This window comes from Mobula hypostoma, chromosome 1 (genome assembly GCF_963921235.1).
Source record: "Mobula hypostoma chromosome 1, sMobHyp1.1, whole genome shotgun sequence".
Taxonomy (NCBI): domain Eukaryota; kingdom Metazoa; phylum Chordata; class Chondrichthyes; order Myliobatiformes; family Myliobatidae; genus Mobula; species Mobula hypostoma.
The window spans coordinates 55,279,602-55,567,959 of NC_086097.1; the positions used below are offsets into that span (position 1 = coordinate 55,279,602).

At 41.6% G+C, this 288,358-nt stretch overlaps 1 protein-coding gene across 3 annotated transcripts; it reads left to right on the top strand.

Annotated features, from left to right (window-relative positions):
- The first annotated feature begins 56,281 nt into the window (after positions 1 to 56,281).
- LOC134347148 (E3 ubiquitin-protein ligase pellino homolog 2) lies at positions 56,282 to 201,467 on the top strand. 3 transcript variants are annotated; one of them, XM_063049341.1, is made up of 7 exons: positions 56,282 to 56,860; positions 133,432 to 133,719; positions 156,443 to 156,572; positions 176,488 to 176,589; positions 185,906 to 186,103; positions 186,843 to 187,031; positions 198,295 to 201,467. In XM_063049341.1, exons 2-7 carry the CDS (start codon positions 133,643 to 133,645, stop codon positions 198,859 to 198,861), a joined length of 1,263 nt encoding a protein of 420 aa, XP_062905411.1. In that variant the 5' UTR covers positions 56,282 to 56,860; positions 133,432 to 133,642; the 3' UTR covers positions 198,862 to 201,467. The 3 variants fall into 3 exon arrangements, with proteins under 3 accessions (XP_062905411.1, XP_062905420.1, XP_062905432.1); XM_063049350.1 differs by lacking the exon at positions 56,282 to 56,860 and adding an exon at positions 78,819 to 78,927; XM_063049362.1 differs by lacking the exon at positions 56,282 to 56,860 and adding an exon at positions 132,763 to 132,774.
- The last annotated feature ends 86,891 nt before the right edge of the window (positions 201,468 to 288,358 follow it).

The window sequence follows — 288,358 nt, forward strand, 5'->3', positions numbered from 1 at the left end:
TTTAGAGCATTCACTAGTCACTGAGTGACAGGAAAAAAACGTGATTAATGTGTAGCAGTTGAAGAAAAATTTGCAAGCATTTAACCTGGATTGAAGGGCTTACCTAGTGAGATTGATCTGTTTCCCCCAGCAGTGAAGGAAGCTAAGAGGTACATGAAATATGAGAAGCTTATACAGCGTAGATAGACCAGTGATCTGTTTAAGACTAGACAGCACTGCTGTGTGAGGAGGTTTAAAGGGGACCCAAGGAGCAGGGTCTTCACATGAATAATTGGCATTTGGAGGTAGTGGACACACAAACAGTAACTGCATTTAAGAGGCATCTCGAACGGTACTTGAATGAACAAGGCCCAGAGGGATATGCAAGTGGAATTTGTACAGCCGGCTATGATAGTCATCAGAGATGCAGTGGCTCAAAGAGCCTTTCATAAAGCTTGTACAGCTTGGACTCTATAACTGACACCAAAAAACTTGATCTAAAAATATGATTATATTTATTCAAATATCTAAACCTGATTTTTGCTGGCTCATTTTAAAAACTCTTTCAAGTTGCTTCCAAACAAAATAACCCAATTAGTGCAATGACTGAACATGGGAACAAAAACAGCTAAAAGTTAACCCTGTTATGTATCAATATAACAACAATGTTTAATATTTAATACTTGATGAACTGCTCTGACAATATTACGTGACCCCCACATGCTTCACTATCATCCCTGTACCAAAGAACTCTACACTTTCAAAACTAAACAACTCCCGCCCAGGAGCACTGACGCCAATCATCATGAAGTGCTTTGAACAGCTGGTAATAGCACACATCAAAATCTCCATTCCTGCCACATTGGACTCTCACCAATAGAACTGCTTACTGATAGAACTGATCTACGACAGATGCCATAGAATCTATCATGCACCTAGCCCTCACACACCTGGAAAACAAGGATACTTATATCAAAATGTTGTTTCTGGATTTCACTTTGGCATTCAACACTATTGTCCCACAGACCTTGACAAATTCCTATTTCTCAGTCTAAATATGCCGCTGGGTGTTGGACTTTCTAATCAACAGACCTCAGATAGTCAGGATGCACATCCACATCTCCCTGTCCTCAAACCAGGTGCCCCCCAGGGCTATGTGCTGAGCCCACTGCTGTACGCTCTGCTCACACATGACTGCACGGCCAAACACCCAAGTAATCACATTGTATAGCTCGCTGATGACACGGCAATGGTGGGGCTCATCATCAACACTAATGAACCAGCCTACAGAGAGGAGGTGGAAGAGCATGAGGCCTGGTGCCAGGTAAATAACTTCCACAATATCGACAGGACAAAGGAGGTGGTTATTGACTGCAGGAGAACTCGCAACACTCACACCCTTCTTTACATTGGCAGCACAGCAGTGGAAACTATGAGCAGTGTCAAACGCCTAGGAGTGCACATCTCACACAACCTCTTAAGGTCACAGAACACATCCTACACAGTCAGGAAAGCTCACCAATGCTTCTACTTTCTGAGGAGGCTGAAGAGAGCTGGAGTGTGCACATCTTTCTACAGATGCACAGTAGAGAGCATCCTGACCAATTGCATCACTACACGGCACGGAAACTGCACTGCGGTGGATCAGAATACTCTTCAACATGTAGTCAAAACTGCCCAATACATCACTGGTACTGGTCTACCCAGCATCAAGGACATATGTACAGAAAGGTGCTGGTACAGGACCAGTAACATCATGAAGGATCCCACCCACCCTGCTCATGGACTGTTTGTCCCACTGCCATCGGGGAGGAGGCTACATAGCATTCACGTCAGAATCACCAGACCCAAGAACAGTCAATTTCCCCAAGCAGTAAGGCTGATCAATATCTCTACCCACCAACCCACCCCTCCATACCTCATCATTTCCTGTCAGAGTCACCTTATATACATGCACTCCTGTGCCCAGTGTCACTTTACGAACATATAATCAATGTATTTATATTTATTGTGTTATTTTTATTACTGTGTTTTTGTGTTGTATTTTTATCATTGTGTTTTTGCTGCATTGGATCTGGAGTAATAATTATTTCATCTCCTTTACACTTGTATACTGGAAATGACATTAAACAATCTTGAATGTTAAGCATCATGAAATGTGAACAGACAGTAAGATTTTAGTATTCCTCAGCCTGCAAGTTGGTGTCTGTTGTGGGACTAAGCACTGATGTTGTACCATGCTTATAGTAAGTTAAGGTTTGAAGAAAGTGAGCTGATCTTTGTGGGGAACTTAGATCATGGGTGATGATCCCAACTGGGCAAAATGCACTGAAACAGGATCAGGGATTACACTATAACCCAATTTATTATCCAAGCATGTTGGAGATGTGTGAAGCCATAATTTCCTTAGGCCTTTGCAACGAAGTTGCTTATTCCAAAAGAGAGCTGTGTCATAATTATCCGCTGCATAATGACTAAACAGATAGTGATGGAAGGAGTACCTCACATGAAAGTGATATGCAGGGAGATTTATGAAATCCTGCAAATGTATCTCATTGTTTCTTATGTGAAATCACAGCAGCAGAGGTCACCTAAGTATTCCAGTCAATGAACCTCAATTTCTCTATTTTCTAAATAAAGATAAATACTTCCAGGGTGCCTGCAAGAAATGCTGTCCTTAACTCAAACACAAAAACTAAAAATTGTTATTTGCGTAGTGACTGAGCTCTGGTTTATCCACCTCTTAGCAACCTCTTGGTTACTTCATTGCCATCTGTTGAATATTTTGTAACTTGGGTGTTTGACATGATTTTATAATGTGGTCAGTGAAATGAAAAGGGATTTTAATCATTGGTAACTGACTCTGTCTTCCAAACTTGAGTCAGCATTGAGACTGAACAAGCATCACCTCCATGAGTGAAAGCGATGTTGGTAATTGTTTTTGATCTATGAGCAGCTCTAAGCACTCCACTGGATGCCCAGCGTTAGCATTACAATTTGGTTTTCTAAATCCATAAATGTATAGAGCAGTACAAACTTTAACAGAAGAAATCCGATTCATTATGTTTTTTACCATTTGCTTGTTGGAACACATCAAAGCCAAACCCCGCAGTTCAGTTGATTACCTGAAGTTCTGTATTTTGTTTTCAGAGTCCCATCTTCTCTACTTCTTAAAAAAGGAGGGAGAGAGAAACCGGGGAATTATAGGCCGGTTAGCCTAACGTCGGTGGTGGGGAAACTGCTGGAGTCAGTTATCAAGGATGTGATAACAGCACATTTGGAAAGCGGTGAAATGATCGGACAAAGTCAGCATGGATTTGTGAAAGGAAAATCATGTCTGACGAATCTCATAGAATTTTTTGAGGATGTAACTAGTAGAGTGGATAGGGGAGAACCAGTGGATGTGGTATATTTGGATTTTCAAAAGGCTTTTGACAAGGTCCCACATAGGAGATTAGTGTGCAAACTTAAAGCACACGGTATTGGGGGTAAGGTATTGGTGTGGGTGGAGAATTGGTTAGCAGACAGGAAGCAAAGAGTGGGAATAAACGGGACCTTTTCAGAATGGCAGGCGGTGACTAGTGGGGTACCGCAAGGCTCAGTGCTGGGACCCCAGTTGTTTACAATATATATTAATGACTTGGATGAGGGAATTAAATGCGGCATCTCCAAGTTTGCGGATGACACGAAGCTGGGTGGCAGTGTTAGCAGTGAGGAGGATGCTAAGAGGATGCAGGGTGACTTGGATAGGTTGGGTGAGTGGGCAAACTCATGGCAGATGCAATTTAATGTGGATAAATGTGAAGTTATCCACTTTGGTGGCAAAAATAGGAAAACAGATTATTATCTGAATGGTGGCCGATTAGGAAAAGGGGAGGTGCAACGAGACCTGGGTGTCATTATACACCAGTCATTGAAAGTGGGCATGCAGGTACAGCAGGCGGTGAAAAAGGCGAACGGTATGCTGGCATTTATAGCGAGAGGATTCGAGTACAGGAGCAGGGAGGTACTACTGCAGTTTGTACAAGGCCTTGGTGAGACCACACCTGGAGTATTGTGTGCAGTTTTGGTCCCCTAATCTGAGGAAAGACATCTTTGCCATAGAGGGAGTACAAAGAAGGTTCACCAGATTGATTCCTGGGATGGCAGGTCTTTCATATGAAGAAAGACTGGATGAACTGGGCTTGTACTCGTTGGAATTTAGAAGATTGAGGGGGGATCTGATTGAAACGTATAAGATCCTAAAGGGATTGGACAGGCTAGATGCAGGAAGATTGTTCCCGATGTTGGGGAGGTCTAGAACGAGGGGTCACAGTTTGAGGATAGAGGGGAAGCCTTTTAGGACCGAGGTTAGGAAAAACTTCTTCACACAGAGAGTGGTGAATCTGTGGAATTCTCTGCCACAGCAAACTGTTGAGGCCAGTTCATTAGCTATGTTTAAAAGGAAGTTAGATATGGCCCTTGTGGCTACAGGGGTCAGGGGGTATGGAGGGAAGGCTGGGTTCTGAGTTGGATGATCAGCCATGATCATAATAAATGGCGGTGCAGGCTCGAAGGGCCGAATGGCCTACTCCTGCACCTATTTTCTATGTTTCTATGTTTCTATGTTTCTGCTTTCAACCATCTCTCAATTCATTTCATAAACATTTTATAAACTTTATATGAATCCCCAATCACTTTCTCAAATTCTCCATAATCTTAAAACATTCAAAATGCCCTCATAACTTTCCCAGTTGCATGTTAGTACAACCCCTTTAAATTGAGTTCCTTATTAAAACTGGATACTGTTTCAAATCCTTCCTTTGCTATCACTAATTAAAATCGTTTGATATTCCCTTTCAAGCTGTAATGTTAAACACTCAGCATTACAAATAAGGGGAGTATCCTTTTGCCATGTATAATTAATGTACTGGCTTAGGGAACTGTACAAGTAGCCATAAAATCTTTGTTAGGAAATGTGTCAGCGTTTTACAAGCGACATGATGAACTTTTAATCGATTTCACGATCTTACACAAATAGGGATCAGGGAAACGTTTTGAGTGTGGATTTTTTTCATGACATCTGGCTATTAATTATACATTAGTCTGGATTTTACGAAATATGAGGAGTACAATATAAAACGCTCGAGCCTGCAAAATTATGTGGCTTTATTTCCTCCGTTGAAAATATTTGCTGCACCAATAAAAGTACCCCGGGGATATCAGCAAACATAAGCAACACCACAATATAATGCCTGCTTGAAAGTGATCCAGTGAAGCCACGGTGAATCGGTCCCTCATGTGGGCGAGTGATTTGCACAGTAAAATACTGACTTTATTGTGATTTGCACATCATTCGATCAGTGAAAATAAGTTGCTGTGTACTGGATACAAGTATGGTACTTGTATCATTTTCCTTATTTCCTTCAGGTTTACATATATTAACTATCGGCTTTTAAAATATAACATTTTTTTCGTGAGTGATATTAGAGTAAGGAAATCGATAGCAACTCTTCAAAAAAAAACGAAGGTACAGAAAGAGCAAAGGCTAGAGACCAAGTCACGCTCATAACCACCCCATTTCACGGCCGTTTTAACTCTTGTGGGGTCCAAAAATGTATTTAACTTTTATGGGTGGCTAAGCTTGAGGTCCATCGTAAACACAAAAGATCCTGCAGACGCTGGGAATCTTGAACGGCACACGCAAAATGTTGAAGGCCCCCCACTCCCTCAGGTAGAAGACCTAATTATTTTTAAAAGCCTCGGAATCACGTAAATATAGTTGAACAGTTTCTTCCCCTCTGCCATCCGATTCCTGGATGGGCATTGAACGTATGACTTGTTTATTTTAATTTTCACTACTAATTTAATTTAACTATTTCATATGCACTATATTTACTGTAATTCATTTTTTCTCTATTACTGTATTATGTATCGCATTGTTCAGTTGCCACAAAGACAAATTTCACGACATAAGCCGGTGATATTATACCTGATTCTGAAATAATTGAAACATGGTTTAATAAACTTTAATGTCATTGTTAAAATAAAGGAGGGAAAAAGAGCTACCCACACTTTCCTTGACATTTCGGGCTGGTGATCGGACCCATTGGAATGAATGGAGAGCCCTGAACCTACCTGCCGTGACCCATGGAGAGACAGCAGGACGTCAACGCACCTGGAGCTGATCCCCACGTGATCCCGACTCTCGCTCAGCAATGCGCAGGCGCAGATGTCGGGGAGTGCTGATTTGCAGACCCGAGCATGAACCAATCCGCGTGAAAAAGGAGCAGTTGGGACGTTGTGGTAAACCATGTATATATGTTGTAACTGGGTTACCTGTCTGGACACGCCCCTCTGCTGACTGCCCCTGTGGCTCCTCCCACAGAGTCCTGTATAAAGGTGTTCGCCTTGCCCCTCCCCCTCAGTCCGGGGGCAGACACTCACTGTGGAGGTCGTATTGTACAGCGAATAAAAGCCTTTCAGTATTTTATCAAACCTCAGTCTTTTGGAGTAATTGAAGGTGCTTCAATTTTATTCACTGTACGTTTTAAAACATGGAACAGTCTCTGAGACCAGAAAAATTAGACCTCGATCCGCACATGCCTGATGCTGGAAATGCTTTCGAACTCTGGCTGGCCTGCTTCAAGGCGTATCTAGAGGAGATTAAAGCGACCGACCCCGTAGTGAAGCGCAGAGTTCTACTCTCCAGGGTCAGTCCATGGGTTTATTCGCTGATCAGAGACCAGCCGAACTACGACGGCGCGATGAACGCACTCAAAAGACAATACCTGCGGCCGATAAACAGCGTCTATGCTCGGCACCGTTTAGCGACACGGCAACAACGCCCCGGGGAATCGAGTGCTGAGTTCGTCCAGGCCCTACGGACGCTCGTGCGAGCCTGCAATTGCCAGGAGCTGACGGCGGCGCAGCATGCAGAACTCCTAGTGAGAGACGCCTTCGTCACCGGGACCAGGTCAGTGTACGTGCGCCAGCGGCTGCTGGAAAAAGCCGATCTTACCCTAAATTTGGCGATGGAGCTGGCTGATACGTTGGAGGCCGCTCTGCATAACTCCGAGGCTCTCCAGGCACGCGATCCCCCGATGGCCTTGTGGGCGCTGCAGACCCCGCAACCTGCCGGCAAATCGACCTCGGCTGCAGCCAGTCGTGAGTCCGTGAAGTGCTACTTCTGCGGACTAGAGAAGCACCCCCGGAAACGCTGCCCGGCCCGACAAGCTACCTGCTCCAGCTGCGGAAAGAAGGGCCACTTCGCCAAGATCTGTAAGTCAAAACCGCGAGTGGGATCGAGCAGCGCCACGTGCGAGACGTGGAGGTCGCCATCTTCCCTGCACACTGCTACCACGTGCGAGACATGGGGGCTGCCATCTTCCCTGCACGCCACCACCACGTGCGAGACATGGGGGCGGTCATCTTGGTCGGCGCCACCTCCCACCGCCTACGACCAACGGGTGCTCAGGGGGCACCCCACCACGCTGGACCAAGACAGTGACCCCACCCTGGCTTCCGTGACCCTCGACCAAAGCGCTCCCCACCAGCTCGCAAGGTCAATGATGGACATCCTGGTGGAGGGGCGCAGGACAAGCTGCCTGTTTGACACAGGCAGCGCGGAGAGTTTTATCCACCCGGACACGGTGCAGCATTGCAGACTCGTGATATGGCCGGTAAGTCAGAGGGTCACCGTGGCTTCCAAGTTGCATACAACAGACATCCGGGGGGGTTGTGTCGCAACACTAGTGGTGCAGGGCACAGAATATCGGGACTTTACGTTACTGGTCTTGCCTCAACTGTGTGCCCCTGTGCTATTGGGGTTGGACTTCCAGAGCCACCTGAAAAGCGTGACAATGAAGTATGATGGGCCCCTCCCGCCAATACTGTCATAAATCCCCTGTTTTGTAGAGATATGTCACATACCCCGCTACTGACCACACACACACACCGACCCGTGCATCCCACCCAACATCATGCCAACTGCCACACTACTGACACCACTTGTGGCCTCTCCACCCTCAGGATCCCTCCCCCACCGCTGTTCACCAATCTGACCCCCGATTGTAAACCTGTGGCAACTAAAAGCAGGAGGTACAGCGCAGGGGACAGAGCTTTCATTAAGTCGGAGGTGCAGCAGCTGCTCAGGGAGGGGGTCATTGAGGCAAGCACAAGTCCTTGGAGGGCGCAGGTGGTCGTTGTTCGGAACGGGGAGAAGAATAGGATGGTCGTGGACTATAGCCAGACCATCAATAGGTTCACGCAGCTCGACGCGTACCCTCTACCCCGCATCGCAGATATGGTCAATCAGATAGCACAGTACAAGGTGTACTTGACCATAGACCTAAAATCTGCTTACCATCAGCTCCCCATCCACCTGGAGGACCGCTCTTACACTGCCTTCGAGGCGGACGGCAGGCTTTATCAATTCCTGCGTGTCCCCTTTGGTGACACGAATGGTGTATCTGTCTTCCAGAGGGCAATGGACTGGATGGTGGACCAGTGCCAACTGAAGGCCATGTTCCCATATCTGGATAACATCACCATCTGCGGTCACGACCAGCAGGGTCACGACAACAACCTCCAAAAATTTCTCCAAGCGGCCAAGTCTTTCAACCTCACCTATAACAAGGACAAGTGTGTATTTGGGACCACCCGACTTGCTATCCCTGGGTGTGTCGTGGAGAATGGAGTCATTGGCCCTGACCCCGACAGTATGCGGCCCCTGTTGGAACTCCCTCTTCCCAACACCCTCAGAGCCCTCAAAAGGTGCCTGGGCTTCTTTTCATATTACGCCCAATGAGTCTCTAACTATGCAGACAAGGCCCGTCCCCTGGTCAAGTCCGCCACTTTCCCCCTCTCTGCTGAGGCCCACGCGGCCTTCAACCGCATAAAAGGGGACATTGCCAAAGCAGCAATGCATGCGGTGGATGAGGCCATTCCCTTCCAAGTAGAGAGTGACGCCTCCGACTTTGCGCTGGCTGCTACCCTCAACCAGGCAGGAAGACCAGTGGCGTTCTTCTCCCGTACCCTTCAAGGCCCTGAAATTCGGCACTCTGCGGTAGAGAAAGAGGCCCAGGCCATAGTGGAAGCTGTAAGGCACTGGAGGCACTATCTTGCCGTCAAAAGGTTCACCCTGCTAACTGACCAGCGCTCAGTCGCATTCATGTTTAATAATCAGCAGCGGAGCAAATTCAAAAATGATAAAATTCTAAGGTGGAGAATCGAACTCTCCACCTACAACTATGACATCATGTACAGGCCTGGGAAGCTCAACGAGCCCTCCGATGCCCTATCCCGGGGAACATGCGCCAGCGCGCAGATCGACCGGCTATACGCCTTACATGTAGACCTTTGCCACCCGGGAGTCACCCGGCTTTTCCACTTCGTGAAAGCCCGGAACCTGCCTTACTCCCTTGAGGAGATCAGGATGATGACCAGGGACTGCCAAGTCTGCGCAGAGTGCAAACCGCACTTCTACCGACCTGAAAAGGCACAACTCATCAAGGCCACCCGCCCCTTTGAGCGACTGAGTGTTGACTTTAAGGGCCCCCTTCCCTCCACCGACCGCAATGTGTACTTTCTTAACGTAATTGACGAGTACTCGCGGTTCCCCTTCGCCATCCCCTGCCCCGACACCACTACCGCGTCAGTTATAAAAGCCCTGCACAAGCTTTTCACTCTGTTCGGATACCCATGCTATATCCACAGTGACAGAGGGTCCTTGTTTATGAGTGACGAGCTGCGCCAATACCTACTGGCTAGGGGAATTGCAACCAGTAGGACCACGAGCTATAATCCCCGGGGGAATGGACAGGTGGTGAATGAGAATGGCACGGTGTGGAAAGCCACACTCTTAGACCTCAGGTCAAAGGGACTGCCGGTCTCCTGCTGGCAGGAGGTCCTTCCCGAGGCACTCCACTCCATCCGCTCCCTGTTATGCACAGCCACCAATGCCACCCCTCATGAGCGGCTCTTTTCTTTTCCCAGAAAATCGACCACTGGAACCACCCTACCATCTTGGCTGATGTCCCTGGGACCAGTGCTGCTCCGGAAACATGCGAGGAGCAATAAATACTCCGCGATAGTTGAGAGGGTTCACTTACTTCATGCGAACCCTCAGTATGCCTATGTGGTTTTACCTGATGGGCGGGAGGACACGGTCTCCATCCGCGACCTGGCGCCCGCAGGAGCTCTGGGCCCCTACCCTGAACACTCCGTGGTGACTATTGACCCCGTACCCACCAATGTATGTACCTACGACACACCCTATACAGACACCATACGACACTCCCATACCAGGCACGACGCACACGCACAAGGGATTACCGATGCCTAACATGCTGGTACCTCAAGTCAGGCCGGAGCCAGCACAACCGCCATCGCCGGTGCTACGTCGATCACAGCGACGGACTCGACCGCCTGATAGACTTGACCTGTAAATATACTTGTTTTAAATATTGTCAGTCACTTCACCCCGCGGGACTCTTTTTTAAAAAAGGAGGGGTGAATGTGGTAAACCATGTATATATGTTGTAACTGGGTTACCTGTCTGGACATGCCCCTCTGCTGACTGCCCCTGTGGCTCCTCCCACAGAGTCCTGTATAAAGGTGTTCGCCTTGCCCCTCCCCCTCAGTCCGGGGGCAGACACTCACTATGGAGGTCGTATTGTACAGCGAATAAAAGCCTTTCAGTATTTTACCAAACCTCAGTCTTTTGGAGTAATTGAAGGTGCTTCAGATGTGAAACTTGTTCCAACTTGTAAAGTAATGTTCTCCTTGTCTGTACTAATACGCAGTGCTTCCGTTTCACAAATGACTGACCCAGTTTGTATACCAGAAGGCAAAAGAAGTTACACTGTGCTATTTTGAAAGGCCAGTAGGAGGAAGATCTGACTCTTTCATTCTTCCCTCACCTTGGCCTTCACCGTCGGAATAGTAGCAAATAGAACAAACATGATGAGAAGTGAGCTGATAAACTGAAGTGCGAGTTAAAATTTAGGTGGAACTAATAGATGAGTTGTTTATGTTTAATTCTTACTCAGGACTTTATTTCAGAAACAGGTTATTCATACTGTATGACAATAAGATTAAAATTCATCTGGAGGAAAGGAATAAAGTTATGTTGAGGAGTGCCACATGTGCTAATACTCACCGAATTCGGTGTTTTAGAACATCCAGCAAGAAATCAAATGAGCTGCTGTTTTACATCGACCTAAATTTGTCAGTTCCATTGACTGCATTTATTCCAGCGAAGTCAGTACATTTAACATGGAGAATTTTGTTGGAACACATCCGTTGCATGCTCTATGCTCTCTCTTATTAACTGCTTTTAATTAGTGTAGCTGTCTTTTTTCATAGGCAGAAAATTTGAGTGTACTTATGTCAGAATATACCAATATAAACTACTGACGTGAATTTTTTGGGGTGTAGTAGCGTGGATGAAATCACCGGAGAGACAGAGTCGCTGGTAGATACAAAACAGCTTCTTTATTCGACACAACAAGGTACAGCAGACATCTTAACGGACGGAGACGCTTTCCGCAGAAAGGTCTGCTAGCTTCTTCTTCTTTGAGTTTTTACGGCAGTTGGCATCCACATTGTTGCATTACTGCCATCTTCAGGATTTATCGTCCTTCATTGTCCATTCACTTTAAAGCCGTCTTTCCAGTCCCGTCACCCTTAAATAACTAAACAACCATTTCCTCCCCGATCACTCTCCCCACATTCCAATAAACCTTTAACACTGTTCTCTACCAGTCCTATTTTGCGTAATTGTTGTAACATTCGTTGCCTTTCCTGTGCAAATTTCCGGCATGAAATAAGGAAATGCTCTAGTGTTTCAGTCTCCTGACATAGATCGCAAAAACCTGTTGGATGCTTATTTATGATGGCCAGAGTGCCATTAAGGTTGCCGTGCCCAGTTCTCAGTCTACTTATAATCCAATTCCCAGACTACTTATAAATGTGGGCTCGATATTTATATGCTAAATACAAAGGCAATCGCTACTTAAAAAGTTATAGACAATGCTTCCTATTGAAGCTCATACAAAATCTCACACCATCCTTTCTTCCCGACGCCAACATGTCTCGGTTGGTATCCACAGCCTTTAGGAATGTAGGTTAAGTCTACGATACATTTATTTGGCATATCCCGTGCTAACATAGAAGACAATTAATATTTATAATGTCTAAGTGATACTGCCTTCGAAACTACAGTATCAGGTCAAACTACAGCGCCAGAAACATCTGGTATTCACACCTTTTAGGAAGCCCATTGTGGTGGACTCAATCCACAGTCCTTTGTCAAACCGTTAAAATAGAAGTCTGGTGGCCAAAGTCATTTAAGTGTTAACAGATCATCTACCTAAAAGAAATCCACTCTAACAGTGGGCAAAAATAACTTTCAGAGCTGATTGATTTTGAATTTAGACTTTTGAGGAAGTTGGTCTCTTTATCTAATGTTGTTTGGTTTAACTTCAAATAAATTTTGTGAATTATTTAGTTGCAAGTATAATGTTCTTCAGTTTGGCTCAGCAGGACGATAGAATAAAAACTGCCTATTTTGGCTGGGGTAAAGTGAAAATTTAAGAAACATTATGAGAATTTAATTAAATGGAAAAAATGCAGACTTTCAAATTGGAACTAAAACAATAAGCAGTAGGACAGTTGTGTGTAGAAGTAAGAATTTTTTAAATAATTCTGAGGGGCTGGAAAAGGGTACTAGGAATGGAGTAAGGTATCAGGTTTGAAAACTAGCAGTCTGGTTCAGCATAACTGATTTTTTATCATTTAACATTATTATCCAATAGTGGGTTGACAGAATTTGCCTCAAATTGGATGTTAAGGCAACATTGTTAAGCTTTTAATAGCTAATTACTCCATCATCCTTTCCTCATTTGCCCAGTCCTGATGAAGGGTTTCAGCCTAAAACGTCGACTGTACCTCTTCCTAGAGATGCTGCCCGGCCTGCTGCGTTCACCAGAAACTTTGATGTGTGATCCTTTCCTCATTTAATCTTTTCAGGATTGTATATTAAAGAATGCCTCCTATTTTAGGTGTATAAGATGATGAGAGGCATTGATTGTGTGGATAGTCAGAAGCTTCTTCCCAGGCCCGAAATGGCTAGCACGAGAGGGCACAGTTTTAAAGTGCTTGGAAGTAGATACAAAGGAGATGTCAGGGGTAATTTTTTTTGCGTAGAGACTGGTGAGTGCTTGGTGGAGGCGGATATAATAGAGTCTTTTAAGAGACTCATGAATAGGTACATGGAGCTTAGGAAAATAGAGGGCTATGGGTAACCCTAGGTAATTTCTAAAGTAAGTACAGGTATATGTTTGGCACAGCGTTATGGACCAAAGGGCCTGTATTGTGCTGTAGGTTTTCTCTGCTCTATGTTTCTATTACGGATTCCATTTTAAAAATATGCTCAAAGAATCAGTTTGGTTATTTTTGATAACTGAAGAGGGAAAACAAGTTACAAAAAGGAAGCAGCAAAAACATTCAAGATGATTGTTACTTACTGTGCCTTTAGAAATTATTCACCCTCCCCCCCAGAAGTTTTCATGTTTTACAACACTGAATCACAAGTGGACTTAATTTAGTTTTTTGGACACTGATCAACAGAAAAAGGCTCTTTCATGTCAAAGTGAAAATACATCTCTACAAAGTGATCGATGTTAATTAGAACTATAAGACACAAAATAATTGATTGCATAAATATTCCCTTGAATATGACACACCAAATTATCACTGGTCCAGCCAATTGATTGTAGAATTCACGTCATTAGCTACATAGAGACCTGGGTGCAGTGTAAGGGTTCCAATTGATCATAGTAAAAATACACCTGTATCTGGAAGGTCCAACTGCTGGTGAGTCAGTATCCTGGCAAAAACTATAGCATGGAGACTTCAAGCAACTGCTTGAAAAGGTTATTGGAAAGCACAAGTCAGGAGATGGATACAAGAAAATTTCAAGCAAGAAATGGAAAGAATATGGTGCAGCTGTAAATCTGCCTAGAGCAGGCCGTCCTCAAAAACTGAGTGACCGTGCAAGAAGGGGACTAGTGAGGGAGGCTACCAAGAGACCTATGACAACTCTGGAAGAGTCACAAGCTTCAGCGGTGGTGATGGGAGAGACTGCACTTACGACAACTGTTGCCTGGGTGCTTCACCAGTTACAACTTTATGGGAGAGTGGCAAAGAGAAAGACACTGTTGAAAAAAACTTCATTGAAATCTCGGCTAGAGTTTGCCGGAAGACGTGAAGGTGACTCTGAAGTCAGCTGGAAGAAGGTTCTATGGTCTGATGAAACGAAAATTGAGCTTTCTGGCCATCATATTAAGCGCTATGTTTCAGGTAAGCCAAACACCACACATCATCAAAAACATACCATCCCAACTGTGAAGCATGGTGGTGGCTGCATTATACTGTGGAGATGCTTCACTGCAGCAGGCCCTGGAAGGCTTGTGAAGGTAGAAGGTAAAATGGTTGCAGCAAAATACAGGGAAATCTTGAAGCAAAACATGACGCAGTCTGCAAGAGAACTGCAACTCTGGAGGAGATTTGTTTTCCAGCAAGACAATGACCCTGAGCGTAAAAGCCAAAGCTACACAGGAATGGCTGAAAAACAATAAAGTCAATGTCCTGGGATGGCCAAGTCAGAGTCCAGACCTCAATACAACTGACAACGTGCGAATGGACTTCAAAAGGTCCCCGTGCAATCAGACAGAACTTGAGCATTTTTGTAAAGAAGAATGGGAAAAATTGCTGTGTCCGGATGTGCAAAGCTGATAAGAGACCTATCCACACAGATTCAAGGCTGTAATTGCTGCCAAAGGTACATCTAATAAATACTGACTTGAAGGGGAGGGGATACTTATGCAATCAATTAGTTTTGTTTTATATTTGTAATTAATTTAGATCACTTTGTAGAGATCTGTTTTTGCTTTGACACAAAAGGGTCTTTTTCTGTTGATCAGTGTCAAAAAAAAAGCCAAATTAAATCACTGTGATTCAGTGTTGTAAAACAACAAAACAAGAAAACCGAAGGGGGGTGAATTCTTTTTACAAGCACTGTATATTCAGATTGTCAACTCTTGGAAGTTCTAAAACAATTTGTAATATTATGGAAAAAAAGGTACAGTCTTGGCGATAAAATTTGGATTCTGGGAAACCTGTAAATGATTCTCCATGCTCGAGATATTTTAAAGGAAGGGTAGAAAGGCATCATTTGTGTGAGCAGCATAGGCAGTTTTGTCCTGTGAAATGCACATATTTCACTATTAATGCCTATTAATTCAAAACAATAAGGTAAATGGCTTTAGGGTGTGCAATCATTGGGAATTTTGAGAAATTTGTAGAAGATTCTTCATTGCCCAGATATTTTACAGAACGTTAGGAACACATCATTTGAGTGACCAGAACAGGCAGTTTTGTCCTATGAATTTGATACATTCACTATTAATGTTCACTAATGCAAGGCAATGAGGTGAATGGTTTTAGTGCATTGCATTCCCTGCTCCAAAGCTGCAGTAAAGTAAACCAAGACATTTGATATCTTTTCATTTCTTGGAGTTATGTTTTGCTTCTATATATGCACATATGACTGGATGAAGCCTGCTCACAGAACAAAACAAAATCATTGGCAACACAGTCATACTTTCATTCTATGTGCTCGTGAAGGTCCATTAGATTAGTTCATAGTAGATTTATATAGCCTCATCCAAAGATGTGACAGGGTTTAACTAATTGAGACTGACTAAGAACTCTTGTATATAGAGGTATTTATTTGAGGGACAACATTATTGATATTTTAGGGGCATTTAATAGTCAAAGATTTCACACAACATAGAATTCAGGACATTTAAATATTTGTTTGGCAATGGAGTAATTTGCAAACAAACTTCACTGACAACTAAAATGGATAATTTCCACGTTTCCAACTAAAAAGAAACAATTACAAGGAAAAAAAGTGAAACATGAAGGTATGCTAGTCAAAATATAAAAGAGAATGCCAAAAGCTGTTTCAGGTACAGTGCATAAACAGTAAAAGGACACTGGACTGCTGAAAAATGATGCTGGGGAAGTAGTAACTGGGAACAAAGAAATAGTGGACAAATTGAATTACAGTGGTGCTAGAAAGTTTATGAACCCTGTAACATTTTCTCTACTTCTGTTTAAGTATGACCTAAAATGTGATCAGATATGCACACGCAAGTCCTAAAACAAGATAAAGAGAACCTTTGTATGTGAACCTTTGCTTTCGTTAACTGGTGTGGCCCCCTTGTTACAGCAATAACTTCAATCAAACGTTTCCAGTAACTGTTGATCAGTTCTGCATGTTGGCTTGGGGGAATTTTAGGCCTTTCCTTGGTACAAAACTGCTTCAACTCTGGGATGTTGGTGGGCTTCCTTTCATGAACTGCTTGCTTCAGGTCCTTCCACAATTTTTTTATACGATTAAGGCCAGGACTTTCACTCGACCATTCCAAAACATGAATTTTCTTCTTTTTAAACCATTCTGTTGTTGATATGCATTTCTGCCAAAAAGTTCAACTTTTGTCTCATCTGTCCACAGAACATTGTCCCAGAAACATTGTGGAACAACCAGGTAGTCTTTTGCAAACTTGAGACGTGCAGCAATGTTTTTTTTTTTGGAGAGCCATGGTTTCCTCCATGGTGTCCTTCCATGAGCACCATTCTTGTTCAGTGTTTTTGTTAATATAGTGGACACATGAACAGAGACTTCAGCAAGATCTAGAGATCTCTGCAGGTCCTTTTCTATTCCCCTTGAATTCTTTTTCACCTCCTTCAGCATTGTACGTTGTGCTGTTGGTGTGGTCTTTGCAGGATGCCCACTCCTGGGGAGAGTAGCAACAGTACTGAGTATCCTCCAACTGTAGACAAATTCTTACTGCGGACTGATGTACACTCAGGTATTTTTGCAGTTTTTTCCAGCTTCATGCACCTCTACAACTCTTCTTCTAAGATCCTCTGAAAGTTGTTTTACACATAAATATATCTTTCTTGAGAAGAGCAGGCTCTGTCAGTAACCTGACTTTGTATGCTTTTTTTAAATAGGACAGGGCACCTCTACAACTCACATCTCGAATCTCATCTCATTAATTGGAACACTTGACTCCAAATAGCTTTTGTAGAAGACATTACCCCAGAGGTTCACATATATTTTCCAACAAATACATGTAATTTTGGATCACTTTTCTCAAAAAATAAATGAACAGTTTTTTGTGTTATCTATTTAATTGAGTTCTCTATCTAACTTTAGGACTTGTGTGAAGATCTAATCACATTTTAGGTCATATTTATGCAGAAATAGAGAAAATTATACAGGGTTCACAAACTTTCTAGCACCACTATAAATGTTTTGCTTCAGATTTCGCTGTAGAAAACACCAGCAGTTTGGCAGAAATTCAGGTGTCAGGGCAGAAGTGAGTGTAGTCACTATTACTGAGGAGTCATATCTGGGGAAACTGAAAGGTCTGAAGGTAGATAAGTCACCTGGATCAGATGGACTACACCCCAGGGTTCTGAAAGAGGTAGCTGAAGAGATTGTGGAAGCAGTAGTAGTAGTAGTAGTGATCTTTCAAGAATCACTAGATTCTGGAATGGTTTCAGAGGACTGAGAAAACATAAATGCTACTCCTTGAGAACGGAGGGAGGCAAAAGACAGGGAATTAGGGGCCAGTTAACCTAACCTTCATGGTTAGTTAGATGTTGGAGTCTATTATTAAGGATGAGGTTTTGGGGTATTTAGAGGCACATGAATAAAATAGGAAAAAAATGACATGGTTTCCTTAAAGGGAAATTTTGCCTGACAAATCAGTTGGAATTCATCAAGGAAATAACAGGCAAGTTTGACAAAGGGGAGTCAGTGGATGTTGTTTACTTGGATCTTCAGAAGGCCTTTGACAAGGTGCCACACAAGACTGCTTAACAAGATGAGTGTCTCACAGGAAAGGTACTAGCATGGACAGAAGTTTGGCTGACTGGCATGAGGCAAAGAATGGGAATAAAGGGGTGCTTTAATGGATGGCTTCTGGTGACTAGTCAAGTTCCGCAGAGGTCAGTGTTGGCGCCGCTACTTTTCACGTTAGATGTTAATGATCTAGATGACAGAATTGATCAAATAGATGATACAAAGATAGATAGATAGATAGGCAGGTAATGTTGAGGAAGCAGGTTGTCTGCAGAAGAATATAGACATATTGGGAGAATGGGTGAAGAAGTGGCAGATGGAATACAGTGTAAGGAAGTGTATAGTCTTGTACTTTGGTGGAAGCATAGCATATTTCCTAAATGGAGAGCAAAGGGATTTGGAAGTCCTAGTGCAGGATTCCCTAAAGGTTAACTTGTAGGTTGAGTTAACTTAGGTTAACTAAGGAAGGCAAATGCAATGATACCATTCATTTTGAGTGTGCTAGAATATAAAAGCAAGGATGTATTACTGAGGCTTTTTCAAGGCATTGGTCAGAACACAGTATTAGAGTATTAGGAACGGTTTGAGGTCCCATATCATTGGATGGAATGATCCTAGAAATGAAAGGGTTAATGCACAAGGAGCATTTGAAAACTCTGGTCTTGTACTTCTAGAGTTTAGTAGAATGAAGGGGGAATCTCATTGAAACCTGTTGAATATTGACTTGGAGAGGATGTTTCCATTGGTGGGAGAGCCTAGGGCTAGAGGATACAGCCTCAGAATACATTAATAGCCCTTTAGAACAGAGATTAGGAGGAATTCATTTAGCTGGAGAGTGTGAATCTGTAGAATTCATTGCCACAGGTGGCTCTGGGAGCCAAGTCACTGGGTCTTTTTAAAGAGGAGCTTGATAGGTTCTTGATCAGCAATGGTGTCAAAAGTTACAGTGAGAAGGCAGGAGAATGGGATTGAGATTGGGATTGATAAATCAACCCCAGTCTGGGAGCCAACTCAGTGGATCAATGGCCCAATTTTCCTCCCATGTCTTATTGTCGTGTATGGTAAATCATGATCTTTAACATATTGCAATGTTATTGATGCATGACAACATTAAAAATTATTTCAAATAAACATGCTAATTGTTCCTAAATATGGTAAACAGATAAAATTTTATCCTGCAGTATGTAATTCTTTGAAGATCAGCAGCAAAGTGATTCTTGGTTGGCCCGGTGCTCTGTGCTGGCATATGCAGCGACTTTTCTCATCTGTTTTGGATCTCGGAATTGTAAGTGTGCTGTTACAACCAGATACCATGGGAAAAGCCTTTGGCTCTGGTCCCCTTGTGGGGACACATAAAAGCTTTGAATTATTTCTTCGCGTTAATTTATTTTTTTAGTAATGGACATTGGGCAGTTCTTCTTTTAATCCATCTAAATAATCCTAGCCTGAGCTGAAATAAATAAAAAATGCTGGAAATAGTCATCAGATAAATTAGCACCAATAAAGAGCCATTTTAGATTGATGAACCGTCATCAGAATTTTGAACGGCAGAATATATACAGCAATCTGTTGACTATATTTCATTAGGAATTTAAGGAAACTTGGTATGTCACCAAAGATTCTTGTAAATTTCTAAGGTCATATCCTGGAGAGCATTGTAACTGGTTGCATCACCGTCTGGTCTGGAGGGGCCACTGCACAGGATCGGAAGAAGCTGCAGAAAGTTGTCAACTCAGCCAGCTCCATCATGGGCACTGGCCTCCCCAGCAACAGCAAAAAGGCAGCATCCATCTTTAAGAACCCCCATCACTCGGGGCATGGCGTCTTCTCATTGCTACCGTCGAGGAGGAGGTACAGGAACCTGAAGCCACGCACTCAGTGTTTTGGGAACAGTGTCTTCCCCTCCGCCATCAGATTGCTGAATGGACATTGAACCCAAGTACACTACCTCATTAATTTATTATCTTTTGCTCTCTTTTTTCACTATTTAATTTTGCACTGTGTGTGTGTGTGTGTGTGTGTGTATATATATACATACACTCATATGCACATACTGTATATATTTGTTATTGTAATTCATAGTTTTTTAAATTATGTATTGCGATGAACTGCTGAAACAACATTATTCACAGCATATGCCAATGTTATTAAACCTGATTCTGGTTAAAATCAATGGTAGGAAAAGTAGTAGAATCTTGATTAAAGAGAATGTATAAGTATAATAAATTGAGAATGGATCTCAAAACAACATTTTAACAATTAGTCTCAAAGAATACTTTGAAGAGGTAAGAGGGAGAGAGCAGTTAAGAGTAATGGAGTAGTTGGCTTTTATTTTCCATGTTTATGATGGGATTGTGCTTTGGTAACATGTCATACATAACAATTAATGAGCATGTAGAGAGAGGGGAATGATAAAAGTATGGATTGCTATCTGGTTACAAAACGGAATGGCGTGTAAGAGTAAAAAGTTCCTTTTCAGACAACACACATCAAAGTCGCTGGTGAACACAGCAGGCCAGGCAGCATCTCTAGGAAGAGGTACAGTCGACGTTTCGGGCCGAGACCCTTCGTCAGGACTAACTGAAGGAAGAGTGAGTAAGAGATTTGAAAGTGGGAGAGGGAGGGGGAGATCCAAAATGATAGGAGAATACAGGAGGGGGAGGGATGGAGCCAGAGCTGGACAGGTGATTGGCAAAGGGGATACGAGAGGATCATGGGACAGGAGGTCCGGGGAGAAAGAAAGGGGGAGGGGGGAAGCCCAGAGGATGGGCAAGGAGTATAGTGGGGGGGACAGAGGGAGAAAAAGGACAGAGAGAAAAAGAATATATAATATATATATATATATATATATATATATATAATAATAAATAAATAATGGATGGGGTATGAGGGGGAGGTGGGGCATTAACGGAAGTTAGAGAACTCAATGTTCATGCCATCAGGTTGGAGGCTACCCAGACGGAATATAAGGTGTTGTTTCTCCAACCTGAGTGTGGCTTCATCTTGACAGTAGAGGAGGCCGTGGATAGACATGTCAGAATGGGAATGGGACATGGAATTAAAATGTGTTGCCACTGGGAGATCCTGCTTTCTCTGGCAGATAGAGCGTAGGTGTTCAGCGAAACGGTCTCCCAGTCTGCGTCGGGTCTCGCCAATATATAGAAGGCTGCATCGGGAGCACCGGACGCAGTATATCACCCCAGCCGACTCACAGGTGAAGTGTCGCCTCACCTGGAAGGACTGTCTGGGGCCCTGAATGGTAGTGAGGGAGGAAGTGTAAGGGCATATGTAGCACTTGTTCTGCTTACAAGGATAAGTGCTGGGAGGGAGATCGGTGGGGAGGGATGGGGGGGACGAATGGACAAGGGAGTCACATAGGGAGCGATCCCTGTGGAAAGCAGAGGTGGGGAGGGAAACTCCTTTTCAGAGTTTCAAATGGAGGAAGTGGTACCTCATAGCATCATTGCTGCGACTGTGCATTCATAATTTTTACTAATGAATGCGATTTTTGCAGTCAAAATCAACTTTTCTAAATTTGTGTATGACACAATTAGTGGTTGTCAGTTGTGATGAGGACTGGAACAGGCATGTTATTGGCAAATAAATGTTAACACATTAAATTTTAGTGAGAATTTAAAAAGAACTTAAAGAGATCTCTGATTACAAATACACAAATAATGATAAGTTGTAATACAGTTCAACTGGACCATAAATGTAAAGCAAACACTACTTTATTTCTAGAGAGAACTGGAAACTTTGCTGAACTGTTAATAAACCTTTAAGATTGTGCATGGAGTAGTATGTAGAGTTCTTATTACTAAAAGTGAAAAATGAGGCAGGTTCTCCAATATTTTCTTGAATAGGTATGGCTGAGCTGTTATTTGATTAGAATCTTTAAAACCACAAGAGGCTGAAAAAGTAGATACAAAATGTGTGCTTCCATTTATAGAGGACAGCAACCAAATAGAAGGCTCAGGCAAGATGTCTTTGCTCCTACTGCTGGAATTGTGGAACTTGTATCTGTGGGGAGAGATGGTACAGTATAACTGAATGTAAGGGGAGCCTTACATGCATTTATACTGTACAGCCAAGTGGCACTTAATTAAAAAGAGAGAAATGCCCTAATACAGAATTAAGCTGTGCATCTTATACCATTAAATATAATCCAAATATTATTTTCAGAAAATTGTTAATTGGGTCATAATATCACTAACCATCTTAAAAATAACCCTTTAGTGCTTTGGATGAATTTATAAATTAGTTATTCTATATTGATACTGTCAACTTAGCTCTTTTTCAGAATGGTGTATGATTGCTGGAATAACTATTTTGAAATGAATATCATAATTTGTCACTCCATCATGATTATAGATCATTTGTTAAGATTGATCCGATCTAAGTTCCCTCAAGTGTAACCCAAAGCATCTGTTAAAAATGCATTAAATCAAATGATGGACTAGAACAGCCAACAAATTCTTTAATAATTCATAATTTCTCACTATAAAAGATTTAATACTACATGCAGAATTGATTAGTGTGTAAACAAAATGACAAGCTGATGATCCATCTTGAATCAGCTGTAGAAAATATCAGGCTACATTGGGCTCGTGACAACATAAAACAATTAAACTAACACTGGCCTGCAATTTCCTGGAATGAGAAGTATATTTGACCTGGAGCACCATAGCAATGAGAATTTGTACTTCTAGGTTGCTGTACGATAAGGATATGCCCCAAGACATTTGATAGCTACCAACAGGCAAAACTTACACACACATGTGAGGGGATCCAGGAGTGCCCCTATTAGCTGTTTGAAGAGAGACAGAGACAGACATTCATCATTGATGGTTTGTTTGGAAAGGAGAGAGAGAGAGACGAAGATCAACAGTTGGACTGTCACTTTAAGGCATTGGAAGTAACTTTGGGTTTTTAATGAGTTGGAGTTGGAGACAGCACCGAGCAGCTCGTAAGTTGCTATGGTGACCGAAGGTGGTGTTATTTAATGGACACTCAATATTATGATTTTCAGCAGGTTGTTGATATTTCTTCAAGGACTTGTTGCCTGCTTGTGCATTTCTTCACAGACAAAGGAAGGAGGGACTCTTTGCATGGCAGGTGATGCTCAGCCTGGTGAAATAAATGGGAGGTCAGATGATACAGACCTCAGACACATGATCTGGACACTGAATGAGCATTGTTGTGCCCGCAGAGAAAGTGGGTTTTGGAGGATCGATCAAGCGGATCCATCCAAATTGCTATTCCAACGTAGGAGAAGGGGTTGACTGGTGGGGAGTTGTCTGTGTGTCCACCCTCGCCGGGGTGATAGCTCCACCACAGGAAAACCGGTCCCCCTGGTTAAAGTCACAGTCGGTGACTTGTAAAGGATTTCGGAGGACAACGAGAAGATCGACGGCATCAGCTCACCTGAGAACTCAACTAACTAACTAACTCTCTCACTCTCTCTCTCTCTCTCTCTCTCTCTCTCTCTCCATCACTACTCAACTAAATACCACGAACTGAACTGAACTTTACTCAACATCGTAAGACTGTATCTTTTTACCCCTAGACTTAAAAAAACTTGGTTTTTCATATATATATATATTCCATACTGACTTTTATATATATTCATTGCTAACCTGTTTGATTTATCTACATTTAGATTACTGTATTGCATAGTTACTAATAAATATTATTAGTTTATAGCAATACGGGACTCCAAAGTGGTTTCTATTTCTGCTGGTTCTTTATCCCCGTCACGGGGTACGTGACACACAAAACACTGGAGGAACTCAGTATTGATGGAGGAGAATAAACTGTTGCTAATTTCAAGTGAGACCCTACATAAGTAACCTTAACCTTACCTCCACAATACCCCTTAACACTATCATAGCCTTGTCTTTGATTCTGTCTATTTTAACACTAAGGTCTTGAATGTCTACATTGCATAGTATAATTTTCATGTATCATTTATATATATAATCTATATTCGGTATAGTTCTCTGTCCCTATGTGCCTACGACACTGCTGCAGACAAGATTTTTATACTGTACATCACCATACTCGTGCTCGTGACAATAAACTGGACTTGGTATCCCCTGTAAATCTTGTTCCCTTATCCTAAGTGTATGGCCTCTATTTTTATCTACCTCTGAGTGAAGCGTTTCCTACAGACTATTCCTCAAAGAAAAACATGATGAGAAACAGATTATCTGATCCTTCATCAGGTTGCTGATTGTGGGAATTGTGGGAACTTGCATTATAAAAGTGAATACCACTCAAAACACTGATACCTTGAGGCTACGAAAGCAGCAATTTAAACTCAAAGCCTTTCAAATGGCATGGCATTAACTTAAGTTGTTCTGTTTCATTGAATCAGGCTGCGATCAGGTTAGTTTTCATTTTTAAAACTATTTTGTCCAATTTGAATTTCTGTGAACCGGTGTTCAATTTTCGTCTTTCCCAATGATCATATTACTAAAGTAGATTTTCCTCCAGTGATGAATAAAGGACACTATTCATTCTCAAAAATGTGCTTTCCCACAGACTATGGGCTAATGCAGTGAAACATATGGTCACCTTAAATCTATTTGAATATTGAGTCTTCTGTAGGGGTCTTGGATCTAGGTTAACAAATCTGAAAATGGCAAACCGCCAAGCAACTAAATTGAAGAATCTGTGCCTGAAGCAAGCAATGCTTGAGGGGGGAATTGGAGGTTAGAACGTTGAATTAAATGTGAAATGATGTACAGTAGAGAGTGCAAATACAGAAAAAAGATACAAATGAGTGATAAATGAGACAAAGAAAAAGTTTGTTTTATTTTATCTCCAACCGTAATTGAATATGAAACTCCATGGTTACAAAAGCAAAATTTCAGTGCATGCGGAACACTTTGGCAGTAATTAAGATTTATCGCGCTATTAAAAATTTACTCACCTGTAAGCTTCAGAGATGGTAACTATTTTCACCAGACACCTCAAGGTACTGGAGAGGCATCATCAATCCTGAGTCTTCAAAATCCTATAACTCATTGCAACAAAGTATGTGTGGTAAACCATATATATATATGTTGTAACTGGGTTAACTGTCTGGACACACCCCTCTGCTGACTGCCCCTGTGGCTCCTCCCACAGTGCCCTGAATAAAGGCGATTGCGCCATTGCTCCTCCTCCCTCAGTCCAGGGGCAGATACTCAGCATGCTGGAGGTCACATTTTACTGCTAATAAAAGCCTTTCAGTATTTACTCTACTTCCAGTCTTTTGGAGTTATTGATGGTGCATCAATATGTTTATCTCCTGACCAATATCTCCTGACCAATATCCCAAGTAATTATGCTTGACTAGCTCAGATGAGAAAGACTGGATCGACTAGGCTTATACTCGTTGGAATTTAGAAGATTGAGGGGGGTATCTTATTGAAACGTATAAAATCCTAAAGGGATTGGACAGGCTAGATGCAGGAAGATTGTTCCCGATGTTGGGGAAGTCCAGAACGAGGGGTTACAGTTTGAGGATAAAGGGGAAGCCTTTTAGGACCGAGATGAGGAAAAACTTCTTCACACAGAGAGTGGTGAATCTGTGGAATTCTCTGCCACAGGAAACAGTTGAGGCCAGTTCATTGGCTATATTTAAGAGGGAGTTAGATATGGCCCTTGTGGCTAAAGGGATCAGGGGGTATGGAGGGAAGGCTGGTACAGGGTTCTGAGTTGGATAATCAGCCATGATCATACTGAACGGCGGTGCAGGCTCGAAGGGCCAAATGGCCTACTCCTGCACCTATTTTCTATGTTTCTATGAGTGGGCCACATTGTTGGCATAATTGACACCAGACTCCCCAACCTGATGCTTTGTCAAGAAATGATCAGGACATCTGAAACGCTTCACAGATGTTCTCAGAAACCCCTTGATTGAAGAAATTGTTATATATCAATCTGGGAATCCCAGTCCCCAGACTCCTCAAAACAGGGCAATGAGGCCACTCTCAGGTTCAAAGAGCAACACCTCATATCTTGTCAGGGTAGTCTCCAACCTGATACGAACATTGATTTCTCTAACCTCCAGTAATTCTTTCCCCCTCCCCCTCCTCCCTTTTCCCTTCTACCCTTCTCCCTTCCCCCACTTCTCCCTCACTCTCTCCTTTTTCCCCTCACCCCCTCCTTTCCCCGTCCCCTCTTCCCCTCCTCTTTTTCACCCATTTCCCCCTTCCATTGAGTACCCTCTTCTCCTCACCTGCCTATCACCTCCCCAGTGACCCTCTTCCTTTTCTTTCACCCATGGTCCACTCTCCTATCCTATCAGATTCCATTTTCTTCCCTTTTCCACCTTATCACCTCCCAGCTTCTCACTTCATCCCCCCTTCTTCACCCCCCCCAAAACTGTCTTCACCTACCACCTTCCAGCTTGTACTGCTTCCCCTTCCCCCATTCCCCTGCGCTGTCTTAATCTGGCTTCTTCCCCCTCCTTTCCAGTACTGATGAAGAGTCTCGGCCTGAAACGTCAGCTGCTTATCCCTGTCCATCGATGCTGCCTGACCTGCAGAGTTCCTCCAGCATTTTGCATGTCTTACAAAGAACAACAGAAATGGGACTGAGCTTCCTGAACCTATCTGTCAAGGGAATGTAGAAGACCAACAAAAGCAATAGCGGGAATGTCCTTCCTTCCATACTACCCACTCTCTCAGCCCAGCAAGCACTCCACGACACACCAGTGGCAAAGTTTGTGTATTCTTCATCCCTATCTTAGAACCGACAGAACTGGAAAGAAGCACTTCTCAACCCGAAAGAGAAGATATGCAGAAGTTACAAGAGGAGTGATGAGGAGTAAACCATAGTTTCCAGATTGGTGAAGAATGTCTGCAAGTTCAGCTTCTAAAATGGAAATTTTGGTGCTGATGGTCAGAGGCAATGGGAGCAGCCGGCTAGAGCCAGAGGGAGACGTTAGTCTGCTGCCATGAGTTGAAAGATTTTGAAAACTCAGGGTTGATGGTACCTAATGCTTTAAGGTATCTGCTAAAGATGGTTCTTGTTTCTGAAGCTTACAAGTGAGTGTATTTTTTAATAGCACGATAACTCTAAAGCTATGGTCCCTTTCAATAATTCCAGGTATAATCCCAAGCATCTCATATTTTGAAATAACATGGTAAGACCTTATTTCATGGCTGAAGCTTTCATTCACTGGTAGTGTCCTAGTTGCAGTGTTCATAGACTGTTGTTCACATTTTCACACGTCATGTTTTTGACTTTGTTACTGTGAAGTTTCACTCACAGTCTCTAGCAACCCTAAAACATTTTTTTTTCAGATCCTGTTAAAACAGTTACTTAATACGCAAGTGAAACAGCTTTTACCACAAAAACAATCCTCCTCATGAACTATTAACATTATCGAGCCTGCAAAGAGACAAAACAAACTTGAATTTGTAAGGCGTTGGAAACTACAATCAAAAATAGAAAATAGAAAACTGATGAAGGAGCATCAAAGCCATTCATTTCACTGGAAAATCTACTAAGGGATGCTAAGACTATACTATCATAGGACATAGGAGCAGAATTAGGATAACTGCCTTATCAAGTCTGCTCCACCACTTGATCATGGCTGATTGATTTTCCCTTTCAACCCCATTCTTCTACCTTCTCCCTGTAATCTTAGATGCCCGCACTAATCAAGAACCTATCAATCTGTACTTTAATTATACCCATTAACGGCCTCCACAGCTGATCATGTTCACCTCTCTCCTCATCTCTAGAAAATCCTCCTCATCCCTATTCCAAATAGAGGTCCCTCTGTTCTGAGGTTGTGCCCTCTTGTCCTCGACTCCTCTTCTATAGGAAACATTCTCTCCACGTCCATTCTATCTTGGCCTTTCAATATTGGATAGGTTTCAATGAGATCCCCTCATCATTCTTCTAAACCCCAGTGAGTACGGGCCCAGAGCCATCAAATGCTCCTCAAATGTTAACCATTTCATTCCTGTAATCATTCTCATGAATCTCCTCTGGACCCTCTTCAATGTCAGCATATCTTTTCTTAGATAAGGGGCTCAAAGCTGCTCACAATACAAAACACAAGTTTGGTCTGACCAGTGCCTTATATAGCCTCCTTGGTTTTATATTCCAGTCCTGTTGAAATTAATGCTACCATTGAATTTGCCTTCCTTACCACTGACACAACCTGCAAGATAAGCTTTTGGGAATCTTGCCATAGGACTCCCAAGTCCCTTTGCATTGCTGATTTTTTGAATTTTCTCCCCCTTTGGAAAATAGTCTATGCCTTTATTCCACATTCCATCTGCCATTTATTTCCAATTCTCCTAATCTGTCTAAGTCCTTCTTCAAACTCTCTGCCTCCTCGACACTACCTGCACCTGCAAGAATTGCAGACTTGGCCACAAAGCCATCAATTCAGTCATCCAGATCATTAATGTGTAATGTGAAAAGATGTGGTCCCAACACCGACCCCTGTGGAACACCACTAGTCACTGGCAGTCAACCAGAAAAGTTCCCCTTTATTCCGTCTCTTTGCTTCCTGCCAGTCAGCCAATATTCCGTCCATGCTAATGTCATTCCTGTAATACCATGCCTTGTTACCTTGTTTAACAGCCTCGTGTGTGGCACCTTGTTGAAAGGTTTTGAAAATATAAGTAAACAACATTCACTGACACTCCTTTGTCTTTCATGACTGCAATTTCTCCGGTACATCTATAGAAGTTTTTGAGTGTATTTGTTGACATACCAGACCTCTTCAAACTCCTAATGAAATATAGCCGCTCTCTTGCCTTCTTTATAACTGCATCAATACGTTGGGACCAGGTTAGGTCCTCAGAGATCTTGAGGAACTTGAAACTGTTCACTCTCTCCACTTCTGATCCCTCTATGAGGATTGGTACGTGTTCCTTTGTCTTACCCTTCCTGAACTCCACAATCAGCTCTTTCATCTTACTGACATTGAGTGCAAGGTTGTTACTGTGACACCACTCCACAAATTAGCATATCTCACTCCTGTACGCCCTCTCGTCTCCATCTGAGATTCTACCAACAATGGTTGTATCATCAGCAAATTTATAGATGGTATTTGAGCTATGCCTAACCACACAGTCATGGGTACAGAGAGAAGAGCAGTGGGCTAAGCACACACCCCTGAGGTGCACCAGTGTTGATCATCAGTGAGGAGGAGATGTTATCAGCAATCCGCACATATTGTGGTCTTCTGGTTAGGAAGTTAAGGATCCAATTGCAGAGGGAGGTACAGAGACCCAGGTTCTGTAACTTCTCAATCAGGGTTGTGGGAATGATTGTATTAAATGCTGAGCTATAGTTGATGAACTGCATCCTGACATGGGTGTTTGTGTTGTCCAGGTGATCTAAAGCCATGTGAAGGACCATTGAGATTGCATCAGCCGTTGGATCTACTGTGGCGATAGGCAAATTGCAATGGGTCCAGGTCTTTGCTGAGGCAGGAGTTTAGTCTAGTTATGACCAACTTCTCAAAGCATTTCATCACTGTAGATGTGAGTGCTACCAACCGATAATCATTAAGGCAGCTCACATTATTCTTCTTAGGCAATGGTGTAATTGTTGCCCTTTTGAATCAAGTGGGAACTTCCATCTGTAGGCAATGAGAAGTTGAAAATGTCCTTGAATACTCCCGCCAGTTGGTTGGCACAGGTTTTCAGAGCCTTACCAGGTACTCCATCGGGACCTTCTGCCTTGCGAGGGTTCGCTCTTTAAAGACAGCCTAACATTGGCCTCTGAGACAGAGATCACAGGGTCATCAGGTACAGCAGGGATCTTCACAGCTGTAGTTATATTCTCCCTTTCAAAGTAGGCATAGAAGGCAATGAGTTCATCTGGTAGTGAAGCATCACTGCCATTCATGCTATTGGGTTTCACTTTGTAGGAAGCAATGTCTATCAATAGCTAGCAATTGCATTGACATTAACATGACAAGTTAAGGCAAAATGAAGCTAATGCTGAGTATGGAACTGAACATGTTTTACAAATTGTCTGGTGGGGCCAAGGTACTAAATTCCTGTATGGATCACTAGATATCCTGGAATACACTTTATGCTTCAATTTCTGGAAGAAAATCTGCTTTGGACTGTACATTGTTGCCATTACATAGTAAATGAGAGAATACTGATATTTCATTTAAATCACTGAAATGACCCTGCTAGCAACAAGTAATGGGTGGAATGGGACTAAATTCTTTATTGTTTACAGTATGCTGGAGAATATTTCCAACAATATTGTGAAATCTAATGTCTCTAAGCTCCAATAATAAATGTGAAGGTAATGTTTGCTAAAGAGCATGGCAGTGCAAATTATTGTATTCTGTTGGCAACAGCAGATGTGATAACCATCTGGATTTTTCCCTTTCATTTACCCTTCAGGTAAATTGCGACTCCAGGCCGGGTCTTCGCGTGCTGCTATTGTGACTCCCGTCTCCCCTTCCTCCATCACCACTCTGCAATCCCGTCTCCCTCAGATCCCACCGTCAGCTCCTGGGCCCTCAGAGGCTCTATCTTCCTCTCACCCCAACCCTCCCCTCTCCACTGACACCACGAGCCTCCCTCCCCCTCCCCGCTCTGATCCCAGCTCTCATCCGTGCCGGGTCTTTACCAACCCCTCCGACCTTCAACTCTCTGAGGCAGAACGCTCTGTCCTCAGTAAGGGCCTCACCTTTGTCCCCCTTCGCCCACACCTCAGCGAGTTCCGCGTTTGCCATGACGCTGAACTCTTCTTCCGCCGGCTCCATCTTCGAGCCTACTTCTTCGGCAAGGACTCTCCCACCCCCACCGATGACCCCTTCTCCTGTCTTCAACCCTCCTCCTCTTCATGGACACCCCACTCTGGTCTTCTGCCTGCTCTGGATCTCTTTATTGCTAACTGCCGATGGGACATCAACCGCCTCGACTTTACCGCACCTTGTTCCCATTCCAACTTCTCTCCTTCGGAACGCTCTGCTCTCCACTCCCTCCGCACTAATCCTAACCTTATTATTAAACCCGCCGATAAGGGGGGTGCTGTTGTAGTCTGGCGTACTGACCGCTACTTTGCCGAGGCACAGCGACAACCCCCTGATACCTCCTCTTATTTACCCCTCGATTATGACCCCACTAAAGAGCACCAGGCCATTGTCTCCCACACCGTCACCAACCTTATCAGCTCTGGGGATCTCCCATCCACTGCTACCAACCTTATAGTTCCCACACCTCGCGCTTCCTGTTTCTACCTCCTACCCAAGATCCACAAACCTGCCTGTCCAGATAGACCCATTGTCTCAGCTTGCTCCTGCCCCACCGAACTCATTTCTGCATACCTCGACACTGTTTTATCCCCCCTTGTTCAATCCCTTCCTACCTATGTTCGTGACACTTCTCACACTCTGAATTTTTTCAATGATTTTACGTTCCCTGGCCCCACCGTTTTATTTTCACCATGGATGTCCAGTCCTTATATACTTCCATCCCCCATCAGGAAGGTCTCAAAGCTCTCCGCTTCTTTTTGGATTCCAGACCTAACCAGTTTCCCTCTACCACCACTCTACTCCGTCTAGCGGAATTAGTCCTTACTCTTAATAATCTCCTTTGGCTCCTCCCACTTCCTCCAAACTAAAGGTGTAGCTATGGGCACCCGTATGGGTCCTAGCTATGCCTGCCTTTTTGTTGGCTTTGTGGAACAGTCCATGTTCCAAGCCTATTCTGGTATCTGTCCCCCACTTTTCCTTCGCTACATCGACGACTGCATTGGCACTGCTTCCTGCACACATGCTGAGCTCGTTGACTTTATTAACTTTGCCTCCAACTTTCACCCAGCCTTCATATTTACCTGGGCCATTTCTGACACCTCCCTCCCCTTTCTTGATCTTTCTATCTCTGTCTCTGGAGACAGCTTGTCTACTATAATCCTACAGACTCTCACAGCTACCTGGACTATTCCTCTTCTCGATCTATCACTTGCAAAAATGCCATCCCCTTCTCGCAATTCCTCCATCTCCACCACATCTGCTCTCTGGACGAGGCTTTTCATTCCAGGACGAAGGAGATGTCTTCCTTTTTTAAAGAAAGAGGCTTCCCTTCCTCCACCATCAACTCTGCTCTCAAACACATCTCTCCCATTTCACGCACATCTGCTCTCACTCCATCCTCCCCCCACCCCTCTAGGGATAGGGTTCCCCTTGTCCTCACCTACTACCCCACCACCCTCCGGGTCCAAAATATAATTCTCTGTAACTTCTGCCACCTCCAACGGGATCCCACCACCAAGCGCATCTTTCCCTCCCTGTATCTTTCCCTGCCCCCCTCTTTCTGCTTTCCACAGGGCATTGCTCCCTACACGACTCCCTTGTCCATTTGTCCCCCCCAACCCTTCCCACCAATCTCCTTTCCGGCACTTATCCTTGTAAGTGGAACAAGTGCTACACATGCCCTTACACTTCCTCCCTCACCAGCATTCAGAGCCCCAGACCCTCCTTCCAGGTGAGGCAACACTTCACCTGTGAGTTGGCTGGGGTGATATACTGTGTCCAGTGCTCCCAGTACGACGTTCTACATATTGCTGAGACCCGATGCAGACTGGGAGACCGTTTCGCTGAACACCTACGCTCTGTCTGCCAGAGAAAGCAGGATCTCCTAGTGGCCACACATTTTAATTCCACATCCCATTCCCATTCTGATATGTCTATCCACAGCCTCCTCTACCGTCAAGATGAAGCCACACTCAGATTGGAGGAACGACACCTTATATTCTGTCTGGGTAGCCTCCAACCTGATGGCATGAACATCGACTTCTCTAACTTCCGTTAATGCCCCACTTCCCCTTCTTACCCCATCCCTTATTTATTTATTTTTAATTTTTTCCCCCTTTCTTTCTCACTCTTTTTTCTCCCTCTGTCCCTCTCACTACATCTTCCTCTGATGCTTCCCTCCCTCTTTCTTTCTTCCTAGGCCTCCTGTCCCATGATCCTCTCGTATCCCTTTTGCCAATTAACTTTCCAGCTCTTGGCTCCATCCCTCCCCCTCCTGTCTTCCCCTATCATTTCAGATCTCCCCCTCCCCCTCCCACTTTCAAATCTCTTACTAGCTCTTCTTTCAGTTAGTCCTGACGGATGGTCTCTGCCCAAAACGTCGACTGTACCTCTTCCTATGGATGCCGCCTGGCCTGCTGCATTCCACCAGCATTTTGTGTGTGTTGTTAGGTAAATCTACCTGTTGCATCTAATTTTATTTTCTAGATGCTGTACTCATTAACTATTTGGCATGGTGCCAAATGAACAGGAAAGTGAAAATTTGGCTTGGGCAGTGCAGGTACGAGAGGCTCCCTTTGTATTGGGACGCTGGCACCAGTATTGGGACAGGAGGCAGCTTTAGGATTTAGATCAGCACAACCCGAACCAGCTGGAACAATGATTCAGATGAAAAGGACAAATTGAATAGTACAAAGTGACTGAAATTAATAATTGGGTCCAGAGACAGTAGAAAAATGGTAGTCTTCGGATAAAAGGAGGTCTAAGAGCAGATTACAGGCTAGAAGCAGTAAATGATCCATCTGAAGGCTTAAGGAAAGCAACTAAAATAGTATAAATTAAACAGAAAAAGGAAGACATCAGGACAGAAAAACACCTTCGACTTTCTTGCCCCAAATACATGTAGTACTTGTAGCACATAGAGAATGTATCAAACTGAAGCACCTTCAATGACTCCAAAAGACTGAAGTTGGGTAAAATACTGAAAGGGTTTTATTCACTGTACAATACGACCTCCATGGTGAGTGTCTGCCCCCGGACTGAGGGGGAGGGGCAAGGCGAACACCTTTATACAGGACTCTGTGGGAGGAGCCACAGGGGCAGTCAGCAGAGGGGCGTGTCCAGACAGGTAACCCAGTTACAACATATATACATGGTTTACCACATTCACCCCTCCTTTTTTAAAAAAGAGTCCCGCGGGGTGAAGTGACTGACAATATTTAAAACAAGTATATTTACAGGTTAAGTCTATCAGGCGGTCGAGTCCGTCGCTGTGACCTACGTAGCACCGGTGGTGATTGCATCGGCGATGGTGGTTGTGCTGGCTCCGGCCTGATTTGAGGTGCCAGCACGTTAGGCGTTGTTAATCTCTCGTGCGTGTGCATCGTGCCCGGTATGGGAGTGTCGTGTGGTGTCTGTGTAGAGTTTGGAGTGCGCGGTGTCTCGTGGGTATATATATCGGTGGTTACGGGGTTAATAGTCACCATGGAGTGTTCAGGGTAGGGGTCCTGGTGCTCCTGCGGGCGCCAGGTCGTGGATGGAGACCGTGTCCTCCCGCCCATCAGGTAATACCACGTAGGCATACTGGGGGTTCTCATGAAGTAAGTGAACCCTCTTGACCATCAGGGAGTATTTATTGCTCCTCGCATGTTTCCAGAGCAGCACTGGCCCCGGGGACGTCAGCCAAGTTGGTAGGGTGGTCCCAGTGGTCGACTTTCTGGGAAAAGAAAAGAGCCGCTCATGAGGTGTGGCATTGGTGGCTGTGCATAACAGGGAGCGGATGGAGTGGAGTGCCTCAGGAAAGACCTCCTGCCAGCGGGAGATCGGCAGTCCCTTTGACCTGAGGGCTAAGAGTGTGGCTTTCCACACCGTGCCATTCTCATTCACCACCTGTCCATTCCCCCGGGGATTATAGCTTGTGGTCCTACTGGTTGCAATTCCCCTAGCCAGCAGGTATGGGCGCAGCTCGTCACTCATAAACGAGGACCCTCTGTCACTGTGGATATAGCATGGGTATCCGAAAAGAGTGAAGATCTTGCGCAGGGCTTTTATAACTGATGTGGTAGTGGTGTCGGGGCAGAGGATGGCGAAGGGGAACCGCGAGTACTCGTTGATAATGTTAAGAAAGTACACATTGCGGTTGGTGGAGGGAAGGGGGCCCTTAAAGTCAACACTCAGTCGCTCAAAGGGGTGGGTGGCCTTGATTAGTTGTGCCTTTTTGGGTCGGTAGAAGTGCAGTTTGCACTCTGTGCAGACTTGGCAGTCCCTGGTCATCGTCCTGATCTCCTGAAGGGAGTAAGGCAGGTTCAGGGCTTTCACGAAGTGGAAAAGCCGAGTGACTCCCGGGTGGCAAAGGTCTACATGTAAGGCGTATAGCAGGTCGATCTGCGCGCTGGCGCATGTTCCCCGGGATAGGGCATCAGAGGGCTCGTTGAGCTTCCCGGGCCTGTACATGATGTCATAGTTGTAAGTGGAGAGTTCGATTCTCCACCTCAGAATTTTATCATTTTTGATTTTGCCCCGCTGTTGGTTATTAAACATGAATGCGACTGGTCAGTTTGCAGGGTGAACCTTTTGACGGCAAGATAGTGCCTGCAGTGCCTAATAGCTTCCACTATGGCCTGGGCCTCTTTCTCCACCGCGGAGTGCCGAATTTCAGGGCCTTGAAGGGTACGGGAGAAGAACGCCACTGGTCTTCCTGCCTGGTTGAGGGTAGCAGCCAGCGCAAAGTCGGAGGCGTCACTCTCCACTTGGAAGGGAATGGCCTCATCCACCGCATGCATTGCTGCTTTGGCAATGTCCCCTTTTATGCGGCTGAAGGCTGTGCGGGCCTCGGCAGAGAGGGGGAATGTGGTGGACTTGACCAGGGGGCGGGCCTTGTCTGCATAGTTAGAGACCCATTGCGCGTAATATGAAAAGAAGCCCAGGCACCTTTTGAGGGCTCTGAGGGTGTTGGGAAGAGGGAGTTCCAACAGGGGGCGCATACGGTCAGGGCATACGGTGGGCCAATGACTCCATTCTCCACGACACACCCAAGGATAGCAAGAAGGGTGGTCTTGAATACGCACTTGTCCTTGTTATAGGTGAGGTTGAAAGCTTTGGCCGCTTGGAGAAAGTTTTGGATGTTGTTGTCGTGATCCTCCTGGTCGTGACCGCAGATGGTGATGTTATTCAGATATGGGAACGTGGCCTTCAGTTGGCACTGGTCCACCATCCAGTCCATTGCCCTCTGGAAGACAGATACACCATTCGTGACGCCAAAGGGGACGCACAGGAATTGATAAAGCCTGCCGTCCGCCTCGAAGGCAGTGTAAGGGCGGTCCTCCAGGCGGTTGGGGAGCTGATGGTAAGCGGATTTTAGGTCTATGGTTGAGTACACCTTGTACTGTGCTATCTGATTGACCATATCCACGATGCTGGGTAGAGGGTACGTGTTGAGCTGTGTGAACTTATTGATGGTCTGACTATAGTCCATGACCATCCTATTCTTCTCCCCGTTCCGAACAACCACCACCTGCGCCCTCCAAGGACTTGTGCTTGCCTCAATGACCCCTTCCCTGAGCAGCCACTGCACCTTCGACTTAATGTCCCCCGCGCTGTACCTCCTGCTTTTAGTTGCCACAGGTTTACAGTCGGGGGTCAAGTTGGCGAACAGCGGTGGGAAAGGGATCCTGAGGGTGGAGAGGCCGCGAGTGGCGTCGGTAGTGTGGCAGTTGGCATGATGTTGGGTGGGATGTGCGGGTCGGTGTGTGTGTGTGGTCAGTAGCAGGGTACGTGACATATCTCTACAAAACTGGGGATTTACGACAGTAATTGGTGGGAGGGGCCCATCATACTCCATTGTCACGGTCTTCAGGTGGCTCTGGAAGTCGAGCCCCAATAGCACAGGGGCACACAGTTGAGGCATAACCATTAACGTAAAGTCTCGATATTCTGTGCCCTGCACCACTAGTGTCGCTACACAACCCCCCCCCCCCCCGGATGTCTGTTGTATGCAACTTGGAAGCCACGGTGACCCTCTGACTTACCGGCCGTATCATGAGTCCGCAATGCTGCACCGTGTCCGGGTGGATAAAACTCTCCGTGCTGCCTGTGTCAAACAGGCAGCTTGTCCTGCGCCCCTCCACCAGGATGTCCATCATTGACCTTGTGAGCTGCTGGGGAGCGCTTTGGTCGAGGGTCACAGAAGCCAGGGTAGGTCCGGTGCGTTGGGGTGCCCCGTGAGCACCCGTTGGTCATAGGCGGTGGGAGGGGGCACTGACCAAGATGGCTGCCCCCATGTCTCGCACGTGGTGGCGGCGTGCAGGGAAGATGGCGGCAGGCAAGATGGCGACCCCCATGTTTCGCACACGGCACTGCTCGATTCCGCTCGCGGTTTGGACTTACAGACCTTGGCGAAGTGGTCCTTCTTTCCGCAGCTGGAGCAGGTAGCTTGTCGGGCCGGGCAGCGTTTCCGGGGGTGTTTCTCCAGTCCGCAGAAGTAGCACTTTGCAGAATCATGACTGGCGGCAGCCGAGGTCAATTTGCCGGCGGGTTGTGGGGTCTGCAGCGCCCACGAGGCCGTCGGGGGATCGCGTGCCTGGAGAGCCTCAGATTTGTGCAGAGCGGCCTCCAGCGTGTCGGCCAGCTCGATCGCTGAACTTAAGGTAAGATCGGCTTTTTCCAGCAGCCGCTGGCGCACGTACACTGACTTGGTCCCCGTGACGAAGGCGTCTCTCACTAGGAGCTCTGCATGCTGCGCCGCTGTCAGCTCCTGGCGATTGCAGGCCCACACGAGTGTCTGTAGGGCCTGGACAAACTCAGCACTCGATTCCCCGGGGCGTTGTTGCCGTGTCGCTAAACAGTGCCGAGCATAGACGCTGTTTATCGGCCGCAGGTATTGTCTTTTGAGTGCGTTCATCGCGCCGTCGTAGTTCGGCTGGTCAGCGAATAGACCTGTGGACTGACCCCGGAGGGTAGAAATCTGTGCTTCGCTACGGAGTTGGTCGCTTTAATCTCCTCTAGGTACGCTTCGAAGCAGGCCAGCCGGAGTTCAAAAGCATTTCCAGCTTCAGGCGTGTGCGGATTGAGGTCTAACTTGTTGGGTCTCAGAGCGTGTTCCATGCTTTAAAATTTACAGCGAATAAAGTTGAAGCACCTTCAATAACTCCAAAAGACTGAAGTTGGGTAAAATACTAAAAGGCTTTTATTCGCTGTACAATACAACCTCCATGCCGAGTGTCTGCCCCCAGACTGAGGGGGAGAGGCAAGGCGAAATCAGCTTTATTCAGGGGTCTGTGAGAGGAGCCACAGGGGCGGTCAGCAGAGGGGTGTGTCCAGACAGTTAACCCAGTTACAACATATATATGGTTTACCACACAAATAAAGTCATTAGTGGTACAAGTTTCTGGCTTCTTCCCCCCTTTCTTTCGAAAGCTGATGAAAGGTCTCAGCATGAAACCTCGGCTGCCTGACCTGCTGAGTTCCTCCTGCATTTTGTATGTGTTGCTCTAGACTTGCAGCATCTGCAAGATCTCTTGTGTTTATAATTAGAGGTCCAAGTCCATTTTAGAGGACAATATAGTGCCCATTAAAGAAATGCAGTAGCAAGTATTTTAGATTATAAAGATTTAACAAAGGACAGAAAACTGGAGGGGCTGTGGCTTCCTAGGTGAAGGATATTACAATGGATTTTGCATAGTAATTATGGTGACGTTATCAGTGTTCGCCATCTTTAACCTGTAAATCTGATGACAACTTTGCAATTTCTACACCTGCATTATTTCTTTTTGCTTTTTAAATGCAATGTTTTATGCATTTTTCATAGTTTTAACGTCCTAGAAACATTCCTAGTGTTTTTAATGATTTAAGACATTATCAACTGAGTATTAGTAACTTGTATCAGTGGATTGTCATACTTTTATGCAGTGCATAGGTCTAGTTTTACCCAACTTATCCGGTGCTCCTTAGAGCAAAAAAACTCCACCCAGTGGGTTCTGCAGTTCCCCTAGGGAGGATTACAAATTACAGATTGCTTTCATTTATATATCAGTCAGTGATGGATGCTTTCATTGTTGATGTTAAAATCTGTCTCACTGTCACATTACTACGGACAAGAGGAAACAAAGCCGGAGCATCCTCATGACAAATAAAACAGCAATACTGTACTTGATGAGAGAGGAGGCTTAACAAAATTAAAGAGCATGGATGAAAGTAAAGATTAGAGACATTAATGGGACTGGAGATAAAGAACAAGTAAGGAAGACCAAAAAGAAAAGATGAGCAAGAGAATATGAAACGAGATGAGAGGGATATCAAGTTTGACACATCTGGACATATTTTCTGCCTTGAAGCCAAAGTTTATGTTGGAACTATCTAGTTTCCATCACTGCCAAGCCAGCAATAGCATTTTCTGCTGCTGCTGTGGTGAACTGGTGGAGGAGTCCAAGCTTAGTGCTTGCCATTCAGACGAACTCTGCATTCACTGGGAGAAAGATATAACTACTATTAACTATTTATGTGCTAGTTACACTATTTAAATTATTCTTAATTTTTAACAATACTTTAATGGTGTCACAGATGTTACTGAATGTCAAAGCCTTTTAGAAACATTCATTTGACCTGATGACACTCACACCTTTGACAACTAGTGAGCCTGTGATGTAGGGGGGACACCACCAGCTGTCAAAATGACCATTGGTGCTCTGCTGGCCCAAGCCATAAAATGCCAGGAGTTCATCTCCCTGGAGAAGATAGTGTCAGAGACCCTGCTAAACAAACAATGTGGCCCGGGGGTCAGACTCCAAACAATATCAGGACAAAAAAAGATTTCCCTAATATTTTTTGATTTTTAATATGTGAGCACTTTAAAAACAGATGGTGGTGATGTTATAAATGAAACTGAAGAAATGCCAGACTTGTTTAATAAGTAATTCGTATCTAAATTCACAGTTAGGGAGGAGGGTTACATTCCTGACATTCCAGGGAAATTAATAATGATTTATGGATTGGAATCCACTCAAATTAATGTAAGCAAAAAAGTAGCATCACTAAAAGCTGACTAATTCATAAAGCTTGATCGTTATTCAGATTTCTGAATGGCCTGTGAACACTACCTCGTTATTGCTCTTCATTTATTTACTGACTTTTTAACCTCAGATTTTATGTCTTGTGCTGTACTGCAGCTGCAAAACAACAAATTTCACAACATACGTCACTGATAAAAAACCCGATTCTGATTCTGCTTTAATAGAGTGATGTGTAGAAATTACAGGTGCCATGGCCAAAATCTTCCAATAAGCTTTCAATTCAGGAATTGTTTCTTTTAATTGGGAAATTGCAAACATAATTCCATATTTTGAGAAAGGTAAGACTAATAGTAGGTGGTTGCCTCTCCGACAGGAGGCCTGTGACTAGTGGGAACGGTGCTGCGTCCGTTGTTATTTGTCATCTATATCAATGAACTGCATGTTAGTATGATTATTTGGATCAGCAAGTTTGCGGATGACACCAAGATTGGGGGTGTAGTGGACGGCAAGGAAGACTGTCGTGGCTTGCAGTGGGATCTGGACCAGCTGGAAAGTGGGCTGAAAAATGGCAGATGGAATTTAATGCAGACAAGGGAGAGGTGTTGCATTTTGGTAGGACCAAACAGGGTAGGTCTTACACAGTGAATGGTAAGGCAGGAGAACAAAGGGATCTGGGAATAAAGTTCCATAATTTATTGAAAGTGGTGGCACAGGCAGATAAGGTCGTAAAGAAATCTTTTGGCACATTGGCATACAAATCAGAGTACTGAGTACAGGAGATGGGATGTTATGTTGAAGATGTACAGTATGTTGGCGAGGCCTAGTTTGGAGTATTGTGTGCAGTTTTGGTCACCTACCTATAGGAAAGATGAACATAAGATGGAAAGAGTGCAGAGAAAATCTACAATGATGTTGCCGAGACTGGAAGACCTGAGTTATAAGAAAAGTTTGAATAGGTTAGGAATTCATTCCTTGGAACATAGAATACTGAAGGGAGATTTGATAAATGTATACAAAATTATGAGGGGTACAGGTAGGATAAATGCAAGCATGTTTTTTTAACTGAGGTTGGGTGGACTACAACTAGGGATCATGGGTTAAGGGTGAAAGGTGAAAAGGTTAAGAGGAACATGAGGGGAAACTTCACTCAGAGGGTCATAAGAGTGTGAAATGAGCTGCCAGTGTATGTGGTGCAGGCAAGCTCCGTTTGGACACTTAAGAGAAGATTGGATAGGTACATGGATGGTGGGGCTATGGAGGGCTATGGTCCCAGTGCAGGTTGACGGGAGTAGGCAGTTTAAATAGTTTGGTACAGACTAGATTGGCCGAGGGGCCTGTTTGTGTGCCATACTTTCTCCTATGACTCTAAAAAATTGCAAAAATAATCAGTTTACCATGTATTTTGCTGAATTAAACATGTTAGTTGAGCACTTAGAATAATTAGAGCTGGTTAAAGAAAACTGAAACAAAAAAAAACAACAGGTGCTTGTAACCTGGAACAGAAAATGTTGGAGCTGTACAGCCCCTCAATCAGCAGGAGAGAAACAGCTAGGTTCTGATAAATTATTCGACTCTGACCAAGGTTCACAGACCTGAACTCTGTTAATAACTTTCTTTTTCTCTCCACCAATGCTGCCTGACCTGCTAAGTACAGCATCTCCTGCTTTTCCTGATATCTTATCAGAGAGCGTCAAGCAGTGCATAGGAGAATACCTGAGAATGCAGTTCATATGAAATTCTGGAGAAATTCAAGAAACCATCCTTTTCATGGAAAACATAGAAACATAGAAAACCTGCAGCACAATACAGGCCCTTCGGCCCACAAAGTTGTGTTGAACATGTCCCTATCATAGAAATTACTAAGCTTACCCATAGCCCTCTATTTTTCTAAGCTCCATGTACCTATCTAAATGTCTCTTAAAAGACCCTAACGTATCTGCCTCCACCACCGTTGCCGGCAGCCCAGTCCACGCACTCACCAGTCTCTGAGTAAAAAATTTACCCCTGACGCCTCCTCTGTACCTACTTCCCAGCACCTTATTATCAATGACTGACTTCATTGTCAGTCCCATGGACCAGACAATATGCTTCATAATCTATTGACCCAAATTTAAAATCAAACCTTGTGGTTCAGAACAAGCTCAAAGCAGAAATCTAATTAAATATCACACAATTTATTTGAGATTACAGACAAGTACTTAGATCCAGCAGCTACTGAATATTAGTTTATAATTCTGAGTGCACATCTGTCCATCTGTCTATAACAGAATACAAATGATGTGAACCAGTAGAAATTACATGTGTAGCTTTGACTCTACAATGTACATTATCACTTTACAAGCTGTATTTGCAGATGCGTATCTTGCAAGCCAGATCAAATATTTGCTTGGCAAATGACTCTTCTTTTCCCCTTCCTGTGAAATGATAATTACTAAGTCACATTCTACTTTTTACTGGTTCTTTCTGTTCTCCGTGACCTTTAATTTTGACCACGGTTTATCACTTTACAGAAATAAATAAAACTTAGTATGGTGAAAATTACAGAGATGTTGGTTTATACAGTACAGTGCTTTCAAGGTTATTGTTTTCCATTTTCCCCCTGTAAACTCTAAATAACTTGTCAATAAAATTCTATGGGCTATTGTAGTGGAGCTGAGCAGTAGTTTCAGTCTGCTACTGCAGCCTTATTGAACATAGTTTAGAGAAAAAGTAACTCAGAGGAAAGAAGGCAGTGAATATACACTAATACATTAATTCTGATATTTTGCAAAGCTGAGATTATTTAAGGTACATTTCAAGGAATTAAGTAAATCAATGGGAAACTAAAAAGTGGCAGGTATCTCTTGGCTGATGGTGCAATATGGTTTCATGCTGTTATCAGAATATAAGATCTGATGGTTAAGTGCATGCGAATTGCAAAATTCCCAGTTATATTTCTTACTGGTGGGAAGTCTAGAAAGGGTTAAAAACATGCTTGAAAAGATTTCCTTTCTGTGGTTCTAATATCATAAACATTTTACAGAAGTTAAAACTCAGATTTATCTTGCATAAGTGTAACAGTAAACATATTGCATTTTTTATTCTGTGCACTCTGGTTCTCCTGGTATAATTCCTGTTGTAGGAGTTGGTATTAATTTAACTAAATCTGAAAAATTTTCTTTTAACATGTTGTAGTTAACAATGACGCGTAAACAAACATATTTTGTCTCCAGTGTATAAATTGTTCCACATATTTATATTTTTAAAAATCCATCTACTAGCAAGCTGTATTATTTAAGCTTCCTAGATCATATGTCAAGTTTCAACATAACTACAAGGTGAAGGGCTGGTCATTTATAACTGAGGTACCTTGAAGCTTTTACTCCCAAAAGGTAGTGAAACTTTGCAATTCTCTATCTGAGTGGGTGGTTGAAGCTAGATCATTGGAGGTATTTAAAATGGATTACTATGTGATAGATTGAGGAATGGAGAAACGGCACAGAAGCTGAAGCCAGCTTAGATCAGCCACGATCATATTAAGTGATGCGGTAAGCTTGAAGGGCCTGACGATCTACTCCTGCTCCTATTTCTGATGTTCCTGTGTAATCCATCCTTTTCAGGGGCAACAGTGGAAAGCTGAAAGCAAATTTAACAGAGCCAAATTATAGGTAAATATTTTAAAATAAATTCTAATTTGTTTTTGACATTGAGCATTTCATTGCTTTGCCTGTTTTGATAGCTTTATTTACATAACCATAACTTATTTCTCCCCTTCGCTGGTAGTATCATCAAACATAGTTATCACACCCATCTCAAAGACTCACCTTATCATTTATTTTGAAAGGCAGTAGGTCTCTTGATATAATCCTGCAATATCAGTTTAAGGGAGGACCTTGAACCCCAAACAGGCGCGAATACAACTACAGGTTGACCGCCACAAATCCGGGATGATTGGGACCCGTGCAGTGCCGGATCATGTAACTTTGCCGAATCACAGGGGGTTAGGTTAGGATTAGATAAATACCTCACCCTACCGTTAAAGTGCCTTGTAAATAGTAGAAGTTGGATAACAAAGAAAAAAAAAGAAACAGCCGATTAAAAGCAGGAAACACTGCACGAATGTTATGCCAAGTTGCAGCTTGAAACGCAGAAGTCGCCCGTAAATGTGTCACACTCATAATCGAGTCCTAATTCTTCATGAAATAATTTCGCTTGTTCTTTCTCCGTCTCCCCTGAGAGTTCTACGCCTTAAATCAGCTGACGCGGATTTAAACCACTTCGAGAACTTTATCTAGTTATGAACATCATCCATTGTTTACCTTATGCGCATCTGGTTTTTTTTGAGTCGCTGTCAGCAAAGAAACTTTTCATTTTTGTTTCTTTATATCGTAAACTGTGGAAAAGCCAATGTTATACAAGTCACATATGCGTTTCACATTCACACCAGGGACCCGGTTTTTCAACTCCAACCTCATCTTGTACAGATAACGTATGGCGTTTGCGCTTTACACCAAGAGAAGCTCTTCCTTTATTCGATGAAGACAAGACTAGGACGAGAGAAGCGCAGGTTACAAAAATGAATACAGAGGAACGACTTGCTTCTTTCAAAGATCGTGCCAACAGCTAATTCTGCTAATGGCGCCACCAAAACAGTGGCGATGGTTTCGCGGCGACGTGGGAAATTTGAAGTGAGCCGGGCGAAAATTACGGCCGATCCAGCGGCGGAACCAGATTACTGATTGCCCGATTCGAGGTGGTCGACCTGTATAAAGTCTTGGGAGACACATTAAAAAGGATGTAATACTTCCTTCAGTATTGGTTTTAGGACCTGGATTATAACACTGTCAAGTCTACTTAGCATTTTTTAAAAATAATTATGAGAAGACACACAGATCCATCTATCTCTTTGTAATTCCTTAAAAACTACAATTATTTTGTTCACCGCATGTTTCTCGAACTGTGTAGAAATTATGATGCTGAAATTTCAAGGAAACGAGAAATTAATTAGTATTTTTCTGTAATTGTACAATGACATGACAAGAAATCAACTATTTTTGTAAAGGTTATTTCAGATGTTCCCAATGGTCATGCCTAATTGCGGGGGAGGGAGGTCAGATTTAGCAACTGAGATGCAAAAGCCTCTAATGTTTGTCACAACCATCTGTGTACAACAGATGGAATGCTAGGTGCACCTACAGCTTAGGTTATGAAAAGTGTGTCCACTATATTTGCAGTGTAATTGAATGTCTGAGACCTATATTTAGGGCTTTTTTTTTAGATTGTCATCTTCTTTAACACTGTCATCTTCATTGAAACTATTTGCCAGCATTTCTTTTTCCAGACTTGCACACGCTTTCCTTTCTCCTTAAGGCTACTTTTTAATGTTGTGAAATATTTGTCATGATAGAGCAATTAACATAACTGTAAATACATTTTGGGCATCTCTTGGTACTTGTTCCCAGTATGAAAAGCTCTTATTGCCTTCCATTGGACAACGTTGTTTTGCTAATACAATATTCTGATGGTAATGTTGTGAAGGAATAGGTATTCTGTTGCTGTAATTTGCTTAGAGAATTGACTCCAGATGCTTTGATGGGGAAAGAAAATCACATTATTCCAGGTTATAAATATATTATGATTGGTTTATTAAAAGTTATATAGTGGTAGGGGATTATAGAACAAGTTTAATTTAATTTAGAAACTCATGCACATTTCAATAATAAAAAAAGTTGCAACATCTTGCAAAGTTTCCTAATGTCAAGTTGGAACCACCAGCCTTACAGTAGGCTGAGGTGTGAAGATTCATCAATCCTGATTTGGATTCCAGTCAGAGGCCTCAATCTCCATCTTCTTAGTAGAATACTTGAACTGGATGGAGTCATCATACATCTCCCGGTATTTGAATGATCTGCCTTCAAATAGTTTGGTCTCTTTCCCTTCAGCAACGTGCCTCTAGTCTTGCATTATCTTTATTGTGAATATTGTATAAGGAAAATCAAAAATATTTTTCACATAAATTTATACAGCTGTCTTTTGAACATGACAGGCTAGCCTCCCAGAGCAAATCTCTAGCAAAGCATATTGCCAAGCAGACGAACTGCCAGATTCAATAGATTGATAACAAGAAGATAATTATTTAAACAGGCTTCTGGTAGGCTTGGTCCTAATGGATTTGTAATTAAAAAGTATTAACATATTAAGGTCATCTGGAATCATTGCAGTAATTTGTAACCATTTCACCTTAGGGGCCTGCTTTCTCAATATTGTGATTTCTAATCACGCTTAACTAATATTCAGTCTGCCTATCAGAGTCTCAATTAACATGCAGTAAAGTCAAAACTGAAAATGGCTTCCTTATAATAGACATAGATATGATTAATCTTTCACAACTGCAGCTTTACTCTTAAAGGATGATGTTAGGGTGTTGGAGTGTTTCCAAGGGTGTTAACAAAAGCATATGAAAGAATGCAAAGACAAAGGAAAGGAATTAACAATGGCCAATAATGACCGGGGAATGGATTTTAAATGAGGAGTGGAAGATGGGGAGGTAGAGGATTATAGGAAGAGATTCCACAGATCAGAGCCTGAACATTTGAAGGCAGCAACCTCAATAGCAGAACAAAGGAAGAAGACAACAGCCAAAGATTAAAATGTATGGGATCTACAGTGACTTCATTCTAATTTTGGATTCAGAATTTGCTTGCCTATGGAAGACAAAGGGTAGTAGTTGATATGACTTAGTCTGACTGAAGGTCAATGACTAGTGGTACTCCACAGGGATTTGGACTGAGGGCTCTGCTGTTTGTGATATACACTTAGTGGACACTTTATTAGGTACACCTGCTTGTTAATGCAAATACCTAATCAGCTGATCATATGGCAGCAACTCAATGCGTAAAAAGCATGCAGACATTGTTGTTCAGACCAAACATCAGAATGGGGAAGAAATGTGATCTGAGTGACTTTGACCGTGCAATATGACAATGTGGTTTGAGTATCTCAGAAACTGATGATCTCCTGGGATTTTCACACACAAGTCGTTAGAGTTTATAGGAATGGTGTGAAAAACAAATTTTAAAAAAGTGAGCGAGTATGAGAGCAGTCAGAGGAGAATGGCCAGATCTGTTCAAGCTGACAGGAAGGTGACAACATCTCAAACAACCGTGTGTTACATTAGTGGTGTGCACAAGAGCATCTCTGAATGCACAACACATCGAACCTTGAAGTGGACGGGCTACAGAAGCTGAAGGCCAGACACATACAGCATACACTCAGTGGCATTATTTAGTACCTCCTCCACCTAATGAAGTGGCCACTAATTGTATATAAATTACCTGGATGAAAATATAGATGGTGGATTAATAAATTCACAGACTATACAAAGATTGGTGGCATCATGGGTGGAGTAGAAGATTGTCAAAGGATACAGTGGGATATAGAAGTCGCAGATATGAGCCTATAAAATCACAGATGGAGTTTTATCTGGCCAAATGGTTGCACTTCAGGAATTCCAATATAAAAGAACCGTATACAATCAATGACAAGACCCTTAACGATGTTGATGAGCAAAGAGATCTTGAGGTTCAAGTCTGCAGCTTCCTGAAAGTGGCTGCACAGGTCGATAGGATGGTAAAGAATGCACTTTTCATGGTTGGGGCACTGAGTTCATGCAAAGAGAAGTTAATAGTGGTTTTGTAAAATTTTGGTTCGGCCGCATCTAGAGTATTGCAAATAAGAGAAAATCTGCAGATGCCAGAATCCAACCAACACATACACACATCATGCTGGAGGAACTCAGCAGGCCAAGCAGCATCTATAGAAAAGAGTTTGGCTGATGTTTCGGGCTGAGACCCTTCATCAGAACTGGAGGAAAAAAAATGACGGGTCAGAGTAAGAAGATGGGGGGAGGGAACGAAGAAACACAAGGTGAGAGGTGAAACTGGGAGGGTGGGGAGGGGTGAAGTGAAGAGCTGGGAAGTTGATTAATAAAAGAGATACAGGGCTGGAGAAGGGGAACCTGACAGGAGAGGACAGAAGGCCATGGAATAAAGCAAACGGGGAGGTGCACCAGAAGGAGGTGATGGGCAGGAAAGGAGGTGAGATGAGAGAGGGAAATGGGAATGGGGAATGGTGAAGGAGAGGTCCACAAAGATCCACAAACCTGCCTGTCAAGGTAATCCCATTATTTCTGCTTGTTCCTGCCCCACTGACCTTATATCTGCATACCTCGACTCAGTTTTATCCCCCTTGTTGTTCAGACCTTCCTGTCTACACCTGTGACACTTCACACGTTCTTGATCTTTTCAATGACTTCAAGTTTCCTGGCCTTTGAATTCAAATCCAGCCGGCTCATTGCACACTTCCCGTCCGTGCTGGGTTGAGCACTGAGCTAGCAACTCGGCCTCGTGATAGAAACAGACAAATACTAAGGGAACAGCAAAAATGCCACCCCCAATGTGCCACAAAGCATGAAGTGGAATAACAACTACAAGAATAAGCTGGACAAACTGAGGTTGTTTTCTCTGGAGTAGCGGAGACTGAGAGGAGATTTAATAGAGCTTTATAAAATTGATGGAGTAGACAGCAGATATCTTTCTCCCAGGATCAAAATGTCTAATATTATTGAGTATGCATTTGAGGTGAGAGGGGTTAAGTTGAAAGGAGATGTGTATGGCAAGTTTTTTTAGAGTGATGGGTGCCTAGATAGGGAAATGAACGTGCAGAGAATGGAGGGATATGGACATTCAGGTCAAATAAAGTCAAGTCAAGGTTAATGTCATTTAACTACATACATGTATATAACGGTTATAACATTGTAATGATATAGAAATGAGAGGTTTCTTTGAACCGGAGTGTAAAACACAGTAGTGCACATAGCACACAATAGTTTATGAAGGTAAGGATAACATCTACAGATGAATCACACATAAATAATAAACTAAAGTGAATTAATTTTAAATATTGTAAGATACGGAACAAATTAATCAGTGACACTTCGGATACGATGTGGCAGGGAGTTCAGAAGCCTAATGGCTTGGGGGAAGCAACTGTACCTCATTTTAACTGTTCCTGCTTTTATGCATCAGAGTCTCCTGCCTGACAGTAGAGAGTCTAGGAGGATGCTGGATGGATGGGTGGGATCCTTAACAACACCAAGTGCCTTGCGTATGCAGCGCTCCTGATAAATGTCCCCGAAGGATGGTAGAGAGACCCCTATGATCTTCTCAGCTATTCTCACGGTCCTTTGTTGGAACGTCAGCTCAGATGCTCGACTGCTCCCATACCAGATGGAGATGCAACTTGTCAGGATGCTCTCAGTGGTGCCCCTGTAAAATGCTGTTAAGATTGTGAGGTGGTGGTGGGGGGGGGGGGGTGCTGGAGCCTTGTTTGCTTTAATCTTTTTTGGAACTGGAGGCACAGTTGTATCTTGTTCAGAGAGGTGATATTGTGTAGTAAGAAGGGATTACTGTATTTGGGCATTTAATTTGCTAGTTTAATTAGTTCAGTTTAACATTGTGAGCCAAAGGGCCTGTTCCTGTGCGGTACTGTCTGGGTTCAAAGAGCAACAAGTTCTGAGGAGTTAGTAAATGTGATAGAGATAAGAAATGATACAGGAAGGACATGCAAATGCATAAAGTTAATTCATACTCTGATTTTAAATTTGAGTTGGGAGCAAGGTTAGGCCAATAAGGGACAGCAGTCAAAGGGAAAGAAATGCAGTACAGGTATCCAAAGCATTGCTTTGACTAATCTGTACTAGAGTGCTCTGCTATACACAGAAGTCTGGCATGCTCTGTATTGAAGTGGTTCAATCTGCTGCACTATCAATTCATGTTGGAAAGTAGAAATAAAGGATATAAGAATTGAAAACCATTTTAGGGACTGAAAGGATTTTGAGAGTAATTAAGGACAGTGGCCAGGTGCAGCTATGGACTGATGACTGTGTCTTTACTGTGGAAAACACGGGCAGTGTGCCAGATGTTGAAGCATGTTAAGGAAGAGGAAACGAAAGGGTCTTTTAAGAGACTCTTGGATGGATACATGGAGCTTAGAAAAATAGAGGACTATGGGTAAGCCTAGATAGTTCTCGGGTAGGGACATGTTCGGCACAGCTTTGTGGGCCGAAGGGCCTGTATTGTGCTGTATGTTTTCTGTTTCTAAGAGAAGTGAGTGCAGTTACTATTACAAGGGAGAAGGAGCTCAAAAAGCTGAAAGACCTAATGGTACCTAAGTCACCATAACCAGATGAACTGCACCCTAGGGTTCTGACAGAGGTTGTGGTAAAATAGTAGTAATAGTAGTCATACTTTATTGATCCCGGGGGAAATTGGTTTTCATTGCAGTTGCACCATAAATAATAAATAGTAATAGAACCATATAAATTATGCCAGTAAATTATGAAATAAGTCCAGGACCAGCCTATTGGCTCAGGGTGTCTGACCCTCCAAGGGAGGAGTTGTAAAGTTTGATGGCCACAGGCAGGAATGACTTCCTATGACGCTCTGTGCTGCATCTCAGTGGAATGAGTCTCTGGCTGAATATACTCCTGTGCCCAACCAGTACATTATGTAGTGGATGGGAGACATTGACCAAGATGGCATGCAACTTAGACGGCATCCTCTTTTCAGACACCACGGTGAGAGAGTCCAGTTCCATCCCCACAACATCACTGGCTTTACAAATGAGTTTGTTGATCCTGTTGGTGTCTGCTACCCTCAGCCTGCTGCCCCAGCACACAACAGCAAACATGCTAGCACTGGCCACTACAGACTCGTAGAACATCCTCAGCATCATCCGGCAAATGTTAAAGGACCTCAGTCTCCTCAGTGTTCTTTGACCCTTCTTGTAGACAGCCTCAGTGTTCTTTGACCAGTCCAGTTTATTGTCAATTCATATCCCCAGGTATTTGTAATCCTCCACTATGTCCACACTGACCCCCTGGATGGAAACAGGGGTCACTGGGACCTTAGCTCTCCTCAGGTCTACCACCAGCTCCTTAGTCTTTTTCACATTAAACTGCAGATAATTCTGCTCACACCATGCGACAAAGTTTCCTACCGTAGCCCTGTACTCAGCCTCATCTCCCTTGCTGATGCATCCAACTATGGCAGAGTCATCTGAAAACTTCTGAAGATGACAAGACTCTGTGCAGTAGTTGAAGTCCGAGGTGTAAATGGTGAAGAGAAAGGGAGACCTGTTGGAATTCTTTGAGGAGATTATAATTAGGATAGATTATAAATAGGATTATAAATAAGAGATTATAAATAGGATTGATAAAGGGGGTGCAGTGGATGCTGTATATTTGAACTTTCAGAAGGCCTTTGATAAGATGCCACACATGAGGCTGTTTATTAAGTTAAGAGCCCATGGCATTACAGCAAAGTTACTAACATGGTTAGAGCTTTGGCTGATTGGTAGGAGGCAGTGAGTGAGAATAAAAGAATCCTTGTCTGGTTGGCTGCCAGTGACTAGCGGTGTTTTACAGGGGTCGGTGTTGGGACTGCTTCTTTTTGTGCTGTATATTAATGATTTAGATGATGGAATAGAAGGATTTGTTGCCAAGTTTGCAGATAATACAAAGATTGGAGGAGGGGCAGGTAGTGTTGAGGAAACAGGTAGGCTGCAAAAGGACTTAGACAGATTAGAAGAATGGGCAAGAAAGTGGCAAATAAAATACAATGTTGGAAAATGCTTGGTCATGCACTTTGGAAGTAGAAATAAATTTGCAGACTATTTTCTAAATGGGGAGAAAATCCAAAAATCTGAGATGCAAGGGGACTTGGAAGTCCTTGCAGAACACTTTAAAGGTTAACTTGCAGGTAGAGTCAGTGGTGAGGAAGGCAAATGCAATGTTAGCATTAATTTCAAGAGGTCTTGAATACAAGAGCAGAGATGTGATGCTGAGGCTTTATAAGGCACTGGTGAGGTCTCATCTTGAGTACTGAGAACAGTTTTGGACTCCTCATTTGAGAAAAGATGATGCAAAGGTGGTTCACAAGGATGATTCCGGGAATGAAAGGTTTATAATATGAGGAACATTTGATGGCTCTGGGTCTGTACTCGCTGGAATATAGAAGGATGAGGGGAGATCTCATTGAAACCTTTCAAATGTTAAAAGGCCTAGATGTGGAAAGGATGTCTCCCATGGTGGGGGAGTCTAGGACAAGAGGGCACAACTTCGGGATAGAGGGGCATCCATTTAAAACAGAGATGCAGAGAAATTTCTTTAGCCAGAGGGGGGTGAATTTGTGGAATTTGTTACCACAGGCAGCTGTGAAGGGCAGGTCATTGAGTGTGTTTAAGACAGGGCTTGATTGGACGTGGCATCAGAGGTTACGGGGAGAAGGCCAGGGAGTGGGACTGAGGAGAGGAAAAAAGGATCAGCCATGATTGAGTGGTGGAGCAGACTCAATGGGCCAAATGGCCTAATTCTGCTCCTATGTCTTATGGTCTTATAAAAACAGTGGAGGAACTGAGGGATGTGAGGAAGGGTACATCTGAGTGATATTAATACGCACATGGAAGCTCACCATTTTTTTTGCAAATGGCATTGCCAAGGGAAATGTGCAATAAAGAGACAAGGACAGCAGATTCGAAGTATAATGCATCTTTCTATTTGTTATTTTGTTATGGTGGAACTATATAAATAAAAAGTGAGGTAGTACAAGTCAGTTAAATCATTTCCTGTAAAGAGTTTTTTTGTAACATTTTTGGAATAAATTACATACCTAGCAAAGCTATTAGATTTAATAAGCTGTATCATAATGAAAGAATGCTTTATACTATTTATAAATAATTTTGAACATTTCTTTTAAACTTTGAAAATACTTAAGAACTATTTATTCTAAATGTTTTAATAGTGACATGAAAATGTTTTCATTAGATATGGAAGGACAATTAAGGAGAGCTGGATCCTAGTATTTTCTGAATTATTACTTACGTTTTGACATGATTTTGGTGGATCACTGTGCTTAGTAAGAGTGTAATGGAAACGTTACAGCAAAAGAGGGAAGAGTCCTGGCAGCAGAGAACATACGTCTGCAGCTTTACAAAAAAATTACAAATTTTCTTCAATGGCATCAATAAAATTTGGCTGCACAGGGTAGCTGCTCCAAGTAAGCTAAAAGAACAAAATTTAACTATTAGTTGCCTATTTCCTCCTCATATAGGCATCCGTTAGCCTCATGAGACCATGGATTTGCGCCTTGGAAAGTTTCCAGGGCACAGGCCTGGGCAAGATTATATGGAAGATCAGCAGTTGCCCATGCTGCAAGTCTCCCCTCACCACTCCACCAATGTTGTCCAAGGGAAGGGCATTAGGACCCATACAGCTTGGCACTGGTGTCGTCGCAGAGCAATGTGTGGTTAAGTGCCTTGCTCAAGGCCACAACATGCTGCCTCAGCCAAGGCTCGAACCTTCAGATGAACACTAGACGAATGCCTTAACCACTTGGCCATGCACCAACACTTTCCTCCTCATACACTTTACAAATGAAATATGAAGAAATATATTTGTACAGACCCAGGAAAGCTTTTTATATTTAGGTTTGATATATACTTAGCATTTCTAAATGGACATTGAACCCATGATCACTATCTCACAACTTAACTATTTAATAGACATATATATATTTAATGTATATTTTCTCTATATTTATCATGTATTCCATTGTACTGCTGCTGTAAAGTTAACAAATATCACCACGTAAGCCAGTGATATTAAATCTGTTTCTGATTTTGCAACAAGTTTTGCCATAATTGATTTAACTTCTGTTGTCTACTCATTTATTACTTTCAAACTATAGGATGAGAAAAGGACAGAATTTGAGAAGCAGACCTTTTCCTTTCTCTATACAATGGTGGTAGTCTCCCAGAAGATTGCAGTTAGTATGCAACTGATTTTAAATTACTTTGTCTTTCCTGGAATGACGTGGGAAAAAATTCTGCTGAAATTATCTTTGATACAAAATAATATTCTCATATTCCGGTTCCTTGAGGTTGCTGCTATTCTCTTAATGCACTGGCTTCATTATTTAAAATAATGTCTAATGATCATTTCTGGTCTAGTTTATTTATCTTATAGCTCTTACTCATTAATGTTCTCCTGAAGAGGAATATGTTGCATTACTTACCTTGTTAATTTTCTCATATTTTCTCACATGGATGGTTAAGAAACATGAGAAAACAACCTAAGAGAGGAAAAGACCATTTGGCCCCCAGTCTTTCCAGGATGGTCCTCTCCCTCTGCATTATTTTCCAGCACCATCCCCGTATCCTGAGCTTCCCTTAATATCAAGCAATCTATTGACTCTATCATTCTTCAGGATGTGGTTGTTCTTAGCAAATCCAACATATATTGCCCACAACATACATCAAAGTTGCTGGTGAACGCAGCAGGCCAAGCAGCATCTATAGGAAGAGGCGCAGTCGACGTTTCAGGCCGAGACCCTTCGTCAGGACTAACTGAAGGAAGAGTGAGTAAGGGATTTGAAAGCTGGAGGGGGAGGGGGAGATGCAAAATGATAGGAGAAGACAGGAGGGGGAGGGATAGAGCCGAGAGCTGGACAGGTGATAGGCAAAAGGGGATACGAGAGGATCATGGGACAGGAGATCCGGGAAGAAAGACAAGGAGGGGGGGTGACCCAGAGGACAGGCAAGAGGTATATTCAGAGGGACAGAGGGAGAAAAAGGAGAGTGAGAGAAAGAATGTGTGCATAAAAATGAGTAACAGATGGGGTACGAGGGGGAGGTGGGGCATTAGCAGAAGTTAGAGAAGTCGATGTTCATGCCATCAGGTTGGAGGCTACCCAGATGGAATATAAGGTGTTGTTCCTCCAACCTGAGTGTGGCTTCATCTTTACAGTAGAGGAGGCCGTGGATAGACATGTCAGAATGGGAATGGGATGTGGAATTAAAATATGTGGCCACTGGGAGATCCTGCTTTCTCTGGCGGACAGAGCGTAGATGTTCAGCAAAGCGGTCTCCCAGTCTGCGTCGGGTCTCACCAATATATAAAAGGCCACATCGGGAGCACCGGACGCAGTATATCACCCCAGTCGACTCACAGGTGAAGTGATGCCTCACCTGGAAGGACTGTTTGGGGCCCTGAATGGTGGTAAGGGAGGAAGTGTAAGGGCATGTGCAGCACTTGTTCGGCTTACACGGATAAGTGCCAGGAGGGAGATCAGTGGGGAGGGATGGGGGGGACGAATGGACAAGGGAGTTGTGTAGGGAGCGATCCCTGCGGAATGCAGAGAGAGGGGGGGAGGGAAAGATGTGCTTAGTGGTGGGATCCCGTTGGCGGTGGCGGAAGTTACGGAGAATAATATGTTGGTCCCGGAGGCTGGTGGGGTGGTAGGTGAGGACCAGGGGAACCCTATTCCTAGTGGGGTGGTGGGAGGATGGAGTGAGAGCAGATGTACGTGAAATGGGGGAGATGCGTTTAAGAGCAGAGTTGATAGTGGAGGAAGGGAAGCCCCTTTCTTTAAAAAATGAAGACATCTCCCTCGTCCTAGAATGAAAAGCCTCATCCTGAGAGCAGATGCGGCGGAGACGGAGGAATTGCCCACAATTTGTTGTCCAACTGAAGTTGGTTAGATTTGTTAGACTGCAGTTTCTGAGATACTCAAACCACCCCGCCTGGCACCAACAATCATTCCATGGTCAAAGTCACTTAGATCACATTCCTTTCCTATTCTGATGTTTGGTCTGCACAACAACTGAACCTCTTGATGAAGGCACTGAGTTGCTGCCATGTGATTGGCTGATTAGATACTTGTATTATCAAGCTGGTATACCTATTAAAGCAGCTGCTGAGTACAGTATATATCTAACATTGTAACTACAAAGCACAACCTAAACCATTGGACTCAGTTTCCAGATATGGATAAACTAATTGCAGGATGTGACACTGCACAGTGTGACTCACCTGGTCAAATTCTTCATAGTGAATTCCCAAACTCAAGTCATGTGTCTGAAACTCAGAACTAATGCTGAATTACTTGTATGGCTCAAAATATATTTATTATGTTACCCCCCCCCTCACCTCGCTGTACTATTTCCTTGGACAACCTGTATATTACTAGTACTTCTTCCTTGGAGCTTAATATGTATTCTGTTAACTTCTGGTGACTTTACCAACTTTGAAAACTTTAGCAGCATACTTTTGTAATTATATAATTAAACTTTCCAGAAGGCTACAGTATGCCACTGCTCTTCATTGTAAAAGGTAATTCACCTCATTTTAATTTTATTCATCTGTGAGAACTATTGGAAAAACCAGTGATTCACTGACCACAAATTCTTTAAGAAGTTGCTCGCCTTCAACTACTAAAAGCAAATAGCTTGCTAGGCCATTTCATAGGGACGTATCAAGAGATATCCACTTCACTGTGGATGTAACAAGGTAGTTTTTAAATAACGCGTTAGCAATTTCAATCATCACAATTTATACTCGAGGATTATTTAATAAATTGAACAGAAAAAACTTCCCTCTCTATTTAGAGGAGAGTTTAACTCGTGTTTCCGGCCATTATTCTGGACACAGTTTAACAATGAAACTAAAGAGATAAGCATCAATGAACAGAAACTGGAGTAATCACTGATAAGCAATCTTATGTCACGCCTGCAGGGTGGGTGAGTGTGTGGCAGAAAGAGAGAGGCATTGCTTTGAAATAGTTCTCCAGTATCGGTTATCTTGATCAGATATTGCACTCTGTATCTCCACAGTGTGAACGTGGCCTCAAGATACCAGAGCGGAAAGACGCTGGAACACTATATTGTTGTTTAGAACTACAGTTCAACCAAAGAAGTGAAATTACAGCAGTTATCTGCCGTGTACCGGATAGATTTGTATGCGGTTGTGGTTGGTCACGTACTAACACCTCAGTCACCGTCAGCAAATTTCTTCATGGCACGAAATGTTTCAGCAGTCGAAGAGATAATGAAACCATTTGAGTTTCCATCCCAGAGGTGATCGAGTCGGCCAGCGGCTGGCCAATCAGCGGCGAGCAGGCATCCTGACGCGCTTGTGTTGAGTGGAGGGGGACGGCACGGCACGGGGATCCTTTCTCGCGGGGGTCAGTTTCACGGTGGTTTCAGCGGCTCCTGCTCTCTGATCGGCTCTGGACAGGACCTGCCAACTTTCACCGAGGGGCTCCCACCTGGGGGTTACCTTCTTGTTCAGCAGCATAATTCGCCCCTGTACAACTTTTCCCGAGATCGCCAGGCCTTGCTGTAAGTACAGTTCTAAAAATGAAAATACATTCTGCGCTGAATTGGATCAAGTGATCAGTTTAAAAAAACTTCGTGTAGGCTTTGTTTTTAGTTCCTTTGTTTGTTCGTTGTCATATCACTATTTAGCCTAGTTTGCTGAATGGACAATACTTTAGCCTTTGTTTATCTTGGCTTGTGTTGGCACAAGATTATCAAAGAATACAATTACAATTTGCTCAATGCCGCCGTGCAGACGGCGCGGCAGTCACTCTGGGATAGGTTCCAGCTTTATTTCATTGTGGATTTGTAAATAACCCTCTAGGGAATTAGAAGAGATGATTATAGGGATATTAAATGCTGCTATTACAAAATACGCATTTGGTCTACAATGTAAACGCGTCATAATGACATCACGGAGGCAGTTTTTGTGAAAAGATATCTAATCTTGACACAGGTTCTTTACAAAGAGTTTGTATTGATATTCAACAAATAACACCGCAGGCCGGCGCTGAGCAAGACAGCCAAACAAGCAGTTTGGTAATCCTGTTTAGGGAATGGGATAGGATGTTTCGGGAGTGGGATAGGATACTGTGACGACACCCCACAAGGTACTGTTTCCTTCACAATATCCAAAGGAAGTGTGTGTTTCCTTGCCCACGACCCACATTTCCTCTGTCTTTTCCTGAGGTCTGTGCCTCGTGTGTGAGCCCAAAAGTGTTCTCAGGGTTTTCTACCACACGCTTCATCACTGAAGATCTTGATCCAAGTCTCGCTTAACCGATCTCCCTCCCTCTCTCTGTGAACCGTAACGACGCCGAGACCGACTGGTACACTATTTGACATTGCCTGTGTTCCCAGGTGGGAATTTCAAATAGTAAGAATAACACTCTGTCGCACACCTAGCCTTTAGGAATTCAGCTGTGGTTTCTTACTCGTAATGACTCAATGCCAGTCGGCCCATCAGGACTATACCAGCCTCTGTCAAAGCAGATCAGCCCCCCTTCCTATTTCCCTGCAACCTAATCTCTCTCGTCAGCTGCCTTAGTTTTCTTTTGGCGCTAGCCTCCACTAGGGGTAATTAAGTGGCCATTTAAAACACCAACACATACAGGAGAGCAGGAGTCCTTGGCCCATTCAATCTGAGCCAATTTTACACTACCCACCCACTTTACAGTAATCCCACATCTCAGAATTAACGCACATTGACCTCAATGCCCAACTCCACCATCCAGATTTTACCATTCAATTACACACTGGGAACAACTTGCAGCAGTGAATTAACCTACCAACCCACATGTTTTAGAGATATGGGTGGAAAACAGGGCACCATGAAGAACGCAAACAACAGGAGTTCTGCAGATGCTGGAAATTCAAGCAACACACATAAAAGTTGCTGGTGAACGCAGCAGGCCAGGTAGCATCTCTAGGAAGAGGTGCAGTCGACGTTTCAGGCTGAGACCCTTCGTCAGGACTACACCATGAAGAAACCTGCTTAGTCACACAGTTTTGACAGACGGCACCAGTATATAGGATTGACCCTGATCACTGGTGCTATACTGACTTTGGGATGTGGGAGAATATCATTGCATCCAGGGAAATCCACCTGGTTGATACCAACAGCATTGGAGGTTATGGTCAGATCCAGGTCTCTGGAGCTGGGAGACAACGATGGTTGGCAGTACATCTGATTGACAACCAGCCATTACTTCCATTTTCCAGTGGTCTGTATCCAGTGTTTACTGTCTTTAGAGAAAGCTGAGGAGAGCACCATAGGTGAGGTTATTGCCTTATGGGAAGGAAGAAGGATTAGGTTTGAATTCCCCAAGAGCCTGAAGTGGTTTTTCATGCAACTTCTCTTTGATTTAGTTTGAGTGCAAAATTCCTTCATGATTGTGGGTTGTATTAAATCTCTATGTACTTGCCCTGTTCCCAATAAGAATTGTTTCTGAAATCATCAGCACATTGAATCGACATTATCGTTGATGCAGCATCAACTGGAGAGGCATTTGCCTATTGTAACAAATGCACCTTTGATTAGATTATTTGCAAATCTACGTTTCTGGTAGTCTACTTCCTTGGTTTTAGTTCTGCTTTTTCTGTGACATTCTGCATTGGAGACCGAGCAGTCAGTCTGCACCAAAGCTCCTGGCAATGACACCTTGTAACTCGGTGTTAATGAAAGGTGCCCAGTGGGTTGGGGATTTTACCTATTTTTCATTTTCATGAACTCTTTAATTTGTGACGGTAACTGGTCAGATGATGCAGGAAACTATCTACATGGAGAATTGAAGCTGTTCAGTTCACCAGTCTTCCACAGCACAACAGTTTCATTCTGAAATTTGTAATTAGATGATTAATTACAGGTCTATGATTCCAGTGGAGGTCATTTTCAGAAATATTCTTACACCTCATTTGGACAGCTTAATAGTGTGACTATATCTTTTGGAGGATGTAGCCATTGCTATAAGCAAGTTATTATGGTTGGGCTATAACCCTTTAACTTTTATTTTTCATCGTAAAAATTTGCAGAATGAGTTATGGCTGACACGACATTACATTGAATAATTTTTGTCTTTAAACATAAGGAGCTGGTATTATAATAATACCAACAAATAATTAATATCTCAAAAATACTGAAGATGCTGGAAATCTGAAACCTGGCAGCTTTGTTGAAAGGCAATTGAACAGAAATGTTGATGTTATTTCTAACTCCATTTAAGTTGCCTGACCTGTTGAGTATTCCAGCACTCTGTTTTTATAACCTGAGGCAATAATACTCATTTTTTTTCAACGTAAAGTCCCGTGCGGTATCTTCTGCAAAATAAAATAATAACATGGTGGTGCAGCTCAACTTCAGGGTCCTGGGTTTCTAGTGCTGACTATGTGGAGTTTGCACTGTCTCCCTGTGTCCATGTGAGCTTCCGTCAAATGCTTTTTCCCCAGAGGTGCATTGGTAGGTTATTTAGTCATTTGTGGCAACATATTCAAAAGTGGGTGGGCGTGGGGCAAGGATTCTTGATGGATGTACGACGGAGAATAAGCAGTGATGCTATTGTAAATAAGGAGGGAAGTGGGACTGAGGAGATTGCTCTCCTGTGATAAAGGTTAGAGTGCAAACTCTCTTAGTTCATAAGTTCCTCTGTGGACCTGAATGGAAGCAATCATTTGGAACTTGTCAGTCGAAATCAGAGGTTAAGCAGACTGAGGCTCTCCATCCAGTATAAAGGTCAACACACACAACATGCTGGATGAACTCTGCAGATCAGGCAGTATCTGTGGGGAAGGATAAACAGTTGACATTTCAGGTCAGGCAGTATCTGTGAGGAAGGATAAACAGTTGACATTTCAGATCAGGCAGTATCTGTGGGGAAGGATAGACAGTTGACATTTCAGGTCAGGCAGTATCTGTGGGGAAGGACAAACAGTTGACATTTCAGGTCAGGCAGTATCTGTGGGGAAGGACAAACAGTTGACATTTCAGATCAGGCAGTATCTGTGGGGAAGGATAGACAGTTGACATTTCAGGTCAGGCAATATCTGTGGGGAAGGACAAACAGTTGACATTTCAGGTTGGGATCATCAGGATTGGAAAGGATAGGGGAAAGAAGCCAGAATAAGAAGGTGGAAGGGGATGGGGGAAGGTTTGCAAGTTGGGAAGGGGAAGGCGGCTGGGTTGGAAAGGCAGATGAAGTGAGAATCAGGGAGGTGATGGGTGGAAGAAGGAATATGACAGGAGTAGACAGTGAACCATGACAAAAAAGGAAGGAGGAGGGGCACCAGAGGGAGGTGATGGAGAAGATAAGGGATCAAAAGGAAGCCTGAATGGAGAGAAATGACCAGAAATCAGAGAAATAGATGCTCTGCTCTGCTGTCATATTGTTCCCCTCTTCTTTCCCTTACTCCCATGGCCCAATCTCCTATCGGATAATTTCTCCTCCTTCCCCTTCTCTATTGTTATTCTGGCTTCTTCCCCTTTCCTTTCCAGTCTGGAGAAGGATTTCAGCCTGAAACTTTGACTGCTTATACTTCCCCATAGATGCTGCCTGGTCTGCTGAATTCCTCCAGCACTTTTTGTGTATTGTACTGGATTTCCAGCATCTTCGGAATCTCTTGTGTTTATGATAGCAGTATAAATCTCTCCAGAGCAGAATATAGATTTTACCAATGGTTGAATATAACACCCTCAAATGGTTGAATGTAAATTCCAAGGCATGAATTCCATGTTATTTGATGTCACTGTTCATGTCCCATGACATTCATGTGTTTGTGTAATTGTATAATAGAGGAACAGAAATAATTTTTCTTATGTCTTTAACACACACAATATAGAGATACTGGTATTTGGGTTTTAAATTCTTTCATGCAGTGCACATAAAACTGCCGCATGCCATAAAATTCTTAGCCTTTCAAGTTTTCATTAGTTCAGTGATGTCTGTTGATTGCACCGAAGACAGCTGGAAAATTGCAAACCTGTGTGTGAGCAGGAAATCACTCAGCTTCTGGACATTAGCATTTTACTGCACAAGTGTGTTCTCCAGAAGTTACTGTCAGTTTCATGGCTTAATGACAGCAAATGCTGACAGCTTTGCTCTCATAACAACGGCTGAATCCGGGTCAATGTAACCCCTAGGGTGGTGGAATACGTCATTGTACCAACTTGGCAGTTCTTTTTTTCCCGGCTTAGTTTTGATTTTTTCAAAAATAAAACAGGTGCATCCGAAGTCAGTAATTGTCCACTGGATTGGGGGCACATAGCCCCTTTTTTTTTAAATATAAAATTCAGCTGATAAGTAGGGCCTTGGTGTTACTTATTATGACTAAGCCTGATGCTGAAAAATTTAGCTGAACATATTGTAGTTGAAACAAATTTCAGGAGATTTTGAATGGAAAATATGCCACTACTACAAATCTTTCCTCTTTCTTTTATTGCAATCAGTGACCACTATATTAGGTGGTACTTTGTAGCCCATCCACTTCAAGGTTTGACGTGTTATGCACTCAGAGATGCTCCTGTGCACACCACTGTTGTAACGTGTGGTTATTTGAGTTACTGTCACCTTCCTGTCAGCTTAAACCAGTCTGGCCATTCTCCTCTGACCTTTCACATTTACAAAGCATTTTCACCCATAGTCTTTCATTTCTCGCAACATTCTCTGTAAACTCTACTGTTGTGCGTGAGAATCCCAGGAGATCAGTAGTTTCTGAGAAACTACCCCTTCTGGCATCAACAATCATCCACTATGTAAGTCACTTACATCACATTTCTCCTCCATTCTGATGTCTGAACCTCTTGACCTTGTCTGCATGCTTTCATGCATTGAGTTGCTGCAACATGATTTGCTGAATAGATATTTGCATTATGAGCAGGTGTACCTAATAAAGTGGCCACTGAGTATATTATTTGTTTACTTGTTTGTACTTTGAAAAAATGTAGAAAAATAATAGAATAATTGTCAATCTTTTTGATTTAGTTTTGCTGTAGGACACAGGAGCAGAATTAGGCTATTTGGCCCATGGAGTCTGCAGAGCCATTCGATCGTGGCTAAAATATTTTCCCTCAGCCCCAGTCTCCTGCCTTCATCCTGTAACGTTTGATGCTATTACTAAATAAGACCCTGTCAAACTCTGCTTTAACTCCCCATTTTCCACTTCCTTGCCCATTGTCCTAGTCTGTCCTAGTCCTTCTGCAGTCTACCTGCTTCTTCAACACTACCTGCCCCTCGTTGTACCATCCACAAATTTGGCCACAAAGCCATCAATTCCATTATCCAGATTATTAATATATAACGTGAAAAGAAATGGGCCCAACACTGATTTCTGATGAATACCACTAGTCACCAATAGCCAACCAGAAAAGACCCTCTTTATTCCAACTTTTTGCCTTCTGCCATTCAGCTAATCTGTCTTTGCTAGGACCTTTCCTGTAATAGCAGCCTCTGGGGTTGCTATTATCTGGTTTAGCAGCCTCATGTGTGACAGCTTGTCAAAGGCTTTCTGAAGATCCAAGTACACAACATCCACCAATTCTCCTTTGTCTATCCTGTTTGTTACTTTCTCAAAGAATTCCAACAGATTTCCCCTTGTGGAAACCATGCTGACCTATTTTATCATGAGCCTCCAAGTACCTCAAAACCTCGTTCTTAATAATGGACGCTAATCTCTTGCCGACCACTGGAGTTAGGCTAACTGGCCTGTCTGTTTCATGTTTGTTGCCTCCTTCCCTTCCTTAAGAGTGGAGTGACAACTACAATTTTCCGGTTCTCTGGAACCATTCCAGAATTAAGTGAGTCTTGAACGATCAATACTAATGCCAGCACAATCTCTTCAACTACATCTTTTACAATGTACATAATAAGTTGAGTCCATCTGGTCTTGTGATATAGAATCAGCTCTTATAATTAAGTGACATTAATGCTCAACAGACTTTTATTTTTTATCCATTTCCATGCATTACATCTGTAAAACAGAGTGAGGAGCTCATCATGTTAAAATAGCCAGTGAAATGGAGAAAATGGCTTAACAGAGAATTATTCACAGAACATACAGCAACAAAAAAATCAAATGCATGGTTTTTAGGACGAACAGTTAATATTTAGAGAGAAGGGTGATATCACTGGGGAGAAAACTTGGATGTAGGATAATTTTACAGAACTAAAACATGACTGAATTAAATCCATCTGTGTGATGAATCTCTAGTTTAATGTTGATATCATTTGAATGAATGAACACTGGGTGCTATCAATGTTGTTCTCATCTGTTAAACTTCACCTATACCATGAGCTCTCGTATCTTGGATATGGACAATTAGATGGTCACACTTTGCAACAGATTGGCTCAAAGATGGTGTTCATTAATCATCAGAAAATTGTAATGGAATAGTTAAGAAAAACTAAATGACCAGTGACAGGTTTTTAAAGTTTTGAAATCCATAAATCTTTAAAGACCAATGAATGAACGTAGATAACCACTTAAGTTACTCAGACTGCTTTTTAAAAATGCAAGTGATATCCTTTTTTATAAAAAGTGTAGTATTTTGTTGAACTGTCTCAAATCCTGTGGTGTACATTATGCCTTTTCTCCCAGGGCATAATCTGTGTCAGAGGCCAACATCTGTGCTGTCTGTGTAACTGAATTCTTCCTTGCTTGTTGGTCTCCTAGATTACTTTCACATCCCTAGCCCACACTGAGTACGTTAAAACATTAACATATTATTTCTTAATCGTTGCTGTTCAGTCACCAAATTATCAAGATTAGTGGTTGAAGCAGAGACTCTATTGACCTTCAAGATGAAATTGAATAAATAGAGGAAGGCATCACATGATGGGGTGGGGGACTGGTGGTAGGGTAAAGGCGATATGACATAAGGACAGGTGAAAATGTTCAGACTTGTGCAGTGTCAGTGGCATCATTAATTAAACTGAGCAACACACTAGAGTACTGTAGTTTCTATTGACTGGAAACTGGATCACACAGAGCTGTTTTTTTTCCATTGCTGTGTAATTAAAAATTGATTTAACCTGGAGTAAATCACATTTACGATCATTTCTGGGTCAAATCACACCATCTGCAAATTTTAACTGGGCCCTTGAGTCCTTGTTGTGATGCTGTTTGTTGTGAAATGGATGTTTTAGGTGTCAATTGATAGTGAGTTTTGATTCAATGAGACAATGAGCAAAGGCGTACACGTTTCACTGCATTGGTATCAATCTACCACACCCTTTGGGGAGTAATGGAAATTCATTTTATGTGAATTTTGATGATAGACTTTCATAAGATCATAGAATATCTGCAATACAGAGGGCCAGTTACTTGTAGACAAATGCAATCCAGCCTAATCCCATTTTTTGATATCAGTTATGTATCCCTTCAATTATTCATGCTCTGTTTTTGTTTTCCTCCACCCCCCCCCCCCGCTTCTAAGGTCCTTCCTATTTGCTATACCTGGGTCCTTAATAATGTCGTCATGCACAGCAGTTAAGAAGTCTTTCCTAAGCAATCCAGACATTTCTTTATTGCTACTATTTTCAGCTCCTGTGATAATCTTCCTAATCCCTATTTTACCCTCACTACAATCACATTTTTCCAGTACCATAAGGATCAGGAATGTTATAGAGTATTTAAATTGTAGTCTAGCTAGTGTTGTACATAGTTCCAGTATTACCTCGCTGCACTTGTATTTCATGTCTTAGCTAATTATGCTGAAATACCCTCTGATTAAATTTATGGCTGTTTTAAGTGCTGTTGATAATAATTTGGGGATAAATCTACCATTGTTTTCCAAAACAAGTATCCTTTTTACCTGTGACCTGAGAACAGTTTTTTTAGAAGTGAGACTTCATTTATTTTCAGAGTAGGCACTTAAGATATTCTAAGATAAACTAATTGAGAGACCCTGCTCATTGTAGTTGGATAAAGATTATGATTTATGGTCTATGGTCTTTAGTAGCTCATTGTTATTGGATCTCTTGACAAGGGACTAAAATTGTTATATCAACTCTGTTGCTTACTATAAATCTAGATTTGTAAAATTCTTCAGCGATACTAACACCTAATGGGTAAGTCATATCAATGGTGCACCCACTTCCGCCCAGCCAGGGCCCTTATCAACTTCTAGGAAATTAAATATTAATTTATGCATCAAGCATATCTCTTCTGTACCCCAGTATGTTTATGCTTCTTCCATATGGTTTCATGTGCGAACTTTTATGAGCCAATGCTGGAATCATTTCAGCCACGTTAAGGGCAAATAGAAGGGCGCTCTTTTCCAAAGAAAGAGGTCTAAAACTAGAGGTTAGAGTTTTAGGGTAACGGATAAGCGGTTTCAAAGGGATCTGAGCCGGTCTTTTTTTTTTGCCCATCCAGAAGGTGGTTGGAATCGGAATGTACAGCCCGGAAGCACATATTCTCACAACATTTAAGATGTATCTAAACAGAAATTGAATGGCTGAGAGAAGGCTTTGAACCAGGTGTTGTTAAACAGAATGAGTGTATAGGGGTACTTGAGTGACAGGGAGAGCACAGGGGCTGAAGTGCCTGTTCTGTTACATAACTCGGTGACAATTGCTTAGTTAATATCTTCAACACCTTTTATCTACAGATAGTTTGAGAACATTGAAAGCATGTTGGCAGACTGATCTCTAGTACATGAATCTTTCTTACCAGCTAAAATTGAAGCTGCACTGATGGGCTGAACCATGGACACCTGGATCTGAATCTGAAATGTTTTCATGTAGCTTTTAGACAACAAAAAAAAATTGCAGATATCAAAAACTGACATTTGAAAATGATAAATTACATAGAAACACTTTAATGGAATGTATGCATTACATGCAGTATATAACTGATATTTCCTTAGAAAAGTATCATATATTACATAGTGCCAATGTGTCTGTATGATGTACCTGCGGTCATTTTCTTGATCATGAAACCTGTATCTCAGCATTCTGTGTGATGATAACTTTCTGTGTAGGAAGTCTGCATGGTTGGTAAGTGTTAAGCTTTTTAACAGTCTGAAATATACATTTGAGAAGTATGAACTGCAGGCTTCTCAATATAAGATTTAAGTTAGATACTTACCAGGATTTCTTATTTAGTTTTTAAACCAGCTGGTGGATTTAATTCCTGTGAAAGATTTTACAATGAGAAGGTTTACTCTCCAAATTGAACCATGTATTTTTTTAAAAAAGTCTAACTCAACTGAGCATGATGTTCAAAGGTAAATTTGTTATCAGAGTGCATATACGTCACCATGTACAGCCTTGAGATGGATTATCTTGTAAGCATTCCCAGTAAATACAAAGAAACACAAAAGAATCTGTGAAAGACTGTATCCAAGCAGATGAACAAACACCCATGTGCAAGAGACAACAAACTGCAAATACAAAAAGGGAGAGGAGAAAAATAAATAAATAAATAAGCAATAAATATTGAAAATGTGAGATGAGTATGTCCATGGGACAGTTCAGTGTTGGGGTGATTGAAGTTATCTCCTCTGGTTGAAGAACTTGATGGTTGAGGGTGACGAGTGTCACTGGATCTGGTTCTTGAGGCTCCTGTACCTCATTCCTAAAGGCAGCAATGAGAAGAGATGAAGGTCTGGGTGGTGGGGATCCTTGATGATCGGTGCTGCTTTTCTGCGATAATGCTCCGTACACTTGTGCTCAGTGGTAGGGAGTGCTTTCCCCCGATACACTGGACCATATCCACTATTTTTTTTTGTAGTCTTTTCCATTTAAATGTGTGGAAATCGAAGGCCTGATGCTTGCATTGAGTCAGTGCTGGTTAATCAACTGGCCGGTGTATTTACTGACATTTTTAACCTTTCCTTGCTTCAGTGTGATGTCACCACCTGCGTTAAAAGGTCACTATCATCCCATTTCCTAAGAAAAACGCAGTGGCTCTGACATCTACCACCATGAAGTACTTTGAGAGACACGCATTAACTCTAGCCTCCCAGACAACCTTGATCCACTGCAATTCCCCAACTGCTGAAACAGGTCTATGCTGAATGCCATCTCTCTGGCCATTACACTCATTTCTGGAGCATCTAAACAATGAAGGTACCCACATTAGACTATTGTTTATTTAAGGCAGAGCTGTATTCAATACTATAATTCCAAGTAAACTCTTGGACCAAACTCCAGACCCTAGAAGTAGATACCTCCCTCTGTAAATGGATCCTTGATTTCCTGCCCAACAGACCACAATGAGGAAGGATAGATGAGTATGATTATTCTAAAGACCAGTGCTCCACAAGCTTGTAACCTCATCCAACTAATCTACTCCCTGTACACTCATGACTGTGTGGTTAGATTCTGCTCTAATCTTTCCCTCTGTGTAAATAAGACCGAAGAACTGGCCATTGACTTCACAAAATGGGGCAGTGCACATGCTCCTGTCTGCATCAATGGTGTTGAAGTTGAGAGCTGGTCCAACCTTTTCTAGTCTCACCACAAAGATGCCCTGGCTAAAAAAGCTAACTAATGCCTTTATTTCCTCGAGGATAAAGAAATTCGATGTGTTGACCCTTACTGATTTTTATTGATGCACCATAGAAAGCATCCTACCTGGATGTGTCACACCTGGTACGGTAACTGCTCTGCACATGACTGTAGTAAACTGCAGGGAAATGTCAACACATCTCAGCACATCACAGAAATCAGGACTCTCTCTATCCTCTCTGTCTCTGCAAAATAGCCAGAATAATAAAGGCCCCTCTCCACTATCCCCAGACATTCTTTTCTCTTCCTCCATTGTGCAGAAAATGCGCACTGCCAGGCTCAGGGCCAGCTTCTACACTGCTGTTATAATACTATTCAATGGTTTGATAGTATGATAAGATAGACTCTTGACCTCACAATCTACCTCACTATGATCTTGCACCTTATTGCTTACCTGCTCTGCACTTTCTGTGCAGCCAATACACTTCATTCTGCATTTTGCTTTCTGTTATTGTTTTAGCTTGTACTACCTCAGTGCACTTTGTAATGATTTAATCTGCATGAGCAATTTGGAAGACATGTTTTTCACTGTATCTCGGCGCATGCGACAGCAATAAACCAATTCCAGTTCTGGTTCCAATAATGACTGGTGTGTCAATGGCTTCTGATACTTGGGGCTGGTGATCACGGTTCCCTGATGGCAGTACTTACTTTAAACATTTGCCTTTTGTTGACAATTTAATTATGTGAGTTCTGGATGGAATTGGGAACCCAAAATGAAAGCTTGTTATTTTGCAAAATCATCTATTTAATTGATCTGATTACTACTGAGAAAAAATAAGGCAAGAGTTATTAATAGTATTGCTGAACAATTGTTATTGGAAAATTAATTTCAATAGATATTTGTGTGAGATGCATTATCTACTGAGGTAGCCGGAAATGTACAGTGGTTAGTGATGCACTCCTGAAAGCTGTTTTGTGATTTTTTTTCTTCAGCAGGTCTCAGACTTGGCAGACTGGTGCCATGAATCTGCTTGAGATAGGTTCAATTTGTATTAAAAATGTAGTAAAAGCTTATTGCTTGCAGTGACACATGATCAGAACCCCTTGCAAAAATCTGATTGTGACCCCCCCCCATCTCCATATGCAACCAGATTAAAACCCATACTTCTTTCCAGCATTCTAACACAACTCTTCCCAGAACACTGCAACAAAAACCTTGATGCCTGAGCTGCTTCCTAACTGATTCCCTGACCCCCCGCCCCAACCCGAGTCTCTGTTCCAACTCGAACACATGGTGATCTGGGATCCAGATTGGAAAACCAGCTAGCTCCACAGCAGTGGTGGGTGTGAGAAAGGTCTTCGAGTCAATTAATTACATGAGGCTGATTTTGATGCATGAAAGATACAGTGAGACCTCTTGTGAAGTTGAACTTTGCAGTGGAAGCTGTCAATAGAAATACTTCTCAGCCCACTGAACATTTGTTTAATACATATTTCCATTCTCAAAAAAATCTGGGGCAATATAATGTAACTTGACAGCAGTTGTTTGTATGTTTAAAATCATTTAATCAAATAGCTATCATGTACACACTTGTAAGCATAAGTGATTTTTAAATCTTATGTGAGGAAATAGAAACAAATTTTTATCTATCAAAAATGTTGCGGTTCTGATTTTTACCACAGACTCAATTCTATTTGAACAATTCCTTTGTTAATATTTGAAATTTACTTTGAATTTTTAACTTGATGTAAATAGGCTTTTCCTCTTGTATCCTGGTTCTTTCATTCAACTTCACTTCACTTCAGTTCTGTTTGTACTTGATTGTACAATCTGAATGATGGTGCAAGAATCCAAATGATGATGATACCCAGGAATCTCACTGCATGTTCTATGGGCTAACTTACAGCTTCTCTCAAGAAGAACCAGAAACATGAGAAATTCTACAGGTGCTGGAAATCCAAAGCAACACACAGAAAATGCTGGAGGAACTCAGCAGGCCAGGCAGCATCTATGGAAAAGAGTTGACGTTTCAGGCCGACACCCTTTATCGGGACTTGCCTGAAAGGTTAACCCTTTTTCATAGAAGCTGTTTGGCCCACTGAGTTGCTTCAGCATTCTTGTGCTGCTTCCCTCAAGGACGATCTTTCCCACATATCAGGAGTTTCAGATCCTGCTGCATACAATTTTATAAGTTATTTTGAATTGTTCTAAGCACATACACAGAAAATTCTGACATAATCAGGAGAAGAGACACAGGAGTTGTACAAAAGGAAACCCAGGGGAATTGAAGAACAAAAGGAATGATGGTGTAGGGAGAGACAGGTTGACAATACAATACTGAATCTGAATCACCGGCATGTGACGTGAGATTTGTTAACTTAGTAGCAGCACTTCAATGCAGTACAGTACGTAGTCGGGGGGGGGGGCGGGGGAGGAGGGAAGGAGAGAGAGAGAATAAAATAAAACAATAATAAACAAGTAAATCAATTAACACACATCAAAGTTGCTGGTGAACACAGCAGGCCAGGCAGCATCTCTAGGAGGAGGTACAGTCGACGTTTCAGGCCGAGACCCTTCGTCAGCACTAACTGAAGGAAGAGTTAGTAAGAGATTTGAAAGTGGGAGGGGGAGGGGGAGATCCAAAATGATAGGAGAAGACAGGAGAGGGAGGGATGGAGCCAAGAGCTGGACAGGTGATTGGCAAAGGGGATACGAGAGGATCATGGGACAGGAGGTCCGGGGAGAAAGAAAAGGGGGAAGGAGGGAAAGCCCAGAGGATGGGCAAAGGGTATAGTGAGAGGGACAAAGGGAGAAAAAGGAGAGAGAGAGAAAGAATGTGTGTATAAAAATAAATAACGGATGGGGTACGAGGGGGAGGTGGGGCATTAGTGGAAGTTAGAGAAGTCAATGTTCATGCCATCAGGTTGGAGGCTACCCAGACGGAATATAAGGTGTTGTTCCTCCAACCTGAGTGTGGTTTCATCTTTACAGTAGAGGAGGCCGTGGATAGACATGTCAGAATGGGAATGGGATGTGGAATTAAAATGTGTGGCCACTGGGAGATCCTGCTTTCTCTGGCGGACAGAGCGTAGGTGCTACACATGCCCGTACACTTCTTCCCTTACCACCATTCAGGGCCCCAGACAGTCCTTCCAGGTGAGTCAACACTTCACCTGTGAGTCGACTGGGGTGATATACTGCGTCCGGTGCTCCCGATGTGGCCTTCTATGTATTGGCGAGACCTGACGCAGACTGGGAGACCATTTTGCTGAACACCTACGCTCTATCCGCCAGAGAAAGCAGGATCTCCCAGTGGCCACACATTTTAATTCCACATCCCATTCACATGACTTAATCGGATGGCAGAGGGGAAGAAGCTGTTCCTGAATCGCTGAGTGTGTGCCTTCAGGCTTCTGTATCTCCTTTCTGAGACACCGCTCCCTAAAGATGTCCTGGGTACTTTGTAGGCTAGAGCCCAAGATGGAGCTGACTAGATTTACAACCTTCTGCAGATTCTTTCGGTCCTGTGCAGTAGTTCCCCCATACCAGACAGTGATGCAGCCTGTCAGAATGCTCTCCACAGTACAACTATAGAAGATTATGAGTGTATTTGTTGACATACCAAATCTCTTCAACATAGAAACATAGAAAATAGGTGCAGGAGTAGGCCATTCAGCCCTTTGAGCCTGCACCGCCATTCAGTATGATCATGGCTGATCATCCAATTCAGAACCCTGTACCAGCCTTCCCTCCATACCCCTTGATCCCTTTAGCCACAAGGGCCATAGCTAACTCCCTCTTAAATATAGCCAATGAACTGGCCTCAACTGTTTCCTGTGGCAGAAAATTCCACAGATTCACCACTCTCTGTGTGAAGAAGTTTTTCCTCATCTCGGTCCTAAAAGGCTTCCCCTTTATCCTTAAACTGTGACCCCTCGTTCTGGACTTCCCCAACATCGGGAACAATCTTCCTGCATCTAGCCTGTCCAATCCCTTTAGGATTTTATACGTTTCAATAAGATCCCCCCTCAATCTTCTGAATTCCAGAGAGTATAAGCCTAGTTGATCCAGTCTTTCATTATATGAAAGTCCTGCCATCCCAGAAATCAATCTGGTGAACCTTCTTTGTACTCCCTCTATGGCAAGAATGTCTTTCCTCAGATCAGGGGACCAAAACTGCACACAATACTCCAGGTGTGATCTCACCAAGGCCTTGTACAACTGCAGTAGTACCTCCCTGCTCCTGTGCTCGAACCCTCTTGCTATGAATGTCAGCATACCATTCGCCTTTTTCACCGCCTGCTGTACCTGCATGCCCACTTTCAAAGACTGGTGTATAATGACACCCAGGTCTCGTTGCACCTCCCCTTTTCTTAATTGGCCACCATTCAGATAATAATCTGTTTTCCTGTTTTTGCCACCAAAGTGGATAACTTCACATTTATCCACATTAAATTGCCTCTACCATGAATTTGCCCACTCACCTAACCTATCCAAGTCACCCTGCATCCTCTTAGCATCCTCCTCACTGCTAACACTGCCACCCAGCTTCGTGTCATCCGCAAACTTGGAGATGCTGCATTTAATTCCCTCATCTAAGTCATTAATATATAATGTAAACAACTGGGGTCCCAGCACTGAGCCTTGCGGTACCCCACTAGTCACTGCCTGCCATTCTGAAAAGGTCCTGTTTATTCCCACTCTTTACTTCCTGTCTGCCAACCAATTCTCTATCCACATCAATACCTTACCCTCAATACAGTGTGCTTTAAGTTTGCACACTAATCTCCTGTGTGGGACCTTGTCAAAAGCCTTTTGAAAATCCAAATATACCACATCCACTGGTTCTCCCCTATCCACTCTACTAGTTACATCCTCAAAAAATTCTATGAGATTCGTCAGACATGATTGTGCTTTCACAAATCCATACTGACTTTGTCTGATGATTTCACTGCTTTCCAAATGTGCTGTTATCACATCTTTGATAACTGACTCTAGCAGTTTCCCCACCACTGATGTTAGGCTAACTGATCTATAATTCCCCGGTTTCTCTCTCCCTTCTTTTTTAAAAAGCAGGGTTACATTAGCCACCCTCCAATCCTCAGGAACTAGTCCAGAATCTAAAGAGTTTTGAAAAATTATCACTAATGCATACTCCTAATAAAGTATAGCCGCTGTCTTGCCTTCTTTATAACTACCTCGATATATTGGGACCAGGTTAGATCCTCAGAGATCTTGACACCAAGGAACTTCAAGCTGCTCACTTTCTCCACTTCTGATCCCTCTATGAGAATTGGTATGTGTTCCTTCATCTTACCCTTCCATCTGCAGATAGTATTGCCTTAAGCATAAAAGGCTTGCAGTATCTCAAAGAACTAAATCGTGCCATCTCAGATTTGCATGATCTATATTGCTTGTATTGGACAGTTCAGAATCTATATGATTCTTAAAGGCTCATTTCTCTTCAAGCTGTTGCAACTATATTTCCTGTCATGGTCTCTCATACCCTGCTGGAGACGATGGGGCCTTTTGTTCTGTTTGTTTATCAGGGTTTCCTGTCTGTCAGGATCAATTCTCAATTGCTTTGCACTCGTTTGCATGCATGTTCATAGTGAAGTTTGGGGCATTCTGTTTCTCTTGTTCCCTCCAATGGTTCCCTGTAAATCATTTCCTTGACGATATGACAATCTTTCTATTTGATCAGATGACCTTGCTGGATTAGAAGGCAGTCACACAGTAGAAAATGGGGAGAAATGTGAAGATCTGGTGTAAAAGGTTTTAGTAAAATTGCAGAGGGACATGGTTGTTGAGAAAGTTGATGATCCTGATAAATACGAATGGTAGTTTGCGTGGACAAACTGCAAACAGCAGGTTCCCAAGGCCTAAGAAAATGGCATAGAGAGATGGGCAGGACCCTTGGATATGCACCATTCTAGTAACTGTGTAATCAGTTTACACCATCTACAAACTCTGTGACCATACAGACATTCAGGTCAAACCGTTTTGTGGAATATTGCTGGGCAGTCAGCAGTGAGCAGAAGTGTACACCTGATCTGATTTTGTACCTTAGTGAGCAGCAGTGTTGCCACTGTGCATTCTGCATTATCCAATCTCTGATCGACTGAATTAACAGTTGTGATTTAGAATTGGGGAAGGTTGTTTACCAACTCAAATAGCAGCTATTAGATGTCGTGCAATCTAAAAGGTTACCTTGACTAATGACTTTGTCATACGATTTCCTGCCGGTGTCTGTAAGGAGTTTGTACGTTCTCCCCGTGACTACATGGGTTTCCTCCGATCGCTCTGCTTTACTCCCACAGTCCAAAGACGTACTGATTGGTAGGATAATTGGTCACTGTAAATTGTCCCGTGATTGGGCTGGGGTTAAATCGGAGTTTGCTGGAGGCATGAGTTAAAGGACCAGAAAGGCCTATTCAGTGCTGTATCTCAACAAATAAATAAATGTATATCAGTACATTATTTTTCAGAGTTTTGAGACAATAACTGAGCTCTATGCAAATATCTATGTCATTAATGATTGCAATTGCTTGATCTAAGACAATGAGGAATAGAAACCAACCCTTGCCCACCCTTCCCTCTCCCCGCCCCACCCTCCATTTTTAGCCTGCAAAGCCTCAGAGAAGATGCTCCTACAGCATGGTGGGTTTTACTCTTTCTGTTCCAGCCATTCTCATGACCTGACTGAATGAGAACAGCTATTCAGTTTGAGGTTTGTAAATGGTTTGCTCTCTGGGGGATGTGCCCCCTGGGAAATCAGTAGAGAGTTCGTGCCGGACTTTTACGGCCAACAGAGACCTGAGACTCTGAGCCCATCCAGCTGGGTTAGCTCCAGAGCAGGTCAAAGGGGCTAAAAGGGCTGAACCATTAAGTCATTCCTTGTCCTGAAGGAGGATTATTTAACAGTGAGGGGGGAGAAAAAGCTTCCTCAGTGAAATCATTGCAGAGTAGTACTTAAGTTTCTGCCTAAACATCTTCAGTAGAGAATTGTTTTGAGATTGCACATGAAAGCATGAATTAAATGCAGGAAACATCAGTACACATTAAAGCTAATTTTTTGGATAGTGACCAAATTGTATTAGATAATGGCACAATAGATACTGTTTTACTCAGAAGTGATTTTTTTTGTCTCTGTTCCTTTGTGTTGACAGGTTAATCAGTTGTTATCATGTTACGCTGTATTGACCTTTCTGGGTGGCAGCTGGGAAACACAGGGTAGGGGAAAGAATCACTTAAGTGGCAGTGCTATGTAAGTGGAGAAAGCATAGATTACCCTCTGTTCTCACTTAACCCTGTGACTGATTCTATATCTTACAGAGCAAAGGAAACAGCAGTTAAATATTAACTAGTCCAATTGAGCTATATGGTGTAAAGACAAGAGCAAGCATGCACATTGTACGTTCGTGCGCAGTTCTAGCCCTCCAAATGATTTATGGCATAGTGAGGTTTCTCTAAGATTAGATGTCAGTTGTGTCATTTATTCTCAGTTCGCTGAACAAATGGAGAATGGGTTTCACAAATACTTCTAGCATGAATGTTGGACTGCAAGTCTTTTTATAAGTCTTCTGGTGAATTAGAAAGAGTTTATTGCACAGAAATGGGTTGTGGTGGCCAATATGTTGGTCTGCGCATAAGCACCCACTTATCCTACTTTGACTCAGAATGTCAATATGTACATAATTCATATTAACCTTTTTATACAGCAGCAAGTTCCACATTCAAGTGTAGTCTCTGAGTACAAAATTTTCTTTTGAATCCTAGTTTTTAGCTTCCCACACTTTTATTTTCTCTAAAATCTATACCATTGTATTCAGCACATGCAGTCTTTCGTGATAACTATGTTGTATTTATTGTGTTAACTCCCTTGTAGATTATTTTTTACATGTTTTCCAGTGGCTTATGTAGTATAGCAACCAGAATGACTAACCAGTATGGTAGTGTGGTATAAATACCTTCAGAGTAATTTTGCTGAAGAATTTTGGCTATATGTGATTCTCTATCATCTTTATTACAAAATTAAAACAGCTTAATCTTTCACATACTGAAGAAGAATTGTCTGACTTAATTCATTCTTCTGTAAAAGGTGATTTCCATATGTGTTTACATGGAAAGACAGTGTATATTTGAAGGAAACTTTGAACAGTAAACTGCCTGTTTTCTATTTTCATATTTCTGTCTTCCAAAATGTCACTCTAGTGTACTGTCTTCGTCATATTTATTGCAGAGGAAACTGTGACAATAGTTTTATTTTTGGCCAATCTGCACCCACACAACTTGATGCTGTAACTGTCTCTATTCCCACCCAAACCACCTCTTTACTAGGAGCTTGAAGAGATTTGGCATGTCAACAAATACACTCAAAAACTTCTATAGTTGTACCGTGGAGAGCATTCTGACAGGCTGCATCACTGTCTGGTATGGAGGGACTACTGCACAGGATCGAAAGAAGCTGCAGAGGGTTGCAAATTTAGACAGCTCCATCTTGGGCACTAACCTGCTAAGTACCCAGGACATCTTCAGGGAGCGGTGTCTCAGAAAGGCAGCATCTATTATTAAGGACGTCCAGCACCCAGGGCATGCCCTTTTCTCACTGTTACCATCAGGTAGGAGGTACAGAAGCCTGAAGGCACACACTCAGCGATTCAGGAACAGCTTCTTCCCCTCTGCTATCCGATTCCTAAATGGCTATTGAAGCGTTGGACACAACCTCACTTTTTAAAAAATATACAGTATTTCTGTTTTTTGCACATTAAAAAAATCTATTTAATACATGTAATTGATATACATTATTATTATTTTTTTCTCTCTGCTTGATTATATATTACATTGAACTGCTGCTGCTAAGTTAACAAATTTCATGTCACATGTCGGTGATAATAAACCTGATTCTGATTCTGATTTAACTTAGTAACCTCACAGAGCAGGGTTCATACTGTCAATGAAATATCAACAGGACTCTCCCAGTGATGGCTCTGTTGCAAATCAATTCTCCTTTATGATGCCATACTTGACATTCAATTGATCGTGTGGAAGGTGCATCTATTTATCATTGTCCTGCCTGATGTGTTGAATGTTCAAATCCATTGGTATTTTATTGATTTTAGTACTTAGAAGTATTATCAGCCCGAATAATTGCTAAAATTGATACATTCAATTTTATTCTGGAGCCAGGTAATCTGGCTGATTCTATGAAGGGTTCATAAACTTTCTGTGAGGTGAGCAGTTACATTTTCTTCAAATTGCTTATAACTTCTAGTACACAGACCCACTCAATCTCAGAATGTTTCCTACTACTGTATGTACTGTAAGTTTACTAAATACAGTACGAAGTGCTTCATTGGTTGTAAATCTTGATATGTCCTGAAACCATGAAAGGTGCTATATCAGTTATAAAGAACTTCCTTCCTTTAAACTGCTTATGTATCAAAGCACTGTACCAACAATGCTTTGACCATTAATTTGTGTAAAATGTTCCATATTTCATATTTATTATTATTCCCTATTCCCTTTCTTTGATTAAAAATACTAACAACCAAAACTCTTTTTTTGCAGTAATTAGGAGGTTCACGAGAGCAGAACACATATATCATCCTTATCTTCTTTTTCCACCTCCCTTCTGAATGATTCATAGTTGGAACTAAACATACATTGCAGCCAGCTGTTCGGTAAAGCCTGTTTTTTTTAACCAATTCATCAACCTTTGTTGCAGAGTATAAACGGTGAAAAAGGAACTAATGAAATTGAGGAACATTTGGTTAGATGTATCAAAGAATAGAGCTAAGCCAGGGCTGAGTTTAATGAGTTGAAACCAGGCACAGAAAAAGGCCCAAGTTTGCATCTTCAGTCTATTTCTATATCTCATTGAGAGAACCAGCAAACAGATATCATAGATGACTTTGCAAGCAAAATCTGTCTTTACCACCTCCCCAAGCAGAGCATTCCATGCACTTGCCACTTTGTGTTCAAAATAAAAACCTACCACTTACATCCACATACAGGTGTCCCCCGCTTTTCGAACGTTCGCTTTAGGAAACCTCACTGTTACGAAAGACCTACATTAGTTACCTGTTTTCGCTAACAGAAGGTGTTTTCACTGTTGCTAAAAAAGCAGCATGTGATAAAAGACGGCGCGTGCCCCGAGCAGCCACTCCTCCCCCGGATTCGGAATGGCATTCTAGCCAGCATTGCTTAAACACTTGCCTGTGAGCAGCCGTTTGCAAGATGAGTTTTAAGGTATCGGAAAAGCCTAAAAGAGCTCGTAAGGGTGTTACACTGAGCATAAAACTAGACATAATTAAGCGTTTCGATCGTGGTGAACGAAGTAAGGACAAAGTGAGTTTGGCTTGTGGAAGTTGACGAAGATGATGTTGAAGAGGTTTTGGCATCCCATGACCAAGAACTGATAGATGAAGAGCTGATGCAATTGGAAGAGGAAGGGATAACAATCGAAACCGAATGCAGTAGCGAATGGACTGAAAATGAAGTTGTCCGGGATCTGAACGTGAAGCAACTGCGTGAGATTTTCACTGCAATGATGAAGTACGAATTTAATTTTGAAAGGGTACATCGGTTTAGGGCATATTTGCAAGATGGTTGAGTTCTTATGAAGAACTGTATGATGGAAAAATGCGTGAGGCTAAGCAGTCAAGCAGGCCTTCCAATCAGCCACAGCAGATGACGAACCTTGACCTTCGTCATCGAGGCAGGCAGACATCGAAGAAGATGATCTGCCTGCCCTGATGGAAACAAACCACCCCAACCCCTGGGCTGTGGAGAATGCAGCGGTAGCCGGGATGCACCCAGCGCATCTTTAAGAAAAAAAGCCGAAATAAACAAGATAATTAATTAGGTGCCGCCCTGCACCTAAATGTCGATTGCCGATTGCGTCGTCTCTGATCTGGGCTGACATTTACGTGCTGGGTGGCACCTAATTAATTAGCTCGTTTATTTCGGCTTTTTTCTTAAAGATGTGCTGGGTGTGTCCCAGCTTCCGCTGTACTGCTGCATTCTTCGCGGATCGGTATTGGTCGGTGGCCTGGAGGGTGGGGACCACTGCACCACCCCAACCTCCGATGACTCAGCCTAACACCATCATCAGTGTGCTCGGCGCTGTCTTCCCGATTCCCGTAAGTGATACTACACTGTACATATGTTATTTCTACTTTATATAGGCTGTGTATTTTTTTGTGTAATTTGGTATGATTTGGCAGCTTCATAGCTTAAAGGTTACTGGAGAGAGTGTTTCTGCCGAGAGCACTTGTGTGAGATTTTTGCTACAGAGAACAGTGCAGGCAATGATTGTAGAGAAGTATTTCTATTTTATATAAGCTGTGTATTTATCATATCATTCCTGCTTTTTATATGTTACTGTTATTTTGGGTTTTATGTGTTATTTGGCATGATTTGGTAGGTTATTTTTGGGTCTGCGAACACTCTCAAATTTTTCCCATATAAATAAATGGTAATTACTACTTTGCTTTACGACATTCTGGCTTACGAACTGTTTCATAGGAACGCTCTATCTTCGGATGGCAGGGGAAACCTGTATACTGTCCCTCAATCACCTTAAAAGCATGTCCTCTCGAATTAGCTCTTCCTGCCCTGGGAAAAGGGCACTGTCTGTCCACTCTATTCATGCCTCTATCATCTTATACACCTTCTTCAATTTCTGTCTTATCCTCCTTCACTCCAAAGAGAAAATCCCTATCTCACTCAACCTTCCCTCGTAACACACATTCTCGACACAGCATCTTGGTAAATCTCCTCTGCCCCCTCTCTAATGTTTCCAGATCCTTCATATAATGAGCCAACCGGAAGTGAACCCAAGTGTGGTCTACTAAGAGTTTTATAGAGCTGCAATATTACCTCGTGGCTCATGAACTCAATCCCCCATTAATGAAGGCCAACAAGCCACATGTCTTCCTAACAACCCTATCAACTTGTGTGGCAACTTTGAGGCACCTATGGACTGGCCCTCAGATCGCTGTGTTCCTCCATTTTACTAACACATCACAAGCTGCTCCAACATACAATACTGAAGTTCATAACAGCACTGGCAGGGTTATGGTAATGTCACAAGCTCATAAGTTGGGAAGAGGAAAATAAATAAAATGGATTGAGATAGGGTACAAAATTGAAAGACAAAAGCTATATCTGTAATAACATCATCTACTGTGACATGGCATGAAGAACTTCATATATATATTTCATAACATTTCATATATGAACACTGGCGGTGACTGGGAGAATGACTATTTGTATGCAAATCTGTAAATGTATCTACCACCAGTATATCAAATGAATTTGCTAAACTCCCACTGTTATCAACCATTGTCAAACATATAAGAGTTGGTTCACTGAATTTATAAAAGGTTTGTACTTGTGTTATGCATCAGCTGGGTGCTGATTTATAAAATCTGAAATTTATGTTTAAAAAGATGTGTAATATGGTCCCTGTACTTGCCTTTTACATTTGTTCAGTAGTATTTTCTTATTATACTTGCTAACATTGGCCCAATTCCAAATATAGAGTGGATTCCAGTTAATTGGGCCGTCAATTATTCAGGGCAGCTGCTTATTTGCGACAACTCTTAAAGAACAAAAACTAAGTCAAGAAAATAGTCGGGATTCCCTTTGTTTATTTGGGACATTATTCCACCTAATTGGGGCAGGAGATTGTTGCCAAACAATTTCTAACTAGCGTCAGTCACATCATTTGCATGCATTTGTATGACATTAGACACTACATCTTGCTTAAAGTGAAGTTTTTAAATAGCATCGTGTGTGTGTGTGTGTGTGCGCGCCACTCAAAAAGCAGTGATTTTTGTCACTGACTTTTGGCGAGAAGTAAGCAGTAAGACAGTTTAGAACTGTTTTGCTCACTGCAGATTCATGCTTTCAGGCTTGGAGATGTGAAAATGGCTGGGAATGAAAATTAAGTGATTTCACTACTTCAGCAAGTTAGGAACTATGAAGAATTTGAAGGTATCGACAATCATTTTGAATGTTACAATGGAAATGAAGATTTTGAGGCTGCAAGCGTTAAAGGTGTTGTACAAAGGCAGTCCATTATCTGCACTGGGTGTTGGTGCTGATTTTGTTTACTTGCACTCAATCAAAAGAAGATGGCAGCGTATGTGGGATGAATTCCTCCATCGATAACTATTAACAAATAAATAATTTGTTAGTTAAAATTAGTTTGTCTTTTTATATTTTAATTATTTCCATGAAATCTCAGCTGATTGGGGCAGCTACATAATTGGGCAAAAGTGTATTGGTCCCAATGTGTCCCAATTACTGGAATCCACTGTACTGTCCCAATTAAATAGAATCGACCGTATAAGTAATTTTTAAACATCTTTGAGACGTCAAGGACATTTGGATGTTCATGCTGACAAACTGATACTCTTCCTTTGTGAAATTGGAAAAAAATCCTTAACATTCAGTCCATTCCTAAAAACAGTATCTTGATGGTTAATTTAATGCAGCTGGTATGAAATTGTTGGGCAAGGAATTCTGCGTGCAAGCTTCTCTGTTTCTATTGGTTGTCCTGTTGTATTAGTGCATCTGTGACAAATAGATGCATTGCATCACATAATGAGACCAGTGTAATTAAGTAGTTTCAATATTTGAATGATGCAGAGTATTAATCAAAACATGACTGCAATTAATTCTTAATGAACCTCTGCAAATGTTCACTTTTTGGTGGCTTTCACTTCTGATCCTTCTTGGCTTAACTAGTGCATATTTTTGATAAGTTGGTGTACTTTAGTCAAGGTTTAATAATTACTACTAGCTTTAAACTTCCAGGGAAGCGGTGTCATGTTGCAACAATTTCACTGTAGGAGGTGAGGGGTGGTTTTGAAAATGCTGGGAATTTGACAGGAATGCTAATAAAAGGATCTTTTGATTAGATTAGAATAGCTTTAATTTTGTATCACTGCTTCAGCTTTGGATGTACTATACAAAAGACCTGATTGAACTCTATTTTGCTTTCATGCAAACAATTGGCAGGGAATACTTGGTTTCCAAAGCACAGTATTAAATATTGTAGGTGGATCATGCCATATCATATTACTGATGTTCCAAGCTCGAAATACTTTGGTTCAAAATCTGATTTTTGTTTTGATCACTTTTTGTGGAATTGGATGAAAATTGAAACAGCGGTGTTGTGGCTTAAAAATTAAAGATCACATAAAGAAAGGAAAGGAGCTTTATAATTGTACATTATTTCCTTATTCCCTTTTGGGTCTGTGTCAGCTCAGAGCTATCTCATCGCCCGCTAATTTTTCCTGTAAATTATTCTCCCTACATCCTATCACCTCTGTCCAGACTCTGTCACTCACTTGCACACCAGGCAAATTACAGTGGTCAATGAACTAGTCTTTGGGATGTGTGAGGAAACGAGATAATCCAGGAGAAGCCACGCAGTCACAAAGAGAATATGCACATTCCATATTGACAGCACCAGAGATTAGGATGGACCTCAAGTCACTGGAGTTATGAGTCAGCTGCTATATTGACAGTACCACTCTGCCGTCTGTCTGTCACAGAACTGTTTGGTTTTACATATATACTTTTTAGGTGTACTACAATGAAATTAAAATAATTTCAAAGCCCACTGGGAGTAAGTTCTCACTTCATGTATCAGGGTGAATGTTGTGGGACAACACTTGTTTTATGGTTGATGTGGAAACTGAGGTCATCTGAAATATTTCATAGCTCATTACTCAAGCCTTCTGATATGCAAATCGTGAATCTATGTCGAAGAGATTGTATTGTAAGCCCCAGAACATGTAATGGCACTTTTGCTCGTCCATGAGAAGGAAATACCTCTAAGATGTGTGAGCAAAGCTTATCCTTGATGTTCTGGTACAAAGCTGATGTCAATCAGTTAACACGTTGTAGGATCTCCTCAAAGAGATGTTTCTGGAACACATGGCTAATGTGTTTTATTTACAAGAGCATAATCAAGAAATTCTTTCATGTTCCTATAATAATGTTGACTTTTTGCAGTAATGCAATTTTTGACAGAAGTCACATGATTGGTCTGTATTTCTTTCATTACCTCAGTTTCTGCAGAAATTGTTCCTGATGTAATGGCACTTCAGAATTTGTGCTGTGATCACTTTCTGCTTCCTTTGTTAACTATGGCTTCTTCTGTATAGCTGTCAGTGTTGGCTCTGTGTTATGGTAATATTAGAAAATTAGCAATGAAGAACAACATAATCTTGGAGATCAAACAAGGTAGTAGGAGAAGAAGTTAGGTGGTATGGCATTTAGGATTTAGGAGAATACAGTAATTTTATGTTCAAAAAATCAAAATACTTAGGTAAAAGAGATTCTGCAGATGCTGGAAATCCAGAGTAGAAATACCTGAACTCCATTTTATCCCCTTTGGTATATACCTCAACGCCATTTTACACCCCCTCCCCCTTGCCCTTGATGTAGCCCCTTCACTCCTACATTCATGATACTTCACATGTTCTTAACTTCTTCAAAAACTTTCCATTTCCTGGCCCTGTTTGCCTTACTTTCACCATGGATATACAGTCCTTATACACTTCTATCCCTTATCAAGAAGGCCTTAAAGCTTTCATCTTCTTTCTAGACAACAGACCTAACCATATCTTCTGAACAACCCTTCACCTCTGCCTGGGAAAATTGGTTCTCGCAATCAGCAATATCTCTTTCGGCTCCTCTCGCTTTCTCCAAACTCAAGGTGTAGCCATGGGGCATGTCCTTGTGTCCCAGTTATGTCGGTCTTTTATGCAACAGTCCATGTTCCAAGGTCACATTGGTAATGCTCCCCAAATCTTTCTGCACTACATTGATAGATACATTGGTGCTGCTTCATCCACCCATGCTGAGCTTGTTAATTTCATCAACTTTGCCTCCAACTTCCAACTTGCCCTTAAATTAACCGTCCATTTCTGACACCTCTCTCCTCTTTCTTGATCTCTCTCTCTCTAAATCTCTAAAGACAGACTGTCTACTGATATCTTTTATAAGCCTACTAAAATCTCAGAGCAATCTTGGCTGTACCTCTTCCCACCCTGTCACTTGTAAAAATGCCATTCCCTTTTCTCAGTTCCTCCATCTCCACTGCATCTGTTCTTAGGATGAGGCTTTCCTTTCCAGAACATCTGAGATGTGTTCGTCCTTCAAAGAACACGGTTTCCCTTCCTCCATCATTGATGCTGCCCTCACCTGCATCTCCTCCACTTCTCAGAAATCTGCACTCACCCCATCTTTCTGCTGCCATAATAGCAACAGAGTTACTTTTATCCTTACCTACCACCCAATGAGCCTCCACTTCCTACACATAGTTCCCTGCAACTTCCGCCATCTTCAACGGGATCCTACTACCAAATGTATCTTTATCTCCCTCTCCCCCGACTCTCTGCGATTCCTGTGTCCATTTGTCCCTCCCTACTGGTCTCCCTCCTGGCACTTGTTCCTGCAAGTGGCACAAGTGCTACACCTGGCCATTTACCTCCTCCCTCACCACCATTTAGGGCCCCAAATAGTCCATCCAAGTGAGCAACACTTCACCTGTAAGTCTTTTGGGGTCATCTACTGAAGAGACTCCTCCCCATCAGTGAGGCGATGTAGATTGGGGGACTGTTTAGTCAAGCAGCTTTGCTCTGTCCACAATAGGAAGGAGTTCCCAGTGGCCGACCATTTTAGTTCAATTCCCATTCCCATTCTGATATGCCAATCTATGGCCTCCTTTACTGCCATGCCAAGCCCACTCTCAGTTTGGAGGAGCACCTCATATTCCATCTGGGTAGCCTCCTATGTGATGGTATGAACATCAATTCTGTCTCCCCTCCTATCTCTTATCCGTCATCTCCCTCTGGTGCTCTTCATCCCTTTCGCACATGATCCACTCTCCTTTCCTATCAGATTCCTTCTTCAGCCTTTACCTTTTCTCACTTCCTTTCACCACCCCCACCCACCTACCTTCCCCTCACGTGGCTTTACCCATCTCTTCAAGGTTGCAATCCTTCCCCTCCCCAACCTTTTTATTCGCAACCTCTACTGTCTTTGTGCTACTTAGATGGCTTTTAGCTGTTGCTAATTTTCCCACCTCAATCAGTAATTTTATTTAAAAGATATGAACACATTTCTAAACTTAAAATAACACACACAAAATGCTGGAGGAACTCAGAAGGCCAGGCAGCATCTGTGGAAAAGAGTACAGTTGACATTTCAGGCCAAGTCCTGCTGAAGGGTCTTGGCCCAAAACGTTGACTGTACTCTTTTTCCATAGATGCTGGCTGGCCTGTTGCGTTCCTCCAGCATTTTGTGTGTGCTGCTTGGATTTCCAGCATCTGCAGATTTTGTTTCTAACTTTAAAATGTCAGTTTGCCATTAATAACATATCTGAAAGCCTGTTCAGAAAATCTATAAATATAATTGTATCACTTTAGTGTGTAGTAAAATATTTTTGAAGTCTAGGAAAGCTCAAAAGGTTATACTCACAAACTGTTGTAACAAGTTCAGGTAGTAAGTCATGATCGATAGTGGTTTTTCAGTCTTTGTCCTGTCCTGAATCGGTGATCATTTTTTTGTGTTTACACAGTTTGTCCCGTCTTTTGCACGTTGGTTGTTTGTCATTATTTCTTTGTGTGTAATTTTTCATTGACCCTAATGTAATTCCCTGTTCTCATGTGAATGCCTACAAGAAACTGAATCTCAAGGTATTTTGTGGTGACAAATACTGTATGTTCTTGAATATTGAGTTTGCTTTGAACTTTTGAGAATTGCTGTATTCCAAGTCAAGCCAATTTTCATTTGTACATCACTGTTCGTTTTTGAAAGTTATGTGAACTAATTTCTAGCCTGCTGCCTTCCAGCAGAAATGCACAATGGCAATAAAATCTTATCTTCAATGTTGCGCTTTGTAGATGTTTAAATTGGTTACCACATGCACTGCCAGGGTGGTGGTGCAGGCGCATATGGTGGGCATTCAAGATGCTCTTAGATGGGCACGTGAACGTTCAGACAGTGGAGGAACCACTGCAAATGTGCTGCCGAAAGCAGCTTGACAGATGGCATCATGGATCAGTGTGGTTTAGTATGGTAAAATAAATGTGCAGGAATGCAAGAATACATCATGGGCATATCTGTCCCCACCGTCGGTGTTATCTACAGAAAGCACTGCCTTAAGAAGGCATCTATCATCAAAATACCCGTCATCCTGCCATGCCATCTTCTTGCAGCTACCATCAGACAAAAGGTACAGAAACTTGAAGTGTCATGATACCAGGGTCAAGAACAGCTACTAACCTTCAATGTTTGTTCTTGAAACATTTGGCAGAACCCTAATCACTACAGTTTAACAGCACCTCTTTGATCACCTTGCATTAAAATAGACTTTTTCATTCGAATTGTAACATTTATTATAAAAGTTTATAATTTATGTTTTTTTTGTGTGAATGCTGCTGATATGATGCTATATGCCTGTGATGCTGCTGCAGGTAAGTTTTTCATCACACCTGCGCATGCATGTACTTGTGTATATGACAATAAACACAACTTGGGACTTTTTCTTGACTTTGGATATAGATATTGCTTAGGCAGAAGGGATTAGTTTAATTACACATTTAATTGCTAGCTTAATTAGTTCCATACAACATCATGGGCTGAAGGCCTATTTCTGTGCTGTACTGTTCTATATGTGTTCTCTCCTGTGCTGCTTGGAAATATTCAGCTGCTTTAAAGAAAGTTAGTCTGCCATACAAGAAGCCAGAAGACTATTAATAGGCAAAACATGAAGCATATGTTACTTTATTAATTTCACATGCTCACTAAAGGATGCATTCTTCATCCTTTTCAAGTTTTTCTTGAATATTTTCAGAAATACAACATGTATCTTATTTGTAAATTAGTTTGATATCTGCAAGAAAATCTGAACAAGCTCCATATGTGACTAAAGATTGCTCAATAATAAAATAGTTTTCACATATTAAAATATTTCAAACATACATTTTAAAAAGTACTGATCATTCAGGTGCATTTGATGGATAAATAAGTTGTTTGACCATCTCTTGGTCCAGTTTATTTGATGCTGCTCAGTTTTCCTTTCCAACTCAAATGGGCATCTAGCACCAGTCATCGACTCTATTTTATAGGAGATTCGGTCAGCCCAAAAACACATTGATAGTGTCAAAGATGGGATATACCAGTTTAAAAAAAAATGCCAAATGCTTTAATTTTTTTTGTAATATGCATACTGTGAATATTTAGAATGAAAATTGAAAAATTACACACTTGATTTTATTAATTGAAGGGCATAATAAAATATAGTACAAGAAAAAAATTTCGTGTTTTGTAAACTTTTCCTCGTCTGCCTTTATTACAAATCCATTGCTGTGTTTGCGCCTATAAACACTGTCCAGATTAATTTCGATCCAGATGAAAGATATGTCTTAATCTTCATTAGATTATTGAAATGTTCCACTTCTAGTCTGTTTTTGGAATTGCATTTGATTGAATTCATAAGACTGAATCCACATTCCCCGTCGGCACTAGAAGCTTGAAATGTTCCAGTGATGTCAACAAGAATTGGCAGATTTTCAAATTCTTTGTTTCTAAGCATGTAGTTCAACCTATCGGTGAAAGTCTTATTTGAACCAAAGTCTCATTAACTTTATCAGAAACAATAAATTCATGGTAATGCCTAGATATTTTTGAGGCAGCGATTTTGTCGTAGTTCGTATAAATAGCTGAGTTCAGTGGGCTGGCGGTTTATTAACAATGAACTACCAACTTCTATTGTGTTTATTGTTACAATTTGTAACAGTGTAGTAACGTGAAACACTAACGATATAACTGTTGAAGATTTAAATTTTTCAAAATAAAGATTCTGATACATGTATTATTTAGAAAATTTATGAGTTAGGTTCATTAACAGGTTAATTGCAGGGTATTACGATTATATTAACATAGATTTCAAAATTATATTAACATTACATAGAACATAGAAATTTACAGCACATTACAGGCCCTTTGGCCCACAATGTTGTGCCGACCATGTAACCTACTCTAGAGACTGCCCAGAATTTCCCTAGCGCGTAGCCCTCTATTTTTCTAAGCTCCATGTACCTATCTAAGTGGCTCTTAAAAGACCCTATTGTATCCGCTTTCACCACCGCCACTGGCAGTGCATTCCACGCACCCACCACTCTGTGTGGAAAAACTTACCCCTGACATCCCTTTGCAAGCACCTTAAAACTATGCCCCCTTGTGTTGGCCATTTCAGCCCTGGGAAAAAGCCTCTGACTATCCACACGATCAATGCCCCTCATCATCTTATACACCTCTATCAGGCCACTTTTCGTCCTCCATTGCTCCAAGGAGAAAAGGCCAAGTACACTCAACCTATTCTTATAAGGTACTCATCCAGGTAACATTCTTGTAAATCTCCTTTGCACTCTCTCTATACTATCCACATTCTTCCTGTATTCAGGTGACCAGAACTGAACACAGTACTCCAAGTGGGGTCTGACCAAGGTCTTGTATAGCTGTAACATTACCTCATGGGTCTTGAACTCAGTCCCAAGGTTGATCAATGGCAACACACCATACGCCTTCTTAACAAAACTGTCAACCTGTGCAGCAGCTTTGAGTGTCCTATTGACATGGACCCCAAGATCTCTCAGATCTCCACACTGCCAAGAGTTTTGCCATTTATATTATATTCTGTCTTCAAATTGGACCTACGAAAATGAACCACTTCATGCATATCTGGGTTGAAGTTCATCTGCCACTTCTCAGCCCAGTTCTAAGAAAATTCCAGCTGTGCCGTAACAAAGGCTATGTTTGTGGGAGCATTTCAGTTACTCACATGGCTTAGAAAAAACAGTGTTCTCCGGTGACCATATAGACACTGTGAGTTGCCCACTTTCATCACAGAACCTCTATTGACAACTCAGTGTCAGTAAGTGTGTTGGATGCAGGGTGGGTAATAAAGTGTGGATTGTGTAGCTAACAACATTAATTTGTACTAAAAAGGTCTAGGTGGGGGGGGGGAGCCTATCCTCATCCAAGCAAAGTATATTTTTCTAGGAACTCAGAGGGTGGAAGGTTCATACAGATGAATTATGTACGTCACTTCAACTTCAGTCATTTGTAAAATCTTGAACACCTAGTTTGATTGTCATATTACCCAAGCTTGCCTACTTTGATTTGGAACAGCATTGTCACCATATGCAGCCCTGCCATTACTGATGACTTGGGAATGGTATTTTTCCTTGGTTACTGGTGCCAAATGCACAATGTAGAACCCTGTGCACGCTGTACCCTATTTTCCAAAGTTCAGTTTTTTTTACTTCAGTAATGCAACAGAATTGACTGAAAATAAATTTCCATCCTTTCAACATCTTAATGGCTTCTTTAATACTGGACTTTAGATAAAGTTCTTGATCTGTGTAGTCTTCTGTGGCGGTGTATTAGTTTGGGGCCTATACTTATACAGTAGATTCTGGTTAATTCAGACACATCAGGACCAGTATATTTTGGCCCAATTAAGTGGCTGTCCTAATTAGCTGAAGTTTCATGTAAATAATTAAAGTATAAAAAAGACAAACTACCATTTAACTGAGTAACAATTAATGTACTGTATTTAAATGAAATACAGAATCAATTAGAACACTACCAATTCTCCAGTACTATAAATCTGTGTTAGTCCTTAATAGTTATTGATAGAGGAATTCATCCAGTTTATGCTGCTGTGTTCTTAAGATTGATTGTAAATGAACAAAATCAGCATAGACACCTAGTGTAGATGATGAGTGCATCCTCAAAATCTTCATTTTCATTGTAACGTTCAAGATGATGGTTGATACCTTTGGTAATTCCTAAGTTGTTGAAGTAGTGAGATTGTTTCATTCTCACTCCTTGCTGTTTCTGGTGTCTAAGCCTGAATGCTTGAAACAGTGGTGAACAAAACGGTTCTGAATTGTCTTGCTGCTTTTTTCTCACCAACTAACAGTGACAATAATCGCTACTTTCTGAACACAAACACACACAACTGATGTTTTTTAAAAATTGTTTGCTCTAAGCATGTTGTGTTGTCTAACAGATACACAAGTGCATGTGACTTGATGCTAGTTAGAAACTCTTCGGCAAAAGTCTCCTGTCCCAATTAAGTGGCATAGTGCCCTGAAGAAACGAAGGGCCTGGCTATTTTCTTGATTTAACTTTTGTTCTTTAAGAGTTGTCCCGAATAAATGGCTGTGCCGATTTACTGATAGCCCAATTAACCAGAATCCACTGTATATGTATTGACCAGCAACAAATTTGAGTATTTAATTGGATTTTTCTGAATCGGAATCAATTTGGGTTTAGTCAGGAGTGATGTAAATGGTACTAATATAAATGGGATTAATAACTCACTTTGTAAACAGTTGAAACCTAACCTGATTTGTTTTATTCTGACCCAAAAACAAACATATTCTAAATAGAATGGAAAGGAAATGAATAGTTTTTCATCATTTTTGTCAACATGCATTATCTATTACTTGCACTATTTGAGCAATCATGTAAGCACTGTTACCCATATTCCCAGTGCTAATTGTGAAATTCTCAGAAGAAAATTCACATTTTATTTATTGGCTTTCTTTGAGAATAAAACCTTGTTGCTCACTTTAGTTCACATTGTACTCCGGCAAAGAGAACTTTTTGAGTAATTTAAACCAGAGGAATGCCTGTAGGTCCTTTGGCTTCAAACACATGGTTGTCATTACAATCAAAGGCTTCTTTTAACTGTCTTTGGTGATTATTTCCTACATTGTCAATACTTGACGGACACTGAAAAAACAAAGGAGTGTGATCAGTCTGAAAATAGATCAATCACATTGACCTCTATAGTCCTTTCCTCTGGAATAGCTGCCTTTTATTAACTAAGTCATGAACTTTTGCTCACCCTGTAACTTTAGTTTAGAAAAGGGATTAACAATTGCTTTGGAGAAACTGAATTTATTTTTTTATTGATCCCATGGGTTTTAAAATTCTTGGTTGAAAGTGCAGCATTGTAGTCCACATTTTTTGCCAAAAAAAATTATTCCATAGATAATAGAATGTTTTAAAAGTAAGATGGAGAGAAATCTTTCAAAGTTCAATAAAATTCTGTTGTTGTGTTTCCAGAACAGCTAATTCCTCACTCAGGCCATTGTACCACTAACTTTAATTGTCACCCACTTTAAAACAAATATTGAGATTGGTTTCTGATTTAACTTCACTTGTTGTCCAGCCTGAAAATAAATTATTGAAATGTTTAAATTACTAAAAATAAACCCAAATGCTACAGAAAATTGATGGAAAACATTGCATTAAGAAGGTGATTAAAATTTGGATATGCTGGGCCGATTTTAATTTTCCTGCTTAGCGTAAATGCCATGGTAGGACCATACAAATGTCATCTGCTTTCTTAAGTGCCCTAAGTGCTAGATCTCCAGAAACCATGCAGTTTACAGAATGGAGGTATTTTTAATATGCAATTGGAACCCAATAACAACCATAGGAGGATGATATAACTGGTCTGAATTAATTATCTGCAGAAATTATTTTAATACCTTGCAGTATGCTGTCCCTGTGGCTGTATGGGTTTTCTCTGGGTGTTCCAGCTTCCTCCACATTCCAAAGAAGTACGGTTAGGCTTAGTGAGTTGTGGGCATGCTGTGTTGGCACTGGAAGCATGGTGACACTTGCGAGTTGCCCCAGCACAATCCTCGGACTGTTTTGTCATTGATGCAAAATGACACGTTTTGTTACATGTAACAAATAAAGCCAATCTTTCTTTGAAACGGAATCCCTCCAAAACAGCTTGAAAATTTAAAAATTCTGTTATTTACATCAACCCAGTATGAAGTCAACCAATTGAATTAATGTTCCGTGGGCTGGAAATTCTGCCATCCACACTCTATTTGACATAATCATAACTCCGTATCTATATTGATGACCTTGACTCTTGCTGCCTACTTTCTGCAAGGGCTTAGTAAATCAGAACTCAAAGGCAATTAGGAATGCTGCTACTCCATAGGAAAGTCTACATGGGAAACACCTCTGATCAAAAGTCAGATCAGACTGATTTGCAAGGATGATAAGCATCTGCTTAATCTTTGAGGACCTGCAGGGAAATAAAACAGTGATTTCTGATGGATAGTTCTCAAGCAGAATGCTGAAGACATTTGACCAAATGTCTTATCACCAGAACTTTGCTCCCACTCCCATGCTTATGCATCAGATCAAGTATCATGTAGAATCCATCAGGAAAGATGTAGATGTGAGAGTGGAGGTACTTGGATCACTGTCTTCTGCAGAGATCAACTGATCTCTGCTCTTGGTGAGCATCGAAAACCAGTTCAGACTAGCCCTGGGTTTACAGTTAAGTGCAAGGTGTTTAAATTGGAAGTGGGGCTGGCTTTGTCTTCATTCCCATGTCCAACTACCATAAAGTGCAGGGAACGTGTATGAGCGAGGCCAGGCATGTGCCAACATATAGACAAAGTTAAGTAGAAACTAGGTTGGTGGGAGCAATGATCTCTCTCAAAGGTGCAAAAGTATTTGATTTTCCGGTACAGTCCTGCTGAGTGAGCGATGAGTTTGGCCTGTACCTGGATCCTGTACCCATCTGAGTCAGCTTATATTTTATCTGGAGATTGACGATGGATTGTGTCCACTGAGATGTGACGTACATTTCTGTAGAGCAAGTTGGAGGACAAATTCACCCAACATGCTCTTCAGCCTGATGGTTACCTTTGGTGTTTTGCTGCATCATGCTGCATTTAGGCTCTGGGTATCCAAACAAAAGGTGTCCCCGCATGTTGCGGTTCCACCTGTTCCTGGTGTAGACAAAGATCGTTCTGGTTGTGTTGCTGTGGATGGTTTCATTCAGTGAGCCATGTAGCTCCAACTTTCCCATGTAGAATTTTTTTTGTCAAAGAACATCTTTGACCACAAATCAATCACACAGTGGTCTCCACAAATTGTCTTCAGTCCCTGTGGGGGGTGGGAGGAAGTATTACAGCCTTGAGGGACTTGTAGATGTGATGAGACCACCATTCACTTCCTGGAATGGAAACTGCTAAAAGTGGTCAGGAAAAAGAGCAGCAGTCTTTGCTGAGATGCACCCCAAACAGCTGTGTAACAAGGGACCCTGTGCTCTACCATTCTCAACCAAGGTGTACATGCAACAGCAACTATTCACTGCTGCTGGAAGATCATCCATTCACTGAAAGGCACCCTCTGGTTTGTGTAAAATTTGCTGATCTTCGAGTCCAGGACTAGCTCAAGATTGAATGTTTCGGACTGGCATACTTCCAGAGTCCAGGTTTTACATACTGAGAGAAGCTTAATATGGACATTGTGATACAAGTTATGGGGAAAAGCCGTGGATTAAGAACATCTCACCATTGTACATTGTGGTGTTTGAATCCATGTAAAAATCCCTCTGGTTAATTACTCGTGAAATGTGTGTGGCATATAAGTTGGTGTCATTCTGATTAAAGTAAAATTTAAAGTACTGAAAATTGTGGTATATGAATGCTTGCAATTTTTTTAATATAAGCAACACACATCAAAGTTGCTGGTGAACGCAGCAGGCCAGGCAGCATCTATAGGAAGAGGCGCAGTCGACGTTTCAGGCCGAGACCCCTGTCCTGACAAAGGGTCTCGGCCTGAAACGTCGACTGCGCCTCTTCCTATAGATGCTGCCTGGCCTGCTGCGTTCACCAGCAACTTTGATGTGTGTTGCTTGAATTTCCAGCATCTGCAGAATTCCTGTTGTTTGCGTTTAAATTTTTTTAATATAGTATTTTGGTTAATTTATTTGTTAGAAAACAAGTGTGCAATAATTACCTCATAAATAGATAACTTTTTTTAAAAAAAAAGGAGACTGCAACCTTAAGGTGAACGTGGGTAAATTGGCCTGATTGCTGGACTGTAGATATACAAGAGGAACTGCATGTGGTTCTTGTATATTTATGAGGTAATAAGAGCAGAAGCCTGTTTCTCGCTCCATAAAAGCACTTAGTCTCGCTTTGCCCACAGAGGATCTGTCCTCGAGATCGCTTCCCATTGTCCCAGGGCTAAGATTGCAAGCCACCTATACACTGAAGCCTTTAAATAAATAAATAGATATTTATTGCATAGATCTTGCCATTCGATTTACTATTTAAAAATATTTGACTTTTCAAACAGTTGGTAGAATATCTCTGGTGTGCTTCACGGGCATCTTCATTTAGAAGTATTATTTATGTAAAATTTTAGAAAATTGAAAATGCATATCTCTCACATTGTCATTTAAAACAGTAAATAAGCAGTAAAACTTTCCAAATTTTCAATGTTTTGCCACTTCCTGTCTCATTTTGTGTGTGGTTAGGAAAGAAATTTTTTATGTAGGTTTTGAAACAGGTGGGCGTGTAGGGAGGGAGTGCTTCCTCTTGAAGGTGTGATGTACTTAATCAAATTTTGTAATCCCCTGTAGAGGATTTTATTGTTGGAGTACTCATTTTCTTATATAATTATGATATAGAAATTAGAGGCATGGCAGTGCTTTGACTTTCTTAAAAGTTTGCATAGATTGAAGTGTCACCAAAAACTTTGACAAATTTATATAGATGCACAGTGGAGAGTATCCTACAGAGATACCAAAGCCCAGGAACAGAAAAGTCTACAGAAAGTGGTGGGTTCAGCTCAGTCCATCACAGGCAAAACCCTCCCCACTCTTCAGTACAGTGACGTGGAACACTGCCATAAGAAAGTAGTATCAAAGGCCCCTGCTATCCAGTCCATGCCCTCTTCTTGAACTGATGTGGATAACTTCTTTCACTATGGCTGTGAAAAGGTTTTATGACCTACAGGCTCACTTTCAAGGACTCCTTACAACTCATGTTTTCAGTATTATTATTATTATTATTGGCACAATTTGTCTTTTGCACATTGGTTGTTTGTCCATCTTGGTTTATATATAGTTTTTCATAAAATTCTATTGTATTTTTTTCTCTTGTAGATGCCTGCAAAAATTGAATTTCAAGGTAGTGGATGGTAACATGAACAAACCTTTGTTATAAATATTCATTGAACTTTGAAATACTATTACAATCCTCTTTCATTCTAAAAGAGAAATCCTATTTCCCCAAAGTTATTTTAAATTATTTTTTTCCCACAAGGCAGCTCACTAGTTTGCTCAGGTAAGATTTTTGAATAGAAAACAATTGACCAAAGCTTCATAATACAGCTCTTTAGTAGAAGGTTCCATAGAGATGAACATGAATAAACAAGTCATATATAATGCCCATTATCTTGCCTTTATGAACAAGCAGTTTAATCAATAGCGGCATTTTGGTTGATTTAAATTGTGCAGTCAATCAGAAACATGGGTCAAAAGTTCCATCTAAGTACAGCTTTAATTTATGTGTGCTTTATCGTTAGGGGTTAATGGGTAGCATAACAGGATGCAGCTGCATGTAGTCATGACGAATCTGTGAAATTGCCCCGTGATGGTTGGTGAAGGCAGAAAAAAGTATCACAGAAAAATTTCCCTGATCTGTGCTTTAACAAATCCCAATCACATTGCTTGCATGTGAAGTTCCTATTATTTTAAGAGGTTATTCTTTTCTGCAAAGTGCCTCTATTTAATTTTAACCAGTTCTTGATATGTTAAATTTTTTATCCTCTTCAATAAGAATGAGGAGTTTATCATAAATAGCAATTCCCATTGAACCCAATGATCTTATCTGGCTTTAAATTGAATGCCAAAATACCCCTTTCATGTCCACATTCAAGTGGCATTTGAGTGGCTCTCTGTTCTCCTCAGTTGTTTAATAATAGACCATATTGCTACAAATATGAAACAATGTATTTGTCTCTTTTGCCAAAATGTCTCTTTTAAAATGTTTTAAACGTGGGCCTCAACCTTTTCCCTGTTCCCAAGTTGCTAGTTCCTTGCTGTTGCTCTTCTTACCTCTACTAATTCTCCAACCACATTTCACTCTCAGAGCCCTGGCAAGGCTTCTGTCTCCACCTTGACAGCTCTCTGTACACTGACTGACTCTCCACAGTTCGGCTGCATCCCCCTGTAGAAATGAAACTTGAGCTCAGGGGCTGTAAGCTTGCACAATGAGCTTCAAAGGCAAATTTTTGTCTAAAAATAGAATAATTTCTGTGTTTATTTTCACATATAGTTATGGATGGCTCTATGTATGAAAGGCATCTGTTAGTTTTGCAAGACCATGGATCTGCACCTGGAAAGTCTTCACTCTCCAGGGTGCAGACCAGCAGTTGCCCATGCTGCAAGTCTCCCCTGTCCATGACACCAATATTGTCCAAGGGAAGGGCATTAGGACCCATACAGCTTGGCACCAGTGTCGTCGCAGAGCAATGTGTGATTAAGTGCCTTGCTCAAGGACACAACACGTTCCCTCGGTTGGGGCTCGAACTCATGACCTTCAGGTCGCTAGTCCAATGCCTTAACCACTTGGCCACGTGCCCACACGGCTCTATGTAACACACTCAATATATTAATATGCAAAAAGAAAATGTACTGTTACTTGAAATCGCAGTTTTAATATCAGGGTAGAGCAGATTTTAAAAGCCTATAATAATGGCTTTTATCTTCAATTTCCTATCCAATAAGTTACGTGGAATTTATCTTCAATCACATGAAACACAACTTTTGTTTCAGCGAGTAAGCTGTTTTGGTCAGGAGTCTATGATATAATTAGAGCCAGTATGAAATTCGCCTTGGATATGAAGTTGGTCCTGTACTTAAAATACCAGATCTGTAAACACGAGGCCTGGGCCAATAATCTAGAAATGTGATTCTACAAAACTGTAGAGTTTATAATTCAGTTAATTACGTAACCCACAATTAACTGGGGGGGGTGGGGGGAAGCCTTGCTTAGAATGAACATGAAACTTACTGGATTGTTAAAGATGTTTACTGATGACCTTCAGGGGAGGAAATCTATTGTCCTTCGCTGGTTCAGTTTATATGTAACTCCAGGCCCACCAGTGATGTTCCCTCTGAAATGACCCTTGGTTCAAAAGGATCTCTGATATTTTTAGTTGTGTTGCTGTTCAATGGGTTTTGAAAAACTAGGGAATTCTTTTGTAAGATATAGATGTTGTTGGTTAAGGGTATGTAGCATTAGTAGTAAGGGCTCTAAGTCATTTTGAAGAGTTCTCATTGAAATAGTTTCCATGGATTGGTGTGTAGATTATGGATTTGGTGAAAAATAAAAACCAGGGTTTGTTGAGTTCCTTAGCTAGGACAAAGTATAATTTGTTGAAAGTTATTAGACAGCTCCAGTTTCCGGTAAAATTGAGCTGAAGAACACGTATAGGAAATGCATTTTTTTCCCCCAGAAAGAGCAATTTTTGCAAACCTATTTAGATAATGCATCAGTAAAGTAAACAAATCAAGATGCATTGTGCATATTCCCCATTTTAAAATTGCATAACACATACAAGATGTGGAGCTTTTCCTCTGTGAAATCTGATCGTGTTTGTGGAGTAGTGAGTGATCTGATTTCAAGAGGTTTCACATTGTTCCATCTGTCAAACCTCAAAGTTCAGCTTGATGCACAGGAACAGAGTAAAACTACTACAAAAACATTCCATAAACCTAGATTACTCCATTACCTGTGAGTTGGAATCTCTCCTCTCTTCCATCTCTCCTGCCTTTTTTTTTAAGATTCTTTAAAGCCACCTCTTTGACAAGTTTATACTTACTTGTCAATCTCCCTGCTTTGGCGCAGTCTGTTTTTATATGATTGTGTTTCATTGTAGATCCTAGGTATTTTTTTCTGCATGAAAGGCATTTTCATAGTGGGAAATGTTGGTGCTGATCGAAATTGAAGAACAGTCTTTAAAATTTAGTGTAGTGTGATTTAGTACTTGCTCAGAATCTGCAAAAATAGTTGCATAATACCTGTACATCAAAGAATTTTGAGAGCATTGAAACCCTTTGCTGTAAATTAACATTTTGTTTACCACTTTTAAACAATGGAGTGCATGATAGCTCCTTGAATGAATGGGTGTAATTTTACATGTCTTAAAGTTGAATTCATGATTCTTTTCAAGAACAGAACACATGTCTACAATGTATCTTTTCAATGTAACTTTGTCATCAGAATAACCCACAGTAAATATCAAAAACTGCAACTTCAAAAATAGGTTTTGACAATAGTGTTAAGTAGATGACAGCTTTACCTCTCCCAATTTCTACTTCTATTGACCTCAATTAGTTAAAAAAAATTGAAGAGAGTTAAGTTGCCACTTTGGTACCACTCATTTCAGACTATTACACAACCTACCACTTCAAATTAGATGTGGTTGAAATGAGCATAAATGGGCACTTTAGCACTTGGACTGGGTTTCAGTTTTAACATTGATTTCCATTTCGTTAACATGCATTATATCCAGACCATTTTACCCAACGGACGTCTGGATAGTGTCCAGCCTACTCATAAAACAGGTAATGGGCCGTATCTTAGCTATCAGATATCCAGGTGAGATTGTTTAATTTTAACTGTTCAGGTGCTTTCCTTGGGCTAGGAAAAAGCAGGAGTACAATTCTAGTTTTCTCAAAGGTACCTTAGTCCTCCCCATAATGGAGCTCACCCCTGCTCACTCCTGCCACAATCATACATTTTCCTGCTATCTGAGTTTGATTGAACTGTTGGGGGCTTTTCTCAGGAGGCTTGAGAGCAGTTTGATTTCCCCTCTTTCCCCTCACCCCCCACACACTGTTTCAACGTGCTTCAGCAGCAGATATTAATGAGAGGTAGGAATCAAAATTAGGCTTAATGCATTAGCATGATAACTCTTGCAACTTGCTGCACTATCAGCTTCCCATGTAGAATGAAATATTATTGGAACTGAACAGAACATGACTTGTTCCCATCTATTATTAGAGTTAGGCTTGCTCAATTAGACACTGTACCCGATTATACCTGATATACCTGCTGCTCAGAAGCGATTATCCATAAATAATTGATGCTGAATTTTACACACTGAAAATGAGTTGTTCTTTCTGTATTGACATCCTACAGCCACTTTTTCTTTTATCAAGTGTCAATAGTCATGAATGTGGTCCAACATTTCTAACTTATGAATTGAAAAATGCCAAATGGAGAAGGAATATACTTTTATGTATTATTGTTGGCAATCTGTGGCATTCCAAAGTTCTTCACTGCCAACATGGTCACCATTATAATGCAAAATATCCAGCTTCCAATCTACACTAATCAAGGGTTCACAAACTCCAGCTGTGTACATACATCTACCGATGCCTCTGGACACATCTTCAGTGATGTTCCTGGAATTACCGGGTGTTTCGGGTCTTTCAACATCATACACCCTCCTCCAGGTGACCCAGCTGGGGCTGATCAGACCCCAGATTGTGTCCAAGTAGCTAGCTACTTATGACCGCATGGCTCCCCTCTTTTGAGCCACAGCCATCTTGAGGCCCTCTCTGCCGCATCGGTGGTACTGCGGATGGCTCTCCTCTTCCTCTCTCCCTCGATGCCCAAAATGCTGAAGGCTCTGGCTAAGGAACGGGCTGCGAATCCCCTACAACCAACCTCCACTGGGAGACACCTCGCTCTCCATCCAGCCTGCTGACAGTTGCTGACCAGTCCTGCATACTTGGAGAGCTTCCTTTCAAAGGCCTGTTCCAAGCTATCTTCCTATGGGTCTGTCAGCTCCAGCAGCACCACTTGCTTAGTCGACTCAGACACTAGGACAATGTCTGGTCGCAGGGTGGTGGCTGCGATATGGTTGGGGAACTTCAGCTGCTGTTCGAGGTCCACCAACAGCTGCCAGTCCCTTGCAGAGGTCAGAATGCCTGCAGATGTTCTTTTGGCAGGTATTGGCTGCTCCCCAGCTCTGACAAAGGCAATGGTCTGCTTGGAGGGTTGGGACTGCTTCGCCCACTCAACTCCTGCGCCGATGGCTTCAGCGATGGTCTTCAGGACCTGATCATGCTTCCACCTGTACCGTCCCTCACCAAGTGCCCTTGCACAGCCGCTGAGGATGTGCTCCAGGGTTCCTCGCTTGGAGCACAGTGGGCACGCAGATGACTCTGCCAGTTTGATGGGCTTGGAAGCACATTGTACACTGTCTGGATGAGAAATTGGATGCAGTGTGGTTCGGCTTTCCAAAGATCAGCCCAGGTCACTTTCCTCTCAACCGCATTCTCCCACGTTGTCCAAGCTCCCTGTTGCTTCATTCCCAGGTTCTTGTCTCCTTCTCTACTGCTCTCACCTCCTCCTGAACTAGATGGTGCCTTTCCTTCCCTCTGGTGTCCATTTGGGGAGTTGGAAAGGATCCTAGCCCAGCTCAGCCTTGAGTGACCACTCCCACCAGCCTCCTGTGACGCAGCCTTGCCTCTGCTTCCTGAACAGCTTCCTCTGCCCTCCACTTCCTGCCAGTCCTCACTTGGATCCCTGCTCTAGCCACCTTCGGGTCACTTGAGTCCCTATACTGTAGCACTTCTCTGGCTCTTGTTACCTTGAATTCTTCCTCCAAGGATTTGAAGGGCAGTTGCAGTTTGTTGTGGTGTCCATAGAGTGCGATGCTGCTCAGGCTCTTTGGCAGCCCCAGCCATCTCCTGAAGTGGTTGCTAACCCTCCTCTCTAAGGTTTCGACTGTCGAGATCGGAACTGCATAGACGAGGAGGGGCCACAGGATTCTGGGAAGAATTGCCATGCTGATACACCCAGGTTTTAAACTTCCCAGGTAGGCCAGACTTGTCCACAGATTTCAGCCAGCCATCCAACTCGGTGCAGGTCACCTGAGTGGATGTCGTGTCCCTTAAAGAGCTGTCAAAAACCTTGCCTAAGCTCTTGACTGGCTTTTCTGTAATGGATGGGATGGCTGTGCCTGGATGCTGAACCAGAACTTGTTCTCCACCTTCCCTTTCCTCAGCACCGTCAATTTTGATTTGGCTGGTTTGAAACGCATCCGGGCCCACTCCACCAGCTTTTCGAGCCCCTGCAGAATCCCCCGGCAGCCTGGGACTGATTCTGTGGTGACTGTGAGGTCATCCATGAATGCCGATAGGTGGTCGCCGTTGAGCGGAATTCATTCTGGGCCCTCTGCACTCTGGTTCAGCAGACTTGGTGAGCATGTTCATGGCTAAGGAGAACAGTGTCACTGAGATAGTGCACCCTGTGATGATGCCAATCTCCAGCTTGTGCCAGGTTGATGTAATTGCTCCTGAAGTGACCCTCATCCTGAAGTTGCTGTAGTAATCAGTGATAGGTCTCTGATTCTGCTGGGGACGTAATATTTGGTCAGTGTGAGCTGCACCAGCTTGTGCGGAATGGAGCCATATGCATTTGCCAGGTCGAGGCACAACACTGACAGGTTGCCCTTGTTTTCTCTGGCCTCCCTGATGATCTGTGTCACCACACCGATGTCTCCAGACAGCCCGGCATCCCTGAAATGCCACCCTTCTGGACTGATGTATCAATATAGGTGTTCTTTGCTAGGTAGGTGCACAACCGGTTGGAAACGGCACTGAAGAAGATCTTCGCCTCGACATACAGCAGGGAGATGATGCGAAACTGATCTATCTGGGTGGCATTTTCCTCCTTCGGGATCCACACTCCTTCAGCCACTCTCCACTGTTCTGGAATCTTCCCCCTTCTCCAGAAGGTTCTCAGGATCTTCCACAGACGCAGCAGGAGTTTGGGGCAGTTCTTGTACACTTTGTACGAGGTGCTGCTTGGTCCTGGAGCCGAGCTTGCCCTTGCTTTGTGGACGACCTCTCTGACTTGGTTTAGTTGCAGCTCTGACATGTTGAACTGCACACCCGGTTCAGGGGGGTCTATTAGGATGTTGCACTCTCCCAACTCCTGCTCTCTTTCAGGATCATTGTATATCCTCAGATGATAAAGATAAATGACCAGGTGATCTTTAACAATGTAGTTTGCAGCACTAATGTTGCCCAGGATACTAGGATAATATCCCTACCTTTCTTTAAAATATACCCCAGTGGGCCCTTTCCTGTCATTGGAGAGGGCAGCTGTTAATAACCGAGCACCCTGTCAGTACCTTGTTGAAGCACTAGCCTGAATTGCTGAAGTGGAGTTTGAAATTGTGAGCTGCAATTGGCAAAGTTAGAACGGAACCACTGAATGAGGAACTTATAATTGACTACTTGTGGAGAATTATGTCATTACCTGCACATCTCCATGGGGTTTCATTTAGCTTTCTGTTTAGCCACATGCTGAGTTTCACCTGTATCTTTTTACAAGGATTGTCTCCTTCCATGTCTATGTTGTTATCTATCTCTACCCTCTCTGCTGAAGCCCTCATTCAGTCTATTTATTACCTTGAGACCTGAATGGTTCTGGATGTGCTTCCTGCACATCACCATGTCTCAGTCGTCCATCGTTCCAATATTTACTCACCTATTTCTGGTTCCCAAAAGCCTTACCTTTAAAATTCTGACACAGGAAAGACTTCAGATGCTGGAATGGAGCAATATGCAAGTAATACTGGGGGGACTATGGAGGGAAATGAACGTGTGATGCTTTAGGCCAAGACCATTTATCAGCACTGGAAAGAGAGAGGCCATAACCTAGAATAAAAAGATGGTGGGAGGGGGAGCACGTCCTGGTGGGTGATTGATGAAACTAACCGAAAGGGGGAAAATGGGTAGGTGGGGGAGGGGAGAGAAGTGGGAATGATATAAGAAGCTAGTAGGTGAAAGATGGAAGGGGAAAAGGATGAAAAAGATGGAATCTGATAGGAGAGGACAGAAGACCATGGAACAAAGGGAGGAAGGTGTGGGTGATGGGCAGTTTATGGGGGTGGGGGAGAGGAAACAGAAGGAATGAGGAAAAGGAGGTTACTGAAGGGGGGTGGCTACTTGAAGTTGGAGAAATTGATGATATCATCAGGTTGGAGACTACAAAACAAAATACACGATGTTGTTCCTCTAATCTTAGTCTAGCCTCCACTTAGCAGTGGGGAAGCCATGCACAGACAAGTTGGGAAGTGCAACTAAAATGTCTGGCCACCAGGAGATCCTGGTTGTTACAGTGTACAGACGTAAGGTGCCCAATGAAGTAATCAACCACTCGACATCAAATCTCACTAATGTAGAGGACGCTGCATCGGATGCAAGAAATGACATCAATGGGCTTGCATGTGAAGTGCTGGCTCACCTGGAAGAACTGTTTAGAGCCCTTAGTGGCAGTGAGAGAGGAGGTGTAGGGGCAGGTGTAACACTTGGGGCAGTTGCAGGGATGAGTGCCAGTAGGGACGAGCAGGCAAGGGAGTTGTGGAGAGAGCAATCCCTGTGGAATTAAAATTCTTATGCTTCCACACAAACCCCTTTATAACCATGCCCTTTTATTTCAAAACACATGGTCTCTCTGAGTTTTAATCCTGGCAGCAAAAATAGAGTAGCACTTTTTGTTCATGGTGACAGACTGTTAAAGGGGATTTGGGTATTCTTGTATAGGAGACCAGGAAAATTAACATCAGGTGCAGCAAACAATTAAAAAAATTATATGGGTCTTTATTGTAATGAAGTTGGCATATATGAGTAAGCCTTGATGTGTATATGTGTGTTGAATCCACTCCACGCAAACTGCTCGACACCATCTGACCTTGGTCAGTTATTACTGTGAGGACTGCAATTACTTTTCTTTTGTCCAAGTCCCAAGCTCTCTCTCTCTGTGCAGTACAGGAGTGCTTAAATGGACACTGGAAGGTTCTTTCATTTAAAACTAATGTTGAGGTAAATGCTGGAACTCAGTTTTTAGTTCTACCATTACAGTAATAGAAAGAGAGTTGTATTACAATATATATTTTGGTTTGCTTGCATTATGGTTTATAAGAGCTGCTTAATGTAAAAATAGCAGCCTAATGAGTAAGATTTTCTTTGGATCTGTCAAATTTGAAACAATTCATTTTCTATGAATGAAATTGCTGAGAATATTTCTTGTCTTTGCAGAGCCATAAAGTTAGTCCTAAGATAAAACATGTTGTCGATGTAGGTCAGTGCTTGTCCAAAAATGAATATTCTGGAGCTACCATGACCATGTTTTATTAGAAGGTGCTTGTTAGTTTTCATTAGATGGGATTATGGAGATTCTAAAACTTTGCTAATGATAGGATTATAATGTGGAGGTCTGGCAATCATTAACCAACATTTGTGCTGTACACATCAATAATAATTCTATTCACAATATCATTCAATAGACTGCTGTATCTTATGTTACCTTAAAACCAAGAAAATTTATAAGGAGACTTGCATTAATTTTAAATTGCACCCTGTAAACCAAAAAAAAAATCCAATATCATTGATCATGGAACTATGTGGAAGAGTTGGTTGCAATTTAAATAGTGTTGCTTCATAGAATAAATGTAATACAGCTTTATATGAAGGGCTGTGATAAAGCTTTGTATTTTCAGACACATCCAGTGGTGAACTAATGGCGTTTTTGCTTGGTCCTGGTGGCTGGCTGTGCTTGATACTATTTGTCTTGTTCATTGTTAATGATTGTTCTGTCTGGAATGAATGGTACAAGATTGAACAGCACAACAGAGACAGTTCAAAACTGTAATGTATTGCCTAAATGGGGTTTTCAGAAACTATAAAATGTCTAACTTGAAATCAAAAGATCACATTGTGAAATTAGAAATGGCAGAAACCCACTCTGCCTCAACTTGCTCATGTATGGTGAGAAAGCACTGTTTAAAAGGAATGCTTTCAGTATGTGGCATTGTGCTACAAATTGTGGTGAAGCAAGCAACTGGCAGTAATTCAAACTCCTTAGTCCAAAAATGTAGTACTAACTTCAAGAGCAGGTTAAAACTGAAGATAGTCAGACCCATATGGGATGTAATAAGGATCAGGAAGGATTATTCCCAGCTGAATACTTAGTTGTGCAGTTTCCTCTAAGTTGGGAGGTTAAAATTGACTCCCCATAAGAGCTTACAGAATTGAAAAGCATTCCATTTATTCTCATTTCGAGATACAGTGTGTTAACAAGCCTGACTAACCCAATGAACCCATGTCACCCAATTATACCCATGTGACCAATTAACCTATTAACCGGGATGTTTTTGAAACGTGGGAGGAAACTGGAGCTCCCGGAGGAAACCCGTGTGGTCACGGCGAATTTACAAACTCCTTACAGACAGTGCTGGGAAATGATTCTGCGTTGCTGCCACCGTAATAGTGTTGCTAACCACTGGGCTACTGTGCCGCCCCAAATATTTAAGTCTTTTCCATCCTTTAAGTTAAAGGTACTTCAAATTTTAAAGTTGTGCTTTTTTGCTAACTTTTTAAACTTGTCCATGTTAAAATTTACCCATGTAAACTACCAAACCACAGTTACTTTTTCTCATCTGTGTATGTGTCTTAGCGCTTCAATTTTGTAATTCTAGCTCCTTACCCTCTACTTAAGAGAACATATTTTGTTCCTGTAAATCTTCACCTCTTGCCAAGCTAATTTAAAATGTCTATTTAATTAATATCAATTTCTGGAATTCTCTGCCTTGGGGTTGGAAGTGGGATCACTAAAAATTGGTAGTGGATAAATATTTGATAGATTAGAGAATATGGAGAAATGGCGAGAGGAGTTGAGGCCAGTGTAGATCAGCCATGATCATACGAAACATCAAAACAGGCTTGGACAAGGGCCTGATCCTGATCCTTTTCTCGTGTTCTCATGTCCCTGACTGATTGTCATGGCAAATTGTTCCATGCGGAGAAATCTAGGAGACTAGATTCATATTCCCAAATTTACAGGACTGAGAGGCAATCTCATTTAAAAAAAATGTTAAAGGCTCGCAGGGCAGGTAGAGGAAAGAGGTTTCCTCAGCTCTGGAATCTAGAATTCGGTTTAAAGCCTATAAAGAATAGCTTGGTTACTTTACGATTGAGATGAAAGATGCACTTTCAGCTTAGAATTCTGGAATTCTCTAAGGCAGAGGGTGGAGAATGTGCATATTCAAGACAAGGCTGGGGGGTGGGGTGGGGGGAATCTGAGACTAGTGAAATCAAGAAGTAAGGGGGCAGTATAGAGTTCTAATACTAGGGATATCAAGGAATAAAGGTATTGGGGTTTCTAATATTAGGGAAATCAGGGAATAAAGGGACTGGGAGGGTTCTGATACTAGGGACATCAAGGAATAAAGGGACTGTGGGTTTCTGATACTAGGGAAATCAAGGAATAAAGGGACTGGGGGATTCTGATACCAGGGAAATCAAGAAATAAAGGGACTGGGGGATTCTGATACTAGAGAAATCAAGGAATAAAGGGACTGGGGGATTCTGATACCAGGGAATTCAATGAATAAAGGGACTGGGGGGGGGGGTGTTCTGATACTAGGGACATCAAGGAATTAAGGGACGGGGGGATTCTGATTCCAGGGACATCAAGGAATAAAGGGATTGGGAGATTCTGATTCCACAGAAATCAAGGAATAAAGGGACTGGGGGATGCTGATTCCACAGAAATCAAGGAATAAAGGGACTGAGGAGTTCTAATACTGGGGACATCAAGGAATAAAGTGACAATATGGGATAGTGGTGTTGAGATAAAAGGTCAGCTATGATCTTCATGGAAATTAAAGTGGATTGGAGGCTATTTTTGTTTTACGTTTTTCTCTCCATAGCTATTCATACATCAGTTGAAGATGGGTTTAAGTTATCCCTGCATACAGGGCTTCAACTACCCACCAACCCTTTTGCTCTAAGACTGCATGCTGTGAAGTTGTTCATGTTTATACTTTGAGAGCACAAATGAGTGATGTATGCTCAGTCATGTATTATACACACTGCATCATTTTCCTAAAACCGCGCAATATTTGATTGATTGTTAATTTCACATCCTACGATATTTTTGTTAACACAAGGAATAAGTCCAACAGTGATGTGATAATGCCAGTTTTGAGCTTAACAAAATGAATTATTTTGGTAACTTTATCTCCAACGTGCCATGATAAAACCTGATTGTACAGGATCCAACAAAACTAGAGAAAAATCACTAGCCGCAAATTTCTGAAAGGCAAGTCTTAATTTATAAAGAGAAGAAATTTACTAGAATTGCATTTGGGCTAAGAGCTTATTTTATGCCCCAGAGCATAGATCCTTGCATAGTGGAGTCAGGAGAAATACGGGTTGGTCCCCTTGGCGCAAAGTAGACTAAGAGTAAATTTGATAAATCTTTATCTAATTTATCTCGACAACATGAATTTAAAGCAAGATATTTCTTATAAAAATATAAGAAATACGTAAAGAAAAACTGTGCCACAATAACAACCTCTCATCAATGTAGCAAAACCAAGGAATTGATCATTAACTTGAGCTGGAGGAGATCAAAGGTCCATGAGCCAGCCCTCATTGGAGGATCAAAGATGGTGTGGGTCAGCAACTTTAAATACCTCAGTGCTATAATTTCACAGGACCTGTCCTGGGCCCAGCACTTAACTGTAATTATGAAGAAAGTACAACAGCGTCTCTACTTCCTTGGAGGTTTGCAAAGATTCGGCAGGACGTTTAATACTTTGACCAACTTCTATAGATGTGTGGTGGGGTATATATTTTTAAAAAATGTTTGCTTGGTCCGAGCCATTCTCCTTCAGCAGTCCGATTACAGCCTGAAATATCAGGATTGAAGTATGGTGGGGTGTATATTGACTGGTTGCATCACACCGTAGTATGGAATCACCAATGCTCTTAAACAGAAATTTCTACAAAAAGTATTGGATATGGCCCGATCCGTCTTGGGTAAAACCCTCCCCTCCGTTGAGCACATCTATATGGAGCACTGTCGCAGGAAAGCAGCATCCATCATCAGCGACCCCACCCCCACCCAACCACTCATGTCATGCTCCCTTCTCATTGTTGCCATCAGGAAGAAGGTACAGGAGTGTCAGGATCACACAACCAGGTTCAGGAACAGTTATTGCCCCTCAACCATCAGGCGCTTGAATAGGGATAATTTCATTCAACTTCACTTGCTCCATCACTGAGTTGTTCTCACAGCCTAAGGACACACTTTGAAGAACTCCTTGTCTCATGTTCTCGATACTTATTGTTTTTTTAAATCTATTTTTATTATTTTTTCTCTTCCGTATTTGTGCTGTTTATTGTCTTCTGCACATTGGTTGTTTATCTGCCCTGCTGGGCTGGTCTTTCATTGATTCTATTATGTTTCTTGAATTTATTGAGTATTCCCACAAGAAAATGAATCTCAGGATTGTATATGGTAATATATATGTAGTTTGATAATAAATTTACTTTGAACTTTATCACTGATGGATTGGTAGCCGATGTGGGATGATTGGTAAAAATGGGTACAATGAGGATTAATTCTTGAATAAAACAAAGGATCACAAATGAAGTGCAGTAAAGTAATGGATATGAGTTTAGATGTAGTCTTCAAAAGGGAATTGAATAAGTTCCCTAAAGCATCATTTTCACTAAAATTATCCAAATTCCATGGTGTGTGAAATAAAGGACCCTACTGCAGTTGAAGGAGGGAGACAGGAATTCAAAGCAGAACCATATGTCCTAGATTTCTGCTTTATTTCCTCTGTCAGAAATCTCATGGGGAGGGGAGGGAACATGTTTTCTGCCAAGCTGACCTCTCCCATAGCTTAGCAACAGCTTAGTGATGCTTAAATGATGATCCAAGACCACACCAGGAAATCAGTGCAATACCTTCCCATCAGGCTCAGTGAAACCTATATCTTCTGAGCATCATAATTCCCAAAGCTGGCAAAAAATAAAGGTCACGGAACCTGACACCAGCCCATTTCTGTGGACGTATTTGTTTGCATACACTTGATGAAGCATTGTGGCTCTTTTGCCTGAAATAAATGTGTACTGTACTGCCTTTTTGATGGCAATACAGCGTAGACCCCTTGTAGTGCCACTGCAGTATCTGGTTCCCGTCCAAGAATCCAACAATACAATTTAGTACATGATCCTGTGATTCACACTGGCAGACCTAAGCAAATGTTTAATTTCGCACTTGGGTTTATTGTATATGTTTAAAACATAATAATTATGAAGGAATGATAAACAATTTAATTTTGAAAAACTCTGAGTTAAGTAGAATCCTATATGGCACAGTTTTACTTACTGGTATGAATTAGTGGTGCTTTGGCAATGAAAAGTAAAGGGTAAACCATAATGACCTTATTGGTGTGACTATTGAATTTGTGTTTTATTCAACAACAAAGGAGTAGAGCAAAATAATTAATTAATTTATTCCTTTAACACACTCTGAGTTTGTATGAAATTCACACTGACATGAAATATATTTAATGCACATTACCTGTCCATCACTGACAGCTGCCAAACAGAGCCTGGAAATGGTGGATTTATGGCAGATTTACTTTGTGTCAGCTTTAGTGTAACAGCTGGAGCTCAAACAAGTGACAGTGAATTTCTGTAGGGGTTCTTTTGGTCGGCTGCCAAAACTTCTTCATAATAGCCATGGAAATTCATGGTTTTAAAAAAAGGACATAAATGGGGTTTATGTTCCCTTACTTCTATTTCCATAACTTTTTCCTTTAGTTTTAGCTGATGAGGTGAAATCCTTGTGTAAATTTGCACGTGTGCCCACATACATGCAGTGTAATAAACATTCATGCTAACTCACACAATTCATTCTCTCACATAAGGAAGTTAAATTCATATATAAGCTCTCATATTAATTTTTGTTATGCACCCTGCTCCTGTTCTGCCTGGATTTTGATAGGTTTTCATTAAATTTGAATTTAATATAGGAACTTTATGGGTTACTCTTTACTTGTTACTAAGAAGCAGGAATTCACATCAATTATGTAAAACTGTACCATATAGTGTTCTACTTGGATCAGAATTCAAATTTATTATGCTTATCATTCCTTAATAATTATAAAATAAACTGTATCTCAGAGAATCATGTAACCTATTTTTACTAACTTGAAAAATTCGTAGACCCTTTCTTGATCAGAGGAACCCTAGGGATGTCCTTAACACTTAGAATTGCTTTGTTCTGTGTATTGGTGTTTTTGTAATTCTACTGAAGAGACTTTTTACTTTGTTGGTTCATGTAATTAATGGTTTAGAAGTTAACCTTTGGTCGATTCTAATAATCCATTACAGTAAATCTCATGACGATTCACTATCTGCATATTCAGATTTTGCAATGCTCAGGCATCTGGCTCACTGAGTAATGTTTTCTCACTCTCCCTTTAAATTTACCTGAATCTCTTTCCAACGCTGTCTTTAAGCACTATGATGCCACGTTACCCACATGTCCTTGAGTCTCACTGGACTGTTTCCTGTGCTCCCTTAATAGCAATAACATCCAATTGTCTGGAACACCTGCTGTTCCAGCATCACCAATAACTTGAGATTGCAGGATTAACAGAATTTTACTGTATTGTACCATGTCATTCTTCACTCATCACTAAATGGGCTGACTGTGATCCCAACTTGGGATGTCAAAGCTGCCCTGATGCACGTCATTATGCTGCTTATACTATCAGCAATAGATAATATATCTACCTATAGAGATAGTGTGAGTAAATTCAGTAAATTTTGTGCATTATGTTAGAGATATGTAAGTAAACGCAGAATAACAACAAAAATGGTACTGCAGGAGTATAATATAGCAATGAATGTGGAAAATACAGTACAAACAAAATCTTAATTGCTGCCTAACTTGCTCAATGTTTATAGTATTTTCTATTTGTTTCAGATTTCCAGCATCTGCAGTTTTAACAAAAAAAATTAATATAAATATTAAATGCAAGTTCAAAATCATAAAAGGTAAATTTAGGATTGCTGCTCATCAACAATAAATCTCGAGATGCAGTGATCCAATACCAGAGGAAGGTGAAAATCCTAAACTTAATTAGGAGCTTTTGGATGTCACAATGGGCATTCCCTTTCATGATGTGTAGTCATCTATGTTCAAAATATGTAGTACCAGTTGTTATTACTCCTACCCACCATATGCATAGAACCATAGAACACTACAGCACAGAAAACAGGCCATTTGGCCCTTCTAGTCTGTGCCAAAACTTTATTCTGCTAGTCCCATTGACCTGCACCCAGTCCATAACCCTCCAGACCTCTCCTGTGCGTGTATCTATCTAATTTGTTCTTAAAACTTAAGAGTGCTTCAGATGGCAGCTCGTTCCATACTCCCACCACTCTCTGAGTGAAGAAGTTCCCCCTAATGTTCCTCCTAAACCTTTCCCCTTTCACCCTAAAGCCATGTCCTCTCGTGCTTATCTCTCCTAATGTAAGTAGAAAGAGCCTACTTGCATTTACTCTGTCTATACCCTTCATTATTTTGTAAACTTCTATCAAATCTCCCCTCATTCTTCTACGCTCCAAGGAATAAAATCCTAACCTGTTCAATCTTTCCCTGCAACTCAACTTCTGAAGACCCGGCAACATCCTAGTATATCTTCTCTGCACTCTTTCAATCTTACTGATATCCTTCCTATAGTTAGGTGACCAGATCTGCACACAATACTCCAAATTTGGCCTCACCAATGTCTTATACAACTTCGCATAACATCCCAACTCCTATACTCAATACTTGGATTTATGAATGCCAGGATGCCAAAAGCCTTCTTTACAACCCTGTCCACCTGTGACGCCACTTTCAGGGAATTATGTATCTGAACTTCCAGATCCTTTTGTTCCTCCGCACTCCTCAGTGACCTACCATTTACTGGAGGGCACTCTTTCAGCTTGGCAACTGAAACTATATCATTTCATTTGGGTGTTTTTTAGAAACCTATTTATCCTTCTGATTTAATGACTGATTCTAATATGCTGCTTTTCCATCCTTTGTTATCCATTCGAAATACTGTTTGCCTCTCTGTTTAACTTCCATCCATTATTTATAATATTATTCATACTTTTGTAACCTCACAGTTTCATCATTTTGATGTCACAAACTCCTCTGATGTTGCTAATGTCAAGGATTTGATGAAAGAGATAGTAGTAGTAATGCAGTTTCACCCTCCTGGGAGTGCACATCACACACAATCGCTCCTGGTCCTAGAACATGTCCTACACAGTCAGGAAAGCTTACGAATGCCTCGACTTTCTGAGGAGGCTGAACGGAGCTGGACTTCGCACAGCCGTACTCATGTCAATCTAGAGATGCATAGTAGAGAGCATCCTGAGAAGCTGCTTCACTGTTTGGTATTGAAACTGCACTATGGTGGACAGGAGGGCTCGACAACAGATGGTCAATACTGCCCAATGCAGCATCGGCACCAGCCTGCCTGCCTGCCTGCCATCAAGGGCATATGTACAAAAGGATGCTGGAAAAGGGCCAGTAACATCATGGAGGATCCCACCCACCCTGCTTGTGGACTATTTTGCCTCACTCCCATAAGAGAAGAGGCTACATAGCATCCACGCCAGTACCACCAGACTTTAAAACTGTTAGTTTTCTCAAGCAGTAAGGCTGATCAACACCTCTACCCACTAACTCCACCACTACTTTATTGTATCCTGCCAGTCACCCTATGTACAGCTCGGTGTCCCATTATGGACATACAATCAATCTATGTATATAAGCTAACCATATGTATTTATTTATTGCATTTTTAAAATTATTACTGTTTTTCTTGTTTTTTTTTCTCTTGTGTACTGAAAATGACATTAAACAATTTTGACTCGTGACTTGAATTTTGAATTGTTGTAATAGTTTATTATTTCTCGGAGCAGCTCACAAGCCACACATTTATGCCATTGGCAAAAGTCATGATCAGCAGGTCCGATTGATTGGCCGGGTGCTATCCAGGAATGATAACCAATCGTGGAAGCTGAAAACTTTCAGAGATCAGGTGGCTTGGCAGATAAAGTAAATGCAGAGGCAGGATGATTAGGGAACTGAATGAAAGTTTGGAAGGAAATGATGACAGAGTACGCCATGTATCTAAATGATAAAGAACCACAACTGTTTGCACTTGTTTCTGAAGGTTAACGGTTGGGGGAAGGGGAGGGTTCACTTGTGAAGGAAAGGACATTTTGATTGTTCATGTCCTGCAGTGTGTAACCTTGGAGGAGTTGGCTAAGGAGAATGAGATGTGAAATGTGCAGCCAGGGTTGGTGGTGTTGGCAAATAGTATGGAGCAATTTAAAAGGCTCTTAGATGGGCACATGAACATGCAGAGAATGGAGGGATATGGACCAGAGAGGATCAGTTTCATTAGTTTAACTATTCCATTAAAGTATACTACTTCTGGACTACAATCTCTGCAATCCACAACCTGTAATTTCCATTTAAGAAATGTACTTTTCAACCGTCCAAATGATCTCTTGAAGGCATTTTTACAATCTCCTGAAGGATTTGGTGAACTGGGTTTTTGAGAATGCGGGTATGGCCATAACCACAGCGGCCATTGCTGGAGTGGACTTCAGGCCAGATTAAGGTGTTAAAGCCTGAGAGTGGAAAACAAATTGATGTTTTGGCAATTTAAGCGTCAAGCCAGATTAAAAAGATTAAAGTGTCGAGGCCGAGAGCGGAAAATGAACCAGTGTTCAGTTCGCTACTCCATGACAGCCAAGATCCCTCACCTGAGTCTTCACGTCTGCCTGGGTTTGACCTGTTTCCCACTCTTCTCACTACTACTATTGGGCGGGTGGTGTAAGAGTCTTGGGTCCCATGCCACCAGGTTCAGGTGTAGTTGTTGTCCTGTGGCCATTGGGCTCCTGGACCGGCTTCACTTTCCTCAGCACTGAATTGGCTGTGCAGCTGTGGACTCACTTTCGGGGACTCCGCAGTTCATGCTCAATGTTTACCTTTTTTATTTTTGTATGTTTTTTTTTTGCACATTTGGATTGTGTGTGGTTTTTCATGGATTCTATTGTTTTTCTTTGTGTTGTGGCTGCCTGCAAGAAGGCGAACCTCAAGGTGGTATATGTAACTTAGACCCACCATTGTGGGGCAAAGAGCTATTTTGGATGTCTTATGATCTGAATGTTGGTATTTGAATCGGTCATGTCCTAGCCAAATGTGATGATGAACGATGAGATTAGCTGTTTACCACATTCCACAGTTTTTGGAGTGAATGAGTGAAATTTGGGAACACTCTTGAAGCATCGACAATTGTAGATGCTGCCTGACCTGTTGAGTACCTCCTGCAGTTTGATTTTTGCTGAGTGAAGTATTGGATTTTGGTGGGAGAAGCATTGAGTGAGGAAGACAGTGAGAGATCTAGGAAGGAGAAATGGATTAAAAAGAGTAGTGAGGAAGTGTTAAAGTTTGACAACAGCCTTGCTGTTGTGGCCTGAAGAGTGGAGATTTGAGAGTAAAACTGTGAGAAAATTGTTAAAGGAAGTTAAAATATGAAATGATGGGTGACTGGTGGGTGCAATCCAGCCAGGTATTCATTTACTCATATTCACTGGCTGGGCATTGGGAGTTAATGACAGTAGAGAGAATGAGTGTTCCTCTTCTTCCAAGGAAATGTGATTAATTGACTATGATTTGCAGTGGAAAGCCATGGAGTCTTTGCTTTTAAGACTAGTCTTTTAGTAGATCTATATAGTTATAGATCTTAAGAAAAATTGGGGAAAATGGGATTGTGTAGTATCTTGGCCTAGTATTTCTCCCTGAATTGATGTACATAGAACAGTATACCACAGGAACAGGCCCTTTGGCTCATCATGTCCATGTCAACCATGTGGCCAATCCAAACTAATCCCTGCACAAGGTCTGATCCCTCTAATCTCTTTTCATTACGTTTATCTAAATGCCTCTTAAATGTTGCTATCATATCAGCTTGTACTGCCTCCAGTGACAGCACCATCCAGGCCCTTAGAAAACTGAGTAAAACAAACCTTGTCTTACATGTCTTTAAACTTTCCTCTTCTCACCTTAAAATTGTGAGCTTTAGTATTTAATCTCTCCATTTTGGGGGGGGGGGAGTCTTTGACTATTTATCCCATATATGCCTCCCATAGTTTTATATATTATCAGGTCTCATCTTCGCCTCCAACAATCTGGCAAAAACAATCCAGCCTTGTCTAATCTCATAACTAAAGATCTTGAACATCCTGGAAAATCTCATCTCATCTCACTCACACACACACACACCACACACACACACACACACACACACACACACACACACACACACACACACACACACACACACACACACACACACACACACACACACACACACACACACACACACACACACACACACACACACTCTCTCCACATTTTTCCAGAATGGCATTGCATGCCAAACGTGGCCTAACAGTAGTTTGATATAACTGCATTATGACTTCCCAACTTTTATACCCAACATCCTGACTGATGATGAGCATGCTATATGTAATCTTCACTACCTTTTCCACTTGAATTGTAACTTTCACTAAACTATTGGCGTACACCCAAAATCCCTGTGTGCATGAAAGCTCTTGTATACATTCCTCTTGCACTTGACCTAATGCTATCTGCTGTTGCTCCATCCAGATTTCCAGATGATCTAAGGTGCCTATAAAAAGTATTCACCCCCCCCAAGAAGTTTTCATGTTTTATGGTTTTACAACAATGAATCACAGTGGATTTAATTTGGCTCTTTTTGACACTGATCAACAGAAAAAGACTCGTGTCAAATTGAAAAGAGATCTCTACAAAGTGATCTAAATTAAATACAAATATCAAACACAAAATAATTGATTGCTTAAGTATTCACCACCCCCCCCCCCCTTTAATATGACACACCAAATCATCACTGGTGCAGCCAATTGGTTTCAGCAGTCACATAATGAGTTAACTGGAGATCACCTGTGTGCAGACAAGGTGTTTCAATTGATTGTAGTAAAAATACATCTGAATCTGCAGGGTTCAACTGTAGGTGAATCAGTATCCTGGCAAAAACTACATCATGAAGACAAAAGAGCACTCCAAGCAACTCCATGAAAAGATTATTGAAACACACAAGTCATGAGATGGATACAAGGAAATTTCTAAGTCTGAATATTCCTTGGCGTACAGTGAAGTCAATCATATGGCAGAATATGATTGAATATGGCACAGCTGTAAGTTTGCCTGGAGCAAGAAACTGAGTGACCCTGCAAGAAGGGCACTTCTGAGGGGTGCCACCAAGAGACCTATGACAACTCTGGAGGAGTTACAAGCTTCAGTCGCTGAGATGGGAGAGACTGTGCATTCAACTGTTGCCTGGGCACTTCAGCAGTCGCACCTGACTTGACAGGAAGCTCAGAGACCTCTGCTGCACCCCGCCTTGTGCAGCTGGATCCTAGTCTTCCTAACTCATCGCCAACAGGTGGTAAGGATGTGCTCCCTCACCTCTGCCCCTCTGACCCTCTGACCCTCAACACAGGTGCACCTCAGGGTTGTGTCCTGAATCCACTCTACTCACTTTACACACACGGCTCCAATCTGCTGATCAAATTTGCAGATGACAGTAACATTGATCAGCCTTATTTCTAGCAGTGATGAGGTAGTCTATAGAGGAGAGGTTGACACCCCGATACAGTGGTGCCAAGATAACAACCTCTTCCTCAATGTCCAAAAAACAAACGAGCTGATTGTGGATTACAGAGAAACGGAGACAGACTCGCCCCGATCAACATCAATGGGTCTGCAGTTGAGAGGGTGAGTAGTTTCATGTTCCTCGGTATACACATCACCAAAAATCTCACCTGGACTGTACACACCGGCTTTGTGGCACAACAACGTCTCCTCCATCTCAGGCGACTGAAGAAGTTCGGTTTTGGCCCCCAAACCATTAAGACCTTCTACGGGGTCACCATTGAAAGCATACTGACTGGCTGTATCGCTGCCTGTTATGGGAACTGCACCAACCTTGATCGCTGGGCGCTGCAGAGAGTGGTACGGACAGCCCAGTGCACCTGTAGATGAGAACTTCTCTCCATTAAGGACATTTATAGCAGCAGGTGCGGAAAGAAGGCCTGGAAGATCATTGGGGACACCAGTCACCCCAACCATAAACTGTTTCAGCTGCTTCCATCTGGCAAACAGTACTGCAACATTAAAGCCAGGACCAACAGACTACGGGACAGTTTTTTTCTACAAGCCATTAGACGTATAAATTTACATGTCTGTACATTGTGACAGTCATAATGCAAAGATTTTCACTCCCTCACATTGTGGGATGGATGTAAGATTTAAATAAGTTCAAATTCAAATTGACACAGACTCGGGGTTGTAATTGCTGCCAAAGGTGCACCTATTAAATACTGACTTGAAGGGGGCGAGTAATTATGTGATCAATTATTTTGTGTTTAATAATTGTAATACATTTAGGCCAATTTGTAGAAAATTTTTTCAATTTGACGTGAAAGAAACTTTTCTGTTGATCAATGTCAAAAAAGCCAAATTAAATCCACTGTGATTCAATGTTGTACAGCAATAAAACATGAAAAATTCCAAGGGAAGGGTGAATACTTTTTATAGGCACTGTACATCCTGTTGTATCCTTTGATAACCTGCCCTGCTATCCACAACTCTACCAATTTCCATGTCATACGCAAACTTATCATTCTGCCAAAATTTTCATCCAAATCATTAATATGTATTACAGATAAGAGATGTCATAAATTGATACTTGCAGAATACTGCTGGCCACAGACCTGTAGTCAGAGAAACAGCCCTCTGCTTACTATGACTAAATTAGTTTTGTAAACTCATGTAACTTAATTTTCTAGATGAGTCTATCATGAGGTTCTGTCAAAAGCATTACTGAAGTCTCTTAGATAACATTCACTGTCTTATCTTTGTCATTCCTTAAAAAACTCGGTCAACTGTGTGAGAAAGAACCTGTCCTGCACAAAACCATGTTGACTTTCCATAAGAAGTCCATGTTTTTTTTTACCTGGGTAGTTCTCCTCCATAATCCTGATTGCAGTTTACATATCACCAGCAGCTGACTGTGATCAAGTGCTTGAGATATTGCATGATGCCATCTCCAAACAAGAAACAGGAAATCCCAATGGATTTCATTCATAGTTGAGGTCTTTAACCAGGCTTGTTTGAAGAAAACTCTGCCCAATTACAATTACCATATAACCTGTAGCACCAGTGGTCCCAACACACTAGAGCACGGTTATTTGAAGATGAGGAATGTCTACCGTAATATGCCCGGACCGTATTTTGGTGAATCTGATCACCTGGATACCTGCATACAGGCAGAGGCAAAAGAGTAAAGTTCCAGAGGTTAGGACAACAAAGACGTGGTCATGGGAGGCAGAGGATTGCTTTGAGTCGGTGGACTGGGCCGAGCTTAAGGACTCATCTGTGGGTCTGAATGAGTGCACCATGGTTGTCACGGACTTTATTAAACCAGTTGTAGATGAGTGTATCCCCAGAAAACAGTGTCTTCCCCAACCAGAAGCCTTAGATGAGATCTGCAAAATCTGGTGACCAAGGAAGTTACAAGAGGTCCAGGTACGATCTGTGGAAAGCCATCTCATAGATGAAGTGGCAATTCTGGACTAAACTTGAATCAGTGAAGTATGTTTGACAGTTGTGGCAGAGTTTAAATAATATCACCTCATATAAAGTTAAATCAAGGGGCACAGGTGACAACAGGGCTTTGCTTCCAGTTGAGCTCACTGTCTTTTATGCTCACATCAACCATGGCGGTGCCATCATGAACTCCCACAGCCCCTGATGATCCTGTGATTTCAGTCTCTGAGGCTGATGTCCACGCTGCCTTCAGGGGAGTGAACCTACAAAAAACATCTAGCCGAGACGGGGTACCTGGCCAAGAACTAAAGACTTGTGTTGATCATCCGGTAGCAGTGTTCACTGAGTCTTTAATCTCTCACTTTGGCAGTCTGAGGTACCCACCTGCTTCAAGCAGGCTTCAATTATACCGGTGCCTATGAAGAATATGATGATCTGCCTCAATGACTATCATCCAACAGCACTTACATTCACATTGATGAAGTATTTTTGAGAGGTTGGTGATGAAACATGTCAGCTCCTGCCTGAGATATGACTTGGACCCTCTTCAGTTTGCCTACTGGAGCCACAGGTCCATAGCAGGTGCCATCTCATTGGCTGTTCACTCAACTCAGCAAAGGTGCCGACATCAAGATGCACTTTATTGACTACAGCATCATCCCTTCTAAACTAATCAATAAGCTCCAAGACCTTGGCCTCAATACCTCCTTGTGCAATTGGATCCTCAATTTCCATACTTGCGAGCCACAGTCGGTTCAGGTTGGCAACGACAGCTCCTCCACAATCTCCATCATCACAGGTGCACTATAAAACTGTGTACTTAGCCCCCTGCTGTAATTGCTTTACACTTGTGACTGTGTGGCTAAGCACAGCTCCAATGCCATATGCAAGTTTGCTGACAGCTCCACTGTCAAAGGAGGTGACGAATCAGCATATAGGAAGGGGACTGGAAATCTGGTTGAGTCATGCCATAATGACAACATCTTACTCCAGTGAAGCTAATTGCGGACTTGAAGAGGAAACCAGAAATCCACTAGCCAGTCCGCATCTGAGAATCAGAGGAGATGAGGGTTAGCAACTGTAAATACCTAGGTGTTATTATTTTGGATGACCTGTCCTAGGCCCAGCACATAAGTGCAATTACAAAGAAAGCACAGCAATGCCTCGACTTGCTTAGGAGTTTGCGAAGATATGGCATGATATTTAAAACTTTGACAAACTTGTATAGATGTGTGGTGGAGAGACTGGCTACATCATGGCCTGGTATGAAAACAACAATGCCCTTGCATGGAAAATCATACAAAATGTAGTGGATACGGTCCAGTCCATCACTGGTAAAACCCTCCTCACCGTTGAGTACACCTACATGAAGTGATCTTGCAGGGGAGCAGCACCTATAATAGGGACCTTCAGCTCCCATGACATGCTCGCTTCTCGCTGCTGCCATTAGGAAGAAGGTACAGGAGTCTCAGGACTCTCACCACTTGGTTCAGGATCAGTTATTACCCCTCAACCATCAAGGTCTTGAACCAAAGGGGATAACTTCACTCAATGTCACTTGCCTCATCAACAAAATGCTCCCACAACGTATGGACTCAGTTTCAAGGACTCTTCAACTCATGTTATAGACATTTATAGCATATTCATTTTTTTCTCTATTTTCACAGTTTATTCTCTTTTGCATGCTGGTTGAACCTCCATGTTGGGGTGGCCTTTCATTGATTCTACTATGGTTATTATTCTTTCAAGGATTTTATTGAGTATGCCTGCAAGAAAATGAATCTCTGGGTTATATGTGGTGACATGTATGTTCTTTGATAATAAGTTCACCTTGAACTTTGAACTTTTCTCAATGTGAGTAAACCTGCCCTTACAAACCTTCAATAATTACCCTAGCTCTGATATAAATCTCACTGGCCTGCAATTTGTTCACGCTGCATTTTTTTAAAACAAAGGAACAACATTGGCTTTTCTCCAATCATTTGGGACCACCCCTGTGGCTAAAGAGGATACAAAGATCTCCATCAAGTTTCCAGCAATCTCCTCCTTTGCTTTCTTTAGTATTTTGGGATAGATTCCAACAAAAAAAAACAAGTCTAACTGGTTTTCATTTCATTGCTGTTTAATTGCTTATGAAGTATTTTGGAACACTTCTGAGAACTAGGATAAATCAGTGTAGATGTAAATATTTTCTCTGTATATGTTAAAATTGCCCTTTCTAACATGGGGTAATTTTAACATGTACAGATTCCTGGTCTAAATCTCATTTCCAAATCGTTTCTGTTCAAACAAATTCCATTCTCTCTTTCTGCCAATGAACTGCTACTTTTGAACTAAGCTCTCTAATACTAAAGCTATAAGCTCACTAATACTAAAGCTATGATTGTTCTCTTTTCACTTATTCAGTTGTATTTTTACACAGATATCTGCTCTGGAGCATGGATGAAATGTCTTTTGAATAACCTGCATTGTTACAGGAATTTACAAAGAGATCCTTGTTTAGTAGGCTTTGAGTACCAGTACTGTTTTTAAAAGTTTGAGGTGGAGAACTCTTCGCAAGAGTTTGAATTAATAATCCCACAGATGCTTATTTTTTCAATTCACATTACAATATCAGGACAATATTCTTGAAGTTGCTGAGGCTGTGCAAGAAGAAATCCTTCTGAGAAAAAGAACATACATCTTTTCATCCATCGGTAGAACTTCAAAATACAGCAATAATTTATGCAAAATGATCGGATAGATATTAATGTTACAGAACCCAACAATTAAAAAATGCCTTTCTTCATGATTACCTTCTGCCATAACAGCTCCCTGGGCTGTCTGTACGTTGCTATCTAGGGCTCTCCAGGTACTAATTTATAATGTCTTCTGAGCTCTTCCTACTGTGCATACATTTTTATAACCAACAACACATTTCTTTAATGGACAATAAATTACCAGCTCATACTTATTATACACGGTGTTAGCTGTCAACAACTTTGTGCTGGTGCTATGTTTTTGTTTAATGTAGCCCTTCCACCCCCACTATCTGATTTAGTTTGTGCTCCCAATTCTTCTTCACTTCCTTTACACACCTCCTCTGGATCACTTGTCCTTTGGGGACAAGATAACCTGTCTGCTTTTTGCTTATCTGCTAGGTGACAAGTACATGAGGGATAGCTCATTTAATTTTCCTTCTCTCACAAGAGTTGTTGAAGCATTTGCTGCTGTACTTATGAAGACTGTCTGGAAAATGAATTAAATGAAGTTATTACATGCCGTCAGCCACTGGTGATCCAATTATACCATTGCTCACATCTTATCAGTTTTCTTTATCTGCTTTTGCTTGGCCTCTCTGTACCAGTCCAAACTGCTTCAGAAATGGTACTGTTGTACCTGCCTCAACCTCTTCCTCTGGCAGCTCATTCTACATAATTATCACCCTCTGCATGAAAAACTTGCTGCTCGTGTCCCTCTTAAACCTTTCCTCACTTACCCTAACCTCCTCATAATCACCATCATTATGTACTGTGTCGTACGACGAAGGCGATCATGGTCTCAGGACCATGATTGTTCTCGGCAAATTTTTCTACAGAAATGGTTTGCCATTGCCTTCTGGGCAGTGTCTTTACAAGACAGGTGACTCCAGCCATTATCAGTGATCTTCAGGTATTGTCTGCCTGGCATCAGTAGTCGCACAACCAGGATTTGTAATATGCACCACCTGCTCATGTGACCCTGATTTTGCGGGGCGGGGGGGGTTGCTAAGCAGGTGTTACACCTTGCTGAAGGGTGAAAACCCTGCCTCCCTTGCCACCTAACCCTAAGTCATTCAATTAATTCAGAACAGAAGAGCAGTTAATCGCCATTTACCTGTCTGGTTCTGTATCTATTGATATCCTTATCTTAAAAAAAAACTTTAAATCATTGTCTCTCAGGTTCATAGCAATAGAACACCTCCTGGGTACAGGAGCTGTCAGTAATACCAGATAAAATTAGGGAAGGAAGTGCAGTGCGCAACTTCTCTAAGTGTGGTATTTTATAATTATTATATAAAATTTAAAGAACAGACGAGAACTTAAATAACTTTTCATTTGGAGAGATGAAACCCCTTGGGATTTTCCTCAGCCTCTTTATAATGCATTAAGGAAGCAGACATTCAGGCATAGTTTGATTAGGGGAAAGCTACAATAACACTGGAACACATCCCAGCTAGGCAGAAAAGGAAAAGGGATGTTAAAGTGATACTGATGGTCAATGATGAAGCCAGCTGGAGAGACAAACAAAGCAAGGCTGCTATAAATGAATAGCTTGCATTGCTCCAGGTCATCGAATTGAGCGGCGTGTTAGTGAACAACTGGCCACTCGGGAGGTGGAAGTCATTTTCTATAAACAGAAGGGTAAATATTTTTGACATTTTCTAAACCAAGATGTTCCCCAAAGCTGTTTTTTTTTTAGACATGTCCTTGACAAAGTAGGGGCTATGGCTTCGCTTAAAATTATGTTATTTGGAGCTCTGCTAGAAAGAATGGCAAAATATTACAAATTCACACTCCAGTATATTTTCTTTTCAAAGCCGTGCCTCACCCAGTGATATGCATAATCACTGAAATTTGAGTAGTTAGTGCTCAGCATGTCAGAACATCTTGCACTATCCCAGTTAACACAATTGCATAACGTTTTATAATTCACAAGCCCTTAATTCAAAGTATGAAATGGATAAAAATGTGCGAAATGGATAAAAATGCAGGTTTCAGGTCGGATACAAACTGAAGAAAACAATTGAGGGAGAATTGACATTGAATATAAGAGCGACTAAAATAAATGCTGTTAGCTGAACACAACAACGATCATTTTTATAATCCAAATATGAATGTAAATTAATTAAAGTATTTTCCATTACACTTCACTACTTAAGCATGTTCCAAAGCATTTTAAAGATAATGCAATACTATTGAAATGTCACTGCGGTAATGTGACAGTGAAGTAGCAAGCTCTAGACATGTGTCCTGCTTGTTTTAATATTTGTAGGCTTTGAAAAAATTCATATTTCATTTGATGTTGAAGTCAGTCTTTTCTGGATAACAGTTGACCTATCATTTCAGGAGTTCCCTGTGACTTTCATTTTTTGCCTAAACTAAAATTTTAAATTGTTGCTGCCAGAAAGTTGTTATTTCATTTTTACTGTATTATTTTTTTTGTTGAAGGATGTAAACAGATTTTTATCCAGTTAAAATTTCATCCATAAGTCATGGCTTGTACTTCAGATGCATGATTGATTGTTTTTTCATAGTTTAAGTCTAACCTTTTCAATTGTGAAATGGTGTTAATTTGGGGAAAAAATTCAAAGCTGAGATGTCTGATGATTTTGTATCAAAAATAACAAGCAATATTTAATGAAAACACAATTGTATTCTACCCAATAAAGTTCTCTGTCTTCACCTCAGATTTCATTTGATAACGGCATTTAAGATCTTCTAATGAACTCCAAAAGTAAGATGTCTCTGCTAACAAAATCTTGCAAATATTGCTCTACCTAATGTTTGCTTAGTACAAAAGCATATAAAACCTAATGGAGTATGTACAAAAATTATCACTTTTGTGAAATGCTGAACCAACAGTTAAGAACTGTAGTGTGCTCTTCCTTTGAATAGGGACCATTAATTTCTGCATTTTACCTTCTGTGTAAGTTGAATGCAATTTAACAAGGTTTGGTTTTATTCATTCAGCTGATTGCAATTAAGTCATTAGCTTTAATTTTGGTAAAAAACATTAACTGTAGGGTAAATCAAGTGCTTGCACGTTGTCTAATAAATAGTCCTTTTCTTCTTTAGCCCACCATCCTTACTTGCACAGAGGCCACTGACAGCAGCTCACTAGAGTCCTCTTTCCTGAACCAGTCGCTCATGTTGTTCCAGGTGTAGCCCATCTTCTAGGAGGAAGATCCTCCTCCTTCCAAGGATGAGGCCCCTGGAGCCTCTATCCATGTTTCTGTAGCTCTGGGTTTTTATGGGATTGGGTTGCTAGCCATGCACAATCCTCCTCCTTTTGCATCCAGCTTGAGACCATCCATGGCAGAGTTAATACAGTGATGTAGAATTATTTTAAGACTTACTGCAACACTTGTGACTTATGGAAACACAGACATAGTTGGTAAAGCTTCATTTTCTCTGACTAGAAGATAAACTCATCACCAAACTCTCTGCACCCTGGGAGTCAATACCTCCCTCTACAACAGGATCCTTGAATTCCTGACCATCAGACTGCAATCAGAAAGGATGGGCAGCAACACCTCTATCATATTTATTTCAAACACTGGTGTCCCCCCCCCCCCCCCCCAAGGTTATGTTTTCACCCTCCTAGTCTACTCAGTGTACACTTATGACTGTGTGGTCAAATTCTGCTCTAACTTCAAATTTATAGATAATACCACAGTAGTGGGTTGTATCTCAAATAACAGTGAGTTAGAGTACTGGAATGGAGATAGAGAGCCCAGTAAAATGTGTCATGACAACAACCTTTTTCCTCAATGTCAACAAAACAAGAGATGCCTATTGATTTCTGGAAGGGGATGTGAACAGACTTGTATCTACATCAACAGCGTTGAAGTTGAAAACTGCAAGTTCCTAGGAGTGAACATCACCAATAGCCTGTCCTGGCCCAACTATGTAGATGCTATGGCCAAGAAATTTGACCAAAGGTTGTACTTCCTCAGGACACTGAAGGAACTTTACAGGTCCCTGTCGACCCTTACCAATTTTGATCAATGCACTATAGATAGAATTCTATATGAATGCATAAGGGCTTTGTATGGCAACTGCTCTGCATGTGACTGCAAGAAACAGCAGAGAGTTGGGGGACATGGCTCAGCACGTCACAGAAACTGACCTCCCCTCCATGGACTCTGTCTATACTCTTGCTGCCTCAGAAAAACAGCCAGGATAATCAAGGATTGCACCTATTCTCTTCCATCGTGCAAAAGATACAAAAGCGTGAAAGCGTGTACCATGAGGTTCCACCCTGCTGTTATAAGACTTGACCTCACAATCTACCTCATTATGTTCTTGCACCTTAATGTTTACCTGCACTGCACTTTTTCTGTCGCTGTTGCACTTCATTCTGCATTAATAGTTTTAACTTGTTCTAGCTCAATGTCATATGTAATAATGTGATCTGTATGAACAGTATGCAAACAAACTTTTCACTACCTTGTGACAATAATAAACCAATTCCAGTTCCAAAATTAAATTCACAGTGAATATATCAAATGATAGGTCTGTGTAGGATTATTATACAGTAGAACTGCTATAATCCTGAACAATTTTCTGCTACAGGTCAAACTCCAGAGCTTTCAAACGTGAATGAAACAATAAAGTCAGCATTTTTTGGTTAACTTGCTATTAACCACTTCCTATGAAGTTGAGCAGGGTCAGGTATGTTGGGAGTTGTTATTAAAACATTAGAATGACGAAATCCAACTCCATTCACAGTTAGTGTGATACTTACAATGGCGAGCCAGGCCCTGTAGAAGGATCCTGCTAAAAGCAGGAATAGGCTAACTTAACATGCAACACACATAAAAATTGCTGGTGAACACAGCAGGCCAGGCAGCATCTATAGGAAGAGATACAGTTGACGTTTCAGGCCAAGACCCTTCGTCAGGTGTGTTGCTTGAAATTCCAGCATCTACAGATTTCCTCGTGTTGCGTAACTTTATATGCGATTGTGATGCCACTGTATTGTGTCCATTTTGTCCACACCAGGGGAGAACCATTATGCTGTTGCCCAACCCTGCTCCGTAGGGATAGGACACGAGGAACAAATTGATCACCAGGAGAAGTCCAGATACGTTTCAAAACTTTCCTGGACCTCCTCTTCAATTTGCTGTATAAAATTAACTTGTTTTCTCTATGTCCAGCCCTTATGAAGGGGTTTTGACCTGAATTCTGTTTTTTTTCCATAGATATTTTCTGATTTGCTAAGTGTTTCCTGTATTTTGTTTTCTTTATTTCAGATTTCCAGCGTCTGCAGTTCTAATCTATTTTCAAGTTTAAAAACAATGTATTTTAAGTGTGTGCATCGGAAGGAACAGAAATGCCAGTTTTCTATTGCTAGTTTTTCCTGCCAACTAGGCAGTCAATCTGGCTGGCAGTGGGATGGAATCAATATTGATTCATTTAAAGGAATCCTGTTGTAAAGATCAGCAAGGTCTCAAACATTACCTAGCTTTGCAGTGTTTTTTTTTTGCTGGCTTCTTATCAGGAAACACTTCAAAGATGGCATCAAAATCAGTCAAGAGGAATTCAATATTACCTCTGAAAACGGGGAAGACATAGCACTCAATAGATGCACCTGGAGGAAATCTGTTCAAGAAGGAGCTGAGCTACATGAGAGTGATCTCCACTGTGCTGCAGAGAACAAGTCGCAGCAGTGAAAGGAGAGAATGAACAACCAAAAGACTCGACCACTAACCGCAGCTACCATTTACTCTTGACAGTACTGCACCAGAAATTATGGATCTCAGATTGGCCGCTACAGCTACCTGAGGACCCAGCAACAGACAACCGCTTAGGAGGCTTCTTGCCCTCTTCTTCCAAGTTACATGGAAGTAATCACTATCAGCAAATCCTGTTCGGCAAAAATTGTAAGGAAAATTTCAGATACTGGTTACATATTCTGCAAAAATAGTAAGGAAAATTCCAATACATTAGACTTTTATTATAAGCACTTCTCATTTAATTTTGCATTTTGTAACTTTGGTCCTGTTGGAAAAATCACTAATTTAGTGATGTTTGTGCAATAGAGAAATGTTATATTTTATTTCAAATATATTCTACATGTCATTCTTTTATGTTGTAACACTACCTGTCATGGTCTGGTCCGTGATGTCCACATTCCGGTTCACGGTCCGGTCCGAGGACTCAGGACTCCGGGTCTTCCACCTGTCCCTTGTTTGGTTGAGTTAATCATTGGCACCTGATTCCCATCTTTGGGCTTGGAATATAAGTAGCCTTGGGGTTGAGTGTGGGCTGCTGGTTTGTCTTGTCAGTCCCCCTTAGAGCAACCTGCTGATGGAAACCATTTGTGATGTCTAGGCCTGGTTGGAGGACCACAGCTTCATGGAGCCTTGTTGCCACTCGTCGGAGCAGTCATCGTGGTATGGATTCGGCCGTTTCTGTAGCCAGCCAAGGTTGCTGGCTGCCCCGAGACTCGGAGCCACCCTGTATTGAGCTCCTTTCCTGTCCTTGCCTCTGTTGGGTAAGCCAGGCCGTAATTGCTGTTACCCTGCGGTTGGTTCTGTCCCTCTCTGTCCTTGCCTCTGTGGGGTGAAGTTCCGCGTCCTGCCCAGGAGATCTGTGTCCTACCCAGGAGAAGCTCCAAGAACCCAAGCCTCGATGATCCCAAGCCAAGCTCCAAGAACACAAGCCTGAAGTCCCCAGCCTCCAAGCTCAGGACCCAAGGCCCCAACCTGCAGCCAAGCTCAGGACCCAAGGCCCCAGCCTCAATAGCAAAGACCCCAGCCTGTCTCCAAACTCAGGCCTCTAGACTCCAGTCACGTCCTGTCCTGAAGCCATGTCACAGACATCCCACCCTGCAAAAACTCATTTCAGGGAGGTAGCATCATCAATTTGCGAGAGACTTCTGGGAGGGGTGGGATGTCTGCAATAGAGTAGCTCCTTAGCAGCCAGCCAGCTAGTTTAAATAACGTTAGCTATGCCAATGAACGAATGACACCTGTTAAACTCACCTCAACATTTCTTTTACATTTTAACCCACCATGGGCAATAGAAAAGTCACTGTTGCAAACAGTGCAGTGGAAAACACTCATTATTTTGACCCCTATTAGGCAGGGGTACACTTTAGTGTAGTCTGGGGTGATGTACGTTTTATTTTTTTGGAACACTGCCACTCTGACTTTTTTTGGAACTCTGTCACTCTTGCTCTCACGCTCTCTTGCTCGCTCTCGCGCGCACTCTCGCTCTCTCTCATGGTCGCTCTCACTCTCTTTCTTTTTAAATCTTTTTATTGAGTAAGTATACAAAAAAGGTAAGCCATATAAACATTAATACAATGTTAAAGTATAATAAAATTCCAAAAGATAACAATACCAAAAAGAAAATACTACAAACAATGTAATTTAAGCATAAGAAACCAAGATAACATAATAGTATACTAAATTTTATATATATCAATGGAAAAAAAAAGAAAAAAAAAAACCCCCAAAAAAAAACCCACCGTGCAACTAACTAAAAGCAAAGCAAAGCAATGGGCTAACTTGAAACCAAACAGAGTTAAACTTAAAATCACGTCCTCAATCCCGACCTCCATTAAAACAGTGAAGAAAAAACAAGAAGGGTAAATATTACATTAAATGAAAATATCGAATAAAAGGTCCCCAAATCTGTTCAAATTTAAATGAAGAATCATAAAGGTTACTTCTAATTTTCTCCAGATTCAAACATAAAATCGTCTGAGAAAACCAAAAAAAGGTAGTTGGAGCATTAAGCTCTTTCCAATGTTGTAAAATACATCTTTTCGCCATTAAAGTAAGAAATGCAATCATTCTACGGGCTGAAGGGGAAAGATTACTAGAAATTTTAGGTAGTCCAAAGATAGCAGTAATAGGGTGAGGAGAGATATCTATATTTAATACCTTAGAAATAATATTGAAAATATCTCTCCAAAAAGTTTCCAAAGTAGGGCAAGACCAAAACATATGAGTTAAAGAGGCTATCTGCCCCGAACATCTATCACAGAAAGGATTAATATGCGAGTAAAAACGCGCTAACTTATCTTTGGACATATGTGCTCTATGAACCACTTTAAATTGAATTAGGGAATGTTTAGCACAAATAGAGGAAGTATTAACTAATTGTAAAATCTGCCCCCAATCATCCACAGAAATGGTAAGCCCCAAGGTCGCTCTCACTCTCGCGCTCGCTTTCTTGCTCTTGCGCTCGCTCTCTCTCACGCATTCTCTCACACTCGCTCTCAAAAAAATCAATTTCCGGGACATTGTATATAATTTGTGGGCATCAGGGAGCCACTATTAATTTGCAGGACATTCCCGGAACTTCTGGGAGAGGTGGGATGTCTGATGTCATGTCCTTGCCTGGTTCCGGGGTCCGAGCCCGAGGCAAGACCCAGGTTCTGGGTCCTTGTCCAGTCTTGGACTTGGAGTCGAAGCTTTGTCTCCTAGTCCATGGTTTCTAGTCCTGGTCCTGCTTTCCTTAGCCCAAGTCTGCGTTCTTGTCCCTGCTCCTGGTCTGAATCCAACAGTCCCTACTCTAGTTAGGTCCTGTTCCTTGTACTCCAGTGTCTGTGTCTTGCATTTGGGTCCATTACCAGCGCCCCCTTTCTGACACTACCATGATTTGTAGAAATAAAACCATTGAGCTTTATGAAACAAAACAAAGGCTGGCTTGCTGATATTTTTTAAAGAAAGCATTGTTACTAATTCTTCCCCGGTACAAAAATAGTTCTGTTGTATGATAATGTAATTACTATCATTTGTGTAATGCAAATGAAAGTACTGAATTTTTAGATCAATTGCAACAACCAGGATAATAGTGTTCCTCTAGTCTAATTTTTACAGGCTATTTATAATTTCTACAAGTATGTTAAGTGGGTATTCCTTTTCTTATAGCTAATATAACATTCCCAGTCAGATGCACCAGTGGCTTATTTCTACATACTCAAGAATTCACTTTCACATTTAAAAGTACTCATCAATGTGACATTTCAGTGTTCTACTGTATCAGAGAAATAAATTCATTCATAAAGCTTCTGTGTCACAGTAATTTAATATTTCAATGATCCAGTACTGCCATCAGGAAGAAAGTACAGGACCCTCAGGATCTCTACAACCAAGCTCAGGAACAGTTATTACCCCTCAACCATCAGGATCTTGAATAAGAGGGGATAACTTCACTTGCTCCATCACCGAATTGGACTTAACTTCAAGGACTCTTCATCTCATGGTCCTTGTTTCTTGTTTATTTTCTCTTTCTTTTTGTATTTGCAGTTTGTGTTTGTTTTTTGCACATTGGTTGTTGTCCATGATGGTGGGCGTGGCCTTCAATTGATTCTATTGTGTTTCTGGTATTTACTGTGTCTGCAAGAAAATGAATCTCGGGGTTCTATATAGTGACTTATATGTACTTTGATAATAAATTTACTTTGAACAATAATATAAAGAGGATAGGGCCAGATTGTGCTGATTGACAATACCGACCAATATGCCACCATTCCTCAGCAATTCCTACCTTGCTATGATTATAGAAGGAACGGCTCAGTGAGGAGACAGAATCAGAGATGTCTTCTTGCTACAAATAAATCAGCAACTAACGTGCATCTTAAGCAGTTGCATGCAGCTGTGCTTCTCTTCTCATCCTAACAATAAAGTTAGCAAATGATAATACCAGTCTTTTACAGCCATCCTCTTCATTTTTCAAACAGCAATGAAGATATTAATCTAAACCTATCTGGCATGGGGGATTAGCATTCAATGTTGGTAATCTTTCTCACCTCCCTTTTAGAACTGAACATCAGGTACAATAATCAACCCTGTAAGCAGATGATCTGAAGGAGGACCTGCAAATGGCCATTAACTACTCCTCTACAGCTTACAGCAGCCTTGCACTAACCCTCAGCATTGACATAGCCATAAGCCATAGGAGCAGAATTAGGCCACTCGGCCCATGGAGTCTGTTCTGCCATTTCATCATGGCAAAGTTCTGTAGCAGCTTTCTTTGTAGTTAATCAAGGAAGATCTACATTGATTATAAAGAACTGGAAATTGTCTAACTTGGCAGAATAAAGAAGCAGGAGTACACTATTCGACTAGTCATGCCATCTCTGATATTCAATAATATCATGGTTGAACATATATTTCAGTCCCAATTTGATGCACTAATTCAATATCCATCATGGCAGCCTTGTGTTTGGTAATCTGTTTCATACTGTGTTCAGTATCAATGACATTAGAATGCATTCCAGTCTTTTACTTTACAAAGCAATATTAATCCTAACTCTTCTCTACAGCTATGAGACTTGGGGATCTACAGAAAACAACTGGAACACTTTTCAAAGCATCATTGACATAATTTTGGATAGATTTTTTATCCAAATGAGACACTGTGGGGAATATTGCTACTGCTGTTTTATTTCCCATTTTCTTATTGCAACATTAATGTCAATGAATTCACAGACGGTAACTGTTTCAGTGCTAAAGTCCTGATTAACTTGTATAAACTGAGTAGATACTGTGTGTATATGCCTGATATGAATGGAAAAAAAAGAACGAGGGAGTCCAAAAGAAATGTTTTAAAGATACAGGGCATCAGTTTCACATGTTGGAAGACAGCTCAATGAGGCTAGCTGGTGATGATTTTGCCTGAGGAAGTGTTGTATCTTGCTTACAGAGTAACACCATGAAAGAAAGGACAAGCAACTGTCTAGGGCAATCGTAAGGGCAATTATGGTTTAAGTATGCCTTCTAACACCATCTGTAAGGGCTGCCAATTTGGCTTCAGAATTGGATGCAGTCCCAGGGCTACTGCTGATAGTACCAAATGGCACATAGCTCCTCTTCCAGCTCCTGCGGCACCTCTACTTCGGCAGATACGCAATTGTGAGCTGGTTACTAGATTGTTTCATCATCTTTCCGTAGATCTTTATCTCTAGATTGGATTTTCTTTCCTTCTCATAGCGCAGCATACTTTATTTCTAAAAGTCCACAGTTTTAGATTTTATGTAAAACGCAGCCATACATTTTTGGCAATAATTACGCCAGAAGTCTTTAGGCTAGAACGCCAATGCCCCTTATTTCTTTCCGTCTTTCCTTCCCACTTTTGAAATCGGATAGCTCTGTCACTTAGTCACTAGTTCCTAAATTTCTGTCTTCCTTTTTTACTGGTTTCAACATCAGCTGCACAATTTAAAAGGAAGTTAGGATTTGGCAACTAGTGCCTAACGTTATGTCTTTGCAGTTTGATGAACTTATTTGAAATTCACCCTCAAAATACATTAAAAGGACCATTTAATATACGTGATAGGCAGTGGAGCATTTACAGTTTCAATGTTCGGCTCACATAAATTACGAAGTGAGCATTTTTTGTGTGGTTTGGCAACAGCTGAACCTCAGGCTTTCACAGAATACAAAATGTCTACATTGTTTAACATTAATACCGTCTCTTTTAATCTCTGGCATATCCTTTGAAACGATAATTCCATGATGCCAGAAAAGATTTATTACCATATCATTTATGCGATCGTACTGAACCAATTAATCAGCATTGTGTATGTGGAGGATGCCTTTAACAAGTCCCAACCCCCCTAATATTAAGATTAAATAACAGTGAATAGAGTTTCGTGTGCCACAGCCGGTACATTGTGCTTTCTGTGGCTCTACTGACGTGCCTTGATGGGAGAGGACGAGAAGGAGAGGTTTTGAAACAGCGAAGTCCTTGTTTTCCCTGGGTCTGGCAGTGCCAGCATGGCTCCGGGACCGAGGTTCACTAAGCTTTGCCGTTAACATATAAATCTACGCTTCCTTTGACCATCAGCGACAGCAGCAGGCGACAGTCAGTGGCAGGGGATGGTAGGGCGCCGACATCTGCCGCGGCAAATCGGAGCGCATGGAGCCGACAGCTGCCGACGCCCCCCCCCCCCGCAAAGGCTCCTGCTGAAGTCCCGAGGGACGCGGCCTCCCGCTGACCCAACCCCGGCCGCATCAACACTCGCGCCCGTTGTCCTAATTGACTCGTTCCGCCGCTCGCGCTCCAATCGCGGCCCGTGCCAGGCGCTCGCGCTTCACGCAGCGGCTCCGTCTGTTGTGTTTACATAACACCCTCAGACGGGGAACCAGGAATAAAAATAATCTGCGGGGAAGCGGCGTTTGACAGGAGGGATTGCATTCTGCTCGGTTTTTTTCTCTCTCTCTCTGCGAGCAGAGCACTCCTGAAAGAAAGTCATGACAAGCCGCGTTATTAACACTGCCTGGCTGTGATGGGGAAAGTCTTTGTGTGGCGCAAGTGGCCGCGGGCTTGCCTCCCGGCTCTGTGGGAGTTGATAGGCTCCGCCCAGCCCCAGCCCCGCCCCCTCCCCCTCCGCCCGCCCGCCCGCCCCAGCTGACTAATCTGAATGTTGACGCTTTCTTTCTCGGCGCAGGAAACATTTGGCCGATCGGCGCTGACGAGCTCCGCGGATCGGAACCCGGAGAGGACGCGGAAAGTGGTGCGAGTGGAGCACAAACAAAATCAGAACAACTCCAAAGCAACAGCAACACCAGCAGAAATAAAACTAATGATCTGCCTGTGGATACTGTCAGCCAGTAGCGAACGGTGAACCTCGACGAGGAGAGGAAAATCGAGCGCCACTCATGTTTTCATCAAGTCAGGAAGATCACAGCGCGCCCACCAAGGATCCCGTGAAGTACGGAGAACTCATCGTCCTGGGGTGAGCGAGGGGAGATCGGGGTCATGGCTTCAGCTGGAGTCTCCGTTTGTGACTGTTTCCTGGCTAGATCACTGCATCTTGCTCTTCCTTCTGCGTCTCCCTGTGTGCCTGCGCCCTCCCTGCGCCAACACAGATCACTGTGCTCTCTTCCACTTTTCTAATGGGGGGGGGGGAATATTTGCTCTTCTGACTGCAGGTGCCTTCTACAGCACTTTTACTTTGTCCCCAGTATTTTATCTGTCTGTCTGCTTCCTGCACTTAGTGGAGCTTCATCCTCATCTCGGTCAGCTGGTGCTTCTCTGCTCAGTGTTTGCCGTTTGTGCCTGGCTGCGTGAGGGCTCTTTTTACGTCTGCAAGTGTTGAATGCTCTTTTCAAATGCTCTCACTAACTCCCATTACTTTTCTACTTGTCTGTCACTTTTCCATCACTTCAGCAGGTTCACTTGGTCTACATTCGCCCTCTTCCACTCAAGTACCAGTGGTGGGGGGTTGGTTTAGGGTCAAAATCCTGTCAGAGGTGAATGCCCCTCTTTAAATCGTTGAGCCCACTAGGGGAACAGCAATTCTGGATTGGGTGTTATGTAGTGACCCAGAGAAGCTTATGGTAAAGGGGCCCTTAGGAGGAACTGATCCATAATATGATCGAATTCACCCTTAGTTTAAGAAGGAGAAGATAAAATTGGATGTATCAGTATTGTAGTGGAGTAGAGGGAATTAGGCATGCAATTGGAAGTTGGCCAAAGTTGATTGGAAAGAGACACTAGCAGGGGTAACAGAGAACAACAATGGCTTGTGTTTCTGGGGGAAATTCAGAATGTGCAGAAAAGGTACATCCCAGCAATGAAGAAATGCTTTAAAGGGAGCATGAAGCAGCTATGGCTGACAAGGGAAGTCAAAGACAACGTAAAGGCAAAAGAGAGGACAAATAATATAGCAAAAATTAGTGGGAAGGATTAGGATGTTTTCATAAACCAACAGATGGCAACTAAAGAGCCATAAAGAGAGAAAAGAAGAAATATAAAGGGAAGCTAGCTAATAATATAAAAGAGGATACAAACACTTTTTTTCAGATATACTGTATAAAGAGTGAAAGAGAGACGTGAGTTGATATCAGACCTCTTGAAAAAGACACTGGAGAGGAACAAAGAAATGGCAGAGGAACTTAATGAGTTTTTTCTGTTGTGGAAGACACTAGCAGAATGCCAGAAATTCTGGGGGCAGGAGTGAGTGTCATTGCTATTACTAAGGAGAAGGTGCTTGGGAAGCTGAAAACCTGAAGGTAGATAAGTCACTTGGACTAGATGGACTACACTGCAGGATACTGGAAGAGGTACCTGAAGAGATAGTGGAGGCATTAGTAATGATGATTCAAGAATTGCTAGACTCTGGATGGTTCTGGAGGTCTCGAAAATTGCAAATGTAACTCCACTCTTTCAGAAGAAAGAGGATTACAGTATAGGGCAGTTAGCTGGACTTCAGTGGTTGGAAAGATTATTAAGGATGAGGTTTTCGGTACTTGGAGGTGTAATGAAAAATAGGCCAAAGTCTGCAAGGTTTTCCAAAGGGGAAATCTTGCCTGATAAGTCTATTGGAATTCTTTGATGAAGTCACAGGCTGGATAGACAAAGGCAAGTCAGTGGATGTTGTTTATTTGGATTTTCAGAAGACCTTTGACAAGGTTTTGCACATGAGGCTGCTTAACAAGATACGAACCCATGGTATTACAGGAAAAGTTCTAGCATGGATAGAAGATAGGCAAAGAGTGAGAATAAGGGGGTCATGTTCTGGTTGGTTGCCGATGACTAGTGGTGTGCCGCAGAGGTCGGTGTTGGGACTACTTCTTTTCACTTTGTATGTCAGTGATTTCAATGATTTGTGGCCAATCTTGTGGATGATACAAAGATAGGTGGAGCAGCAGGTAGTGTTGAGGAAGCAGGGTGACTGCAGAAGGACTTAGATTAGGAAAATGGGCAAAGTGGCACATGAATATAGTGTAGGGAAGCACATGATCGTGCACTTTGGCAGAAGGAATAAAGTCATGGAATATTTTCTAAATGGGAAGAAAATACAAAAATCAGAGATGCGGAGGGACTTAGGGATCCTCATGTAGGATTCCCTAAAGGTTAACTTGCAGGTTGAGTTAGTGGTAAGACAGGCAAATGCAATGTTAACATTCTTTCAAGAGGACTAGAATATAAAAGTGAGGATGTAATGCTGAGGCTTTGTAAGCATTGGGCAGACTGCACTTGTATTGTGAGCAGTTTTTGGCCCCTTATCTTAAAAAAGATATGCTGGCATTGGAGAAGGTCATGAGGAGGTTCACGTGATTGATCCCAGGAATGAAACAGTTATATGAAACATATGAGGAACATTTGATGCCTCCGAGCCTGTACACACTGGAGTTTAGAAGAATGAAGTGGATCCCATTGCAACCTATTGAATATTGAAAGGTCAGAATAAAGTGGATATGGAGAGGATGTTTCTTATAGTGGGGGAGTCTAGAACCAGAGGGAACAGCCTCAAAACTGGGGGGCATCCATTTAGAACAGAGATGAGGAAAGGTTTCTTCAGCCAGAGGGTGCTGAATCTGTGGAATTTATTGCCACTGACAGCTCTGCATGTTATTGGGCATATTTAAAGTGGAGTTTCATAGGTTCTTGATTAATCAGGGAGTTAAAAGTTATGAGGAGAAGTCTGAAGAATGGGGTTAAGAGGTATAATAAATCAGCCATGATGGAATGGCGGGGCAGACTGGATACGCTGAATGGCCTAATTCTGCTCCTGTGTCTAATGGTCTTAAACTGTCTGGATATATAAACGACTAACTCCTGTATTTTCACACACCCAGCCTCCCCCCTCCCCCCTCTGATCCCAGCTCTCATCCGTGCCGAGTCTTTACCATCCCCTCCGACCTTCAACTGTCGGAGGCAGAACGCTCTGTTCTCAGTAAGGGCCTCATGTTTGTCCCCCTTCGCCCACACCTCAGCGAGTTCCGTGTTCGCCATGATGCGGAACTTTTCTTTCTCCGTCTCCGAGCCTACTTCTTCAGCAAGGACTCTTCCATCCCCACTGATGACCCCTTCTCCCGTCTTCAACCCTCCTCTTCTTCATGGACACCCCGCTCTGGTCTTCTGCCTGCTCTGGATCTCTTTATCGCTAATTGCCCGCGGGACATCAACCGTCTCGACTTCACCGCACCTTGTCCCCATTCCAACCTCACTCCTTCGGAACGCTCTGCTCTCCACTCCCTCCGCACTAATCCTAACCTTATTATTAAACCCGCCGATAAGGGGGGTGCTGTTGTAGTCTGGTGTACTGACCTCTACCTTGCCGAGGCACAGCGACAACTCGCGGATACCTCCTCTTATTTACCCCTCGATTATGACCCCACTAAGGAGAACCAGGCCATTGTCTCCCACACCATCACCGACCTTATCCGCTCAGGGGATCTCCCATCCACTGCTACCAACCTTATAGTTCCCACACCCCGCACTTCCCATTTCTACCTCCTACCCAAGATCCACAAACCTGCCTGTCCTGGCCGACCTATTGTCTCAGCTTGCTCCTGCCCCACCGAACTCGTTTCTGCATACCTCGACACGGTTTTATCCCCCCTTGTTCAATCTCTTCCTACCTATGTTCGTGACACTTCTCACGCTCTTAAACTTTTCGATGATTTTAAGTTCCCTGGACCCAACGCTTTATTTTCACCATGGATGTCCAGTTCTTATATACTTCCATCCCCCATCAGGAAGGTCTCAAAGCTCTACGCTTTTTGGATTCCAGACCTAATCAGTTCCCCTCTACCACCACTCTGCTCCGTCTAGCGGAATTAGTCCTTACTCTTAATAATTTCTCCTTTGGCTCCTCCCACTTCCTCCAAACTAAAGGTGTAGCTATGGGCACCCGTATGGGTCCTAGCTATGCCTGCCTTTTTGTTGGGTTTGTGGAACAATCTATGTTCCATGCCTATTCTGGTATCTGTCCCCCACTTTTCCTTTGCTACATCGACGACTGCATTGGCGCTGCTTCCTGCACGCATGCAGAACTCGTTGACTTTATTAACTTTGCCTCCAACTTTCATCCTGCCCTCAAGTTTACCTGGTCCATTCCCGACACCTCCCTCCCCTTTCTAGATCTTTCTGTCTCTGTCTCTGGAGACAGCTTATCCACTGATGTCTACTATAAGCCTACTGACTCTCACAGCTATCTGGACTATTCTTCTTCTCACCCTGTCTCTTGCAAAAACGCCATCCCCTTCTCGCAATTCCTCCGTCTCCGCCACATCTGCTCTCAGGATGAGGCTTTTCATTCTAGGACGAGGGAGATGTCTTCCTTTTTTAAAGAAAGGGGCTTCCCTTCCTCCACTATCAACTCTGCTCTTAAACGCATCTCCCCCATTTCACGTACACCTGCTCTCACTCCATCCTCCCGCCACCCCACTAGGAATAGGGTTCCCCTGGTCCTAACCTACCACCCCACCAGCCTCCGGGTCCAACATATTATTCTCCGTAACTTCCGCCACCTCCAACGGGATCCCACCACTAAGCACATCTTTCCTTCCCCCCCCTCTGCATTCCACAGGGATCGCTCCCTACGCACCTCCCTTGTCCATTCGTCCCTCCCATCCCTCCCCACTGATCTCCCTCCTGGCACTTATCTGTGTAAGCGGAACAAGTGCTACACATGCCCTTACACTTCCTCCCTTACCACCATTCAGGGCCCCAAACAGTCCTTCCAGGTGAGGCAACACTTCACCTGTGAGTCGGCTGGGGTGAGTTGCGGGCTGTGTAAGAGGGAAGGGTTAGATTGATGGAGACCGCTTTGCTGAACACCTACGCTCTGTCTGCCAGAGAAAGCAGGATCTCCCAGTGGCCACACATTTTAATTCCACATCCCATTCCCATTCTGACATGTTTATCCACGGCCTCCTCTACTGTAAAGATGAAGCCACACTCAGGTTGGAGGAACAACACCTTATATTCCGTCTGGGTAGCCTCCAACCTGATGGCATGAACATCGACTTCTCTAACTTCCGCTAATGCCCCACCTCCCCCTTGTACCCCATCTGTTACTTATTTTTATGCACACATTCTTTCTCTCACTCTCCTTTTTCTCCCTCTGTCCCTCTGAATATACCTCTTGCCCATCCTCTGGGTCCCACCCCCCTGTCTTTCTTCCCGGACCTCCTGTCCCATGATCCTCTCGTATCCCCTTTTGCCTATCACCTGTCCAGCTCTTGGCTCCATCCCTCCCCCTCCTGTCTTCTCCTATCATTTTGGATCTCCCCCTCCCCCTCCAACTTTCAAATCCCTTACTCACTCTTCCTTCAGTTAGTCCTGACGAAGGATCTCGGCCTGAAATGTCGACTGCACCTCTTCCTACAGATGCTGCCTGGCCTGCTGTGTTCACCAGCAACTTTGATGTTTGTTTCCTGTATTTTCCTTTTTGTTTATGCATGTCCTCATTTTTTTGTTTGAGCAGCTGGGCCTTTTTGGTTGTGGTTACCTTTTTTCCTTCAGAATTATTTTGTCCAGCTTCAATTGGTTGCTTTCTATCAGTTTCTTTGCCCCATTCTCATTTCCCACTCTCTCTTCAATAAGATTCAATATTTTACAGTTCTCACTCTTTCAGCTCAACCCCTGCCACCTTCCCACTGTACCATCCTCTCTCTTTCTCATGACCTCTCCTACCATCTTCTCTATCCTGCCCACCCTCCTGTTCTTCCTCTCATTCTTCCACCCTCATATTTTCCTTCTTTACTCTTCCATTCAGTCTCTCTCTTTCCTTTTTCCTATTTCTCTCTCTCCTTCCGTCTTTCTTCCTTATCTCTTATTCACTTTCCATTAATCACCCTAACAGCCAGCAGCCCACTCTTTCACACTCATGTTACCCATTCTCCCTTCCTTTTTTCTGCTTTTTTGTCCGAACTATGACTTTGAAGGAGACCATTTGGCCTGTCATTTGTATTCCAGCTCTTGGAGCAGTCACATTGACCCCATTCCTTCCTCACCTGTTCTTTCCCTCTCTCTTGTATTATTGCTTCCCATCTATCCACCCACACTCTTGCTCTTACTCTTCCCTGCTCTTACTTTTTCTCTCTCTCTCCACCTGCTCTCGCTGTCTTTCTTCTGCCTGTCTTTCCCCTCTCTGCCCTGCTGCTGTTCCTCTCTCTTATCTACTTGCCCATCACATCCTCTCTTTTTCCAGACCACACCATTCTCTTACCTTCCCATCTTCACATACTTGTCTCTTCCCTTCACTCTCCCTACAACCAGAAACCTCTATCCTCCATCCCTTCTCTCTCCACCACCTGCCTTCACCTCTGACCCCTTTCCTCACTCCTTTCCTATAATCCCACCTCCCCCATTATTCCTCTGTATCACCCTTACAATACTGTATCCTCATTTCCTCACTTCCTCAAGGCATTCCTATACTCTCCCTCTTCTGTTCACTCTTTTCACACTCCTCCATGCCCTCGTTTTCCTACTGACACCTTGCCACAGCACCCTATGCCACATTTAAAATGTGCCTGGCTGTACTTGAAGAACTGGAGCTGCAGGGCAATGAACTGCTAGAAGCTGAGATTAGGAGGGTAGCCCCTTTACAACCAACTCTATGTGGTAAGCTGAATTGTCTCCTTCCATTTTTGAAATTTTCTGTGATTCACTCATCCATCCAATACTTGCTTCTCATCTTTCACCTTGCTACCCTTTTCCATCTCATTTTATACTCTATATCCCACTGTTTCTGATCCTCTTGCCCCCCCCGCCCCAATTTACGTTTTTGCTAAACATGTTATCTTTCTTATTTTTGTTGTGGTAAGATCTTCTTCGTATTTTCTGCAGTATTGTCTAGTTAATCTGTATCTCTCCCTATCTATGAACTCTCCTCATGTCATTCTATCTATGGACATCTTAAACTATTTCAGCTTAATTTAAGCTTGTTTTGTTATTTCTCACTTAAGTGATTTGTAGTTTGAAAATAGACTAATTTATGTTGCAACATTTGGTCACTTTTAACAATGGCATTTTTTAAAGACATGTCTATTTATCATATACAAAATTCCAAGACAACAACTTGTCTTAAAACAAACCTCCTTTCATGAGTGAATAGCTTTTAGGAATAGCAATAATTTTCACATTTAAAAGTGAAAAATAAGTAGTTGTATATATCAGAAATTTTTTCTGTTTTTAAATTAAAACTGCATGTACTCTGCAGTTTTCTGCATGGATAGTATATTTTGTTATTTTATAGTTTGGGAACTTTCTCTTTATGATGTTTATTTCCTCAGTTCTGTTGATCACTCATAAAACACTAGGGATTTATTTGTACTCTTTCAGAATGAACTAATTATTGAGTTTCAAATTATGGGTATCTGTTCTTGTTAACAGTTCTCCATCTTCTCCATCATATTTCTTCAATGACTCTTTATTCATAACTATATAGGAGTTACCATTGACAGTTTAATGTAAGAAGGTTTTTATAAAGTCAAGCTGTAATTGACTTGGATTTTTAAAAAAATTATGTATTTCACAAAAGGCCCCAGTTGAAAGGTAATTAAATTAATTGGGTCTTCTCAATATGATTTTAGATTTTCTTTAAAGTAAAATTATATACAGTGCAATTATTAACTAAATTCTCGCAGTGCAGAATAATTACCTATAGTTGTATTGTGCCTATGAACATACAACTTTATAATAGCAACTTTTTTCCTAGAATTAGATATTGAAATTGAAATGATTAACATTCTTTGATTTTAGAGAGTACGCAACATAATAGATTGCATACATTACTTAAGAATTTGTTAATATTTTTCTTTGTAATGTGTAATATAGTTAGCATTAGTGAATTACCACATACGTGCAGAGATCTGTTTTAATATATTGCATTCCCATAGTTGTACTGCACTGAAAGAGGCCCTTCTGGTTACAAATTCATGCTTCCAGTTGCACCAATACACACTAATCCCATTTACCCACATTAGGTCTGCTGCCTTCTATATCTTTATATCTGCTCTACTGTCTCCTTTGGGAGCACACTCCAGATTCCTGCCACACTGTGTGAAAAAAATTCCCCCTCATATCCCATCGAAACCTCCTACCTTTCACGTTAAAATAATACCTCTTATCTTAAGCACACCCAACAAAAGAAAAAGTTTATTGCCATTATCTCCTTAATTCTTTCAGGCTGCTCCTCAGCTTCCTCGACTCCACAGAAAACAAATACAGCCAATCCAATTTCTTCCTTATAACTGAAATGCTGAAATCCAGGCAATTTCCTGGTGAATCTCTTCTGCATTCTCTCCATTCTTCCAGAACTGCAGACAAAGCTCCAAAGTATGACCTAATGTTATATAAGGTTTTAACATGATTCCCTGGCTCTTATTTTGTGTGCCAATGCTCACAGAAGGCAAAGAGTAGTTGTAGCCAGGTCATATTCTGCATGGAGGTTGGTGACCAGTGGTGTGCCTCAAGGATCTGTTCTGGGACCCTTTCTCTTCGTGATTTTTATAAATGACCTGGATGAGGAAGTGGAGGGATGGGTTAGTAAATTTGCTGATGAAACAAAGGTTGGGGGTGTTGTGGATAGTGTGGCGGGCTGTCAGAGGTTACAGCAGGACATTGATAGGATGCAAAACTGGGCTGAGAAGTGGCAGATGGAGTTCAACCCAGATAAGTGTGAGGTGGTTCATTTTGGTAGGTCAAATATGCTGGCAGAATATACTATTAATGGTAAGGCTGTTGGCAGTGTGGAGGATCGGAGGGATCTTGGCGTCCAAGTCCATAAGACACTCAAAGCTGCTGCATAGGTTGACTCTGTGGTTAAGAAGGCATACGGTGCATTGGCCTTTATCAATCATGGAATTGAGTTTAGGAGCCAAGAGGTAATGTTGCAGCTATATAGGACCCTGGTCAGACCCCATTTGGAGAACTGTGCTCAGTTCTGGTTGCCTCACTATAGGAAGGATGTGGAAACCATAGAAAGGGTGCAGAGGAGATTTACAAGGATGTTGCCTGGATTGGGAAGCACGCCTTATGAGAATAGGTTGAGTGAACTTGGTCTTTTTTCCTTGGAATGACAGAGGATGAGAGGTGACCTGATAGAGGTGTATAAGATGATAAGAGGCATTGATCATGTGGATAGTCAGAGGTTTTTTCCCAGGGCTGAAATGGCTAACACGAAAGGGCACAGTTTTAAGGTGCTTGGAAGTAGGTACAGAGGAAATGTCAGGAGTAAGTTTTTAACGCAGAGAATGGTGAGTGCGTGGAATGGGCTGCTGGTGATGGTGGTGGAGGCGGAAACGATAGGGTTTTTTAATAGATTCCTAGATAGGTACATGGAGCTTAGAAGAATAGAGGGCTGTGGGTCACCCTAGTTAATTTCTAAGGTAAGTACATGTTCGGCACAGCATTGTGGGCTGAAGGGCCTGTATGGTGCTGTAGGTTTTCTATGTTTCTATGAAGGCAAACATCCTATATGCCTTCTACATCTGTTGCCAGTTTTTGGGATTTACAGACTTGTACCTGAAAGTCTCTCCATTTATGAAAACACCTCAGGGCCCACCCTTTTACTGTACAGGTTTCCCCCGCTATCCAAAAGTAGAGCGTTCCTATGAAACCTTTCATAAGCCGAAATGGCGTAAAGTGAAGAAGCAATTACCATTAATTTATGTGGGAAAAATTTTTGAGCGTTCCCAAATCCAAAAAATAACCTACCAAATCATACCAAATAGCACATAAAACCTAAAATAACACTAGCATATAGTAAAAGAAGGAATGATATGATAAATACACAGCCCATATAAAGTAGAAATAATCTATGTACAGTGTAGTTTCACTTACCAGAATCGGGAAGATTTAGCCAAAACCGATATGTAAAAAAAAATCGGCACGTACACGCATGCGTGCACACCTGCCCGCGCAAGGCTTCACTGTCATGGTAGTCTTTCTCAGGGTAAACACAAGTTTAAAGCGGCGCCTTTTTTCATAAAAGTGAAAATCCTCTTCGGATTTCTTTCGGTTTAGCGAAAACAGGTACTAATGTAGGTCTTTCCTAAAAGTGAAGCGGTGTAAGGCGAACTTTCATAAAACGGGGGACACCTGTATATGTGTGACCCTTGTTTACCCTCTCAAAATGCATCATTTCAGTCTCATCAGGATTGAAGTCCATTTGCTATTGCTCCATCTAACTTTTCAGCTGATTGAAGTTAAATTATAGCCTTAGGCACCCTCCCCATTAGAGCGGGTGCAGAAGAAATTTACCAGGGTGCTGCTTGGATTAGAGAACATGTATTATGAGGAGAGGTTGAGGGAGCTAAGAGTTTTTCTCCTTGGAGAGAGACAGGATCAGAGGCGACTTGATACAGGGAATAAAGTTATGAAAGGTATAGATAGTGAACGCAGCAGGCCAGGCAGCATCTCTAGGAAGAGGTACCGAGGTTTCGGGCCGAGACCCTTCGTCAGGACTCACTGAAGGAAGAGTTAGTAAGAGATTTGAAAGTGGGAGGAGGAGGGGGAGATCCAAAATGATAGGAGAAGACAGGAGGGGGAGGGATGGAGCCAAGAGCTGGACAGGTGATTGGCAAAGGGGATACGAGAGGATCATGGGACAGGAGGTCCGGGGAGAAAGACGGGGGGGGGGAACCAGAGGATGGGCAAGGGGTATAGTCAGAGGGACAGAGGGAGAAAAAGGAGAGTGAGAGAAAGAATGTGTGTATAAAAATAAATAACAGATGGGGTATGAGGTGGAGGTGGGGCATTAGTGGAAGTTAGAGAAGTCGATGTTCATGCCATCAGGTTGGAGGCTACCCAGACGGAATATAAGGTGTTGTTCCTCCAACCTGAGTGTGGTTTCATCTTTACAGTAGAGGAGGCCGTGGATAGACATGTCAGAATGAGAATGGGATGTGGAATTAAAATGTGTGGCCACTGGGAGATCCTGCTTTCTCTGGCGGACAGAGCGTAGGTGTTCAGTAAAGCAGTCTCCCAGTCTGCGTCGGGTCTCGCCAATATATAGAAGGCCACATCGGGAGCACCGGACGCAGTATATCACCCCAGCCGACTCACAGGTGAAGTGTCCTCACCTACCACCCCACCAGCCTCCGGGTCCAACATATTATTCTCCGTAACTTCCGCCACCTCCAACGGGATCGCACCACTAAACACATCTTTCCCTTCCCCCCTCTGCTTTCTGCAGGGATCGCTCCCTACGTGACTCCCTTGTCCATTCGTCCTCCCATCCCTCCCCACTGATCTCCCTCCTGGCACTTATCCTTGTAAACAGAACAAGTGCTACACATACCCTTACACTTCCTCCCTTACCACCATTCAGGGCCCCGAACAGTCCTTCCAGGTGAGACGACACTTCACCTGTGAGTCGGCTGGGGTGATATACTGCGTCCGGTGCTCCCGATGTGGCCTTCTATATATTGGCGAGACCCGACGCAGACCGGGAGACCGCTTTACTGAATGCCTACGCTCTGTCCGCGAGAGAAAGCAGGATCTCCCAGTTGCCACACATTTTAATTCCATATCCCATTCCCATTCTGACATGTCTATCCACGGCCTCCTCTACTGTAAAGATGAAGCCACACTCAGGTTGGAGGAACAACACCTTATATTCCGTCTGGGTAGCCTCCAACCTGATGGCATGAACATCGACTTCTCTAACTTCCACTAATGCCCCACCTCCACCTCGTACCCCATCTGTTATTTATTTTTATACACACATTCTTTCTCTCACTCTCCTTTTTCTCCCTCTGTCCCTCTGACTATACCCCTTGCCCATCCTCTGGTTCCCCCCACCCCCGACTTTCTCCCCGGACCTCCTGTCCCATGATCCTCTTGTATCCCCTTTGCCAATCACCTGTCCAGCTCTTGGCTCCATCCCTCCCCCTCCTGTCTTCTCCTATCATTTTGGATCTCCCCCTCCCACTTCCAAATCTCTTACTAACTCTTCCTTCAGTTAGTCCTGACGAAGGGTCTCGGCCTGAAACGTCGACTGTACCGCTTCCTAGAGATGCTGCCTGGCCTGCTGCGTTCACCAGCAACTTTGATGTGTGTTGCTTGAATTTCCAGCATCTGCAGAATTCCTGTTGTAAAGGTATAGATAGACTAGAAAACCAGCACCTTTTTCTCGGGTCAGCAGTGACCAATACCAGAGAACATCTATTTAAGGTGTGTAAGGGAATGTTTAAGTGAGGTGTCAAAAGGTAGATTTTTTGTTCACACGAAAGTGAAGTGAGGGAGCCTGGAACTCACTGTTGGGGGTGGTAGAGGCTGATCCAATAAGAATACTTAAAAGACTCTTAGATAGGCATATGAATGTAAGAAAATTGGAGAGTTGCGGGCTGTGTAGGAGGGAAGGGTCAGATTGATGGAGACCGCTTTGCTGAACACCTACGCTCTGTCCGCCAGAGAAAGCAGGATCTCCCAGTGGCCACACATTTTAATTCCATATCCCATTCCCATTCTGACATGTCTATCCACGGCCTCCTCTACTGTAAAGATGAAGCCACACTCAGGTTGGAGGAACAACACCTTATATTCCGTCTGGGTAGCCTCCAACCTGATGGCATGAACATCGACTTCTCTAACTTCCGCTAATGCCCCACCTCCCCCTCGTACCCCATCTGTTATTTATTTTTATACACACATTCTTTCTCTCACTCTCTTTCTCCCTCTGTCCCTCTTAATATACCCCTTGCCCATCCTCTGGGTTCCCCCCCCCCATCTTTCTTCCCGGACCTCCTGTCCCATGATCCTCTCGTATCCCCTTTGCCAATCACCTGTCCAGCTCTTGGCTCCATCCCTCCCCCTCCCCCTCCAACTTTCAAATCTCTTACTAGCTCTTCCTTCAGTTAGTCCTGACGAAGGGTCTCGGCCTGAAACGCCGACTGTACCTCTTCCTAGAGATGCTGCCTGGCCTGCTGCGTTCCCAGCAACTTTGATGTGTGTTGATTGAATTGGTTTATATTGGTTGGCAATAATTGAAACTCCTGTATGCCTAAGTCATTGATGTATGTCACAAACATCAAGGGTCCAGCATTCCAACATCCTTCATAAGGCTAAAATGCTCCATATTATCACTGTCTCTCTCCCTGAACTCTCCATCTATTGTCTCTTTCTGCTGGTGAGTGTTGATGTAAGTACAGTGGATTCTGGTTAATTGGGATATCGGTTAAAAAACTAATCAAGAAAATAGCTGGGATTTCCTTTATTTATTTATCACTATGCCACTTAAATGGGGCAGTAGACTGTTGCCGAACACCAGTTGTGTGAATTGTGTGGACTTGTGTGGCTGTTAAACATTGCACCGTGCTTAGAGCAAACAGATTTTAAATAGTGTTAGTTACAGGTGTTTGTATTCAAAAAGCAGTTATTTTTGTCACTGATGGTTGGTGAGAAATAAGCTGAAGGCAATACAGAACTGTTCTGCTCACTGCACTTTCGAGCATCCAAGCTTGGTGAAGACAGAAATGACCAGGAATGAAAATGAAACGCTTTCACTACTTCAACAAGTTAGAATCTACGAAGAATTTAAAGGTATTAACAATCATCCTGAATGTTACAATGAAAATGAAGATTTGGAGGATACAGTCGTCGAAAGAATTGTACGAGGGCAGTCCATTATCTGCATTGATTTTGTTCATTTAGTCAAAAGAACATGGCAGCTTACACTGAATGAATTCCTCCATTAATAACTATTAAGAAGTAATAGTAGCATTGGTAGTTTTTAAATTTATTTTGTATTTTATTTAAATACATAATTTGTTTCTCAGTTAAATGGTAGTTTATCTTTTTTATACCTTTGTAACTATTTCCATAAAACTTTAGCTAATTGGGGCAGCCGCTTAATTGGGCTAAAATATACTTGGGCTCGATGTGTCCCAATTAACCTGAATCTGTTGTATTTATTTAGGACTTTTATCCACTTTACCTGGCTCTAGGCAAAAATTGCCCCTCTGATCCATAAGAGGGCTTAATCTTTCCTGGTTACCCTTTTGCTTCCAATACACTTACAAATTCTGTAGGTTTATTCTTAATCTGTATGCCAATAATACTCCATAGCCCTTTTTGCTCTCATAATTTCTTTTATTTTAAGTACGCTCCTGCACTGTCTATATTCCTTAAGGAACTAACCTGTTTTTGGTTACCTGTATCTGTCATATGCTTCATTTCTATTTATATTTTTCATCAATATCCTTAATCATTTAGGATTGCCTAAGTTTGCTGCCTTTACCTTTCAAACTTATAAGAGGTGTTGGCCCTGAACTCTCACTGTTCCCCTTTTAAAAGACTGTATTATATTGTTTTGCCCACAAGCAGCTACTTTCAATCTACTTTTTGCAAACAAGAGAAAATTGGCATATGCTGAAAATACGAGAAACACACACATAAAAAATGCTGAAGGAACTCAGCAGGCCAGGCAGCACCTATGGAAAAGAGTACAGTCGATGTTTCAGGCTGAGACCCTTCAGCAGTCCTGCTAAAGGGTCTCGGCCCGGAACATCAACTGTACCCTTTTCCATAGATGCTGCCTGGCCTGCTGAGTTCCTCCAGAATTTTGTGTGTGTTGCTTCATCTACTTTTCTCAGGTCTTGTCTTGTATTACCTGTATATTTTCGGCAGTACAATTTTTAGTTATGATTTACAAACAAGAACGTTTATTTCTCGATGCTATGCTCAAATGAATTTATGAACTGTCAATATAGTTTTCAGTTGGAGAAATGATAAAGGATTGTATTTTGTTTTTCAATCAGGCAGCAATTTTCTGCAATTACGTATGTACAATTAGAAATAGAAATGCAAGATGTTATATTCCTGCAAAAGGTTCACAAAAGTGACCTTCCTACTTGGTTTAATATTCAGATATTCAGAAGAAGTTAAGTTTCTGCACTTTTCATAGATGCAGACTTAGCTTGTAATTTTTTATAAACCTCTTTAACAGTAGTACGTCTTAGTAACTTTTTCATAAATACAATGGTTTTGGCACTAATGTTTAACTTCTACAAGAGCAGAGTTACTTTACTCTTTGTGTTTTAGTTATCATTAGAAATGTTTTCTTTCCTTTAATTTATTGTTAGTTGGTTTTTCTTTTCTCTATTTCTTTCTGTACCTGATTTATAATTGATATTCTAACAGGCAGTTCCTGATGTAGACACTGCATAATTATTTAATAATTCTTGAATTTGATAAGTTGAGGAAATATGCAGTTTCTTGCCGTGTCATACTTGTCACTGCTGTCATGTCCTGTTAAGAATGTTGTATATATCAGATGATTGTTTGACAGGAACACATTATGCAAAACCCCACAGAAAGTTTATGGGAAACCACAGGTCTGCTCGGACTCTTGATGTTTGTGGCTCAGAGCAAAGTCCAGCACACTGCAGTTCTTAAATGAAAATAGAACTAGAAACTGACAACATTTCTGAATTTTGTGATGTTACTGCCGAAGTATCCATTGAACAAAGTTGGAACGGCAATATTAATCACTTCATATGTGATCTTTCAATAAATTGGGAGCTTTGTTTTAATTTAATTTCCTTCATTTATCATTACATGTTCAGCCTCTTTCTTCCTTTAAAGTTGGTACTGAACTGTCTCACAGCTCTGTGAAATTTAAAGGAACAATATGGAGATAATACAATTTACATGATAGGGGAAAAATGTTTGGATGTGGGCCAAATACTGAAGGTTGCAGAACAAATTAATGAGGCGGTTAAGAAAATGCCTAGATATTTGCCGTGTAAAGGGGGTCACTGAATTAAAAAAAATATTATATTATGTCTTTACAGTTTATTGTTTAGATCCCATTTGCAGTATTGAGCTGGATTTTGTGGTTGTAATGACAGTAAAAATACCAGTACCAGCAATCATACAACCATGTAACTGGCAGTAATTATGTGTAGTTAAGCTAGAAGCTGAAAATTGGTAATGCCCTTTATTTCTTCCCTTCATTAGTCAAGATTATAGAATATAGAGGCTCCCAGTTAATTGGGCCATCAGTTAATTGGGGCAGCCGTATTTGGGCCAACTCGTCAAGAACAAAAACTAATCAAGAAAATAGCTGGGGTTCTCTTCATTTATTTGGGACACTATGCCACTTAATTGGGACAGGAGAGTGTTGCCGAACACTTTCCAACTAACATTAGTCGCGTGCTTTTGTATGCTTGTTAAACACTACATCATGCTTAGAGCAAACAGTTTCTAAATAGCACCAGTTGCGTGTGTTTGTGTTCAAAAAGCAGTGGTTTTTGTCATAGATACTTAGTGAGAAATAAGCATTGAGACAATTCAGAACTGTCTTGCTCACTGGGGTTTCAAGCATTCAGGCATAGAGATGCCAGAAATGGTTGGGAGTGAAAATGAAACAATTTTGCTACTTCATCGAGTTAGGAACTATGAAGAATTTGAAGAGTCGTCTTGAATGTTACAATGAAAATGAAGATTTACAAGATGCGACCATCGAAAGGATTGTATGAAAGCGGTCTATTATCTGCACGAGTGTCTGTGCTGATTTTGTTAATTTATAGTCAATCAAAGAACATGAATTAATTCCTCTGTTGATAGCTGTAAGGAACTAATACACAATTTTATAGTACTATGGTAGTATTGATGGTGTTCTAATTTGTTCTGTTTTAATTTAGTTACATAATTTGTTACTGTGTTAAACAGTGGTTTGTCTTTTTTATACCTTTTTAAGTATTTCCATGAAACTTCAGCAAATTTGAGCAGCTGCTTAATTAGGTCAAAATATACTAGTCTCGATGTGATGTGCCCCAGTTAACTGGAATCCACTGTATGAGACCAGGAAGTTGTACCAGAGAGGAATACAATACTAGCTGTATAGCTAGTATCTCTGGTCATTTCTGCAGGGGAGATGTGGTTGCACAGGGTTGGTGCAGAAGAGATTTACAAGGGTGATACCGGATTGGTTAGGTTGGAATTGTTTTGTCTGGAATAGAAGCTGAGGGGAGACTGAATTTAGGTGAATTAAAATATGAAATACCTAGTGAGAGTAAATGGAAGGGTAATTAATATTCCCTAGCCCAGGGGTCAAAATTAGAAAGTATTCATCCAATATAATTGGTAGGAGGATTAGAGGGAGAATGAAGAATCATGCAGGACACTTGACCAAATTCTGGAAGACAGTAATAGGGCTGGATAGCTTATGTTGGGTTAAATGCTTTCCATGTTTTAACTTTATATGAATCTGTGTTGGATATTTATTGGCAGAATTGTAAGATATTTATGTTGAAAACTAAGCATCTTATGTCTAAATTTACACCCTGTTGTAAGATTGTTCCTGAGACATATAGTGGCTATAAAAAGTATTCACCTCCCCCCCACCCGAAGTTTTCATGTTTTATTGTTTTACAACGTTGAATCACAGTGGATTTAATTTGGCCTTTTTGACACTGATCAACAGAAAAAGTCTCTTTCATGTCAAAGTGAAAATAGATCTCTACAAAGTGATCTAAATTAATTATAAATATAAAACCAAAATAATTGATTGCATAAATATTCGCCCCCCCCCCTTTAATATGACACACCAAATAATCACTGGTGCAGGCAACTGGTTTTAGAACTCACATAATTAGTTAAATGGAGATTTGTTCTTAGAGACCTATGTGCAGTCAAGGTGTTTCAATTGATTGTAGTAAAAATACACCTGTATCTGGAAAGACCAACTGCTGGTGAGTCAGTATGCTGGCAATAACCATGAAAACAAAAGAACACTCAGTGCAACTCTGCGAAAAGGTTATTGAAAAGTATAAGTCTGGAGATGGATACAAGAAAATTTCCAAGTCACCGACTATCCTTTTGAATACAGTTAAGTCAGCCATCAAGAAATGGAAAGAATGTGGCACAGCTGTAAATTTGTTTAGAACAGGCTATCCTCAAAAACTGAGTGACCATGCAAGAAGGGGACTAGTGAGGGTGGTCACCAAGTTACGTGTGCCAACTCTGGAAGAGTTACAAGCCTGAGTGGCTGATACGTGAGAGACTGTGCATACAACTGTTGCTCGGGCGCTTCACCAGTCGCAGTCTTATGGGAGAGTGGCAAAGGGAAAGCCATTGTTGAAAAAACTCACATGAATTCTCAGCTAGAGTTTGTCAAGAAGGCATGTGGGAGACTCTGAAGTCAGCTGGAAGAAAGTTCTTTAGTCTGATGAAACCAAAATCAAGCTTTTTGGCCATCAGACTGAATGCGTAAGCTAAATACCACACATCATCAAAAACTCACCATTCCTTCCGTGAAGTATGGTGGTGGCTGCATCATGCTGTGAGGATGCCTCACTGCAGCAGGCTGTGGAAGGCTTGTAAAGGTAGAGGCTAAAATAAATGCAGCAAAATACAGGAAAATGCTGGAGGAAAACCTGATGTAGTCTGCAAGGGAACTGTGATTTGGGAGATTTGTTTTCCAGCAAGACAATGACCACAAGCTTAAAGCCGAGATATGCAAGAATAGCTTATAAACAACAAAGTTAATGTCCTGGAGTGGCCAAGTCAGAGCCCAGACCTCAATCCAATTGAGAATTTGTGGCTGGACTTGAAAAGAAGTGTTCACTCATGATCCCCATACATCTGACTTGAATAGCTTGAACAGTTTTACAAATAAGAATGTGGAAAATTGCAATGCCCAGATGTGCAAAGTTGATGGAGACTTATCCACGCTGTTATTGGTGCCGAAAGTGCATCTCCTAATTACTGACTCGAAGGGGGTGAATACTTATGCAATCAATTATTTTGCATTTTATATTGTAATTAATCTGTTTTCACTTTGACACAAAATAATGTTTTTCTGTTGATTAGTGTAAAAAAAAACCCAAATTAAATCCACTAGAACAACAAAACATGGAAACTTCCGGGGGGTTGGGGGTGTATAAAGAGCCATACAGTGCATAACAGATTAGTTCCCTTGAGATGTCCGGGGCTGATGTAGAGATGTTTTACTGTTTACTGCAATTAATCATGCAGTAATTAATTATTAATTAATCATTAACTAATGCATGATTAATTGCAGTAAACAGTGAGATGACTTTGCATTAGCTGTGGCAACAGTAGTTTTCTTCTAAGATCTTCATATGATAATCAAGTTGTTAAGCAAAGAGTAACATGAAGGACTGACATTGTAGAGCTGTTGATTAGCTGCTAATTTTAATCCTTTGCACACACACTTAAATACTTATTTCAAAGGATTGGCAAATGTTACTTTACATCACAAATCTAATAACTCTAGCCCTTTAATGAAGCAAACAACTTCTCCTTGATTAGGGATAGTTACTGTATATTTCTTATATCTGGCTTCCCTCAAGGGCCCTGTTTAGCTAATTATTTAAGATAAGCCTGTATTAACTATCAACCTAACCAACTCAACTGTATTGACAGCAGAGTCTGTCTTTCCCTTATCTGCATCCAAGCTAGTGTGACAAGTTCCTTAATTTCTGAGTAAAATATCATCTGGCTTTGTCTGGATACCAGATATTGCATTTGGAGATGTAAACTCATTTGTTGAAGCTTATGAGGAATGCTAATTCCTTTGCTTGTATATTACGTCCTTCTCTGTCCACAGTGTCTTGAATATTATTAAAATATTATGGAATTGATATTTTCATACCGTGAATATCCTATTTTATCTAACGGTTGTTGTACCAACTAACACACAGCTTAATTTTCAATACATAATAATGAATTGAAAACTTTAACTTAGATGCCCTAACGTTTGATAGAAAAATCTGTACCGCAAGATTACAATTGAGCTGAATATAGATGGGTCTGTTGGGAGTTGGAAGAGATTATGGAGGAGGGAGAGAGAGTGAAATTGTATTGGTTGTAATAGATTTTGGTGGTCTGGTCCATTAATGGTAGGGAGGTTGACAGATTAGTGAGAGGCTTCAAAGCAACCAAATATTCCTACTAAGAGTGTTATTGAACTAACAAAAATTGTGAAACCAGGATTATATTTAGTGGCATTAAATAGGAATAGAGGCTGTTTATAAAATTAAATTTCTGGATCTGTTAGTTACTGGAAATGTCAGTGCAATAAACACTGGTAAATTTGGTAAATTGGTAAATTTGAGCCATCTTCTTGTAACACCTTGAAGACATCTTCAAGTCATGTTGCAGCTGTATAAAGCCATCATCAGGCCACATTTGGAGTATAGTGTTCATTTCTGATTACCACATTACAGGAAGGATGTGGACATTTTGGAGAGGGTTCTGATGAGACTCACCAAATTGCTGCTTGTACTAGAGAGTATTGGTACTCATTTAATCTGGTAAATGAGACCTTGAATGCACAAGAATGCATGAAGCTGCAGAGTAGTGTACTCAGCCCAGTATATCACAACATATCCCTCCCTACCATCGATAAAAAACTACATGAGGCACTGACTCAAGAAAGTGGCATCTATTATCAAAAATCTCCACCATACCATCTTATTGCAGATCAAGCAGCATTTGTGGAGGCAAAGGGATAGTCAATATTTTGGGCTGTAACACTGTATCAGGACTCTAACTCAATCATTGGAGCAGTGCATTTTGTTACTGCTACACAGAATAGACACTGGTGCAGAAAATGAATGTGTGGGGTCAAGGCCAGTCATGTGACCTAATTTGTCTTTAATGATGTTGACTGTCCTTAGAGATTTGGTTCTGCACCCATACAGCCAAGTGGAAAGGTTCCATTATCCTTTTGACTTGTGCCTTGTAGATGGCAGAGAGGCCATGGGCTGTAAGGAGGTGAGTCACTTGCTGCAGAATACTGAGTTTCTGACCATTATAACCACAATATTTGTATAGTTGGTCTGATTGGATTTCTGGTCAGTGGTAATCCTCACATACTAATAATAGGGCAACTCAGCGATGGTAATCCATTGAATGTCAAGAATAGATTGTTCATCATTGTCTTGCACTGTTGTACTGAGAATGCCATTGGCCACTTCTTAGCCTATACCCAACATTTTACCTCATGGAGGTATGAGCTGCTTCATACGTTAAGGGATTGTGAATAGAATTGCCATTAGCCACAGATGAAAAGTCAGAAAGATTTTCCTGAATCCTTGCCTTTTTGGTTAACTTCCATGCCTAGTTATTTATAACACAGGTGATTAGCTGATCCAGCTGGCTCAAAATCAGCTTTTTACTCCAGGTAAAAACACACTGTCCTCTTGGTAGTGGTTGTGATACAAAATTATTTTTAGGTCCTTCTAATAGTGCAGTTTGAAACAACGAATGTGTCAAACTGTTGACAAATGCATTATTAATTATTGTGCCATTTTGAACCCAATGCTGTTTTAATGTGAACATAATCTCCAGAGGGACACTGAAGCTAGTTTTATTCAACAAAAATCAGCAGCAGGCATCATATTGAAACCCTTTTGGAGGAAGACGCTTGTTCAATCAATACTACATGACGTTTTACATGCTGAAGATCAAAGAAAAATTCTATATTTACAATGTATCTACGATGCTTCCCTTGGATTACATATAATTTTTACTCCTCCTTCATCATCCCATACTCTAAATACCCAAGATGAATGTTAATCAGCAGTCTGGTTTTCAATTAACTGGAGTCCACAGTTTAAGGAAACTATTGTCCAATCTTGCATTTTAAATTTAATCTACAATTCACATTCAGGTCTAAAGATTGGTTGCTGAAGTTAATCTTTTGCTGTTATCTTAATTCTAGAATACGTCCTAACACATGTTAAAACTTTGTATCTTGGAAAAAGAAGACTGTATTGATGCTAATCAATTTTTTTTGCAATATCCTTGAAACTTTAGGTTCTATGATATGTCATCTGAGTGCTACTGGACTGGAGATATAGCAGGCTGTGGGTAAATCAATACAAGGGGAGAAATCTATGTGAAATCTATTCAGAACTGTTTTGCCTGAAGTAACCAATACACAACCCTTGTGATGGTCGAGTGCTGTCATCATATGACGACATCTCTTTTTGCATTACCTTATGTTATCTTGCCAAAAGGATAGATTCAGATCTAATCTAGCATCTTAAATTTGCACATAAATGAGCTGCAGTAAACAATGCTCTAAATCTATTTCACTGCCTGATACATTCCACATTCTGCTGCAAAAGGGAAACCAATACTTTTTCAGTAAGTTGATCATCCATGGAACACATTTGAAGTACCTGTAAATGAGATGCTATCCCAGTAAGGCTACAGTACAGGAGTACGTGCATACTGAGCAGCACACTGTGTGTAGAGCCGTTGATCCAGTGGATCAGATTAAAGTTCTGCAGTTCAGGCAGGTCATGAAGACCGGTGGTAACTAAATAGCTAACGTGAAGGGACGGTTTCATAGATATATTATTAATGATATGACTAACCTGTCTAACCATCTTCAGGCAAAAGATAAAGCATTTCATCCTCCTGTTGAGGCTCACTATTCACAGCTGCAAGTCTTCAGTCAATTTAAGTCATTCAATTATATAACAAGAAACAGTACATGTATTTAAGTAAATGTAAGATTCAGCTGTTTTACAATACCTTGCAAATACAGCTTTTAGTATTATAATGCTAATGTGAAGAGGGTATTCTTTAGAGTATTCTATTACATTTCAGTGGCATGAATTGTACCTGACCAATTGTAACAAACTTATGAAGTACAAGTCTTTCCAATTGTACAGTTGGTTAAGTTTTGGCAAATGTAATAAATGGTAGTTTATATGTAACACCTGTTTCATTCACAGATACAACGGTTCTCTTCCAAATGGAGACAGGGGCCGCAGGAAAAGCAGATTTGCACTTTTTAAACGATCAAGAGCTAATGGAGTCAAGCCCAGTACAGTGCATGTTATTTCCACTCCCCAGGCTTCTAAGGTATGTGGTTAGGTGGATTGGTTGAAATATACTGTAGTTATTTAAAATGTAGTAGTAGGCTGCATTTTAATTACTAACTTATTTCTTCCCCCCTAAATTATATTTCCTTCTGCTGACTTAAACATTTTTCAGATACTAGAAATTAGTTTGTGAAGCATTGCATTTTTTGAATGCTGAATTATATGAGTTTTGGTCCTGATGCTGGGGTTTAACCTGAAACACCAACGATTCCTTTCCTTTGACAGATGCTACTTAACTGAACAGTTCTTTCAGCAGATTGTTTGTTGCTCTACATTCCATTATTTGCAATCTCATATCTCTCATTTGAACTACTATGTTTTTAAAAATGTTAGTCATAGGAACATTGTTATTCTGTTCATGTTGGAAACAGTAGCCAGGAATCCATCAGATGATGATTGTATGTTCTTAGATCCTATCTTTCAAAGCATGCAGGGAACAACTTTCTTACCTCTAGCTTTTGGAAAATCAATATAATTAAAAGTTAGGTCTTTCCTATGTTAGTGGCTATAGAAATCTGCATCGGTGCCTAGATTGTCTCCTAATATAGGTCATGGTCACTGTCATAATGAACTTTCTAGCCTTTAGGTAATTTTAAACTGAATGACTAGTCTCAGCTAAGTATCATAGTTGGATGCACTCTGCTGCATTGAAGAGGCAACTGAAGCTGATTGTTCACTTTCCCTCGAGCAGAGACTTATTTCTGGTGCCACGTGCTAGTGAATATAGGAAAAGGGCAAGTGCCTGGTTGAAGAGATGGTGCAGAAGGAAGGTCTTTAGAATTCTGGATCACTGTTACCATTCGTAGGGAAGTTGGAACCTGTAAAAGCCAGATTATATATGAACTGCATTTGGTCCAACATCCTTGCGGTTTTAGGGGTGGGGGGTTTCATAGTGTTGTTGGGGAGGCTTTAAAATAATGTGGCAGGGATTGATATACAGAGTACGAGTGTATTTTGGGATGAGACAAATATAGAAAGAAAAATAATTCAATTTAGTAGGCACACGAGAGGAATGTGAGGCTGGGCCGTATCCATTTCAACACAAGGAGCCTAACAAGTATGACAGATGAATTGTTCCTAAGCTCCACCTGTATGGCTTCTTGCTTCAGTAGTGTGTGACATGGATAGCAATCCTGTGATCACCACCCTGGTCTTTTAATTAAACACCTCACTCCCTAAACTCACTTTGCAGGAGCTCATTATTCCTACTACTAGATATAAAACATATTTGTATGCTATAGAGGACACCATATGACTGCCACTTTATGGTGTTCTCTGTTGTAAGTTGGAGGAAGTCCATTTTAACCTGGAAAATCTGTATGGGTCCCTGGAAAATGAAAGGGTATTTGTCATAGAGCAATGCAGCACAAAAGAAGGCCCATCAGTCCAATGTAGCCATGCCGATCAAGATGCCCATTAAGCTGGTTCCATTTGCCTGCATTTGGCCAATGTTCTTCTAAACCAATGATTCCCAAACTTTTTTGGGTTTCTGCCCTCTTGGCTCCCAGACCATTTCCCCAGCATCCCCCTTTCCTTTTCTGGCCATTACATAAAAACGGTAAAGAATTTTGATTTGCAGTACACAGTGAAAGAAAATAGTGACTGAAAATTCAAAGCAATGACAAATAATTGCAAATATTATTCAAACATATTTAAATCTACAAATACATTTATTTATTTTATTTAATTACAGTAAAGACAATTTTCATTAACGATTCTAGAGTATCCATTAGTAGTTCAACTATTTACTGCTGCATTGCTTTTACACCTTTGAATGAGATGGATGGGTTTGGTGCAGTGGTATCAGCCTCTCAGCATTAGGCTGAATGTCACTCAGAAGGAGTCTTAGATCCTCACGTTCAGTGATTTGCAGTTTGTTTCATTGCTTTGAAAGAAGTTGGGCGACTGCACTGAAGCTGTACTCCACTAAATATGATGTTGAAAAGGCAATGAAGTACACCTAGACCCTTTTCAGTGCAGTCACAGGGTAGCGTTCAAAGATTTTCTTTCTGTAAGCAAAAGTCTTGATATGATTTTTTCGATCTGTGGCTTTAGCTCAAAGTAATTTTGTAGCGAGATCAATTCTTCCATTCTCCTGTTAATTCCTTATTTATAAGTGTTCAGGAATGGATTTATTACCCATTCTCGAATTTGGATCAAGAGAAGATCCTGAAATCTCTTTGACATGTCTTTATGCACCACACCCAGGTGGGCACAATATACTCGAAGATTGTCATCTGGTATTCTTTTTTCACTTCCAACTCAGGCTGGAAATTGGAAAAGATCATGTTGGCCAATGTTGCACTTAAATAGGATTAACATGGACAGAAATGTGGAGATGACTGATTTGACTTTGATAAGTATCTCACCATTTCCTTGCAAATGAAAATTGATTTAATTAAACCTTGAATAATTCTGACAAATAAGCAATATCATGCTTGATGTTCTTAAGTTGATTACTGAATGAAGCAGTTGAGTCTTCAAAGAATTTTAAAGCGTCTCAGGCTGTTTCATTTTGAGAGCGATCTGATTTCTGATTTTATTTACTGCTGTGATAACAGAATTTAATCATTTGTGCAGCCAATCACTTTGGTCTTTTACAACAAGATGTCTGTGAACTACACAGTTAGGTACAGGTTTTTTTCAAGAAAGTAATGAGTCCATGGTGGCACCTTGTCATTGATGGTGCCCCATCTGTTGCACCAGCAAGAATCTTGGTGAGTGAAATGTAAGTCTCTTTGAAAAATTGTTCAACAACCCAAAATATTGATTTAGTATTTATTTATAGTCCCCTTGAAATAAGTCTTGAACCATGCTTTCATCTGTTATGAAGTGAACATAACTAAGAAGCAAAGATTTGTTCCTCGGCAAAGTTGATTCATCCAATTGCAGAACAAATTCTTTTGTCCTAAATACAGGTGTCCCCCGCTTTTTGAACGTTCGCTTTACGAAACCTCACTGTTACGAAAGACCTACATTAGTACCCTGTTTTCGCTTTCAGAAGGTGTTTTCACTGTTACGAAAAAAAATTCAGCGCGCGATAAAAGGCAGCATGCCCCGAGCAGCCGCTCTCCCCCAGATTCGGAACTGCTTTGCTTTAACATGTGCCTGTGAGCAGCCGTTTGCAAGATGAGTTCTATGGTATCGGAAAAGCCTGAAAGAGCTCGTAAGGGTGTTACACTTACGGTAAAACTAGACATAATTAAGCGTTTTGATCGTGGTGAACGAAGTAAGGACAACGTGAGTTTGGCTTGTGGAAGCTGACGAACATGATATTGAAGAGGTTTTGGCATCCCATCACCAAGAACTGACAGACGAAGAGCTGATGCAATTGGAAGAGAAAAGGATAACAATCGAAACCGAATGAGTAATGATAAAGTACGACTTTAATCTTGAAAGGGTACGTTGGTTTAGGGGATATTTGCAGGATGGTTTGAGTCCTTATTAAAGAACTGTGTCATAGAAAAATGCGCGAGGCTCAGCAGTCAAGCAAGCCTTCCACATCAGCCACAGCAGACGATGAACCTCGACCTTCGACATCGAGGCGAGCAGAGATAGAAGAAGAGCTGCCTGCTCTAATGGAAACAGGCGACGAGATGACACCCCAGTGTCCCACCACCCCAACCCCCAGGCCACAGACAGATACCGATTCGCGGAGAATGCAAAGGTAGCCGGGAGGCACACAGCACATCTTTAAGAAAAAAGCCGAAATAAACATGCTAATTAACTAGGAGCCGCTGACACATAATTGTCGACCCAGATCAGAGACGACGCAATCGGAAATCGGCACTGATCTGGGCCGACAATTACGGGTGACACCTAATTAATTAGCCTGTTTGTTTCGGCTTTTTTCTTAAAGATGTGCTGTGTACCTCCTGGCTACCGCTGGACCCCTGCGTTCTTCACGGCAATGTATCGCTCAGCGGCCCGGAGGGTGGGGGGCCACTGCACCACCCCAGCCTGCGACAAGTCTAACACACCATCATCAGTGTGCTCGGTGCTGTCTTCCCGATTCCCGTAAGTGATACTACACTGTACATACATTATTTCTACTTTATATAGGCTGTGTATTTTTACGTGTTATTTGGTATGATTTGGCAGCTTCATAGCTTAAAGATTACTGGAGAGCGCTTGCGCGTGTTTCTGCCGAGAGCGCTTGCATGAGATTTTCTGCTAACGGCGCTTGCGTGCGATTTTCGCTACAGAGAGCAGTGCAGTAATGATTGTGGAAAAGTATTTCTACTTTATATAGGCTGTGTATTTATCATATCATTCCTGCTTTTACTATATGTTACTGTTATTTTAGTTTTTATGTGTTGTTTGGCATGATTTGGTAGGTTATTTTTGGGTCTGCGAATGCTCACAAAATTTTCCCACATAAATAAATGGTAATTGCTTCTTCGCTTTATGACATTTCAGCTTATGAACCATTTCACAGGAACGCTTTACCTTTGGATGGCGGGGGAAACCTGTACACTGTACGATGTGCCTTCTACATTCTCAGACATTTCATCTATTCACCTTTGAACAGAATTGTCATTGAGTGGAATCATTTTAATTATTTGGTCTGGTGACTTGTGCAAAACTGTACTCAGAACTTCTACTGGCAGAATCAGTTCTTCTCCAATTGTACAGGGCTTTCTGGATTTAACAAAGAGCAATGAAATGTATAAAGCATGTAAACCATTACTGTTTTGTTGTGTAGTGCTGGCAAAGCAGAGTCTTAGAGAACAGTGGGTTAACAAGAGGTGAAGTGATTATGAAATCATTGTAATTAATTATGAGGCACTGAGATTAAATGCTTATAATAAGTGATTCATTTCTTAAATTAAGACTGTAATCCCTCAGCTACTACCCCTTGCTACCAAGCACCCCCCACTGCTCTCTTTATCTTTTTCATCCACTTAGAAGCTTTCACTGCCCGGGGGGTATTATCACCCATGTGGGGAACCACCTTTCTAAGCGTTTCCAATCCATGTACCTGACCATGTGTCTTTTAAATGTCGTTATACTATGGTTACAATGAGGGCTAATATGAGAAAGGGAACAAATAGAGAGTGAAGGGAGAAAATGGATGCCAAGGAAAGAATAGTTTTTTAAAAATTCTAAAATATGAGTAAGGTGGGGAGGTGTTGTTGAGGGGAAGATGTGCCTGGTAATAGCATGTTAGTGAAAGTTCCAGAAATTATGGTGGATGATCTGGTGAATATAGAGGCGGACATGGGGGAATATGTGGACAAAGAGAACTTTCTCCTTGTTCAGTTTGGGGAGAGAGGAGATGAGTGCAGATATATAGGAAATGGAACAGGCATGGTTATAAGCCTCGTCGGCTATGAGGGACAACAAATGGTAGTTAAGGAAAACCTGTCAAACGCACTAATGGAATCAGGTTTATTATCAGTGATATCGATCAATAAAACTCAGTAATATTTATTTTCTTATTCTCAGCATTATTCATTTATTTTTGTATTTGCACAGTTTCGTGTTCTTTTGCATGTTGCTCATTTGTCAGTCTTTGTTTATGTGTAGTTTTTCTTTGATTCTATTATGTTTGTTCAACTGTGAATGCCTGCAAGAAAATGAATTCATGCACCCAGAGTAGAGGTAACACCTGGCCTCATTGAGGCAAAAGATGAACAGCTTCAGGTGTCTGGGCATCAACATCTCGGAGGATCTATCTTTGGCACAATACTTTGAAGCAATCATGAAGAAGGCATGTCAGCACTTCTACTTCATTAGGAGTGTGAGAAGATTTGACATGTCACCGAAGGCTTGTTAATATCATAGACGTACACTGGAAAGCATTCTGACAGGTTGAATCAATGTGTGGCATCAAGGGTCCAATGCACAGGCTGAAGAGAGACTGCAGAGCATTGTAGGCTCAGCCAACTCCATCACAAATTCAACCCTCCCAGCATCAAGTAGCTAGTATCCATCATTAAAGACCCACACCATCTGGAATATATCCTCTTCTGTTGACCATCAGAGAGGAGATACTAAGCCAGAGGGCCCACACTTAATTCTCACCTTTTCCTTCAATGAGGACCAGTATGTTTTCTCTTCACCTCCTCTTCCTGTAGTCCACAGTCAATTCCTTGGTCTTGCTGATGTTGAGTGTGAGGCTGTTGTGACGCAACTCAGTCATCCAATCTATCTCACTCCTGTTTGCCTCCTTGTCACCATCTAGATTTTGTCAACAGCAATGATGTCATCATCATGATTGTGTCACGGTGGCATTGTCAGAATTGGTATGGTGGAGACTGGAAGAATAGAATGAAGCCCTTAGAAGCAGCAGAGTGAGAGGGAGTGTAGTCAGGATAGCTATAGGACTCAAGGGGTTTGCAGTAAATGAAGGTAGTTCCTGGGTTATAAAGATTTTGTTCTTGAAAACGGATTCTTTCATAAGTCAGAAACAAATAATTTCATGAGAGTTGATTAACATGGATGTCGTTACCTATTGCCTTCCTCTGTGTGATTACATGGTACTGAATCAGAATGTCCCATATCCAATGGCAAGTTTCAAAGGTCTTAAAGTATCAACGGGTGTTGCGTTAGTTTGAGTGAAGTATTTTACAAGTGTCGATAGAAGAGAGAGAATACATTGTCAGTTTCTAAGTCATATTTCTTCAATGGTCCTCTTAAGGATGCAATCTGATTACTGTAGGGGTGTTACATGATATCATTTTTCGAAGACTGGTTGTGTTTTGAATTAAATAACTGCTACTCTTATTTCATAGTCTGTGAAGCTTTTCTGTAACTAACTTTCCTATCTTGAAAAGTTGTTTCAATGAGATTTACAGGAAGATGTTGTTTCCAGCTTGGCACTGCTGCCTGTCACACCTCCAACAGTGCCCTTAGGTCAGCTACAGGGTCATCAGCAGCTAGGGACCACCGCTCATTGATGCTTCACTCCTCTAACCGTGGTACATCTCCTGGTAGTGGAGCAGCAGCAGGTACGTCTCCCTGCCACCCCTGCACGTTTTCAAAGGGGTTAGTCGGTCCCCCAGTTTCTGTCCTTCTGCCTTAGCCACAGCCAAAAGCTGCCCTTTTCTGCCTCTTCAGCCACTTTCTGGTGGCCCTCCTGAGCCTCACTGCCATATCCTAGAATAACTTTGTCGTTGATGCACCGATGAAGCCGTGGTATCCTACCTGATGGTCCTCCAGCCAGTTTCCTTACTCTCAGCTGCCAGGTCTGAGTACTTCAACCTCTTCTGCTTGTGGGCAACCTCCACTCCTTCCTCCCATGGGTTAGTTAACTCGATGAGGACGACTAACTTTGTGTCCATGTGTCACAGTACTCTCTCCAGGTGAAGAGATGTGGTGGCGATTTCCGTGGGAAAATGTAGCTCTCTGCTGAGATCTGTCCTCTTGTTCCACTCATTTAAAAAAATTATGGGAGAATTTGGGTAAAGGCAGATTTCCGTGAGCTTCATCTTCCATTACTTAGGAGGTCCTGTTTGCTAAGCTATTCCCCAAAATATTAATCAAAACTTGTGAAAGAAAAGGGAAAAGTTGGATCACGTGAAAGTGAAAGGAAAGTGGAAATTAATAGCAATGATGATGAAACCTTAAAATATTGTTTGGGAGCAAAATGCAGCATGTAAACAATCATCTGTGTATTGGAAAATGATGTGAGGAGGTTTCTGACAAGTTTTGAAACAAAGAATGATCCATACTGTCTCTACCTTTCCTGCCTTTCTGTGTAACTTTGTGCTGTTTTATTCTGATATTTACCGGTTTCGATAACTTGAAAGATAAAATTTGTTTCTTCAGAGATATTGTCTGCCTTGCTAAATATTTCCAGCATTTTCTGTTTTATCTTGGTAATTATATCCCAATATGCCAACGCGTGTAACATTGTGTTTATAACATTTTCAGTAGCTTTTACAGAGAATGTAGAGAATAAAATGTTAACAGTCATATCATGTAGATTCTGTGTACTGTTTGGCCAAGAAAAGATGTTGGTATCTAGTTTAATAGGAATTATTGATAGTTACTAACTATCAATAGGGACTATTGGTAGTTCCTTGAGAACTGCTAGGTGCATTCAGCATGATTTCAGATTCAGAATTACTTATCACATGTACATCAAAACATACAGTGAAATGTATATGTTAACTACACACCCAAGGTAGTGCTGGGGACATTCTAGCACCAACATAGCATGCCCACAGTGTTCAGCAGAACAACACAAGCAGCTATAACGACACCAACAAAGCAAGCCCATTTATCCCACACACCCACGCAGACAGACCTCCAACCACAGGACAGGACATCTCTATGCCTCCAGTTTTTGGCCTGGGACTCTTAAACTCACAGATGTTGAGCCTCCAACTTTGGACTTTGCTGATCGCTGGGTGCACCCAGCCCTCCAAACCCCTGGTGACCTGGGGGATCATCGATCCTCATGACCCTTTTGGGCTTGCTGGCTTCGGTCTTTGACTTTCAGGCTGCTTCTTCTGGACTCTGCCAACATCTGTGTATCGACCCTAGGACTCACCCATCATGATGTTCAGGCCTCAACTTCCAGACTCATTTAGACCTCTAGTTCCAGTAGTTTGGCCTATTATCAGTCAACTTAATTGCTTCATGTATGACAGCTACAAAAAGTTCTTGGATCATTTCCTCTACAAAGGCAGTATTTGTTACAAACAGAAATTGCCCACTCAGCATATCAGGCAGCAGCTTGGAAAATGAAACAGAGTTAACTTTTATTGTCAAAATTCCTACATAAGTTTCATTAAAAAGATAAATTCCATATTGCAGTGAGGTCTGCTTCAGATTTAGTCTCATTATGAGCAGTTGCTGTTTAATAGCTCATAAAGAACACTAGGCTAGTGTTCTAATCTGTTGTCTCAAAGTTTCTGCTGGCATTCTTAATGTCATATTTACTCCAAGGTGAAGTTGCATTTTGTTGTAGTTTTCCATCACATAGAACTATCGTTAACTGCAATGTTTTCCTTCCAAAAGACTGTTCTTTTGTTACAATACATTTTCCCCTTCACTTTATGCTGTATTCGCTCTTTCCGGTTGCCACTGACTTGTATCTTTCTTGTCCCATTCCAGTAATGGCCCTGTTCTAATAATAGCAGTACAGGTTTCCCCCGCTATCCGAAGGTAGAGCGTTCCAATGAAACGGTTCGTAAGCTGGAATGTCATAAAGTGAAGAAGCAATTACCATTTAATTATGTGGGAAAAATTTGTGAGCGTTCGCAGACCCAAAAAATAACCTACCAAATCATGCCAAATAGCACATTAAACCTAAAATAACAGTTACATATAGTAAAAGCAGGAATGATATAAATGCACAGCCTATATAAAGTAGAAATACATTTCTATAATCATTGCTGCACTGTCCACTGTAGCGAAAATCTCATGCAAGCGCTCTCGGCAGAAACACACTTTCCAGCAACCTTAAAGCTATGAAGCTGCCAAATCATACCAAATAACACATAAAAATACACAGTCTATATAACGTAGAAATAATGTATGTACAGTGTAGTATCACTTACTGAAATCGGGAAGGCAGCGCTAAGCACACTGATGATGGTGTGTTAGGCTGAGTCGTCGGAGGTTGGGGTGGTGCAGTGGTCCCCAACTTCCAGGCCGCGGACCAATACTGATCTGCGAAGCATGCAGGGGTGCAACGGTAGCTGGGAGGCACCCAGCACATCTTTAAGAAAAAAGCCGAAATAAACAAGCCAATTAATTAGGTGCCACCCGGCACGTAAATGTCGGCCCAGATCAGAGGCGACGCAATCGGCAATTGCCCCTGACCTGGGCCGACATTTATGTGCTGGGTGGCACATAATAAATTAGCTTGTTTATTTTGCCTTTTTTCTTAAAGATGTGCTGCGTGCGTCCCGGCCACCGCTGCACCATTGCGTGCTTCACGGCACTGTATTGGTCCGCGGGAGGTTGGGGTGGTGGGACACTAGGGTGTCATCTCATTGTCGACTGTTTCCATCAGGGCAGGCAGGTCATCTTCTTCTATGTCTGCCTGCCTCAATGTCGAAGGTCAAGGTCCGTCGTCTGCTGTGGCTGATGTGGAAGGCTTGAAAAACGACGTATGCTTGACTGCTTAGCCTTGCGCATTTTTCTATCATACAGTTCTTTGTAAGCACTCAAACCATCCTGCAAATATGCCCTAAACGTATGTACCCTTTCAAAGTTAAAGTCGTACTTTTCTGCAATCATTGCAGCTAAAATCTCACGCAGTTGCTTCACGTTCAGTTCCTGGACGACTTCACTTTCAGTCCGTTCGCTACTGCATTCGGTTTCAATTGTTATCCTTTTCTCTTCCAATTGCATCAGCTCTTCATCTATCAGTTCTTGGTCATGGGATGCCAAAACCTCTTCAACATCATCTTCGTCAGCTTCCACAAGCCAAACTGACTTCGTCCTTACTTCATTCACCACGATCACAATGCTTAATTATGTCTAGTTTTCTGCTAAGTGTAACACCCTTACGAGCTCTTTTGGGCTTTTCCGATACCGGAGAACTCACCTTGCTAATGGATGCTCAAAATAAATCAACATAAAGCACAGATGCTCACAGGCACATGTTTAAGCAATGCCAGCTAGAATGCAGTTCTGGGGGAGGAGCTTTGCTGCTTGGGGCGCGCTGCCTTTTTTCGTAACAGTGAAAACACCTTCTGTTAGCGAAAACAGGTAACTAATGTAGGTCTTTCTTAACAGCAAGGTGTCGTAAAGCGAACGTTCGAAAAGCGGGGGACACCTGTAATACTAACAAGGGGAAAGAGATGCCATTTAATACATTAGAGATAGATTCTGATAGTTATTTTAAAAGGGAATTGGAGACTTGAAAAGAAAACAATTACAGGTCTTGAGAAAAAACAGGCAAGTGAGACAATTGAACTGGTCTTTCAAAGTTAAACGTATATATATGTCACCATATATAGTCCTGAGATTCATTTCTTGTGGGCAATCCCAGTAAATCCAAGGATCTTAATAGAATCAATGAAAGACAGCACCCAAAAGGGCAGACAAACAACAAATGAGCAAAAAACAACAAACTATGCAAATATAAAAGAGCAAAAAATTAATAATAAATATTAAGCAATAGATAGCAAGAACATGAGATGAAGAGTCCTTGAAAGTGAGTCCATAAGTTTTAGGAAAAGTTCAGTGATGGGCCAAGTGAAGTTGAATGAAGTTATTTCCACTGGCTCAACAGCCATGTTGGTTAAGGGTAATAACTGTTTCTGAACTTGGTAGTGTGAATCCAAAGGCTCCTGTACCTTCTTCCAGATGGCAGCAGCAAGAAGCGAGCATGACCTGGGTGGTGTGGGTCCCTGATGATGGATGCTGCTTTCCTGCAACAGCGCTTCATGTAGTTGTGCTCAATGGAAGGGTGGGCTTTACTCGTGATGGACTGGGATGTGTGTACTACTATTTTAAGGAATTTCCATTCAAGCACCTTGGAGAATTCGTTCATACTTCCATTCAAGCAACAGGCTGCATCACCATCTGGTATTGGGGGTGGGGAGAGCTACTGCATATTATCAAAGTAAACTGCAGAGAGTTGTACAATCTGCCAGCTCCATCATGGGCCCTAGCTTGATAGTATCCAAGACATCTTCAAGGAGTAATGCCTCAAAAAGGCAGTGTCCATCATTAGTAGGTTCAATAGGTACATTTAATGTCAGAGAAATGTATACCATATATGTCCTGAAATTCTTTTTCTTCACAAACATCTACGAAAACAGAGGAGTGCCCCAAAGAATGAATGACAGTTAAATGTTAGAACCCCAAAGCCCCCGCCCCAGCTCCCCCCTCAAATGCACAAGGCAATGACTGTTCCTCCCCCACCAGCAAAAAAGCATTGGTGTCCTTCACCGAGCACTCAAGCGTGCAGCAAAGCATCAATAAAGACACACACTTGCAGGACCCCAGAGACTACTCATTCACCTAGTAATTAGACATAGTACAGGCACTCTCTCTCATTAATAAGGGAAAAAGAGATGTCCCTGTTTCGCAGCAAGAGGGGAGATAAAACAAACAACTGGCTGATCTATGGTGTTAAAAGTCTGTTATGTTGCTTTTTCCGAGCCCTGCACCCAGAGAATCGACCCCGGAAAGACTCAGGTCTCTGGACACACAGCCAGCAGCTAGCCCGTTGCTCCTGAAGTTCCATGTTCCCTCGTGAGGCCTCAGTCAGTCTCCAGAGCCACGAAAATCTAGCACCCTGAAGGTGCGCTGGTCTTCCAGGCCGTGTCCTTGGGGTATCAAAAAGTGGCCGGTCATGAGGCCCTGAGAGCGGGTCCCATTCCTGCAAAGAACTGAAGTCAGAGAGTAACTCCAGGTCAGGGTCTTGAAAAGAACCTTAAAAAGGAAAAAAAGAGATATCAAAGATAGAAATAGAGCTGCTTCGAAGATGCAAGTGAAGGAGTTCCCGTTTAGCACCATCCTGATGGTAACAATGAGAAGAGAACATGTCCAGGATGGTGGGGGTCTTAAACATTAGACCCCCAAAGCCCCCTTTCCATCCATCTCCCCCCTCCCACGCACAAACAGCAGCAAGGCAACGACTCATTAAGGACACCCCACCACCCTGGACATGCCTTCTTTTCATTGTTACCATTAGGAAGGAGGTACAGAAGCCTGAATGCACACACAAACATCTCTCAGTGGGAGAGTATTTTGGAGATAGTGATCACAATTTTATCTCCTTTACCATAGCATTGGAGAGGGATAGGAACAGACAAGTTGAGAAAGCGTTTAATTGGAGTAAGGAGAAATACGAAGCTATCAGGCAGGAACTTGGAAGCATAAATTGGGAACAGATGTTCTCAGGGAAATGTATGGCAGAAATTTGGCAAACGTTCAGGGGATATTTGCGTGGTGTTCTGCATAGGTACGTTGCAATGAGACAGGGAAAGGATGGTAGGGTACAGGAACCATGGTTTACAAAGGCTATTGAAAATCTAGTCAAGAAGAAAAGAAGAGCTTACGAAAGGTTCAAAAACTAGGTAACGATAGAGATCTAGAAGATTATAAGGCCAGCAGGAAGGAATTTAAGAATGAAATTAGGAGAGCCAGAAGGGGCCATGGGAAGACCTTGGTGGGCAAGGTTAAGGAAAACTCCAAGGCATTCTACAAGTATGTGAAGAGCAAGAGGATAAGATGTGAGAGAATTGGACCAATCAAGTGTGACAGTGGAAAAGTGTGCATGGAACCGGAGGAGATAGCAGAGATACATAATGAATGCTTTGCTTCAGTATTCACTACGGAAAAGGATCTTGGCGATTGCAGGGATGGCTTACAGCAGATTGAAAAGCTTGAGCATATAGACATTAAGAAAGAGGATCAAGAAAACATCAAGTTGGATAAGTCTCCGGGACTGGATGAGATGTACCCCAGGCTACTGTAGGAGGTGAGGGAGGAGATTGCTAAGCCTCTGGCAATGACCTTTGCATCATCAATGAGGACGGGAGAAGTTCTGGAGGATTGGAGGGTTGCAGATGTAACCTTATTCAAGAAAGGGAGTAGAGATAGCCCAGGAAATTATAGTCCAGTGAGTCTTACTTCAATGGTTGGTAAGTTGATGGAAAAGATCCTGAGAGGCAGGATTTATGAACGTTTGGAGAGGCATAATATGATTAGGAATAATCGGCATGGCTTTGTCAAAGGCAGGTCATGCCTTACGAGCCTGATTGAATTTTTTGAGGATGTGACTAAACACGAAGTTAGAGCAGTAGATGTAGTGTTCATGGATTTCAGCAAGACATTTGATAAGGTACCCCATGCAAGGCTTATTGTGAAAATGAGGAGGCATGGGATCCAAGGGGACATTGCTTTGTGGATCCAGAATTGGCTTGCTCACAGAAGGCAAAGAGTGATTGTAGACAGGTCATATTCTGCATGGGGGTCAGTGACCAGTGGTGTGCCTCAGGGATCTGTTTTGGAACCCCTTCTCTTCATGATTTTTACAAATGACCTGGATGAGGAACTGGAGGGATGGGTTAGTAAATTTGCTGATGACACAAAGGTTGGGGTTGTTGTGGGTAGTGTGGAGGGCTGTCGGAGGTTACAGCGCGACATCAATAGGATGCAAAACTGGGCTGAGAAGTGGCAGATGGAGTTCAACCCAGGTAAGTGTGAGGTGGTTCATTTTGTTAGATCAACTATGCTGGGAGAGTGTAGTATTAATGGTAAGACTCTTGGCAGTGTGGAGGATTAGAGGGATCTTGGGGTCCGAGTCATCTGTGGGATTGAGTTTAAGAGCCGAGAGATAATGTTACAGCTATATAGGACCCTGGTCAGACCCCACTTGGAGTACTGTGCTCAGTTCTGGTCACCTCACTACAGGTAGAAACTATAGAAAGGGTGCAGAGGAGATTTACGAAGATGTTGCCTGGATTGGGGAGCATGCCTTATGAGAATAGATTGAGTAAACTTGGGCTTTTCTCCTTGGAGCAGGGGAGGATGAGAGGTGACCTGATTGAGGTGTAGAAGATAATGAGAGGCTTTGATCATGTTGATAGTCAGAGGCTTTCCCAGGGCTAAAATGGCTAACATGAGAGGGCACAGTTTTAAGGTGCTTGGAAGTAGGTACAGAGGAAATGTCAGAGGTAGGTTTTTTTATGCAGAGAGTGGTGAGTGCGTTGAATAGCCTGCCAGAAATGGTGGTGGAGTCAGATATGATAGGGTCTTTTAAGAGATTCCTGGATGAGTACATGGGGTTTAGGAAAATAGAGGGCTATGGGTAACCCTAGGTAATTTCTTAGTAAGTACATGTTCGGTACAGCATTGTGGGCTGAGGGGCCTGTATTGTGCTGTAAGTTTTCTATGTTTCTACACCCAACGATTCTAGATTCTCCTCTGCCATCTGATTTCTGAATGGACATTGAACACATGAACACCACCTCACTACTTTTTAAGTTAAATTATTTATTCTGATTCAAGGGCATTGGTGTTTCCATACCAAGCTGTCATGCAACCAGTCAATATATTCTCCTCCACATATCTATAGAAGTTTGTCAAAGTATTAAATATCATGCTGAATCTTCACAAACTGATAAGGAAGTAAAGGTGCTGCTGTGCTTTCTTCGTAATTGCACTTAAATGCTGGGCCCAGGATATGTTTTCTGAAATGATAACACCGAGGAATTTAAAATTACTGACCCTCTCCATATTTGATTCCCCTGATGAGCACTGCGTCATGGACCTCCAGTTTCCTCCTCCTGAAATCAATGATCAGCCCCTTGGTCCTGCTGACATTGAGAGGTGCTTCTTGTTGTGACACCACTTTGGCCAAACTTATGTAGCCCCCCGGCCAGCCTCAGGGTCGCTCGGCTCGCTGTCGTCAAGGGAAACAGCCCTCGGCCCCGGCAAGCTGGGTACATTAGTTTGTGTGGATGCTATGTGATGTACCGCCCAAATAACAGACAATACACCAGATACGATTAAATGATTTACAGTTTATAGATATTACTGGAACTCTATAATTAATAGAGAATAAAATATAAAAGGAAAATCAAAGGTGCCACATTTATCAAAGTTCAATCTCTTCGTGCACGAACAGTTGGAGCTCAGCTCAGGACCCTTCCTCTTCACCTTGAGACCCCTCGGACCACCTCGACCGGCCACCTGGGACCAACAACGGTGGTCGACCAGACGCTCCACACAAGTCTGTCTCCATCTCCTCTCCTTGCCGAACGCCCCGCTCGGGGTCCGACCCCGTTAGTGTACTCACAGCACCTGGTCCATCCTCTGTCCCTCTCTCCCGCCTTCTCCCCAAAACCCCACGCATACAATATCTTACAGATACACCAAAAACGTAACAACTATCGCAATTGGTTCATAACATTTTCTTATCAGTAACGTGATTCAACAAACTGCTAGCGGGAGGACTTTCTAAGCATTTAACATAACAAAGAAGCATTCCCAAGTATAACATAACAAAGAAGCCATTTTAATTAGCCTACGCAGTCCATAAGAGACGAAACCCCCTTACACTTAAATATGACATTGGAGATGTGCTTAGCCACACAGCTGGCATACAGGATGGATCAATGGCCTGTGGTGTGTCATAATTATGTGGTTCTTGATGAGATAGGGCATTACTGCTGATATGGCATTTTTTCACCTATTTTTCTCATTGCAATCTTTTACAGTACTGCTTTTGCACATCTTTTTCTGGCATTCTAAATTTGAGTAATAAGGACACTCAGTTGGTTCATAGGCTGGTAAAGATAGTGGATTTTAATGCTATAAAGTATACAGGTCGACCTTCACTAATCCGACTACCTGTAATCCGGTTCCTTCGATAATCCGGCACTGATTATGCTTAATGTGATCCTTCTGTAATTGGGTTTTTTCAGTAATTCGGCACTCCTCAGGTCCCAGTGGTGCCAGATTAGTGAAGTTCGACCTGTACTTCCTATAAAAAGTACACCTACTTTACAAATAACAAAACTACTGGTGGATCTCATTTTAAATGTTGCCAGCTTGTATATATTTGATTATAAATACTCATTTTTAACAAGAGAGCTATTTCCCACATACATACTCAATCCTTTTATAGCATGTATGAAATGTCCCTGCTCAATACCATGTAATGATTTTTTTCACAAAAGGAAAGTATGTTGGAGACCATATAACAATTTAGAGTCTTGAAGTTAATGCTTGGGGATTTTTCATAAAGAAAACACATTTGTTGATTTGCAGCAATATTGCTCCTTTAGTATCAAACGTTGTCACATTTGCCTCAGGAGTTCTTAAACATTGTTATTGGCCAGAGGGGTTCTACAGGGCTCAACACGTGCATATTTACTGATACTGATGCTTGACTGTGTGGTTAAAATTGCCTCTCTCAGTGGACCATTTTATAACTTTAATATGAAAATGATCCATCAGATTAAATCGATAATTTCCAAAGAGTGCAAACTGTTGTGCGAATTCCCACCTCATTATAATTCTCATGTTGCTTGCCGGTGGATAATTTACATGATTAGATTCCCTTGCTGATTTAGGAAAATGATTTGCTACTCTATTATGCATTCAGTGATTGTAACTTTTGAAATAGAAAGGCTCAAAACAGATGTGTATCTCCCTTACACCACAATTCCCCAGGTAGGAAGGAAATATGTAGCAACATTGTCTTCGTTTATCCTTATTCTGCTTTTCAAATATATCAAATAAAGTGTCTGCATAGTTTATCATTAATCATACTGTACAACATTGTTATTGATCCTTTGGGTTGTATTGCCTGATACATACAAAAAGTTTAAGTGTCTCGGCACTGGGTAAATTAAGTCTTTAGTTGAAGTAAGTAGCATTTCTGCACCTTGGCTCTATATTATTCTTCCCCTTTTTACTGCTTGTCACTCAGACTTCATTAATGTGAGGCTCTGTACTCTTCCTTTAAGGCTTGAGTTCAAAATCAACTGCTTGTCAGGCCTTTACCAAGACTGTACATTTTTACATCATTGCGTCAATTTTTTTAAGGTCTTATTAAAGTTTTCCACTGTTCTGTCCTTGTTGCTTACCTAACACATCCATAATTGAATAATTGACCTGATGGAAAGTGAAAAATAATTCTATGATTGCCTGGAGTTATAATGCAGGTGCTCCAACTAAATGTGAATTAGTATATAAAAATAGTTTAACACCTGAGCTTGTGTCTTGAAAACTTGGAAGAAAGATCCCATGGTACTTATTTGAGAAACTCACAAAGCTGACAACCTGGAAGAAATCCAGGTGGACAAAGTGCTTACAGTTGGTCTTGCTTGAATTGATAAGTTATTAACATTGAGAAATAATTATTTACATTCTGCACTATAAATGGTGAAGCAAATATTGCAGAAAATGGCCATATAGTTGGTCGAGACATAATTAACTAAGAAAACTAATGGTTTATTAGACAAAATTGTAGAGGGAGAGAACAGAACAAAGGGAGAAGCAACATATTTTATTTTCAGTGATATGAAAACTGAAAATAAACTATGTTGCTAGTTACGTGATATGATACAATAGCCACCAATGACACTGAGGGTTATGAGAGCTATGGGTGTATAGAGATGTGCATTGAAGTGGACGTTTTCAGAATCTTTTCTCACAGAATCATTATGTAGAAAAAGGAAAGCAATTTACCCTATCAAACACTTAAATAATCTATCAACACCAGTTCTGTTCCTGTGGCCCAGCAGATTATTTCCAGGAAATGTCCATCCAGTTATTTTATGACAGCTTTGATTGACTCTATTCTATCAGTGTTAGTTCCAAATCGTTTTTCTTCATTTATTCTAATATAACATTGTAGCTAAAATCCCTCATCCCTATAACCATTGCAGTAAATCTCTAATGTACCCTGTCTAAGACTTTCATGTCCTTCTGAACAACTGGTGAGCGTAACTGGATTCAATGTGACCTCTGTACCTTTGTACTCCACACCTATTATGAGTCCCAGAACTCCTTGTGCTTTAGTAATCGCTTTTTCAACATTTCCTGGTATTTTCAATTATTAATTTTACTTGTACTCCAAGTTCCAGTATTGCTGCACAGCCTTTAGAACTGTGCTGTTTTACAAATAGTCCCTTCTTATTTTTTGTGGTAAAATGTGGAATTTTATGTATTTAAAAAATGTAATTGCTGTCACTAGAGTTATAAATACCTGACTTTTGGACATCCCATACATACGAACAAGCATTTGGGAGACTGGTAGGATAGATGGGGATGGATTTTCTGTCTTCTCCATAGCTGCAGGCATCTTTGGCTGGGTGGGAATAAGGTATTTCTGTCTGCTTAGAGCTGGGAGCACCGAGCTGACCCATGTTTTCTCACTATGTCGGTGAGCCTGTCTGGGGGGCATTCTTCCCATATCCCTCACTCTCTCATCATAGGTTCTGTGATCCTCTTCCACACACTGTTTTTGTTCACTACCAACTTCATGGTAGTCCATGTTATGAACTATTCACTGGAATGGAACCTGTTGTGACCTGGGAACTTCCTCTATCTACAATGTAGGAAACTTAAGTAATATTCTTGAGACACAAAGGATGCTTCATTATGTTTGGCATGGACTAGATGGGCCAAAGGGCCTGTTTTTGTGCTATAGTGCTCTATGACTTTAAGTGATCAATGGTTTCACTTATAAGGAGCTGTTGGGAAAGGTAGGACTGATTTCTGTGGTGCATGGTTCACCTAGGTGATGAGGGCATCTGATAGGTAGAGAAATTAGAGGAGCAGATGAAGAAAATCATCCCCTCAGATAAGTAGATCAATAACTAGATATCATGCTGAAGATCTTTTTTATTCCCATTTATATTCACCAAGATCCTTTCATCCTTGAAAAATGATAGAATCTGATTTCATAAGTAACTTTACGAAGGAATTACAAAGGCTTACAAATAACCTGAGGATGCTCAACAAAAAGCATAATGAATCCAAAGTTTCCCTTTCAAAGAGCTAGCATGGGCAATCAAGTTATTAAATCTATCACTTCCCACAAAACTACACTAGCTTATTAAAATATGCAAAGTTGTCAAGTGACTTATCTGTGCTTTGAAAAGGAAGAAAATAAATGTACAAGAAATAGTGTTGAAACAAGGTAATAAGGAAAGTATAATGTAATTTCAAGCCTTTAAGATCTGTATTAGTTAAAATCTCTGTCCTTCTTGATCTGTTGTATTTGAACATTAAACATTTTTAAACATTTTTCATGGGAGTTTTTATGTATTGAAAGTACATTTTGTTTAACATGCCCTTTTCATTTTGCAATTTAAGCCATTTAAAATTGTTTAGTTTCTGCTCATGATGGGGATTTACAAAAGTAATGTGTATGATGGCTTATTACTATTACAGTACCCACACTGCTGCAAGCCGGTGGCAAGTTCAGTGATAATCCTTTTTATGTGTTTACTGTTTTACAGGTAATCAATTGTAAAGGGCAACATAGCATCTCATATACATTATCCAGAAACCAAACCGTGGTGGTAGAATATACCCATGACAAAGATATGGACATGTTTCAGGTGAGATTACATATTGTGGTAAGATAATCTACATGATCAGTAGATTCCTAAAAGCAAATTGATGGAAACTTTATGTTGTAACCCAACAGAGGGAAAATTCTCTTCAGTTTATTTTGGTGAATTCATCTGCACTTGAGTTGATGTGCAACTTCTATCAAATAGTTAAGTGTTACTATTATCTTTCTTGTATGCAAATTAGTCTTTCACCTCCCTTGTCAAATAAAATATTAGGAACAGTGATTGTAAATCTGTTAATATGTAACTCTCCCATATCAGCCTAGTTGGCATCATTATAGTATATATACTTAAGTTTCAGGAAGTTGTCTCCCTAGGTTAAGCTTCTGATCAAAAAGCTGTCCACTAGGTAAACCAGGAAGACCAGGTGGGTAATGCAGGCATATTAGGGGGGATGATCATTTAACCTGGATGTATCATAGGGTTATACAGCGTGGAATCAGGACCTTTGCCTCAACACATCCTTGCTGACCAAGTTGTCTACTCGAACTGGTCCCATTTGCCTGAATTAGGCCCATGTCCCTCTAAATCATTCCTATTCATGCTTTTTAAATATTGTAAATGTACCTGAGTCTAGCACTTCACATGCGCACCACTCTCTATGTGAAATTGTTTCTCACCTGTCCCCTTTAAGTTGTTCCTCTCTCATATTATACACCTATACCTTTTAATTTCAGATTCCCCCACCTTGGGATAAAGACTGTGTCCATTCACTGTATCTATGCCCCCCCCAAATTATTTTATAAACCTATGTGAAGTTATGTCAACTGTTATATCCATAATTCATGTCCTCCAGACCAGGTGATATTCTTGTGAATCTTTGATGCACCATTTCCAATATTAAGTGGATGTAATTCATGAATCATATGTTGTCTCATTGGTGCCAGAATGAAAGATGTCATTGAATGGTTATACTGTGTATGTACATCTATTGGTGCTTCTGGACACATCTTCAGTGATGTCCCTGGAATCATTGGGTGTTTCGGGTCTTTCAACATCATACAACGTCCTCCAGGTGACCCAGCTGGGGCTCATCAGACCCCAGCTTGTGTCCAGATGGCTCAGCTACTTATGATGGTCTTCAGGACCTGATCATACCTCCACCTGTACTGTCCCTCACCAAGTGCCCTTGCACAGCCGCTGAGGATGTGCTCCAGGGTTCCTCGCTTGGAGCACAGTGGGCACGCAGATGACTCTGCCTTGCCCCATGTGTGCAGGTTTGATGGGCTTGGAAGCACATCGTACACTGCCTGGATGAGAAATTGGATGCGGTGCGGTTCAGCTTTCCAAAAGATCAGCCCAGGTCACTTTCCTCTCAACCACATTCTCCCATCTTGTCCAAGCTCCCTGTTGCTTCATTCCCACTGCCTTGCAGGCTCTCATCTCCTCCACTACTGCTTTCACCTCCTCCTGAACTAGACGACGCTTTTCCTTCCCCCTGGTGTCCATTTTGGGAGTTGGAAAGGATCCTAGCCCAGCTTGGCCTTGTGTGACCACTCCCACCAGCCTCCTGTGACGGAGCCTCGCCTCTGCCTCCTGAACAGCTTCCTCTGCCCTCCACTTCCTGCCAGTACTTACTTGGATCCCTGCTCTAGCCACCTTCGGGTCACTTGAGTCCCTATACTGTAGCACTTCTCTGGCTCTTGTTACCTTGAATTCTTAGATTATGCTAACAGAACAATAAATAGAACATAGAACATTATCGCACAGTCCAAGCCCTTTGGCCCATGATGATGTGCTGACCTTTTAACCTACTTTATGATGAATCTAATTCTTCCCTTGTACAGAGTCCTACATTTTTCTATCATCCATGTGCCTATCTAAGAGTTTAGTGAATTACCCTGGCTCTACCACTATTCCTGGCAGGGCGTTCCACCCACTCTACCATCTCTGTGTAAAAGACTTACCTCTGACATTCCCCCTATATTCCAATCATCTTAAAATTATGTCTCCTCGTATTAGCCTGCTCTGCCCTGGGAAAATTTCTCTGGCTCAATGCCTCTTAACATCGTTGTACACCTCTATCAAGTCACCCCTCATCCTTCTTCACTCCAAAGAGAAAAGCTGTAGCTCAGTCAATCTATCCTCATGCTGCCTGGACTAGCTCTCTAGGCAGTGTTGAGGTAAACCTGCTCTCCACCCTCTCAAAAGCTTCCACGTTCTTTCTATAATGGGGTAACCACAATATTCCAAGTATGGTGTAACCAGGGGTTTTATAGAGTTGCAACATTACCTCGCTGCTCTTGAACTCAGTTCCCCCAATTAATGAAGGCCAACAAACCATACATTTTCTTAACCACCCAATCAACTTGCACCCAATATTTTAGGAATTAGTTCTTCTTTGCCATCAGATTTCTGAACGAACAATGAACCAACCCATGAACACTACCTCACTATTTTTGGGCTCTTTTTTGCACTACTTATGTAAGTTAACTTGATTGTAATTTATAGTTTATAGATATATATTGCACTCCACTGCTGGCACAAAACAACAAATTTCATGACATATGTCAGTGATATTAATTCTGATTCTGATCAGTTTCAACCTTCAAAACTGAATCATTTTACACTTCTGGATTAAACCTCATCTGCCACCTTTCAACCAGCTCTGCAGCCTGTCAATATCCCACTATAACTTTCGACAACCTTCTATATTATCCAAACTCCACTAACCTTCGTGTCGTCTGCAAACTTACTGAGCCACCCTGCCACTTTTCATGTTTTAAAAATCATGAAGAGTGGAGTCCCAGAACAGACTCCTGCAGAACACCACTAGTCATCGACATCCGGGCAGAATGCACTCCATCTACTACCACCCTTTGCTTTCTATAGCCAAGCCAACTCAGAATCCACACAATCAAGTTTTCCTGGATTTTGTGCTTCCTGACTTTCTAAATGAGGTTCTAGCATGGAGAACCTTGTGGAACACCTTACTAAAATTCACGTACACAACATCCACGGCTTTGCCTTCATCAATTTGTTTTGTCACATCCTCGAAAAGGTCAATTAGTCTTGTGAGGCACTAGCTACCTCTCACAAAGTTGTGCTGACTCTCCTTTATTAGACTATGCTTCTGCAAATGCTTGTAAACTCTTTCTCTGAAAATCATCTCCACTAGTTTGACCACCGCTGCTGTATGACTCACTGGTCTATAATTCCGAGGATTATTCTTATTAATTTTCTTGAACAAAGAAATAACATTTGCCATCATCCAATTTTCTGGTACTACTCCTGTGGTCAATGAAGATACAAGGATCATCGGCAGCGGTGCACCAATCTTTTTCCTTGCTTCCTGTAGTAACCTGGGATATATTGCTATTTCTGAAATACACCCTAAAGTTGGGCAAGAATGTTAGCTCAGCATTTACAGGGTTTTCAGAGTGATTAAAGGGTAAGAGTTATAGCAGTATATTTGTGAACAGGGTAATGAGCTTGAAGGTCAACATCATATAGGTTGAACTGAGGAACCATTTATGATGCTGATAACCCCAAACTGTTAGCCCCAAACAATCAGATAGAGAAATATAAGAAAATTAATGATAGCTTTCTGTGAACTGCAAATTTCAACTCCTAATGTGAACTGAGGTAGTAGCAGTACAAGATTTAGAAGGTGTAGAGTTGGTCTTAAAATCCATCGAGGAAACCTTTTTTTTTATCAATATGAAGCATGCTTAGATTTGTGGAGTTGGAGGGTGGTAAAGGGGTATAATAATTTAATTTTAAGGAATGAACCTGGGCAATTACAAAGGTATCAGGAGGAGAGTGTTTTGTAGACAATGGTCATAATTGAATTAGATTAGCAGAGTTTGTGATTAAGATAAAGGTGGACTGTGAGCCAAAGTTTTAATTTAGCACAAACCTAATTTACATAATATTAGATTTAGCAAAACGAATAAAAGAGTGACTTAAAAGTAAATCAAGGCACCACACACAAAATGCTGGAGGAACTCAGCTGGCTAGGCAGCATCTGTGGAAAAGAATAAACTATCGACGTTTCAGACCAAGACCCTTCATCAGGACTGATGTGTGTGTATGTGTGTTGTTTGGATTTCCAGCATCTGCAGATTTTCTCAAAAAGCAAATCAGTGTTAGGCGAAGGTGATTTTAAGGGTTTAGAACAAATAAGTTATCAATAGAATGGATATATCCCAGGCTCGATAAGTTCCTATTTAAAGAAGAGTGCTCCAAAACATAAACCTTATTGATGTCAGGGAACAAACAGAATAGGATAAGATATATTAAAAAAGGAAAGCTCATGACAAATATCAAAAGATAAGCACTATAGAAAACCTAGAGTATTATAAAGAGTGCAGAAGTGAGCTAAGAAGAAAATTAGCAAGGCAAAGTGGTGCATGGAAAAAAAACATTGGCGGATTAAATCAAGACAATACTAAGTTTTTAATAAATACTTTGAAAATGGCTAACAATTGAAATAGTAGTTGCAGTTAGATATCAAAGTGGGAAATTGTACTTGTCTTCATGGGAGAGGAATTAAGAGAAAGAATATAAAGTATTGGAAAAGAACAGAGAGAGAGAGAGAGAAACATGTTAGGTAGAAAAGTGCCGAGTTCTTAAAAGAAATGATAGAGAAAATAGCACAGCTTTTAATTATCATTTTCCATTCCTCTTTAGTTATATGATGGAAGTCTGGAAGATGGCTTAAATGGTACAGTTGTTTCATAAGGGAGAAAGGAAGTAATTATAGGCCAGTCAGCCCAACATTGTTAAGACAAATTCTTAGAAACATTTCTCAGAAACAATATAAATGAGCAGTTAGAGAGGCACACCTTAAAAAAAGGACAGTAAACTTGGAATTATTAAGTAATGGTTACGTTTGACTAATAACAGAATATTTTGAGGTAGAGAGGAAGATGAATAGCAAAGTGCAACTGATAGTTAGTATGAATTTTAGGAAGATATTTGACAAAGTCTCCAATGCTGGAGTGATCCAGAGAAGTCCAGGGGATGAAAAGGAAATGATCAAATTTGATTAACAATGAGCACAGTAGAAGAAAGCAAAGGATAACAGTAATAGGGAGTTTAGCGATTTATAGCGTTAGCATTGGGATTCTGAAGTGTATGGTATTTGGTTCCTTGTGTTTGTGATATAATAATGACTTTAACTTAAAATGGGGATTGCGATGAAGAAGTATCAATGATACTAAAATTAATATAGTGGTTGCTAGTTCTGTTTAAAAGACGATAGCATGACTGGTTAGGTGGCCGCAAAGAATGAAATATAATTTAGTATGGAGAAGTGATAAATAATGCACTTAGAAAGGCCGAGCTTGATGGGTAGAAGAGCAGAGGAATTGTAGAATGAGGATCCTGTAGACTCTGCCTCAGGTGTAGCAGGATTTACTTGACGTTGTATGCAGATGGGTAATTAAAGGAATAATCCGTTCGTTCTATTTGTGACAGATGGACTCAATAGATGCCATGCTGAATGTCCTTTGCCATTTTGAGCAGTCATGTAGTTATGAGGCTGTGATTTTGACATGTTGTTGGGCTTATTATACTTTTCTAAGGAGGCTTTGAGAATCTCTTCCTCGATCTCCTTGGTGATTCCTTGCAGTGATGATGCTCAGAATACAATGCTTGTTTCAGGAGTCTGTTATTAGGAATGAAAACAGCATGGCCAGTCTATCAATGCAATTAGGACCTTAGCACAGGGAAAGGAAATGAATGGTCGTTCTTTTATCCTGTCAATAAATCTAGAGGAATGTGTGGATGATACCTTTCCACTGCTTTAAAGTGCCTGATAGAGGTAGTCCATGTCTAAAAATCATATATGAGGGCCGGGAATCCCACTTTCCAGATGGATCATGAGTTTTGTGCCAAATTTGAGGTCCTGATCTTCAAATATTCTTCGTCAGATGGCCAAAGTGTGTATCAATGCAAGAGGTAGTTCACAATTTATTGTAATGTTTTCCAAGGTCTTGTTGTGGATCTTTATTGTTGAAGGCAGATTGGTAGATGATCTTGATTTTACAGATGTTTGGTACAAGGCCCATTCTTTCAAATTTTTCAATGAATGACTTGAAAACTATTTGGAACTTAGCCTCTAAACAATCACAAATTTAAATATCATCTGTGAGCTACAGCTCAGTGGCTGAAGTTAGGATGACCTTGATTGTGGACTAGTTTGAGCAGTTTCCTATCTGTTCTCTAGGTTAGCTTTGCTCCAGTGGTAAATCTATCCAGTGAAAAAGAAAAATGTTGGGCGATGATACAATCTTGTTTGACTGTCACCTACTTGATGTGGCTTATTTGATTAAGAGGGTGTCTTGTATGCCATTGTGAAGCAAATATAGGATGAACATGAATTTCAATTGATAGCCCTATTTTAGAAGCATGCTGCAGACTCTCTCTCTATGGATAGATTTTAAGGCTTCTATGAGGTCAATATAGCCCTTTGTATAGGGTAATGTCACTGCCAACATTTCTCTTGGAGTTGATGTGCTATTAAAATTATGTCTGTAATACTTCTAGACTGACAGAATTAACATTGTGGTTAAGAGAGTACCTCTTTGTCTGTTGGGAGGAGGTAGTTAAAGAGAATCCAGGCAATATTTTCCTTGTGACAAACAAGTAGATATTACAATATGATTTGTCTCCTTTCTTGAAAATAGTCACAAATCTAGCATCTCTGCAGTTCTGTAACATGCACATTTTACTCTCAGGCACAGGAATTGAGACTGTGAATTAGTGACTGATATTCTTCTCCCGAAAGTTTTAAAATTTCAGTAATGATGCCATCTGCTTTCAAGACTTTTTGTGTTTTAGTTTGCTTATAGCCTATTCACATTTGTCAGTCAGGGATGTCAGCATGCTTGATCAGGGGAGCCAGATGGATTTGAACTTGGGACCTTTTGTCCCAAAGTCTGACGCTGATGCCACTATGCCACCAGCCGATCTTAAAACACTGAAAAAATTTACACAGGTTACATTTATCTGTGAGTGGCTGGAATCCACCATTTATTATTTCCATTGGACTTTGATCTTAGAGCTTCATGGTATGATGGAGCTTTCAACCCAAGGAAGCCTTTTGTTTCAAATTTAATTGTTCTTGGATTTCCTGGTCTGGAGACACAAGAGACTGCAAATGTTGGAACTCACAAAATGCTGGAGGAAGCTAGTGATGGAGGTAAATGGACAGTCAATGGTTCCGGTCAAGAGCCTTCACTCGACTGGAAAGAAAGAAGAGAGATAACTGGTATAAGGTGGTGAGAAGGGATGCAGCAAGAGCTGGCAGATAATGGGTCAATCTGGATGAACTGGGAATGGTAGGTAATTAAGGGGGGGAGTATGGGAATGATGTAAGAAGCTGGAAGTTGGTAGCTGGAAATGACAAAGGGCTGTAAGAGATGGGAGCTAATCGGAAAGGACAGTGGGTTATGGAGTAAAGGGAAGGAGATGAGGAGGGGAACCGGTGGGAAGAATGTGTTGGTGATGGGCAGCTCACTGTCTTTATGACTCCCTTGTCCATTCGTTCTGCCACTGATCCCCCCCTCTAAGCACTTATCCCTGAAATACACTAAGTATTACACTTACCCCTACATCTCCTGCCTCAACAGTCCTTTCAGATGAGGCAATACTTCACATTTGAATCCATTAATGTCATTGCACCGGGTGCAATCTCTTCCACATCAGTGAGAATTGATACAGGTTAGGGGAATGCTTCACCCAGCACCTTCTCTCCATCCACTGTAACAGCTAGGATTTCCTGGTGGCCAGCCATTTTAATTTCACTTTGTATTCCCATGTCTACATGTCTGTTTACGTCCTACTTTACTGCAAAGTTGAGGCTCGACACAGATTAGAGGAATAGCACTTCTGTCATATTCCGCCTTAGTCGTCTCCCTTATGATGGCATGAACATCGATTTCTCTAACTTTCTCTAACTACTTTCCTTTGTCCTTTCTTTCCTTGTCCTTGGGCCCCATCAGTCCTTCTGTTTTCCCTTGCCCTATTCTCTCGATTGGCCCATCACCCACATATTCCTCTCTCCAGTTCCCCTCTTCACAACCCAACTTTATTCCATAATCCTCCATCTTCTCCTATCAGAATCCATCTTCTTCAGCCATTTGTCACTTCCACCTATCACCTCCCAGCTTCTTGCATCTTTTCACACTCCCGCTCACTCACCTGCCTATCATCCCCATCTGACCTGCATCTACTTATCATTGCCAGCTCTTGTTCTACTCTGAACTTCTTGCACTAGTTTACTCTCCTCTTTTTTTCTTTCTTTCTTTGGGCCTTGATCCAAATCATTGAATGTCCATTTTCCTCCATAGAAGCTGCCTGACCCACTGAGTTCCTTCAGCATTTTGTCTGTTTCCCCTGTTCTTTTCCAGTAGAGATGCTAAGAAAACTAATCTCTTCATATTTGCAAATTATTGTGGATTTCAGAGTAGTCCAGAAACCATGTGGACACTGTAGTTCCTGATGTTTGAGGGTTGCAAATTATCCGTGATCAACAGTGTATACAGTATTTTTGTTGCCAAACTACAAGAGGGGCTATAGTAGTACTAGAAATAGTTCTGAGAAAACTAGAAGAGATAGAAGAGGAGTTTTTTCTGACTGGAGAAATTAAAGTTTTGTCGGAAGAATGAGTAGGATGAATTGTTTCTTTGGAACAAGAGAAGCTGAGAGAATATGAATTGAGGTGTATGAAATCTTGAAGACTAGATGATGTAGATGAAGGACCTATTTTGCTTGTTTGAGAAGTTTATAACTTGTGGAAAACAGGTGACAGTTAACTGGCAAAAGGCAGTGGAAAGATGTTGAAAAGTGTTTCAACAAAAAACAGTGGGAGTCTGGAAGGAACTGAGGAAGGATGATGGGGGCAGAAATCATTGAGATATGACTGAATAAGCATTTAAAGACAGTAACACTGAAGTTGGAATAACTAATAATTTAGTTTTATGCTATCATTGGTAAGATGTCATAGTTTTGTATGATTTTATACATTTGTAGAAAAAATGGATAATCAGAGTAAATTTGTATTTTATAATGAGAGAAATTACTGTTGGAATACACTTATATTGCATTTTTTGAAAATGTGTCCACGTAACAGATAACATTTATTGAATAGAATGACTTTGAGTTAAAATTTACTCATAGTTCTTCTATTTAATAATCCCTTTTCATTTAAATTTTCATTAATACATAATACTGTATGCTAAATGGAGAAATTATATTTAATTTTCTGAAAATCCTTGTGTATATGTAGCAATGATTTCTCTTTGCATAACCAGCAATGCCATAGTTGTATTATTTGTATTTGCTTTCTTCACAGATTGGAAGATCTACAGAGAACCCCATTGACTTTGTGGTGACAGACACTGTTTCTGGTTGTCAGAGTAATGATGAGACACAAATCACTCAGAGCACCATCTCCAGATTTGCGTGTAGAATAGTTTGTGATAGAAGTGCACCATTTACTGCTAGGATTTATGCTGCTGGATTTGATTCATCGAAAAACATATTTCTTGGTGTAAGTACATATGTTGCAAATTTTGTTAAATCTAAAAGCAGGTTAAAAGCTCTAAGAGCAAGTTTAGTACGTTAAATAATTTGGAGGTGTAATTTGAGTATTATTATATCTTGTTTAGCAATCAAAAGCACAATGAACCAAAAGTGGGAGTCACCAGTTAGACTTGTTGCTTGCTATTTTGACAAACTTACCTTCCCCAGATTCAATAGTTGTAGTTGCTGGCTCAAATAGTCCTGGAGATGAATCCCTGAGTAGTAGTAAGGATTGGAACAAATTGATCAGGTGGCATGGGTGGGCCAAAACAGCCCTGCCAACACTCACTGAATTCTTTTGAAAATCACAGTGATAGATTTGCCAAGAAGGCAAAAACTGATATACATATGATAAGATGCTTTACAGTGTTGAGCATTAGAGAAATCTTAGGGTACATGACTGCATAGTCTTGTAGGTAGTTGATACAGCCCAGTCCATCATGGGTAAAACCCTCCATACCATTGAGTATATCTACATGGACACAGTCACAGGAAAGCAGCATCCATTATCAAGGACTCCCACCATCCAGACCACCCTCTTTTCTCGCTGCTGCCATCTGAAACAGGAGCCTCAGGATAAATCTGGTCCAATCTTTTCAAATGATTGTATTTTCAGTACAGCAAACAAATTTATCTTGTAGCCAAATTGTTTTAAAGAGTGTATATTGTACATCTTTATTCTTTGAATCTGTTCTTAACCTCAATAGGAGAAAGCTGCTAAATGGAAAAATCCTGATGGCCATATGGATGGGTTAACAACCAATGGAGTATTAGTAATGCATCCTAGGGGAGGATTTACAGAAGAATCTAGCCCTGGAATATGGCGGGAAATTTCTGTTTGTGGGGATGTCTATACACTAAGGGAAACAAGATCTGCACAGCAAAGAGGAAAATTGGTAGGTAAACATGGTCTTTCAATTTTAGAAAGCATGCTCACTTACTAAGCATGGTGTACTTAAAGATTTCCGATAAATGCAAACAATATTCAAATTATGAACTTTATACATACATTGGAAATACTTGGCAAATTAAATAAAAAGAAAGGTTTTGTTTAGAATCGTACACACAACATTGGAGTCGAGGATGGCATGTATTCAGGAAGCCACTACCGTATTTGGAAGTTCTTTAAAAATTCCTTTAAACTATTCTGTAATGAGCATATGGAAGATTTCAAGCCTCAGACTTAATTAAGCTTTATGTAGGTTTTGTGTCTGACAGAAGGGAATACAATTTTTTTCAGTATCATGCAGTGGACATAACAATTAAACATAATAAAGTTTCTGTTTTTGGAGAATACATATATGAATAATGGCCTCTTTTAACATTATGTGCCTGGGAAATGTGTGACATGCTGTGTATAACAGTTGTCATCCCTTTTCTGTTAAGAGTTCTCAACCAGCACCTTAAAAGGCTATCTCTAAAAACTATAACTTCAAGAAGATTTATTGAAATCTCAGAGGACTCTTTCTTGTAGCTGCATTAAATTAGGTTTGCTTTGAAATTACTGCAGCAATTTCACCAGAATTCAGTACTTAATCTGGTCCTTAATCAGACAATTTACTCTCTTCAAGCCTTATTAAAATATTTTTGTGAGCTTAGTTTGTTGTCATGAAAACTTAGCAACTAAAAGGAATCTATTAACTCAGAGTTGGAGGTTCATTGTTCAAAGTGTTTCTTCACTGCTCACACAGTGGTGGTGATGGTTGGCATCCATCTGTCTCCCTAAGGAATGGAGGTATGGAGATCCTGAGATTCCCAGTTGTCAACAACCCTCTCTCGGCCTCTCCAGTGTGGTCCAAAGGAAAGCTTATGAAGCAATACGCTTGGCACCAGCTTGGCTGCAGGAGCTGCCGGATGGATGTTCAATTACATCCAGTTGCTTAGGGACTGCACTCTGGATTTATTGTCTAGGTTTTTTCATGGGGCAGCCCACAAGGCAGTTGTGCTATTTAGCCATAGCTGGGGATCTGGTTAATGAGCAGCAGGGCATGCCCACTCGCCAGTGGGCCTGCCTGCTCCGTGTGCAGGGGCCAGACTTCCTCCCCATCCTCTGTAGTTCAGCCTGAGTTCAAAAAGAGTTCCGTTTCCGCGTGTCACCGGCGAGGAGGCACTACAAGAGACTTGATGTTGGAGAAGCTATGTAGTGGCAGGGAGAGACCTACATACTCAGCTCTCCTTTTCGTGAGACTGCTAAAAGTGAGAGCGACAAGCACTACCCACTACTAGACGTGTCACAACTACCATTTTGATACCACTCACACAGTAGCAGGAATGTTAAAAGCTCCATGATAAGCTCCTGTATTTCTTTGGCAGTTGCTTTTTAGATGATTAAAAAACACTTTAATAGATGATGCATGCCAGTGCTACTGCAATTCATTGAATTTAACTTAGTGCAACTAATTAGACTAGCTGTGCAGTGTTTGGTCAGTTAGTGTGGTGGCTAAGGTTTCTTCCTTTTTAAAATCATCCCCATTTAACCACTGCCTTAGTTTCCATATGGAACAGAAAGAAAAGATTATGCTGATTGAATTTTCATCCTTTGGAGGTAAAGATGCATCAATAATCCATATGAAATTTACAATATAGATGAGGCATAAGAGGATTAAAAATAGTTAATTTTTAAAATTTCTACACAATGAAAACTAATCATAATGAGCTAAAGAGGGGTTCTGCCCATGTTAAATGGAAGGCAAGTATTCAAAACTTTATGTCAGCAAAGCCAGCATCTAAGTAGGAGGTAAACAGAGTCCAGATCAAGTATATTCCAATAGTAGGAAATAGAATAGAATAGAATTTATTTAAATCTCATATGCATCCCACAACATGAGGGAGTAAAGACCTTTGCATTATGACTCTGTTGCATTGTACAGACGTGTGAATTTAAAAGTCTAATGGTTTGTAGAAAGAAGCTGTCCCATAGCCTGTCGGTCGAGGCTTTAATGCTACGGTAGAGCTTTCCAGACAGAAGCAGCTGAAACAGTTTATGGTTGGGGTGACTGGTGTTCCCAATGATCTTCCAGGCCTTTCTGCACCTGTTGCTATAAATGGCCTTAATGGAGAGGAGTTCACATCTACAGGTGCACTGGACTGCCATACCACTCTCTGCAGTGCTCAGCAATCAAAGTCGGTGTAGTTCTCATACCAAGCAGTGATACAGCCAGTCAGTATGCTCTCAGTGGTGACCCTATAGAAGTTCTTGGGGGATCGGGAGCCCATGCCAAAATTCTTCAGTTGCCTGAGGTGGAAGAGATGCTGTTGTGCTTTTTTTGCCACAAAACCAATGTACACAGTTCAGGTGAGATCATTGGTGATGTGTATGCTAACTACTCATCCTCTCAACTGCAGACCCATTGATGTTGATCAGGCCGAGCCTGTCTTTGTACCTTCTGTAATCCACAATCAGCTCTTTTGTTTTTTGGACATTGAGGGAGAGGTTGTTATTCTGGAACCACTGTGTCAGGGTGTCAACCTCTCCTCTGTAGGCTGCCTTATTACCACTAGAAATAGGGCCAATCAAAGTCGTGTTATCTGCAAATTTGATCAGCAGATTGGAGCTGTGTGTGACAGTACAGTCGTGGGTGTAAAGAGAGTAGAGAAAGGGACTGAGAACACAACCCTGGGGGGCACCTATGTTGAGGTCAGAGGGACAGAGGTGAGGGAGCCCATCCTTACCACCTGTCAGCAATCCGATAGGAAGTCTAGGATCCAGCTGCACAAGGTGGGATGCAGGCTGAGATCTCTGAGCTTCCTGTCAAGTCTGGAGGGAATTGTGGTGTTGAATGTTGAACTGTAGTCTTAAGAATAGCATTCTAAAGTATGCATCCCTCCTCTCTAGGTGATTGAGGGCAGTGTGTAGTGCTATGGCTATGGCGTCATCGCTGGACTGGTTCTGTCAGTACCCAGGTTGTAGAGGGTCCAGTGTGGGTGGTAGCATACTGCAGATGTAGTCTTTAAACCAGCCCCTCAAAGCATTTGCTTATAATTGAGGTGAGACCGCCAATTGTTCAGGCATGCTACCTTGGTTTTCTTATTACAGGGACAATGATGGATGATTTGAAACAGGAGAGAACTACACACTGGGAGAGGGAGAGATTAAAAATGTCTGTAAACACACCAGCCAGCTGTTCAGCAGACACTTTAAGGACGTGCCCTGGGATGCCGTCCGGCCCCGCTGCCTTGCGGCTGTTGACACGTTGGAATGTCAGCCTTGGAGATAACAAGGTGCAGCTCTGGTTGGCGGCTATCCTTGGGGGTTCAGTCCTATTAACCTTGAATCGAGCATAAAAAAACATTTAGCTTGACCGGGAGCGAGGCAGCAATGCTGGGTGTACCGCTGCATTTCATCTTGAAATCCGCAATGGTGTGCAGTCCCTGCCATACACTGCATGTGTCATTGTTGCAGGGTTGTGACTGGATTTTGTCCCTGTGTTGCCGTTTTGTCAGCTTGATGGCTCTATGTAAATCATTCTGGCATCTCTTGAGCTCTTGTTGGTCTCCGGCTTTATCCCTTGCACTGAAAGCAAGACGCATTGAACTTCTGGTTTGGGTAGACCCGGATCGATTTTTGGGGAGCAATGTCTTCAATGCACTTCTGAATTAAGCTTGTGACCACCTCCGTGTATTCGGAGATGCTTTCAGCTTGAAGTACCTCGCAGGTGACGCTATCGAAGCAGTCTTGTAACATTGAGTCTGATTGGTTGGACCAGCAGTAGATAGTTTTCATTATGGCCCGTTCCTGCAACAATTTCTGCCTGTAGGTGGGCAGGAGCAAGATAGAGGAATGGTCAGCAGAGTGTGGAGAAGAGCTTTTTAGGCATTGCGGAAGGGAGAGTAGCAGTGGTTGAGTGTGCTTCCTCCCTGTGTGCTCACCTCGATGTGTTGGCAGAACTTTGGGTAAGCTCTGGTTAATGACGCTTGGTTAAAGTCTCCGGCAATGATGAAAGCAGCCTCTGGGTGTGTGATTTCATGGATATTGATGGCTTCACAAAGTTCATTTGGTATTGGCCTGTGGTGAGATGTACACAGTTGTAATAATAACAGATGTGAATTCTCTAGGCAACCAGTGTGTATAAAAGGCTACATTGCACATTTATTATACTAAATTTATTCACACATTTGTGTCAAGGCTGACGTTTGAAGTAGGTAGTACTTCACCAACATGGTGAAGTTCTTCAACCATTCTATATGTAAGGGGTGCCGGGATTTTGATTTAATCATAAGCATATAACAATAGGCTCTCAATGGCCACTTTATTGGAGACACCTGTACACCTGCTCGTTAATGCAAGTATCTAATCAGCCAATCATCTGGCGGCAACTCAATGCATATGTAGCGACTATGCCCTACTTGACTTCTGTTCGTCTAGGGTAAACTGGCGTTGACCCTGCCAACTCTGTAATTGTGTTGGTGTGGATACTGTGTGATTGCACCCTGGTACAAGCCCAAGACATAAAGTATCAGATGACAATAGGCAAGTAAATGATTACACTTTATAATTATTTCTCGGTGATGGGTTGGTAGAAACAAATAAAATAAAGGTGCCAAATCAATAAATTTTATCAGTTCTGTGCACAAATAATCCGTTGGAGCTCACAAAATTCTGTATCTGTTCCTCCCCTCGATCTCCTCCGAACTCTGTCGACCTAACAGAGCGCTGGACTCACGTCCAATGTCTTCTCTTCTCCTCCATCAAAAACCCGCGCTTCTCCTCTGGTTCCCACACATACAAATAGAATAACATGACTTCCATTGGCTAGCAAATGAATACAAGTCCCGTTATTACTAATTATAACCAAAACATGCTGCTACAGAGAACCTCTTACTCAGCAGTTAACAGTACAGAGAAGCCATTTTGTCAGCCTTAACAATTAACATTATAATGAGTATTACTGAGAACCCTACGCATGAAAACATGCAGACATGATTAAGAGTCTCAGCTGTTGTTTAAATCAAATAGCAGAATGGGGAAGAAATGTGATCTAACTAATGTTGACTATGGTATGATTGTTGGTGCCAGGCGGGGTGGTTCAAGTATCTCAGAAACCGCTGATCCCCTGAGATTTTCACGCACAGTAGTCTCTAGAGCTTAAAGAGAATGGTGTGAAAAACAAAAAAAAACTTCCTGTGAGTGGCAGTTCTGAGGGTGAAAATGCCTTGTTAATAAGAGAGGTGTTTTCACCCATAGAACTGCCACTTGCTGGATGTTTTTTGTTAACAAGAGAGGTACAGGAGAATGGCCAGACTGTTTTAAGCTGACAGGAAGGTGACTGTAACTCAAATAACCACACGTTACAACAGTGGTGTGCAGAAGAGCATCTCTGAATGCACATGTCAAACCTTAAAGTGGATGAGCTGCAACAGCAGAAGACCATGGATGTGCCCTCAGTGGCCACTTAATCAGGTAAAGGAGGTGCTGAATAAAGTGTCCACTTTTGGTATATCCCAAGTTGGTATGATACATAACTTATCTCATGCCCCATGCTGCACAGAACATCGTATATCGTTTGTGAAAGAAGGCTCCAAGTCAAGGATGTACAGCGCAGGCCCACGATCAAGCATACTTTCTTCAGCCAATGATTGGTGTGTCAAGGCCGACCTGATGGGAAAGGCAGTTTCCCGGAGCTAATAGCTTTCACCACATTGCGTCCAGATATAATCGTATGGTCTGACACCAGTAGAGAAGTGGTTATTGGTGAACTCACAGCCCCCTGGGAAGACAACATCGATGAAGCCCATGAGCGCAAGTTAAACAAGTATGCAGAATTAAGGTCAGAGTGCAGAGACAGAGGGTGGAAGGTCTCATGCTATCCATTTGAAGTAGGCTGCCGTGGGTTTATTGTGTTCACTTTCCAGAAGTGGCTGTGTGACCTTGGCTTCACTAGAAGAGAGATCAAGTCAAGCAGCAGGGCTGTAGCTGAGGCAGCAGAGACAGGATCAGCATGGGTGTGGACTAAGTATGTCCAGAGGGGCAGATAGTCGGACAGTGTATACATATTTTGCAAACCCTTCAGTAGTTGCATAGGCACCTGAAGAGTAGACTATCTGTTGGATAGGAGCGACCAACAACTCTGATAGAGGCAGATGCTGAGTTTTTAAGCTCACCAGTGGGAGGTGGTGCTTTAGCACCGCTGGCCCACCACCTCGAGGGAGTCTTGATCAGGAGTGGGCTGAAACTCCTGAAGACAGGTGGCAGATCAACTGATGATCCCACTGGTGATAGCACAGGACAGTTAACATCTTAGTCCATGTGTATTTTCAATTCTTGGAGGAGAACATGGAGTTGGTGGTCCCACGTGCCTACAGTTCTTGTTTTTCTAGGCGAAGTGGGTTGTGAATTTGAGAGATGATGATGAAGAAGCCTTGATGAGTTGCTGCAATGCTTTTGATATGTACTGCAGTCATAGTACATCTATGGTAAATGAAGAGATTGTTTACATGGAGAATAGGGTGGCTCAGTCCTGGATGTTGTAAAGCATCTTTGAATATAGTTAGAACGGCACTATCCCACCGTTGTCTGTAAGGAGTTTGTTCATTCTCCCCATGACTGCATGGGTTTCCTCCTGAAACCCATTCCAAAGATGCATAGGTTAGTAGGTTAATTGGTTACCTGGGTGTAATTGGGTGGCACAGGCTTGCTGAGTTGGAAAGGCCTTAACCATGCTATATCTCTACATTAAAAGATAAAGTAACAAGTATTTTATCGTACTCCTCCTTTGTACCTTAAAGATGGACTTGGAAGGCAGGAATGAGTGACACCCATCCCAATTCCCACCCATAGGATGCCAAGTTCTTACATGCTTTTAAATTATCAAGCTTGATCAGGTTAATTTTTCAATAACCATACTTCCAGAATCATAATGTGATAAAGCCATTACCTCTCCTCTTGGAGATTGTCATTGTCCAGTAGGAGTGTGTTGTGACTGTTACTTTCCACTTATCAGCCCAAACCTGAATCTTATACAGGTCTTGTTTGCACTATCAGTGTTGCTCATTTTCTGATGAATTGTGAATAAAAACCAAACTCTATGCAATCATTACAGGCATTTCAATCTTGACTGACCTTATGATGGAAGGTGGATTATAATTGAAGCAGTAGGAGATGAACCCTGCAGTAATATCTTGGGGCTGAGATGATTGGCCTCCACCAATTACATTTATCTATCTTTGGGATAGCTGTGAATTTAGGCAGCAGAAAGTTTTCCTCCTGGTAACCATTAATTACAGTTTTACAAGAATTCATTATTGCACAGTAGGTCAAATAAAGCAGTAATATCAAGGACAGTTACTCTTGCCTCCACTTGAAAATTTATCTCTTTGGTTCATGTGTGGGTAATGGCTTTATTGTTTGAATGCCTGATAGTCCTGGTGGAACCCAGACAGTGCATTTTGAATGTTATTAGTGACTATCTGGCACTTAATAACATAGCTGACAATCTATTCAATCATTTTGATAATTAAAAGCATATTGATGGGTGTGAAATAAAATTTTTAAATACTGGAACTATGGATCAGGTTGGGCAGCACCTGTAGGTGCAAACCAGAGTGAACTTCTTAGTCAGTCAGTGATTAAGGAAAATACGAAAACAAGTATGTTTTAAATTGCACAGAAAGTGGAACACGGAAAGAACAAGGGCAATGTCAATACTGGGAGGGACCAGAGTTTTCCAGTAAATCACCATGCCTGGACTTTTTGTCACAAATATTCCTGTTGTTCTCTCAACCTTTCACTTTTCTGCAACAAGAATTCTGTGGTGAAGCAGGGGCTAAATTACCAATCTAGTAATCCTGAGACTTGTGTGAACATTTTGAGGCCTGGACGATACTTGAAGGATATTTGAATGAGTATGTGGATAGGAAAGGTTTAGAGGGATATGGGCTACTCTCCGGTAAATGGGACTAGCTCAGTTAGGCAACTTGGTCAGCACAGGTAAGTTGGGCTAAAAGGCCTGTGACTCTATGTAACACTACAAAGACTTAAAAGTTTAAATCTCAGTTTGGCAATTCGGGTAGTAATTTAGAATTTGGAAAAAAATGACAACTAATTTTGCTATGATGATCACAGAAATTAGGATTATTGTAAAATTCATCTGGTTCATCGAAGTTTCTTGGAGTGAAGGGGGGAGCAATCTACCATCCTTATGTACTGTGGCCTATATTTGCCTTCAGGCCCACTGCATGTACACTCTGAAATGATCCACCCGACCATTAATATTAATACCCCATTAATACTACTTTCAAACAGAAAATTTGAAGGGTAGCAGCAGTTTAAGAAAGAAGTTCATTCATCACCATTTATTTCTTGGTGGTATGTAATGATGGGTAGTAAAATACTGACTTGCCCAATCAAGGTAAAAGATAAAATCTTGATTTCAGTCAAGATGGCGCCAGTGAATGTGACCAACAGCGGTGTCCTGCTGACAGTTCATGAAACTATTTCTTTTAATTCTTTCAAATATGATTCTTCTACAAAGCTGCATCCGAGTGGAACCTGTGATTTACATTTTGATAGTGTATTTTGGGGTTGATTGAACAATCTAGCGCTTTGCTGTCTTGGAGGGAGTTCAGTGAGGTTTGGTTCAGAGTAAGTGGCCTGGAGACAGGGTGCGAGCCCATGATTGACTCCATTGCTTCTCTCCAATTGAGGTATTGAGCAAGGTTGAAGTCGATACAGACGAGAGCGGAGGACGGGTGGTTGTCTGGTGCCGTCTGCCTGTGATTCACTGGTCTTCCTCTCCCTTGCTGCTGTTGGAGCAAAGTGCAGAGTCTTGAGATCCACATTACCAAGAGTGATCGACGAGGCTGTGGACTCATTTTGGGGGAACCTTGAGGTTCATGCTGCATGTGTTCCTGGAATCAGGTTACCTTTTTTCTTTGTTGTTTTTGAGCGGTTTGAATGGGGCAATCAGTGCAGACTGGGGTGCATTGATGAAGAATGGCACTGCATTGGCTAGCGGGATGGTGCTGAACTGAAGTATATACTGAACCCCAGTGGACTCCTGGTTTGATGGTTGATATTCTATGTGTTGTTTGCTCACTTTTTGCCGTTTGCACAATTTGTTATTTTTTTCACGCTATGGGTGTTTGATTTTTTTGAACGGGTTCCATGGTGTTTCTTTGTTTCGTAGCTGCTTGTAGGAGGATGAGACTCAGAATTGTATTTCTTCCCCGTATATACTTCGATAATAAATGTACTTTGGATCTTTGAATCTTGAAAAATGAAGAAAACTTTGAAAATCATATTGGTTTTCTAATTTTTCTAGTTCTGGTCATTAAGCTGAAACATTAACTATTTTTCTTTCTGCCGAAGTTGTTGAGTATCAATAGCATGTTGTCTTTATATTTAAATTTTCCAATAACTGTGTTTTCCTGCTTTTCAATTACTGATGATTTTTAATTGGCCAGAATAATTTTTGCTTGCTTTTTTGAATAAGATATCCCTCAGGAGGATGAGCAAAAATATTGCTAAATTGTGGGGTAATTAAATCTAAGATTTGGTTTCAGTCACAAACACTGTTCCCTTAATTGCTGATGTTTTGACCTTTACATCTTTTTACTATTTGTATAAACAGCTCTTTTTGGTCTTCCTGTCTCTAAATTGATAGAGGTAGCACACTATGAGTATATTTTAATTAAAACATTGAGTAGTATATTTAATGTATTTCATGTAGGAATATGACAAAGTTGCAAGCATCATTGGCTGCTCCCAAAGTTACTTTGACTCATCACACTTCCCCCATTGGTTCCACGTACCCATCATCTCTTCCTTATCTGGTTCCACCGATCACCTACCAGCCTCTGTCTCAACACTCCCTCTCCCCCACCTGGCTTCATCTACCCAACACCTCCCTCCCCCACTACCTTACACTTGGTTCCACCTATTGCTTACCAAACTCATTTTCATCCCTCCTGCTGACTCTGGTGTACTGACTGTTTCTGGTCGCGCTCAGTTTGATGCAGGGTTCTGTCCCAAAACATTGACCAAAATTTTGCCTCCACAGATGCTGCAAAATATTTTTTTTATCTGCAGTCATTTGTGTATCCTTTACTAGCTTCAGTTTTCCCCTCTGATCACTTTGGTTTTCTCATTAAAAATCAAAAGAAAACACCTGAAAGTTCAAAATAAAAGCAAAAGGTCAAATGTTGCAAGTGCCCAACTAGTTAGACAGTCTTGGATGTAACAAAGTTAACATCTTGTGTCTTGAAGAAGGGTCTCAGCCCTCAACGTCGTCTTGTTTATTCATTTCCATAGATGCTGCCTGGCCTGCTGAGTTCCTTCAGCATTTTGTGTGTTTTGCTTTGGATTTCCAACACCTGCAGACTTTCCCGTGTTTATATCTTAGGTTGATGACCTTTTGTTGCTATTCTCTCCTGTAAGATTAACTCTGCTTCTCTGTACAAAGATGACACCTGGTCATTTGAGTATTTCATTAATGTTCTATTCTTTGTTTTTTTAAAAATTCTTTTCATGGAGGAATTGATTCCAGCCTTCAATATCTCATTCATTTGCCATTTTGCTTGTCTCCTGCAGATGGTCCATTGTGGTGAACTCATTTGACGTCAGTGGAATCAAAGTCACTGTAATCTGTCCCACATAAAAGCACAATCTACTACTTATGGGGACAGGATTAAGTAAATTATCCCCTTGAGCCTATTCAATCATTCACTAAAGTTATAGTTGATTTGTGGCCAAACTCTATTTCTCTCATTATTTCCAAGGCCTAAGTGAAAATCCTGGTGTAAACCTAGTTAGAGCAGACATCTTACTCTGTCATCAGAGCTTGACAGCTTCACCTAAGTTTTGTCATGTTTTGACATTCATAAATGCTTTCTACTGAGTGTCATTTCATAGTGATAAGCAGTAACATATTCTCTAATTTTTGATTTTGCTGAAGTACTGAAACCAATAATAACTTGGTGTCACTTTGAAGCTTTGAACATAGACTTGCTCAGTATCACTTGGTCATTCTTGAATCTTACTGGGCTGGTGTTGAGTTCCACACTTGAAATCTACAAGATTGAAATTGACCTTAGAAAGTCATAAAACAAGACCATGTATTTATCTTTCTCTGTTGATCATCGGGTATACTGTATATAAGATATTAATGTGAAATAATAATGAATGAATTTCTGATGTATACTGCATTTTAATAATTTTCCTAGGTGGAGACTGAAACCAATGTTCTTCAAGATGGCTCGCTTGTTGATCTTTGTGGAGCAACACTTCTGTGGAGAACAGCTGATGGCCTGTTCCATACTCCTACCCAAAAACACATTGAGGCTCTTCGACAGGAGATAAATGCCGCTAGACCTCAGTGCCCAGTTGGTCTTAATACCTTAGCATTTCCCAGCATTAATCGTAAGGACATTGTGGAAGAGAAACAGCCTTGGGCTTATCTCAGCTGTGGACATGTCCATGGTTACCACAACTGGGGACATCGCAGTGATACAGAAGCCAATGAGCGGGAATGTCCCATGTGCAGAACTGTGGGTCCATACGTACCCCTTTGGCTAGGTTGTGAAGCAGGATTTTATGTGGATGCTGGTCCTCCGACACATACATTTAGCCCATGTGGACATGTGTGCTCTGAAAAAACAGCAAAATATTGGTCACAAATTCCATTGCCACACGGTACTCATGCATTCCATGCAGCGTGTCCTTTCTGTGCTATTCAACTGAATGGAGAACAAGGCATCATTAAACTCATTTTCCAGGGACCAATTGACTGATGAACAATTGAAAGAGGACAAGCAGGACATTTTGGAAAATACTGTGAAAAATAATCCATTGTGGCTGTATCTCCACTATTCCTGGTTAATCTTTGAAAAGGTTTGGGGGAGGAGTGGGAGGGCAATGATCAAATTGGTGGGGAAATACAAGTTTCAGCATTGCAGATGGTGATTAATAATTGTTTTTTGGGTGCAGGTTTTAGAGGTGCCATTCAGAAAAGCCACAACTAAAGAGAAAAGTTATCCTATTATTCTAACCTATTTTGCTACAATTTGACCTTTGTATAGTTTTATAAGTTATATGGTTTTAATATATTGCATTATATGCTTGAATGGCCTGTCAAGATAAAGCTGTAAATCATTTTATGGCTATTGTGTAACCTTAGCAGTAAAGTATTATTTCAAAATGTTTTTCTTTTGGTAGGAATGTTTAGTAATGACCTTCTCAGTCACTGTAATTTGGTTTAAATTCTCAGGTGTATAAGTAAATATTGAGAAGCTGAATTCTGCACAGAGATTAACAGCAAGGTGGATTTGTGTTTTCTACCTACTAGAGTACTCTTTACAAGCTTTAAAAATCCTTTAGAAAACTATTGCTGAAATTCTTTGCAATATTATGCTATGAAATTACTCTCATTTTTGAATGAAGGGATCAGCTGTGAAGTCTTACTCCAGTTTAAGGTACACAGGGAAATATTGTGACAATTTAACTGAAACAATTAAGAATTTTTTTTACCAGTTACCTTTTATGATTTGTAGTAATATCTTTAATGTGACATCAAATACTATTTATAGTACTAATAATTGCTGGTGTTCAAGTTACTTAAATTGCCCATGTTCTATTTTATATCTATTTTAAATATAGCAAACTGCAAATACCTGCGTAAGTATCTGTATCGATGACAGAATTTTTAATTAAAAGTACAATTGAGCAGCATGATTATGAACAGGATCTTAGCTACGAGCATGCCTTGATGGCAGGTTATAATATTCCAAAATCTTTCCAACTTCTGTAAAGCAAAGGTTATCCCGAATTTAAAATAGTACAACAGCTGAATCACAATTAAATTATTTATTTATAATGCAAATGTAGCATTTTAAGCCACTCATTGAAATGTTTGCTAATATTTCTCCAGGGTTATTTTGCTATTCTTGTGGGGAAAACACATAGTCTAGTATGTATGAAAATTGAGATGTAACTTGGTAAATATTACATTTACCATAGTAAATAGCCAAGGTCATTGATTCAGGATTCAAATACAGGCATTTTTTTCTTCTTTGACTGTTTACTTTGATGTGTTTTTGATAGATCTATACAAGATACTATTATCTTCAAAATATGCTTTTGAAGCAAAACTAAACAAAAATCTCTCATGACAGATTGGAAACCTATCTTGATTTACAGTACTGTGCAAAAGTCTTAGGCACCCTAGATTTTTTATGTGGCTTCAGCGAAAGTCTGTAGAAGAACTGCAGCAAGTTTTCCAAATGCTTGGAACATCCTACCAGCCTCTTTTCTTATAAAATTGCAGGACAGTGTACCTAAGAGAACTGATGCAGTTTTGAGGCAAAGGATGGTCACACCAAATATTGATTTGATTTAGTTTTTTACTTTTTACTGTTCTTTATAGTCATTGTTTTGGTATTTAGAAACTTTTCATTTTTTTTTTACATGTGCCTAAGATGTTGCACGGTACTGTATAAAACTTTGTTTTGGTCTGTATTATGCTTGCGATACTTCCTAGCGGTTAAGAAACAAATTTGCATATCTGGCCATTATGGATTTCTTGTTGATACAAACTGATATAATTTTTTAGTTTGCTTATTATGTACAGAATAATTTGGAGACTTGAGTATTAACATGTCCTTCTAAATGTGGCATTATTATTGCCATTTTCCTTATCTTAGTTTGGACTAAAGGTCAAGTAACAAGATTTTACCCTTTTAAGAACTTGTGCTTTAATCTTCAACTATCATTGGTACTTTCCACTAATGGTGGAAAATATGTTCATGGAAATTCAGTAAAGATTAATATATTTACTCTCCATTTTTTAACATTACTGATTGTATGTAATTTAACTGTTACAACATGTTAAATAGAAGTACATAAGGGATTATTGGGCTTGACCTTTATTTAATTACACTAAGCATATAGAAAGATTAACCCCTGAATGTCTAGGTATTATAGTGAAATATTGAGCACTCAGCAATACCATTATAAATCTTGCAGAGGAAGTATTACAAAATAATCGATTCTTGCAAAATTGTTGAAAAAGTTCATGTAGAAATTGTCAGTATTCAACATAAATGTTAATCTTGTCACATGAACTGCAACAAATCCTACTTGTAAGAACAATACAAATTTTAAAATTGCAATTGTCAGTGAAAGGATCACCTTTTGATTATTTTTATCAATTGTCACATCAATGTTAATTTATGAAGAGCTTTCTGATTAAAATTTCAGGATATTGCTTCTTAAAGTATCCACTATTGAAAATTCCCTAGTTAAAATATAAATAAGTAAAGCTTGGTTTGGTAAAATTCTTGCTGGTGCCTCAGTTGCTAACTGATTTATTGTGATGTATCACATGCTAATAAAGGCATTTTCTGAGATACTTGTGAATTGCATACATTTTATTTTAATTTGGGTTACTGTGTTGCATTATTGTGTTTATACTTAGCAATAAACAAGATGCAGGTTGTAAGAGCTATTGAGATTTCAACATATTTAAAAACTTCATGCTATTCACAGCTGTAGGGAATATGATATTCCTTAAATAGTGAGAAGGGATAACTTTGAAAATATTATGTCTGAAAACATTACTTTTGCCAACACAGTGGCAAAATTGACAAACCTTTCCCTATCTTTGATCATCAAAGGTAAAATGTGAAAGTAATTTTAAGTTTCAGTTAAAGCCTCAAGAAAACAATAATTGAGCAGCCATGATTTTTTTAATCTCATGTTTGTTTATTTCACAGGGTAAGATTTTTGGTGACTGATTTGATTGTTAAATGTTTTACAGCACCATCAAAAGTTAAAATTGACCCTTTGAAAATATCAACTTTGGTTTGTACATATACCATTCTTAAAAATGAAAATCTATCCATAGCTATCTTAGATCAAACGTATTCCTCATGCTATTTAATTTGAATCAAAGTGAATTGTATTATCTGTCTCTTGGTTCTTCTATGTATTACTAAAGCTAAAAAATTCACTCCCATAATTCAATATTTTGTACTTTTCTGATGGGATCTCTTTGAGCACTGTCCTCTGCATCTGAAATCTTCATTTCGTTTAAATTAATCTATTTGTCTAATTGCAAAATTATTTTAGTATTTTTGAAAACATTTTGGTTATTCAAAGTTTTATATGTTATTATCCTGCTGATAATTTTGCTCAACACCAAGAACAATTCAAATATTCTGAGATGATCCTTGTGAAACTTAGGCATTTATATATGCTATAGATATGCTGAGAGAAAAGTATTTTGAATACAGTCAGAAATAGGGGAACTTGTGTGGGAGCAAAGTAATGGAAGACTAAATACATCATGCAGAAGAACATAAATAATCTCCCAGGCATGCAGAAATCACAGTGAGAGGGAGGAGCCGTATGAAATCAGTATTTGGAGGGTAATAGTGTAAGGAAAATTCGACAATTAAAGACGAATAAATCATCAGGGTTCAATAGTCTTTGTCCCAGGATATTTAAAGAAATAGCCCAAATATCCACCAATATATACATCGGTGGGTATTTCTATCATTCCTCAGACCCTGGAACTACTCCAATGGACTGGAAGGAAACTAATATAACTCCAATATTTAAAAAAATGGAAGTAAAGTGAAAACAGGGAACTGTGGACCAGTTAGCAACATTAGTTATAGGGAAATACTAGAGTCAATTATAAAATATGTCGAAGTGGAACACTGAGAGAAGAATGACGGTCCAGACAATGTCAACATAGATTTGTGAAATGGAAATCATGAAGGATATATCTTCTGGAATGTTTTAGGGTATAACTTGCAGAAAAGATGAGACAGAATCAGTAAATGTGGCATACATATTTGGACTTAATGAAAGATTTTTATGGCATCCTACTTAAGAGATCAACATACAAAATTAAAGTACAAAGGTGCTAATATGGATAGAAAATTGGTAAGATACAAATAGAAAGAATAATGAGTCATTTTTGAATGGCAGGTAGTTATAGTGAGGTAACATTGGGATCAGTTTTGAGATCTCAGCTATCTGTGATACTTATCAATGGTTTGGATTAGGGAATTTATTTATGATTTGGATGAAGATTGTGAAATACCTTCAAGTTAGTAGATGATGCAAAGCTGGGTGGAAGCTGACCCTTGAGAAGGATTGAATGAATTCCATGGTTGATTTGGACAAGTTGAGGCAATGAGCAAACTTGACATGCAGTATAATAAATATGAGGAAGGCAGATTATTATCTGAATGGTGGTAGTTTGGGAAGAGGAGTGGTGTCCTTGTGCACATGTTGCTGATGGTAAACATCTTGCTGCTGCAGGCAATTAAGAGTGTGTTATGTGCTGGGCTTCATAGCAAGAGATTTCAAGTATAAGAACAAGAATGTCTTGCTGCAATTATATGTGACCTTAGTGAGACTGCACCATGACTATTATGTGCATCCTTGATTTTCTAATGGAAGGGTGTCTTTACTATGGTTCACCTTGTCTGGTGTGTTTACTATGAATTAAGTTTCACCAGACTGTTTCCTGGAAGGCAGCACTAAAATACGAGGAGAGATTGGGTTGATTGGGATTATTTTCACTAGAGTTGTAAAGAATGAAAGGGGATTTCAGACACCTGCAAGATTCTAATGGGACTGCACAGATGCAGGAAAAACGTTCCTATTGGCCAGTGTGTTCAGAACCAAGGATGACAATCTACAGATAAGGAGGTAAGACATAGGACTGAGATAAGAAGATACTTCATAGCAAAGAATGGTAAACCTGTGAAATTCTCCACCACAGAAAGCAGTTGAAGACAATTATTTAAATATATTCAAGAAGAAGTTAGATATTTTTCTTAGGGCTGGATGCATCAGGGTAGGCATCATTTGTAGGTAAGCATAATAATTACCAGATCCTCCTCCATTTTTAGAAATGAATCACTTATATGGTTTGATAACAAAAGTGTGAAAAAGATGTCATTTTAAAAAATATATATTTTTGGATATGACATCACTGACAACACTAGCATTAATTGTCTCTTAATTGACCTTGCGAAGATGTTGTTGAGCTATCTTTTTGTATTACTGCAGTCTTTCGGGGGAAAATATTTTTGCAATGTCATGGGAACTGAGTATTGCAGGTTTGGGAGATATTGTTGGAATAAACTAGCTGTGTAAATGCATTGCAAAATCTTATATGTTTTGTGTATCTTATTATTCTAAACTTTAGACATCATCTTTCCTCACTGGTCAAATCCTTCATCCCAGAAATCAGTCAAGTAAACCTTTCTGCACCACTTCAAAAGTAAGTCTATCCCTCCTTAAATAAGAAAGCTAAAATTGTGTAAAATACTCCAGATGTGCGCACACTTAGTATAACTGTAGCAAGATTTTTTATTCTTGTACTTCATTTCTCTTATAGATGATAACTTGCTATACTTGAATACAAACTTATGGTGTTTCTTGTCTCTCTGAATATCAATGTGTAATATCTTCATACCATTTAATTAATATTTAAATTTTTAATCTTTTATCCACTAAAGTGATGACCACTCTCCTGTTAGACTGTTTGTGGTTAACTTATTTCTTATTCTTTCTACTTCCCTTCTAATATTTATATCTGTGCACTTGTAATGCTACTGTGACACTGATTTCCTTTGAGGTCAATAAAGTATCTATCTATCTAACCTCAAACTTCTTCATACTGTACAATATCTGCCATTTTTGTACTCACTCACTAAACCTGTTCATATCCCTTTGCTGATTTGTGTTCTTCACAGTTTATCATTTATTTTTGTGTTACAAGCAAACCTGATGCATTAAATTCCATTCCTCCATTTAAGTCATTAATATGGACTATAAATATGCAATTTTACCAGTGCCTAAGAAGAGTTGTAAGTTGTCTTAATGACAATCGTCCAGTAGCACACACATCTACAGTGATGAAATGCTTTGAGAGGTTGGTCATGGCTAGAATGAACTGCCTCAGCAAAGAACTGGACTCACTGCAATTTGCCTATCACCACAATAGGTCTACTGCAGATGCAATTTCAATGGCTCTTCACATGGTCTTAGATTACCTGAACAGTTCAAACACCTATGTCAGGATGCTGTTCACTGACTATAGCTCGGGATTTAACACCATCATTCTCACAGTCCTGTTCGATAAGCTACAGAACCTGGGCCTCTGTACCTCCCTCTGCAATTGGATCCTCGACTTCCTAATTGGAAAAACACAATCTATGTGGATTGGTGATAATATCTCCTCCTCGCTGACAGTCAACACTGGCACACCTCAGGGGTGTGTGCTTAGCCCACTGCTCTACTCCCTCTATACCCGTGACTGTGTGGCTAAGTATAGCTCAAATGCTATCTATAAATTTGCTGAAGATGCAACTATTGTTGGTAGGTGTAGAAGCCTGAAGGCACACACTCAGTGACTCAGGAACAGCTTCTTCCCTTCTGCCATCCGATTCCTAAATGGACATTGAATCTTTGGACACTACCTCACTTTTTGTAATATACAGTATTTCTGTTTTTGCATGTTTTAAAAAATCTATTCAATATATGTAATTGATTTACTTGTTTATTTATTATTTAAAAAAATTTATTACATTTTTTCCTCTCTGCTCGATTGCATTGAGCTGCTGCTGCTAAGTTAACAATTTCAAGTCACATGCCGGTGATAATAAACCTGATTCTGATAGAATCTCAGATTGAGTTGAGAGTGCATGCAAGAGCGAGATATACTGGCTAGTTGAGTAGTATTGCAGCAACAACCACGCACTCAGTAAGGTGAAAGAGCTGATTGTGGACTTCAGGGAGGATAAGATGATGGAACACGAACCAATCCTCAGAGGGATCAGAAGTGGAGAGAGTGAGCAATTTCACGTTCCTGGGTGTCAAGATCTCTGAGGATCTATCCTGGTCCCAACGTATCAATGCAGCTATAAAGAAGGCAAGACAGTGGCTAGATTTCATTAGGAGTTTGAAGAAGTTTGGTTTGTCACCTAAAAACACTCAAAATCTTCTATAGATGTACCATGGACAGCATTCTGACAGGCTGCATCACTGTCTGGTATGGGGGGAGAGACTACTGCACAGGACCAAAAGAAGCTACAGAAAGTTGTAAAATTAGTCAGCTCCATCTTGGATACTGGCCTCTGTAGTATCCAAGATGTAGTGCCTCAGAAAGGTGGTGTCTATTATTAAGGACCCCTATCACCCACTTTTATTATTGTTACCATTAGGAAGGAGGTACAGAAGCCTGAAGGCACACACACAATGATTCAGGAACAGCTTCTTCCCCTCTGCAATATGATTTCTAAATGGGCATTGAACCCATGAACACTACCTCACTTTTTAAAATATATATTATAACTATATATCTATATGTATGTATTTACTGCAATTGATTTACTTATTTTTTTCTATGTTGTTATGTATTGCATTGTACTGATGCTGCTGTTAACAAATTTCATGACAAATGCTGGTGATAATAAACTTGATTCTGATTCTGAAAGAGTTGAAGTCTCTGCACTGATCCCTAATGCATTCACTAGCTAATTGCTTGTTGATCTGTAAATTATCCTTTTATTGCTACTGTGAGGGGATCCAGGAGTGCCCCTATTAATTGTTTGAAGAGAGACAGAGAGAGACATTTATCATTGATGGTTTGTTTGGAAAGGAGAGAGAGACAGAGTTATTTACCACTGATATGTTGCTTTTGAAAAGAGAGAGAGTAATGAAGATTAATGGTTGGACTGTCACTTTAAGGCATTGGAAGTAACTTTGGATTTCTACTGAGTCTGGAGTTGGAGACAGCACCGAGCAGCTCGAAGGTTGCTATGATGACCAAAGGCTGGTTGTTGATGTTACTTCCAAGGACTGGTTGCCTGCTTGCGCACTCCTTTACAGACAAAGGAAGGAGGGACTCTTTGAGTGACAGGTGATGCTTAGCCTGGTGAAATAAATGGGAGGTCAGATGATACAGACCTCAGGACACATGATCTGGACACTGAAGGAGCATTGTGTGCCCGCAGAGAAAGTGGGTTTTGGAGGATCGATCAGGCGGTTCGATCCAACTTGCTATTCCAGTTTGAGGAGAAGGGGTTGACTGGTGGGGAGTTGTCTGTGTGTCCACCCTCGCCTGGGTGATAGCTCCACCACAGAAGACCGGTCTCCCTGGTTAAAGTCACAGTCGATGACTTGTAAAGGACTTTGGAGGACGACGAGAAGATCGACGGCATCAGCTCACCTGAAAACTCAACTAACTAACTAACTCTCTCACTCTCTCTCTCTCTCTCTCTCTCTCTCTCTCTCTCTCTCTCTCCTCCCCCCCCAACTAATTACCACGAACTGAACTGAACTGAACTTTACTCAACATCGTAAGACTGTATCTTTTTACCCCTAGACTTAAAGAAGCTTGGTTTTTCATACATATATAGATTCCACACTTACTTATATATATAATCATTACTAACCTGTTTGATTTATCTACATTTATGTTACTGTATTGCGTAGTTACTAATAAATATTATTAGTTTATAGCAATACAAGACTCCAAAGTGGTTTCTATTTCTGCTGGTTCTTTATTCCCGTCACGGAGTACGTGACACTACCATTACTGAAACCTTTGCATGTTCCCATTTATTCATTTCAACTTCATGAATCTTTAGCATGTAACCTTATGTGGCTCCTTGTTAATACGGTCTAGAAATCCAAGTACTCTCTATCTTTTCTCTAACTTTTATCTGACCTGCTGCTTATTTCCTGAAATAACTTTAGGATTTTTGATAAGGCATGATTTCCCTTCCATAATACAGTATTACTTTGTTTAATATATGAAACAGAGACACCTCTTTCTCCCTTATTAGGGAGAGAAAGAGCCTGTGGTATATTGAATACCAGGTGAATGAGTAGTTTTTGGGGTACTGCAAGTCTGTGTCTTTGCTGCACGCTTGAGTGCTCGGTGGTGGGTGCCAATGCTTTTTTTTTGCTGGTGGGGGGAGTGGGGATCATTGCTTGCTGCCGCTTCCTTGTGGGAGGGAGGGGAGCTGGGGGGACTTTGGGGTTCTAACATTTAACTGTCATTCATTCTTTGGGGGCACTCCTCTGTTTTCGTGGATGGTTGTGAAGAAAAAGCATTTCAGGATGTATATTGTATACATCTCTCTGACATTAAATGTACCTTTGAAAAACTTTGAACTTTGAATATTTTCTTAAGTGAGTTACCACGTATTTAATAATTAATTCTAACCTTATATGAACAAGTGTTATTTGACTAACTGACCTGAAATATCTTGTTTTCTTTCAGCTTTCCTTTCTGAATAGTGAAGTTAAATTTGTTCTTTTCTAATCTTCTGGGGTCTGTCTGGAACATAATTATACAATTATGTTCCAGAACGAAGGCAATAATTATACCAGTGCCTAAGAAGAATAACATGGGCTTCCTTAATTTCTATCGCCCGGTAGCACTCACATCGACAGTGATGAAATGTTTTGAGAGGTTGGTCATGACTAGACTGAACTCCTGTCTCAGCAAGGACCTGGACCCACTGCAATTTGCCTATCGCCACAAAAAGTCAATGGAAGATGCAATCTCAATGGCTCTCCACATGGCTTTAGACCACCAGGACACCACAAACACCCATGTCAGGATGTTGTTCATCGACTATAGCTCAGCATTTAACCCCATTATTCCCACAATCCTGATTTGAGAAGTTGCAGAACATGGGCCTCTGTACCTCCCTCTGCAATTGGATCCTTAACTTCCTAACCATAAGACCACAATTTGTGCGGATTGGTGAGTCACAGAATACACGTGGACTAAGATGTTAACTGTCCTGTGCTATCACCAGTGGGATCATCAGTTGATCTGCCACCTGCCTTCAGGAGTTTCGGCCCACTTATGATCAAGACTCCCTCAAGGTGGTGATAACATATCCTCCTTGCTGACGATCAAAACTGGCGCACCTCAGGGGTGTGTGCTTAGCCCACTGCTCGACTCTATAAACACACGACTGTGTGGCTAGGCATAGCACAAATACCATCCATAAATTTGCTGACAATACAGCCATTGTTGGTAGAATCTCAGGTGGTGATGGGAGGGTGTACAGGAGTGAGATATGCCAACTAGTGGAGTGGTGTTGCAGCAACAACCTGGCACTCAACGTCAGTAAGACGAAAGAGCTGATTGTGGACTTCAGGAAGGGTAAGACGAAGGAACACATACCAATCCTCATAGAGGGATCAGAAGTGGAGAGAGTGAGCGGTTTCAAGTTTCTGGGTGTCAAGATCTCTGAGGATCTGGCTTTTACCTACATATTGATGTAGATATAAAGAAGGCAATATAGCAGCTATACTTTATTAGTAGTTTGAAGAGATTTGGTATCTCTTCGAAACCTTCTTCTATAGTTGTACCGTGGAGAGCATTCTGACAGGCTGCATCACTGTCTGGTATGGAGGGGCTACTGTACAGGACTGAAACAAGCTGCAGAAGGTTTTAAATCTAGTCAGCTCCATTTTGGGTACTAGCCTACAAAGTACTCAGAACATCTTCAGGGAGCGGTGTCTCAGAAAGGCAGCTTCCATTATTAAGGACCTCCAGCACCCAGGGCATGCCCTTTTCTCACTGTTACCATCAGGTAGGAGGTACAGAAGCCTGAAGGCAAAAACTCAGTGATTCAAGAACAGCTTCTTCCCCTCTGCCATCCGATTCCTAAATGGACATTGAATCTTTGGACTTTACCTCGCTTTTTTAAAATATACAGTATTTCTGTTTTTGCATGTGTTTTTAATCTATTCAATATATATATACAGTAATTGATTTACTTATTTTTAAAAAAATTTTATTTATTACTATATTTTTCTCTGCTAGTTTATGTATTGCATTGAACTGCTGCTGCTAAGTTAACAAATTTCACATCACATTCTAGTGATAATGAACCTGAATCTGATTCTGATTCTGATTAACTTTGGAAGATGGTAAATGTTCTCTGCATCCCCCTCCTTAATAACTCATGAAGATACAAGGTATTTATGAGCCCTGGCCCTGTTAGAGAAAGTATATTAGGCAAACTACGCTTTCAACTTCCTCACTCTGTTGCCCCTCAGCTATCAACTGTTTTTACTACACTTATAACAAATACAACGTGTATACATCTTTTTAACTATTTCATTATTCACTATATTAATCTCCTCGGCTCAGCTTTCATAGAAGAAGCATTAACTTTGCTGCATGCTTTACTCCAGAAGCACCTACAATCTATTTTTGTATTCAGAACATAGAACAGTCTCTCACAGGAACTCCTGCCCCACCGAACTCGTTTCTGCATACCTCGACAGGGTTTTATCCCCCCTTGATCAATCCCTTCCTACCTATGTTCGTGACACTTCTCACACTCTTAAACTTTTCGATGATTTTAAGTTCCCTGGCCCCCACCGCTTTATTTTCACCATGGATGTCCAGTCCCTATATACTTCCATCCCCCATCAGGAAGGTCTCAAAGCTCTGCACTTCTTTTTGGATTCCAGACCTAATCAGTTCCCCTCTACCACCACTCTGCTCAGTCTAGCGGAATTAGTCCTTACTCTTAATAATTTCTCTTTTGGCTCCTCCCACTTCCTCCAAACTAAAGGTGTAGCTATGGGCACCCGTATGGGTTCCAGCTATGCCTGCCTTTTTGTTGGCTTTGTGGAACAATCTATGTTCCGTGCCTATTCTGGTATCTGTCCCCCACTTTTCCTTCGCTACATCGACGACTGCATTGGCGCTGCTTCCTACACGCATGCAGAGCTCGTTGACTTTATTAACTTTGCTTCCAACTTTCACCCTGCCCTCAAATTTACCAGGTCCATTTCCGACACCTCCCTCCCCTTTCTAGATCTTTCTGTCTCTGTCTCTGGAGACAGCTTATCCACTGATGTCTACTATAAGCCTACTGACTCTCACAGCTATCTGGACTATTCCTCTTCTCACCCTGTCTCTTGCAAAAACGCCATCCCCTTCTCGCAATTCCTCCATCTCCGCCGCATCTGCTCTCAGGATGAGGCTTTTCATTCTAGGACGAGGGAGATGTCTTCCTTTTTTAAAGAAAGGGGCTTCCCTTCCTCCACTATCAATTCTGCTCTTAAACGCACCTCCCCCATTTCACGTACATCTGCTGTCACTCCATCCTCCCGCCACCCCACTAGGAATAGGGTTCCCCTGGTCCTCACCTACCACCCCACCAGCCTCCGGGTCCAATATATTATTCTCCGTAACTTCCGCCACCTCCAACAGGATCCCACCACTAAGCACATCTTCCCCCCCCCCCGCATTCTGCAGGGATCGCTCCCTACGCGACTCCCTTGTCCATTCGTCCCTCCCATCCCTCCCCACTGATCTACCTCCTGGCACGTATCCGTGTAAGCGGAACAAGTGCTACATATGCCCTTACACTTCCTCCCTTACCACCATTCAGGGCCCCAAACAGTCCTTCCAGGTGAGGCAACACTTCACCTGTGAGTCGACTGGGGTGATATACTGCGTCCAGTGCTCCTGATGTGGCCTTTTATATATTGGCAAGACCCAACGCAGACTGGGAGACCGCTTCGCTGAACACCTATGCTCTGTCTGCCAGAGAAAGCAGGATCTCCCAGTGGCCACACATTTTAATTCCACATCCCATTCCCATTCTGACATGTCTATCCACGGCCTCCTCTACTGTAAAGATGAAGCCACACTCAGGTTGGAGGAACAATACCTTATATTCCGTCTGGGTAGCCTCCAACCTGATGGCATGAACATCAACTTCTCTAACTTCCACTAATGCCCCACCTCCACCTCGTACCCCATCTGTTACTTATTTTTATACACACGTTCTTTCTCTCACTCTCCTTTTTCTCCCTCTGTCCCTCTGAATATACTGCTTGCCCATCCTCTGGGTCCCCTCCCCCCCGTCTTCCCATGATCCTCTCGTATCCCTTTTGCCTATCACCTGTCCAGCTCTTGGCTCCATCCCTCCCCCTCCTGTCTTCTCCTATCATTTTGGATCTCCCCCTCCCCCTCCAACTTTCAAATCTCTTACTCACTCTTCCTTCAGTTAGTCCTGACGAAGGGTCTCGGCCTGAAACGTCGACTGCACCTCTTCCTAGAGATGCTGCCTGGCCTGCTGCGTTCACCAGCAACTTTTATGTGTGTTGCTTGAATTTCCAGCATCTGCAGAATTCCTGTTGTTTGCATTTCACAGGAACATGCACTTTTGCCCATGATGTTGTGCCAAACAAATTAAACTAATGGCGCTTAATCCCTACCTCTTCTACATGGTCTGTATCCCTACATTCTCTGCAAATTCATGTGCCTATCTGAGAGCCTCTTAAATCTTTCTATCATATTTCTTGCTGATTTCTTGTCATAATCTATTTCCTCTATGATTCTTTAATTAAACTTGTTTCTAAAGATTTCCTAATCCTCAGGATCACCAACTCTGGGAGCATATTTTTCACTCTCATGCCATCCTTAAATTCTTGGATGAATCACTTTTTCAACAGAGCTTTATTTCTCAGTGAAATACATTTTCATTGAGAACCAGGAAATTACTTTAAACCTCTGCCATATTTTTAACTAACTTCTTGATTTATCTTGTCTCTAATTCCTTTATTTAAGCTTAAGATTTCTAAGTTTTGAACTTAATATTTCACATCTATTTTGGGACAGATTATCATATTATCAACATTCTTTCTTTGAGGATCCTTCATATAGATTATTAAATAATCTTGCATAATTACACATGACTAAATCTAAAATAAGCTTTTTCTTATTTGGGTCCACTGCATTTTGTTCCATTTATTTCATTTCCAAAACTTGTTGCTTATTTTGATGAGGATATAAATTTATCACTTAATTATTTCCAATAATGCATTTCTTTGCATTTCAAAATAGTGGTTCAGAGGATAGAACGTATACTGGAAAAAGGGCAAAAATTGTCTTAATTTATTGTGAAGTTCTCCACTTATTCAGTGTTATTTTACAATGACAAATATAGAGATGCATTTTCTACAATTAACTAATGAATTATGAAATTCATTATTGTCATTTTATTGCTCTGGAACTAACAAGGTATTCAAAAGTTCCCTTTTTTAAGCATTTTTGAAATTTACAATACTGAAGTAATCCGGGCAAATGCTGGATAATCTTCTGAATCTTTGTTCGTAGTAGAAAATCTTCCTTGCTAGCAGTGTATTTGAAAATTTTAGGCACGCTATATACTGTTGCTCAATTGCTAAAATCAGTAGTCTAATACTTACAACAAAGCATGTGTGAGCAAAGAATAGTCTGCTGGAGGAACAGCATCTGTGCAAGAAGCATCCGTGGGAGGAAAGGAACTACCAATGTTTCAGGCTGAAATCCTGCATCAGGATAGAGTGAAGAGGCAAAATGGACAGTATAAAGCGAAAGAAGGGAGTGATGAGAAAACCCAAGGTGCTTTGTGGACTGAGGTGATACTGGGAGCTGGAGTTGTAGGACTCGGTCTGGGATACAGTGGCAGCTGAATTAGAGGTGGACGCAAAGAGAGAGAGGGGAAAAATGTTGAGAGGCAGATGGAGCAAGGTAGAGGGATGTGAGTGTTAAGGTCAGGTATTACTGCAGGAACAAAACAGGGCTACTCAGCACTGGACTCTGATAAGTAAAGGAGGTGAAAATGGGAACCGTTAGGGAAGAGGTATGGAACCAGAATGAGATTGGAGAGGAGGCAGAGCAGAGATGACGGGGGGGCTGCTGGGGGGAGGGGGGGGGGATCAAGAGCCACTTGACGCCATTTTTGACAACATGACTTTCCTGAAATACTATACTCAGTGGCCACTTTATTAGGTACTTCCTATACCTAGTAAATAGGCCACTGAATATATGTTCATGGTCTTCTGCTGCTGTAACCCAGCCACTTCAAGGTTTGACATTTTGTGCATTCGGTGGTGCTCTTCTGCGGAACACTGTTGTAATATGTGGTTATTTGAGTTATTGTTGCCTTCCTGTCAACAAGAACTAGTCTCGCCATCCTCTTCTGACCTCTCATCAAAACAAGGCATTTTTGCCTACAGAACTGCTGTTCACTTTTTCGTTTCTGACATGTTTCTCTGTAGACTCTGGAGTGTGTGAATATCCCAGGTGATCAGCAGTTTTTCATCGTGGCTGATCCATTTTCCCTCTTAGCCCCGATCTCCTGCCTTCTCCCCGTATCTCTTCATGCCCTGACCAACCAAGAATCTATCATCCTCTGCCTTAAATATACCCAATGTCTTGGCCTTCAAAGCCGCCTATGATAACCAATTCCACAGATTCAACACTCACTAGCTAAAGAAATTCCTCCTCATTTCCATTCTAAAAGATTGTCTCTCTATTGTGAGACTGAGTCTTCTGGTCTTAGGCTCTCCTGCTATAGGAAACAACCTCTCCATATCCACTCTTTTGAGACTTTTCAACATTTGATAGGTTTCAATTCTTCTGAATTCCAGTGAATACAGGCCTAGAGCTAGCAAACGGTCTTCAATCCCAGAATCATTTTTGTGAGCCTCCTTTGAACCTTCTCCATTATCAGCACATCCTTTCTTAGCTCAAGGGCCCCAAACTGCTCACAACATTCCAGGTGAGGCCTCACCACAGCTTTATAAAACTTCAACGTAACGTTTTTGCTTTTATATTCTACTCCTCTTGAAAAGAATGCTAACATTGCATTTGCCTTCCCCACTACTGTCTCAACCTGCAAATTAGCCTTTAGGGAATCCTGCACAAGGACTCCCAAGTCCCTTTGCACCTCAGATCTTTGAATTTTTTCTCCATTTTGAAAACAGTCTACTCTTTTATACCTTCTACCAAAGTACATGACCATACACTTCCAGACACTGTATTCCATCTGATACTTCTTTGCCAGTTCTCCTGCTCTAAGTCCTTCATTAGCTTATTTCCTCAAAAGTACCTGCCCCTCCACCTATCTTCATATCACCTGAAAACTTGGCCACAAAACCATCAATTCTGTCATCCAAGTCATTGACATATAACATAGAAAAGAAACAGTCCAAACACAGGCCCCTGTGTAACACCACTAGTTGCCAGCAGCCAACCAGAAAAGGCTCCCTTTATTCTCACTCTTTGCCTCTTTCCAATCAGCCACTGCTTTATTCATGCTAGAATCTTTCCAATAATACTACGGGTTCTTATCTTGCTCAGCAGCCTTGTGTGTGGAACTATGTCAAAGGCCTTCTGAAAATCCAAGTATACACCACCCACCAATTCTCCTTTGTCTTTCCTGCTTGTTATTTCTTCAAAGAATTCTAACAGATTTGTCAGGCAAGATTTTCCCTTGCGGAAACCATGCTGACTATTTTATCATGTGCCTCCAAGTACCCCGAAACCACATCGTTAACAATCGACTCCAACAGTTTCCCAACCACTGAGGGCAGACTAAATGGCCTATAATTTCTGCCACTCTCACTTCTTGAAGAATGGAATGACATTTACAATTTACCTCCAGAACTATGCCAGAATTAATTGGTTCTTGAAAGATCATTGCTAATGCCTCCACAATCTCTTCAGCCACCTTCTTCTGAACCCTGGGATGTACACCATCTGATCCAGGTGACTTACTTCCCTTCAGACCTATCAGTTTCCCAAGAACCTTTTCCTTAATAATGGCAATTTCACACACGTTTGCCCCCTGACACTTTGGAACTTCTGGCATACTGCTAGTATCTTCCACAGTGAAGATTGATGCTAAATTCTTATTCAGTTCATCCACCATTTCCCTGTTCCCCCATTGCTACCTCTCCAGCATCATTTTCCAATTGCCACTCTCTCCTCTCTTTTACACTTTATGTATCTGAAGAAAATTTTGATATCCTTTTTTATATTATTGGCTAGCTTACCTTCGTATTCCATCTTTTACATTCTTAATGACTTTTTTAGTTGCCTTCTGTTGGTTTTTAAAAGCTTCCCAATTCTCTAACTTCCCACTATTTTTTTTCTCTATTATATGCCTTTTCTTTGGCTTTTATGTTGGCTTTGACTGCTCTTGTTAGTCATAGTTGTGTCAGCTTGCCTTTAGAATACTTCTTCCTCTTTGGGATGTATATATGTTGTGCCTTCCGAATTGCTTCCAGAAATCCCAGCCATTGCTGCTTTGCTGTCAACCCAGCCAGTGTTCTTTTCCAATCAATTTTGGCCAATTCCTCTCTTGTACCTCTGTAAATCCCTTTACACCACTGTAAGACTGATAAATCTGACTTTAGCTTCTTCTTCTCAAATTTCTGGGTGAATTCTATCATACTGTGATCACTTGCTCTTAAGGGTTCCTGTACCTACATTCCATGGTGAGGACATGTAGACTCCTTACAGATGACGTCGGAACTGAACTCCAAACACTGATGCCCCAAGCTGTAACAGTGTTGTGCTCACTCCTATGCTGTGCTATTGTGGTATGCTTGTGTCATCTTGTCATCTTCAGAAGTTTTCTGATGACTCTCCCATAGTTAGATGCATCAGCGAGGGAGATGAGGCTGAGTACAAGACTATGGTAGGAAACTTTGTCACATGGTGTGAACAGAATTATCTGCAGCTTAATGTGAAAAAGACTAAGGAGCTGGTGGTGGACCTGAGGAGGGCTAAGGCACCGGTGACCCCTGTTTCCATCCAGGGGGTCAGTGTGGACATGGTGGAGGATTACAAATACCTGGGGATACGAATTGACAATAAACTGGACTGGTCAAAGAACACTGAGGCTGTCTACAAGAAGGGTCAGAGCCGTCTCTGTTTCCTGAGGAGACTGAGGTCCTTTAACATCTGCCGGACGATGCTGAGGATGTTCTACGAGTCTGTGGTGGCCAGTGCTATCATGTTTGCTGTTGTGAGCTGGGGCAGCAGGCTGAGGGTAGCAGACACCAACAGAATCAACAAACTCATTTGTAAGGCCAGTGATGTTGTGGGGATGGAACTGGACTCTCTGAAGGTGGTGTCTGAAAAGAGGATGCTGTCCAAGTTGCATGCCATCTTGGACAATGTCTCCCATCCACTACATAATGTACTGGTTGGGCACAGGAGTACATTCAGCCAGAGACTCATTCCACGGAGATGCAACACTGAGCGTCATAGGAAGTCATTCCTGCCTGTGGCCATCAAACTTTCCAACTCCTCCCTTGGAGGGTCAGACACCCTGAGCCAATAGGCTGGTCCTGGACCTATTTCCTGGCATTTACATATTACTATTTAATTATTTATGGTTTTATATTGCTTTATTTATACTCTATTCTTGGTGCAACTGTAACAAAAACCACTTTCCCTCGGGATCAATAAAGTATGACTATGACTATGAAATACATCTTTATTGAAAGGACAGACAGGTGGGGAGAGGGATTGGATTGGCTTTGTTGATTAGGAAAATGAAATCAAATCTCTAGAAAGAAATAACCATAGAAACCATAGAAACTACAGCACAGAAACAGGCCTTTTAGCTCTTCCTGGCTGTGCCGAACCATTTTCTGCCTAGTCCCACTGACCTGCACATGGACCATATCCCTCCATACACCTCCCATCCATGTATCTGTCCAATTTATTCTTAAATGTTAAAAAAGAACCCGCATTTACCACCTCGTCTGGCAGCTCATTCCATACTCCCACCACTCTCTGTGTGAAGAAGCCCCCTCTAATGTTCCCTTTAAACTTTTCCCCCCTCACCCTTAACCCATGTCCTCTGGTTTTTTCTTCCCTTGCTTCAGTGGACACCAAATTCAGCTCAGGTTGTGCAGGGGGCGGGGACATGATCCTATTGCTTGTCAGTGATGTTAACAGGTTGGGCCTTATTAAGACAGTGTACCTGAGCAGACACCAAATTCAGCTCAGGTTGTGCAGGGGGCTGGGAGATGATTCTATTGCTTGTCAGTGATGTTAACCAGTTGGGCCTTGTTAAGACAGTGCACCCGAACAGACACCAAATTCAGATCAGGTTGTGCAGGGGGCAGGGAGATGATTCTATTGCTTGTCAGTGATGTTAACCAGTTGGGCCTTGTTAAGACAGTGTACCTGAGCAGACACCAAATTCAGCTCAGGTTGTGCAGGGGGCAGGGAGATGATCCTATTGCTTGTCAGTGAAGTTCTACATTTCATTCCTAATTTGGCCTATCCACCTGCAGCCTCCTGCACTGTTAGTTTAAATAACAACAATACTTCATTTCCTTCTGGGCACATTGCACTTTCTCAATTTCAAATTCTATAACTTCAAGAACTCTATTCCTCTGTCTATATCCAAACTGGCTTATCCATCCGTGCTTTTAGCTCAGATGCTCCCTCTACAATGGCACACCTGATCTTCTTGGTGTGATATAGTCCTCCTGGCCCACAAGCAGGTCAAATAGAAGCCTATTTCTTACGATTAATATAGCATCCTTTGAGTACTCACCACGCCCTGCAGTAGTGCTGTTGTAGGACAGCATACACTTATGTGATAGCCCTCATTAAACTGTGGTGTCCAGTGAAAAGTACAGAATGTTCCCTGCTTACTATCAGCTATTGTGTTCAATTTGCTATTTTAAAATTCTGTCCAGCAGCACAGTGGCACGGCGTACAAGGTGGAGTCAGTGCTGCCTGTGTTTGCTCGGCAGAAGACAAGCTGCATTGTGTTTGAATGCAGATTTCTGCATCATTCATTGACTCAGAGTCTTGGACGATATATTTTTTTTTGTAATTGTATTTTACTGATATCTTATATGTGCCTTGTGCTGTGTGTGACTGTTGGCCCTGGAGTAACGCTGTTTCATTTGTCTGTATTCATGTATAGTGGAATGACAATTAAACTTGAACTTGAACTCGAACAAGGCCATTTAATTATAACTCATGTTCTGCTCCCACTGGGCATGGAGGGAGAAGATGGATCTCTTAAAAAAATCTTCCATTCCACTGGGAATGGAGGTGTCAGAAAAATTGTGTTTTGCCTGATTTTGAGGGTCATTATCAGGAAATTAGAAATGTGTGCAATAAAGGAACAGCAGTTATAATGGGTGACTTCAATCTACATGTAGACTGGGTAAACCGAATTGGTAAAGGTGCTGAGGAAGAGGTTTTCTTGGAATGTATGCGGGATGGTTTTTTGAACCAACATGTCGAGGAACCAACTAGAGAGCAGGCTATTCTGGACTGGGTTTTGAGCAATGAGGAAGGGTTAATTAGCAATCTTGTCGTGAGAGGCCTCTTGGGTAAGAGTGACCATAATATGGTGGAATTCTTCATTAAGATGGAGAGTGACATAGTTAATTCAGAAACAAAGGTTCTGAACTTAAAGAGGGGTAACTTTGAAGGTATGAGACGTGAATTAGCTAAGATAGACTGGTAAATGACACTTAAAGGATTGACGGTGGATATGCAATGGCAAGCATTTAAAGGTTGCATGGATGAACTACAACAATTGTTCATCCCAGTTTGGCAAAAGAATAAATCAAGGAAGGTAGTGCACCCGCGGCTGACAAGAGAAATTAGGGATAGTATCAATTCCAAAGAAGAAGCATACAAATTAGCCAGAGAAAGTGGCTCACCTGAGGACTGGGAGAAATTCAGAGTTCAGCAGAGGAGGACAAAGGGCTTAATTAGGAAGGGGAAAAAAGATTATGAGAGAAAACTGGCAGGGAACATAAAAACGGACTGTAAAAGCTTTTATAGATATGTAAAAAGGAAAAGACTGGTAAAGACAAATGTAAGTCCCCTGCAGACAGAAACAGGTGAATTGATTATGGGGAGCAAGGACATGGCAGACGAATTGAATAATTACTTTGGTTCTGTCTTCACTAAGGAGGACATAAATAATCTTCCAGAAATAGTAAGGGACAGAGGGTCCAGTGAGATGGAGGAACTGAGCGAAATACATGTTAGTAGGGAAGTGGTGTTAGGTAAATTGAAGGGATTGAAGGCAGATAAATCCCCAGGGCCAGATGGTCTGCATCCTAGAGTGCTTAAGGAAGTAGCCCAAGAAATAGTGGATGCATTAGTGATAATTTTTCAAAACTCGTTAGATTCTGGACTAGTTCCTGAGGATTGGAGGGTGGCTAATGTAACCCCACTTTTTAAAAAAGGAGGGAGAGAGAAACCAGGGAATTATAGACCGGTTAGCCTAACGTCGGTGGTGGGGAAACTGCTAGAGTCAGTTATCAAGGATGTGATAACAGCACATTTGGAAAGCGGTGAAATGATCGGACAAAGTCAGCATGGATTTGTGAAAGGAAAATCATGTCTGACGAATCTCATAGAATTTTTTGAGGATGTAACTAGTAGAGTGGATAGGGGAGAACCAGTGGATGTGGTATATTTGGATTTCCAAAAGGCTTTTGACAAGGTCCCACACAGGAGATTAGTGTGCAAACTTAAAGCACACGGTATTGGGGGTAAGGTATTGGTGTGGGTGGAGAATTGGTTAGCAGACAGGAAGCAAAGAGTGGGAATAAACGGGACCTTTTCAGAATGGCAGGCGGTGACTAGTGGGGTACCGCAAGGCTCAGTGCTGGGACCCCAGTTGTTTACAATATATATTAATGACTTGGATGAGGGAATTAAATGCAGCATCTCCAAGTTTGCGGATGACACGAAGCTGGGTGGCAGTGTTAGCAGTGAGGAGGATGCTAAGAGGATGCAGGGTGACTTGGATAGGTTGGGTGAGTGGGCAAATTCATGGCAGATGCAATTTAATGTGGATAAATGTGAAGTTATCCACTTTGGTGGCAAAAATAGGAAAACAGATTATTATCTGAATGGTGGCCGATTAGGAAAAGGGGAGGTGCAACGAGACCTGGGTGTCATTATACACCAGTCATTGAAAGTGGGCATGCAGGTACAGCAGGTGGTGAAAAAGGCGAATGGTATGCTGGCATTTATAGCGAAAGGATTCGAGTACAGGAGCAGGGAGGTACTACTGCAGTTGTACAAGGCCTTGGTGAGACCACACCTGGAGTATTGTGTGCAGTTTTGGTCCCCTAATCTGAGGAAAGACATCTTTGCCATAGAGGGAGTACAAAGAAGGTTCACCAGATTGATTCCTGGGATGGCAGGACTTTCATATGAAGAAAGACTGGATGAATTGGGCTTGTACTCGGTGGAATTTAGAAGATTGAGGGGGGATCTGATTGAAATGTATAAGATCCTAAAAGGATTGGACAGGCTAGATGCAGGAAGATTGTTCCTGATGTTGGGGAAGTCCAGAACGAGGGGTCACAGTTTGAGGATAGAGGGGAAGCCTTTTAGGACCGAGATTAGGAAAAACTTCTTCACACAGAGAGTGGTGAATCTGTGGAATTCTCTGCCACAGAAAACTGTTGAGGCCAGTTCATTGGCTATATTTAAGAGGGAGTTAGATATGGCCCTTGTGGCTACGGGGGTCAGGGGGTATGGAGGGAAGGCTGGGGCGGGGTTCTGAGTTGGATGATCAGCCATGATCATAATAAATGGCAGTGCAGGCTCGAAGGGCCGAATGGCCTACTCCTGCACCTATTTTCTATGTTTCTATGTTTCTATGTTTCTAAAGAAAGGTTTTAGCACATTGGCCCTCATAAATAAAAGTATTGAGTGCAGGAGTTGGGATGATACGTTGAAGTTGTCGAAGATGTATTGTGTGTAGGTTTCCTGTATCTACAGGAGAGATGTCAATAAGATTGAAAGAGTGCAGAGAATGTAGCCAGGACTTTAGGACTTGAGTATTACAAAAGGTTGATTAGATTAGGACTTTATTTCCGAGAACATAGGAGAATGAGGGGAGATTTGATAGAGTACACAAAATTGAGGGGTGTAGACAAGGTAAATACTAGCACTGAGCTTCAATGAGACTAGAACTGGAAGTCATGGGTTAAGTTGGAAGGTGAAGTGTTTAAGGGGAACATGAGGAGAAACCTGTTCACTCAGAGGGTGGTGAGAGTGTCGAACGAGTGACATCAGAATTGGTGGATGCAGATTTTATTTCAACATTTAAGAGAACATTGGATAGGTACTTGAATGGGGGAGGGGGGTTATGGAGGGCTCTGGTCCCAGTGCAGTTTGATAGGACTAGGCACATTAATAGTTTGGCATGGACTAGATGGGCCAAAGGTCCTGTTTCTGTGCTGTAGTGCTCTATGACTCTATGATGTACAGATTATAAGGTAAAAAAATTATTAAAAAAACTATGGTGCCAAAGGAGTTCTGGGAAATGTTAAGATTTGAAAAGTCATATTTGATTGTGAGCTTTTAAGATATCCTCCCACAGTAGAATCAAACAAAAGTCAAATTATTGTACATATTTTACAGAAAATAAACAGACAAAAGATGTTCTCAAGAGAAGAGGAACAGTTCTACTACTGTCTCAGTTACTATAGAAACTCTATCTGCTGTGCCTCAAAGTGTAAGTTTGCAGTTTTAAACAACTGAGCATTGTCTAATACAGCTTTTGCCACAGGCATTAGGAATGTTTCCCATTTAGGGAGGCTGCAGCTCATTTGTTTATGATAGTTGTGGAATTTGGGGACAATACAGAAATATAAGTACTGTGTAAATTATACATTCCACAAACTGTAAAACATCATATCTGTCTAACACACTTGGAAGAAACAATAAGAGTAGCAAGCATACAGAATGTAGTCTGAATGGGGCACTTTTCATGTCCATTACCAAGAATGACATGACCATTGGCCTCACTCCTACGGGACACAGCCATCAGACAGGGTGTGAGATTCAGTATGAGAGATAAGTCCACTTGCACTCATCATTGCCAATCAGCATGTTGCAGAGTGCATCCGCCCTTGACAAGAGGTAGAAGGATCCAGCATGTAATTGTCATGTGCACCGGCCTTCATGTTGTACAGCACTACGGCCATTCACAAGGGTACCAGGGCCATCAGCCTCTTAACAAAATGGTATTCAACCAAAATCTGTAACATCAGATCCTCAGATTATTCATTCTACCATCGTCGTCTAGCCAGGAGATTAGCTTCAGGCATACTTAAAAATGAGACACCAACCTGATGAAGTCATAGAATTGCATGCCTGCTACAGGGAAAAAGCAGCATGTGAGAAAGCTAAATATTCTCACAACAAAAGCAATCCTTCTACATACGGGTGTGAAGAATAGTGCACAATTAAACTAACGAGAAGAGGTGGCTTAAAAGTACCTACTGTCAATGATGGCAGAGCCAGCTAACTGTGCTAAAGGCAATTGCAGCATTCGTAAGCATCCTCATCAGAAGAGCCAAGTAAACTATGCAGCTCAGACTGCTCCAAAGATTCCCGGCTTCAATAAGTATGGCATGCAAGCCCTGAATGAACGCTCATTTTGGCACTCATTTGCCACAATATATTTGATAGACTATTTAATTGCAAACGTTCAACTTTTTAAATTTTCCATTAATTCCCACCAGAAATAGCAACACAACTGATAGAAGGTTCAAACCAATATGTGAGATACCAGGCAAAAAAAAAGCTGAATCAGACTCAACATAATTTTATTGCATGTTTAAATATTAATCAGCATTCCTGGCATATAACAGGAACATAACATTTTAAGATCTGTGATCATTTATTTTGCAAAAGTACTTTGAAGAACTGTTTCTGTCTTTCTCAAAATGCTAGTAGTAACAAAATGAAACAAGCCTCATATTAAGAGAAGATTAGTTGTGTGTTGAAGAAAATAATTAACTCTGGACTATGCTCAGTAGTAATTGTTGGTGTTCTTTACTTTCCAGTCTCTTTCATTCTTATTTTATTTTTATAATATCTTATCTGGTCATAATGGCAGAGCTTTCAGTGCTGTCAGGGGATCACTTATGTCACTTTTAAAGTAAACTGGAGGTCTTTAAGACGTGAGTCATTCATTTATGGGGAATTAGCTATTAGAGACTATTTTTCTCCATACTTGCTTTATTCAAGCATAATAAGCTATCTACAGTACGTAATGGTAGTTGACAGATTACCTCTTGAAATATGAAGGAAAGCCCCTGGGCACAGATGTTGCCATTTTGAGAGCAAAAGGAAGTTTGATAGTAACTGAAATTGCAATAGAGATCAAACAAGAGTTCAAACCCATCCTGCCGAAGGGTCTTGGCCTTAAAACGTCGGCTGTACTTTTTCCGTGGGCACTGTCTGGCCTGCTGAGTTCCACCAGCATTTTGTGCATGTTGCTCACAATAGTGATACTATATGTTTGGAACAAGGGATGAGCCACATATGCGCTAAGCACTAGGCTGCATATAGGGCAAACCTGAACTATTTTCAATTGATGGGTAAAAGTATGTAACCACCATTTTCAGATACTTCTTTCGTGTGATGGGTGGGATAATGGGATAAATATAGTATTTCACATTCTTTCCAACATGGTATTTAAATATCAAGACAGTCACATGAATATTTTTCACCCAAATACAGATAACTAGATGTAGGATTATTTTTAATTTGTTTTCTAAATGAATTTGAGCTGACTTGCACCATTTACCAATAAATAAATACCAACAATATTATTTTGCCGGCAAATTTTGTTACACAAAAATCAATTTTATTACTGCTACGTGGAAAAACTAGAAGTGCTTTCCATATGATCAGAATTGTTTGGCAAAAGTAAGTTCAGGTAAGGCAGGGCAAGTGGAGTGGCCATCATTGAGTGGTCAGAGTAAGAGTGGGGATTTTAAGGCTTTACCTCTTCAAGGCTTCAGCGAGGAAGAGGGCTGAGTGAGAGAAGGCAAAATAATTATAAGTAGAGTTCCCCTCATAACAGTTTATTGTTTTTCCCTCTTTACATTTGCTCAGTTAGAACAGTAGAGATGCCTGGTAGGAGTGTGGAATGCTTCTCTTGTGGGTTATGGGAAGGCAGGGAGACCTCCAGTATCCCTGATGACTACACCTGTGAGAAGAGCATCCAGCTGCAGCTTCTAACACTCCACGTTAAGGAGTTGGAGCTGGAATTGGATGAAGTCTGAATCACTCAGGAGACTGAGGGGGTGATGATAGGACATCTAGAGAGGTAGCTACACCCAAGGTGCAGGACACAGGAAACTGGGTGACAGTCAGGATGGGGAAAGGGGTGAAGAAGTCAGTGCAGAGTACCCTTGAGGCCATCCCCCTCAATAACAGATATACCACTTTGAATACTGTTGGGGAGTATGATCTAGCAGAGGAAAGTCACAGCAGTCAGGCCTTTGGCACTGAGACCGGCTCTGTGACTCAGGCGGGAAGGGGGAGAAGAGGCTAGCTGTGGTGATAGGGGATTCATTAGTTGGGGGAACAAAAAGGAGTTTCTGTGGATGAGATTGAGATTCCCAGATGGTATGTTACCTCCCGGGTGCTAGGGCCTAAGACATCTCAGATAAAGTCCTCAGTGTTGTCAAGCGGGAGGGTGAACAGCCAGAGGTCGGGTCCATGTAGGCACCAATGACATGGGTAGGGTGAGTGATGTGGTTCTGCAAAGGGAGATCAGGAAGTTAGGCGCTAAATTAAAGGGCAGAACCTCCAGGGTTGTGATCTCAGGATTGCTACCTATGCCACATGCTATTGAGGCCAGGAATAGGAAGATTATGCAGTTTAACACATGGCTAAGGAGTTGGTGTAGGAGGGAGGGCATAAGATTTTTAGATCCCTGGGCTCTCTTCCAGGGAAGGTGGGACCTGTACAGAAGAGACTGTTTGCACTTGAACTGGAGAAGAACTAATATCCTAGTGGAAAGGTTTGCTAGTACTGCATGGTGGGGTTTAAACTAGAGTTGAAAGGGGATGAAAACTAGAGTGCTGGAACAGTTAGTGGAGAGGCTGTGTAGACAGATGTTGGTAAGATCTCAGACATAGGAACCAAAAGGTTGAGCATGGTGCAACTAATGGCCTGAGCTGCTTATATTTCAATGCAAAAAGAATTGTAGGAAAAGCAGATGAGCTCAAGGCATGGATCAACACCTGGAATTATGACATTGTAGCCAATAGCAAGACTTGGTTGCAGGAGGGGCAGGACTGGCAGCTCCATATACCAGGGTTCCTTTGTCTTAGACATGACAGAGCAGGAAGGATTAAAGGTGGAGGGGTGCTGTTACTAGTCAGGGAAAATGTCCCAGCAGTATTCCATCAGGACAGACTGAAGAACTCGTCTAGTTAGTTGTTATGGGTGGAACTGAGAAATAAGAAAGGTATGGCTACATTAATAGGCCTGTATTACAGACCATAAAACAGTCCGAGGGATTTAGTTGACTTGAGTCACATAACACATAATAACTTATGAAAGTAAGGATGAAATCTATAGATGGATTACACATAAATAAAAAAACTAAAGTGCATAAATTAAATATCGTAAGGTACGGAACAGATTAACCAGTGACCCTTTGAAGGTGATGTGACAGGGAGTTCAGAAGCCAAATAGCCTGAGGGAAGAAACTGTTTCCCATTCTGACCAGTCTTGTTTTCATGCATTGGAGTCTCCTGTCTGATGAATGAAAGTCAAAGAAGATGCTGGATGGATGGGTGGGAACCAACTAATACTAAACACCCTGCATGCGCAGCACTCCTGATAAGTGTCCCCGATGGATCGTGGGGAGACCCCTATCATTCTCTCAGCCATTCTCAGAGCCCTTTGTAGGGACTTCCAGTCCGATGCTTGTCTGCTCCCATACCAGATGGAGATGCAGCTTGCCAGAATGCTCTCAATGGTGCTCCTATAAAATGCATTTAAGATGGAGGGTGTGGGGGGAGCCTTGCTTTCCTCGATCTCCTTGGGAAATGGAGACACCGCTGTGTCTCTTGTTCAGGGAAATGATATTAAAGGAACAAGTGAGAAACAAATTTGCAGCGAGATTGCAGACTGTTGTAAGAAACATAAGGCTGTTATAGTTGGTGATTTTAACTTTCCACATATTGACTGAGACCTCCATACTGTAAAAGGACAAGATGGGATAGAGTCTGTCAAATGTGTTCGGGGAAGTTTCCATAATAAGTACGTAGAAGTGCCAATGAGAGAGTGTACAATGCTTGATCTGCTACTCGGGAGTGAGACAGGGCAGGTGACAGGAGTTTGTGTAGGGAAACACTTTGCATCTAGTGATCGCAATGCCATTCATTTCAAAGTAAATATGCAAAAAAGATAGGTCTGGTCCGCTGCTTGAGATTCTAAATTGGAGAAAGGCCAATTTTAATGGTATCAGAAAGTATCTGGCAAGTGTGGATTGGGACAGGCGGTTTTCTAGCAAAGGTGTACTTGGTAAGTGACATTTTGAGAATACAAAGCTTATATGTACCTGACAGAATAAAAGATAAAGAAGTATAGGGAACCTTGTTTTTCAAGAGATATTGAGGCCCTCGTTAAAAGAAAAGGAAATGCGTAGCAGGTATGGGTTGATAGGAACAAATGAGCTCCTTATGGAGTATTAAGAATGTGAGAGAACACTTAAGAAATTAATCGAGGGGACTAAAAGAAGGTGTGAGGTTGCCCTCGCAGACAAGGTGAAGGAGAATTCCAAGGGATTCTACAGATATTTTAAAAGCAAGAGAATTGCAAAGGATAAAATTGGTATTCTGGAAGACCAGGATGATAATCTATATCTGGAGCCAAAAGAGATGGGGGAGATCTTAAATGATTTTTTTGCATCTGCATTTACTCAGGAGATGGACACTGAGTCTATAGAAGTGAGGAAAAGCAACATCAACTTCATGGACCCTATACAGTTTACAGTGGAATAGGTGTTTGCTGTCCTGAGGCAAATGAGGGTGGAAAACTCCCCCAGGCCTGACAAGGTGTTCCCTCAGACCCCGTGGAGGGCAAGTGCAGCCGTTTCTGGGGCACTAGCAGAGAAATGTACATCATTCTTAACGACAGATGAGAAACCAGAGGATTGGAGGATAGCCAATGTTGTTCTGCTGTTCAAGAAAGTCTAAAAACAAACAGGGAAATTATAGGCTGGTGAGTCTGACATCAGTCATGTGAAAGTTATTGGAAGGTATTCTGAAAGACTGGAAGTGCAAGTATTTGGATAGACATGGACTGATTAAGGATAGTCAGCATGGCAGGTCATGTTTAACGAATCTTATAGAGTTTTTTGAGGAAGTTACCAGGAAGGCAGTGGTAGTTGTTTACATGGACTTTAGTATGGCATTTGACAAGGTCCCACATGGGAGGTTGGTCAAGAAAGTTCAGTCACTTGGCATTCAAGATGATGTAGTGAATTGGATTAGACTTTGGCTTTGTGGAGAATCTAGAGAGTGGTTGGAGGCCTGTGACTAGTGGTGTGTCGCAGGGATTGTTGCTGTTTGTCATCTATACCAACAATCTGGATGATAATGTGGTTAACTGGATCACCAGATCGGTAGATGACACCAAGACTGGGGGTGTCATTGATAGCGAGGAAGGCTACCATGGCTTGCAGAAGGATCTGCATCAGCTGGATAAGGACCAACCAGGGTATATATTATACAGTGAACATGAGGGCACTGAGGAGTGTGGTAGAACAAAGGGATCTGGGATTACAGGTCCATAATTCATTGAAAGTAGTGTCATAGTTAGATAGGGTTGTAAAGAAAGCTTCAGCACATTGGAAGGACAAACCAAGGTAGAACATACAGGGTTAATGGTAGGGCACTGAGGAGTGCAGTGGAACAGAGGGATCTGGGAATACAGATACAAAATTCCCTAAAAGTGGCGTCACAGGTAGATAGGGTCGTAAAGAGAGCTTTTGGTACATTGGCCTTTATAAATCAAAGTATTGAGTATAAGAGTTGGAATGTTATGGTGAGGTGGTATAAGCCAATGTTGAGGCCAAATTTGGAGTATTGTGTGCAGTATTGGTCCAAATTACAGGAAGTATATTAATAAGGTTAAAAAAGTGCAGAGAAGGTTTACAAGGATGTTGCCGGGACTTGAGAAACTGAGTTACAGAGAAAGGTTGAATAGGTTAGGACTTTATTCCCTGGAGCGTAGAAGAATGAGGGGAGATTTGATAGAGGTATATAAAATTATGATGGGTATAGATAGAGTGAATGCAAGCAGGCTTTTTCCACCGAGGCAAGGGGAGAAAAAACCAGAGGATGTGGGTTAAGGGTGAAGGGAAAAAGTTTAAAGGGAACATTGGTGGGAGGGGGGCTTCTTCACACAGAGAGTGGTGGGAGTGTGGGAGTTTGGAATGAACTGCCAGATGGTGAATGCGGGCTCACTTTTAACATTTAAGAAACACTTGGACAGATACACGGATGAGATGTGTATGGAGGGATATGGTTGAAGTGCAGGTCAGTGGGACTAGGCAGAAAAATGGTTCGGCACAGCCAAGAAGGGCCAAAAGGCCTGTTTCTGTGCTGTAATGTTCTATGGTTCTATTAGCCTTCATTAATCAAAATACAAGAGATGGGATGTTATGTTGAAGTTGTATGAGACATTGGTAAGGCCTAATATGGAGTATCGTGTGCTGTTTTGGTCACCTACCTCCTTGAAAGATGTAAATAAGGTGAAGCAGTACAGAGAAAATTTGCAAGGATGTTGCCAGATCAGGAAGACCTGAGATACATGGATGGTTGGGGCATGGAGAGCTATGGTCCGGTGCGGGTCGATGGGAGTAATCAGATTAAATGGTTTGGCGTGGGCCAAAGCATCTGTTTCTGTGCTGTACTTTTCTATGACTCTGTGACTCTATATATAGATGTCAGGAAACTCAGCACCTTCATTCAAGCATGTGCAAATGTGCTGTGGCCAAAGGTACTAAAAGATACTCCCTATACTTAAATGTTTAATTCTTCATAAGAGTCTAAGAATCTTAAAATTCTTTGGTATTAATGTTGGGAAGACAGTTTACTGAACATTTACTACCTTACCCCTGACACAGGTTTCAATGGAGAGAGACAACTACAAATTTTCAGGTAATCTCTCTTTCTTAAGCTTAAGTACATACATAAGTTTTCCATTTAAAGTAAACGTAATTGAAAATTAATTAATTGTTAAATTGTGTAGGAGTGTTTTGAATGACAAATGCATTCACGTATTTGCAAATTATTGGAGAGCATTGGCAGTTTGTTAAGGTTAAGTCCATAGCTTTGCTGCCAGTCAAAATATTTCTGTGGGTGGTGTATATTCAGTCCTTGCTTTGAGTTGGCGTTTATGCCAGAAGGTAGTGAACTGGGCAGGGCTTCAGCAACTAGGAAATGGCTGCTTGCAAATCCACTAAAGCTAGTTACTCACCTAACAGGTAGTGTGCTGTGAGCAAAGTTGGTTTATTAGTGTCTGACGAAGGGTCTCGGCCTGAAACGTCGACTGCACCTCTTCCTACAGATGCTGCTTGGCCTGTTGCGTTCACCAGCAACTTTGATGTGTGTTGCTTGAATTTCCAGCATCTGCAGAATTCCGTTTGTTTGGTTTATTAGTGTCAGGGTTATTTCCATTTTTATCCACTTTGTCTTGTAATTGTTCGTATCAGCATATCTTCTGACTTGTAGATGTGTGCGCCATTTGCTGGTCCTCCAATCTTTTACTGGCTAATCACTACAACACCTTGCAAAAATTGTGCTTGGACTGCGGCTAGTGGATACCTTCCATTACTGGAAATCCAGAGAGTGCTGACATTTTTGTCATTCCTGGACTGTTGAATAGGAGGAGGTCTCTGACTTAGTGAAACCCCAGTGAAGAATAGTGTCTCTGGCTCAGAATTTATTTAATATATTTATTTAAGAGACATGAACTTCTGAAAATCACCTTTAGTGTGATTTAAAAAAAAATCCTGGTATATATCTTATTAATACTCCTCCTAGATAGTATCATTAGCTATATTTAAGTATGGTTATCATTATGTAATGTCCCTCTACTTTTACTTCTGTGATCTGCTGTGGTTCTTTATTTGTCAAAAGCTTAAAAGGGGAATTTTGCTTGTCAAGATTCTTGCATCTGGTTTAGAAAATCTAAATCTGGTTCCTCACAATATTTTATTGACTGCATATTCGAAACAAATCTAAGGATTTTAGATTAAGAACTATGCTATGGAAGGTATCTTTACATAAATAAATTACTTCCATTCAGTGTTCCAATCTGGACGAGTCAAGAGTTCAGCTCTTTGGGGTCAATTATCACACACAGACAGGGTGCTATTTCTTTTCGTATGCACTTCAAGGAAGCATCAACACCTGGACAGGTCAATTCATTGGTTTTCTAACAAGGTCTTTGTACACAAAGGGTTTTAAACTGAACGTAGAGCATCTTTGTCTTACAGTGTTTCCACTGGCCTGAACTCTCTTTCCAATTTTCAGTGGGAGGACTTAACAATAAAAAAATCACTTCAACGAGGTGAAGTATTGCAAGGCAATTCACAGGAATGTTGTCAGAAAAGAAAACCATACCAGGATATATTAGGATTGGAAAGATATTGTTTTTAGAACAATATCATTCATAATAATATTGTTTTAAAAGAGGGAGAAATGGAAAGCTTTAGGAAAGGAATTCGGATGGTCCTGCTGCCAAGATAAAGAATTTTGCGTACAGAACCGCCAGAATGTATAGCTTTAGGAGATCTAAAGACTGGAGATTGTTTGGTGCAAGGCTGTGGAGGAATTTAAATATAATCATGATCATTTTAATTTTGTAGTGTAGGGTTGCTGAATTGGTTCTGGAGTAATGGAAGAACAAGACTTGATATGTCTTGGGCAGTCCCACAGGAATAGTATGACTTAATGTGCCTGTGGGTCTAATGTGACTGATAAGGCCAAAGTGAAAATCATAAGCTCCTTTGTAGTTGAGGTTGGAAGTGCCCAATGCAGTAGTTTGTGGGTGGTGGTATTCTTCACTATTTGCTCTGGATGTCCATGTGCTCCTGATACATAGACTCAGGACCATGCCAACCACCTCTTTTCCACTTTGACCAAGGATGCCTAGGAGTTAAAAGGTTGTTCCACTTGATAATCTCTTTCCTTGACAGAGCTTGGAATAGAGTGTCTCAGAAGTCTGGCGTTGGGCCTATGAAGAATATGGTCTGTCCAACAGAGTGGCTGAGGGAAGGCCATAGTAGTGGCATAGAACATAGAACATTACAGCACAATACAGGCCTCCTGGCCTATGATGTTGTGCTGACCTTTTAACCTACTCTAAGATCAATCTAACCCTCTCCCCCCAGCCCGCACACAACCCTCCTTTTTCTATCCTGCGTGTGCCTTTCTAAGAGATATTCCATTGCCAGCAGTTAAGAGATGTTGGCAGTGTAAAGGATATATGTTGATTGTTTATTTTGCTGGTGAATGAAGAGGAGATAGCATTAGTGATATTATTACAATATCTTGGAAGTTCCTATTGTTATAAATCCTGATTTCGTAAGCATTTGGAGGCAGAACTCACTCCTGCATTGTAGACCATGAACTGTGTAGTAGACCTTGATTTGCAGACGTCCTTTCCTTCAGTTGATCAAAGGCTGACCTGGCCGCAGTAAATTTCAACAGTACTCCACATGGAAATATGCCATGAACCATTACTGTAGGAGCGCAGCATTGAACAATGGCAGCAGGTCATTAGAGGGCCTTTGTCTTGTGAGATCCATTGTCTTGTCCGTTTCAATGAATAATTAGATTCTGAGTTTAGCTTACAAGTGTGCACAAGTACAAGCATTATATGCCTACTGTAGCTTGGCTACTGAGGTGTGGGCAATATTTGGTTCTAGATTGCTTAACCCACTATTGCTACAGTTTCTTATAGTTCTGAAATATCTTACAGGTGATGTGCAGCATCATGGTGAGAATAGTTAAACAAAATGTCTCGACAATGACACAGTCTTGTTTGACACTCATCTTCACTGACAGTTGCTGCGTTTTATAGGCACGTTTAGGATCATGACTTGCATGTCTTCAGGAAGCAAACATAAGATGGAGAAGAATTTCTATGGGCAGCTGAAGATAACCAGTCTGAAGCAACATTTGAGGCAGGCTCTGTTAGGGGGGTTATTAATTAAGCAGTCTTCTTAATGGAAGGAATACAGCAATTGAAGCTATTCAGGGTCAGTTAGGATGCTAAGATGAATGGACCAAAGGAAGTATCTGGGGAATTTCCATCTCATGTCAGACAAAGAGCATGATAAACTAATTGAACTCATGGGGCAACTTTCTTACAGTATGAGTTATGCCATGCCATTATTCAGTATACCATGTCAATTCAATAATTACAGATTACAACATAATCAAAAAGAAAACAACAGGAATTCTGCAGATGCTGGAAATTCAAGCAACACACATCAAAGTTGCTGGTGAACGCAGCAGGCCAAGCAGCATCTGTAGGAAGAGGTGCAGTCGACGTTTCAGGCCGAGACCCTTCGTCAGGACTAACTGTCTGTAGGAAGAGGTGCAGTCGACGTTTCAGGCCGAGACCCTTCGTCAGGACTAACGAATCTAATAATCAATTAGACTAATAATAATAATCAAAAAGATTAACAAAAAGACTAATAATCAAAAAGAGATTTGTTGCTGATGACATCCCGACCAAAAGATGTTACTTGAGGTTCAAACAAAATCCCTTAAATTTGATTAATAACTGAATGGCACAGTCACACAGCTTTTCTTGTGCACCAGCTTTGAAAGGTATTAGTGCTCAGAATCCCGGACTATTCAGCCTATGGATATAGTTTAGTTGAGTATTCATAGACAGCTATCAGTCAGCTCGGTGAAAGTAATGCAATCTGACAATGCACTAGATACAATGGTTGGTGAATTATTTTTGTCTTGTGACAAAAGCTATATGACTGTAATTTTTCAGATTAAAAATTCATCACTGCCAAGAGAACAGCATTTCATTTTACATATCTAACAGTTTGGTATTCAGAAAATGCTTATTGCTTTGAACAACTAGTTAAGACAGTGTGTGTTTGACAGCTGAAAAGATGTGGTACTTCCCTGCCAGGCTTCTTCATAGTTTCTTGCCAGCTGACACTTTATAAAGTGTGCCTTACTGCTGGAATTACTAGGCGATTCAAAACTAAGTTCTTCTGCCAATCAACAGCATTTCAGATACTACTGTCTCGCAGAATGGTTTATGGATCATATAAAGCATAATACAATTTCCACACTTCAAATTTTATTTATAGCAGTGGTAGCAATTTTAAGAGCTTGGTAGGAGAACACTACTTGGCATGATTTACATAGAATTAAAATCCTTTGAGCAGATATATTCGTTGCAATCTATTTCTCAATGCCATATTGCAAATTAATAAACTGCATTGTACGATGCATTGCTTCATAAAATTTGCAGTTGGATAAAACTTAAACTTACTTTTTATTTATTTTATTATAACACTTAACTGGGAATGGACCTTGTAAAGGTCAAGTGTCACTTTAAATTTTAATAAATCCTGCCAATATCCATGACTGTTTTATCCTTTAAGACTTAGCTAAAATAGAATGTCAGTCATTCCTTTGACATAGAGTATTCTACTCTTCCAATTTTTAACACCTTGGCTGAGCACAGACAGTGATAATAATTTACTGTTCCTGGTAGATTTAAGAGGTTTTTACAGGTAGAAAACATTTCTTATTATACATTATAAAATACCTTTAGGCTTTGAAATATGGAAATATGCATTTGAAATCTTATTTTACTGCTCAATTTTAATAGAAAGTATCAAATAGCTTGTATTTGCATACAATTATACTAAAATTAGAGTACAGAAATATTTTATTCAGACTGCATTGGGGAAACATGTTTGAAATGGGAAAAATCAAGAAATATTTGATGGATCCAAAAATTTGCTGAAGTCAATCATCTCAGAATAACTTACTAATTGTTGCAGTAGGTTTCCCATCTCCAGCTCTTTAAATTAACACATAGCCTCTGTGAGGTGGGGATGCTGCTAGATGTAATATTAGTGAGAATGGTTGGACTTTATCAAGGGGAAATAAGTGTGGGGTGAAGAACAGTGGTTTATTTCACATTTGCTTCTTGTGATGGGATGGGGAATTACAGGTGTCAATCAATCACGCTAGGAGGAAACTACTCCATACTTCCCACCGCAGAGTGCTAATTGCCCACCTCATGAATCTGACTCTTCTTTTTACAATGATTGATACACTGGATAAATAATGTGACTTCTTTTAAATGAGCTCTCAGATTTGGAATACTGCCGAAATATTTTTGCTCATGCATAATGCGAATATCACAGCATCATTTATAAAGTTACAACATCATGCAAATTCACGGCACAAACATGGATCAAGTCAGTTTCTGTTTACGTGCACTTGTGTTTTCCCTAGTGGGACGTTGGCAAGGAAGGGAAAATTACTCGTAGGAGCTGCCACCTCTGTTTCTAGTTAAATGAGCCTTGGGCTGACAAAGGAGTGACTGGAAGCTGAAGTTGTAACACAGTCCGTTACAGTTTCTACTGAAGTGACACCATTTTCGTACTGGTTGCTTAGAATTACTGTATGCAATAATCATAAATGCTTGAAAAATGCCTTTGGCATGCAGTAATTAGGAAAGAACTGGATAAAGTTAGACATTAAATATGTTGAAATATTACCCTTGGTAACGAGGAATGTAATTATTTCTATCCATTATATTCAGATAATCCTTATCGAATGATGCAATACCTATTTATAAAAAATTTAACAAATGGCATAATGTGTCAGCAATTAAATTTTACATTTGCTACATGCACTTTCTCTAACAGTAGTTTAAATATCTGACAACAATAGACTTTGATATTAACTCTGAAAACTATAAAAAAGATTGGAGCTCAGCTGAACTAAATATATTTTCAAAGTAAGTTATGCATTTTAAAAGTAATTTTATTGATACAGTGCAGAACAATTCTGATGTGATCCAATGTGCACATGGACTTCTGTCACCATTGTTTTAAGAGAACGAAAGCCTGTTTTACTCAAAGCTTAAAGTGATGTTTTCAAATAATACTAGAGAATAAGTGATGAATTGTTAATTTTTTTTTAAATTTCCTTTCTGCTGAATTACTCTTCTGCTGATCATTCTCCATGTCCTAGATTGACATGTGTCCTACTGCCTGACATCTACCAATAATTCTAAAAATATCTGATGATTAGATTGCTTGCCTTGATAGTTAACTCCTTTTGCCTTCTTCCCTTGCCTTAGTTGCTAGTGCCATTGCCCCTCACTTCCTTCTTTCTTGATGGTTATAAGAGCATGTACTTCAGTCTATGATTCTAGCAGACTGTATTTGATATACAAAGTCAGCATGCAGAACCTTTACATTATTTTACACATTCTTTTGATCTTTTATTCTGTTACAGATTCTTAGCTGTGGGATTTCCTGAATGTCAGCTAAGGCATGTTAGAACTTGTTTTCAAGTCCTTCTACACTTAAGTAGTTTGTCAATTGATTCTATTAAGTCTAAAGAATGGGTGATATGTGAGAGGTTGGTGATGTTGAGGTCACGAGTGAATAATTTTATAAATAAGTTTATTCAAAGCAGTGAATATTGAAACCATCTTATTAATTTACTGATTTTTAAATCGGAGTTTCTCAGAATGTACATCTCCAAAGACACCTATACTGATTAACCTCCAGTAATGTGCTAAAGTTCCCAAGGCTTAACCAAAACAAATCTGCTCAGTATGACAGAAGCTGAAAAGTGAATGAAGATTCCAGCAGCCAAAAACTAAACGTTACATTGACTACGACCAGGAGATTAAAAAAAAGCATTGGCTTAAGTTCAGATAGTAATTTCTCTAAACAATAGTAAAAGGTTCAAAGGTTAATTTTATTATCAAAGTATGTATGCAGGATACAACTCTGAAATGTGTATTTTCCAGATAGCCATTGAATACAGAAAACCATAGAGGTAGTTGAAAGAAAGGCATCAATTTTCACCCCCCCCACCACATGAAAAGATAAAAAAGCAAAAACTCCCAAACCCCAAACACCCACAACCCCTCCCTTGCACAAAAACTAACAGATCACCCAAACCCCCTGCCCCCCAATCAGCAACAAGAAAGAATGGGCCAGAACATGACAAAAATAGAACTGAAAGAGGCCAATATGATCTACAGTTCAATCCATAAATCACAGAATTTTAATAACGTCTCCAGGAGCATCAGCTCCCCTCAGATGGCAGGGAACTGAACCAGCAGCTCCTCCGAGGGAAACAACATGAACTAGGGGCCCCTCTGAGGAAAGCAACTCGAAACAGCAGCCCCTCCGAGGGCAGCAGCTCAGAGCAGAGGCCTTATATTGCCTTAAATAAATCTGTTCATAATAAAAACGTACTCTAGAAATCAAGTGCAAACTTTAATTGCTCCACTCAGCTAGGCAAATAGAATTAAGTGCAGTATCAATGCATTCTTTATCAACCATTTTACATTCTGTTTCGATCCTAATCCCTCTGTGCAGCTCCCGGATGAGCTCCCTTGCTGATAGGGATACTGATCAGGTGGTGGCCTCTCACAAGTCTGCTTTCAAGAGTCCTGTCAGAAAACTAACTTTGACTTCTCCATATTTTCAAATTATCGCCCTCATCTCTGTCTGCTTATCTTCTGAAGTCCATGCTCGTTCTCCTAAAACCCTAGATATCAATTCACATTAGAGAAACTACTCGCCAAAGTTGGAAATGTGAGTGTAATTATCAGTAACTTGCTCTTCATTCATCTTAACCTGCTTGTAAATCCTGACACGATGCACCAGAACACCCTCCAAAAATTTTCTACTATTATTCAGCAATTCAACTGATCTCTTTTCATTCTATTCTAATCTATCCTATAGTCACAATATAATCACAAACAATAGCAGTCCTTCATGTTCTCACTTTGTTTCCACCAGTGTTTCTCAAGGATTGATCCTAGTCTCACCACTTTTGTTGTCATTTGAAAAGATCTTTAAATTTTACTGCATTGGGTTCTGCGGGCAAGCAGGAGGTGATTCCTACTCTACTTTGCCACTTTTCCTACTACTCTACAGTATCTAGGCTGTCAGACTGCTTGTCTGATATCCAATCATGCATGAGTTGAAATTTCCTTTCACCAGTTCTGATGAAGGGCCTTGGCCCAAAACGTTGACTATTTACTCTTTTCCGTAGATGCTGCCTGACCTTCTGAGTTCCTCCAGCATTTCATGTGTGTTGCTAAGATACATAGAGTATTTTTTCCAGGACAGGGGGAATCTGGAACTGAAGGAAACGGGTTTAAGGTGAGAGGGGTGAAATGTAAAGGAGATCAGGGGATAAGTTTTCACTCAGAGTTGAGGATATCTGGAATGAGCTAAAGTGATGGAGGCAGATAAATTGAAATGTTTAAAAGGTGTTTGGACAGGTTCTTACAGGGAAATGTGTGGAGGGAAACAGGCCTAACGTGGGCAAATGGTATTAACATAAATAGACATCATAGTTAACATGGATGAAGTGGGCCAATGTGCTGTACATTTCTATGATTCCTTTTTCTGCTTTCACATGATTTTTAAAACCTAACTTTCAGATAACTTTATCAGATGAAATTTTGTTTGATAATATTCCCATGAATCATCTTGTGGGTGTTTTACTATGCTACTGGCAATATATAAATTAAAACTGAAAGCTAGAAAAAGGCTAGCGGAGTGCATAGATCAGATAGGGTTGTTAGGTGAGGACTAGGTTGGGTTTGGCTCTCCTGTGTTGTGTGGTCAAGTGGCCTCAGGTCCTGACTGGCCTTCATGTGGCTAAGGGATGAAATATAAACAGTATCCTATATTAGAGGAATCGCCACATCAAGGATAAAAGAAAAGAAAGACTGAAGAAAAAAATGAAAACCATGGAAAATTAAGTATTTTTAAAAAAAGCTAAAGTAAAACATACCTAAAAACAGTCCTTTGGATTAATGCCGCCAACAACTTTTCCATACTACTTCACGGTACCAATTTAATCAACTTCTCAATCTCTCTTTGCCTTCCTGCCTGTGGGCATTCTTGGCCTTTTCCTCATTGTACGGGTCATGCTACCCAATGAAATGCTTTGCGTTGTAAAGGTTTAACCATGCTACCATAATGCCCAAAGGTGGTGTCAACATGAAGGGATTGCTTGAATTAAGTCCTTCCACTACTTCACACTATTTCCCTGGGGAAGAATGTAACATTAGAAAACAACAACAGTCTTCATCTTCCACACAATAAATTCCAGATGTCAGCTGAGAATGCACACGAGGCACACTACTGGAGAGCAGCTGTTTGACAGTGAAATCCAACCATGGTGTTTTCTCCCAGCTCTCGATGATTGTCATAGCAGAAGTGACAGATGTTAGCCTGTGCTTTGAGAGTATAATGAAAATGCCTAAAACAGAGAGGAGTGACTCATTCAAAATGGTGGGGAGTGGGAACTAAATAAGAATAGTTTTTCAGAACGATATATGAGATTGATAGGCAACTTCAAAGTTTGAGCATTGGAGAAATAACTGGAATTCTTTCATGTTTCTTGGCACAAAACACTATTTATCTTACAATATTTTGTGCTTTGGCACTCTTCAGATGAGTTTAAGGACTCTGTGTACCAAACAAATGCATTCTGCAATATTTTTGCAACATTGCCATCTCAAGGGAGGAACTTTCCTATGTTATGCCATATACCTTCAGAGTATAAAGAACAGTGAGTACCAGTGATTATTTCAGACTTTCTTGGTCATTATTGTATTAGGCTAGAAGTCAAAAGTTTGGAAAATGAAAATATTTGTACAAAGGCACAAGTGGTCAAATTTATAATATTATGAAAGGATGAATCCAGATTTAGACTTCATTCCCATTGGCTTAGTACCAAGAGAGAAGTTCAAAACAATACAGTTCTAATGTGTAAATATATCACAAATGTACTGAACCAAAACCAGTTATATACGTCCATCAAGATGTCAACATTTCAAAGTATCTATCCTGGATCCAGCACATTGATGCAATCATAATGAAGGCATGCCTGTGGCTCTGCTTTGTTCAGTTCACCAAAGGCTTACAAATTTCTATAGATGAATGGTGGGGAGCATTCTGACTGGTTTCATTACAGCCTGGAATGGAAATTCCAATGCACAGGATTGCAAGAGGCTGTAGAGGGATGTTGCCTCAGCCAGCTCCATCACAGGTACAAGCCTCCTCACCATTGAGGACAAATTCACTAGGTGTTTCCTCAGAAAGATAGCATTCATTTTTCAAACACCTGGGAAATGCCTTTTTCTTGTGAGGAAAGAACTACAGGGATCTAAAGAAATATACTCAACAATTTAGGGCAGCTTCTTCACCTCTGTCATTGGTTCTCTGAACCCATGAACATTATCTCAATATGATTCTTTTTGACACTATTTGTTTTCCTAAATTTTTTATTTATTTGCACTGAAAAGCTGCGGCAAAACAACAAAAATTTCATTCACATGTTGGTGTTAATAAATTGAATTCCTATTCTGAGTGTACATGTGACTGTTTCATACACATTGTCTGTGCCTCAACCTTTCATATAAAATGTTATTGTGTTGCAGATTAGGGTGGAATGATTCATGTTGCAATTGTGGGAAACAGACCTGGCATTTATGAAGCATTCAGAGTGCATGCTAAACATTATACTGCAGATCTTGCTAAAAGATATAACAAATTAAATTTCTTTACTATCTCTGTTACACCTGTTCTAATAGCCATGATTTCCCAAGTAAATATTTCAATGGCCATCTCCAAAGTGCATTTAAAACATATACCTAACCTACTGAGAAGATCCAATGGGAGCAGATTTTCTGAGCTGTTGGTCAATGTGAGCCCAGTTTAATGCCAGCTGGCCACGCTTAGTTGAAAAACCCAGGTAGTAATACTGTGCTGTGTCCCCGTCTCACTCCACACACCCAAACATGAAACTACTGATTTGACCGATATCCTCACCTCATGTGGATGCACATTCTGGGAACAGTTGTTGATCTTCTGCTTGGATTCACCCAATTGCAGGCAGGGCTGAGATCTGGGGAATATATTTACAAGGGAACAATTCTGCAGGCTTCCCACCAGGCACTCAAGCCTCCAGTAATTTTCTCAGGAAGTGACAGCTGTTAAATACAGGAGTTCATATTAGATCAAGGAAAAAATCTTAATCAACTGCAAATATAACAGCAGTGAACTTTAATCGTTTGCATTGGACAATGAATTAGAATCAGAATCAGGTTTATTATCACTGACATATGTGGTTAAATTTGTTGTTTTGTGGCAGCAGTACAGTCCAAGACAAAATATACAGAAGTCCAAAGTAAATTTATCAAAGTACACATACAGTGCCTATAAAAAGTATTCACTCCCCCCAACCCCTGGTATTTTTCACGTTTTATTGTTTTACAACATTGATTTACACAATGGATTTAATTTGGCTTTTTGATCCTGATCAAAAGAAAAGTACTCTTTTTTTTTATGTCAAAATGAAAATAGGTCCCTACAAAGTGATCTAAATTAATTACAAATATAAAACACAAAATAATTGATTGCATAAGTATTCACCCCTCTTTAATATGACACACCTAATCATCACTAGTGCAGCCAATTGGTTTTAGAAGACACATAGTTAAATGGATATCTGTTTTTGGATCACTGTATGCAGTCAAGGTGTTTCAATTGATTGCAGCAGAACTACACCCGTATCTGGAAGGTCCAACTGCTGGTGAGTCAGTATCCTGACAAAAACTATACCATGAAGACAAACGAACACTCCAAACAACTCTGTGAAAAGCACAACTCGAGATGGAGACCAGAAAATTTCCCAGTCCCTTGGAGTACAGTTAAATCAATCATCAAGAAATGGAAAGAATATGGCACAGTTGTAAATCTGCCTAGAGCAGGCCACCCTCAAAAACTGAGTGACTGTGCAAGAAGGGGACTAGTGCGGGAGGCCACCAAGAGACCTATGACAACTCTGGAGGAGTTACAAGCTTCAGTGGCTGAGACGGGAGAGACTGCGCTTACAGAAACTGTGGCCCGGGTGCCGAAACGTCAACTGTAATTTTTTCCATAGATGCTGCCTGGCCTGCTGAGTTCTTCCAGTGTTTTGTGCGTGTTGCTCAGATTTCCAGTATCCGCAGGTTTTCTCTTGTTAGGTATTTTGAGGGAAGGTCAGAAATAAAGCTTTCCTAAACATACTGCAGAAAATGACCACAGAAAAGCTTTTAAATCTATTTGTTTCCAGCATGTTTGCTGCCTCTCTGCTTGTTTGCCAATTAAGAGTGTAATGACATTTTTTCCACTTCCCTGGACGAGTGCAGCTCCAATAAGTCAATAAGCTCTGTTTAATCAGCTTCCGTTTTCATTAATCCTCTCCTGCAAGGCATCCTGAGTATTGAATGTACCATCCATGCAGCTTACACCTCCATTCATTAGTATTGGTCATAACATTTTATCCACCCTGACCATTAGCACCAGTGCTCCCTGGAGTTCTGCGCTCAGTTCCCTGCTTTATTCCTTGTATACTCATAACTGTCTGCCCAAGTATCGAACTCAATCTTCGAGCTTGCCAATGACACCTTTGTTGGAGGCTAATCCAGAACAATTTGAGATGGAGTATAAGAAAGAGATCGCAAACCTTGTACATTGATGTCAGGCCCTTAGTGTCAGAATCTCTTTTGGACACGAGATTCTGCAGATGCTGAAAATCTTGAGTTACACACCCAAAATGCTGGAGGAACTCAGCAAATCAGTCAGCATCTATGGAGGGGAATAAATAGTCAATGTTTTGTGCTGAGACCCTTCATCAGGACTGGAAAAGAAGGGGCAGAAGCCAGAATAAAAAGGTGAGGTGAGGGGATGGAGTACAAGCTGGCAGGTGATAGGTGAAACCAGGAAGAAGAGGGAATCTAAGAGGAGAGGACAGTGGACCATGATAGAAAGGGAAAGAGGAGGGACATCAGAGGGAAGAACTAGGCTGGTGAGGAGAAGAAAAGGGATAAGAGGGAACCAGAATGGGATGTGGAAAAAGAGAGAAGGGGGAAAGGGTAAAAATTGGAGGTAATGCCATCAGGTTGAACGCTACTCAGATGGAATATGAGGTGCTGTTCTGTCAGCTTGAGTGTGGCCTTATTGTAGCAGTAGAGGAGGTCATGGACAGACATGTCAGAATGGGAATGGAAAGTTGAGGTGAAATGGGTGGCCACCAGGAGATTCTGCCTATGCGGTTGATGGAGGGTTGAACACAACCCTGTCCTCATCATTGTAGTTACTGTAGAGATGGCCAGTGGCTTCTTGGAATCCATATCACTAGCCACCACTCCTGGCTGGTGATGTACTTTTTTAGACATCAGTAAAGATTTGACTTGTCCACAAGGATTTTCTCGAATTTCTCGAATTTGTCTGGATGTGCTATACAGAGTATCCTGATGTCTTGCATTTTAGCCTGGTATGGCAAATGCTTAGACCATTGGAATCTACTGAATGTCATAAACACTGCTGTCTGTCACAGGCTCAGCACATCCTTCCATCCAGTCCATCTTCACAGCCTGCTGCATTAGGAAGTCTATCAGTATTGTCCAGGATACTTGTCACCCTGGCTATTCCCTTTTCTTTCTTCTACCTACTGTGAAAAGATATAGCAACTTAAAAGCCAGCATGACCAAATTCAAGAACAGCTTCTTCCCCATTGCAATTAGGCCCCTGAACCATCTACATCTTTCATACCTCCTTCCGATTGGTGCTGCCATATTCTCAAACCCTCAATTCTACAGACTCCATTATTGTCACTTCAGCATCTGTTTACACTGCTATATTTTGCACTATTCCACTGTGCTTAAGCTTGTCTCTGCATTGATTGTTGTATTTATGATTACTGTGTATTCTGTTTACTCTCTCAGTAGTGGTAGGAATTTCATTACACCCTAGTGTGTATTGACAATACAATAATATGAATCTGAAGCACCGAAACTTCTCAACAGCATGCTCCAGATCTGCTACCATTTGAAAGAGAGGACCAATGAGTAGAATGGAATGGCACCTGGTCCAAGTAGCATAACGGTTACCGCGATAATATTACAGCTTAGAGCATTCTAGAATTCGAAGTTCAATTTTGGCGCCGTTCTGTAGGGAGTGTCTGTACGTTCTCCCCTTGAAATGCCTGGGTTTTCCCTGGGTGCTTCAGTTTCCTCCCACAGTCCAAAGGTGTATTGGGTAGGTAAATTAGTCATTGTAAATTGTCCCATGGTTAGGTTAGGGTTAATCGGGGTTGTGGTGTTGCTGAGGTGGTGTGGCTGGAAGGGTCTACTTTGTGCTGAACCACTAAATGAATAAATAAAGTCCCCTCCCCCAGTGTGTATTATCCTGACTTGGAAATACACTGCTGTCTCTTCATTATCAACATTTAGGTTGTGTATTGTGCCAAAACCCCTCACTATTCTTAGCATTTTGTCTTGGCCTGAAAGGTTTGGCTCTGAGGACTACAAGAAGTAATCATTTACATTTTGCATATCAAATTTAACTTCAATGAAATGACCACCTAATACAGCTTATCATCAGAACTAGAAAGTAGTAGAAAATACGAAGAGGAAAAATATCTGATGTACCACTCATCACCACAAAATACAGCAACATTTTAGAGATAGACATGAGCAGTAAATGTTGCATGAAGACAACATAAAAATAGGATAAGAACTGAAAGCTAACAAGAGTAAAGACACTATGGATTGTTTGGAAAATTCTTTTGTTGTAGGTTCTTTGATTTTACTAATTCAAATGAAAAGTAGTAAAGACATAAGTTGGGGTGTTCGATGTATTGATGATAAGCAGCTCATTTGGGTAAAAACAATTTGTTGCTAGTGATCTCAACGACCATTACTCATGTCAATTATTAGTAAAAAGGGAGAAAATTTTCACTGTGACAGTTGCCATGGTGTCTTCTTTCTCCCAGTCACCGAAATCAGATTACACTCCCTCATTTACAGTCACTCTGTGAATGGCACATTGCTCAAAAAAAAACAATGCTGTCCTTGTGTAGCCCAGAGGGGAATCAATGTGATTTCACAGCCTAACAGATCTAGAAGGTCCTGGAACATTCATTGACATTATAAAAACCTTTGACATAATTTCCAGAGAAAGTCTATAGAAGCTGCTGAGTAAGTCTCTGTCCGTAAGGTAATTAGCATAATCAGTGAACCACATGTCTTTTGGATTCAAAACTACCCAAATGTAATGAATTTAACGTGTACCCTTTTATAAATTCTGTGATTAAAGGTCATGTAGTTACCCTGAACCTTTCCTGGGTGTTTAGCACAGCTACTTAGGGTGATGGCACAATGTGTTTATAAAGGGAATTTATTGACACTCATTGATGGATGGGTACACTTGCATTGATTATTGGTCAAAGTGTAGATAACGTTAGGTGACTTTGCAAAGCTTGTGCACAAAAATCACAAGCTGTTCCATTTTCACAAAAACATGTTGGATTAGCTACACATAACAACTAAAACCATAAAATTCCATAGCTAACAATTTTACTAACCGAGATTCTGAATCCATCTTGGACCATGAATTCAAGACACTCAGGAATTTAAAGCTGCTTACTCTTTCCACTACAGAGGATCAACCACTATCTTACTCAGTTTCAGAGTAGACTCAGGAGGCTCTTTGGTTTAATATGAATTCTAAACACAATCTTCAAATGCTCTTGTCATCCTTGTGGAACATTTGGTTGAACGTGGTTGCAAATGTTTCATCCTTTTCTTTGTACTTCACCATGGTAGAGAATGAAGATGTTCTTAAGGTCTCCTCTTTCTGTTAGCTGTTTAATTTATTGCCAATATTCATATTGTAGGATCTGAACCATTGATTGTTTTTGGATTGTCAACCTGTGCCTTTTGCATCTATATTTACTCTTTTGCATGCTTGTATTCTTATGTGTCAGTTTTTCCAGTTTACCATTTTATTTTCATCTATCTTTGGTGCTATTCCCAGACATTCTCTCTCTCTGCTGAAAAACTGTGTTGATTCCTTGGTTTGACTGCAATGATAGAACTTGAGATATTCCAGGCAATGAAAAAATGTGGACCCTTAAATTTCTGCTGGTGATAAAGACCTCAGCACCCCCCGGATTCCCAATTCTGAATTGTCAGATTTAGTCTGAATCTTTTACACATAATGGGATGGTGGGTATCATTAGTGCCCAATGGATTGTGCATTGGTCAGTCTTTTTTATTAATAGCTGAGGGTGAGATCAACTAAGTTCATCTTTTGTCATTTATCACAAACTCAGTAAGGTATCTATGTCTTTCAAGGTTCTGCCAGACTAGTCCAGGTCAGTATCACTGAGCAACTTTAGGCAATCTAAGACAAAACAATGATACCCCTCCCAAGCCCTGATATTCTCTGAGTTCTTATTCCTTACATTTCTTCCATCATGTTATTGACAACATCGAGGATCTTCTTATTAGCTGTGGGGGGGGGGAGTTGGCAGGTAACAATTAGAAATTAGGAAGAGGGCACCTCCTCCTTCCCTATCTCCCATGGTCCACTCTCCTGTCCTACCAGATTCCTTCTTGACCTTTCCCACCCACCTGGCTTCACCTCTCACCTTTCAGCTTGTCGCTTTCTCCTCCTCCCACCTGTATATTCTGCCATCTTCCCCCCTCCTTCTCAGTCCTGAAGAAGAGTCTCAGTCCAAAAACATTGACTATTTATTAATTTCCAAAGATGCTGCCTGACCTGCCGAGTTTTCTGTGTGTGGCTAACAATTAGCAAAGGTTTCCTTGCTTATGTCTGACTCAGAGTGATGGGGTTTGGAAACTTTCAATTTGCAGGTAACCCACTCCTGGCTACATACTATTGTTAAGCGACCTCTGTCCTATAAGTGGGACAAAATACACCTGGGAATGATAACAGAGTAGTCTGGGACATTGGCTACAAGGTTCTGTGAATATAACTATATCACACTATTAGACCATAAGACATAGGAGCAGAATTAGGCCATTCAGCCCATCAAGGCTGCTCCACCATTCCATTATGGCTGATCCCAGATCCCACTTAACCCCATATGCCTGCCTTCTCGCCATGTCCTTAATCTCTGATCGATCGGGAAATGATCAACTTCTGCCTTAAATATACCCATGGACTTGGCCTCCATGGCAGCCTGTGTCAGAGCATTCCATAGATTTGCTACTGTCTGGCTAAAAAGAGTTCTCTTTACCTCTGTTCTAAAGGGTTGCCCCTCAATTTTGAGGCTGTGTCCTCTAGTTCTGGATATCACACCAGAGGAAACATCCTCTCCACGTCCACCTTATCTAAGCCTATCAACATTCATTAGGTTTCAATGAGATCCCCACACATTCTTTCAAATTCCAGTGAGTACAGACCCCAAACTGCCAAATGCTGCTCATTCCCGGAATCATTCTCCTGAGCCTCCTCTTACACTCTCCAATGACAACACATCCTTTCTGAAATATGGGGACCAAAACTGTGGACAATACTCCAAATGCAGCCTGACTAGTGTCTTATAAAGGCTCAGCATTATCTCTTTGCTTTTATATTCTATTTCCCTTGAAATAAATGGCAATGTTGCCTTTGCCTTCTTTACTATAGACTCAACCTGTAAATTAACCTTCTGGGAGTCTTGCAAGAGGACTCCTAAGTCTCTCTGCACCACCGATGTTTGAACCTTCTCCCCATTTAGATAATATTCTACACTATTGTTCCTTTTACCAAAATGCATTTTCGTACATTTCCCAACAGTATTCCATCTGCCACTTTTTTTGCCCATTCTTCCAATCACATTGCTTCCTCAGCATTACCTGCCCCTCCACCTATCATCATATCATCCACAAGCTTTGTCATAAAACCATTATCCAAATCATTGACGAACAATATGGAAAGCAATGGTCCCTGAGGAACATCACGAGTCACCATGCAGCCAACCAGAAAAGGCCCCTTTTATTCCCACTTGCTATCTCCTGCCAATCAGTCATTCTATTATCCATGCCAGTATCTTTCCTATAATGTCATAGGATTTTATCTCGTTAAGCAGCCTCATATGGGGCACCTTATCAATTGCCTTCTGAAAATCCAAGTTAATGACATCCACGGCCTCTCCCTTTTCCACCCTGCTTGTTACTACCTTGAAGAACTTCAATAGATTTGTCAGGTAAGATTTCCATTTACGGAAACCACGCTGACTTTGACTTATTTTATCATTAGTCTTCAAGTACCCCTAAACCTCATCCTTAATAATAGACTCCCAACACTTTCCCAAACCCTGAGGTTTGGCTAAGTGGCCTATAATTTCCTTTCTTTTGCCTTCCTCCCTTCTTAAAGAGTGTAGTAACATTTGCAATCTTCCAGTCCTCCGGGACCAAGCCAGAATTGAGTGATTCTTGAAAGATCATAAACAATGCATCTGTTATCTCTTCAGCAACTTCTCTCAGGATTCTGGGCTGTAGTCCATATGGTCCAGGTGACTTATCCATCTTATGACCTTTGAGTTTACCTCACACTTTTTCCTTTGTAATAGCAATGACACTCACTTCTGCTCCCTGAGACCCACGGACCTGTGGCACACTGCTTGTGTCTTTAACAGTGAAGACTGATGCAAAATACCCATTAAGTTCATCTGCCATTTCTTTGTCCCCCATTACTACCTCACCAGCATTGTTTTCTAGTGATCCAATATCAACGTTCACCTCCCTTTTACCCTTTATATAACTGAAAAATCTTTTGGTATCCTGCTTTATACTATTGGCTAGTCTGCCCTCATATTTCATCTTTTCCCTTCTTATAGCTTTTCAGTTGCCTTTTTTTGGATTTTAAAAGCTTCCCAGTCACTTTTGCTTGACTGGTCAATGGGCATCTCTCTGATTTCGATAGCAGTCTTCAGATATTGTTAAGTGGGCTTGTATCCTTGGTTAATGCCAGGTGATCTTTTAAATTTTAATTTTGAGAAAATTTAGCAGTATGCTCAAGGTGAGGAACTTTCCGGGTCATTACAGCCGACCTTTAAGAACCACGTTAAGGCCAGACTGGGTGAAGGTACACTTCCTTTCCCAACTAACCAAACCAATCAGATGGGTTTTAAAACAATCTTGTAGCTTATGATCAGAATTACTAAAACTATTTTCATGAAAATTCTTAATATTTAATTAACTGAAATTAAACTCTGCTGTGCAGTGGTGAGAGCCAGGTCTCTGGATCATTAAGTCAAACTCTATATTATTAATTCAACCACTTAAACACAGACTAACTGTATGCTGCTTGGACCATTGCAGACAGGAGACAATGGGATGGTTAATTATAATGTTCCAAGTGCAGCCTTTAGATAAAAACCTGTCAATAAATGATTGACGCACCACTTGTGCTGGCTTCACAACAGCTTCAGTCATCATAATATCTTCCTCTTCTGTCATCTGCCAAGGCAGCAGAATAGCCTTCATCATTGGCTTGGTCTATCTGTATTAGGAAAAAAAGGAAAAACTATGCGAACAATAGCTTGCATCGGCTTTCAGGTTTTTTGTTTTCTTTCTTGTGACACCTTCAAGTGATGATGGATTTCTAATGACAGCATCTGTATTTGGTGGTTTATCACTGATACCCAACCAGCTACCATGGTATCCCTGCAATCTTCCTTCCAATTTGTGTACTTCTTGACACGATGCTAGCATTATGACCCGAGACCACTCTGTTGTTGCTGGGCTTTATTCTGTTTTGACTTAATGGGGTGAAAACATTGTCTTCAGAACACCGGGTCAGAAAGTAGAGGGACTGAGAAGATGATAGATGTCATGACCAGTAATAACTGGCAGGAGTAAGGTAATTGATATACTATAAAAGGATGAACAGGTTGAAGTGTGTATATTTTGATGCTGGAATATTATAGGCAAGGGTAATGAATCTAGAGCATGGAACTATATATGGAACTAGGATGGTGTGGTCATTACAGAGACTTGGTTGAGAGATGGAGAAGAACAATGCTCAATTATCCAGGGTTTTGCTGTTTCAGAAAAGATAGAGTGTTGGTGCATGACCAAGTGGTTAAGGCATCGGTTTAGTGATCTGAAGGTCGCTAGTTCAAGCCTCAGCTGAGGCAGCGTGTTGTGTCCTTGAGCAAGGCACTTAACCATACATTGCTCTGTGACGACACTGGTGCCAAGCTGTATCCGTCCTAGTGCGCTTCCCTTGGACAACATCGGTGGTTTGGAGAGGGGAGACTTGCAGCATGGGCAACTGCCAGTCTTCCATACAACCTTGCCCAGGCCTGCGCCCTGGAAACCTTCCAAGGTGCAATTCCATAGTCTCATGAGACTAACGGATGCCTATTATTAGAAAAGATAGAGAAGGAGGTAAAAAGGGTTGGGGGTTTGTACGATTAATCAAGGACAATATCACAGCTGTACTTGGAGGGGACATAATGGAGGGCTCATCCATTTGAATCCATACAGGCAAAGGAATGGATACACAGGCAGATTAGGGACGGGTGTAAAAACAACAGGGTTGCTGTATGGGTGACTTTGACTTCCCTAAAATAGACCAGGATCTCCTTTGTGTAAGAGGTTCAGATGGGATTGGTTAGGTGCGTCTAAAAGGGTTTCTTAAATCAATGTGTATTTAGTCCAACAAGAGGAGGGGCCATTGTAGACCAGGTCTTGGGTGATGAGCCAGGCCGGGTGACTGAATTTTTAGTGGGAGAACAATTAGGGGATAGAGATCACAGCTCTTTAAGCTTTAAAATAACTACAACTAAGGATAAGTATGGACCTTGTGGGAGAGTATTAAGTTGGAGTAGGCCATGTTATGACAGTATTGGGCTGGAACTAGCGAGAGTTAATTGGGAACAATTATTTTTGGGCAAGTCCACATCTGATATGTGGAAGGTTTTTAAAGACCAAATGCACAAAGTATAGGACATGTATATTCCAGTGAGAAGGGAGGACAAGGATAGCTAGATAAGGGAACATTAGATGTCAAAAGAGGTGGTGAATTTAGTCAAGAACAAAAAGGAATTGTATGTTAGGCTTAGGAAGCTAAAATCAAACAGAGTCTTTGACTTAGAAGTTATAAAGAAGCTAGAAAAGAACTCGAGAAGGAAATTAGGAGAGCCTAGAGGGATCCTGAAAAACCCTTGTCAAGTAGGATTAAAGTGAATTCCAAGGCATTCTATACATACATCAAGGGCAACAGGATAACTAGGGAGCAGGTAGGATTGCTCAAGAGTGAAGGAGAGAACATGTACTTGGAGGGTGGAGGTTATGGGTGGTCCTAAATGAGTACTTTGCATTGTGTTTACCAAGAAGGACATGGAGGATAGGGAATGAATGTAGAACTTGCTAATTTCTACCGTAGGTAGGATTGTGTCTCCTAATGAACCTGTTACTGTGCTGTGTTATTATATTTTCTTTGGCATTATTGTTACCTATTGAATGGCTGGACAATGTCTGGCACTTAGTAATAGAACTTCAATATCTTGTATTATTTACTATTTTTTCCAGGAGAAATTGACAACTGTGTTCCCCTGGCAAACAAGACTTTGGTGGCTTACTTGATACACGATCAGATTGAAGTTTGCCGAGACAAGTGCTATTGGTAGTGGCTTGAAATAGGATTAAAGTAAATTCCTTCATGGCATAAAAGGTCAGCACTGCATTGGTATTCATTGTTGATCTAAAAGAAACAACAACTTAAAAAACAGGCTTGTGAAACCAATGTTAAGTTTTCTGCTGTAGTCTATGTTGATTAACTGAGTGAACTGAGCAATATTCAGAGGTGGGAACAGTCAGGAAATTCTACCCACCTAGCTTCACCTATTACCTTCTAGCTATTCTCCTTCTCCTCACCTCCCCCCCCCGTCTTTTTATTCTGGCATCTACCCCCTTCCTTTCCAGTCTTGAAGAAGGGTCTTGGCCCAAAATGTTGACTGTTTACTCATTTCTATAGATGTTGCCTGACTTGTTGAGTTCCTCCAGCATTTTGTGTGCACTGCTTAGGAAATTCTCTGTAGGTCTTTACATTAATGAGCTTAACTCTCATTTGTCCTGATCATTGTGGCAAGTCTTCCTTTAAGAGATCCTTCTGCTTGTTTTGTCTTTTTAAGACTATAACTCTCCAAACGGGTTATCTTAATCAGCCATAATTAACTGGAATAACTAATTCATTTGAATGAAGCACATAAGAAGCAGCTATGGTTCCTGTTTGGGCCTCTTGAAATCCCATTCAGATTTGTTTAAACTTTTCATACTTTAACTTGGTTCTCATTATAGCTATGGGCTACAATTCTCTTCTGTCGTGTGTCACAAGAAAAGTTTGTTTTTCTTCATTTCTGTTGACTTTTTAATAACTTTAAACAATGCAATCGGAAGACTTGTACAAGATCATTTGAAGGAACCCCCTAGGACCTCTTTTAAGAATAAACATAAGATAGGTATAACGTTTTAGAACTGAAGCTAATTCTATTTGAAAGGTAGTGCTTGAAGGATATGTCAAATTCTTCAGGTCAGTTTATTTACATCATAAGACACAGATCCATGTTCAGCCACTGGCAAAGTAAATGTAAAAGTGTAGACCCGTTATATGAAATGAAACTCAAATGTAAGTGACTTTTAAAGGGGGAAGAAATGATAAGCAGTCGTGAAACAAAGAAAAGCACAGATAAAACTGAGAATGGGTCAGGAGTCACCATAAGGTATTTGATAAGAATGAGGTTTAGGAATAAGTCAAAAAAAATGTTGAGATTTTTACAATGTTGAAATGACAGCTGAGTTCTGTCACTTGGACTCTGTGGTCATAATCCAGTGGAGACTGGTGGATGTCTGACTGGTGATTAGGTCGATGAATGCAAATCATCATGTGACATCAGCAAATATTGTTGGCAGCTTTAGGAAATCTGGTTGCTTATGATTCTAGCAGTACTTCCTTCACTGAAATGTGTAATACTAAGTTTTGTTGCTTCCGAAGGATATCTAGCGAAATAATAAGTAAGACTTGCACAACTTTGTCTTTGGAGAACTGAGCAAATAGAAGAGAATCCTTAAAGGAGATGGAATAGGAAGACAAGATTGCTGTGGAGAACAGTGGGATTGTAATGTATGTTTGTTGCTTGCCAGTCTATTGAGATGGGAGGTAAAGGGCCAGAGAGGGAAGGGAAGTTTTTGAGGTGGCTGATACTAAAGTGGAAATGGGGTGAAACCTGCTAACAAAAATAACAATTTGAAGTTTTGCATGATTGCAGGAAGTAGTACCAATACCATTAATGATGTACTTTAAAAAGAGTTAGGGGAAAGGCCCAAGTAAGACTGAAACAGACTGTTCAACTGTGGCTTAAAGTCTTTAAATGGCTTAAAGAAAGACAGGCATAACTTGGGCGCACTTAAGTTTATTGTCACACCTTTGATCTGGAGATAGTGAATGCAGCAGAATGAACTTGTGCAGTGTTAGTACAGTTGAATACATGATTTAAGAGCTGGTGTAGGAGGGAGAACCTCAGAGACATGGATCATTGGGATCTCTTCCAGGGCAAGAGGAACCCGTTCAAGAAGGATGGGGTGCACCTGAACTGAAGGGACACAAATTTAATTGCAGGGAGGTTTGTTAGTGCTACTGAAGAGAGATTAAACAAGTATCTCTGAGAGCTAGGAACCAGTGCAGAAGGTCAGCAGACTGAGTGATTGAGGAGAATGTAGAGGTTAAGTCAAAGGAGTTTAATAGGAAAAAAACATGCAGGGACAGTATAATGAACATGACAGGAATGAAAGCCTGACGTATACTTATTTTAATGCAAGAAGTGTAACAGATAAAGCAGGTGATCTTAGTTCCTGGATTGGAACAGGAGCAACCATATTGTAGCCATTACCAAAATTTACTTGCGTGAAGGGCAGGAATTGCAGTTCAGAATTTCAGGGTATAAATATTTCAGATATGACAGAAAGGGATGTAAAACACGTAGAGAAATCGCATTATTCTTTAAGGAGCATGTCATGACTGCACTAAACAGCACTTTATAAAGGCCAGGAGGATAGAGTTCAGGAATAATAAAGGTGCAATCATTATGATGGGGCTCTACAGTAGGAGTTGGAGGAACAAATATGCAGGTAGATCATGGAAAGATGGAATAACAACAGGGGTTAAGACACTAAATGCTGGAGGAACTCAGCAGGTCAGGAAGAGTCTGGAGGGCTAATATTGATGTGACTCGGACACCGCTGTAGATTGAACAACCACGTTTATTCAACAGACTTCCATTTTTCCCTGTCTACGTCCTGGCGCCATACACACTCTGACACTATGAATACTCACACAATACATTATATCCCCCTTCTCAAGATTTTTTTTACAACACTGTGAATTACCAAAACAATGCCTCCAGGTATGCCCTTCTTACAGTGCAACAACCATGACATAAACTAAAACATCTTAACTTCTTATACTGTATTCTGTATTGTAACTTACAATACTAATAGCAGTGTATTTTCTTTTACTAACACAGACTAATAAACCGTTTATTTCACACCTTGGAACTTATGACATGCGTGACTTTGCCTCAAACTGTGTGAGACTGTAAGTATGTCTAGTCTCTGTATCTAGCTGGAAGTTTGACTTGTCTCCCAGACCGTGTGTGATACAACTGTGACTGTGCTTGTCCTTCATCCGTGTCAGTCTCTCGAGTGGCCTCTGTGTCTTTGCGGTCTGCATCACTCTTGGTGTTGTTTGTTTCCATGTCTGTATATGTGGAAATGTCCTGTGCATCTGTACGTGGAAACTCCCTCTCGCCTGTCTTCAGCAGATGCTTCCTGTTCCTCCTGTAGACTCTTCCATCCGGCGTGTGAACTATGAAGGACCTTGGTTGCTGATGTCTGTTCACAACCACAGCTGGTTGCCAAGTGTCTCCTCTCCGTATTCTGACATTTTCACCTGTATGCAGATCTGGCAACTGTCTTGTATGTCTGTCATAGTAGCTCTTTTGCTTTATTTGCTTGTACTTTTGCTTGTCATGTACTTGAGCATTACCTCCAGGAGTCAGTAGAGTTGTGGATGTTGGCAGTTTGGACTTCAGACAACGTCCCATCAACAGCTGCGCAGGAGAGAACCCCACACCCTCAATCGGTGTGTTGTGATATTCAAGCAGAGCGATGTAAGGGTCACCGTTGCTGCTTTGTGCCTTCTTGAGCATGTTCTTGACAGTTTGTACAGCTCTCTCTGCTTGTCCATTAGACTGAGCGTGCCCTGGGCTGGAAGTAACATGTTGAAATTCCCAGCTTTCTGAGAACTCTCTGAACTTACCACTGGCATATTGTGGACCATTGTCACTGACGACAATATCTGGAATCCCATGTCTTGTGAATGTTGACTTCATTGCGGTAATGACACCTCGACTGGACGTGTCACTTAACTTGGTGATCTCCGGATATTTTGAATAGTAGTCCACACAAAGCAGATATTCTGCACCATTGTAGTGAAAGAGATCTGTGTCAGTCTTCTCCCATGGTCTTCCTGGTAGTGGATGGGGAAGCAAAGGCTCTCTTGGTTTGCTGTTTTGGTTTTCATTACAGACAGCACACTGAGACACAATGTCTTCTATCTGAGTTGACATGCCTGGCCAATAGAGAATGTCTCTTGCTCTTTCTTTATATTTCACTATCCCCAGGTGTGACTCATGAATCCTGTTGAGCATTTCCTGTCTCATTTGGTTTGGTACGATGAGTTTTGCCATTTTGAACATTAGTCCTGATGCATAGCTGATTTCCTCTTTAAATGTCCAGTATTTCTGCATTTCCTTTGGAACATCTTTTCTTTCTGTTGGCCATCCATTCATTGTAATGGCTCTTGGCATTTGCATTTCAGGATCAACTGCAGTTGCTTTCCTGAACATGTTCAATTTCTCCTCAGAGATGGGTAGCTGAGATGTAACCCAGTTGACCTCCAGCTCTCTTCCTAGCAACTCTTGCTTTTGCTCTTTGAGGTAAGCACGGCTCAAAGCATCAGCGATGTACAGTTCTTTTCCTGGCTTATAGGTGACTGTGAGAGTGTACCTCTGTAGCCTGAGAAGCATCCTTTGCAGCCTCATAGGAGCTTGGTAGAGTGGATTTTTGAAGATGCTCTCAAGTGGTTTGTGATCACTCTCAACCTGGATTTCTTTGCCATATACATATTGGTGGAACTTCTCACACCCATAAACTATGGTGAGTAAATCCTTCTCGATTTGAGCATATCGGCATTGACAGTCCGTAAGTGCTCATGATCCATATGACACAGGCCTCCCATCCTGCAGTATAACAGCTCCTATTCCCTCCAAACTGGCATCAACAGACATCGCCACCGGTTTATTGACAACATAGAAATTGAGTGCTGGTGCATTGGTAACCAGCTGCTTTAATGTGTCAAAACTTTTCTTTTGTTCGCCTTCCCAATGCCATTCAGTGTTGCTCTCTAGTAGCGTTCGGAGTGGAGCGCTGACCTCTGATAAGTTGGGAATGAATTTGGCAAGATACTGTATCATGCCCATGAACCTCAATAGTTCTTGCTTGTCTTTGGGTGGTGGTAGCTGTACCACAGCTCTGACCTTTTCATCATCTGGTTTTAGCCCATCAGCACTGAGTACATGACCTATGTATTTGATCTCTGTAGTTCTGATCTGACATTTACTTTTGTTCAGTTTTAGGTTGTACTCACGTGCTCTCTCCAGGACTGGACTCTCTCTTGAGTCCAACTATCTTCATCCTCCATCTCTGCATTGTTGATATTCTTGATGCATACCTCCTGTTCCACTTCAACCGTGCCAATGAACATGTCACTGTTGCCCTCACTCTGTTTCACAGCATGCATTTTCCTCGCGTGCTCCTTCAATTTGCACATCTTTGCAAAGTGATTTCTTTTCTGGCATAACTTGCATGTCTGACCAAAGGCTGGACATTTTCTGTATCCATGTTTATAACCACATCTGTTGCAGTTAACTTCCTTTTGATCATCCTGTGGAGCTGTCTTTGTCCTACTCTTGTCAGATTTCATAGTTTTTATTTTGTGCACTTCAATCTCTTCATTGAGCACTTTAACCTGACTTGACATGATCTCTCTGGCACGGCAAACATCAATCACCTTTCCTAATGTAAGATCCATCTCTCTCAATAGCCTGCCTCTCACCTGATCATCTTGTATGCCGCATACAATCCTGTCACGTATTAAAGAGTCATGCAGTTGTCTGAACTCACAGCCTCTTGCCTTGTTCTTCAAATCTGTTACATAGGTGTCTATGGTCTCTATTGGTCCTTGAGCCCTCATGAAAAACATATGTCAGATGTACAGTAGTTTTTTTCTCAGTTCACAGTAATCTTGAAACTTTTTCTTCAACACTTCAATTTTATCTTGCTCATCATCTTAGACCATAAGACCATAAGACAAAGGAGCAGAAGTAGGCCATTCGGCCCATCGAGTCTGCTTCGCCATTTTATCATGAGCTGATCCATTTTATCCTATTTAGTCCCACTGCCCCGCCTTCTCACCATAACCTTTGATGCCCTGGCTACGCAGATACCTATCAATCTCTGCCTTAAATAAACCCAATGACTTGGCCTTCACTGCTGCCCGTGGCAACAAATTCCATAGATTCACCACCCAATGACTAAAAAAATTTTTTCGCATTTCTGTTCTGAAAGGGCGCCCTTCAATCCTGAAGTCATGCCCTCTCATACTAGACTCCCCCATCATGGGAAACAACTTTGCCACATCCACTCTGTCCATGCCTTTTAACATTCGAAATGTTTCTATGAGGTCTCCCCTCATTCTTCTAAACTCCAAGGAATACAGTCCAAGAGCGGACAAACGTTCCTCATATGTTAACCCTCTCATTCCCAGAATCATTCTAGTGAATCTTCTCTGTACCCTCTCCAACGTCAGCACATCCTTTCTTAAATAAGGAGACCAAAACTGCCCACAGTACTCCAAGTGAGGTCTCACCAGCGCCTAATAGAGCCTCAACATCACATCCCTGCTCCTATACTCTATTCCTCTAGAAATGAATGCCAACATTGCATTCGCCTTCTTCACTACTGACTCTACCTAGAGGTTAACTTTAAGGGAATCCTGTACGAGGACTCCCAAGTCCTGTTGCATCTCAGAACTTTGAATTCTTTCCCCATTTAAATAATAGTCTGCCCGTTTATTTTTTCTGCCAAAGTACATAACCATACACTTTCCAACATTGTACTTCATTTGCCACTTCTTTGCCCATTCTTCCAATCTATCCAAGTCTCTCTGCAGACTCTTCGTTTCCTCAGCACTACCGTCCCCTCCACCTATCTTCGTATCGTCAGCAAACTTAGCCACAAAGCCATCTATTCCATAATCCAAATCGTTGATGTACAATGTAAAAAGAAGCAGCCTCAACACTGATCCCTGTGGAACACCACTGGTAACCGACAGCCAACCAGAATAGGATCCCTTTATTCCCACTCTCTGTTTCCTGCCAATCAGCCAACGCTCTATCCACGTATGTAACTTTCCTGTAATTCCATGGGCTCTTATCTTGTTAAGCAGCCTCATGTGTGGCACCTTGTCAAAGGCCTTCTGAAAATCCAAGTGTACAACATCCACTGCATCTCCCTTGTCTAGCCTACTGGTAATTTCCTCAAAAAATTGTAATAGGTTTGTCAGGCAGGATTTTCTTTTAAGGAATCCATGCTGAGTTCTGCCTATCTTGTCATATGCCTCCAGGTACTCTGTAACCTCATCCTTGACAATCGACTCCAACAACTTCCCAACCACCGACGTCAAGCTAACAGGTCTATAATTTCCTTTTTGCTTCCTTGCCCCCTTCTTAAATAGCGGAGTGACATTTGCAATCTTCCAGTCCTCCGGAACCATGCCAGAATCTATCGACTTTTGAAAGATCATCGCTAATGCCTCCACAAATTCCACAGCTACTTCTTTCAGAACACGAGGGTGCATTCCATCTGGTCCAGGAGAGTTATCGACCTTTAGCCTATTCAGCTTCCTGAGTACTTTCTCTGTCGTAATTGTGGCTGCGCACACTTCTCTTCCCTGCCACCCTTGAGTGTCCGGTATCCTGCTGTCTTCCTCAGTGAAGACTGATGCAAAATACTTGTTCATTTCCTCTGCCATCTCCTCATCTCCCATTACAATTTCTCCAGTATCATTTTCTATCGGTCCTATATCTACTCTCACCTGTCTTTTACTCTTTATATACTTGAAAAAGCTTTTAGTATCCTCTTCGATATTATTTGCTAGTTTCCTTTCATAGTTAATCTTTTCTCTCTTAATGACCTTCTTGGTTTCCTTTTGTAAGGTTTTAAAGACTTCCCAATCCTCTGTCTTCCCACTAATTTTTGCTTCCTTGTATGCCCTCTCCTTAGCTTTAACTTTGGCTTTGACTTCTCTTGTCAACCACGGTTGCATCCTTTTTCCACTCGAAAATTTCTTCTTTTTTGGAATATACCTGTCTTGCACATTCCTCATTTCTCACATAAACTTCAGCCACTGCTGCTCTGACGTCTTTCCCGCCAGTGTCTCTTTCCAGTCAACTTTGGCCAGTTCCTCTCTCATGCCACTGTAGTTTCCTTTACTCCACTGAAACACCGACACATCAGATTTCGGCTTCTCTTTTTCAAATTTCACAGTGAACTCAATCATGTTATGATCACTGCCTCCTAAGAGTTCCTTCACCTCAATCTCTCCAATCACCTCTGGTTCATTACACATTACCCAATCCAGTACAGCCGATCCCCTAGTGGGCTCAACAACAAGCTGTTCTAAAAAGCCATCTCGCAGACATTCTACAAATTCTCTCTCTTGAGATCCAGTGCCGACCTGATTTTTCCAATCTACTCGCATGTTAAAATCCCCCACAATTATCATAACACTGCCCTTCTGACAAGCCTTTTCTATTTCCAGTTGTAATTTGTAGTCCACATCCCTGCAGCTGTTTGGAGGCCTATAAATAACTGCCATCAGGGTCCTTTTACCCCTGCTATTCCTTAGCTCAACCCATAAAGATTCTGCACCTTCCGATCCTATATCACCTCTTTGTAATGATTTAATATCACTTCTTACCAATAAAGCCACGCCTCCCCCTCTGCCTACCTTCCTATCCTTCCGATACACTGTGTATCCTTGGACATTCAGCTCCCAGAGACATGCATCCTTTAGTCAGGTCTCAGTGATGGCCACAATATCATACCTGCCAATCTGTAGCTGTACAACAAGATCATCCACCTTATTTCTTATGCTGCGTGCATTTAAGTACAACACCTTTAAGTACAAGACCAGTATTTGATACTTTTTGCTTTGATTTCACTACAACTTTATTGCACTGCAACTCATCCCAATGGCTACACATTTGCCCCATCACCTGCCTGTCTTTCCTGACATCTTTACTGCTCACTATCTTAGATTTATTTCTGTTTTCCCCTTCCTCCGTTCTATCATTCCGGTTCCCATCCCCCTGCCAAATTAGTTTAAACCCTCCCTAACAGCTCTATTAAACTTTCCCGCCAGGATATTGGTCCCCTTTGGGTTCAGGTGTAACCTGTCCTTTTTGAACAGGTCATACTTCCCCCAGAAGAGATCCCAATTATCCAAGAATCTGAAGCCCTGCCCCCTACACCAGTCTCTCAGCCACGCATTCATCTGCCTGATCTGACTACTCTTGCCCTCGCTAGCATGTGGCATAGGTAGCAATCCCGAGATTACTACCCTGGAGGTCCTGCTTCTCAGCTTCCTTCCTAACTCCTGGAAATCTCTCTTCAGGACCTCCTCCTTTGTCCTATCTATGTCATTGGTACCAACATGTACCAAGACAGCTGGCTGCTCACCCTCCCCCTTTAGAATATTCAGGACCTGATCCGAGACATCCCGTACCCTGGCACCTGGGAGGCAACACACCATGCGGGTATCTCTATCAGGCTCACAGAATCTCCTGTCCATTCCCCTGACTATGGAATCCCCCACGACTACCGCATTTCTCTTCACCCTCCTTCTCTCCTGCACAACAGCGCCAGGCTCAGTGCCAGAGACCCGGTCACCGTGGACGTCCCCTGTCGGATCATCCCCCTCAACAGCATCCAGAACAAGATATTTGTTGCTGAGGGGGACAGCCACCGGTGTGCTCTCCACTATCCGGGCATTTCCCTTCCCTCTCTTGACAGTGACCCAGTGTTCTGACTCCTGTAGCCTAGGGATGACTACTGACTCCTGTAGCCTAGGGATGACTACCTCCCTGTAGCTCCTGTCTATCACCTCTTCACTTTCCCTGATAAGCACTAGGTCATCAAGCTGCAGCTGCAGATCCCTAACACGGTCTCTGAGGAGCTGCAACTCGGTGCACCTGGCGCAGATGTGGCCATCTTGGAAGACAAACGTGTTGCAAACCTTTATTGCCTCTTCCCCTGCCGCATGCAGAAACGTAGCACATTGCACTTCCTCCGTCTTTTCAGCTACGCTGGTAGTGGTGCAAAACAGCTCAAACCTCTGGATCCATATTTTCCAGTTCTCAGCAAGATTACCTTGTAGGCTTAAACTTGACCGTGGCTGTAACTGTGACACCTTTTACGTGTCTTCTCTTCCTTTTTTTTCTTCGCGATTTCTTCTGACATCACGTAATATTGATGTGACTTGGACACCGCTGTAGATTGAACTACCACGTTTATTCAACAGACTTCAATTTTTACCTCTCTACGTCCTGATGTCATATGCACTCTGATGCTATGAATACTCACACAATACACTACAGAGGGAAATGAACAACTGATATTTCAGGTTGGGATTTTTCCTCCTTCGTGATGAATGGTCCCAAGCGTTGAACTAGCATATTGTCGCCATTACAGAAACATTGTTTGTCCATTTCCCTCCAAAGATGCTGCCTGACTCATTGAATTCCTCAAACATTTTCCTTATTGCTCCATATTTCTAACAGTTTCTTTTGTCTACATGGACTATTGTACTGGGAGATCTTAACCTCTCCAACTTTGACTGGACTATCTTAGTGCTGGTAGTTTAGATGGGTCAGAATGTGTTCCATGTATCCTGGAGGGTTTCTTGAAGCAACGTGTAGAAATTCTAACTAGGGATGGGATCATGCTGGACATTACGGTGATTAGTGGATTTAAATTTCAGAGGGGAAGCACTTGGGGAACAGAGACATAATTCTGGAAATTTTAAGATTGTTATGTGTAAGTCTGATTCTTGTTTGAAAGTGCTATATTGGAAGGAGGGTAATTACAATCGCAAAATATAAACTGCTGGAAGAACTCAGCAGGTCAAGCAGTATTTGCAGTCTGTTGTGTCACATCCACAGATGCTGCTTGACTAACTGATTTCTTCCAGGAGTTTATTTTTTGATGGCAATGTTTATAGTTATGAAAGGCATAGACATGTCAGAATCTTTTTCTCCGAGTGGGAATGTCAAATACTAGAGGGCATTGGTTTAAGGTATGGTGGTAAGTTCAAAGCAGAACTTTGAGGCAAGTATTTTTACATAGAGAGTGGTGCCTGGAAAATGATGCCATAGGTTGTACTGGAAGTAGATACAGTAGTTTAAGTAGTATGTAGACAGAGGCAAGAACAGGCAGGAAATAGAGGGATATGGATCACATGCAGGATTAGTTTACAGTGGTATCATGGTTAGCAGAGACATGATGGGCCAAAGGGTCTGTACTGTTCTATGTGAATGAACTTAGCCAGAGGAATGAATGCATTGATGGAGGGGAATTCATTGGTCCTCCTTTCAAAGAAGAAGCAAAAGTCTTTCAGACCATACAGTGAGGAAATTTATATCCATGACAAAGATAATCTAGAATTGGGAACTTTCAAAATGAAGGCAGAAATCAGAATTAGCGTAGAGGCTTAGTGAGAACTCCTTGGTTCACCTCACTACATCCCTGAAAGTAGTTTAAAGAAAGACTTACAATGGAGCAAGCCTTCACCTTTCTGCTAAATTCCGCTTCTGCACATGTGACCTATGTTCCTTCTTCAGCAACAAGGCATACTGTAAGTTTCCAGCAGCGATGCCTGCAGATTGCCTTACTGTGGCACTTCCAACGGTGTCCATATTTGAGTATATTGCACGCATGGAGCACTGCAGCAGAATTCCCCTAGCAGTGCCTATTAGGATTTACAGCCCACTGATACCCACATTTATTGGCATTGGCGCGAAGCAATAATTATTGTCTCGCTTTTACAACAATATTTTAAAACTATAAATTGATTCAGAATTTATTTATCACTCACCCTGAAAATCCACTTTGAAAAGGCTGGCAGTAACAATGAAATGCCCTGCCATAACTCTCTCACTTCAGAATAAAGTCATAAATAATAGGGTCAAATCAATTTCTATAAATTGACTGTATGAAATTGCACATGTTTGCCCTTTGCAGTCTGTTAAATTTGAGGGCACTTTCATTGTTCATACTCAACTGGCCAGTGCTACTTCAGTATGTGGACAGGTTATTTGACAGATACAGCCAGTTAGTTGATTATAGCAAAAAATTCCAATCAGATGACATTTTGACATGGAAGAAAATTTGATTTTGTAGTCATGCACTGAAATCTTTGTGTCAAAGAAATTAGTGCCAAATGTTCAAAATAATGTGCACTGCCTCATAAATGTATTCGGGCAGGTTGGTGGTGAAAGCAGGACAGGGAACTTAGGATAGAATAACAGTTTTCTGCAAATTTAATGAATTGTACATTTACTTTTATTTAAACAGTTTTCCCGCCCAATACCCTTTCAGCCAGACAGACTGACTAGTGTGCTGAAAAATGTCAGGCGGGTTGGATATCGAGGGAAGAGGGCAGGGGAGATATTGTACATGGAGTCTATTGGTCATTGTGCAGTGGTGTTTGTTGGACAGTCTGAGGAGGATATAAGTGAGAGTCTGGGAGTTAGAGATGTTAAATATTGAAAGATAGTCATGGCTCAGCTCAGCTAACTAACTCGCTGATCCAAGGGGCTGTATTTTATGCCAACAGGCATTTTGGGCCTGTGAGAAACAGGTTTACTCCCCTTTGTGTCAGTTCAATTAAAACGCTCACCTGAAGTATTCTGCTCAGTTCATTTATTTTTACCTGTTGCTGACATCTGGAACAATAAAAAATAGCTTTATTATGGAGGTACAAAATTTAAACCATTTTAGTAACTAACCATCCTGAGAAGTCACCAGTTGCACCATCCAGCCCATCAGCCTCTTTGAAGACCACAACTGATTTGGTTTTGAGTATGGTATTAAAATTTAGTACTAAAATAAACTTCTTCGATGGCAACATTGCTTGATTTATTTGGTAATGAATGTAAAATCTGCAGTTTAAAATCATAGGTTTCTCCCTAATGTGATTATAACAGACTTTATCTCCAGACCATTTACTAGTCTGAGATGGTAAGTAATATGCAAAAATGGCAGCAGAAATTTGTCAGACGTCTGTGAACCACGTGTGCAGGGTTATGACTTTGGTTTCAGAAGCATCTTGGAAGTTAGGCAGATTTGCATATATTGGCAAAATGAGAGGAATAGTGAAGTTGGGGGAAGCAGATCGGAAACTTATTAAGTGAATCCGAATCAGGCTTAATATCACTGATATATGTCAATATGTCACAAAATTTGCTGTTTTGTGGCAGCAGTACATTGCAATACACAATAACACAAAAACTATAAACTTTAATTATATGTATAAAATATATATATAAATAATTAAATATATAGTGCAAAAAGAGAAGAAAAGAGAAAAAACAAAACAAAAAGCATACATGAGTCTATTCAGAAATGAGATGGTGGAGGGGAAGAAGCTGTTCCTAAAACGCTGAGTGTGCGTCATCAGGCTCCTGTACTCCTGATTGATAGGAGCAATGAGAAGAAGCCGTGTCCTGATTGATGCAGATCCTTAACAGTGGATGCCACTTTCTTGATGCATTGCTTTTTGAAGATGGAGCTGGCTGAGGTTACAAATTTCTGCAGCTTTTTCTGGTCCTGTGCAGTGGCCCCTCCATTCCAGATGGTGATACATCCAGTTAAGAATGCTCTTCATAGTATGTCTGTAGAAATTTGTTTGAGTCTTTGGTGACATATCAAGTCTCCTCAAAACTCCTAATGAAATATAGCCGCTGTCGCGCCACTTTAATAATTACGTCAATATGTTGGGCTCAGGATAAGATCAATCTCAGAGATGTTGACACCCAGGATTTTGAAACTGCTCATCTTCTGATCCCTCAACACTGACTGGTGTGTGTTCCCTTGACTTCCCCTTCCTGAAGTCCAAAATCACTCCCTTGGTCCTACTGACGTTGAGTGCAAGGTTGTTGATGCAGCACCACTCATTCAATAGATTTATCTCATTGCTGTGTGCCTCCCTGTCACCATCTGAAATTCTGCCAGCCATAGTTGTGTTATTGGCATATGAGCTGTGGTGGTATTTGAGCTGTGCCTGGCCACACAGTCATCGGTGTAGAGAGAGTAGAGCCATGGGCTAAGCACCCATTCTTGAGGTGCGCCAGTGTTCATTGTCAATGAGGAGATGTTATTTCTGATCCCCACTGACTGCGGTCTCTCAGTGAGAAAGTCAAGGATCCAGGTACAGAGGGAGGTACAGGGGCCTAGTATTTAAAGCTTGTTGATTAGTAATGAGGATATAATGGTGCTAAACGGTGAGCTGCATGATGGTGAGGAACATAGCTTCATTTGGTTGTATATATGTAGTCAAATGACAATAAAACTGAACTTGAACTGTAATCAGTAAACACCAGCCTCGTGTAGTTGTTGCTATTGTCCAGGTGATCTAAGGCTGAGTGGAGAGCCAGTGAGATTGCATCTGCTGTAGACCTATTGTGGCGATTGGGAAATTGCAGGTCCATGATCAGGCAGGAGTTAATTCTGTCTGTGGTCAACCTCTCAAAGCACTTCCTCACAGTAGATGTGAGTGCCACTGGGCAATAGTTACTGAGGTAGCTCACTCTGCTCTTCTTGACATTGGTATGATTGTCAGCCTTTTGCAGCAGGTGGGAACTCTAAATGCAGCAATGAGAGATTGAAGATGTCCTTGACCAGTTGGTTGGCACAGGTTTTCAGTGCCCTACCAGGTACACCATCAGGGCCTGGTGCCTTGCAAGGCTTCATCCTCATGAAAGATGTCTGGACGTTGACCTCTGAGACAGAAATTACAGGGTCACCAGATGCTGCAGGGATTAGCATAGATACAGTTTTATTCTCCATTTCAAAGTCTGCATAAAAGGGATCGAGCTAATTTGGAAGTGAAGTGTCATGATGTTTGGTTTTATCTTGTAGAAAGTTAATCATTATTTAAAAGTGGAGCAGACTTAAAGGGACAACTGACATATACTTGCTCCAAATTTGTATGTTCCTATGATTAAGTTGGAGTGATTGTGGGTAAAACTAAAGATAAAACTTAATTGGAAAAAAATCTGCAAAGAAGCAAAGAGAAATTTCTTTCAACAAAGAAAATATCAGGCAAATAATTTAAATTAACTGACAAAGGAAAAACATCAGAGGTTCCACTTGTTAAAAGTATATTTAAGAAATAAGGAAGTCCTTCATCCTGTTAAAAATGATCTATATGTAGAGAGTGCTACATGGTTCTATCTGTAAAGAAGTCTGGAGTCTTCTCAGGTGCCAGTTCTGGCAGTCTTCATGGCAGCCAATAAACTATAGTCACACTGCAGTTTTGATGGTTTTGGAGTTGTCAAGTTGTCTGTGAAGCACTGTTTGAGAAGAGCGCCTTTGTTCGGTCCTTAAGAGATTTGAACTGATCTTTTTGATGCTGACATTTTGAGGCCATATTGAAAGAAATAATAAATGGTTTAGGCAGTGGTTAGTCCAATAATCAATAGTGTCATTCATAGTACAGGTCCCTCACTTAGACAACACGATCAAACAGGTGCCAGCTCTTTGATAGGGCGTGGCAAAATTAAATGTTCATCATGTCAAGCCTAGCTCCAAGCATTTTGTCAAGAAAAGGATCTCATTGGAATTGCTCTTTCCTATTGTTTTTCCATGCTGATCACACTTTATTAGAGCACTGAGTTCCTCCCCATTCTGGCATTGAAGTCAGACAAGATGATTAGTTTCTCCATTTTTGCATGGTGAGCAGGGTTTTTCAAGGTTGGTGAAAAAGTCCTTCTTGGTGTTGTTGGAAACTTCAGGGTTGGGGTATATGCACTGATGAATGTAACATTTTACTTCTGTGTAAATGAGCTGGAGGGTATGAGGTGTTTGCTCATTCTACAGGGGAAATCTCTGCAGTGCTGGACCAGTTCATTCTTGATGGCAACAACCACACCTAACTCCCTATAAACCTCATTCTTTTCCTATTCCTTAATACATTTGGTTTTTAAAAATCTAACAATTTCTGATTTCCAGTCAATCATTGATCTAGTACCAATTTCATTTGTTGGTTCAAAACATCTACCACTTATTGCACTAAGATATGCTCCTTGTCTTCACTTCTGGAAGGCTGGGTTCTAATTTTTAGACTTGATTCTCTTGTATTATACTCCTCGGCCAGTAGAAATAGTTTTTATTTTTCTGCATCCACCCTAGGGGCTCCTAATAATATCTCTAAAACTTCAAACTAATCCTCAGCTTTTAAATTTCATGGAATGCAATTGCAGTTCATGCAATTGAGTTATAACCCTTACTGTCCAAATAATATAGTGATAAATCTCTGTCTCAAATCATCCAAGGCCAATATAACCTCACAAAGGTGTGGTACCAGGAACAACTGACAGTAGTCAAGCTATAGACCAACAGGATCTTGTGAAATTGTGGCAAAACCTCTACGATCTTTCACTTCAATGCTCCACATTTAAAGCAGACTGATGTATCGAAGCCTTTATTTTCTATAGCAGACTACCTCAACGATCTGTATAAATATTGCACACCTTAACCTCTTAATAACCATCCACATACCCCACCCGCACCCCTCCAAAAAATCTCTGTTCAAAGTGGATTCACATTGTGTTCATTGAGATCTGTTTGCCAATTTTTTTCTCGTTTGCAATATCCATTTTGATTTCACTGTCACACTGTTTAGGACTTCAGGGATCAGGAGTCCTTAGAATGGAAGATTTTGTAAGGCCCTTCATCATGTGCTAGGCAAAATGTAATAAAGGGAAATCCAGGAATTATAGAGTAGTTAGACTAAAACGTCGTTGGAAAACAACCTATGTGAAATATTTTTCAATGGGAAACATGCAGATCTGGTAGTGGGAGATTAGTAAGTTTGGCTATATAGGAAGGTTTTTAAGAGGTTCTTTTAAAATAAGAGCTGAAGATAACAAAGAGCAGTAATAGGGGACTCTATAGTCTAGGGGACAGGTAGGTGATTCTGTGGACACAAAAACTAAACACGGATGGTAATTTGCTGTCCAGGTGCCAGGGTCTGAGATGTTTCTGGAATCATCCACAATATCCTGAAAAGAGAGGGTGAGCAGCCAGAGAGGTACATATTGGTACCAATGACATAGGAAGAAAAAGGGAGGCGGTCCTGAAAAAGAATTTAGGGAATTAGGAAGGAAGAAAGCTGAGAAGCAGCACCTCAAAGGTAGTAATCTCAGGATTGCTGCCTGTGCCACATGACAGTGAGGTTAGGAATAGAATGAGGTGGTTGAAAATGTGTGGCTGAAGAATTAGAGCAGGGGGCAGGGATTCAGATTTCTGGATAATTGGAACCTCTTCTGGGGCAGGTGGGATCTTTACAAAAGGGATGGGTTGTACTTGAATCCAAGGGGGACCAATATTTTTGAGGGCAGATTTACTAGAACTGTTGGGAGCGGTTTAAACTAATATGGCAGGGGGATGGGAACCAGGATGATCGAGCTGAGGATGATCCAGTAGGTTTATAAGTAGATGATGGGTATTAACATGAATGTAAGGAAGGACAAGCCAATGATTGGATACAAATGCGGACAGAGCAAAGAGTTAAATTGTACCACGGAGGCAAAATTCAAAAGAGCAAAGAATGCAGGACTGAAGGTGTTGTATTTAAATGTGCGTAATATTCAGAATAAGGTGGACGAACTTGTGACGCAATTAGAGATGTTGTAGGCGTCACTGAGTTCTGGCTGAAAGAAAGCCATAATTGGGAGCTTAACTTCAAAGGATATGCTTTGTATTGAAAGGATAGGCAGGAAGGCATAGGTGGTGGTGTGGCTCTGTAGGGAAGAGGTGGAACTATATTTTTAGAAAGAGATGACATAGGGTCAGAGAATGTTAAATCTTTGTGGGAGGAGTCAAGAAATTGCATGGGTAAAAAAACCATTATGGGAATCATATATAGCCCTCCACATGATAGCCAAGATATGTGGTTGAGATTGCAAAGGGAGCTGGAAAAGGCATGTAATAAGGGTAATGACACAATTGTAATGGGGGACTTTAATATGCAAGGGGATTGGGGAAATCAGGTTGGTGTTGGATCGCAAGAGAAGGAACTTGTTGAATGTCTACAAGATCACTTTTTAGAGCAGCTTGTGCTTGAGCCTACTCAGGGAAAGGCTATCTTAGATTGGGTGTTGTGTAATAACCCAGATCTTATTAGGGAGCTTAACGTAAAGGAACTCTTAGGAGGCAGTGATCATAATATGATTGAATTTGAGAGGGAGAAACATAACTCACATGTATCTGTACCGCAGTGGAATAAAGGGAATTACAGAGGTATGAGAGAGGAGGTTGCCCAGCTGGATTGGAGGAGGAGACTGGCAGGGATGACAGTAGAGCAGAGATGGCTGAAGTTTCTGGAAATAGTTCACAAGGCACAGGATAGATATGTCCCACTGAGGACGAAGTTCTCAAATGGCAGGGGTAGGCAACCATAGCTGACAAAGGAAGTTAAGGAGTGTATAAAAGCCAGGCGTATAAAGCAGCAAAAGTGAATGGGAAGTTAAATGATTGGGAAGCTTTTAAAATCCAACAAAAGGCAACTAAAAAAGTTATAAGAAGGGAAAAGATGAGATATGAAGGTAAGCCAGCCAGTAATATTAAGCAGGATACCTAAAGTTTTGTTAGTTATATGAAGAGCAAAAAGGAGGTGAGGGTTTATATTGGACCACTGGAAAATGCTGCTGGTGAGGTAGTAATGGGGGATAAAGAAATGGTAGATGACCTTAATGGGTACTTTGCCTCTGTCTTCACTGTAGAAGACACTAGCAGTGTACCACAGGTCTGTGAGTGTCAGGAAGCAGGAGTAAGTGCCATTGCTATTACAAAGAAAAAAGTGCTAGGCAAACTCAAAGGTCTTAAGGTGGATAAGTCACCTGGACAAGATGGACTACATCCTAGAGTCCTGAGAGAGGTTGCTGAAGAGATAACGAATGCATTTGTCCTGACCTTTCAAGAATCACTTGATTCAGGTATGGTCCCGGAGCACTGGAAGATTGCAAATGTCACTCCACTCTTTAAGAAGGGAGGAAGGCAAAAGAAAGGAAGTTATTGGCCAGTTAGCTGAACCTCAGTGGTTGGGAATGTTTGAAGTCTATTATTATGTCATTTCAAGGTACTTGGAGACAAATGTTAAAATAAGTCAAAGTCAGCGTGGTTTCTGTAAACGGAAACCTTGCCTGACAAATCTGTTAAAGTTCTTCGTGGAAGTAACAAGCAGGGTGGACAAAGGAGAGGCAGTGGATGTCATTTATTTGAATTTTCAGAAGACATTTGTTAAGGTGCCACACATGAGGCTGCTTAACAAGATAAAATCCTATGGTGTTACAGGAAAGATATTGGCATGGATAGCAGAATGGCTGACAGGCAGGAGGCAGCCAGTGGGAATAGAAGGGGCCTTTTCTGGTTGGCTGCCAGTGACTAGTGGTGTTCCTCAGAGATCATTATTTGGACCGCTACTTTTCACATAGTTTGTCAATGATTTAGATAGTGGAATTGATGGTGTTGTGGCAAAGTTTGCAGATGATATGAAAATACGTGGACAGGTAGATAGTGCTGAGGAAGCAATGCAATTACAGCAGGACTTAGACAAATTGGAAGATTGGGCAGATGGAATATGTGTTGGGAAATGTATGATAATGCATTTTGGTAAAAGGAACAACAGTGAGGATTATTATCTAAGCGGGGAGAAGGTTCAAGCATCAGAGGTGCAGAGGCACTTAGGAGTCCTCATGCAAGACTCCCAGAAGATTAATTAATTTACAGGTTGAGTCTATGGTAAAGAAGGCAAATGCAATGTTAGTTCTTATTTCAAGGGGAATAGAATATAAAATCAATGAGATAATGCTGAGCCTTTATAAGACATTAGTCAGGCCACACTTAGAGTATTGTCGCTGTGTACATACATCTATTGATGCTTCTGGACACACCTTCAGTGAAGTTCCTGGAATCATTGGGTGTTTCGGGTCTTCCAACATCATACAACCTCCTCCAGGTGACCCAGCCGGGGCTGATCAGACCCCAGCTTGTGTCCAGATGGCTAGCTGCTTATGACTCCATGGCTCCCCTCTTTTGAGCCACAGCCATCTTGAGGCCCTCTCTGCCGCATCGGTGGTACTGCGGATGGCTCTCCTCTTCCTCTCTCCCTCGATGCCCAAAATGCTAAAGGCTCTAACTAAAGAATGGGCTATGAATCCCCTACAACCAACCTCCACTGGGAGACATCTCGCTCTCCATCCAGCCTGCTGACAGATGCTGACCAGTCCTGCGTACTTGGAGAGCTTCCTTTCAAAGGCCTCTTCCAAGCTATCTTCCCATGGGACTGTCAGCTCCAGCAGGACCACTTGCTTAGTCGACTCAGACACTGGGACAATGTCTGGTCGCGGGGTGGTGGCTGCGATATGGTTGGGGAACTTCAGCTGCCCTTCGAGGTCCACCAACAGCTGCCAGTCCCTTGCAGAGGTCAGGATGCCTGCAGATGTTCTTTTGGCAGGTATTGGCTGCTCCCCAGCTCTGACAAAGGCAATGGTCTGCTTGGAGGGTCGGGACGACTTCGCCCACTCAACTCCTGCGCTGACGGCTTCAGCGATGGTCTTCAGGACCTGATCATGCCTCCACCTGTACCGTCCCTCACCAAGTGCCCTTGCGCAGCCGCTGAGGATGTGCTCCAGGGTTCCTCGCTTGGAGCACAGTGGGCACGCAGATGACTCTGCCTTGCCCCATGTGTGCAGGTTTGATGGGCTTGGAAGCACATCGTCCACTGCCTGGATGAGAAATTGAATGCGGCGTGGTTCGGCTTTCCAAAGATCAGCCCAGGTCACTTTCCTCTCAACCGCATTCTCCCATCTTGTCCAACCCTGTTGCTTCATTCCCACCGCCTTGCAGGCTCTCATCTCCTCCACTACTGCTGTCACCTCCTCCTGAACTAGACGACGCCTTTCCTTCCCTCTGGTGTCCATTTGGGGAATTGGAAAGGATCCTAGCCCAGCTCGGCCTCGTGTGACCACTCCCACCAGCCTCCTATGACGCAGCCGTGCCTCTGACTCCTGAACAGCTTCCTCTGCCCTCCACTTCCTACCAGTACTTACTTGGATCCCTGCTCTAGCCACCTTCGGGTCACTTGAGTCCCTATACTGTAGCACTTCTCTGGCTCTTGTTACCTTGAATTCTTCCTCCAAGGATTTGAAGGGCAGTTGCAGTTTGTTGTGGTGTCCATAGAGTGCGATGCTGCTCAGGCTCTTTGGCAGCCCCAACCATCTCCTGAGGTGGTTGCTAACCCTCCTCTCTAAGGTTTCGACTGTCGAGATTGGAACTGCATAGACGAGGAGGGGCCACAGGATTCTGGGAAGAATGCCATACTGATACACCCAGGCTTTAAACTTCCCAAGTAGGCCAGACTTGTCCACAGATTACAGCCAGCCATCCAACTCGGTGCATGTTGCCTGAATGGATGTTGTGTCCCTTAAAGAGCTGTCAAAAACTTTGCCTAAGCTCTTGACTGGCTTTTCTGTGATGGTTGGGATGGCTGTGCCTGCGATGCTGAACCGGAACTTGTTCTCCACCTTCCCTTTCCTCAGCACCATCCATCTTGATTTGGCAGGTTTGAACCACATTCGGGCCCACTCCACCAGCTTTTCGAGCCCTTGCAGAATCCCCCGGCAGCCTGGGACTGATTCTGTGGTGACTGTGAGGTCATCCATGAATGCCCTGATAGGTGGTTGCCATTGAGCGGAATTCATTCTGGGTCCTCTGCACTCTAGTTCAGCAGACTTAGTGAGCATGTTCATGGCTAGGGAGAACAGTGTCACTGAGATAGTGCACCCTGAAATGATGCCCATCTCCACCTTGTGCCAGGTTGATGTAATTTCTCCTGAAGAGACCCTCATCCTGAAGTTGCTGTAATAATCAGCGATAAGGTCTCTGATTCTGCTGGGGACGTGATATTTGGTCAGAGTGAGCTGCACCAGCTCGTGCGGAATGGAGCCATATGCATTTGCCAGGTTGAGACACAACACTGACAGGTTGCCCTTGTTCTCTCTGGCCTCCCTGATGAGCTGTGTCACCACACCGATGTGCTCCAGACAGCCCAGCATCCCTGAAATGCCACCCTTCTGGACTGATGTATCAATATAGGTGTTCTTTGCTAGGTAGGTGCACAGCCGGTTAGAAACTTCACTGAAGAAGATCTTTGCCTCGACACACAGCAGGGAGATGATGCGACACTGATCTATCTGGGTGGCGTTTTCCTCCTTCGGGATCCACACCCCTTCAGCCACTCTCCACTGTTCTGGGAATTTCCCCCTTCTCCAGAAGGTTCTCAGGATCTTCCACAGATGCAGCAGGAGTTTGGGGCAGTTCTTGTACACTGTATACGAGGTGTTGCTTGGTCCTGGAGCCGAGCTTGCCCTTGCTTTGCGGACAACCTCTCTGACTTCCTTTAGTTGCAGCTCTGACATGTCGAACTGCACATCCGGTTCAGGTGGGTCTATTGGGATGTCGCACTCTCCCAACTCCTGCTCTCTTTCAGGATCATTATATATCTTCCTCAGATGTTGGTCTATGTCTTCCTGCGAACAGGCCAGTTTCCCACTGCGCTTCTCCCCCAGCAACTCCTTGGTGAACTTGAAGGGGTTGGTGATAAAGGCAGCACGTTTTCGAGCCCTTTCACGACGCCGCCTCCAATGCCACTCTGCCTGGCGGAGGACCCTGATCTTCTTTCGTAGTATGCACATCAGCTGGGCCAAGCCAATGCGCTCCTCTTCTCCTGCCTCCTTGTATTGGGACTTCAGCGCTTTCATCTCCTGCCTGATGTTGTGGATCCTCAATGCTCTTTGGTTCTTCGAGTAAGATGTTTTGGAGCCTTCCTTCTCCTCTTCTCCGAACCGTTCAGCGGCGATACTGACAATCATTGTTGTCATGGCTTGCAGCTTCCTATCAACCCCTCCCTTCACTGTTGCCTCCAGAATTTGGTTAACATCTTCATCAATCTGCTTCCACAGTGAAGTCATGTTAGCTGCAGGCCATTTGATCCACCTCCTGTTAGACTTCATGTTAGAGGGATTAGTTTGCAACGCTTGGAGTCACACACATCAAAGTTGCTGGTGAACGCAGCAGGCCAGGCAGCATCTCTAGGAAGAGGTGCAGTCGACGTTTCGGGCCGAGACCCTTCGTCAGGACTAACTGAAGGAAGAGCTCGTAAGAGATTTGAAAGTGGGAGGGGGAGGGGGAGATCCAAAATGATAGGAGAAGACAGGGGGGAGAGGGATGGAGCCAAGAGCTGGACAGGTGATTGTCCTTTTCCTTTTCCTTCTCCCTGGGTCTCCTGTCCCATGATCCTCTCATATCCCTTTTGCCAATCATTATATACACACATTCTTTCTCTCTCTCTCCTTTTTCTCCCTGTGTCCCTCTGACTATACCCCTTGCCCACCCTCTGGGTTCCCCCCGCCCCCTTTTCCTTCTCCCTGGGCCTCCTGTCCCATGATCCTCTCATATTCCTTTTGTCAATCACGATGCAGACTGGGAGATCGTTTTGCTGAACACCTATGCTCTGTCCGCCAGAGAAAGCAAGATCTCCCAGTGGCCACACATTTTAATTCCACATCCCATTCCCATTCTGATATGTCTATCCACGGCCTCCTCTACTGTAAAGATGAAGCCACACTCAGGTTGGAGGAACAACACCTTATATTCCGTCTGGGTAGCCTCCAACCTGATGGCATGAACATTGACTTCTCTAACTTCTGCTAATGCCCCACCTCCCCCTCGTATCCCATCCATTATTTATTTATATACACACATTCTTTCTCTCTCTCTCCTTTTTCTCCCTCTGTCCCTCTGACTATATCCCTTGCCCATCCTCTGGGTTTTTTCCCCCCCTCTCCCTTTTCCTTCTCCCTGGGCCTCCTGTCCCATGATCCTCTCGTATCCCTTTTGCCAAGCAGCGTTCACCAGCAACTTTGATGTGTTTTGCTTGAATTTCCAGCATCTGCAGAATCCCTTGTGTTAGAGTATCGTCAACAGTTTTGGGCCCCATATCTCAGAAAGGATGTGTTGTCATTGGAGCGAGTCCAGAGGAGGTTCACGAGGATGATTCTGGGAATGAAGGTATTAACATATGAGGAGATTTTGGCAGCTTTGGGCCTGTACTCACTGGAATTTAGAAGAATGTGTGGGAATTTCATTGAAATCTACTGAATGTTAGAAGGACAAGATAGGGTGGATGTGGAGAGGATGTTTCCTCAGGTAGAGTATCCAGAACTAGAGGGCACAGCCTCAAAATTGAGGGTCGACCCTTTAGAACAGAGGTAAGGAGGAATTGTTTTAGCCAGAGAGTAATTAATCTGAGGAATACTCTGCCATAGACTGTGGTGGAGGCCAATTCCGTGCGCATATTTAAGGTGGAAGTCGATCGTTTCCTAATTGGGTAACAGCATCAAAGGATATGGCAAGAAGGAAGGTGTATGGGGTTGAGTGGGACCCAGGATCAGCCATAATGGGCTGAATGGCCTAATTCTGCTCCTATGCCTTATGGTCTTAGAAGGATCTCTATATATTTTTAAAATAGCTCTCTCCTGGATTGAACTGCTTACATAGAATAGTACAGCACAGTGCAGGCCCTTCGGCCCACAATGTTGTGCCGACCCTCAAACCCTGCCTCCCATATAAGCCCCCACCTTAAATTCCTCCATATACCTGTCTAGTAGTCTCTTAAACTTCACTAGTGTATCTGCCTCCACCACTGACTCAGACAGTGCATTCCACGCACCAACCACTCTCTGAGTAAAAAACCTTCCTCTAATATCCCCCTTGAACTTCCCACCCCTTACCTTAAAGCCATGTCCTCTTGTATTGAGCAGTGGTGCCCTGGAGAAGAGGCACTGGCTATCCACTCTATCTATTCCTCTTATTATCTTGTACACCTCTATCATGTATCCTTTCATCCTCCTTCTCTCCAAAGAGTAAAGCCCTAGCTCCCTTAATCTCTGATCATAATGCATACTCTCTAAACCAGGCAGCATTCTGGTAAATTTCCTCTGTACCCTTCCAATGCTTCCACATCCTTCCTATAGTGAGGCGACCAGAACTGGACACAATATTCCTAGTGTGGCCCAAACAGAGTTTTATAGAGCTGCATCATTACATCGCGACTCTTAAACTCTATCCCTTGACTTATGAAAGCTAACACCCCATAAGCTTTCTTAACTACCCTATCTACCTGTGAGGCAACTTTCAGGGATCTGTGGACATGTACCCCGAGATGCCTCTGCTCCTCCACACTACCAAGTATCCTGCTATTTACTTTGTACTCTGCCTTGGAGTTTGTCCTTCCAAAGTGTACCACCTCCCACTTCTCCGGGTTGAACTCCATCTGCCACTTCTCAGCCCACTTCTGCATCCTATCAATGTCCCTACAATCTTTGACAATCCTCTACACTATCTACAACACCACCAACCTTTGTGTCATCTACAAACTTGCCAACCCACCCTTCTACCCCCACATCCAGGTCATTAATAAAAATCACGAAAAGTAGAGGTCTCAGAACAGATGCTTGTGGGACACCACTAGTCACAATCCTCCAATCTGAATGTACTCCCTCCACCACCACCCTCTGCCTTCTGCAGGCAAGCCAATTCTGAATCCACCTGGCCAAACTTCCCTGGATCCCATGCCTTCTGACTTTCTGAATAAGCCTACCATGTGGAACCTTGTCAAATGCTTTACTAAAATCCATATAGATCACATCCACTGCACTACCCTCATCTATATGCTTGGTCACCTCCTCAAAGAACTCTTTCAGGCTTGCTAGACACGATCTGCCCTTCACAAAGCCATGCTGACTGTCCCTGATTAGACCATGATTCTCTAAATGCCCATAGATCCTAACTATAAGAATCTTTTCCAACAGCTTTCCCACCACAGACGTAAGGCTCACTAGTCTATAATTACCTGGACTATCCCTACTACCTTTTTTGAACAAGGGGGCAACGTTCGCCTCCCTCCAATCCTCCGGTACCATTCCTGTGGACAACAAGGACATAAAGATCCTAGCCAGAGGCTCAGCAATCTCTTCCCTCGCCTCGTGGAGCAGCTTGGGGAATATCCGTCAGGCCCCGGGGACTTATCCATCCTATTGTATTTTAACAACTCCAACACCTCCTCTCCCTTAATGTCAACATGCTCCAGAACATCAACCTCACTCATATTGTCCTCACCATCATCAAGTTCCCTCTCATTGGTGAATACTGAAGAGAAGTGTTCATTGAGGACCTCGCTCACTTTCACAGCCTCCATGCACATCTTCCCACCTTTATCTCTAATCGGTCCTACCTTCACTCCTGTCATCCTTTTGTTCTTCACATAATTGAAGAATGCCTTGGGGTTTTCCTTTACCCTACTTGCCAAGGCCTTCTCATACCCCTTTCTTGCTCTTCTCAGCCCCTTCTTAAGCTCCTTTCTTGCTTCCCTATATTCCTCAATAGACCCATCTGATCCTTGCTTCCTAAACCTCAAGTATACTGCCTTCTTCCAGCTGACTAGATTTTCCACCTCACTTGTCACCCATGGTTCCTTCACCCTACTATTCTTTATCTTCTTCACTGGGACAAATTTATCCCTAACATCCTGCAAGAGATCTCTAAACATCGACCACATGTCCATAGTACACTTCCCTGCAAAAACATCATCCCAATTCACACTCGCAAGTTCTAGCCTTATAGCCTCATAATTTGCCTTTCCCCAATTAAAAATTTTCCTGTCCTCTCTGATTCTATCCTTTTCCATGATAATGCTAAAGGCCAGGGAGTGGTGGTCACTGTCCCCCAGCTGCTCACCCACTGAGAGATCTGTGACCTGACCCGATTCATTACCAAGTACTAGATCTAGTATGGCATTCCCCCGGTCGGCCTGTCCACATACTGTGACAGGAATGCAGTGAGAAACTGTAGAAAGGTGTTAGTGTCATAACATGAGTGGAGGAAGTGCATTGCATGGACCTGATTATAATTTTCATTTGAACACCATGCTCTCAATTCATGCTGTGGTGAAGAGATAAAAAAAAACACATTAGGAACAGAACCGCACCTTAAAGTAACCATATACTCTATAGTGTGCACTGGAGTTTTATTTTATTTTGAGGCAATATATAAAACCATTGAAGAACAGTCTGTTATGGAGTGATCTTCACTCAGATATTGGAATGAAAGAATACTTGGTAAGCCACCAGCAACCCATCTCACAATTTTCCTTCAATAACAGCCTGTTCTTCAATGCAAACAATTTGGTAGTGAGATCAGAACAGTTGAGGGTGTCTACTAAACACAGAGCTTGTGCAGACTGCTCTCAATTCATGCTGTGGTGAAAAGATAAGAAAAAACACACATTAGGAACAGAACCGCACCATAAAGTAACCATATTCTCTATAGTGTGCACTGGAGTTTTATTTTAATTTGAGGCAATATATAAAACCATTTTCCATACTAAATTGCAGTCCAAAAATACTTAATTAAACCAAACTTTAATTATAATTCTGAACTCTGCTGAGCATGAGCACTTAAAGAACTGGGTCTTAGATATCATCATTTCAACACAGCATTTACTCAACTTGAGAGGCAACAGTTCTCAGCAGGAATTGGTGTTTGACGTGAAAGTAATATCTCATTATCCCTGTCAATGGTATGGATGTTGATAAATGGACAAATATTTCACCTCCAGTAATTAATGGCTAAATATGAAGTTGTCAGGGAAGTGCAGCTCAGTGGTAGAATGGAGGAAAAGTGAATTGCAGATAGATTGGTCTCTTCAGGAGGCAGAGGGAGAGAGAAGTAATATTTATGGTAATGGGGAAAGATCAGAGAAATGGGATTTACAATACTGGACTGTATTGCACTGCAAGATTACAATTCCAGTTACTGTATTTGGTAATGAGATTAAATTGTACTTGGCTGAAGTTGATGGAAGGGGATCCCTCAGTTACACACTTTTCATTTTTGAGCTGCTAGAGCTAGTGACTTTTTGAGCAATTTCTGTTTTAAAGCCAGTCCACAGGCTTTCTGTATTGCCAATCTCTTCCATTCTTTACTCTTTCTTCTTGAAGATGTGTTTCACTGGTGTGGAAATTCATGAATATTTCATTTATTCAATGTCTACTATTGTCTGCCTAAAATGATATGTTTCTTTTTATTTAAAGTATTTGTATTTGTATTCTCTCTCCTTTGTCTTGTCTGGGTTTTACTTTCCCTTCCTGAATTTTCCCTTTTATCTACTTCTATCAACAGTAACATACTTGGACACCTTACATTTTTCAGACCCACACAAAATGGCAGCACATCCACTATCTTCACCAACACTGATTGACATGGTACCTGGTTCCCAGCAACTCTGGTTTTTAATTTCACTAATAAATTGTAAGTTAAATTACAGATAATTTTGATTTAAATAAAGCTTCCCCACTTTAGTAGCTGAAAACATTCAACAGGTTATCAGTAACTCAGGGGAAACATGAGCAGTAATTTAATCCTCCAGGTAAAATTACCTGTCCATTTGAAAAGCCACTGTGGAGGAGCTTATTTCCTGCAAATCTGATTTTTGTTTAGTTTTTGATTCTGACTCATAGTTTCATGCTAAATACAGAATAAGACCTGATACCAAAGTTGAGTTACCAATAATAGGGTCTTTGCGAGAGGTAGCCCAAGATACCAGTAACTGATGAAGTAGCATTGAAAGACAATTGGATATCACCATTAATTTTAGGTAAGGTTATGTGGACAATTGGTTTGTTACAACTTTCTACACTCAGTTTTATATTTTTAGATAATGAAGAACCCTTCAATTTACTACTGGAATTATTCTATCAGTTTTTCAAAGAAAAATTTAAGAAGTGCTTTAATTCATGTGAGGAATATTGACATTAGCAAGTTAAGGTTCAATTCCCACCATTGTCTGTAGACAGTCCTCCCTGTGACTGCACGGATTTTCTCCAGGAGTTCCAGTTTCCTCCCATATTCCAAAGACATATGATTTAGGTTAGTAAGTTGTGGGCACGCTATGTAGGTGACATCCTCGGGCTGTGCTGGTCTTTGACGCAAACTACACACTTCATTCTATGTGTTGATGTACATGTGACAGGGATAGGGCGCTGATGAGCCCAGAGAGCATGCAGTAGGCTTTGCAGTGAGGAGCACATTGTCGAAGATGGTGGGACCAGGCAGCAGTGGATCTGAGTAACTTATTACTCTTCACCTCAACCCCACCAAACGTCCAGTTATTCAGTGTGTGTGCTCCCACGCTGTGCTCTACATCTAAGGCAAAGGATGAGTTTTATGAGAACCTTGCAGCCACCATCAGGAATAACCCCAGCAAGGAACATCTTGTTCTCCTGGGTGACTTCGATGCTAGGGGTGGGGCAGATCATGACGCCTGGCCCTCCTGCCTTGGTCACTGTGGCATGGGCAAGGTGAACGAGAGCAGTCAGCAATTGCTGGAGTCTGGACCTATCATAATATATGTAGTACCAACTCATACTTCCAGATCAAAATTTCCTGGAGACACCCTCGCTCCAGACACTGACACCAGCTAGATCTGATCCTGGTCAGGCACTCCTTTCTCGGCAGTGTGCTTTCCAAACACTCCTATCATAGTGCAGTCTGCAACGTGCACCATTTGACTGCAGTCAAAGAAATTCCATTATGCTAAACAAGAGCTGATTTCAGCAAGGTGTCTCACCCAGACCTGCTGGAGCAGTTTGCGGCCCTTCAAGAAGGAAATGAACGTCCAGCAGCCTGGTAACTCTGTCACAGAGAAATGGGTACTTCTGCAGAATACTATTTACAGCAGAAGAAGACTTTGAAAACAAGTGATTGGCCAAATCCAAGGAGATGACCCCTGTCACTGAAGCCAAATGTGCTGCCCTAGGCGTTTGGCAGCTGAGAGGAACCTACAGATCTTTAGGGCGGCTAGAAGTAAAGTTCAGCAGACTGCCAGACACTGCGCCAACGAGTACTGGATCTAGATCAGTAGAGGTATCCAGACCACAGCAATGACAGGCAATGTCAAGGGTATTTATGATGGCATCAAGAAAGGCCTCGCCCCCTCCTCAGAGCAAGTTAGCTCCCCTCAGATACATCAGTGGGGAAGTTATGACAGGCAGGGGCAAACAGATGGAGAGATGGACAGAATATTACTAAGGCCTCTACTCCAGAGTAAACAATGTCACCTCTTCAGCCCTGGATGCCTTTGAGAGCCTGGAAATGATGGGATTCCCCCAGACCTGTGCAGTACAATGGGAGCTCTTTGGAGCCCTCTGACATGAGCAGCAGCTTCAACAAGGCTGTGTTCCTGTCCCAGTGCTGTTCGGAATCTCCTTTGTCCTTCTGAGGCACTCATTTGGCACTGCAACAGGGGGGATCTACTTCTGCACTAGATCAGAAGGCATGCTTTTTAACTTCACCCATCCAAGAGCCAAAACCAAAGTTTGTGAGGCTATGATCAGAGACATGCTGTTTGCTGACGATGCAGCAATTGCAACCCACACTTTCAGCACCTCCAGAGCTTGATGGATCATTTCTCCCAGACCTCCTAGGAATTTGATCTATCAGCCTGAAAAAGCCAAATGTCTTGGGACAGAGTATGGAGGCACCACCAGTCATTACCATTTATAACTCCGAACTGGATATTGTTCATCAGTTCATCATCAGTGACACAGAAATTGACAAGAGCACTGGGAAGGCTGCGACAACCCTTGCCTGTTTCACCACACGAGTCTGGGAGAACTCCAAGCTCTCAGTTAACACCAAGATGGTAGTGTACAATGCTTGTGTCATCAGGACTCTGCTGTATGGTAGCAAGACCCAAACAACGTATCAACATATGCTAAGCAGGTGAGAAGGCTCAACACTTCCGTTTAAGGTACTTTCATCACATCTTGGGCATCTCCTGGAGAGACAGAGTACCCATTCCTGAGGTCCTCTCTCATGCCAGCCTCCCTAGAGTGTACACCCTGCTCAGGCAGCATGGGCTGCACCGGCTGGGCCACGTCCACTGCACGTAGGGTAGCTGCATCGCAAAAGACATCCCCTGTGGTGAGCTGGTTTCAGGCAATAGAACTGCTGGCTGCCCATATCTCTGCTACAAGGATGCCTGCAAGTGGAACAAAAAGGTGCTGGTCATCAATAGCGAGCTCTGGGAGAAACTTGCAGTTGACTGCACCAGGTGGAAGCACTCCAAAACAATACCTTAACTCAGGCGAAGAAAAATTCCTGAAAGCAACAGAGGACAAATGGGCCCATAGAAGGCTCCAGTAGAGCTGAGATCACTGATAGAAATGACCTTTGCAACAGAGACTGCCACTCTTGCGTGGGTTTCGTCAACCACAGATGGTCCTGCACCAACAACGTAGACAGTTAGGATGCAGCAACCGTGGTCGACCTCGACTAGTGGAGGGCTATGTGACAAACAAAACTAACCATTAAGCTTTTTATACCTCGGACTTCAACTACTGCACAAAGTCTTGTCATCTTCAGAAGTTTTCGGATGACTCTGCCATAGTTGGATGCATCAGCAAGAGAGATGAGGCTGAGTACAGGGCTACGGTAGAAAACTTTGTCACATGGTTTGAGCAGAATTATCTGCAGCTTAATGTGAAAAAAACCAAGGAGCTGGTGGTAGACCTGAGGAGAGCTAAGGTACCGGTGACCCCTGTTTCCATCCAGGGGGTCAGTGTGGACATGGTGGAGGATTACAAATGCTTGGGGATACAAATTTACAATAAACTGGACTGGTCAAAGAACACTGAGGCTGTCTACAAGAAGGGTCAGAGCTGTCTCTATTTCCTGAGGAGACTGAGGTCCTTTAACATCTGCCGGACGATGCTGAGGATGTTCTACGAGTCTGTGGTGGCCAGTGCTATCATGTTTGCTGTTGTGAGCTGGGGCAGCAGGCTGAGGGTAGCAGACACCAACAGAATCAACAAACTGATTCGTAAGGCCAGTGATGTTGTGGGGATGGAACTGGACTCTCTCGCGGTGGTGTCTGAAGAGAGGATGCTGTCCAAGTTGCATGCTATCTTGGACAATGTCTCCCATCCACTACATAATGTACTGTTTGGGCACAGGAGTACATTCAGCCAGAGACTCATTCCACCGAGATGCAACACAGAGCATCATAGGAAGTCATTCCTGCCTGTGGCCATCAAACTTTACAACTCCTCCCTCGGAGGGTCAGACACCCTGAGCCAATAGGCTGGTCCTGGTCCTATTTACATATTACTATTTAACTATGTATGGTTTTATTACTATTTAATTATTTATGGTGCAACTGTAATGAAAACCAATTTCCCCCGGGATCAATAAAGTACGACTACTACTACTAATGATAAGAGATCTTGTGTTATTTCTCATTAATACAAATAATTAATTTACTCCTTAGTTCAGGGGTAAGGTATCTTCATTTCTACATTATAAAAGGATCAGCACTGAATGTTAAAGTACTTCATTTAGCAAGTTCAACAACTTCAGCTCAAAGTGAATTTAGATTCAGACAGTTTAAACACTTTATTGCTGTTTCTTGCGCTTAGAACAAAGGATGGAAATGAATTATCTGCAATTTGCTGCTAATCGGTGCTCTTCAGTACTATTCATAAATCAGCATTAGATTTTAAAAAATCATATATTGCCTGTTTTAAGGTCAAACTGTTATTCCCTCTGCATTTCCCCAGATGTAGCCAATTACATAGAAAAAATATGGAATACGATCAATTGGTTGAAATTGCCCACATGACAGTACTGTGCGATGTCTTAGGGGTGTGTGTGTATATATATATAGCTAAGGTGCCTAAGACTTTTTCACAGTATTGTCAGTATTGTAGTAACTTTATGAATTGCTCTGTACTGCTGCAAAAAAAAGACAAATTTCATGACATCTGAGAGTGATGATAAACCTGATTCTGATAAGAGTCTCTATTGTGGACTGAGAGTGGGAAGGGAGTAGGGAGAGGGGAATCATTATTGGGAAAAGGGGAAGGGAGAGGAGAGTGAGCAGGAATGATCAATAAATCAATTGTTCGGAAACCAATGACCTTGCCTGGTGTCTCAGGGCTGGGTGTGTCTGCACTTGTGCCACTAGCACTTCTCTGCCTTCTGCCCCACACCCCTCCTGCAGCGCTCTGCATCAACATTCCGAACATCCTTAGCTCCTGATCAGACTTACAAACTTGCTCGCTGCTCCACGTTGACAAATACAGTACTGTGCAAAAGTCTTAGGCACCCTAGCTATATAGATGGGCTAAAGACTTCTGCACAGTACTGTAGAAATTCACAAGTCCTTCTAACTGATATCACCAATTAATGCTGGATAGTGATTTGGTTTATCTAACACGCCTGTAGTTAAAAATTAGATAGATATTAGCATATTGCATTTTATCTAGATCTTTATCATCATCACAAAAAGGTATTTTTCACATGGAGTCAATCTTACTTACTGTATATATTCTTTGGCTGGAAAAGAGAGGATCACACAGTGGAAGTCAGGCTTGTGACTCAGCTTGCTGTAAAGGACAGAGGACTGTGTGAATGGCGATCCCTCTCAATAACCATGAGAAACCTAATCATTAGGTGCAATGGGCTCTTGGTGCTGCTGTATGTGGCACAGGGTGGCCCATCTTCTGCTCTTCTGCCTTGGAAAATACCCAAGTTGTCTTCCGGTTCATCTGATGACCCAAGATGGAATGAACCAGACAGGTCCTGATGCAGAAGTCTATAGACAATGTGTGTGCCTAACATCATCTTCATCCTGATGACCACCTTTGTGTGTGGGTGCGTTAAGTTGTGTTTGCAACCAAAGCAATGGACACCAAGTGTTACTACCTGTCCTTCATGGAAAATTTCCTTCTGAAAAACCACCTTTGACCACAAGTCCTTCAGTCAATGGTTAACATAGGACATCCTGTAAGTACTGCCGGAGAAGGACACACTGGACTTTAAGCTGATAGTCCTCCACATCCTCACAAGATGCCACTTAAATTAGTGAATAATAATCACTTCTGGAAAGCAGTGATGCAGCATTTAATATCTTAATGACAATGCTTTGTGGTAAAATAGCTCTTGACTTTTTGGAAATCTAGCAAAGCACTATAATCATTTGAATTATGCTAGTAAATTCCATGCAGTGTTTATGATATTCACTCTACATTTTTGTGCATTGAAATATATTATTAGTTCGGCCATATGTAAACACAGTAATGGTAACAAGAAATTATGTTTTGTTTTGTAATACACACCAAATGCTGGAGGAATTCAGCAGGCCAGGCAGCATCTACGGGGGATAAAAAAGTGAAAGTCAACATTTCCGTCCAAGTCCCTTCTTCTGGACTAGAAATAAAGATGAGAAGTTTGAGCAAGAAGATGGGGGGAGGGGAGGAAGAAGTACACGGTGGGAGGTGATAGGTGATAGGTATCTGAGTAGCCAGGGCATCAAAGGTTCTGGTGAGAAGGCGGGAGAGTGGGACTAAATGGGAGAATGGATCAGCTCATGATAAAATGGCGGAGCAGACTCGATGGGCCAAATGGCTGACTTCTACTCCTTTGTCTTATGCACTTATGGGTGTCAAAAGTTGTGGTGAAAAAGCAGGAAATTGGATTTGAAAGGGATAATAAATCAGCCATGTTGGGATGGCAGAACAGACTGAAAGGGCAGAATGGCCTAGCCCTGCTTCTATGTCTTATGAACATATGGCCCAAATAACTTATGTGTAACGGAGCTGGATTATTTTGGAATAGCTTCTCTTTAGAGATCTAGAGAGGCTAAGATGCAGAAAATCAGTTTCAAATAAAATATGATACCTTTACTTGATAAATCTTGTTCTCATTGTTTGATAAAGGAATACAAGATTTATTATTCATTTGTTGGCAGTCCAGGGTATTCCCATGGCAACATAAAATATAGTTTATATCTAGTATTCTGAGTCAGTTGATAAAAAGTCAATGGTCTGTGTTACTGGTAAAATGACAGATAATTTTCAGTGTAGTACACAATTCTAGGTATTTGTATGCATGTCTGCTTTCAATACAGCCAAAATTCTGTATTTCTTATCTGCCATCTGACAATTTAATGAAAAAGATTCATCAATGCAATAACATATACTTGAAAACTTTTTAAAATCAAAATTTAGAATTGTGTGAGAAGAATCTAACTGGAGTCTGATGTGGCATTTATAGAGAGAGGTTTCTTCTTTTAATTCTTCTTTTAAAATGATAGCCTCACATGGTTCTAGAAAAGTAGATCTGGCAGTACTTTTGTGAATTAATACTTGTATTTAAGTAACAAAACTGTGCTTGACAATAAAGCCCTGTACCTTTCAATTATTATACTTTTGCAGTCATTTGAAAGATGCTTTTCAATCCCTTCAAAGAAGTATAGCCCTGTGTGATGCTCTCAACATTGGAATACAGTGAAGAGCATCTAATGATTAACTGCTGACCATTCTACCTACAGAGAAAATTCTCCATTGTGATCCCTACTGCAGTTTGCATACTGCCAAAGTTAGCACTCAATGTGCTAGATTGGTGCCAGCCAATGTACTAGTGAGGGCCATAATTAACCAACAGGAAATGGCCTACCCCAATACCTTTCATATCCTTGCTGGAGACTTCAATCAAGCTATCTTGGGGAAACCTCTGCCCATCTACTATCAGCACCTCACCAGCAGCACCAGAGGACTCAGCTCTTTCAACCATTGCTACAGTACTATCAAGAATACCTACTGTTCCATCCCTCGACTGCACTTCAGGAAATCTGTTGATCTACTCTCCTCCTCCTACCTACATATAGGCAGAGAGTAAAGAGCAAAGCACCAGAGTTAAGGTCGACGAAGAAGTGGTCACAGAAAGCAGAGAAGCGGCTACAGGACTGCTGTAAGTTGGTGTTCTGGGCTATGTTCAAGAACTCATCCGAAGACCTGAATGAATACTCTATGATTGTCAAGGACTTCATAAAGGCACACTTGGACAAGTGAGTTCCTACAAAGTCATTCAGAGTCTTCCCCAAGCCCTGAATGATCCAAGAGATTCATAATCTGCAGAGGGCTAGACTGGTAATGATTCAGGAAAACACAAGAGGTCCAGGTATGACCTCCTGAAGGTCATTTCACATGCAAGGTGACAATCCAGACTAAACCTGAATCACAGAGGGATGCTTGACAACTGTGGCAGGGCTTGAATGTTATCACCTCCTGCGGAGCAAAACTCAGCAACATCAATGGCAATGAGGTTTTGCTCTCAGAGCTCAATGCATTTTATGTTTGTTTTGACTGACAGATATGGAGGCACCTACATGAGCTCTCACAGACCCTGATCACCCTGTCCTTTGAGTCTCTGAGGCTGATGTGAGAGCATCCTTCTGCAGGGTGAACCCATGGAAAGCATCTAGCCCAGATGGCATATCTGGTGGTGTGCTGAAATCTTGTGCTAATCTTGGCTGGAGTATCTTCAACCTCTTGCTTTGGCAGTCTGAGGCATCAATCATACTAGTGCCCAAGAAGAATGTGATAATCTGCCTCAGTGACTATCATCCATTAGCATTTACATCCACTGTGATGAAGTGCCTTGAGAGGTTGGTCTGAGGAGTGACCTACATCCACTCCAATTTGCCTTCCGTCACAACAGCTCAACTACAGATATCATTTCATTGGCTCTTCACTCAGCTCTGGAACACCTGAGCAATGAAGATGCATACTTCCGGATGCTCTTAATTGACTACAGCTCAGCATTCAACTATGATTCCCTTGAGTCTCATCACTATGCTCCAAGACTTGCGCTTGATGCATCCCTGTGCAACTGGATCCTCAATTTCCTCTCCGGAAGACCCCAGTCAGTATGGATTGGCAACAAAATTTCTTCCACACTTACCACAAGTGTACCACAGGGCTGTGTGCTTAGCCTCCTCCTCTATTCACTTTATACTTATGATTAAGTGGTTAAGTACAACTCTAATGCCATATTTAAGTTTGCTGATGACACCACTGTCATAGGCTGAATTAAAAGTGGTGACAAATCGGCATATTGGAAGGAGATTGAAAATTTGATTGAGT

Bases quoted from the DNA above. Each gene is read 5' to 3' on its own strand.
- LOC134347148 (XM_063049341.1), top strand. From the start codon at position 133,643: ATGTTTTCATCAAGTCAGGAAGATCACAGCGCGCCCACCAAGGATCCC. The intron at 156,573-176,487 runs GTATGTGGTTAG...ACTGTTTTACAG, and splicing joins CCACTCCCCAGGCTTCTAAG to GTAATCAATTGTAAAGGGCA. The intron at 187,032-198,294 runs GTAGGTAAACAT...TAATTTTCCTAG, and splicing joins CACAGCAAAGAGGAAAATTG to GTGGAGACTGAAACCAATGT.